Source organism: Crocodylus siamensis, chromosome 1 (assembly GCF_052110815.1).
Source record: "Crocodylus siamensis isolate JL-2025a chromosome 1, ASM5211081v1, whole genome shotgun sequence".
Lineage (NCBI taxonomy): Eukaryota > Metazoa > Chordata > Crocodylia > Crocodylidae > Crocodylus > Crocodylus siamensis.
This window is the reverse complement of record NC_143395.1, coordinates 260,458,249-260,746,606: the sequence shown is the minus strand read 5'-3', so window position 1 is coordinate 260,746,606 and position 288,358 is coordinate 260,458,249. Positions and strand designations below refer to the sequence as shown.

General features: G+C 44.7%; 5 protein-coding genes across 9 annotated transcripts; 2 read left to right on the top strand and 3 right to left on the bottom strand.

The window, feature by feature from the left end:
* Positions 1 to 13,697: 13,697 nt before the first annotated feature.
* On the top strand, positions 13,698 to 29,645 carry ICOSLG (inducible T cell costimulator ligand). Its single transcript, XM_090061738.1, has 7 exons — positions 13,698 to 13,997; positions 18,293 to 18,333; positions 18,796 to 19,161; positions 20,891 to 21,172; positions 23,091 to 23,264; positions 26,062 to 26,097; positions 27,475 to 29,645. Exons 1-7 carry the CDS (start codon positions 13,843 to 13,845, stop codon positions 27,483 to 27,485), a joined length of 1,065 nt encoding a protein of 354 aa, XP_089917864.1. The 5' UTR covers positions 13,698 to 13,842; the 3' UTR covers positions 27,486 to 29,645.
* Positions 29,646 to 42,815: 13,170 nt separating this feature from the next.
* On the top strand, positions 42,816 to 102,663 carry LOC149874441 (CD276 antigen homolog). 4 transcript variants are annotated; one of them, XR_016444026.1, is made up of 10 exons: positions 42,816 to 43,050; positions 55,275 to 55,350; positions 72,262 to 72,415; positions 83,179 to 83,262; positions 83,695 to 83,747; positions 89,593 to 89,934; positions 91,209 to 91,244; positions 98,192 to 98,331; positions 98,857 to 98,953; positions 102,451 to 102,663. XR_016444026.1 is itself a non-coding variant. In XM_090061708.1 (9 exons), the coding sequence occupies exons 4-8, from the start codon at positions 83,255 to 83,257 to the stop codon at positions 98,299 to 98,301; spliced, it is 549 nt and encodes a 182-aa protein (XP_089917834.1). In that variant the 5' UTR covers positions 42,817 to 43,050; positions 55,275 to 55,350; positions 72,262 to 72,415; positions 83,179 to 83,254; the 3' UTR covers positions 98,302 to 98,331; positions 98,857 to 102,663. The 4 variants fall into 4 exon arrangements, 3 of the variants coding, with proteins under 3 accessions (XP_089917834.1, XP_089917840.1, XP_089917846.1); XM_090061708.1 differs by having other exon boundaries at positions 42,817 to 43,050; positions 98,857 to 102,663; XM_090061714.1 differs by lacking the exon at positions 72,262 to 72,415 and having other exon boundaries at positions 42,817 to 43,050; positions 98,857 to 102,663.
* Positions 102,664 to 107,260: 4,597 nt separating this feature from the next.
* On the bottom strand, positions 107,261 to 119,881 carry GATD3 (glutamine amidotransferase class 1 domain containing 3). The gene is made up of 7 exons (XM_090061699.1): positions 119,671 to 119,881; positions 113,473 to 113,525; positions 112,406 to 112,519; positions 112,051 to 112,170; positions 110,987 to 111,079; positions 110,460 to 110,616; positions 107,261 to 109,831 (listed from the first exon to the last, which is right to left on the bottom strand). The coding sequence occupies exons 1-7, from the start codon at positions 119,761 to 119,763 to the stop codon at positions 109,688 to 109,690; spliced, it is 774 nt and encodes a 257-aa protein (XP_089917825.1). The 5' UTR covers positions 119,764 to 119,881; the 3' UTR covers positions 107,261 to 109,687.
* Positions 119,882 to 163,243: 43,362 nt separating this feature from the next.
* Positions 163,244 to 192,066, bottom strand: PWP2 (PWP2 small subunit processome component). Its single transcript, XM_090061685.1, has 21 exons — positions 191,924 to 192,066; positions 189,781 to 189,893; positions 188,087 to 188,181; positions 187,625 to 187,724; positions 185,602 to 185,745; positions 184,912 to 185,047; positions 183,779 to 184,005; positions 182,485 to 182,628; positions 181,102 to 181,172; positions 179,219 to 179,355; positions 177,207 to 177,355; positions 173,656 to 173,803; positions 172,758 to 172,908; positions 172,117 to 172,297; positions 169,531 to 169,678; positions 168,178 to 168,286; positions 167,786 to 167,851; positions 166,955 to 167,173; positions 165,194 to 165,344; positions 164,082 to 164,156; positions 163,244 to 163,933 (listed from the first exon to the last, which is right to left on the bottom strand). Exons 1-21 carry the CDS (start codon positions 191,939 to 191,941, stop codon positions 163,783 to 163,785), a joined length of 2,733 nt encoding a protein of 910 aa, XP_089917811.1. The 5' UTR covers positions 191,942 to 192,066; the 3' UTR covers positions 163,244 to 163,782.
* Positions 192,067 to 193,208: 1,142 nt separating this feature from the next.
* On the bottom strand, positions 193,209 to 280,882 carry TRAPPC10 (trafficking protein particle complex subunit 10). Of its 2 annotated transcripts, XM_090061666.1 has the most exons (23): positions 280,613 to 280,882; positions 246,044 to 246,125; positions 245,559 to 245,694; positions 242,123 to 242,319; positions 239,736 to 239,931; positions 236,584 to 236,695; positions 234,947 to 235,194; positions 231,147 to 231,293; positions 223,263 to 223,377; positions 221,411 to 221,487; positions 220,225 to 220,316; positions 216,590 to 216,730; positions 214,020 to 214,132; positions 212,775 to 213,289; positions 207,100 to 207,241; positions 205,711 to 205,869; positions 203,680 to 203,909; positions 202,035 to 202,135; positions 201,350 to 201,476; positions 200,267 to 200,437; positions 198,521 to 198,698; positions 197,627 to 197,821; positions 193,209 to 196,425 (listed from the first exon to the last, which is right to left on the bottom strand). In XM_090061666.1, the coding sequence occupies exons 1-23, from the start codon at positions 280,704 to 280,706 to the stop codon at positions 196,187 to 196,189; spliced, it is 3,807 nt and encodes a 1,268-aa protein (XP_089917792.1). In that variant the 5' UTR covers positions 280,707 to 280,882; the 3' UTR covers positions 193,209 to 196,186. The 2 variants fall into 2 exon arrangements, with proteins under 2 accessions (XP_089917792.1, XP_089917798.1); XM_090061672.1 differs by lacking the exon at positions 245,559 to 245,694 and having other exon boundaries at positions 280,613 to 280,649.
* Positions 280,883 to 288,358: the final 7,476 nt, after the last annotated feature.

Below are 288,358 nucleotides of genomic sequence, written 5' to 3'. Positions count from 1 at the left end.
GCACCCACAGCTGAATCAGGCCCAGCTGTGCCCACCCCACACACTGGATGGGGCCCACCAGCCACATCCAGCCTGGAGATGGACCAGGCACTGCCAACAGAGCAAAAAGATGGAGCACTCCTGCTCCATGTTGTGGTTCAGTTTTCAGTTGCACCATCTGAACCTTGTGAGTAGTGCTATTTGGTTTCTGCTGTGCTCCTCTCTGGTGCTGTCCTGCACAACAATATTACTGATAATCACATTGACTCCTGTCAGTGCTTCTGGTAGTTTTACGTACTTTCTTCTGAAATACCTTTTGTGAAGATGATTCACTGAAGGGCATCCTCTTGAAACACCATATTTCAAATGGGCTGCCTATACATGTGCTCAGGAAGAGGGGCAGGGGTGGGGGGAGGGTTAATTAGAGCAATTCCAAGACAGCCACATATTAAACCCCCATGCATTTTTAAATGTCTGCGGGATGCTTTTTGCTAAAGCTTATTTGATGAGGTTTAGATAAAGCGCTCCTGAAGCCATTTTAAAACGTGTGAGGGCTTAATACTTGTGACAATGAGGTGATGCTGGAGCGTTCTAATTGGAACATGAATGAGCATGTGTATAGGCAGCCATGAAGTCTTAATTTACTGCTCTCTTTGTCCCATCTAACCTTTCAGTATCAATATTAAATCTTTCATATACTAAATGCATTAACTGCAGAGAAGTGATGACACACAGAGTGATAGCCTGACAGGCTTTGCTTGATGTTTCAGCTTTTTTGTTAGGTTCAGTCTAGAGGGTTTATGCCTATGTAGATCACACCAGTGAGTTCTTTTCTGATGCACCAAGCTAACTTATTTCAATCACTCCTCTATTTTTCGGTTATATCTACATCAATTATATTTGCTAGGGGTCCTTCTCTACTTTGGACTTTAAAATTAAAGCTATCAGGGTGAATGCACAACTGACACCTGAATTTGAAGCTTGATTTTGCAGTCTCCCAATAGATATCCCATGCCAACTAACACAACAGGAAATTTTAATTTCCTCTGTTGTTAAGGAAAAAAATTCCTCATGTCTTTTTATGAATTCCACCACCATGAGGATTTTTGTAATGATTTTTAAGGCTTTCAGTTTGACTACTGGTTTTACTGGTATTTTATTGCAAAGAAATCTAGATTTTAATATTTTTGCTTATATTGGTATTTAACATTGCTATCCACATCCTGCTTACAATCTCTGATGTGATTAATGCAGTCAATGTCAGTGCTGTTATGTGTACTGGACTTTTCCGATAGTCTATCTCCATGATAAAACACACTTGTGCCCCAGTGTCAGTTTTGAATGTTATAGTTATTTCTTCTGGACTTATTAAGCTGGTTACGTATGCCTCATTACTATCCTTCTCCTTATTCTGAACTATATGCAAAAAAGTAATGCATAATTTTTCTAGCTCTGACCCCTGGAAGTGTTCTCCAATTGTAAGTATTATGTTCTGTATTTTTCTGTTTGTTTGTGTGGCATGCTGACATAAAATGACTTACTTCATGGTGTTTTGTACATATCTTCCCTAGTGCAGGGCATTCTTTTTGCAGGCCATGTGTATTATAAACCTGCTGTGTCTTGGCTTTTACTACATGCTTTCCTTTTACTGTTGCTTGTGGCTGGCATCCTTGCAATCAGGTTTCTTTGGTGTGTGTATTTCTTATGGTAAGTCATGCCTCTGCTTGATTACATGCATATCATTAGTGAGACTAGTGAGAACATTTTCCTGCTCTTTGGGTGTCTCCTGGCTACTCTAATGGCTTTGCTCTACTCACCGTTTGTAATTTTTTCTTATATTTCTTCTGAGCTTGATCCTTTAAGCTTCTCTCCTTTAACATGCCACCCTCCTGTGTGAAAGTACAACACTGAAAATGAATTGTAATTGGGTAATCCATTCATAGTTGCCTTAAGAGCCTGTGATTACTCTCTCATCAGGTTTTTTTTCTTTTCATGAAGATGTTATCCTTTGAAAAAGAATGGGCTTCAGGTAGCTCAGCCCCTGGATTTTTCTTCTTTTGCTTCAGGGAGATTGCCACTAGAGACCCATGTTCTGCAGATATACCATCCTTTCACCTGATACACATTAGAAAATGAGAACCTTTCTGAGTGGGAGACTACTTACATGCCTCGAGTTCCTTGAAGATGAGTTCCGTTAAATCCTTCCACCTTGTCTGTTCGCACCACTGACCAGCAGATAGTGATTATAGATCATTAAAACACACTTAACCATTAAATGGAACGTGAAATATGAACATAAACAACTCAAGTGTCCTAAAATCAAAGTTTAACTTGATTAGTACAACAAGTATTATCTTAGCACTTTCTATATTCAGAGAGAGAAAAACACTTAGTACAATGATCTCACCCAATCCCATATATTACTTCGCTTCACAGAAGAAATGGCCACTCAGTTCCTGAAGCAAAGGGTGCGTCGTTGGCTGGGATGATGCAAACACGTCTTGAAAGCTGGATTCACGATGAAAATGATGATGACGACAATGACACAATTTTCTTGCTCTCCCCTTTTGTGCTTTTCTTTAACTTGACTCCTTTGATGACTTCTTGCTTTTGGATTGGTCTCTCTTTACCAAGTCCCACTTCGGGCCACGGTCCAGGGCAAAGCAGCCTGCACAGGACCCTCCTCCCTGCCCCCCAGCACACTGATGCCAGGGAAGGGGCGATTGCAGTGCCTATCTCCCAGCACACTGGCACACGGCATGCAGCAGGAGGGTAACCAGCATATTTGGTTACTGGCATCCCCCATTCCCCATGGGTGCCAGATAACAGAGCTTTTGCTGTAATAGCCAGAGAGCAGGAACTTCAAGGCACTTTCTTGGTCTCTCTTAAAGAGACTGTGGACCAGTTACCTTACTCTGCTTCACTGCAACACATATGAATAAGAACATAAGAACTGCCATTTCCTGGGTCAGATCATAGGTTCATCTTGCCCAATATCCTGTGCCACACAGTGACAGAGAGTGGATGCTGAAAGGGAGAGTGAACAGGGCATGACCTGGGGTTTTTTCCCCACTGTTCCTCTCTCACTTGCAGCCTCCAACTTTTAAGATCTAGAAAACTCTGATCCAGAGGCTGTCCCCCTAACTCCCATGCTCAGTAGCTACTGATGCTCCTTTCATCCAAGCATTTGTCCAATCCCTTTTTGAATCTGACGAAATGGTCAGCTGCCACAACATCTGGGGGCAATAAGTTACACACTTTAATTACAAGCTGTGTGAAACAGCACTTCCTTTTGTTAGTTTTAAACTTACTACCCACTAGCTTACTTTGTGATGCCTAGTTCTTATATATTTTAGAGAGTAAATAATAAATCCCTATTTATTTCTCTTTGCCTTTTAGTATTTTGTAAACCCTTATCATGTCCACCCTCAAGCATCTCCTTTCTAAACTGAATAGGCCTAGCATCTTCAGTCTCTTCTCATATGAAAGCCTCTCCATACCAGTAATCATCCATGTTTCCCATTTCTCTACATTCTCCAGTTCTCCTATATCCTTTCTGAGATGCGGGGACCAGAACTGGGAAGGTAGGGGAGAGTGAACAGAGGCATAAGAGGCAGTTTGCAGACAGCTAGAGCCATGGGGCTGCTGCCACCCAAGCTGATTTCGCTATAGCAGGAGCAGCAGCAGCAGATGCCTTCAGTGTGTAGAGAGCCCAGGCAGGGAAAACTTCCCTGCCACTCGCTACGCCAGCACCCCTCACTGCTGTGGTCAGCAGTGATCTACAGTGGTCAGCCACCCTCCCCCTCTCCCTTCCCAGTCTGGGCACTAAATGAGCTTGCTGCATCTCTGACTTCAGTTCCTTGCCATCATGTAACAACTGTGTTACACACATTAAGAAAAGAACAATAATTTGAAAAGAACCTGTTTACCAATGCTTCATGTCATATGACTTATTAAGAAATATCTGAATGGAAACTGTAAAAAAAGCCAACTCAAACAGTGAGTCGGAACAGGATTCTAAAGGGAAGTCTTGAGAAACTAGGAAGGGACGCTAGTTTCACATTGGCCTGTCTGCATTGAATCATTTCACAAGAGAACAGATATTTACAGACCGACAATCTTAGTTTATACTGCATGGAGAAGTAGGAAATATAAGCTCCCACAAACACCAGGGGAGTTGATGTGACAAGAAAATTAGACTGTTCTGGAGTTGGGTGCTTCCCAACTATGGCAGTCCCAAAACTACATGTAGAGCTATGAATCTATGAGCTATTAAAAATTACAATCTGTCCAAAATCAAGTCTGCTTTCATGATAGCATGGTTAGTGCTTACATTTGTGCTGGGCAGAGCCTGGGCTTGGTCCAGTAGTTTGTTGAAAGCAAGGTGGCGAGTGAAATCCATTCACCGTCTGTGCTATGAGCCCATCAAATACCTGGGAAAAGGTTCCTTGAACCTGGTTTATGGTGTCCTAAAAACCACTGATCATCATTGTTGCCCATACATATATGTCATTTAAAGGAATGGCCAATGGCAGCTGCAAAACTACATCTTCACATAGCTAGACATCCAATACAGAAACAAATTCAGTTGTATATAAGTTCAAATAAGATTCAGTTTCAACTAGGGAACCATGACTCTGTGGCAATAGATGAAATCACAGAGGCATGTTTCATGTTTGCTCTGCAATACACAAAGCCAGGTTCTGGTCATTTTATGCAAGACAGGTATCCCATAAACCCAGTTTTCTTTACAGAAGGTTATTTTGTATCGGTTTAGTAGAGAATCTCAGATGTGGTAATGAAGTAACAGTCCTTAGTCTTTTGGATATTGCACTGAACTTTACCCAGCATATGACATAGATATGTCAAAAATCTTACAGTAAAAACAATACTGGCTTAGTTTTTGCCACAGTTCCCGCCAGTTGAGGATATACCTGCAGGTCAAATGATATGGTGAATTCTGGGTCTCTGCTACCTGATGGTCACTAGAGAGACCTAGCATTCTCTTCGTTCCCCTCATATTGCTACCAGCTGTTAATTGTGATAATTGCAAAAGAGATCTTAGCAGCAAGGAACCAGTATGCAAACATGCATTTCCAACTCCGCTAGGACATGGATTGATATTGACCAACAGTTTCTGATAACCGATATCCTGGTATCATCACTTATTATGGTCACATTCCAATTCATTTTAACATATTTATTAAATGCTCATACATCAATAACCACCTATTCCCCCTACCCTGCCCCTCAACCCTCCCCTCCTCCCCCTGCATCTCAGGATCTGAATTTACTTATCTTATCTAACCTAATATTATGAACTTTTAAAAAATGACCCAGAGAAAACATCTACAGTTTTGCATGCAATTTCACTTGAAATTATTATTCTTTTCCCATAGCATAGGACAATTACCTAAGAAACAACAGTGGAAAACTTAATATTGATCCAAGTACTGTATTGCTAAAATTGGTTTTGACACTAAACATAGGCTGATTTCATTTATCCCACTCCTGACCAATGACCAGAAGAAAATCTTAGCTTTCAGTACTATTACTTTAGATTTATTTAAACAAAAATAAGGTGGCCATGAGCTTTTTTAAATATATGCCTAAAGCTAATCTCCTAATGCAATTAGACAAATCACCTGACAGTAAAATACTCTTATTACCCAGAAGCAGCCCTATCTTCTCTGGGAGTAGCAGGTGCTCAAACCTTTTGAAAATCAGGTCATATGTTCTGCTGCCTATAAGTAACCATACAGCCCCCACTTGAGCCTCTTGTTTTTTTAAAAGCCTTGATCTGTCTGTGCACAATGATATCCACACAATAAAAATACACTGCATTGCAGAGTTAACAATATCTGCTGCAATGAGCCCTCACAATCTCTGCTGTTTCTTTTGTGGTTCTGCATGGGTGTGTGTAAATGGATGTATGAGGGCTTCAGTGAGACGTTTGCATGTCTCGAAGCAGACACTGGGTAACATACTCTTTCAGTAGAAAGGGGACATAAAGTCAAATAGCTTAAGGTTATTATTACAGCTTGAGTTAGTTAATAAGAGACAGAGAAAATACTTGCAACCCCAAAATTAAGTGTTCTACACTGTTCCACTGCACAACAGACCTTTGTAAGGGGAGAGGGAGTAATTGAGGGGAAGAGGAAAAAAGAGAAAGAGAGTAGCCAATAGGTCAATGGACAATGTATTCATTTGGGTTATGGGAAACCTAGATTCAAGTCCATGTTTTGCCTGGTGCAAACCAGTGCCTTTAAAGGTCTTTGACTCCTATGTCCCTAGCTGATAAGCTATTGCCAATTCTGGAGAGGGCAAGATTTTTTTTCCCCAATTTTGACCAGAAATCTCATCCTCCCAGAAAGAAGCTGTTCCTGCACATTGTGTATCACCACAGTAGGACAGATGCATCAGTAAGACCTGGCCAATTAAATTATTAGAACATTAGAAGTTTAAAATGAAAAAAATAACATTTATAAATCTAAAAATTCAAGGTTACGCATCAAACACTTCGAGTCAAGAATTGTCCAACTACAAAGGCCCTTAACACTGGCCCTATCTATATCCCTGCTCAACATCTCTGTTATGGCATGGTATCTAAAACACTTCAGAAAGTTACAAATTATGTGGGTATCCCAATCTATAGATATTTGTGGAAATGTAAGTTAGGCCCTTTGATTTATGCTGGAATAATTGCCAGGAGAATTCAGTTTCATGCTGTTTCTTGAAGATATGTGCAAAAATAGGAAAAGGCAGACAGGGTTCTTTGGGTGAATCTGATATCTTTTATTAAACCAACGTAAATAGTTGGGAGAATTTTTTTTCCATGTCCTTAGACCAACAAGCTACAATCTACACCCCTGTAGAATAAGAAAAGGTAATTTTTCTTCCTCTCAACTGTCAGTGGAAATAGTATTTAGATTGACAGCCCTTGCATAATTATGATGGCAATGTTCATTCAGTGTGAAAGTAAGAAGGCCAAGGGGGGATTTGATAACAGGCTTCAAATATTTGAATACAAAGGGGTGGAGATGGGCTTTTCTCTCTGGCTGTAGGGGACAGATTAGAAGCAATGGTCTTGAGCTCCAGCAGGGGAAATTGAAATTGGAGATCAGAAAGCACTTTCTAACTGTGAGGGCGAGCAAACATTGGAATAGGCTATGTAGGGAAATTGTGGAATCTCTGTCCTTGGAAATGTTCAAGAGCAGGTTAGACAGACACTTGGCTAGGATGGTTCAGCTAGGGATGTTCCTGCCTTGAGCAAGGGACCGAATTAAATGACTTCATCAGGTCCCTTCCAACCCTATTCTCCTATGATCATCTTTTATAGCATGGTACATCACTGGTTTTTACAGTATCAATTAGAGCCCAAACAGTGAGCAATTACTCTAGAAAACTTACAGCTTCCTGGGTTTTTTTTTAAATGTTTGCACTTTATTTACCATGTGGTAGTGAAAGCCTTGTGGTCCAGTACAAAAACAAGGATGCTGCCCAGGAATAAGGGACTGTTAGTGGACATATTTATATGAGAGAGGCACTGATACAAGGTCAGAAATAAAGTTGCTTGTGGATCAGTAGCCATGACTATCAAATGTTTACTTTTTAAGTTTGGCATCTGAATGTCCATGCTGTCCTACATCTGGTTATCTGTATCTATCACAGTCAAATCATGTTGGAAGTTAATTGTTCTTAGGTAACTTAAAACTAATTTAAAGTTTTTTTATTAAGAACATCTTTAGTTTCTTATAATGGCTGCTTGTACATGCCACTGGAGTTTAATTTGGTTTAGTTCTCCCTAAATTGAAATGATGAGTTTTTAAAAACCCACCATTTCCACTGTTTCAATTTAGGGAAAATATCTGCCCAGGTGAGCTCCAGCAACCCTGCAGCATCCCTGTCACCTTCCTGCTGCATGGGACCACCCAGGAATGGCTGCCTTTCCCCTGGGGCAGAGTGGCAAGATGGCAGGAAGACAGCTGGGTGTGCTGGTGGTGGGGACGGTACACAGGGTTCTGGAAGCCCACCAAGCCCGAGCTGCCCCGAGCAAGTAGGCTTCCAGCGCCCTGTGCACTGTTGCACTTTGTTATGTAAAAAACTAAAACACCTCAGAGGTGTCTTATCTTGCTACGTTACAAAGTCATTTAAATCAGAATACACCGCCAAGCGTGCAAACAGCAACACCATTAAAGCAGTGCAAAAGGGCATTTAAGCTGCTTTAAAGACCAATTTTGTGGCATATACAAAGGCCCTATATTTTTAAAAGGTTTGCTCTTCAAAACTAAATGCATTACAAAATCCTGTTTGTCTCTAATGTCCATGAAATGAAGACATTAGAACTGAACCCTGTGTCTCTTTCCAAGGTTAACAGGAAGGTACTGTATTAATACTCATTTCATTGTCATAAAAGAAATTCTCCCATTTAGGGAAACCAGAAACACTATGATTAACAAAAACCATGCATTATGCACACATAAGAACTGCCGTACTGGGTCAGACCAACCTATAGGGTCAGCAACCTACAATCCACAGGCTGGATCCAGCCCATGAAGAGGTCTAATCCAGCACATTAAAATCAGGTGGAGGAAATCAGTGGCGCAGAGCTGCACTGTACGTCCCATCGCCTCTGCAGCACTCCCTGCACTATGGACTCTACAGCTCCAGTGCATCTCCGCTCTCTTTTTTGCAAAAAGACCAGGTATCTGTAGTGAGTGTGAGTGCTAGCTGCTAGTGGATGGGGGTGGGAAGGGGCCAGATACTTATGCCCTACCGTCATGGGCAGGTCACAAGTTCTGGCCCATGCCCTTAAGAGGCTGCTGACCTCTGCTTTAGAGGGAGCGATCTATCCCCTGTGATCTGTCTCCCTGGTAACCACCACCATTGGTTTAAAGCGGTGTTTCTCAACCTTTTAGACACAAAGCACCCCCAGTGGATTGAAGGCAGCCCTCCATAACCCCTCCAAATCCCATTTAAAAAATTAATGTACCATACTTACCTCCTTGCATAGGAGCGAGGCAGTGGCGGAGTGGGAGCAGCCATGCAGGAAGAGCCTGAGTTAGTTCACCTCCTCACAACTCACTTATCTCCTCACACTTCCTGTGGCACCTTCAAAGGATGTTGCAGGACTCCCAGATACCCCATCATCCTGAGTGAAAATCACTGGTATAGCGATAACAGAGGATGCATCTCTGACTACCCTGTTTAATAGTTATTAATGGATCTATCATCCATGATCTTATTTACACCCTTTTTGAACCAGGCTATGCTCTCTACAAACTCCTATGGTAATGAGCTGCACGACTTAACTGCACAAAAAAAGTACTTCTACTTTTACACCTGTCTCCTGCTAATTTCAGTGAGTGCTCCCTAATTCTAGTATTCTGGGACTTGGGATTTCACTTTGCCCACACACCTCATGATTTTGTAGACTTCTGTCATATCCCCCCTACCCCACAACCTTCTTTCTCCTTTCCATACTGAAGAATCCTAGACTTTTTACTGTCTCCTGAATGGCAGCTACTCAATACCTCTGATCATCTTGGTTGCCCACATATATATATCATTTAAAATCTTTTTATAAGAAAGCATGGGACAGTGCACTTACAGTACTTCTATCTGAAAATTGCATATGTAAAATCTCAAGACAGAAGCAATTATTGTTGCAGATTTTTCACATCTTGTCTTTATGATTTTTAAATAGTGGAATGACAGATTCACTGGATTTGAACTAACTTATTTTATTAACATGAAGCAAATGATCTGAGCCTTCAAGAGGCCGAGAAGCGATTTACTACACAAGTTTAGTAACCCAGGAACATGTGTGGTACAGTATCTGTTTTCAGAGCTAGGTACATCTCATATAATCTAAAGCATCTTTTAATGCAAGATGGAAGCCAAAACCAAGAGGATCTAACACTACAGACACAGGTAATGCTACAGAGGCCACCACTTGGGGTCTGCCCTCACAAGTACTTAGATACGAAATGGAGAAAGGATTCATAAAATCATAGACAATTAGGGTTGCAAGGGATGTCAGGAGGTCATGTAGACCAACCCCCTGCTCTAAGCAGGACCAGCCTCAGTTAGATCATCCCAGTCAAAGCTCTGCCTACCTGGGTCTTAAAGCCTCTAAGGATGGAAATTCCACAGCCTCTCTGAGTTACCTGTTCCAGTGCTTAATGACCCTCCTAGTTAAAAAAATGCTTTTCCTAATATCCACCTAAACTTCCCCCTCTGCAATTTGAAACCATTGCTCTTTTTTGTCATCTACCACCACTGAGAACAGTCCAGCTCCATCCTCTTTGGAGGATCAGGTAGTTGAAGGCTACTAGTAAATTCCCACTCAGTCTTCTCCCCTCCAGATTGAATAAGCCTAGCTTCCTCAGCCTCTTCTCAGAAGCCATGGCCCCCTGCCCCTTAACCATTTGTGTTGCCCTCTGTTGGATTCTCTCCAATTTGTTCACGTCATTTCTATAGTGGGGGCCCCAAAGCTGAACACAGTACTTGAGATGAGGCCTCACCAGCGCTGAATAGAGAGGAATAATCACTTCCCTCCATCTGGTGGCAACACTCCTACTAATGCAGCCCAGTATGCTGTTAGCTTTCTTGGCAACAAGGGTACACTGTTGGCTCATGTTCAGCTTCTTGTCCACTGTAACCCCCAGGTCCTTATCTGCAGAGCTGCTGCCCAGCCAGTCAGCCCCCAGCCTGTACTGGTGCGTGGGGTTGTTCTGTCCTAAGTGCAGAACTTTCTACTTCGTAAAGGTCTGCACTTACCTGCACTTAGGTAAGAAATGGAGAAAAGAATTAAGAGCCCCAGAATCAAAACTCACTGATCCAGACTGATTTTTATAAGTAACACTCATCAGTGGAAAGGTCAAGAGGACTTTCTCCTTAAAAATAAATGGCACAATCTGGCCCCCTGATATGTATGTAGGAGGATTTTAACATGTCTTTGAGAAAAATCAGAAGCTTGCTAACCACAGAAATGATCTGTTGCACCAACAGTCAGTTGTTGTTTTGAACATTTATTACTAAGAGTGATTTTAAGGGGATTTTTGTTAGACGAACAGGTGCTGTGGTCAAAACTACCAAAGGGTATCTCTGATGTGTCAGGCATTGTGCCTGGTAGTTGCAAGTGAGGGTTGTTCCTGAAGTTTGTGACAATAGGCTAGATCAATGGCTCTCAACCTCATTAGAGTCAAGATCCCCCTCAGGAAATGCCAGCTCTTAGCTTTCACTCCTACAGGAAGGTAAAAGACCAATTCTTCTGTTGCAAAGAACTTAGAAAAAAAACACTCAGACCTGTTGTGGTTCAATGCTATGAACTCCTCTTCAAAATTTCTAGGTTTATGTTGCAAATCACGTAGATGTTTGCACACCTAATACTGTGTGACAACTCATGGCACACTGAAAAGGATCTCACATCATCCTGGTTGAGAATCATTGGGTCAGACAAATGCTTATCTAGCAAGTTTAGACATGGACAACCCTGCCTTGTACACCCTGCAATGCCACCTTTCTTGTAGACAAAGATCCTACACAGGCTCCCAGAGAGTGCGTCTAAAAACAAATGACTGATCTTCCTCAGGGCATAGCAGGTAGTTAGACTTGATGACTGACTGAGGTCTTTCCAGCCCTACTTTCCCATGAGTGTATAAATTTTTCAAACTTGAGTGCATACAATCAGGCACTTGATTTTTCAAATGGTGCTGCCTGGTCAGTGCAACCTGCTGGTTCTTAGCTCCTGGAGACAGTAAGTTCACTGCAAGCATAAGTCAGTGTGTGTTTAGGGATTTGTGGGGGAGAGGTCAGAGCTGCACTGTATGACTGTGCACACTTTATTCTGGTTCAACAGTATGCATATGCTAAGCTCAGTGGTTTCACTACACAAACCTCACACACCATGGTGCTGCCATTACTGTAGCAGAATCTCTTAGGCAGGCATTTAGGGAGTACTCCTAGGCTACAAACAAATGACCCACTACCTCCTGTTCCCCATAAAATCTTTTCTTCTGGGACCCTATAGACTGGAGTGCCCAACCTCCACCCTGGGGGTCAAATGTGGCCTGTGAAACCATGGCATCCGGCTTACAAGGCTCCCCGTAAGTCAGGAAATTTGGCAGCAGGGAGCAGTGGTGATTAATACAGCTACTCTCCCGACTGCCAAATTCCCAACCACTAAACTCCATGCTGTGAGTTGGAGCCAGGTCACACCCCTTTCCCTCTGCACAGCCAGGTTGGGGCTGGGCTGCACCGCCTTCCACCCAGGGAGTGACCAAGCTAATTGTGCCATCCTATGTACCTGTGAAGCATCTGAATTAACAATACCTTGCCGCCACAATCAAGGCTGATTCAAAGTAACTGCAATTCAAGTTCTATCTAAAAGATTGTCCTGGAGACTGGGTGTATGCAAGTCAAAACCTGGGACAACTTGCCCCTAATTAAATCAGTCATCTGATTTTAGCCCTAGCCTGTCACCATTCAGTAATTAGCGTTGGGCCATCTAGTGGCAAAGGCATGGAGCTAATACTGCATTCTGAGCCCCGTTATTCTGAAGCCAAGGTTGAAGCAAAAAAAAAAATACAAACAAATATCACATCACCAGAATAAGTTAACAACTATCTGCTGAAGTGGAGCTTCATTACCAGGAGCAGCCAACAGAAGAAAAGCTTGCTTGATGGCTGGAACATCAAGACCCGGCTAGACAAAGCCAGGCTGGGATGATCTACTTGGGACTGGTCCTGCTTTGAGCAGGGGGTTGCACCACGTGATTTCCTGAAGTCCCTTCCAACCCTCATTTTCTATGATTCTATGATTTTACAATCAAGGCCAAGAAAAAGGAGAGAGAGTGGTGAACGGCTGTGGAAGGAAGAGTTTGGGAGGGATGGGGTAGATAAGGAGCCATGGAGTCAAGCAACTCCCTCAGCACTACCTGACTAGATGAGGCAGCTGGTGTTGCATAATTGTTATGGTTTATAAGTGACAGTGATGGGAACGTGGGTGCATGGTGCACTTGTTGTAGCGGAACTAAGAAAGGTGTAACCATAAACATGTTTAGGACTGTCAAGTAAACCGCAGCAGTCACAAGACAGGTTGGTAGAGGAGAGGTACAGTTTATATATATATCAGAATGTAGAATGCATTTATATGTGTGTGTGTGTGTGTGTATTTTATTCTTATATAGAGAGAATACTATATATTTATTATATAATATGTGTATATGTGTGTGTGTCTATATATGCACACACTTTTAATATATACAGGGTGTTTCTAAAGTACTTGTGCAACTTTAAACTTTACAAACTTTGGATATACACATGATAGAAATAAACTGTAAATGGTGATTGAAATCATAATCCCTTAAGTTCTTCAATATTATGTAAGTTATGCATAGGGTAAAGGTCACCAGTGGAATTCAAGAAATCACTCAGCAGCAGCTGGAAAATGTTTTCTAGGAGTTGGAAAATCGGATTGAACAATGTATCACAAAAGACTGCCGGCAGTTCTGTTGAAGTCTGGAAATGTGAACTGTGTTCTGTTTAAAACTTAATGGGTTATGCTTTCAATTGCCACTTGCAGTTGGCTTCTATCATGTGTATGTCTGAAGTTATTGAAGTATGAAGTTGCACAAGCAGAGAGCTAGATATTGGGTGGAGCAGGGATCAAAGGGGGCGCAGCTCCACCTCCACCCCTGTCCAGGCGCCCTTGAAGTGAGGCAGTCGGGCTGCAGGCTCCCGAAAGGCAAGGCTGCGCGTCTTGGGGCAAACGCGTTGTGTCTCTGTCGCCCCACAGCGCAGCCAGAGTCTTTGGCCGGTGCCCAGTGATGCCCCCGGGGACGCCCAGGGCTGTGAGGAGATGGGCAGCCGCAAGCCGGCGCGGAAATCCCCGAGCTCCGACGTAACTGGGGGGCGCGGCCCGGAGCTAGGCTTAACCAGCGCGGCCGAGGCAGACACACACAGCAGTCTGCGGCACTGCACAGCAGCCCTGCCGTCCGGGATGGCGCTAGCGAGGTGAGCCGGGCTCGGGGTGCGCGCGGGGCCGCCTGGCCGGGGGGAGGGGTTGTCGTGTCCCCTGGCTCCGCTTGCTCCCAGCGAGCTGCCGTGACAGGCAGGGCTGGGAGCGAGGCGTCAGCTCCGGCTGGCGGCCGCTGTGCTGTGTGGGGGGAGGAAGGCGCTGCAGGTACAAGACAGGAAGCCCTCTTCTGGAGCAGGCTGCCAAGGAGGCACCAGTGGGGGTGGGCATGTTTGGCTTTGCCCTGAAAATGCCCTTTCGGTACCCCCCTCCAAAAACCCAACCAACCCCCCAAACTATCTCAGGATTCCCCCCTATCATCGCGGCAACAACAGGAAACTGTCCAATTCATAAACCCAAGGGGTGGCCACGGCAGCAGCTCGCACGAGGACGGTTGGCGGGGGGTGGGGGGTGTTACAGGTTACTGTCCTTGCCTTTGCCCCAGGAGCGGGTACAGTGCCCCAGGTCGTACGGCTAGGGGTAGCCGGGTCACACCACCACCTCCCCCTTCCTTGTTTTGCATAGGGGTATGGTTTGTGGCTGGTGCTCATATGCACCTTTCATTGTTGTTTCTCTGATTTTGTTACCAAATGAAATTGCATCCTGCTGAATAGGCTTTGTCCAAACCAAAGCACTTTTTCAGTGTTTCCCTTTCGTGGCAAAAACTGAAAACCTTTTTTCCTTTTGGGTTCTCCAGCCCAAATAACAGGTATATATGCACAGCTGTAGCTGGCAGTACTTCTCTTACTAAACTATCTTCCCTGACATGGAAGAGTCAGCAAAGCAAGCTAATGCCAGTCTCCCCTCAGCACTGACTGGAGTCCCTAGGGTCAAGGCGGGGTAAAAAAGCACTTTCCTTTTTGCCTGGTGAGCTGGATGGACAGTGCCCAATCCATCTATGGGCCTGCAGCAAATATGGGGGGGGCAGGGGGCAGCAAGCAGCCCTGCCTGGTTTGAGCCACACAAGGAACAGGGCTTATCCCAACCCAAACCCAGTCCTGCAGGGAGCAAAGATGGGAGGGGGCAGGATCTGATCCTGATGCCCCTTTCCTTCTGTACAGCTGTATAGCCATCCCCGATCTAACTGCACAGGAGGAAAGGGCATGGCCTGGCTCTGACCTGCTGCGTACAACTTGGGAATTTGGCATCCAGGGAGGGTGGTGATATTACCTGCCACTGCTCCCCTGCTGTCAAATTTACCAACCCAAGGAGCACTCCATGTGCTAGATGCCATGGCTCCATGGGCCACAACTGGCCCACAGGCCAGAGATTGAGCACTCCTGCTATAGATGAAGAACTCAGCTGATGAACTGTATGCAGCAGCACCTTGTTACTGCATCCAGAACTGAACTTCCCAAAGAGGTCAAGTTTTACAAACCTCATCAGTTGGGGCATCTCTCCTAGAGGCTGCAGCCTTTGTGGGTTTGGCCAATTCAGTAAGAGTGTTTTGTCTGCCTTCTGAATTCTGAGAACAACACTTCCTGAACATTCAAATGCTATCAAAGCCATATTCTGCCCCTATGTGCCTGCATAAAGGCCATTCCTACTGAATGAATTTTTTCCCATAACCCAAATTTGGTTTAGGAGACACCAGAAAAACTTCAGCAATCATATCACAGTTTAATATAAATCATATCACAGTTTAATATAACAATATTTTGGGAGATATTATAAAATAATGGGGGGAAATTTCATTAACAAGCAAAAAGATTTAGGGAAATTGAATTCTGTATGACACATAGAAGGCAATAGGTACTGTTGCAAAGGGAGCTGTTCTTAATAAAAGTTAAGGCATAAATCAAATCCAGTTCATCTTGACTGAACTGAACTGTGAGAATTTGCTTTTCTAAGTGCATCAAAAGATAAAAGAAAAGTACACTTGTTTCAATTGCATCAAAATCTACTCTAATGAGCAGAAGGTAAAAATCATGCAGGTAAACTTTAAGATGCAAGTGGGATTGATGATCTCACCAGATGAGTATGTGTAAAAGAGGAAGTACAACTTTCTTTTCTTTCAAAACTGCTGCCAAAAAAAAAAAAAGGTTTGGCGGGGAGAGATGGGGGAATAAATGGGGAAAAATATTTCAAAACAGACCAAGGGACTGACATGAATCATAGTCTAATAATGGAAGTCTTTTCTATTTCATTGGGAGGAGGAATGGATTCCTAAGGGGTAGCCTCTGAAGTCAGTGACAGTAGGAATTTTCAGTTGTAGACCACTGTAGTTTCCAGAGCAGTGCAAGTTCCTCCATTTAGGGACAGTGGTCACTTCCTGGACCTGTGTAATCTAAATTCTATACTGAGACACCAACAATATCTTTGTATCTCCACCTGCACATTGTTTCGATTAACTAGCAGGAACAACAACAAATGCAAGTGCAGCTCTCATTAAATACCAGCAATAGGTCCTGAGGGGAATTCCCCAAAAGGGCCAGTGGAAAACAAAACAAATCAAGCATTGTTCTCCAACTGAGTAAAAGAAATGGGGAAAAAAAGTTGGACCCATCGTGTAAGACAGGAAAAGCCACGGGGTTTTAAAATAGCACCAAAGTAAATATTAAAAGGAAATGATTCTAGAGACTAGCACAGTGAGATCCTTGAGTTAGGCTCATACACACTGGCAACGTGAATATAAATGGACAGAATACAGGCACCAGGTGTCTGTTTCAGGATGGTTAGAAATAATTTCAGACAAAACTAGTAAGCCATTTCAACACATATGACTAGAGAAGCGACACATTCTTTTGCCTTTTGCCTATGTAAAAAAAAATCTTGTAACTTATTTGAACAATCTTAACACCCTCATGCTGTGGAGCAGAGACTTTGAATTTAGCAGGGAATGAGGGAGGTTGGGGCCTGTGTGCATCAAGAATATGCCTTATGCCTCCAGGAAAATCTACTTAAATTTGCCTGAGTTAAAAGCCTTTGAAGGAAAAAAATACAGGTTGCACAAGTTCAGTAAAGACTTTTTCAGATTTAGCACTGGACTGCCCAACAATTCCATCATCACGTCTCACAAATTCATTTGAAATCAGTAGATTCTGTTTAACAAGCACTCCAAAAAATAGATGCAAGGTGTCTTAATTAGGACTTGCAAAGTTTGTTATTACTTTTGACCTTCCTTCTCCATGTCCCAGCTTCACATCTGGGAAGTGAGATGATGCAGTCCTCACTCCACTGGGATAGTGTGAGGATAAGTTAATATTAGATCCTGTGGAAATAAGCATAAAAAAAAAGAAAGCTCACAAGGGAATAAGTAATTCTGTCTTCAGATTTGGTTTAAATACTATGCAGTAATTAAAGGCCTGCAACCATAGTTCAGTCCTGATCAAGAGGAGTTTTGGTAGATGTATAATACATGACCCCTCTGAGGAGATACTAATGGAAGCATTATGCCAAGGGCAAAGGACAGTTCCTCCCTTTCAAACGGCACTGGCCCAAACTAGTAGACTGTAGAGTAGCAGTACGGTTGTGCATAGAAAGGCTGCTTTAAAATGGGTTTTGGAAGTTCATTATTGGTTTCCATACCCCTCCTCCTCCTCCTAAATCTTGCAGAATAAAGTCATGATAATTAAAGCACCCAGGCTCTACAGATGGACAGAGCTTAAAAAACTGGGACTTGCTGAAGCATTCCTAAACTAGTTTTTCTGGCAATATCTGACATCTGTCCAATTCCCATTTTGCTTTGTTGTTCAGGCATGTGACTGTTTCAAACTCATTCCACTAAAGCTTTTAAACTCCTCTCCCCAACTCTCTCATTTCCTATATTTTTGCAGATTTTATTTACCTTATTTTTTTACAAATCATACTTGCCTTTTTACCTAAAATTAATTATTGAAAATTGTGTCTTAAGTAAGGAAACTTATTCTGAACAGTTTGGTTAAAGAAGATTATTTTTCTTCTTTCTGCCTTCCCAAAACAAGGCATGTGTCTTATTTGAGCATATGTGATATGCAAATAAATGGTAAATAAATATAATTGCACACACACATCACATCAAAATATTTTATCAACCTGCCACAGATAGTTCCTGTTCTTTGTTAAATCAGAGGTAGCACTAGTTGACAGGCCTTTCGCTTTCATTCTAATATAATATATTATGCTAGTACTTATTGCCTTTTTTCCTGCAAAAAGATACAGAAGTTCAGATACTTATTTTGAGTCTACATGATATCAGTGTCCAATTGCTCCGCTTCTGCTCTTAAGTTATTACTCTAAAAAGTATTATATGATGTAGTGTGCACAGCATTAATGATATATGATTTCATTATATTATGTTGTCTTTTTATTTTAGCTCTGGAGTTTTACTTCTGTTTTTCTATGTTCTGAGAACTGGTAAGTCAAGAAAATGTTATGTTCATTGTAATCAAATTTAATATAAGCCTCTGAATATGCAGAGTATGTTATGTTAAAAATTGAAACTGTAATGTTCCAACAGCTGTCATAGGGCTTCCTCAGTATAAGGCTTTTGTAAGATTTGTATTCAATTTCACCCCCCAAAAATTGTGGACCCAAAACTAAATTATTTCCTCAAAGTCAGGAAATTTGTGGCAGAGAAGAGAATAGATCCTTTGTCACAATCCCTGGATTGCCCTCTTGCTCATCTTTGATGGAACTAAAATCAGTGTAGTCATAAAGAAAAATAATAATTCATTTACAGCAATTATCTTGCTTTGACAATATAAGTATTATATTTCATATCATCTGGTGTAAAGGATACTTGAAAGCAGCGACTTAATTTACTAGATTGGGAATTTTGTAACTTTTTTTTTCCCTCTCTCTTTTCTACCTCTATAGTTATTGCAGTGGAAGAGAAGGAAGTTACCAGTATTGTTGGAAACACCGCTGAATTGCGTTGCATCTATTCAAAGGAAAATATAGACTTAAGTCAGCTACGAATTTATTGGCAAATAGCTGATGATCTGAAAACCTGTCCAGTAGTACATGCATTAATTCTTGGTGAAGACAATCAAAGTGACCAGTGCAACAATTTTAAAGACAGGACTCGGTTACTGAAGGATAAACTTGAAGATGGTGATTTTTCCCTGCTACTGTTAAATATCACCCCAAGAGATGAACACACATACAGATGCATAGTGCAGAAGAAGATGGACAGAGTTTTCAAGGTCGACTACGATACAGCTGTGGTTCTCAGGGTAGCAGGTAAGGAATGGAATGCTAAAAAAACCCAGGATTTACATAGATACCACAGAAGGGCCATTTATTATATAACACATTAAAGATGAACTCTTCCTAGGCCCCAGATGTTGATAGCGGTACCACTACATAAACTTTGTTCCTTAGAAGAATCCAAGGTTTTGTAACTCAAATGTTGTATTGCTTGGGCTACAAACAAGCATCACATTTTGTCCTGGGGCAAAAATGCAATCATTCAGATGTCCATGCCCATTGTCCTGGGATAAGTCCTAAAAAAGTCTGCACAAGTGATGTCCCTGAATATTTCTGTTTCAGAACAAACACAGGCACAACTTGTCTAGGGACAAATATAACATCTGTTCCCTGCCAAGAAGCTATGTAAAACAAATAAGAAAAAATACACGTACATCCCTAATTCTCCATCTTTGAAGTACAAGTTTTTGGCTTTTCCTTCCCTAAAATCTTCATGTGGGGGAATGCAGAAAGCTTAGGATAGTTGCACAAAATTTATGCAAGGTTAGTAGCAAAGATCTGTTTCAAACTGGTATATTGGCCAAGTGCCAGCTGCAGATATTGATATTTATTATCATCAGAGGACTATTCTCTTTAGTGACCTTCCAAAGCCAGGTAATACCACCTGTGGCATGGCCAGCTCACCTGCTTCCCATCCGTCTTCTCAGAGCCAGCTGTGATACAAACCAGTGTACGTTGGGGTGGAGAGTAAAAAAAAAAAATTCCTTTCTGAATCAGTTGCAAAGACTTCTTTACAGAAATCAGTTTTAATAAGGATATGGGTAGGAGAAAATTCCAGTGTATATACAGAAAGAGCCCAAAGTAATGATCTTCAGTTGTCTTTTTACTTTATGACAACTGCAAGTTTGTAACCAAATAAAACAAAAAAATAATATGCCCTCCTTTGGGATTCTGACTTGCTACTGATACGTAACTTTGTAAACATTATACTGTAATGGATCATTACAGCAGATTTGCCTTCATTATTTAGTAGCTTTACTGATGGTGGATTTCACGCAAATACCATTTTCAGGTATGCAGTTTAGCTCCCTTTTAACTGCTGAATCAAAGTCTATTTGGTAAAATGAAAAAATAGACACATGGAGAACTCTTAATTTTTGACTGTCAAAGAAAAAGCAGCTATTCTGATTTTTCCCCCAATATTTTTCATCTGCTTGGAATATTGAAAGGATCTGGTTATTTTCACTGGTATCAGTTTTGAAACTTCCTATCTCCTGCTTTATCTATTTCATTTCCACCATCATCTCCATCCTAAAAAACATCCAGTGCAGTAATTCTGGAACAAAAAGCTATTTTAGCTCTCTTAACTGACTCTTCATCCCTGGATTTTTTTCTTATATAACATCAGCTTGGGAAGACAGTGTTGTTCATTGCTCACAAAATTCAGATGCAAGGAAATGCAATGCATTTCCCTTAGCTTCTACCCAAAGTAAGAAGGGTTTATTTTTTTTAAAAGCCCCTAATTATAACTGTCCCTAATCCTACCATGAGACATGTGAAAAGACACCTCTCTCTAAGCAGAGCTGATTTCAGGCTGAAATCAGGCTGATTTCAGCTGGGCTTAACTGAGTGTCCATATAGGCAGATATGAAGGTACAAGTTAGGAGGAGCTTAAAATCCCCACAACCTGTGCTCTAGAATCTGCATCATATCTTTGTCTTTGCAAAAGATAAATTATAAAGTGCTGATATTTCCTTTTCAGCAAATTACAGCCAACCAGTACTACATGGACCAACAGAAAACAGACCAAACATTGAGGAGGAGATTACATTTACTTGCAAATCTAGCGGAGGCTACCCAGAGCCAAAAGTTTATTGGACAAATGAAGACAACATCTCCCTCCCCAAACCAAATATGACAGTCATCCAGGACCCTGATGGCACATACAGCGTTCTCAGCACACTGAAAATTAAATCAACTTCTAAGATGAAAATAGGATGCTCCATAGAAAATAGGGTACTACAGCAAAATCTAACTACACCCAGTAAGATCTTTAATAATATTTTACATGCAAGAAATGTATACACACATATGTATAAGTATATACACACATAGGTATATTAATTTTCATTGAGAAGCAAACTTATTAACATAATAATCTAAACTAGCCTGATCATCTGGGCTACTAAAATTGTTTTGTTTTTATAGCCTGAGTTGGTATAGGATTAAAGTATTTCTGTGTCATCACTATTTTCTTTAAATGCAGCTAAATGCCCCTTCAAGTATTTTGAACCATCCCAATTGTAGAAGCTCTTGGTCTCTCTGGCATATTTTGGAGTCACTCTGGGTTTTTTGCCTTCACCTCCCACAAAACCCAAAAAGACAGTGCTGAAACATGATAGATGGTTGCCAAACCAACAACATTTGAGGAAGCTTTAGAATATGTTTCTCTAGCCCACATTAAGATTCTACCATGTTTTACAACCACTCTCAGATTTGTTCCTTCTGTGGCTGATTTTAAAGTGATGTGTTCAATCCCAAAATCTCATAACCATACAAAAATACACCATTTAAACTAAGTCTGTAAGAGAAGTCCAGTCATATTTAGCCAAAAGAACAATAAATCATGGATCACGTAGATGATGGACTATTTATGGCAAATGGAAGCATTTAACAATAAGAAGAATAATTAGCTGTTTAGTATCTCACAAAACAGGGAAACAAGTGGCAGTGCAAGAGTACAAGATGAGCTGTCCGTGAGAAGGTGGGGAGAGGATACAATCATTGTTGCATGTGGGACCAGAAATCACTGCAGTCTCCTTATAGCCCCCGTCTTACTACACCCACTGGGCCATCTTCAGTACCTGCCCTTTAAAAGGCAAAGGGCAGCAGCAGCCAATCTGTTCATCCTAGCAGGTCCCATGAGGAAAGGATGGCACTTCTTATAGCACCCTTCTGTCACAGATTTTGGCCCACATTCAACAAAGTACCCATTATTAACCAGAATCCCAGAGATGGCCCTAGATTTAAAAGCATTGGGAGTTAAAAATGGGACTAATTATTGCCATCTCCTAAAGAAGACAACTCTTTGCACTGAAGATGCCTTAAAACAGGATTGTCCAAGATCTGGTCCATGAGCTGCATCCAGGCCATGAAGCTGTGTCATCTGGGCTGGGGGCTGGCCACAAGGCCAGGAATTTGGCAGCAGTGCAAGTGAGAGAAGCATTAATTGCTGCAGTTCTCAGAGCTAAAGCAGCCACTACTTGTCTCACTGCCAAATTTTCAACCCACAGCCTCTTTGCCATTGCTTGACCCACCACCAAATTTCCAGTCCTGCAGGCAGCCCCATGGGCCAGGTCACAGCCCCAGCTCCAGATCTGGCCCATGTGCCTAGATGAGTTTTGACACCTCTCCTTTAAAATTTTGGATGTGGGTTTCATTACAGCTACAGCAAATTACTACCACCAAGGATCTCATCTTCATTTCTGTCAGGAGAGAGGGTGGGAGGGGGTGAGTAATTCAAAGTATACAAGTTACTCAAACAAAATCTTCAAAAAATAGTTCAGTAGGTTCCTGCTTCAGAAAAGCAAATCCAAACTAGTAATCAGTTTTTTCAGGGTTAGCAATTTTTTTTGTCCCTTTTAAGATGATAATCCTGCATGTATTTTATAGAAGTTGCATCACTAGTACCTTCTACAGAAGGAAAATGTGTTCCTATTATTGTAATAATAGTAATAATTTCAAAAATCAACCACTTGGGAAGAAATTCTGCATCGTTAAAAACCACCAGGGGGGACTGGGACCAAAGTTGCATGTATGAGTGGCATACTAGCCTAGAGACATTATTGTTGTTGAAGTTTAATATATAAAGCTATAATAATACTAATCATCTTTTGTTTATCAAATGGCATTGAAGTTTGATAATTTACTACGTTCTGCATTTTTTTTAAATTCCATTTCAGACTTTGAGAAGATAAACCAAGACCCAAAAGAAATAAATGAGCCTGACCCCAGTCCAAGTAAACCAGATGCTAAAGTTATAAGCATCGTCATTATTGGCACGTTGATAGCTGCACTAATTGGTTTAACTTGCTTGCTTTGGAAAAGGAGGTCCTGTCGACGGGCATTATATACAGGTAACTAAACTGCTAATCTGTTTGGTCAAATCTGAATAATTCTCTTTCATTTGCTAAAACTCTGCAAGTCGCACAGTCATTTATAACAAAGAGTTCTCTATTTTTTAGTGGAACCAATTCATAAAAAGTGCCAAATTGACAAATCTTCTCATCTATTTAGTCTTTGCTTCTCTGCAAGATTATCCATTGGAAAACTGTCATGATGATATGATGAAGTGGAGTAGCATTAGGTGGACAGTATTTCATTATGAACTATGCTGAGCTTGCCAACTCATTTAACTGAGAACAAATCAAACCAAAATTAAAAATCAGTCTTGGTAGGATTAGAATCAGTGACTCAGATTCAAGTTTCTAGATCCTAATACAGGTTTCCAGAACAACCAGTTTCATACAGTATCCTAAGATAGCAGCGGTCATTTCTGACTGTAATTGTGCAGCCACACACACAATTGCTTGTATTTCTGTAGTTGCCCCTATGTGAGCCTATCACCATTTTACAATATGGAATAAAAATAGCTCCAGTCATGGTCTTGAGATCTAGACAGTATATATACTGGCATTAGTGTATATATCAGAAATCTGATTCTGGTTCCCCCAGATCCTGATGAGCACCCCTGATAAACTTACAGGTGGCCACCAGTTCACCCCTGAGCCTGAGCTTTTCCAGGCTGAATAGCCCCATTGCTCTCAGCCTGTCATCATAAGGTCTGTTTTCCTGACCTCTGATCATGCACGTGGCTCTCCTCTGGACTCTCTCAAGCTTCTCCACAGCCTTTTTGAATTGTGGAGCCCAAAACTGGACGCAGTACTCCAGGTGCGGCCTCACCAAGGCCGAGTACAGTGGGAGAATGAAGTCCCGGGATCTGCTTAAGAAACATCTATGGATGCAAGCCAGTGTTTTGCTAGCTTTACTAGCTGCAGCATCACACTGAAGGCTCATGTTCATCTTGTGGTCAACCGCGACCCCCAAGTCCCTTTCAAGTGTAGTGCTAACCAGCATAGCACTACTGAGCCTATAAGCATGGTGCAGGTTTTTCCTCCCAAAGTGGAGCACCTTGCATTTTTCGGTGTTGAACACCATCACCATCTCATTTGCCCATTTCATGAGTCTGTCCAGATCCACCTGGATCACCCTCCTATCCTCAGATGTGGATGCTTTACCTCAGAGTTTAGTGTCATCGGCGAACATGGCCAGTCCGCTTCTGACACCAATGTCCACATCATTGATGAAGATGTTAAACAGTATAGGCCCTAGGACAGAGCCTTGTGGGACCCCACTGGTCACAGCACACCAAGACGATTGGTTCCCATTGACCACCACCCTCCTACCACAGAGCCAGTTCTTCAGCCAGTGGGTCGTGGTGATGGCAAGGCCGCAGTTAACCAGTTTAGCCAAAAGGTGATCATGGGATACCAGATTGAAGGCTTTTCTAAAGTCGAGATATGCAACGTTGATCTCTTCCCCCTTGTCCAGGTGATAAGTCACCTGGTCATAAATGGAAATGAGACTGATCAAGCAAGACCTACCTGCAACAAACCCATGCTGGGTATCCCTCACGATATTGCCTTCAGCTAGTCTGTTAAGGATGGCCTCCTTGATAATCTTTTCCAAGACCTTCCCCAGGACAGAGGTCAGGCTGATGGGCCTGTAGTTTGCCAGATCTACTTTCCTCCCTTTCTTGGAGATAGGCATGACATTGGCCCTCTTCCAATCATTGGGCACTTCACCAGAGCACAAAGAGTGCTCAAAGATCCGTGCCAGGGGCTGAACTATGATGCTTGCCAGCTCCCTGAGTACCCTTGGGTGTAACCCATCAGGGCTGGCTGACTTGAAGGTATCCAGATTGTCAAGGTGTTCCTTCACAAGGTCAGCTTTGATGGAGGGCAAGGAATCTCCCTCACCCAGACCTCCCTAACCCATAGTGGGCAGGGCTGTCCCATGGAACTGGTGAAAAACTGATGCAAAGTACCCATTTAGCAAGTTCGCTTTTTCCTGGGCATCAGTTGCCCCATCTGGTTCAGCAGGGGTCCAGTGTTGCCCTTGCTTTTCCTCTGGCTCCCCACATATCTAAAAAAGGACTTTTTATTTTCCTTGATATTTGTAGATGACTGGAGTTCAATTGCAGCCTTGGCTTTCCTGATTTGCTCTCTGCAAGTCCGGACTAAAGCAGAGTAATCTTCCTTGGTGGCAGTTCCGGTCCTCCATCCTTTGTAGGTCTTCCTTTTAAGATGCAGGAGGTCTGTCAGTTCCCCAGAGAGCCAAGGGGGCTGCTGTGCCCTTTTGCTGCCTTTCCTCCAAGATGGGATGGACTTTGCTTGCGGATCCAGGATTGCTCCCTTGAGGAGCAACCACTTGTCCTGAACTCCCCTCTCCGTTGGGTTGTGGCCTTTTAGAGCCTCTCTGAGAAGCCTCCTTAGCATGTCAAAGTCAGCTTTCCTGAAGTCGAGGACTTTTGTTATGACAGAGAAGCTATTGGACAGGAAATTTGCAGAGTCTTTATTTGCATTTGTAGAATAGTCTTAATACATTCATGCTAATGAGGCTAGGAGGGCAACACACTGAGACTTCTGCTAGCTGTGTGATATTTTACTTGCTTTCCTGTCACCCCATCCTCTTCTTCCATTGGTTTTGCCCACCTGTTGCATCTTGTCATAACCTAGACTGTAATCAGGGACTGTCTCTCTACTGTTTGCCTGCCTAACTCCCTGGAGTGTTGGTCCTTAACAGATCTCCTGAAGCTCAGATAAGTGGGAAGAGACACCTCACATACCTAAAATGCTGTATTTCTTTTAACAGATGTCCAACAAAATGAAGAAGGAGCACAGTGCAATGGTAAGTAGTAAAAAATCAGACACACCATTACCATAGATGCCTTCAGAATTACTCATCTTCAGAGCTTCAATTCCCTACAAAACCTTTGAATATTCATTTTTAAATCTGTACAGAATTAAACATCTGAATAATGTACAGATTTACATTTTTTCTTAAATTGATAGTACTACCACCCATGCTATACTTACAGAGTTGGCAGAATTATAGCAAAGCTGGTTGGAAATAAAGTACAAAGATTTGCAGTGTAGAAAATATATGCTGCTGGAACAGCACACAGACACCTACCACCATACATACGTGTGACTTGACCTATCACAACATAAAGTGCTTTGCTTTTTATTTCTGAAAAATACGAACCAGCTCATCAGGTCAGATATTTTCCCAGGTCAGTTGAACCAGCTGTGTTTGTTTAATATTGACAGGCATTAAGCTATTTCCTGTTTAGTATCCATTTCAAAATAATGGGTTTCCTCCTTCAGATAGCAATAAATCAGTTATATAATATAAGCAGCCTACTTAAGAGTCAACTTTGTCCTCTCCTCCTGGCAAGTGCTCTCATTAAACCCCAGGACCTGGTCAATAAGTGAAAAATGACTTTCACCACACTAACCCCATTAATGCCAGAAACAGGAAATATTTCTATTATTTTTTTATTAAAACAGATCTCCTGCCCTAAAGTCTGAATTCCCTTTATTCAGTTTGCAGCACCAGCTGCAGTAAGAAAGGTGGTACAACACCTGCTACAGGGTTCAGTGCTATCTCAAGCTCTTCCTAGGCTGAGCTGATGCCCCTATGCCTGGATCTGCCAAATCCACCAGTGTGCATCCAAGAAGCCCTAGCTCTAGGTTTTCAGTGTAGATGCATAATGCAAATGCAACACTCAAGTGGAACAACAGTGTGGGCAGAGAAGACTGGCAATTCCACTTTTTGGTGTTAAAGCAAAACATGTCTGCTCTAGCAATTTAATTTTCATCTTTGAGGACAGTAACCCATGAATGACATGAAGATAAGAGTCTTGGCTACACTGTAACAGAAGAGAATTGTGAAAGGCTTTTTCTTTCCATTTCAGAGAAGGCTGAAACTAAACAAGGGCAATCTAGGCCTCTTTTTGGGGGAGAAGGAGGGAGGGACCTTTCATGTTTGTAGACAGGGATATAGATTAAGGCTTTGATTCTGTGGTGGGATGTGCACCAGCTGGCGCCACTGAAATCCTAAGGCTCGATGCAAGTTCAGGAACTCACCCACGGGATTCAGTTGCAGCATCACCTGAACAGGACCATAACTTCTATCATCCTGTTCCATTCACCAGTGATGTAAATTAAAAATGCATTAGTAGTTTTGTTTTGTAATAAAGATAATTTTATCTTGTCTTTGAAGCACCTGTGTAAGCAGAAAAGATTGAAACAACTTGAGTGACCAGTGATGTGTCAAGGAAAGCATCATTACTACCTTGAAGCCATGGATGACAGCATCACCTGAAATATGAGTGGCACATTGTTTCCTTAGCGTGGACTAGCAGTGATGGCAAAAGACAGCTTCAGTGGAAGAGACAGTGAAATCCACCTGCGTTTGTTCTGCCACTTTTAATCAACTGTAGCATGAAAACATTAGTGAATCATTGCAAACTACTTGGAGATAACTAGAGTTTCAAGCACATGTGTTGGTGAAAGGAACAATGTTGACACACAGGAATTGGTGCCAAAATGGTGAAAAAACATTCAATAACAACAGACCATTTATATTATCTGTCTCAGAGTTCTTTGTGAACAGAAGCAGCCATGTTCAGCAATGCTGAAGTTCTCCCTGTCCCTCATAAACTTCTCAGAATGACTACTGACCAGGAAGAGTGGCAGCTTGGAACAGTAAAAACTGCAAGACTTGTATAAAAGCAAACTTTGTTGCCTCTTCTATTTTCACCCTTTCTTTGGTGCCTCCTTTCAGGAGAACTTCATTGTCTGCATGTGGTTCTGTATACAAGTATACAAAAAGCTTCCAGCTTCTGCATGCAGAGCCAGGGTTTGCTGTACCTTAGGAAGCCTTTTTTAAATTATAAGAAATGTTTGCACTCTGTTTTAGAGAGAATTCTGTCAAAAAGGGAGTTTTCCAGTTGACTGAGCACAGATATCTCATCCGCTTCACAAGAGTTCAGACAAGCAGTGCTAAAGGAGTACCATCTTTGCTGCATTGATGTCAACAGTTGTCTGTGCAGATGGGACAGAAAGCCCAAGCATGACTGCCTTCCCTTTGGTCCTGTCAAGATCCAACCACTTTCATATTGGATTCTAGGACACTAGAAAGTTAAAATAGACTCTTTCGTCCCTCCCCCTTCCTCTCCCCCTCCCCCCCCAAAAAATCCAGAAGTGCAAAAAATATTGCATTGGCCACTGATATAGCAAGAATATTAATGACCAAAATAAGTGTATGGGGAAGATCCAAAATGATGCTTTGACTTGTACTGTGCAGAATCCAGAAGGCAGAAGTTGATCACATGACCCCTGTCATGCTGCTAGAATCAGGGGATCTTCCAAGTGCAGGATGCAAAAAGGCTTTAAGGTTTTGAAGAAGGAGTCTTTTCTACAAGTCAGTTCACTTGGTTAGAGCCATCCTTACTTTTCACAAAGCCTTTGTAACTATTTTCTAGATATTTGCTAGTCTGTTTTGTACCATCTTTGCCACCTGAATGAAGTCAACCCAGACTCATTTTGTCCAGGCTCCTATCAGGATACAGCAGATCAGCGCTCTGGTTTTTCAGCTTAAAAGCAGACTTCACTTTCTAATTAAAAATGAAAGCATGAGTGATGATCAAATTCCATCACTGTGAATATTATAAAAACACTCAATGATTGTATGATGAGTAGTTTCTATTGAAGCAATACCCAAAACTAGAATAGTGCAATAACTGCAAGTTAGAACAGCTCTGGTCTGCTCTGAATGTACTGAAGCCACAATTTAGCAGTCATTTCAGTGCAAATGAGGCTTATTCCATCCCTGTTAAAATCTGAGTTTTTGTAAGACATTCTGTGCTGCAGTTACAGTGGGAAGAACAAAGGTCTTATGTAGAAAAAACTGATTTTTTTTAATCCACGTTGTATATGAACTGTGAGGAAAGTGTAATGCATATCTTCTGCCTAATGTACATGAGTAAGTCTGACACATTTGTGACTAGATAGAAAATGCTTTCATTTTGCCACCCACCTCTCAGGTTACAATATATCCTCATGCCTGGGGTTTTGGACCCAGTTTCAGTATTTTGCAGGTAAGACTGTAAGAGTGCCTTAAACTACTTTTGCTCTTATACCTTAAAATAGACATTGGGCATTTTTCGCAATCCATGGTCTATTTGCGTTCCATTTTACTGACTTCTAAATATAATGTGTTTGTTAAAAACTGTAGCCTTGCACTAGACTCCCTAAAATGTGAATCATATCTATGCTTCTGTGGAACATATTTTCTTAGTGGTTCAGAGAGTTGGTTTGTTTTTGTTTTGTTTTGTTTTTAACATCAGCCCCCATAGTGCGATTATTGACATATATGTGTACCATTTCTAATAGCAGTTTTCCTCTCTATTCTTTGGTCACAACAAGCTACACCTTGTATTTGGGGAGGTAAGGAATGCATAAAGCAATGCTCCTGGAATATATTGCTACACTAATTCAGACTATTTAATTCTATTTGATTAGTTTACAACATGTAAGAGGTACACCAGAATGTGACAGCTTGCTCTCAGTCTATTTTGCTGTGGATCTTTGTTCTGGATTCTGAACAAATTCTGTTCTGGCTCTGGATTCCATCTTATTTTTACAAGGCAAATCCCAGGCTATAATTGTCTGTTACAATCTAAAAGACTAGGATGACTGGCAGACTGTACCAACATTGTTTTTGTTGTCCATGTCTGCATTTCAAATAAAACATACTTTGGTTTTGAATGTCATATTTAGCCAAAAGTCAGCGTCTGAAAGACAAATGTTTCAATTTCTAAGGGCTCTAATAGAGCAACAGGCTCACCTGTTTCTGTTTTGAAAACCACTCCACAAAAGCACTTTAATATTGCTTTCTGAAGTCACCAGGCATGGAGTGATGAAGACAATGCAGACACAACAAAGCTTCCTCTATTATCCGTAAGGAGCAAGCTTAATTAAAATAAGAATTTAGTTTTAACTGCATGTTACAAGCAGGTTTCTGTCTGATGTTGAAATCATTTGACTGAGGGACAGTGAATAGGAAATGCAAGAAATTCTCACCTGAAACAGCTCTTAAAATTTATTCTAAGAAACTGTTTCCATTTCACAGAAAATGAAAGGGTTTTATTGTGGGCTGACTGGTAAACCACAACTGGAAAGCCCCTTGAGAAAGTGAGCATTGCTACTCAGTGGTCCAAATCCATCCTTCCTCTAGTCAAATTCATTATTTGACTGTTTACCTATAGATCTGAAATAACTTTTTAACTCAAAAATTATTTTTCTTCGTCCCCCTTTCACAACCAAGTGTCTAAAGATTGTCAGTAACTTTATGCAGCATGCCAGAAGGATTACAACTTGTTTTTCCATTGTAAATCCTCTGTGTACTTGCGCTTGATGTTGCAACAGAACTTCACTAATTTCACAGGGTGCAGGATCAAACCATTGTGCAGAGTGTTTCATTAGAAACTCTTAAAAGCACTGACCATCATACCCATTTTGTAACAAATATCTATCACTGCGCTTGTGTTCATTTAACTTAAACATCCAATGTACTCCATATTCAGTTACAGAAGGATATATAAATGTAATGGCTGTAGGAGTTCTGGTTGTAGTTATGCTAAGCTATAGTAAGCAAAAGGTGCCAAAAAGGAGCTTGGCAAAACAGGTCTCATGATGGCTGGATGACCTGATAACAAAGGAAAAAAGTAAACACATACTATTGAGCAAAGAAACACTGATTCAAAGAAGGGAATAAGAAAAGAGTGGGTGAAAAACTCAACAACAAATATAAAAAAGTAACAACTCACCAATGAGGCTTCTGTAACAAAAAAATGAAATGTAGGTGTGTAAACTTTGCAAAAGAAACAAATTATAGATGGACATCTCAACAGAGAGAGGGGTAAGAATTGATGGGATGGGGGAGGAGGCACTCAGGGCACTGACAGAAGTGACGTTTTGTCAGGAGATCAGCCCTTGAAAGTTCTCTACAGCCATGCCCTGACAGAAGTACAGAGCTGCAGAGCACTTTATAAGTGCCCAATTGTGCAGTGTAGCCCAGTCCTGCCCCTAGTGCTATCTTCAGAATGGGAGAGGGAAGGAGCTGCAAATTGGGGTTTGCCCAGCCTGTGCTGGGTGGATTGGAGCCCCTGTCTTGGGGCACCCATGGGTGGCTCCAATCTACTGCCCCCCAGCATAGGCTGGACAAACCTCAGTCTGCAGCTCCCTCCCCATCTCTTCTCCCCCTCCCATCCTGCAGACAGCACTGGAACTGAGTGGGGGGGGGGACAAGGCTAGTGGAAAGGCTGTAGATCGGCAACCTTTCAACTGGATCAGCTCTGAAGTGGAGTTTAATACTCCTCCCCACCAAACAGTGAATGTATATTGGGGGGATGGGAAGGTGTTACTGTAACTCATGGTGCTTATGAAGATATGCAGAGAACTGCGTATCTGTCAGCACCTTCAAGTATAAATACAGGCACTATGAAATTTGTCTTGCATAGCTTTGAAACCCTTTGTAAGCATTTGAAGAGTAGCTCCCATGTAAAGTAGTACTGTTGCATAGCACTGTTGGCACTGATCACACAAAGCACAAATCAGTGTAAACAATTCAAACTTTTTCCATTAATCACATGCTCAACAGTTTTGCTGGAGCAGAGACTTAGTTACCTACTTTAGACCCTAGTCCACCAGTTCTGCTGTTGTGCGCCTTCATGTCTGTACAAAGCCCAACTATGCTCTGAACTACCAAAAAGACAGTATATATATTTACTCTTTATCATAGTATCCAAGCACCTTGCTCTCTTTAATGTAGTCTCCTAAGCAATTAGAGCATCCTCTAATCCCCTTTCACAGTCCTAGAAATAAGGGACAGAATGCAACAGTAGTAGAGCAAGGACTTGAACCCAGGCCTCTATACACGTGCTCCAGGGTGAAGGGGAGAGGCAGGGGCACTTCAATTAGAGTGGCTCAGAGCCACTCTAGTTAAAGTGACCACAGGGTCATGTGTATTCAGCATCCCAAGCTTCAAAATGGCAGCGCGGGTGCTGCAGCTAAAGCTCGTTCGATGAGGTTTAGTTAAAAGTGCTCCTGCCACCATTTTGAAATGCAGGGATGCTGAATACACGTGAGGCAGAAGCTGGTGGAGCAACTTGACTCTATTAATCAAGTCTTCTCTGACGTGCTAATTAGCACATGTTGGAGCAGAGCTCCTTCACGTATATAGATGCCCCTGAAGCTCCAAGCTAGTGCTGAACCACTGAAATATCCTCTCTCTCTGTTTGGACAGGAAGGCAAGAGAGGCATTTCATCAGAAGCTACAAGTCAACACAGTATTGCCAAAAAAGCAGGGTGGGGTAATGCTGCCAAAGAAACTATACTGATCTCTCAGTAAATAAAACACTGCTGTGGTTTAAGAAAAGAAAGAAAATACACACATACCCCCCGTGTAGGATGTGTACACACTCACACTCTTTCATAAATCTCCATTGCCCTTGCATCAGGGGGGTGCATGTGTACACACACACACACTTCAGACTGTGGCTTAACTGTATAGTTACTGAAGCTGGATGGGAAATATTTTTTTCTATCCGGTAAAAATTTTTGAAATTTAAAAAATATTCTTATTCTTCATTGGACATACTAAAGCCTTTCAAATTTTAATGCAAACCAAAGAAAGGTAATTACCTCCCTCCCCCCTCTCTCACACACTCCCTCCCCTGGTTAGGGTACTCATGGAATGTGGGGAGATTCCAATAGACGAGGGACAAATTTGCATCTCCCGTATCCCAACTCGAAAACCAACAGGCCATTGGATAGTTTGGTGCAAGTCCCTCTTTCCACTCCAGAAATTCCTTTGTAGGCTCAAGAAATTATTTCTCAAAAAAAGTAATCAGAACTACTACTTGGCCCACAAACAAGAGGAGGTTGTTTAAACAAATTTTCTGGCAGAAAAAAAAATATTTTGTTTTAGCCAGCTATTAATATAAAAGTGTTCATATCTAAATCTTTTCTGGAGTTCAAGGGTAAAAGGGACCGTGACATCACTTGGTTTGGCCAGCTGGGTTGTCATTTTGTTCTGTTTTGGTTGGCTTGGGTTTGTTTCTTGTTTTGTTTTGGGGTTTGTTTGTTTGTTTTTGGGGGGAGCTAGGGGGGAAGTTAATACAGCCTTAAAGAATGTCACCCAGCTACCAGTGCGTTGAGCCCAGTAACTTGTGTTCAGCTGATGCAACACTTGCCTAGAGCCATCCAATCTTGATTTAGAGACCCCCCCCCACAGAGGTACAGCTGTTCTCTTGACAGATTGTTCCAATGGCCCATCAGTGTCCCTTATAAACGTTTGGGTCTGTTTCTCATGTCAACTTGCCATTGCTACCATTCACCAGCCATTGGTTCTTATTATGCTGTTATTTCTGCATTAGAGCCCTTTAGCATCCACTATATTCTCCTTAAATGGGCACGTACATGCTGTAACCAAAGCACTGCTCATTCTTTTTTCTGGATGTTAACCAGATGAACATCTTTAAGCCCCCCTGTAAGACTTTTTTTTGTCCAGCCCTTGAAACAATTTTGTGGGGTTTTTTGTGGGTGGGCGGGTTTTAAACACACTTTCCCCAGAATTTCCCAACGTCCATTTGGAGATCAGAACTGGGTGTAGTCTTCTAATACCACTCTCACCAATACCATAGGCAAGATAAAAGCAGAACCCTTCCCACGCTCACAACACCCTCATTAATACAAGGATAGCATGAGCCCCCCTTGGATACGGCATTTCCTGGAGGTTGTGTTCAGCAATCCATCTATTAAAACCCTAACTCCTTTTTAGTCCCCCATTCTATAGGTACTGGTCTTCAATCCTTTCCCTAGATATTTACCTTTGTGTTTGATTTTTGAAAGATGTGCTGTTTGCATTGGTCCAAATTTCCAAGGAATCAGTTTTTACATTCATCATTCGCCATTCTGTCAGCAGTGATTTATATCAACTCAGATCACAAACACTCAGATCTTCAAAAAGGTTGAGTAGCATCAGGCCAAGTCCCCATAAAAACACCACTGGCTGAATGATGTCTCATTACAACTATTTATTTAAGAGCTGTCAGTTAACTAGTCCAAAATACAGTTAACACATACTTTTAAGCTTGGGACTAAACAATATCAGCACATCATGCATTACTAATTCAAGTGACTTAAAATGTAGACTACATCTACAGTTACTTTTAACAGTGAAATCTGTAGGTTCAAAGACTTAAATCAGTTTTGTTAGAAGAGGTTTATTTTCCATGTTGGTTGAAGGTAATTATATTCCTATTTATTTGCATGTATCAGCATGAATCATGTATCAGCCCTTTCATTATTTTGCCTAGGGTTCAGAATATGCTACTTAATCATGGTAAGACATGGCCACACATGAATAGGTTAGGATACAGAAGTGTAAATATTTGTACTGCTTCAAAACACTGCAGTGACATTTTAAGGCTTAAGTATACAAACAAGTGAGGGTATCAGTACTCCTATTGAATGAACAACTCCAGCTGCTTTGACAAGTCATACAATTTCTATTTACATGCTAATGCTGTCTATAGGCAGGCAAGGTTCTTTGGGTAGATGTAATATCTTTTATTAGACCAACTAACTAGCTGGAAAAAATGTGCTTTGAAAGCTTTTGGGCAAAAACATCCTTCATCAGCACTGGGAGGCTCTGCTGGTGTTATGTGTTCTCCAAGGTAGAAAAGCAGCTAATTTAAAACATGCAGGTCTGTGAAGATCCAGTGGAAGTTTGGAAGATGATGGGTAGAGACAGGAGGGGAGGGGGGAAGAGAGGGAAATGTGGAAAGGAATGCAAGTGGTCACCTGTAGGCAGGTTACCTGAGATATCAGATGTCAGGCAGGTTGTAATGCATCATGAATCCAATGTTTATATTAAGTCCATGATTTTTTGTGTCCAGCAGATTTATGAAGTGAAGCTGGTAGGCTCGTCTACAGAAGGTGTTTTGTAAATTTCCACTGAGGATTAGAACTGAGAGATCAGAGAGGGAGTGATTGTCTTAGGAGTGTGCACCCACACATAATTGGATATTTTTATCATTGATGGATTTTCAGTGTTTGTTCATTCTGGTGCACAGTTGTTTTTTTCTACATATTTTCCATCTGGGCATTTGGTGCACTGGATGAGACACGTTACATTTCTGGAGGTACAGGTGTAATATCCAGGAATGGTGATGGTTCTGTTGTGGGGTATACAGTGCTGTCTATATACAGCCTTCATTTTGTGGAGTTGTTTCTACTGTTAGCATCTGCAGGGAAAAGGAGATTCCCCATTACTGACAGTGATCATAGAGAGTCACTGTAAAAAAGGACTGATAATGCAGGTCAGCTTGCCTATGGAATATTTTTTTATCCTTACTTCTGTTCAGGTTACTTATGTTAAAACAAACAAGCAAGCTGGTGAGAAAATGGTAAAAAAAAAATTATCCCAGTTTAGGAGAAGAAAAGTTCAACACTGAAGGAAGAAACATTCAAGGGAAGAAATGGTTTCACAAGAACTAAAGTGGAATTTTGCAGCTCGCTAGCTGCATACTTGGTGGGTAGGCCACCCGGCTCCCTATTTCTTGGCCTCCTTTGCTGCCAAACAGCCCAGAGTCTGCCAGGCAAGGGACCAGCGCTCAGGTAGCCAACTTACCTGAAGAGTTATCCACTCTCCCTGCACGCTGAGACGTTATAGAGAGCCAGTAATTGAGACAGAGTAGGTTGCCAGAGATCCCAGACTGCTGACCGCCCAGAGAAGCTGATTCTGAGAGTGTACCCACAATCTGGGCTGGCAGGAAACCAGGCAGTAGTCTGCCCTTTTGATGTTAAAAAAAAAAAAAATCAATGTATTCCCACAGAACAAGTCAGATGTGTTGAATCAATCTTTTCTTTCAAGATAACAAATACACCTTCCCAACAGCTGTCAGCATCATTCTTGATACTCCTGCCAGCAGTTGTGCATACATTTGTTTGCTATGAATTTAAAACACTCTAAAGCAAATATCACTGAACTATTCCTGCAGCTTCCTTTTAACTTGTAGTAAAAGGACAGTGCTCTTTCCACCAGAACTCATACTAGCTGGAAGAGCAGCTATGGTTACAACAAGAGTGATATTTGTTTGTAAGGTTAGACCTCACGGGGCTTAGCCAAGCAAGAACAAGGAAAGCAAGGAGGAGGGAGGGGCAGAAACCCAACTCTTCCCTGCTATAAGAAGTATTGTAGTTTATTTTAAACACCTTCAGCTCTGATTGTTTTGCACCACACTGCTGTTGCTACAAGGTAAAGTTTCAGATAAAAAAAAGCCCCTAGGAAATTACCTTTTTCCTTTTTTGCATGAACAGATTTGATTGCCTGGAGATATTACCACAGATCCCCGGGCATGTAGCAGCTGGGTTTGATGTCACATTTGTTAATAGTTGTGGCATCAATACAAGCATTAGCAGATGGTGTTACAAATGTACATAGCCCCAAAGCTTCAGAATTGCTCAAAAGCATGCTTGGAGTGGATTTTGGAATTTTCCTCTGAGATACAGGACCTGGTAGAAGACATTGCTGTTGTTCTGGACTTTGCTACTGAATTTACCACCAAAATGTCCCTTCAGTATAAGACAGGAAGCCAAAAACAGAGTGCCAGACTCATCTCTTCCAATGATTACTTTTAAACCTCTGCACTCACCAATCCTTAAGCAGCATTGCTAGTTCTCACAATTATCCTTACTCTTTTTTTTTTTTTACAATACTTGATGTGTTTCTAAGAACTGGTTTTCATTTTTATAATGAGCACAGTTGTGGGCCTCAGGATTGTGAAGCACAAGTTCTAGGTGCTGGATTTTCTGTGCCTCAGTCTTTGTGCACTTTACAAGACACATTATGACCTCGGTCATTGCTCTGACAAAGAAGAGCATGCTGGCAGTTGGTAGTCAAATTCATAATCCTGTACAACAAGCGAAGAAAAGCCAGTACTTTACTGATTTCTGATTCCTCCCCACTAAAGGGCAGAGCTTAATAACCGAGGAGATAGGCCTGTACCATTTCTGCAGCACTACAGGGATTGCAGTTCTCAGGCACATCATGCCCACCCAATAGTGGAGGTCATTGGGGTGGCTTTACTGCCTCATTTCCAGGATTGGCATACGCTGGACAGAAAAATGGGCATGCTGTACTTGACAGCAGCATTCTTTGGGAGCACTTCAACAGCAGCATACACAAAGAAATGCTTTCAGGCCTCCTAGCAGGGGAAATGCAAAAGGATTTGGTTCCAAGAGAGGTACTGTGCTGTTAGAAATATTATTAAAAATGTATAGTAAATAGAGTGTTGTTAGAACCACACAGCTGGCATTTCGTGCCTGGTGGAGGGGGGGGGGAGAAACTACCAAGGGCTCTTTGTGTTAAGGTATCACTCCCTTTTCTTTGGCAAATTTACTATCTCTTTGTTACACTAAAACACATACTCCTTAGCTTTCGCATGCAGATAAGAGTAATTGCAATTTTTAATGATCGTGTCCTTGGGAAAGAGTGGGTTTGAACTTTTGGTAACCTGGAGAGCTTTTCTGAGCATGCGTAATTAGCTAATGCATATATGCCTATCCGCCCCGCATACTTAAGTAGTTAATTATAATGCACATGGGACGTATGAAGCGACATGTTTACATATATGTTTGTACGAACCGGAAATAAGTTGTAAGAGTTCCTGTTTCTGCACACGTGCCCAGGAGAGAGGGGATAAAAGCCAGCTGAGAGTTTTCCTCACGGGCAGAGTGTGGTCTTTTGTCTTCGCTCTGACCCTATTTGCAAATATATCCTTTGTGTTACTAACAATGTATGCCTGAAGGATTATTATTCGTGAGCCTCCAAAGAAACGAACCGTGATTTTTATATCAGTGCATTGAGAGCCTGGTGCTGTAGAAACAAACAACATAATTGACGCAGGTTTTAATGCAAGCAAGGCTCAGCACCTCATTCAGATGTTTTTCCTTTCAGAAAAAGAAATCATTCAGCATGTTTATTTCCTCTCCACCACTGGACATAATTGGCAGCACGATCTGTGGTTTGCCATCGACGCAATGCATATTTGTTCTGCTCTCTTGAGACCCTACATGTGTGTGTGTGGGTGGAATGCCAGAAACATGATCACGTAGATAGCAACCACACATGAGCCTGAACCTGCACAAAACAAAATAGTGTCCCCTTGCATGTAAAATAACTGAAATTCCCATGTTATACTTGCCCAAAGCAAATTCCTAGTTTTCTAGTGGTAAACTTCATTCCTGCGAGATCAGAGCTGAACTATTCCCTGCACCCATTGTTACCAGATTTGCCCATCACTTGGGGGTGTGCTTATTTATTAGGGGTACATGTTTGGGGTCTCTGTAATTCTAGCAATGTGCTGCTTGTGTTACTTGTGTTTCTATATGGAGCTGTATCTCTCCCTCCTGCAGGTCCTCACCCCCAGTGGAGCTATGTTGCAGGGCTCAGGGTCAAATGGGGCTGAGGTCCTCCAGCCACCAAATCAGTCAAACAAATATAGGCACACACACACACACATGCGCACACACACACACACACACGCACTAACAGGGCATGCCTGAGTCAGGCTGGATTATTCAGCATTAACAAACCAACACCCTCATGTGCCTTGAACTCAATTCATCCCTTATTTCAACAGGACAATAATAAATGTAGTTAGACATACACACACAGTGACAGAGTACATCTGAGCAGGCTGGATCCAATCAGCACTTTCAGCTCATACCCTCATGCACCTCAAAACTGAGCATGTCCCAATCTCTTGTCACAAAGGTCCCATTAGTAACTCGCTTGATGAGCAGACCCCACCACAGTTTTGGGCATTACAGGGATCTTTGGCTTAGGTAAAAGAAGCATTGCTGCAGAGTAAATGGGGAGGTGAAGTCAAGGGGAAGGAAGAGTAAATGAGGTTCAAAGACAGAGTATAGCACCCAGCTTGACCATAAAACTTAATTGTTGCCAGACACATGATCTTATGATGATACCAGTAGTAATAGCTATACAAGAGAGACAAATAAAATAATTACAATATTACATTATTTCAGTTGGGTATTTGGGGAAGTCTAGCTCAAGTCTGATTAGCAAAAGTGAAGTTTAGAAAGCTGTGTCTGGAGTAAGAAAGTAAAAGTCAGGTTCCTGGAGTCAGAGAGGGAGATGGAGTTGGGGTCTCACCAGTGAGCAAAGCTCGAACTAGTCAAGGTTCCCAAGTGTTTGCTGGAGCTTGCAGACAGACAGAGCCCTCAGCATGATCGATGAAGGGATTTCCAGGCAGAAAAGCAATAGAACTGATGCAGCTTTTGGATCCAAGCACCAGGACAGAAACTTGAGCTTGGGTTGGGGTTTTTGTAGAGAACTAACAATGGCTCAAGGGAGAACACTAGGTTTGTTTATGAGTAAACAATGGCTCCTATGCTGGATAATAGGATCTGATCACTCTTGGATATGGGTGGCATTATGCTGAGGGAGCTCACAATACAGACGGACAGCTTCAGTGTTTTGGGTACCAATAAAGGAGTCATTACTAGAATTGGTCTAATAAGTGTTGAGCTGGGTGTGTGTAGATCTGGATTGATTAGCATTTGGAGCAGGGATCCCTCATCATGCAGTGTTCCCCTGGTCCCAGAATTCAGTGCAGTCCTTGCCTTGGAATCTCTGTTCTCCATCCTGAAGGCTAATGAAGGTGAATTCCTGTCCCATCTCCCATGTAAATGAGACCGGGGGGTTGGTTCACTCCTATCAACCTTGTCTGGAGGTCTTTAGGTGCATCAGACAGGCTATGTACTGTGCCAGCATTCCCCAAGAACACAGAGCTGAGAGGTAACACCATGGCAAGTGTGGCATTTTTTGGAATGAATGCCAGCACACTTTGCAGGATACAGGCATTTGTTCATGGTTGCAAAGAAGCCATTTTAAATCTTTTGTTGGCCAAGGCTTTCCAAGGGTGCCCTGAGGCCCTTCAGAACATCTCTAGCTCAGAAAAAATATCAGAAACTGAGTTAAGGTATGCTTCTGCTTCCATTCTTCTGGATCTGGCTGCATTATTTGCAGCTGTATTAAATGGTAAGGGGATTAGCTAGAACAGCTTGGCAGAACTGTTAATGTGACCAGTAAATCCAGAAGGGTCAGACAGCTCAAGGAAGGGGTAAGGCCTCCTGCCGGAGACTTTTTTTATACATTAACACTCTAGCTAAGAGTTAGAATAAGGCCTGATAAGAGGGCAGAGAAAAGGGAAAGGTATACGTGTCTTAAGAGAACTGGTATAAGCTTCATTTCAGCACTGCCTTGAATAGGCAATAGTAGGGCATTGGGGGATTCATGTCATAGGGATGGTTAGTAGTTAAGTAGGACTCAGGAGGCCTACATGGCTTAACGATGGACAGTATTAGATGCATCACACATGCAAGGCAAAGGAGGTTGTTAAATACAGTTTACTCCACAGAAATCACATCAGAGCTTCTAAGTGTTTGCCTGTAGGCAGCTCCTGTTCAGTATCATTCAGAGAGAGTGAGTGAGAGCACACGTCATATGGGGGCCCCTAAGAAGCTGCATGGGCACATACCTTTACTATCCCCAAATTTCAGCAGTCCCAAGTTCTGCTGAACTCAATCTTCTGGAAAGGACAAGCTTCTGAACTCTGCTTAATGCAGGTTTTTCCCCTTAGTTTCTAAGAGAAAACATGCTGGGTATCCATGAGCACAAAGCTCTGCAGCTGCATTTGTCATAAAGGCTTGTAGGCAGGACATAACTGTTGTTTAGTAAAGGATGCTCTGCAGTTCCCAAGTGGTCCTGCCCTCAGCAGAATGGTGCAGTTGGATGGTTGACCTTACATGTGCACCCACCTCAAATGCTTCCACCAAGTCAGGGAAAGAAATGACAAACATGGACTATATCCTAAAACCTGGGCCACTTTATTTCCTGCTGGATAAAAACTAATTCTAAGCTTGGGGAGAAGACTAACAAGCCACTTTTTTCACTCCCCCCCTCCCTCCGATACACAGCCCTTTACAGTTTTCCTTCCCATCACACATCATTAAGCAGTTTGCCCTTTAGGGGCCGAAGTCTCACACAGCTTGCTTATCAAGCATGAAAATACAGCCACACTACACCCTCCACCCAGCTGGGCTCCCGTCCTCCATCTTTCACCAACCCTGATCCAACATTTAGTTTTTACTGCCTGACTCTGCTGGTAACAGATACCAAATATCCATGCAAATATCAGCCACCCATCCCCTGAAAACTATAGCTCCAGTAAAGGGAGAGGGTCTCTGATGCCATAGGAGCAGGGTCACATTAGTCCCACCACACACAAGTATGGAAACTCATATATCCTCGGAGGGGCAACCCTTTCCAGCACTAACAGTCAAGGAGAATGGGGATTGAAGAGTATCCCCCACCCCAATACTCCTACTTATCTTGCTCAGAAGATCCCAGATAGAGAACAGTAACCCTACTCTGCATTTCTATGGGCAACCTATGAATTTCAGAGCCTTTAGAAGAGTCAACATTAAATAGAAATGTAACTAAAGCAGAGTTGGCTGTTCACTGTAATACAGACAGACTGAAAACAAGTGCAAGCCTGTATCCTTAAAGCCGCAGAGGCAGATCCAGAACTTTATAGTGCCTCAACTGTGATCAGTTTTATCAAGATAATAGCACAGTGGAAAAAAAAAGGTTACATACTTATTAGTTCTGAGCAGCAGCAGCAGTGACCACTATGTCAGTAGCAGTGCAGAGGGGCAGCCCTTTACTGCCTCATTTCCAGGATCGGTGTATGCTGGACAGAAAAGTGGGCATGCTTTCTGGAAATTTTCCAGGCAGCAGAAAGGAGACAGAACTCATGGTAGAAGCGATATCTTTTATTAGATCAACTAGATATTTGCAAAAAAATTCTTTATTTGTAAGCTTTCAGGCACACTCACCCACCTTTCTTAAGGCATAGGAGAATGCAAAGATCGTAAAATTTCTCCTAGGTGGAAATGATAATTCATATTTCACAGGAGAGCTGAAAGTGTTGTAAGATCTCCTGGATGGAAAAGTTCATTTTGTGTCAATTAGGCTCAGAAAAAAGTTAAAGCAGTCTATTTACCTCAAAGTTGTCTGATGGCAAGCAGGATGTTGAATTAGGTTTTTCTTCTGGTTATGTTGTTTCATATTTCACAAGAGGATGGGGTGATGAAATGTTCTCCTGGGCAAGGACTTTTTCTTGTGTTGAGACAGCTCTGACCTCTGTGAACATGCAAATTTAGCTTGAAAACAAAAAGCAGGAGCAAGGGTTTCAGGTTTCCAGGTGTTGAGTTTTGCTTCCTTGTTGTAAAATTATGTATGTACCAGAGCTAGGAAGAAAGTAATTCAGAACCAAAACAGCAGCCAGCATAAGTACATTAAGAATGGATGGAGAAGTGGTATAGTACTGGAGTACAATCGTCTTTACAGCAGCAAAACCCTCTGGGATAGGGAAGAAGAACACATGGAGAAGACAATTTTTGTTTACACAGCTGCAACAGAATTCAGGGTTGGGGTTTCACCAGAGAGCAGTTAGCTTCCCGCTGGCCAGCTTCCAGTGGGAGGATCTCAGCTACATGCTGACTTTATGGAAGTGGGAAACTCCTCCTTAGCTTGCTTCTGTGTCCAGCAAGTCTTCCTCTAAGGAGTAGCGGTCCGTGAGTGCACCGCTTTGGTCCATGAGCGCACCCTTTCAGTGCAGCGTGGGACACTTACCAAAAGGTAAGCTCCTCACTCGGGGCAGGCAGCGGGGGCTGGGGCCTGGGGGCCGGAGCCTGGTGCAGGCACCGGGAAACTGCTCTGCTCTCCTGCATCACCTCAGGGAATGAGGAGGCACGTGGCATCAGGGCTGGGGAGTGGAGCACTTCCCAGGAGCCAGTGGAGCCTGTGCCAGCCCCTGCCCCAGCCTCCATCCCTGCGCCTTGTCTCACCTCAGGGAGGAGCCACTGCCTGCCCGAGTGAGGCTCTGCCGGCTCTGGGGACCTGCTGTGTGGGCTCCGCCAGCTCCAGGTAAGTGCTCCACTCCCCAGCCCTAACGCCACATGCCTCCTTGCTCCCCAAGGCGATGCGGGGGAGCAGAGCAGTTCCCCAGAACCAGCGGCGCCTGCACCAGGCCCCCACCTCCACCTCGCCTCAGAGAGGAGCTTACCTTTAGTAAGTATCCCATGCCGCAGCCCAGCTCCTCTCCCGGCAGGTGTGTGGCCTGAAAAAGTTGGTGCACGGCCAGCCTTTCACTTGTGTGCGGCCGTGCACATGCGCACCTTAGAGGGAATCTTGGCCTGCAGCAGCGCACTGTAGCCTCCCTGAATATTTCATCACTGACCTCAAAGCATCCATTCTTAAATAGCAAGAATTTAAAAACCAACTTGAAAGCAAAATTGCAGAGCTAGAAGTCATCTGCAAACTGAATTACATTACATATGGTCTCGCCATAGACTCTGGACTCTTACGCCATCACCTGAACTAACTTTTTTTAACCCCTAAGTTCCCAATGGGTTAACTACTTTGGTTTTCCAGTTTATCTTTATCTTTTTTAACCTGCCTTTACCACTCTCAGCAACACCACTTCCCCAGGCCCTTACCCTGTTCTTTGGGTTTAAATGACTATATATTCTTTTCTACTTAGTACTCTTTTCTATTTAGTACTCCTGCTCTCTGCAAGTCTGTTTATATCGTCTGACAAAGTAGGCTGTTATCTACAAAAGTTTATGCCTTTCTGAATGAGTCTTCAGGGTACCACCTGCCCTGCCTTCTACATCTTAAAATGCTACATACATGTCATCCTCCTCTTCTCATCACTGAGCCATATGCAATTAGGCCCACATATTCAAATGTGGCCTTTTATTTTGAATGCCCAGTTTGAGTTATGGGCAAACTCTTATGCAATTGTCACTTCTGTCTGTATCTTAAGGCTCAATTTACTCTTGCCTTTGTATTGTAACTATTAAGAACCAGATTGCCTGCTGTCTTTATGCATCAAGCCTTTTCACTAACTCCAATGGGAACACCAGGTATGCAAATGAAATGTGTCCTTTATAGAAAGTCCACACTGAGCTAAGCCCTGCCTGAATTCCACTTAAGCTGTAAGGGATGGACAGCCGTTGTGCTGACCTTTTGAATGGAGGGACAAATTCAGGTGCAATTTACTCTGATGCAAAATGCTGCATTTTATTTTCTAGCAAAATTCTGCTAGAAACCTGAAAAAAGAGACATGAGTGGGCTGGATTTTGGAGGGGAGGAAAGGATGACAACTTGCAGACAAACTTCCTGAATTTCACCTTGTTGAAAGAAATGACTAACATCTAGATTCTGTGTCAGCAGCCCTGACTTCCTCAATGAATAAGACCATAATAGAGGAGGAGAAAGGGTACAACCCTACCATGTTCCTTTTTCTAGGTAGCAGGTTGGATAGAATACCATCTAATATTAATACTATATAAGGGGAACCATATGGGATTTCTACATTGTAAAACACAATCCTAAGACAAAGCCAGAGCAGGTTCAAACTCTCCCACTTTTATAGTCATTAGACTCCCTCAGTCTTCTTCCCAGACTTCCCAGCTTCTACTTGTGGAACTACTCCTGGCCAATATACAATCTTGACCTACCTTTGGATGACAGATTCTGATGATTTCACTTAGCTGTAAAGTCTTGAGTCAAGTGCATACAACTGATTTGATTTCCAGAGTAAGTGCATTCAACAAACAACTGCAAAAATAAGAATTCATATATTCCTCACTTCAGTCTAAACTGGGAAAGAGTTCAGAACTTGTAAGATATACTACTACTATGTTTAATGTTACTACTACTACTAATAATAATAATAAGCAGAAGACTTGACAAAAAGTATAAGCAATTCTTGGAGACTGAGCCAAGCTCTTGAAATTAAGTAAATAAAGCTAGATTCCCTGACCATCTTTTCTAAGAAAGAGCAACCAGTCTTCATGGCTATTTACAGTGGTTCTTCTTTGTCACAGCTATAAACTTATTTTTGTGGCCAGATCAGGCAAAGTGTCACTTCTGTTAGCACCTCTATAGTTTAAACTAAAATTAGGGTCTGGGATTAAAAATAGGATTTGGCCTGTTGCACACGCAAACAACAGGAGAGAAGGGATTCCTAGAGAATCTCTGTAGGGGGAAACCTCCTATTCTTCACATGGGAATCAGCATGTTGATTTACTTCTATGCTTGACTCTAATTATGAGCAGCAGAGATGGAAGGACAGGTGTAGAAAAGCCACAAGTCATGCTCCTAAGAAAATTGACAATATAGCCTTCCCCTCACTCTTGGTTCAATCCATAGCTCAAGTTTTGCCACTCTTCTCTCACAGAGCATGGAGGCAATCAACTAAACAACAGGTTCCAGAGTTCTTAAAATGCCTTCTGCAAGCTGGTATATATATGAGTTGTAGTAGATATGAAGGACATAAAAGTGAAGCAGAGAAAAGTTCAGGCTAATTCCTTTTTCTCTAGCTATGGAGGTTTTTTCTGCAGTGGTGGCAGAAAATAACGGACTTTTCATCCTTACCATAGGGCAGGTCTAACAAATCCCTATCCTCACAAGTAACTGAGACAGGCAGATAAACTGGCATGGGGTAGACAAAACAAATGCCAAACAGGAAAGAAGTTTAAAGTAGTAAATGGAATATTCAGAGTAACTGTAGCATCAGACATTTTCCTTTCCCATGTTGTGGTCATCGTGGAAACCAAGATCTTTTTTCCTGTGCTACAGAAATCTAAAGCAGCTAAAGCTCTCTAAGCAGTAGTAAACAACCTGGTCATCTGAACTATTTGTTTCCAGAAACCAAGCTTACTGCACTAGTGAACGACCTGTGGATTGAGGGGAAGCTTGGTGACAGCGACCGTGAATTGGTCAATTTCTTAGTTCACCAAAGAGCAGACAAACCCCTCAGTAAAGCAGAAGGCCTTAACCTTGGGAAAGCTAACTTTTGCAAATTGAGAGAATTGGTCAGTCAGGCAATTAGAGGCCATACCGCCTCCCCCCTCTTCCCCCCCCAAAAAAGGGAGTACACGAGGAATGGTCATCTCTCAGAAACATAATCCTTGAAGCACAGGGCAAAGCCATACCATCTAACAAGAAATGGAGTCAACAGGCAAGGAAGCCCCCATGGCTGAATAAGAAACTCTTGGATCTTATTAAGCTCAAAAGAGTAGCCTACACCAACTGGAAAACAGGGAGCATTGCCAAATATGATGACTCTGCATTCGCCCACAGCTGTAGAGGGTGGTCAAGGAAAGCCAAGGCAAAAACTAAAAACTTAAGCTAGCTACAGGAATAAAGGACAACAAAAAGTCCTTCTTCAGATGTGGGAAGTTGGAAAAAGAACAAGGATAGCATTGGGCCCTGGAGAGATCCAATGGGGCAACTGACTTCGGATGCCCAAAAAAGGGTCAATCTCCTAAATAACCTTTTTGCATCAGTTTTTCACCCTCCCAGGAAGATCACGTTGTCAGGAATGGTACAAACCAATCTGGGAGTGGGCCATGGACCTAAAAAACCAATGTGGATCAGGTGAGGGAACACCTTGAGAAACTGGACATTCACAAGTCCGCAGGCCCAGACAAAATGCACCCAAGAGTCTTGACTTCATTGCATCTCCCTTGGCAGAGATATTTGAAAAATCATGGTGCTTGGGCGAGGTCCCAGATGACTGGAAAAGAGCCAACGTGGTCCCTATCTACAAGAAAGGGAGGAGGGATGACCCAGGGAACTCCAGACCAGTCTTACGTCCGTCTCTGGAAAAATCTTTGAGAAAATTGTCAAGGGATCCACCAACACCAGCCTGACAGAAGGCAAGCTTCTGAATGCCAGCCAACATGGCTTTGTGACTGGCAGGTCGTGCCTGACCAACTTCATTGCCTTCTACTACCAGGTAACATGTGCCCTGGACAAGGGAGATGACATGGATGTCATATACGTGGACTTCAAGAAGGCCTTTGACCTAGTTTCCCATGATGTCATCATGGTTAAGCTGGGGAACTGTGGCCTTGATCATCATACAATCCAATGGCTATGCAACTGGCTGTGGGGTCAGACCCAAAGAGTACTAGTTGAAGGGAGAAAATCAACATGGCACAGGATGACCAGTGGAGTCCCTCATGGCTCATTACTTGGCCCAGTAGTCTTTAACATCTTCATTAATGATCTGGATTCAGGACTCAGATGTGAACTGGCCAAGTTCACAGACAATACAAAATTATGGGGGAGGGCAATCACACCAAAGGATAGGTTGGGGATACAGGCTGACTTGGATACACTCTCAAGGTAGGCTGATCAAAACCTGATGGCCTTCAGTGCAGAGAAGTGTAAGGTGCAGCACCTCAGTAGGAAGAACCTCCAGCATACTTACAGGCTCGGCAGTGCTACACTTACTAGCACCACGACCGAAAGGGACTTGGGGGTCTTGATTGACCACTAAATGAATACGAGCCACCAATGTGATATTGTGGCTGGCAAAGCTAACCAAACTCTGGCATGCACCCACCAATGCATCTCAAGCAAAACCAGGGACGTCATCCTCCTGCTTTACTCAGCCCTGGTGAGACCGCAGCTGCAGTACTGTATACAGTTTTGGGCCCCCACTTCAGGAAGGATGTGGAGAAGCTTGAGAGTCCAGAGGAGAGCTACTCATATGATCCAAGGCCTGGAGGGAAGGCCATACAAGGAGAGGCTGAGGGACTTAGAACTCTTCAGTCTAGAAAAGAAAAGGCTCAGGAGGGACTTGGTAGCAGCCTACTATAACATAAGAGGGGTCATCAGGACCAGGGAGAACACCTGTTCACCAGAGCTCCCCAAGTGAGAATAAGGTCTAATGGTCATAAACTCCAGGAAGGCCGATTTAGACTGGATATAAGAAAAATATTCTTTACAGTGTGTGTCCAGGGCCTGGAACAAACTCCCCCCAGAGGTGATACAAGCATCTACTCTGGACTCCTTGAAAAAACGGGTGGATATATTTCTTGCTGGGGTCACTTGATCCCAGCCGACTTCCCAGGGGGCTGGACCCGATGATCTTGAGGTGCCTTCCAGCCCCTAATATCTATGAAATGGGCTATGTTTGGGGCTCTTACCATGTGGGAGGAAAGGGGAGAAGAATGGAAGCATTTCACAAACAAGCCTGGGGTGCACTGCTGCATGTCTCACAGTTTATAGGTTCTAGACTCTCTATCTCCAGCCTCCTCGTCCCCCATCGTATGTTGGGCTTTAAACTAAGTATGATGGGGGGATGGGAGGCAGGAGATGGAGAAAGTCTAGAACCTACAAACCGCAAGACAGGCAGCAGTACACCCCAGGTAAGTACCAAGGGGCCCTTTGGGCATCAAAATGGTAAGGCACCAAAGGCACCATTTGAAGGACTCAAGTGCCTCTACACTAATGCTAGGAACATGGGGAACAAGCGGGAAGAACTCACACTCCTGCTTGCAGATAATAACTTTGATTTAGTGGGGTTAACAGAAACCTGGTGGGACCCTACCCATGACCGGGCGGTACACATTGAGGGCTACAGGTTGTACACAAGGGACAGAGTAGCGGGGAAAGGGGGCAGGGTTGCTTTCTATGTAAAGGAGCATTATACAACTACCCTAATCAAAATGGGATCAGAGGAGGAGAAAGTTGAGGCATTGTGGTTAGGATACATGGAGGTTGAGGGGAAAGGGAGTTGGTGGTGGGAGTCTGCTACAGACAACCACACCAAGTGGCAAAGCTAGACTTGGAATTCTTAAGGCAGCTCTCAGAAGTCATAGTCTGGGGACATGGTTGTCATGGGGGACCTAAACTACCCTGACATCTTCTAGGAGGAGCAGTCAGCCAAATCCAACTGTTCACATAGGTTCTTAACATACATGCAGGACCTTCACCTAATGCAGGAGGTATACGGTCCCACTAGGGGGAATGCCTTACTGGACTTGGTGTTGGCTATGGGAGAGGACCTAGTAGGGGAGCCGAAGATTCGTGGTCACCTTGGGGACAGCGACCACCGATCAATCGAATTCACCATACAGCAAAGGTTGGGTAAGATAACTAGTAGGGTGGAAGTGCTTGACTTTAGGAAGGCTAACGTCAGTGTGCTTAGGGGTCTAGTCAATGATGCACTGCAGGAGAAGAGTATTGGTGAGATGGGAGTCCAGGAAGGGTGGTAGTTTCTAAAGGAAGTGATCCATCGGGCGCAGAGGGAGACTATCCCAGTACAAGGGAAAAGGGGGAAAGGAGCCAAAAAACTTCCTTGGCTAAAACAGGGAAAAATCCAGGGGAGCCTAAGGGCAAAAAAGAAGGCTTAAAGGCAGTGGAAGCAGGGGAAGCTACCAAGGACGAGTATACTTATTTGGCCCGCACTTGCAGGGAGGCAGTTAGAAAAGCCAAAGCAACTACAGAGCTGAGGCTGGCGACACAAATTAAAAAAAGACTTTTTTTGTTGACTATAAGGTATGTGGGGAGTAAAAGGAAGGTGCAGGGCAGCATAGGACCCCTACTGAACAAAAAGGAGCAATTAGTGGCAGACAGAGGGGGCACAAGGCTGAGCTATTTCAATGAGTTTTTTGCCTCGGTGTCCTGAACAGGCATCAAGATAAGTCTCTGAATGGGTTCTTAGATGGACAGAGGGACACCAGCCCACCAACTGTCGATGCTGACTTGGTGCAGAGTCACTTGGATGGACTGGATGTGTTCAAGTCTGATCTGCTCAGGTCCCTTCGAACCCTAGAAACTATGAAACTATAAGTCAACAGGCCCAGATGAGCTGCATCCAAAGGTACTGAAGGAATTGGCCAGTGTCATAGCAGAACCACTGGCACAGCTGTTTGAGTGCTCGTGGTGCTCAGGTCAGGTCCTGGAGGACTGGAAAAGGGCCAATGTGGTCCCCATTTTCAAGAAGGAGAGGAAGGAGGATCCTAGTAATTATAGGCCAGTCAGTCTCACCTCTATCCTTGGAGACGTCTTTGAAAAAGATTATGAAGGATCATATTTGTCCAATGGAAAAAATAATGCAGCAGGAAAACAAGCATGGATTTGTAGGAGGTAGATCATGCCTGACCAATCTCATTTTGTTTTATGACAGGGTCACAAAATGCTTAGACACAGGAGTAGAGGTGGATATCATTTTCTTGGATTTTAGTAAGGCCTTCAATATGGTATCTCATCCCATTCTCATAAATGGATGAAGAGGCTGTGACATAGATGTTTACATAGTTCAGTGGGTGGCAAATTGGCTTAGCAGTCAAATCCAGAGAGTGGTAGTAGACGGGTCGGTATCAGCCTGGAAGGATGTGGGTAGTGGGGTCCCACAGGGTTTGGTCCTTGGACCGGTCCTCTTCAATATCTTTATCAGTGACTTGGATGTGGGTGTAAATAGTACTCTGTCCAAGTCTGTGGACTAAACTGTGGGGTGAAGTGCACACTCTGGAGGGCAGAGAACAATTGCAGGCACACCCAGACAGGTTAGAAAAAGTGGGCAGTACACAGTAGGGTGCAGTACAACAAGTGCAGAGTGCTGCACCTAGGGCGTAAAAATATCCAGCCCATCTACTGGCTGGGAAATGACCCTCAGCAGCACAGAAGCAGAAAGGGATCTCAGCATCATAGTAGACTCCAAGATGCCCATGAGTAGTCAGTGTGACAAAATCATTAGCAAAGCTAACTGCACTTTATGATGCATCAGGAGATGCATGACAAATAGATCCAATGAGGTGATACTTCCCCTCTATGTGGCTCCATATGAGCCAGCAGTGTGTGGGGGGAAGGCAGGTAACAGATTTAAGACAACCCTCAAATAAATAGATATTATACATGGGGGAAAAATACACGTTTTCCATCTATAGAATCTAATTAGTGGGGGATGGTTTTAAAATTGGAGTCATCTTGAATTCAGGTAGCATAGGACAACAGCTAAAAACAGAGGCCACAACTGAAGGTGGTGAGGAAAAACAAATTTTGAGAGTTTTAGAAGGGTTTTCCTGTGATTGACTGAAGATGCAGAGTAGTCTGGGTATTGACTGGTGTCCTTTTGTGCATTTATCAGAAGCAAACACCAGGTAAAAAGTAAGTAGGGAATATGGGAAGCAATGGCGCCAGCCCTGCATGTAGCCAAAGAAAGATTATCTTTTCAGGAAATTACTAAACTAGAAAGGCTGGCTTTGAAACTATGAGCAGAGAAACTACTTTCTGATTACTCCCACTGTGTCCAGGGAAACCGGGTTTTGTGTAAAGTCTCTGTGCACAAGTCAGAACACCCGACTTGTTTAAAAAAAATAAAAAAATCCTCGTAGTGGAAAGAACCTGGCTGAGCCCCAAACTCTAGCTAAATAACATGGGCCAAAAAGCATGAATACTTTTAGAGGCATCTATGGAGAGATGATCAGATCAGACTGGTAGATTTCAAAACTTGATATTACTGTTGACAATGACAGCATCAATCTCTCAATTTGCAGATGATCCCTACCACAGGTCATTGGCAGGTCTTGAGATGACTTAAGAATCTAGTCCTTGAGCCACAAATTCATCGAGAGAAGTCGCAGGTCTTTCCGCAGGGGGGAAAAAAAAAGGCTGCAGGCTGGGATTCTGCCTTTCTTCCTTCCTCTGCTCTGAAGGCAAGACATTTTACCTGAAAAAAGAGGATACCACTTGGTTGAGGCTGCAGTGCCACTGAACTTGATTGGCAACCAGATACTCACAGCTCTTGATGTCAGAATCCTTTTTTTGATAAATGCCTCCAATGTATCCTTGTAACACACCCTCTGGCCACCATGAAATGTCAGGCCATTACTAAGCTGGGAGTAGAGCACTTGTTTTTGGAACTGAGAGTCAGGCATCTGCACACAATGTCCAGTCCAGCAAAGTTGGTGCTCAAGGGTCATCAAGTCAATGCTGGTAACACTGGCTTCAGCAAGGATACTAGTGTTTGTGCGGCGATTTTCCCAATTGATGTAGAGGATTTTCTAGACACATTGTTGGTGATACCTCTCCAGACTCTTGAGATGATGATGGTAGTTACCCACATTTCACATCCACAGAGAAGGATGGAGATGACTGCACTGTAGACCTGCATCTTGGTGTCTTCCTGGAGATTGCGATGAATAAAGACACACAAAAGCAATTTCCCAAAGGAGATATTCGTGCACTGGATCTTGTGCTGGATCTCCTTAAGGTTCACTCTCTAATTTGGGAAGGGGGGTGGGGAGGGGTCATATCATGGCCTGAGGCAAGTTGATTGCGTTCTTTGGGCCTTGCTCTCAACATCAAGAAAACTGAAGTCCAGTAGGCTTATCCAAGAAGATCCAGCATGGCCTAGAGGTTTTCCTCTGTGTGTGCAAGGATGGCACAGTCATCGGCATACTGAAGGTCAAGGATGGCTGTTTTGAGTACTTTGGGAAAATTACTTAAATTGAATACTGAACAGATGGAGGGCTTCTCAAATGTCAATTTTAAAAGGAAGGTGGTCCTTAAGGAAAATGAGGATGACTATGGGGGGGAGGAATGGAAAAAAACAGAGTTGGAACAATGATGCATCCTTGCTTGACCCCAGTTTGTATGACAAATGGCTCCCTCTCCAATCCACTCCATAGAATGGTCACAGTCTTCCAGTCATGGAGAAGGCTCAGGACCTTGACATACTTTTCAGGGCATCCAAAAGTCTGGCCAGTATTTTCCTTCATTGACCTTACTAAGCCTCATGGACATACACAGATCCTGATGATGTTCCTGACACTTTTGTTGGACCTGGAGGGCAATAAAAATCATGCTAATTGCCCTGTGGGATGGTCTGAAACCACAGTGATATTGTTGCTGAGGAAGTCCTGTTTCAAGTAGAAAATTGTTCAGAAGGATGCAGGGAAGTATTTTCCCTGCTGTGAAAAGGAAGGTAATACCTCTATAGTTCCCACACACAGTCTTATCTCCTTTCTTGAAGATAGTCATGATGTTGGCATTCCTCAGGTCCTAAGGGAATCCTCTGTTGTTCTAAATTCAGAGATGAATACTTGTAGTCTTGGTACCAATTCATCGCTGCAAGATTTCAGCAGATGCGCCATCTGGTCCAGTAGCATTGTCATTCTTGGTTTCCTCAATGACATGCCAGATTTCTTCTAGTATAGGAGGGTTGTCAAAGAATCCCCTTTCAGGGTGTTGGGAGATGGACTCGATAGTAGTATGTGCCACAGTCAAACTCACAGTTTGGGCAAGCGCTCTTTCCATCTATCTTGGATAGATTCATTCTCTTTGAGAAATGTCAAGCCATCCTTCAATCTCAGAAAAGTAGGACCATGGGAAGCTGGGCTGTAGATAACTTTCATCACTTGAAAAAACAAAAAAAACGAAAAAACAAAACTATGCATGTCACATTTGAGCTGGATCTCCTTGGCTTTATCTTGCCACCACTGATTTTTGATTTCCCCAGATATTCCTATGAGTTTTGTCTTTGAGAAGCTGATATCTCGCCTTTTTCTGCTGAAATGAGATATCAGTCTTGCCAAGCAGAATGAGTTTAAGTCTCTTCTGGTCAAGGAGGGCTTGAACCTCCACACTGCTCTCATTGAACCAATCTTGGTGTTTGGCTTCAGCACAGGCTGTATGGATGGCAGTTTTAAACCCCTTCCAGAATTCCTCAATGTTGCCTTTATTTGTGGACAGGGTAGAGAACTTTTCATAGAGACACCTACAGACCTTCAGGTCTTGAAGACATTTGGCGTCAAGAGTCCTTTATATTGTTTTTGGCTGGTTTTGGCGTTTCCAAGCAAGCCAGATGTTCATAATGGATCTGACAAAGACAGTGATCTGTCCAGAAGTGATTGGTTCCTTGTATGGCTCTCAAGATATAGACATCCATTCAATCACAAGCTCTAACAATAATATAGTCAAGGAAGGGCCAAGTGCTTAGAGCCCTGCCACTCCTCAAATGGTGCGTCTCAAGCAACAAGCTACCTAACTCCCAGAAGCACCAGAACATGCAACAGACCAAAATGCCTTCTGTGCCCCACATCAATAATGACTACCTCATCGCTGAACTGAACAACATAGGTTATAACATCCAAGGTTCATTTACCTGCAACTCCACCAATGTCAAATACACTACCACCTGCTTACAGCGCCCCTCTGCCATCCACATCGGACAGACTAGATGATCCCCATGTGACTGATCGAATACTGTTCTGACTTCAGCTGTAGAAAGACATGCAAGCGTGTGACAGAACACTTTAACCTCCTTGGACACCACCTTCTTGACTCAAGCATGGCTGTTCTCAGGCAGCAAACTTTAAAAACTGATTTGAACAGGAAATTGTGAAACAGGAAATCATCCACAGGCTGGACTGTGTTAAGTATCATTTAAACAGGACTATGGGTTCTTATCCAGAATACCTTTCGAGACTTTTTGTTCCTATGGGTTTACTGCTCATTTCTCCCAGCAGAATACCCTGCCCTCCTTCACTTGATTTTTGTATTCTAATTTCTGTCTCCTTCTTACAGTCGGCTTTCTACATGTCCTTTCACAGCACCTGATGATGGGAACTTCACCTCAAAACAGCTTGTGCTATAGACTAACCAAAGTAGATATATATAAGGTACAAATGTATCCTGCATTCCTGTTAGTCAGGATCTGCTTAACTGTACAGGCAAGATATTGCCTCATACATCTTGCTTTACTCATCAACACTTCCTCATTTAAAACAAGAACTGTTTTCAGCTCTCACAAGCAGAGGTTCAAGAGTCACAGACATGTCAGTCAGTTAAAGCTTTTGTATCATGCTGAAAACTGTCAGTACTAAAGGATCCTGGATGTGGCAGCCTCTTTAAACTGTTTCACAAGTCTTGTGCGTCTGGGAACAAGGCAGTGAGGAGTGAAAGCTTTTTCTGCTGTAAGTGGCATTATACTGGAGAGAAAAGAAAGAAAGCAACAGTCTCCAGATAAAGCATTTTTTTGATCCCACTCCTTTTAGGTTTTGTTCTGGAAAAAGACATCATCAGACAAGACTGCTGGAGAATCAGTTGCAAGATCAAGCCACTGAAGCACAGGTAAGATATAATGAGACTTCACCATAACACCAGAGCTGTCGCAACTATTTGCTCAGTTAACTAAAAAAACGTACCTAACCTATATTTGCTCTCGGTCTTTTAAATGTACCTTGATCATTGAATCAGAGTGCTTGCAGGACTAATAGTTGTAAAAGTGTAAGGTTTCGATCAGGTTTGCAGAAAGCAAATGCTGAATTCCAGCACCTATTCATGCTGAGCACATGTGGCTGGGATCTTTTTTCTCCCCCAACTAGAAGAATGTAAACAGCATCAGTGAACAGACTGCCCCCATCAAAAATCAAACACTGTACATTTCAGATTGTAAATGGTCACAATTGACTGATTCTTTTTCTTGCAATAGTCTCTGTGGACCAGTCAGGGGCTGGGGTTCCTATTATACTAAGCAGCTGAGAGGAAGACAGTCTGTGCTACACAGAGCTCACAACATTAGGTTTACTGTGCAGCTAGCATACAGATAAATAAGAGAATAGGAGACAAAGAAATAACAGGGGCAGGAGTGAGGGCATAGGTTGTTGGTCATAAATCAGGGGTTTTAAACAGGTATGTAAAGGCAGACAAAAGAGATTTGTAGATGCTGTGGCAGGGGTTAGTTTGAGAAGGGATTTAGGAGGAAACTGTTCAGGCTTTGAATTTATGTTTATGAAATAAATTTGCTACATATGGTACATTCCAGTCATGAGTAGGCTTGGCAGGATTTGATTTTTATCAGTAAACATTGATAAACAGTTAGTTCACCTCACAGTCACAGACCGACAGCAAAATATTTCCATTGGTAACAGTCAACATTTATAAAAAAGGGACAGTAACAGGCAACCTTTGCCCTGGGATCCTATGACCCCTGCTGACTTCCTGCCCCTGGGGCAGGGGGCTGGACTCAATGATCTTCCGAGGTCCCTTCCAGCCCTAATGTCTATGAAAACTACTGGACAGTGGAGAAAGGAGAGAGTGAAGGACTGAATGGAAAGGGGTTCAAGAGGAAAACAATAGACAATCTAATGACTCAGCAGTTGAGCATTTAGTGTTAAAGCCTAATGACTTATCAGCTAAGCAATTAGCTGCCGACTCACAGGTGGGGGAAGGTGGCTGGAGGGAGGAAGCAGGCTACTTAAACTAATCCCTGCCCAAAAGTCAAGGGGCATGACTGGGGAGAGAATAGTGGAGGCTCCAGCCTGGTGACAGCAGGATACTCCCCTGGCCAGCTAAGCACAAGGGGCCAAGGATGACCATCGCCTCTCTCTGCATTCCCAGAGCTCTGAGAATGCCACTCCTCTTCTGGTCCCTGCCCAGCCCAGCTCTTCCCTGGTGATGAATGAACAGAATAAATTTAAAGTATGTATGCTTTAATGATTTATGAATATTTACATTTTATATTTTGACATGTGATTTTTAGAAAGCTTTTAACAGTATCCTGTCATTACTAAATTGTCTGCCCCCCACACTACTAAATTTGTGCAATCCTGATCATTTAAATCAATAAAAATTGGCATAAATGCTTCAAGATGCACATTTATTTTAGCCATCAACATTATTTAAAGATTTAAAAAAAAAAAATCAAATTCTGCCAAGCCTAATAAGTAATGGGGAAACAAGTCTGCAGATGACACCAAGCTGGGGGGAGTAGTAGATACTCTGGACGGTAGGGCTAGGATTCAGAGTGGCCTAGACAAATTGGAGAATTGGGCCAAAAGAAGTCTCATGAGGTTCAACAAGGACAAGTACAAAAAGTCCTGCACTTAGGACAGAACAACCCCAGGCACCAGTACAGGCTGGGGGCTGACTGGCTGAGCAGCAGCTCTGCAGAAAAGGCCCTGGGAGTTACAGCGGACAATAAGCTGAATACGAGCCAGCAGTGTGCCTTTGTTGCCAAAAAGGTAACAGCATGCTGGGCTGCACTGGTAGGTGTGTTGCCAGCAGATAAAGAGAAGTGATTATTCCCCTCTATTCAGCACTGGTGAGGCCTCATCTGGAGTACCACAGAAAGGATGTAGAGAAATTGGAGAAAGTCCAGCGGAGGGCAACAAAAAATGGTGAGGGAGCTGGGGAACATTGGATGCTTATCTTGCTGGGATCCTATGACCCCAGCTGACTTCCTGCCCTTCGGGCAGGGGGCTGGACTCGATGATCTCCCGAGGTCCCTTCCAGCCCTAATGTCTATGAAATCTATGAAACATGACTTACGAGGAGAGGCTGAGGGAATTGGGCTTATTTAGTGTAAAGAAAAGATGACTGAGGGGATTTAATATCAGCCTTCAACTACATGAAGAGGGGTTTAAAAGAGCATGGAGCTGGACTATTCTCAGTGATGGCAGAAGACAGAACAAGCAGCAATGATCTCAAATGATAGCAAGAGAAGTTTAAGTTGGATGTTAGGAAGCATTTTCTCACTAGGAAGGCAGTAAAATTTGCTGGGATCCTATCACCCCAGCTGACTTCCTGCCCGTTGGGCTGGACTCGATCTTCCGAGGTCCTTTCCAGTCCTAATGTCTATGAAATCTATGAAAAACACTGGAACAGGTTACCCAGAGAGGTGGTCGACTCTCCATCCTTGGAGGTTTTCAAGACCTGGCTAGTCAAAACTTTGCCTGGGATGATTTAGTTGGAGATGTTTCTGCTTTGAGCAGGGGGCTGGACTAGATGACCTCCTGAGGTCCCTTCCAGCCCTAATTTAATGTGATTCTATGAAACACAGGAATGAACAAACTAGAAAGAGATGCATATTTCAGAACATGTTTTAATATAGAGAGAGTTATCAATTGTGTCCAAATGGTGAACTATGCAAAGCTGGATAATTTGCCTTCACTGTTCTTCAGAGCAATTGTTGTCCACCTTTTTGTACAAGGACCCATTTGTAAGCATCAGTGGCCAGTCCTGACCCGGTACCCCTCACAAAGTGTGGGGCAGGGGCCCCTCAAGCAGCCCCTTGCAGGCTGGAACTCTGCCAGCCTGCAAGGGAAAGCCATGGTTTCCCACATTTTTCTCCTTTAAAAAGGAGACTCCATTTTGAAAGTTTGTTTGCAATCCTTTCATATATCCTTGCAACTCACTTTTGGGTCATGACCCACAGATTGAGAAACACTGCCTTAGAGAAGGGATGGGCAAAATATGGCCCACAGGCCAGATTCAGCCCACCAACTGATTGGATCCAGCCAATGGAGGGGGTGCCCACAAATTGATAAGATCCAGCCTGTGGCTATACCCGCAGGGCTCCACATGAGGCTGAGACCACCCAAGGCAGCCCATGCTGCACTCCAGCTAGGGTGGCCATCATAGAGGACAGTCCGGTTGTCCTCTGTCCTCTACTGATATAAAACCTGACGCCTTTCTCTTGAAGAGAAAAATAGAGGGCATAAAGGCACCAGGTTTTGTATCAATAGAGGGCAGAGTAGCAGAAAACCAGACTGTCCTCTGTGATGGCCACCCTAACTCCAGCCCAGGCCACCAAGTTGGTGGAAGGCAGCCAGGAACTAAAGCCAAAGCCCCACACACTGGGGCAGGAGCCACCTGGCTGAAGCTTCTTCCTAGCCCACAGTGGCCCAGCAGGAGTATGAGATGGCACTGCTGGAGGCAAGGGGAGCCAAACACCAGCCACACCAGGAGCAGATCCACTGAAAGCTGTGCATGCTGACCAGGGCCAGGCATTGTGTAGACTTCCCAAGGCAGGGCTCAGCCCCCTACAGAGTGCCATGCGGGCAGCTGTGGACCACACCACCTGGGTAAGATCTGCTGCATGAGCCCCTTGCCCCCTTCTCCTTCCCCTCACCCCAGCCAGCTGCCAGGACCTAGCACCCAGGCAGTTCCCTTCCCATCAACTATATGTCTTCCCCCCCACACACCTTCACAGGGCAGGGGCTGCCCCATGACCCCATTCTGTGATCCCAGCCTCACCCACCCATCTTGCTCCTGAATACACCCACTCCCTGCCTGCCTGCAGCCCCATCCCACATAGGGAGTTTTGGTTAGTGGTTGCAGCGGGGGGGGGGGGGGCAAGGATGCTGACCCAGCCTGCAGTTCATCAAAACTGTGGCCTCTGGGCCCAAATAACTGTCTACCCCTGCCTTAGGAGGCAAGCTTCATCTAAATTTAGAAGGGTTGTTGATTTTTTCAAAAGCATTTGAAGTTCCTGAGTCACTCATTCAAAAGCAGTCTGGGAGCCTCAGTCTTACAACAAGTCAATAGACCTCGGACCCATAAGACAGGGAAGTGATTTAAAATGGGAGTGCCCAACCACCCAGTCGCAGACCAGATCCAACCCCTGGCACTGCATCATCTGGCCTGCATGGCTTCCAACAGATCCAAAAATTTGGTAGTAGGGGAACAAGTGCTTGCTGCTAAATTTCCAGACCCATAAGGAGTCCTATGAGCTGGACAGCATGCCCCTACATGCTGGATCAGGCATGGAAGCTTGGGACCCAGTCCCGAGGTGTGGGGTGGTGCGAGTCCCAATCCTGGCACAAGGGGCTTCATTCAGCCCACTCTGACCTGCGGGGCCCAAAGGTCAAGCACCACTGATTTAAAACGTTTAACTAAAGTTCTTGCATCATTTCAACAAAATTGTGAGTTTTGAAAGTTTGTTGAAACCACATGAATGTGCAATTCACTCATTCTGAAACCCAAAGACTTGCAGTGACTGAAAAAAAAAAATACAGGATATACAACAAACTCAGGCTCTTAGTTACACAGGGAATGTAGCATATGCTCTGGAACGATACAGCTGACCTCTCTCAAGAAGCTAAACAATACCTCTTGAGAAACAACAACTGCCTTCTCATATTTGGGTTTAGAGCACTGAACTATTTACAAAAATGAGGCCTTTATAACTTTTTTGTCTGCAGTTAGCAGGGTTCCAATACAATGCTGCACTAGTGAAAAAGCTCATTTAATAATGTAAAGTACTCATTCATTCTTGTCCAAACAGAAATGCATGTTATGGAGATTTAATCTGATAGCATGCATCTGCCCTTATTAAAAAGGGCCACCCCAAAAAAGAGACAGCTTTTTACAGTTTTAGAACAAGCCATTGATTGTTTGGTCTCACTGTGCTACATTCACTATTTCCATATAGTATTTCCCAATTCCTTTTTTAAAAATGCTTTAATATTAGCATCAAAACATTGTAATAATAGTTTGTTTTTAACGTCACTAATACTTAACAACAACATAAACAATATCATCAGTGTTGACAGTATTAGCCATAGCTGATAGTGTTTTTATAAGTCTTCAAATACCTAAAGAGCAATGGTCACTAATTACAGAGAAGATGGAGATGGGCTTTTCTCTGTGGTTTAGGGGACAGGACAAGGAGCAATGCCCTTAAGATGAAGCACTGAAAGTTTAGGTTGGTAATTAGGAGGAACTTTCAGACTGAGGGTGGACAAGCATAGTCATAGTCATAGTCGTATAACTTGCAGCTCTTGCGTCATGTCATTTCACACACTACACACTGCAATATGACCTGTATTTGCCCTCTCCCGAGAGTGTTATTGCTTGTGTTCTCACTTTTCTTGCCTATTTTCCCTCTAAATGCTCGGTTTCTTGTTTTGCATCATCTCCAGTTTCTCTTTATGCGTTTAGCTGTTTATCTGTTTAAACCCTAGGGACTTGAATGTGATGATTTTCTCTCTAAACTGGGATTTACTCCTCAAATAGTTCCATAACTATTTTTAGAACAGTGTTACACAAATAAAGCAAGGAGGTAGGAATCCTAGTTCTTCAATGATTTACAGAGTAGCTTTGAACTCTTCCTTTGTGAAACCTCTATGCCCAGATTCTACCAGTTTGTGCAAGATTATTGAAATAAACTGAACTCTGTAGATGACACCTACTTATATACACACACACACAAATGTTTGCAGGAGCTGGCCCTAGGAAGTGGCATTGTTTCACTCCAGAGACAAAGCAGTGGGTTGTGCTGCAAATACTTTACATTTTTTTCTATTGTACTTGTGTGACTCACTTAACCCCAATCTAGTCACTTGATCTCAGGAGGGAAGACCTTACTATACTGTTACTTTCACACTAATTATTAGAAATACACTTATTTTAGAAAATGTCTACAGCCCACTCTGCCCCTTTATTCTTCAAGTCTCTCTTCCATCTGCATTTCCTCCTCTGTAGCATCTGCCAATTCACACCATGATGGGCCAACTTTCACACCCACCCCTTCCCAAACAAATTGCTAAAAGTGATCACACTGAAAAAGTACTGCTAACATCCAAGCATTGGGCTTCAGAGGCAACACCTAATGAGACTAATGAAGGTGAGGAAAATGCATGCCTTTAAGTCATTCTTTCAGCCTGCCCAATTCAGGAAAGCAGCTTTGTACCAGCAGCAGTCACTCATATTTGGCATTTTGTTCACGCAGTCAGAGTTAGAAACCTATTTCTTTCTTACTGAAATCTTAGCTTACTGCAACATTTGAATATGCCTGCAACTCCACTGACAGATGAAGAAAGGCTGAGGAATCTGGGACTCTTCAGCCTGAAAAAAGAAGGCTGAGAGGGACTCAGTAGCAGCTTACCGCTACATCAGAGACGTGCATCAAGGGCTTGCTGAACAACAGTTCACCAGGGCACCCTTGGGGAAAACCAGGAGTAATGGTCACAAACTCCTGGAAGATCGATTCAGACTCAACATTAGGAAAAACTTCTTCACAACTAGAGTGTCAAGACTGTGGAATAAGCTCCCTTCAGAGGTGGTGCAATCACCTACCCTGGAAATCTTCAAGAGGAGACTGGACCATCACCTTGTTGGGGTCATCTGACCCCAGTCATCTTTCCTGGTTGACACAGGGGGCTGGACCCGAAGATCTTCTGAGGTCCCTTCCAGCCCCTTACAATTTATGACATGACAGCACATTTGACACCCCTGGCTTAAGAGAGGTAGTTAGTCATGTAAGTCTGAAGTCAGGCAGAAAGTAGGGAAGGGTTCAGGAAGCCATGACCTTTTATAGGCAGCAACCTACTAAAAAGCTTTATATAGAAAGGAAAGGGATACAGGGCACTGCTAAGAGAGGCAGAGTGGGTTGGCTGAATCAGCTGAGATGAACAAGGCAGTTAACAGAGAGAGACACTGGAGTTAACAGCATATACAGGTAGCAGGATAAGGATCCATAGTCCCTTCTGAGACCATCAGGTCTGGGGATGATTTCTTGTTGTACAATTTTATATTCAGGCTGTTTTTTAAAGTTCTTTTGTTTAAAGGCAGCTATGCTGAGGTTAACAGCATTATTGTCCCTCACCCTTCTCTACAATCACTTTCTTTTCTATATAAAGCCCTTTCTTTCTGCCAGACCATTCATAGTGTCTGACTTAGCAGGTCTATGAGAGCCTGTGTCTCACTGAACCAGGTAGTCTCTGCCTTGTCTTCTGTCTGATATAATAGCTATTCTGCTGAGAAGTGCTTTGTCTTCTTATGGCCCAATAAATTAAACCCATACTGGTTAGACCAAAGTCATCAGACAGTTCAGACATGAAGGATTTGCTTATGGACCCTGTTTATTTAACAGTGTAAATTTCTAGAATGCATGTAATCCCACTGCACTTTAGCCAGCTTTTTCCAAATAACCTTCTAGTTCCAAATAACTTAGGAAGTTCTACAACTATGACAGTTTATACTGGCACAGCTCAGTAAGCCATATGGATAACGTCCTGGAACAGACTATTGTGACAGAAAAAGTGCTGCTTTGAAGATAAGAATTTAGCCAAGTATCTAACTCACATGCGTCATCTTCTAGATCCTACCAAATACAAAGTCATGAGTGCATTGATCTGCTCAGTGTTGGTGGCATTCCACATCCATGTCTTTTGTACAGATCTCCCCCTCCTAAATCATTATAAGAGAGCATAATAAAAATGTAGATGAATAAACAAGATAGCGATAGCAGGAAGTTCTGTTTGTATACACGCACATGATTTGGAAACAATTAAGATTGAACATGTTTCAATTTTTTTTTCCAAGTGTTTTAGCTGCTATATTGCAGGGTAATCATATATTAATTGAACAGTGCTGACGTTAAAGAAAAGCAAGTCAATGTCTAACAGTTACGTGAAACTAAAGAGATTTTACCTAGCAGGAATTCACTTGTGCTTTTTATTTGGTTTTAGTCTTGGCCTTTTAAAACAGTTTCAATTTGTATTTTGTTTTGGATTGGAATGAAATTAAAAAAAAAAAAAAGATACTATGCACACCTCAAGAAATGTGCATATGAAGCCAACAGCTTTTGATGGGTTGTGGGTTAAAAACTCAGCTTTAAATCAAATGCAATGCAGAAATAGTAGCTTGACCAAGGGCCTTACTCAATAAGCTGAACAAATGTTAATCAGCTTAATGTTGTTCAGCTTAGTGGAACAGTTGCACCTTAACTCAAAAAAAATCTTTGACTGCCCTTCAGCTACAGAGTTTTGACTTGCCACTAGAGGCTTGGTGAGCAGAGGCATGTCTAAGAGCTAGGGGCAGGACCTGCATGTTACTTGAGCTCCAGGCAAACCCAATGATTTTTTTCCTCCAGAGCCTGCACTTCCCCAGCCTGGGCTGCCAGCCAACCAGGCACCACTGGAACTTCAAAAAGGATTGGGCCCCTTAGTGTTCAGACAGAACCCAGCTGGCCAGCAGCTCAGCTAGTGATGGCGAGCTTCGAAGTTGGGGGAAGAATAGCAAGATCCTTCCCCCCAGGATCTGGACATATGCCCCAGCAGGGCTAGATGGCTGGAGCAGGGTGAAGCTCAGCAGCTGCAGCACTGCAGCTCAAAGCTGGCTCCCACTGACCCCACATGCCACCAAGCTGTGCAGGCAGTGGATGTGGTTGGTAGGTACCCGATGCCCCTGAACCCCCTGTAGCAGCCTTGCAATTCTGGGCATGGGGGTCAGGGCTGCCTGTTTGGCTTGGGGCTGTACAGAGCAAGCAAAGAGGCTGCACCACTCCCACCCACCTCCCAAGCCAAGTGGGAGTGGGAACTCCTGTCCCTGTACACCCTTCCCTCTCTCCTCCCCCACTAGGGGGTTCAGGCGCCTGCCAGCCATGGTCACTGTTGGGTAAGCCAGGCAGGGGAAACCAGTGGCTGGACCCTGCACAGCCCAGTGGAGTGCAGGCCATGCTGCAGCCACTGAGCTCCACCCTGCTCCAGGCACCCTGCCATACCACAGCATGTGTCTAAGTCCCAGGGCTACAAGCACCAGGCAGGAGACATGCCACAGTGGAGTACAGGACTGGGTGCAGGCTCACCTGCAGGTCAGGGGGAGGGGAGAGCACCAGTCTGCCACCCCTGCATGCACTGCAGCCTGAGTCTGGACTGGGCATTCAAAGCAGCAAGCCAATCTGGGAGGTACTGCAGTTGCCAGGTGCTTTAGGGCTGCAGTGCTAGCTTTGCCCAGTGGAAGCAGCAAGAAAGAAGCACTGTGTCCAGCTCCACTGCCTCCCAGCATACCCACTCTGAACTCAAGCAGAACCACTATATTCTGGGATGCTGGAGGACTTCAACTTGGGTGGAATAGCTGCAGAGAGTGGCTACACCTTAATAGAACAGAAGCAAAATCAGGTGAACTAGAAATAATCCTGTCCTGGAGTGACATAACTTTAAGCCAAATAATGAGTGCTTTAAGCCGCTTAAAGGGTATTAATGTGCAGCCAATCCAGGGGTTTGGAGCTCCAGAAGCCACCTAAAATTATCATGTAACAATGGCCCTAGATTTAGTTGGAGACAGAATCTCCAACTTGACTGAAATGGTTGAAAAACCCTAGCAACTCTTTTGATATGCAGGATATTAGTTAAATCATTTTCTAACCTAAACCCAGCTAAGTGTTTCATGCAGTTATTTTTTCAGAGCTTCCCTGATCAGCCTTTATTTTCATCTTATAGAGAAGTCATACACCATCTGTATTATTTGTTTTCTCTTCCAATTTCCCTTCCTGGGCAGCTGGCAAGACTCTGCATACTGAGCTGGAGAAGGCAGGAGTCACACTTGCTTTTCCCAAGTCACTGCCTGAGTTGGTTATCTGCACAGTCCAAATCCATATCATAGGATTTGGATGTTCAATTCCCTCCCCTCCCCCGGGAATGAAATCTTCTAATTTCAGCATGTGAAAACCTGTGGTTTCTCCATGCCCAATATTACACAGCACCAAGTGGTGAAAGTCCTGAAACAAAGTTGCGTTTCTGTAGACAGGAGCTTGATTTGGCAAGATCTCTTTTGGCATAGTTCCTGATAAGAATTAATTGCTGCTGTGTGAAATATTTTTGAGCTGTGCCTAAGAAACCTTGCGCTACCAAGTCTATGGAACACAGTCTTACTCAGCTTTAGACAGAGGGAAGAACAGCCAGAAATAACAATGCATTCTCTCTTCCTTGCATCTTTTTTAAGCATGGGTATTAGCAATACATGTTTGTAGCTTTACTAACAGCCATATTCGGCAACTGAATACTCACATTCCTCCACAGCTAAGGACATTCATTTGCAAACTCTCAAATTCAGTACAAAAACTGAGAGCAGAATCCACAGGAAACAACAGATGCTGTTATCAACATAAACACTGGTAACTTCCCAAAGCACAGACGTTATTTTAAAAAGCCTTCTGCTCTTGTTCTAATTATGACAGATACCTTTTACCCAAAGTGTTATTGCTCTCCTCTCTTCCTCAATGACCACCAAAGAAACAGCTCCCTTCTAGTGCAGGCCTATCATCACATATATCTATCTACATGAGCTTCAGCAGACACTCTTCAGGCCTCATTGTGCTGGGCTGTGTGAAGTCTGCACTTTGGGCTCCAGAATAATAAGTGTTTTGTTATAGTAACAAATTGTTTGCATGAGCCAAGGCCAAAATCATTCCCAACAGGTGAGATTTTAATGATTTGCAGAGAAAGAGGGAGGCAGGACTGTTGCTTCAGATGCAGTGAAATCTTCCTTCATCACCCTCTCACCAGCTGTAACCAGGCTGTGCTCTGTCTCAGCTATGTTCCCATGGTCCTCTGCCCACGAAAGAAAGGTTCACAGGGAGTGCAGGGTTTCTGTTGAAGAAGAAAAGTTTGAGAAGCAGCTGTGACAAGATGAAGCAAGTCTATGAGGCAGAAAGTGGCAAGTCATTTTGTCCATAGTTCAAATAAGGGATGGATCAAGGATTTCCCAAAGGGAGGTACAGGAGCAGCAACCCACGTTGCAGGGCTAGCTGCCCCACCCTGCTTCCAGCTTCTCCTGTCCCCACCAGTGTGGGCAGACTGAGCCACAGGAGCCTCCAAGAACATTAAGTCCCTAAAGCAGGTGAAAATCCCCCCTTTCTTTTCAAAGGCAGCTCCCCTCCTCTCCCCTTCCCACTCCCCTGCCTGCTCCAGAGCCAGCCAGGCTGAGCATGGGCTAGGCTCAGCTGGGGAGGGGACAGCAGCAACCACGCAGCTAGAGAGTAGGTCTCCCCCACACTGCCAGGTCCTGGAGCAGGTACTGCAACTGTCCCTGTCCCAAGCTGAGCCCAGCCCCCACACCATAGGCGGGTAGGGCACTGGAGCTTTCTTGGCCAAGGGACAGCAGGGAAAAACAGGCAGAGTGGGGAGGGCAGAAAAGAAGTAAGGAGAGAGCTGGTCTTTGAGCAGGAAGGGGGAAGGAAGACAGATTTTCATATGCCATGGGGACTTCAAAAAGTCCCTAGAGGCTCCCTTGTTGTGTTCCAATCCAACCAGGCAGTGCGTAGCTGCAGCACTGCACTCCCTCTGAGTCCTCCCTTGGTTCAGACATTATTCCAACACTGATTGTAATATAATTGTGCATCTCTCCTTTTACAAAAGGGATGGGGAAGAAAAGAGGGCATTAGTTGCATTTATTATGGAAGAGCAGATCCTCAGAGAAGTTATACACTGGGGTCCCAATTCAGCATAGCATTTAAAGCAAGCACTTAAAGGCCATCCTCTTCAGCCAAAACAAGCCTTAAACCCATTTTAAACACATGCTTAAGTCCCATTTGAGTCAATGGAATAACACAGGCCTTAAATTAAGTGCAAGATTTAAGTGCTTTGCTAAATCAGGGCCTGAATAAGGCTGCAATATTGCCAAACAAAAACAAATGTTTTTAATAAACATCTGTTAGGAAACAGCTCAAAGCTGGAGTGTTCTTGCATCCTTTCACAGGGAACACATTTATATTCTTTTCCGTTCAACCATCTGGATCCCATCCAAGTGAAAAATCTTTCAGTTAGTCCAAGTGATTTGGGGTCGTCACAGCTATGTATAGGAAAAGATGTATTCCACTCCCAACTACTGCACACATTGCTCTTTTAAACATAAGGACAGAGGTATAACTAGCACTTCCAGCTATAACTCCACTTCCAAGTGGAGTCAAACAAGTGGGCAGAGATGCTGTTGAGCACTGGAGAGCTTGAAATGAAGACAGCAGGATACCGTTTGTGCCCCCTCTACATTGACACCCAGCTCACCCCCACCGTAGTTACAAAGGAGCCTCCCCATTTTGTATAGAACAGCTGCCCACGTGGTTCAGTTCAGGTGCAGTATAGCATCCACACAGCTAATAATCTGTGCAGCTCCATTCATTTGCAGCTTGAAGAGGTTAAATAAAGGGTCACCCACTAGCCTTTGCTGAGGATCTGACCTATTCTTCCAAGAGCAAACACTGTGCCTCAGCTGGCTCAGAAACCACATGAGCCATCCCCGACAGCCACAAGCCACAATAACAAACACTCCTGAGTGAACTGTGGCCAACCAATTCCAGCTCAAAAGAAAAAAAAAAAAGTTACCATGCTTCTACAATGAGAGAGAGAGCGAGCACTACATTATTCACAGTTTGCAGGGAAGACATGCCCAGAGCACACTGTTCACTCTAGAAACATTTTCTGGGAAGAGTCACAGATGATAAACTGAAGAGCCAACCAGTTGTGGCTCTTGGGGGCAAACACTACAATACCACTTCTGTAGACAACTTATTCTAGGCAACTCCATGTCTTCACCAGAGATGAAACGTTGTTTACATGCATTACATTTATTGCACAACACACAATAAAATTGTTTTTCCTTGTTCAGTTAGATATCTCTGGTGACTCAAAGGAGAAAAATTGGCTTATCCTGTTACTGAGTTTCCCACAAAGGGGAAATCCCCAACTATAACTAATCCGTGGCTATGTCCCTTGGGCTGTTCTAATTTATGCCAGGGACTGCAATAATCCATGGCTGGCCCCAGAATTTGAGCAGCTACCGAAAAAAAAAAAAAACCAGCTCAAAGTTCTGGTATCTCTTAAACCAACTTTATGTAGCTCAGAAAAGGTGATCAGCATGTGACAGTATTAGGATCACTTCCCACAGCAAAGTGTGAAGTAAACAGATTACCCCATTTTAACTCACAAACAACCTTGCTTTTACCACAGGTTAAATTCATGCACATAGGCATTTGCTATGATAACAGTTCACGCCCTAGCTTCCCTCGTCATAAATCACTCCTGGAACAAGATCCTAAGCAGCCACGTGGGATCCTGGGCAAAGGAATTGAACAATAAATCGTGTACAAGCAGCAGCATGCCAGCCCAGTCTGTGGACCTATTTATACAATAAGGAGCAGAGCTCATGGACTAATTTGTGAGAGGTAATCTTGAGGCATCTGCACCAGATAGTGTATCTTAGTTATCTTTGAGTGCTGTATGTAATTTGATATGTTGCACTTAAGATAGGTGGCAAGTCAGCCAGTGCCTAGAAGAGTGATTCTCAATCATGGTGCCAGGACACCTTGGGGTGCCACCAGATCTTTTGAAGGATGATGTGGGAAGTGTAAGGAGATGAGCAGATAAGGGTAAGCTCAGCCTTCCCCTGCCTTGCTGCTCCCTCATCCGCATTACCCAACCTCTCTGCAAGGAGATAATCATTGTAACGCATTAGGATTTTGAAATGGGGTGCTGATCAATACAGAAAAAAGTTATGAAGTACTTCGAGTCTACAAAGGCTATGAATGACCGACTGGCCTAGAACAACACAGGAATTACAACACGGCTGTCTGTAGTATATTTATGCAGTCTCTTGCCTTGTTGGCAAAGTCTGCTAACTACAATGACTCTGATTTCATTACAGAGGAGGAACTTGATGTTCTTCATGTATGCTCCTCAGTTCCACATATTATCTCCCAAGGGGTTTCAGAGTGCTCTAAAAATTAGATAGACACTTTGCCCTAATGTTGTACAGCCTGTGTCAGGGTGGCAGGCATCCAGTAAACAAGCTTATGACAAGACAGCACAGGAATTGTCGATGTCAAATGAAGGAATATCTTATCCAATTACTAAGTACTTTGCATTTAAGTGCCTTTAATGTGAGAATCTCGAAGTACTTTCCTTCTATGAAACAGGCAGATGTCATTGTCATCATCTGACAAGTAGACAAACTGAGGCGCAGAAGCTAAGTGACCTACAAGTCACACAAAATCCTTTTTCCACTCCAAGTAAAACATAGCAAGTTTTAGGCAAGTGAAGGCTAGTTCTCTCATAGAAGTAGACCTACCTGAGACTTGTGAAAAACACTAGTGTTTTAAGTATTGGAATCTGTCAAAAAAGAAAACAGAGAAATTCTCAGAAGTCATGAAGTTTGTATTTTTTAAGAAAACAAAATATCCTTTTTTCCCATAAATTACTGATTTTGGTTATTTTTTAGTAAGCTTCATTGGGTTTTCAAGTTCTTTGCTGAATCTGGGCCTTAGTTGCCAAAAGCACGCATAATTTAACTCTCAATTCAACACTTTCAGTCTGATATCCTGAGGCTAGCACGCTACTGTTGAACCATCAGTAAAAACATGCTGTGGTTTTGGCTATCTGCAGAACTCTGCAGTAAAAGTTCAGTCCCAAGGAGGTAAGGCACAGTTCTCAAAGCCATTTGAGTTTCCATGAATTTAACCGAGACTATGCAAAACACTGTTGTGCACTTCTACCAGATTATGAAAGCAAGCAATTTAAATAAATTAAAAAGTAAATTAAATAAAGTAATAATCAAGTAATAGAGTGCTTCACAAAGCAACTCCCATTGACATCAATGGGGCCACCATTTTTTGCATATGTTAATAACTTCAGAAGTAAGCATTTGCAGGATTGCAGTGCTAATAACTGAAGCCTTACCTTACAGCTCTATAAATGTCTTAAAAATATCCAGGGGAAGTTTCCAGTTAGCCCAATTCATCCCTCAGGTGTTTTGACTGCACTTACCATATGCTGGAAATCAAACAAGAACCCTAGTAAAATATCACAAAGTTTGTATGTTATTGACTTTTACCTGTAAAGGGCAGTGGGACCTAGAGAATGAATCTCTCCCAGACAAGGGAGCACTGGACATCACAGCAGGTATTTCTGTCTACACCAGCAGTTCCCAGCCTGTGGCACACGTAACACCAGTGCTACACAGACAACCTGTCAGTGGTACGTGTTAACAGACTAATTATAATTACCTTATATGACAAAAATTTGCTAGTGGTATTTAAGGTTGTGCCATTTTTAAATTGGTGGTGCGCAACCTGTCAGAGTTTGGGAACCACTGGTCTACACCATGTCAGTAACAGGTTTCAGGGAGAGCCCCTGCCAACCCAAAACTTCCTTAGTGAAACTTCTCCAGACCCCTCCCCAGCATGCACTCCCATCGTAGGTGGGCCAGATGTGCTCACCCCTGTTTCCTAAAACCAGCTGCTGATATGAAGTAGACAGAGCCCTAGCAGTTGCAAGCCTTCTTGGGAATTTTTATTTGAGACACGTTACTCCCCTAAGCATTGGCTTGGACCAGTCAGAAATACAACACATTAACATTACCAGTTTGAAAAAGAATAGGAATAAAAGATTTAAACCTACTGTCAGGGGTGGAAAGGTGTTTCTGTAGATCTCAGCAGAAGCCCACTTGACCTCTGTTGTTTTTTGGTGGCATAACGTGAGCAAAACCACATCTTTTCATACTGCTCCATTTTATTTTGAGTCACTCCTTGCTCTCTGTCATGCTGCCTACTGATTTCTGGAGTTCCAAGGCTGAGTTTGGTGTCTTTACTACTTTTTGCTTTAAGTACAGTGATCAAATTTGTAAATCCTACTTCTTATAAAAGAGTCACTCAGAGATAGTTCAGGCATCCCTTTGCACAGCTCTACAAAACATGCTGAGCCTAATATTATAATTGGGCATAGGCCTCAAAGCAAAGGCTACCAGTTGAACCTCCTTATAGTTCAAGCAGTCTGAATCACTCCAATACTTGGTACAAGACTACCTCCTCTGCTCTGCAGCCTCTATGGCGTGTCACCTGTTATTTGGCAATAGCGCATGTTTTATAAGCACAAGAGAAGATGCAGACATATTTACAGTAGACTCAGTGCAACTAGACCTGTCACCCAGTTGGTTAAGGCCCAAGTGTCCAGCAAAAGAAAAACTGAAGCCAATATTTTGTCCTTCTCTCAGTAAAACTTGGTCAGCATGTTAAAAGAGTAGAAAATCTCTAAGTGACTACTGCATGCTTCCTGTCAGACATTATGAAACAGAGACTGTATCCAGAAAAGACAGTATTAAGTCTTTTGACTAGATTGCATCTGATGACAGCAGTTTGTCACAGACACAATAAAGTTTCCCTTCCATTTCCTAAAAAAGTCCCAAAGAATTTCCCTTTTTTCCCCAGTAACCAGGCTTTAAACAAGATATGGATCTGAGAGTAGAAAGTAGGATTTTTTTTCCTCTTGCCTTCTTTGGCCTGATGACATTTGCCAAGGGGGTTTTGTACTCTAGTAGATAATTTTAGCATCAAGCTCGTCTGAAGACATACTTGTTTAACGGATAATTAAATGACATTTTAATAGCATTACCGGTCCACGAAGGCAAGTTACAAGATCTGCAAGCTAATTACGACAAAATAGAAGCAGACATTTGCCTTAATGAATATTGCTCTGACATCAATTGCAGGAAGACGCACAGGCCTCTGGCAGAACAGTTTTAACCTCCCTGGACACTCCATCTCTGACCTGAGGGTGGCCGTTCTCAGGCAGCAAGCCTTTACAAACTGACTCATACAGGAAACTGAGGAACAAGAAATCATCCACAGACTGGATTATATTAAGTATGTTTTAAAAAAGTACAATGGATTCTTATCCCATTACCCATAGTAGCTTTTATGATCCCTTTATTGCTTGCAGATTTCCTTTTCCTGACACTCCCTCCCTACCCACTCCTTGCCCCCCTTCTGCTTTTGTATTCAATTTTTTCCTCTCCTTATGCACAGCTAGGTGCACATCCTTTCACAGCATCCGATGAAGTAAGCTTCAGCTCAAAAAAGCTTATATTATACATGTACTTTAGTTAGTCTGTAAGGCGCAAATCTAGCCTGCCTTCTATTTGTCCCAATAGCCACCATGAAATGCTCACAGTTGGAATGAATTTGTAACATCAAATTGTGTTGTTAGAGTCATCTACTGTCCTTCTTTTCTCATGCATGTGAATCTAGAGAAGTAATTCCATTTACTCCATTGCACAGATCCCAGATTTATACTGGTGTGATATTATTTGCCCTATGTAACTACAAGGTTTGCTGGAAGATGACATACTAAAAAACAAGTGGAGTCAAAGTCTCTGCAACCCCTGTAATATTCAAATGATACCTAGAACTGGATGTGGCCTCTCTCCACCCCAAACGTATTTGCTGAAAAGAGGAATTTCAGGGGAACAAAAAATATTTACATATTTACGTCAACTTAACAAGTAGTTTCAACTGAAAGAGAGAAGAAAAAGCTTTCAAAACAAAATATCAATATTCTCGGGGGGGGGGTGAGGGAAGAGGGGGAAAATAAAACACGCTGACCTATTTTTTAAAACAATTTTTCATTTATATTGACCCAAACTAAAAAACAACAATTTAAACAAAATATTTGAAAGTTGATTCTACACGTTTTCAATTGTGCTGAAAACCCCCCCAAAAAATTCTGGTTTCAGTTAAACTTGAACCCAATTTCCTGTTTGGCCACTAGGCCAAAAAATACTGCAACTAAAACAGGCTGATTAATGTATGTGGTTTCTCCAAGCAGACAAAAATCCCAAGTAGGTCATTTTTCTAAAAACTAGCTGGCTGTCTTCAAACTAACAATGGCATCAGTGTAGTTCAGTTGTACTGTAACATGCAACTGGACATATGAGTTGGAGAAGGCAGGTAGAAATTTCATTAATGCAAGTTTTCAGGATTGTCATAAATTCTAAGTAGGATACAATTAAGAAAGTTACCTCAAGTATATATAGCTTCTAACCTTTTGAGGAACAGAAAAAATAAGGTTCTTTTCTGCAAGCATTTAAGCTTGTGTGCAACTTTGCTCTCATGAACAGTCCTGTTGAATCGCGTGGTTCTTCCCTTTTTAACTTGAGTTAGGCTCAGGCTTAAGCATTTGCAGAGCAGAAGAAAGTAGGACTGGAAAAAACTTCGCAGGTTAATCTATTGACTAGATTCTACTCCAACCCCCTGCTCAAGAGAGGAGCATCCCTGACTAAACCATCTGCCTAACCTGCTCTTGAACACGTCCAAGAATGGAAATTGCATAGTTTCTCTATGTAGCCTGGTCCTATGCTTGACTAGCTCATAATCAGAAAGTTCCTCCTACTCTCCAACCTAAATTTCCCCTGCTGCAGCTTAGGACCATGGCTTCTAGTCCTGTCCACCATGGCCACAGAAGAAAACCTGTCACGCTTCAAGTATTTGAAAACTCTGCAACTCCGGTTCCCCAGCTGGTGCTTCCAGGGGGTGCACGGCCAATCTCAGTGGGTGCATGTGCACGCTCTACGTGTTGCCAATGGCATTCCTAAAAGGACCTTCCCTCCAATCCTGTGGCCACTTAGTTTTGGGTGTTTTTGTGTTGGTTGGGGGGGGGGGGGGCGGGGGGAGGGGGAGGAGGGGATTAAGACCTTTTGGGGAGGGACCTCATAAAAAAAATTTTGAAAATCCAAATAGACTATATCTACTGGATCCTCTATGCCCACATCCTTGTTAACACCCATAAAGAACTTTTCATATTAAGAGGAAATAAAATAATAAAAAAGTTCTAGAAAAATGAAGGGGAATGCCTTCCAAGAAAAAAAAAAAAAAGAACAATTCCAGTGTAAGAAATATAGAATCTGTGAAACACACGAGGCAGGGACAGTGGAAACTCTCAGGGGAAGAGAAGGGAAATCAAAAGAAAGAGGAACTGTTGGCTGGGTTGCCAGAGACAGACACCACAACAGGGAACAGAGTCCACTCCTGGTTTCTCTTGAAAGTTTCACAAAGAGGCATAAATAAGACTACCCCACATAATAAGTATCAGGATCCAAGTCTAACCTAACAGACATGAGACAGGGTTTGGGAGAAACTATGTGGTGGAATTCTATTCGCAAGATGATTTTTTGCAGGGCCCAATTAACCATTAAGGGTCCATGGCTTTCAGAAACCTAGAATTAATTATAATCAGAAGTGTACTGGTAGCTGGTTTGAGGACACGCTAACCTATACCTCTTATGCCACATGAAGGTGCTCAAAAGTAGTTTCTCTCTAAAGGAACAGAAAAGGGACTTCTTACCATGTTTTTTCTACAACAGATAGCAAATCTAGGAGTTATGTGCCAGATGTAGCAAGTCTGCTTAAATGTATATACATATATACACACACACCTGTATATATAATAAAAATATATGAAGTGTATTAAAATATACTATATAATTAGTGCATGTGTACACTGTAAAATGGACAGAACCCCATTTTAAAATGATTTGGCCATTGCTCATAAAAGGTAAAGGATCAAGTTAACCTTGGAGACAGAAGTCCAGGACAGGCAACACCAGCTTAAGGTCCCCTATGCACTCTTATTCTCAGAGAGAAAGAGCAGTTTGGTATCCATGTCCCTTTAAGTATTTGCATTTCATTTGAAATCCTCTACAACTGGCATTTACATAGTGATTTTCACAGGCTCTGGGTGTATTGAAAATTAGACCCAGACCAAACATTTTACAGAAGTGACTGAACAGCCCCAACAGCAGCAACATTTGATCGCCACCAGTCAAGGCTGCCTTACAAAAAGACTGTCATATTTGGACAGAAAATACACAAAGAAATATGTGTGCACGCAGCCGGCGATTCAGAAAGTTACTCAGATAATTTCAAAATATAACAAACCCTCACTCAGAAACCCAAAAGCATGACCCAGGAGCTAGAACAGGATGATCTCTGTGAAGCATCATCAGTTCTAGGATTTGCTTTACCCTCACTTTGGTTTGACCTACCTAGATTTTGTTATCCCGAGTACAAACCACTTTCCCTAGTTTTAGGGACTGATGTGCAAAGCATCAAATAGGAGTTTTAAAAGCAGGGAGAAGTTTAGTCTAAGGTTGAAAGGAAAAGTAAATTTGAGTTCTCTACAACAACCCTGCCCAAAAAAAAAAAAAAAGTCAGTTCATGTGATAGGCTCTGTAATAGCTTTGAAATCTGTGCAGAATATAATTTACTGCTTACTTTGTTATTCCTTTTCAGTTAAACATCCGCTTTACCACACTGTTGTCTGAAATAGTCTCCCTTATAAGTGACCTTTTAGAGACAGAATATAGTGCAGACAGTTTGGACCACAATTAAGTAACTGGAAATTCCAAGAGCATGGGGAAGTCCAGCAAGCACCTCCACTTACTCCATATAATTGGCTATGTTCAGAACAGACTGAGGAAGAACAGAAGTTCGAACAAATTATGCCAGCTGGGTACCCTCACAGCTTAGCATAATACCCTTTTACAAGGCTACTGAAAACCAGAGCAAATTTAGACTTGAAACTTCAGTAGATTATATCAAAAGTTAAACCAGCTTCTGGGATTGTGGGAAAGGACAGCATAGGAGCACAAGCCCGTTCATCTCACAGATGCACCAAGCTCTGCTATAGTATACGTGAAGATTCAATCCCCAATCTGGAGTTGACCCATCAGCTGGTTACATTCTATAGCAGTGATTCTGAGTGAGGATGCCATGAACTCTGGGGTGCCATGCAATATTAGCATTGTTAGGTGTCCAAACATCTACATATGGTTCACAAGAAAAACCTAGAGGCTGGACCCAGACACGCAGGCACATGTAGTTTGTGGCACTGCAAACCTCTTTGTGGCACGACAAACTTCATGCCCAGCACATTGAAACACGCCCTGCGCTGCAAATTTGCAATGTGAGGCCAAAATTTGCTACCGGGAAATCCCAATAGCAAAAAAACCTCACAAAAGAGTGGCGTGGTGCATGCGACAGGAGCCCGCACTGGCAGACATGGAGGTTCAGTCCTCCAGGGAGTTGCTATGCCAGCAGCCAAAGTATCACTCCTCTTCTAGCTCTACCCCAGCTCCTTCAGCGCATAGCCATTTCCCCAAAGTAGGGCATTTTGCCTCACACCAAAAGTCATGTACAAGGGTGTGCACAATGGCAAAAAGTAGCGGCATATATTTGTGCTGCTGCTATTTTTGCTGTGACAAACACATGCCCTTGTATGCAGGAACACACCCAGAGACTGCAAATAGGAATCCATAGTGTTAATAGCCATCTGACCTGCTGTGGTCTGAGTCCTTAGCAACCAAGGAACTGCTCCATTACTTTTCTATAGTAAAAAATACGAGCAAAAGCTAAGAGCTGGCATTTTCTGAACTGTGCCTCAAGTCTAACAAGGTTGACAATTACCCTTTTGTAGCATGCAGCTCAAGACATATAGCAGCGATCACTCTGGAACTGGATAGCAGCTTGTTTGCCAAGGCTCTCAGTAGCTGAAAAATTGAACTGTGCGATAGGTAGTATAAATAAAGCAATATCTGCCAAAGCCCTGCCCACAACCTGGAACTCCCCAGAAAGTTACCTCCAGATTAGTTAATCACATTTAATCCATGCTCTCTTTTTTACTTTAAGACAGTATGATCTCCTATCCTTTTGGATTTTGCCCCCTGTGTCCTTCACATGAGGCGCACCTGGGCCAGCTTTGAACTGTTGCAGAAGCCACTCAAAGTGAATTTATCATTCCCCTTATAGGTCCTCTGCGTAGAAGTGAAGGCTGGGAATATTGCCAGGTTTCGGTATAAATTACTGAATCATCATAGCCAAGAGGCTAGATCTTGAGCTCTATTTGTGCATTTAGCATTCATGTTCCTCTAGTTAGATCTCAAGGTAGGATGATTGCACAGATGAGGCAAGCAGAGGGGGTTGGAAACCAAAACTAAATTTCTTTGCTCTGTCATGTTAATTGGAGTGTAGAAGTTCAGTATCTAAATCTTGCTGTTAAAATTAGGAGAGAAAGAAGTACCTCAATAAGCCAAGGTGAATATTTTAGTTAACTTTCTTTTTTCCTTTTTTTTTTAAGTGGAAAAAGGTGAGTTACAATGGCCAAGAGGAAAAGCTCTGGCTTGAAAGCCAAATCTTCAAGAAAATAATTCACAGTTCTTTCAGATTTAATCCAAAGAACTGCGCTGCCTGGTACCTAACAGTTTCCTTCTACCCGATTATCCTAGTCCACCTGCTAGTAGTTTTAGATTAACCATTTTGGTAGTGGCAGCATCTTCTAAGCCCAAAGTCTGTTCAGAATTCCATGACTATGCAACGAGCTGAGGAACCTCACCTTGCTGTGACTTTACTTACGTTAATCAGCACTGCAGTAAGTGAGGAAGTTGGTAAAACTATCACCTTGCTTAGTGGAAGCTAGTGCCCACCCTGCATTAAAGTTCATCTCACAGCTTTCAAGTTACATAAAGTCCACAGCAATGTTTAAGGCAGGACCTTTGTACTGCAGGGCACAAGGTCAAGATGGCATCTGAAGGGGTTTGGTTCTCATCAGTGGCACACTTAAGCTAGAGTGCCTTTTTACTGAGCTGGGGATTGCTGACATTTCAAAAGCCTCATGTAATCTATTTTAAGATAATTTTTGAGCTCTAAACATGAAGGAATCTAGACTTTGGCACTTACTCCCCTCTCCAGTATGAAATAGCTTGAATCAGGCTACCTCTAGGATATAAAACAAAGCACATTTGTTTTCACAGGCAGTTGGGATGTTAGTTTGCTAACGTGGTTAGTTGGTTGACCCAGTTTTTTTGCAAGATTGGACAAATGTGTTTGGTTCGAGGAATCTTCCCCCCTTTCCCTTTATTCTATTTTTTGGTACAAGGTAAACTTTAAATGCTATAGTAGTGCTTTTCCATTTATTAAATTAAAACAAGCAGCCTCCCTCCAGTTACATAATACGGTAATACAAGAAACTGACTTGCCTTTATGCTTCTTTGAAAATGCCACCCAATTTTTAAGCCTGTGTTTAAAAAGTCTCAGAATTCCTTTATTAAGCTAAAACAAAGAAAACATTGCTCCATTTTGCAATTTGAAGAAACATCAAGAGGAAGTGGAACAAGGGACTTAAATCCAGAAGCTTGTTTGTTTCATTTTATGTGACGTTTCAGAAACAAGTAGAAGCAAGTAGGAAACTTCCACTGTAATCTTGTCTAATTACAAAAAAAAATACTACCTGAAATATCCTCCTAAGCCTGCTCTAGGCAAGAAAGTGACACCATCTTAACTCATGAGGTTATTTTAAATTGATTTAATGAAACCCCCTTACTTAGAAACGTATTCCAAAGACTAAGTACAGACCAATGCAAAAACCCTGATCCAACCTTCATGAGTTTCTCTAAGCTACAAAGACCATCAAAAGCAAAGGGAACTCACCGTCACCAGGAGAGGGGAAAGGGGAAGCAGGGAGCAGACAAATGCCTGCCCTGGCCAAGCCAGAAGGCTCAGGGTGCCCTGCATGTCTGTCATCTTCCGGCATGCAGACCAGCCAAGGACAGCTGAGCAGGCCCATCCCCAACTGGCTGTCAGGCACATGCCCCCCAACCCCCTGCAGTCACCAGATCCTCCCCTATACACCACCCTAGCTAGGTGGCATGGCAGCCTGGGGGGCAGCAGGCAAGGGTGGAAAACAGAACCCCCTTGATCTGCCCATGGCTCCCTCTAGATGGGATCTTCATACTTCAGGGGGCTCTACAACACAGCCCGCCCCCAGCCCTGCAGGCTGGCTCAGTGATGGTCTGAGCCCCAGTCTCTCAGCTGTGTGGGTTGTCTGTTCTCCCCCGCTCCCCCCACCATTGACTGTAGCCGAGGGGCCTGGTCTGGTACAGGGATGGGGCTGAGACGATCACTGAGCTGCATTGCGGAGTGAGGAAGCTTTGCCGTGTGGGCCTCCAGTGTTGTGCAGACCCCAGGTCTGTTGCGAGGTTCCCTCTAAGCTGCACACATGTGACTGCACACAGTAAAAAATCTTGCCTCAAGCAGGGGCGGGGACTGGGGCAAAGTGCGACCACCTCTGTTTTCTTTAAAATGGACAAAAGGAAATATATGGTACTTTCTGATATAGCACAACACCCATGTGATGTGACATCTCAGTGATGTCTTGATATTGGAACGTAATTAGAGGAGGCATAAAACAAGCTCTGAAAAGGACTGACATCCTGAAGTCTCTCCCTCAGTGCACCTACATGGTCATAAATTCTTAGCAAGGGTCCTATATAAAGTGGAGTCCTTTACTGTGGGAATGGGAGGCTGTTCGCATGCTACGGTACACTCAGCAATCTTCAGCCTCATTGAGGGGCCTGCCACAGCTTGGGAAGAGGCTGTGATCTTCCCCAGGGCAGTGTTGCTTTTTCTATCATTCTAGGAAGGCCAATATTTTCCCTGCAGCCTCTGTAAAGCATCATCTTTATATTCATTGCATACAGACCCATCCCTTTACTGCATCTTCTAAGTTAAATGGACCGGACCATTTGGGAACAGACCAAAGCGGCACACACACGGACCTTTTACCTTAGAGCAGGAGTGGGCAATTATTTCAGGTGGAGGGTTGCTTACTGAGTTTTGGCAAGTCATTGAGGGCCGCATGACAGGCAGCGAGGGTCAGATAAATATTAATTTTCTAAATTTTTTAGGGGCCCTGAGGGCCGGAAAGAATGGCGGCTGCATCCGGCTTGCGGGCCTCATTTTGCCCACCCATGCCTTAGAGGGAATACTGCAGCATTCCCCCCTTGCTGGCCCCCGTGTGCCCTGCCAGCTGGGCTGAGGAGCAAATGCTTTGCTGCCTCTGGTCTGTGACAGCCTGGAGGTAGGAACAGCTGGCTCACTAACCCATCTGCCCTGTGAGGCAGGGTTAGCAGGGAGCTGGAAAGCATCCTGGGATGCTAAGGGACTGTGAGATAACTCAAATTGGGTGAGAATCTGGAACAGAAGTTTGATAGACTCTTGTAACCTAAATTGATTAAGTCTGATACTAGATTATTCCAGTTTTAAACCAGGTCCCACCATTTTGCAATTGGCCTGCATGCACTGAACTTCTGTTCTGTTACAGGTTTAAACTAGTTTCCAATCACTTTATACCAGTTTACGTGTTACTGGTGTCCCTGGCCAAAATGTCTTCTTTCAATTTAATTGATCTAGGAAACCATTTAAATTAAACTGGAATAAATATGGTTTAAACAACAATAAAAAGATCCATGCATCAGTTTGCACTGTCTTAGTTGAAACAGTGCAAAGCCAATTTAAGTTTAAAAAAAGTAAGAACTAGAAAGTACCTTTAGGTAGGCAACTAGACTACAAAGTGATGGATACCTTTCATGTGCTTAGGCTTGAGTAGGCCAGGGCTAACAGGTCTTAGTACTCCCAAATGTGGCTCCACTGTGCCAGTACCACCACCATACCCTGCCACCACAGCGCCATACCCAGTACCCCTCAACAGGCCTGCAGGAGGAAGGGCTGCCCCCCCAGCCCCAAATAATAGTTTCTCCTGCCACCACTGGAGAAGGCTTGCATTAGGAGGCTCCTTCTCTCTCATGAATATGAATAAACAAAATTGGGGAAAAGTCCCAAGAGGACTTTTCACAGAAGCAAACCAATTAGAGCTGTAAAGATTCAGAAAAAAGATAGCAAAAGCCCAGGCCTTAGAAATACACTGCCTTTGCATTATATGGCATGATAAATGGCAAGGTTGCCAAGTTTCAAAACTCACTGAAGTCATCAGGCTTTGGAAAAGTGCCTAGATGAAAAGAAAGAAAAATAAATGGCAACTGTTAAAACAGTACAATCTCCTGTAGACTGTACAGTTGTATCCATTCTAGCAGATCTTTTTGTTCTCAGGAGTCTGTTTTCTCAGCTGCTACTACCCTTTTGCAGGGACTTGCCTCCTGTAAAGTCCCTCCACAGGCACAGAATCACCACCATCCTTGGCCTGACCTCCCGTGGCTTGGTGCCTTTACCAAGACAACAGGGGGGGAAGAAAGGGCAAAATGCTCAGGGAACATTGTCCTTGTATTATTTTACATGTAAGGGAAGGCCATAGCATTCACAAACGGGAAGGCAGGCACAAGAATCCAACTATAAACATGCACAATAGGACATCCAAGATGGTTACAAACAACAGTCTAGGTCCACATACTCAGGATGGGGCTTAAGGAGAAAGGAATCCAGTCAGGAAAGCTGCCCAGCCCACACCTAACATGGACTTGCTTCCCCCATAACAAAACAGAACAAATGGCACTTGTATTCAGTGACTGTTAACAAGTTACTCATGTTGGGCACGAAGAGTTTTTTCAAGGCTGAGGAAGGAAGCTGCTCCACCCTCTCCGCACTTTCTGAGCTCCCCAGCTTACTTTGCCTTAAGGAGGGTGTCACAATCCCTAATTTAACTACTAACATTTTGCTTCAGCTTCAAACATTCTGCACCAAGGAACTTAGTTTCCCACGAGTCAGCTTTCCCTGCAACCCAGTCTATTGTCATGCAGAAGGGGTGGTGTAAGGTAAGTCAAAAAAGATTTGTGGATGGAATCAATCCCACTTTGCCTCTGAAAGATGAAAATGCTTCTCTCTCATAATTTGCCTCAGCTCTTTCTACTGCTGGCTTCCGCCTTCAGATCAGCCCAAGCAGCCACAAGAGACAGGTGACAGCCACAAGATTCAGGACAGAACATTGCAATAGTGAAGAATATATTCCAAGTACTAATGAAATGATGCATAGTTAGGGTTAGCAAAACAGAGGAGGGAGAATGGTAAAATCAAGCTGCTCCTACAACTCATCTTTGGAGCACAAGTACAAGAACACCAATACCAGTACCCGTTTGTTCACTACCTCTTTGGAGGTTTACTCTAAAGGCAATGTCTGCTCTTGGAAGTCACAGGCATTATTCACCAGCAGCAGCAGATGACAGTGTAGTTTGTGGCAGGCTTTGACCCCATGTCATTGACTCACCAATAACTGCTCCAGGGCCCTCCCTGCCCTAGCACCACTGAAGAACTACTATGCATCTAACATTTGCTCCCCCTTGAACCATAAAGGTCCGGGGGGGGAAGTGCGGCGTCTTCTCTTTGGTGGGGTTGCAACCACCTTGAGAAAGGAGGATTGGTCCAATTTAACCATTACAAAAATGGGAGGGGGAGGGGAAAGGGGAATATACTAGGGAGTTCCCTTAAACTGAAGCAGTTCATGCAGCTTTACCTGCACCTGCAGATGTGCAGCTGGTACAGCCCTTGGCAGTCATTTAGTCTGAGCAGCACGCTAAACATGGCGGTTAAACTCTAATCCCAGGTGGATGTCTCATAGGTAGCCCCATTATGGGCTGAAGATCCAAGCTTGGGCCTCTGGAGAGTTGTGAATCTTCCCCATGCTTTATGGTGCTAAAAGGTTAACACTCCTTCATTTTATTTGTAAGGGAAGGAGAGGAATCAAAACATAGTAGTATAGCAAATTATGATACCAAGAATTTCCTTCTCTCTCCTTTGACTTAAAGTCCTGACTGCAGAGAACATGTCTTTCTCACCTTGTTATTCCATAGAGGCAACACCATTCTCTGAGGAGGCACACATGGAGAAGTTAATGAAGTGAGAGATTTTGCAGCAACTGGTGCAAAAATGAAGAGGTAACCTAATAACCCTTTTGATGCATTGCAACTGGTCAGGTGGTGGAAGCATTTGCAGAGTTAGTTAAAAATAATAACAACAACACGTGGTGTTTCAGCTTTGATCAGACAAACACAACAAAGATAAACCAGACTGGGTGCACCAGATTTCCCCCCAACAACAAAATAAAACCCACAATGTGGGAAAGTTTAGGTCTAGAAAAAAAAACCATGCCCGACACCTTCCTCCCCACCCGCAACCCCAGTTGTAAAAGAATGCAACTGAGATTCTACGCTATGACATTTATAACAGTTTGTATAAGGATAATAGCAATATGCATGATGTAGGCTAGAGGCACAATTTAACAAGTATCAGATTTATTAGATTAACAAAGCAATTGTCCGAGTAGCAGAACCAAGACCATTCTAAATTTGTTTTCTCTTGTTACACAGGGCAGGTGTCCTTCACTTGATCACTTGCTTACTACTGTGGTTTGTACCTGGTGGTAAGTATACCACAACCTGCATTACTGAGTTTTGTATATGTACCCACAAAGTGCAGATTAACGTATTTTTGGTTCTCAGAGTATTGTTAAGGGTTCTGAATGTACATTTCATAGTCCAACGAAGTGCAGGGGATCAGGACCCGATGATCTGTAAGGTCCCTTCCAGCCCCTAACATCTATGAAACCATTCTTAATTGCACTCCATAGAATCAGCTCTTTAATGAGGAAACAGATCTAAGAGAAGATCTGGGAAAAGACAGGAGCATGCGGCACTTCAAAGATTAATTGATTAGATGCCACCCTACCGTGCCTTCAGACTAACATAGCTCTAACTACCTCTCTGATTATTTCAAGTGTTCACCATATCAAGTTATTGGACTCAGTAGAGGGAATAACAATGAAATATGAGTGCTTGAGCCAAAGGTCCCTGGCACTTCATAATTTATGACCCTATATAAATGCAGTGCATCATACTATTACAGGATTGAATTATTGGTAACAGCTAGGTGGCTGTTTGGAAGGCCTAACCCCAAACATGAAGAATTTAAACTTTAAAAAAATTGTTATCTGAAAGCTAATTGGCATATGAAGTAACTTTTCTGTTTGGAACAATTATAAAAAGGCTTGCCCCATTATTTTCCAAAGGCTTTGCAATAGGTCAGGGGAGGATTTCCTCATACAGGTTTGATCTGTGTCACCATGCTAAAAACACAATTCTAATTTTGAATGCACTTTGTCAGTCCCCATGTTGTGAGGCGAGAGCGTTTCTTTTGCCAAATAGATACCACCTTGATTGATGCATGGGTCATGGCAACCCACCATTAAGACACTGGAAAGTTCAATAAAACTTCTGATTCACTTTTCCTTTGAAGAAGTCTGAGTTCAGTTCTTCTGAATGAGGTGCTAAGCCTGCAGATACTCAGAAATGTCACATGTCCCATGTTACATTTAAGAGTAGCATATGGGCTTTTAGGGAACTGAGATATTACTAACCCTCTACATGACGCAACTTAAACAACCAAAGAGACAAGAAAGAAGTGCACTATGCACTACTTTTAGCACTGAAATGGATTGCTGTTTTGTCGTTTACTGCAGGTGTATTTTTTCTGCTTCACTAACCTCGTGAACTGTTAGACGCATTGCATCACAGCCTATTACATCCAAAAGGAACATTCAACATTGCTCATTTCTAAAACCTTTCCTCTCCCCACTTCCCATGCTTATAGTCATTTGCTTCCCCATTTTCTACTGGATTTTAAGCTTCTCAAAGAGTATAAACTATCATGATATGCATCTAAACAAACAGATACTATTTTTCTTAGTCAAGATTATTCGTCACATCTTCTGAAGTGAGACTTTTAGAGCCTGGTTTTACCATCCTTCACACTGACCAATATCCAAGCAATTCTGAAGCATCACTAGGAACGAAGCTCTTAAGTTCTTACTGTAAAAACCGCATAAGTTCTTACTGTAAAAACTGCAGGGGCCCAAAAATAATTACAAGATGTCCAAACAGTGAGACCAGCCTCCTCTGATGAAAGGTAGAACAGCTGTTTAGTATAAGGGATACAAGCTTTTAATTCTGTTGCAGTCAAATGCCCAATGGGGGTGGGGTAGAGGGTCAGTTAAGTTACTTGCTAGGTACACAAGAGCAATTCAGTGAAAAAATAGATGCTGCAGCTAAGCTAGACAAATAGGTACCTAACAAGAAAGGTCCTGCAAGAACATACAAATTGCCAATTTGAGAGATTTTGATGGAATACTTAAAGTTGCTTTGCATTGTCACACAATAGTGAACCAGAGGACATTCATGCAGTACTGTAATGCTTATGACAGAAGAGGAATCCCAGAGGATTATGCATCAGAATACATTAATAAAAGCATAACAAACTCATCTTCAACTTGACCCATTAAAGGTCTCACTAGTGTTAACAACAACAACTCTTTTTTAAAGAAGTAAGATTCTTATCTGGAAAAACTGCTGAATCCAAGTGTAAACACTATATCTCTACATCCACTGTTTCCAGGGTTGCAAGTGGTATACAATGTTTTTTGCATGTAGAGCAAAGAGGACAAGATGGAAAGGACGGGGATGAGAGAAAACTGTAGTCTAATAGGACACTACTCACCCCACCTCAGTGCCTCCAGCACTTCGCTACTGTCTGTTCCAGAATTCAGGGCAGAAGCACCATCTCTCTCTTGGCTATGAACTTCTCCAGTTTTATTCCTTCCAGGGGACAAAAGACCCAGAATAAGAGGGAAAAAACGAGGAACTCAAAATAGGATCCTTTGGAAAGTCTCTGGCAGGGTACCACTCTTTTACACAGACCCAATCTTTATCTAAGCAACGTTCAGGCAGTCTCTGAAGAAGTAGCCATCCTCTCGAAGGAGACTTGCCTACCAGCAAAACAGCCAAGATTCCTGGCTACAGTGAAGCTTTTCCTAGAGGAAAGCAAAAGCTAAACGCTCATCTTCCTGGTCAACACCCACCTGAGCACCTCTCTCTTAACCCTTTCTCTGACACCAACTGCAGGTGCAGCAGGGCAAAAGTGACTGGACCCCCTGCCTCCTATCATCCCTGTCCTAGCTAGTAAAGGGCTTGCACACTTGATGACAGGAGGAACAGCAATCAGGAAATGTTCAAGTTTGACTGACCTTTGCATGCATTTCTCATAACAAACACACCCATGAAAATTGTAATATATTAAAAAACTAGAAGACAAGGTTTAAAAAATTAATAGGATCAGGAATCAGACTGGGCAATTCCCCCTTTCATTTGTTAAACCCACTTAGCATAGTTTGTCTCAGCTTTGGACTGCATTTGCATTTGGGTGTGGAGATTCTTTTCTACAGTCTCTGCTTGAGTCCATCACCCTTAGAAAGCACCATATAGAAAGGACAGGATTTCACTCGCTCACACTCCTTCAGATATCCCCAAGGCAGAGGGCACATCCCTAAATACATAGACCTGCTAAAATCCCAGCCTTCTGGGGTTTTCATAGGTCCTATGAATAAATGTAACAAACAAAAACAGAGTGAACTATTCTGGACTCCCCCTTTCTACTCTGGGTCCTTTGGTTTATCGCAGCCCTACCTCAGAGAGACCCTAGCAAGAAGCAGTTCTCAAATGATCCAATAGTTCCTAACCTCAGTTCTCTCCTTCCTTGACTGCTGCATGCGTGTCCTCAGCCTAACACACCCTCTCCACCTGTCCCAGATGAGGTTAATGAAATTCCCAGGTGTTCATCGGCTCCTCTTCAGCCCCCAGTTAATCCCTTTGTGATCAATGAAGAGCAGGGATCCTGGTTTTCTCTTCTGATTTCAAAAAATCCCCAATTTTCAGATTAAAGTAACCCAAAATTGACCTTTTTCCATGATTAAAATGAAATGCCACTAGCATATATATTGGTGGCATTTCATTTTAATCACAGAAAAATGTGGATTTGGGGTAACTTTTTTTAATCTGAAAAATGGGGAATTTTTTTTAATCAGAGAAAACCAGAATCCCTGATGAAGAGAAATACAGCCCATCTTACTGGGTTTATGCAAGCTGTCTAGCCCTGATCATTACTTGGGGCTAAGCATGACTGTAATTAAAATGCCAGTGAGTAAGACAGCTGCTTGCTTTCTACAGCACCAGAGTCCATGTCAATCCTTACACAGACTGTTTCACAGAGAAGGTTTAACCTCTCTAACCAAAAGAGCGTCATTATCTTTAAACATGCAGGCTGTCTACAACAACAGCCTCTTCTTGCACTGAAAGACAGACTGTAGAAGGTTGTATATGTAAGTGATGAGGCCCCAATTCAGAAGTCTGTCCATCTTCAGCAAAATACTTGAGCACTTACTTATTTTAGGTAGACACTTGACTTCAGTCGGGCTGAGGCACATACTGAAATTAAGCACAGTGCTTGAATGCTTTGCTGAATAAAGCCAGATGTAAATCCCTACAGTCATTTTTTGCTGAATCAGAACTTGAGTCTGAGAAAAATGCAAATATTGAAGGCTTGACACCATCAAATGAAACGATGATGATGTATGGCTATGAACAGAGAGCACTGTTTCAGATTATGGATCTCAACAAGAAAAAACTAAGGATTTGTTTATATCTGAAAGTGAATTCAGGATAGTGTGTGGATTTAGAACATGACTAGTTGTTCCTAAATAACTGTGTAAACAATTCCCCAGCAGTAATAATTTAAAAAATGGCTACCTCACAGTATGGATGCAGAAGCCTTTGTAGGTGCCTAGGATGTAGCACAATTTTTTAAAGGCTGGTCACCTAGTTAGCTCTACTGACCTGGTTTTTTCTATTACTGATTCTCAAATGTGGTCATATCACTTCCAGATAAATAGCTGCAATGAACTCCAGTAGTGAGCAAACCAACAGATATTTATCAGGACAGTTAGCCCTTCCAGGGGCCATCAGTTGCCATAATCCTATTCAAACTGTAGGCCAGGCCCATGGAGAACAAGAAACTCAATCCCCTGTATCAAAAAGGAAGTGCAATAGCTATCTTTACCTTTTGTTAAAATTCGTACTATATCATAGAAAATAAGCCTGAAGACAGATATTTTCCAAATTTAGTAGCTAATAAAATTTATCAAGGATAATTCCATTAAAAAGTATAAGGCACCCAGGTGCTGCAATTAGTAGGAGATATAAAAATACCTCAGATAAACTTAGAAGGTACAGTAGATTCCTCTTATTGGGATCACTTTGGGACATGGTGACTTGATTCTATTAACCAGCTGATTCCATTAAAAGGAGACCCGTTTTTTTAAGACGACAGATACTCACTCCTCCTCTACAGTCCCCTGGCCTTCCTCAGGCCTCTCACAACCCCCCTCCAGTCCCCACAGCCCTGCTGGTGCCCCTTGCCCCCACCCATAGCCCCCTGGCCCACCAGCCCTGGAGGGGGGCCCCAGCTGCCAGGGATATGGGGCCAGGGGCCCAGCTCCACAGCCCCCTTCCCCTGGCAGGAAGCGACGGTTGCTGCACTGGAGCAAAGCCCAGCTCCCCACCTGCTGCTGCTCGCTGTGGGCTCGGGTCAGGGGGGTGGAGCCAGCTCCCCAGTGAGGCGCACAGTCCCGGAGAGGTAGGGGGGGAGCTACGCCCCTCAAATCTGTGTGTGGGGTGGGGGTAGGCATGGGCAGAGAGAGCAGTGATGTGGGATTGCAATCCTTAAAGCTACTGTGTACACAGGGGTTGCATTGCCAGGGAGCCTGGCACTCATCCCACTTCATGCTGGGGTCCCAGCCCTGCCCAACTCCATCCCTCCCTCCCTACAGGGGCTCAGTTCCCTGCCCCTTCCACCCCACCACACTTACCTGTGGGAGCTGCTCTCCAGGCTGCCTGGGGCCATGTGCATGTAAAGTACATGCCCATGGTGCCCCCTGCTTGACTGCCCTGTTCCTGCTCCCACCCAGCCCCCTGCAAGCTGGAACTCTGCCAGCCTTCAGAGGGCTCCTCACAAAGCTGCAAAATCCCCAGGCTTCTCCGGTAAACTGATCCTAAAATTCCAAAATTGTGATTCTAATATGAGTGATTTTTACATGTAATAATATACAACTGGTTTTGGTTTGCCCACGTTGATTCAAATAACCGGATGATTCTATTAACCAATGATTCTGTAAAGCGGATTCCACTGTATCTACTACTGTTGGCAGATAGCTTCTGTTTTCAAGGTGTCAGAAGTTGGTACACTACCATTACAGTCAGTGATAAATTTAAAGCAAAAATTCTGAGTGGTAAGAAATAGAAAGTTCAGGTGCTCAAAAGTTCTCAGGATTTTTCTCTTGACACTATCAACTTTTTTCACACTCAGCATTTTTATTATTACAGTGGTTCCTCAACCAACTTTGTGCCAAGCAATCAATGGAGACACTGCTATTCTGCCTTGTGCCAATCAGACATCTGAAAAACTAAACATGAAGAAGTATTCAGTATACTGGCAGGTTGAGTCATCGGTAGTGCATTTTTTTCATAATGGGGCAGAATCACTGAACAATCAGCTTAAAAGATATCAGAACAGAACCAGGCTCTTTCTGGATCAGCTGGAACATGGTAACTTTTCTCTAATACTCTCTCAAGTTCAGCATGGTGATGAAGCTGTGTATACCTGCATCTACAGAAATGGAGAGACCAGAGCAATAGGGAAGCATGCAGTTAGACTGAATGTCTCAGGTAAGACTATTAAGAGTTGAACTTAAAGGGAGGGAGTGAAGAGGGATGATTCTCCACTGAGCTTATTGTAATGATGGAATTGCATGTTGCTTGTGCTAGGGATGATTACAGTTTTTCAAATTTAAGTTCCTCCAAGTTTTAATCTCTCCAGTCTGTGATTTGATTGGAAGAATGAGATATGGGATGAGGAAGGCAGGATGGAGAACCTTTGGGAAGCTTCAGGGTTGCACATCTGCATAGCATCCAATGGTCTGAAGAAGGATCCCACCCACTTTCCCCTCTTTAATGACACTGACAAAAAAACATGCCTCAAACTTTTTCCAGAATTTGGAGATTGATATTTACAAATGCTACTGAGTACACCCTTTCCTTTTGCTACTGGAAGGCATGGAGAATAACAGTCAGTGAAGCAAGATTAGCTTGACCTGCATGGGCCAGAGAGAAAGCCCAGTGGAGTTGATGAAAAGACTCACTGATTTATTTATGAGTGCAGAAAAAGGGTCTGTATTCTTTCAGATTAATTATTAATTACCTTTGCACCTGTGACTTTATTAGAGTTGCTGAAAAGTAAAGAGAAAATCCATTGTACAGAAAAGGAGGCAGCAAGGTCAGTCTATCTCAATAGCTCATGGGACACAGACTTATTAAGTATGCAATAAAGATCTTTTCTTCTGTATGAAAATAAGTGAGGTCATGACAAATACTTGAATAATGCTGGCTACTTATACTGCATAAAGATTTAGTTTCTAGGAGCAGAGCTGGGAAAGATAATATTTTTTGGTAGCTGAATACAAAAATTGTGGGGGTGGAGGAGCTAACATTGGGAAAAACAAAATACAGTTGCTTCAGTGTTTTATATAACACGATACCTAGAATTTTTTCTTCAAAGATTATATAAACCATCCTAAAACTTATTTTTAATTAGATCCATTTTTCAAGGGAAAATGATGTTTTGAATTAAAAAATCTAAGTGTAATTTGGAAAGTCGCAAAATAAAACATTTTGCAATTTCTGTAGTGAGCCATTTTGTTTGTTGAAATGTAAAAATGAAATATGTTGAATTTTAAAACTATTTTATCCCATATCTTTGGCCAAACCTATATCAAAGTTGACCTTATTTTGTAAGCTGTTTTGCAATGTCCAAAAAAAGTCTGTTTATTGGCAAATATACAGTTCATCCAAAAAATCTTCCCAGCTCTATCTAGGAAACATGTTTCTTCATCTTGCTTACATATACATGACTGACTTGAATGTTGTTTTCTTTCAAATTCAAGATATCCAGCCAATAGAAGGAAATTCTCTTTACCTTGGTAAGTTATGCACTACTGAAAAAGCCATTGGGTACACTAGGGTTTCCTTCACCCCTTATTTGTATGACTCATTGTGAGCCCTTCTAAGCAAGGGAAGGCCCAATAAAGATTCAGTTTTGTCTGTCATTGGCAATACTCCGTACTGATCCCAACAAAATGCAGTTAGGAAGTACATGGGTTCAGCATGGGAAAAAAATCCTATTTGTCTCCTAGATGAGAACACATCTACCACTAGAATAGTCCAAACTCATAATAAAAAGAATTACAGTGCCAGCAGCCACTACTTCTTTTTTGTTGTTGTTGCTAATATGGCACACGTGTGTACACACAAGTTCAAGCAAATGGGCAGCCACTGGGGTTTTACAATGGACAAAAGAACTTCTCCATAAATACCCTTAGTTTGGATGAACTGTTAAATCAAAAGGTTTGGAAAGGCACTTTGGTAATATATTAATAGATGCTCTAATAATACTTAGGGCAGATGGCTTCATGTAAGTCCTTGCAAGAAAACCTGAAATGGTTTTCAGTTTTTCCTGATACAGTTCTGTAGTACAATGCAGCTGCTAAATTCTAAACTTATTTACCTTGTATAATTGGCTGCACTAGGGTCCTTTGTAGAAACTTCTTGATCATGTGAATTATGACCTCAGAATCTGAGTTATGCAGATACATTAGTTTTATAACAAGAAAATTAAATGCTTCAACCCTTGCATGTTTGTTTCCAAGTACTTCCAGAACATCAAAGACAAGACAGGGTGCTGAGTTTCTAGCATAGGAGAGCTAGTGGAGAGTAACTGTACCCTATATTCTTACACCCCCCTACCCCAAATAGCATGCACCTTCTTTTTTGAAAGACAGAAAGAAGAAAAAAATATATTTTCGTAAGCTATGGCTGCACAGAGCAGGGACAGGGCCTAATCTTTAACTGACTCACTTTCCCTTTCCTCCTTAACTAAAGCTGAAGCCTTAGCTGCTGCTGAAGATTAGTCTCCATGTGTGGATCTAAGATTTTAAAAAGAGATAAATAGTCTCCAGGGCTGTGAAATAGGAGGATAGAGGCCATGAGCAGCTAGCAGGCAGCAAAATTGCCCTAAAAAGGTTAACTTAATTAGAGGAATATCAAGACTATTCAAAGGAGAGATGATCTTTAATCATTAACACCTCTGGAGTGAAAAGCCATGAAACATTAAGTCAACTGATTTCCTCAGTTGCCTGGGTAGTAATACCACAGCTGCTGCACTGTGGAGCAGGAATCAAAGCAGGGTGCTTCTATCCTGGGCAGAAAATTAGCTTCCCTGTTTACTACACATACTCTAATTTGGAGATGCTGATTTAGGTAGAAAATGCATATTGCATGTTAGGAAACATGGTACATTAAGCAAATGTCCTCCAGTTCTGAGCTGTCTTCCTCAGTAAATTCTCTGCTTCCCATCCTAATTATGGCCTAAAGAAGGAGTGGCAAACTTGCAGCTTGGGCAACTAGTGTGTGTGCCATGCAACAGATAAGGAAGGGGACAGACACAGCAGATAGGGCAAGAAGTGGAAAGAGCAAGAGATCATACAGGGGAAGCAGAAAGCATAGCAACAGATTGGGAAGGGAGTTCAGAGCAGGAACCAGAAGAGAGAACAGGATGGCAGGCAGAAGAAAGGGAAAACGATTAGCGTGGCACTTGAGGATGATATGTGACTAATTTATGCCACATCTGCCAAAAGGGTTGGCCCCCACTGGCCTGAAGTATTGATGTTAGCTTTCCAGATTCCTAATTTGCTTCATAAAACTATTGCCTTTTGTGAGGTATGCTTACTGATTTATTTTAGATCAACAACATAGTCAATTCTGGAATCAGTAGCCCTGAACTTCTACAGCTGACAAAGCATGCACACATACCATGACATCACTGTCAGGCCACAGAAAAAGAGAGAACACCAAAATCTTAAACAAACGCAAAAAAATACATTGTTTTTTGGTCTCGTTAGAAGTAGCAGCTCTCAGCTTAGTAGGTCACTTGCAATAAGCATCTTTAAAATTGCAGGAAATGGCCCTCTCAAAATTTAAAAATCAGCAAAAACTACAAAATGCAAAGGTGCTCCTGACCCAACAGCCTCTCAGAGGACAATGGGGTAATTTCAAAGTGCTGATTTCATAGATTTCATAGACATCAGGGCTGGAAGGGACCTCGGGAGATCATCGAGTCCAGCCCCCTGCCCAAAGGGCAGGAAGTCAGCCGGGGTCATAGGAGCCCAGCAAGATAAGCATCCAATTTACTCTTGAAGGAGTTCAATGTAGGTGCTTGAACCACCTCCGCTGGCAGACTGTTCCAGACCTTGGGGGCTCAGACAGTAAAGAAATTCTTCTTTATGTCCAGCCTGAAACGGTCTTGCAGGAGTTTGTGACCGTTCAACCTCATCATCCCTTGGGGCGCTCTGGTGAACAAACGTTCCCCCAGATCCTGGTGGTCACCCCTGATAAACTTATAGGTGGCCATCAGATCACCCCTGAGCCTACGCTTTTCCAGGCTAAAGAGTCCCATGGCTCTCAGCCTGTCATCGTAAGATCTGTTTTCCTGACCTCTGATCATGCGCGTGGCTCTCCTCTGGACTCTCTCAAGCTTCTCCACATCCTTTTTGAATTGTGGAGCCCAAAACTGGACGCAGTACTCCAGCTGTGGCCTCACCAAGGCCGAGTACAAGGGGAGAATGACGTCCCGGGATTTGCTCGAGAAGCATCTATGGATGCAAGCCAGCATTTTGGTCACTTTATTAGCTGCAGCATCGCACTGCAGGCTCATGTTCATCTTGTGGTCAATGATGACCCCCAAGTCTCTTTCTTCTGTAGTGCTATCCAATGTAGCACTGCCGAGCCTATAAGGATGCTGCAGGTTTTTTCTCCCAAGGTGGAGAACTTTGCATTTTTCGGTGTTAAACACCATCAGGTTCTCGTCTGCCCATTTGCTGAGCTTGTCCAGGTCAGCCTGGATCACCCGCCTGTCTTCTGGCATGGATGCTTTGCCCCAAAGTTTGGTGTCATCGGCAAACTTGGCCAATCCACTCCTGACTCCAATGTCCACATCATTAATGAAAATGTTGAACAGTATGGGTCCAAGGACAGAGCTTTGAGGGACCCCACTGGTCACAGGGCACCACGATGAGTGACTGCCATCAATTACAACCCTCTGGGTCCAACCACGGAGCCAATTTCCCAGCCAGCGGATTGTGGTGGAGCCAAGGCCACAACTGGGCAGTTTGGCCAAGAGGTGATCATGGGATACCAGATCAAAAGCTTTTTTGAAGTCAAGATATATGGCATCAATCTCGTCTCCCTGGTCCAGGTGATAGGTCACCTGATCATAGAAGGAAATGAGATTGGTCAATCAAGACCTACCTGCAACAAACCCGTGCTGACTATCCCTTAGGATGTTAGCCTGGGCCAGTCCATCAAGGATGGCCTCCTTAATAAACTTTTCTAAGACCTTCCCCAGGATAGAAGTCAGGCTGATGGGCCTACAGTTGGCCGGATCCACTCTCCTCCCTTTCTTGAAGATCGGCACCACATTGGCCTTCTTCCAGTCTTCGGGCACTACACCAGAGCACCAAGAATTTTCAAAGATCCGTGCCAGGGGCTGGGCTATGATGCTCGCCAGCTCCTTGAGTACCCTGGGGTGCAGATTGTCAGGGCCGGCTGACTTGAAGGTATCCAGCTTCTCAAGATGTTCCTTAACGAGGTCAGCATTTATGGAGGGTAGGGGATCCCCATCACCCGGATCTCCCTGTCCCATAGCAGGCATGGGCATCCCACGGGACTGATGAAAGACTGATGCAAAGTACCTATTTAATAGGTTGGCTTTTTCCTGGGCGTCAGTTGCCAGTTGCCCCATCTGGTTTAGCAGGGGTCCAACGTTGCCCTTGCTTTTCCTCCGGCTCTCCACATATCTGAAAAAGGACTTTTTGTTGTCCTTGATGCTTGTAGCTAGTTGGAGTTCAGTTGCAGCCTTGGCTTTCCTGGTTTGCTCCCTGCAGGACCGGACCAGTGCAGAAGAATCCTCCTTGGAGGTGAATCCCATCCTCCATCCTTTGTAGGCTTTCCTTTTTAGCCACAGGAGGTCCGCTAGGTCCCTGGAGAGCCAGGAGGGCTGCTGTGCCTTCTTGCTGCCTTTCCTCCGTGTTGGAATAGATTTAGCTTGTGCATTGAGCATTGCTTCCTTGAGAAGCAACCACTCTTCTTGAACTCCCATCACCCTGGGGTCATGGTCCCTAAGGGCCTGACCGACAAGCCTCTTGAGCTTGTCAAAGTTGGCTTTTCTGAAGTCAAGGACTTCTGTGTTGCTGACTGACTTGCCAGCTTTACGGCGGATGGTGAAGGTGATCAGCTCGTGGTCGCTGTCACCCAGCTTCCCATCGATCACTAGGATGCCGATTAGGTCGTCCCCCATAGCCAGTACCAGGTCGAGCAGCGCTTTGCCTCTCGTTGGCCCATAGACTTCTTGAGTCAGGTAGAGGTCATCCACGCACAAGAGAAAGCTTTGCGACCGCTCGGATTTTGCTGAGTGATCTTCCCACGAAATGTCCGGGTAATTGAAGTCACCCATGACAACAAAGGTCCTGGAGCAAGCGGCCTCAGTCAGTTCCCGGGCGAACTCCTGGTCAAGCTCAGGACTTTGAGTGGGAGGTCTGCAGTAGACTCCCACCGTTGTGTCCCCTGTGCCGTATTCCCCACGAATTTTTACCCAGAGGGTCTCTAGCTGTCCATGCCAGTCGCCAACATCAGCTTGCAGGGACATGTAGCTTTCCTTCACATAGAGAGCTACACCCCCGCCCCTTTTATCAACACGATCCCTCCTGTACTGGGTATAGCCCTCTATACCCGTGGTCCAGTCATGGGTGGAGTCCCACCAGGTCTCCGTTATCCCAATGACGTCATAATTCTTTGCACTGAGCAGGAGGACAAGCTCCTGCTGCTTGTTGCCCAGGCTCCTGGCATTAGTGTACAGGCAGGCAAGTGTCCCCTTCATCTTTAATGTTGCTCCTGACCTTCAACTAAGATACAAAGTTACGAGACCAAAAAAATAAATAAATAAGCAGCTAAGCCAACAAGACCTCTCTTGCCAGTTACATTCCACATGAATTATGACGAGTCACCCAGGGGTCAAATTCATTTAACAGGAAGGGAAGATTTCTTGGCAACAGCAAAACTAAGATACAGAAACAGGGAGGAAGAAGAGTAGAAGTTCATGCTCATATTCCTTTATTTAAAAGGAGAAATATGTAATAGAGCTGGTCAAAAAAAGTCCTGACAATTTCTCCTCCTCCTCCAAAACAGAAGCATTTTTTTTTTCAGATAGATTTTTTTTTTTGTGAGAAAATTTTGGTATTTTGTAACAAAGTCTCTAAATAAATAAATAAAGCTTAGCAATTGTCTCCGATCAACAGTACACGGTATCAAGTTTTATGGCAGAAGCCTGAAATGTCAAAAGAAAGTTGAGACAATACAAATAAAATTCCTGAAAAATGTTGATGAGTACAGAAAAAAGTTCATTCACTGGCTTCAATTTTTATATTTCCATCAATCACAATTAGCCCTATTTGCTGAAGCCTGTCTGGCATTTGTACTCTTTCCGGGAACCACCTAGTATAGTGAGATGCCTGATAAGAACCACAAAGGCACCCTATGTGTTCATATGCCTGTACTTTTACTTTAGTTACCAAAAGAGTTCAGGCAGCTATTCACTGTTTCATGTGGGGGAAGAGGCCATAATCAAATCAAAACAAACACATACCTCCCCCACTCCAAAACATCCTTTTGTTTTTCTTTTATCATTTTTTTAAACTCTCCAAGATCCTCTTCTATTCCTAGGATGGTTGTATTGCCACTTTTGGGCTCAGAGGACAGCCTTTGTAGTCTAATAACAACTTGCTTTAAGCTCCAGTCTGGATAGAAAACTCATTACAATCTTATACCTACACACTAAAGATATATTGAGGATAAGCAGAAATTAAAGAGTTGTACACAGTATGTTTGTACATAATATGTCTTCTGGGAAGGGGATGGGGAAAAAGAACAAACTGTATCTGACAGTTGTAAGTCATGTTACTTAACACACTATTTTGAGGTCCTTTGATACTATAGCCACAAGATCAGCGTATAAATCTATATAGAATACAGCTTGGTCTTTACAGAGAAGGTCTACGACTTAAGTGGGATAGGGTAAATGCCTTTATCCTCTGGAATTTGTTTTTAAAATGTGCTTTTTGAGGACTGTAAATAGAAGTACTTGATCTGGGACCCTAAGCAGAGAGAGGCCATTTGTGCATTTTATATTTTTTTTGTTTTAGTTAATGTTAGCCCATTAAAGTATAAACAAATATTACTGGTGTGGAAGTGGAGAACACTTTACTGTATATTAAAAAAATCCAAAGCATAAAGAAATTACCACAACAAATGTGCTTTATACATTTATATATGTTGTCTTCTACATCAGTCTTATGGAGGGAAAAAAGCTTCTGCTGGAGTCCTATATGCTGTATCTTTACTGATGAACTCCAAAAGCTGTATGGAATTTTTCAAATGAGTTAAAATGCAGATGAGCATGCAAACTTTAAAAAAAAAACCTCCCTTCATAAAAAATAGCTGTTTCAAATTAACAGTGATTTTTTTCTATCAAGTACTTATTTTTAAGAGCTGTTATTAAACACCCGTTTGTATTTTCGGAGGGAAACTATCCCTACTATTCAAGAATGACTAGCTTTGTCCAGAATAACTGAATCCAGAACTACTACAATATACTTCCAGTACCTAGGCAGCAAAGGAGCAGGCTGTTGACCTTATTTGTATTTCTCCATCTGACACGAATCTGAACTAAAAAGGGGGCAAACATCTTAAGTCCTAGGAAGTCTTTAAGTAGGGAATTATTGACTACTGATTGTACACACACTTTTTTTTTTGCTCTTAGGTCAACCTTTGCATCATCGTAATTGCAGCAGCAATGCAAAGGACTCAGATATGTTTGCTTTTTCTCTTCGCTTCCTGGTGGTAATAGTGGCTTGGATTTTACGACTGTGAATACAAACTTTCATCTTCAACGTTCTCCCAGTGAGTGACTTCAAACTGAACCCTTCTGTGTGGGTGACTATCACTGTTCCAGAAGCCACAAATGAGGCATTGATACTTGAGAAAAAGGTCAAACTTTAGGCACCTGCATCCATATTTTGGTGCTCAAACAAGGGGCCTGAATCTTCAGAGACAGCAAGCATTAGAGATTATGAGCATGGCTTTTCTTTCACCCATATTTGGGAGCCTAACTTTAGCCAATCCGCATGTGAAAAAATTGGTAATGGTAATTCACTTGTGCTTTTGTTGTAATTACTATTTCAAATTACTGAGTCTTACAACACTGTCACATTATAAATTTTTTCCTTACTGTGGTTATTTTGCATAAGATTCCATATGTTTCGCAAAGAGAGAAATGAAAGAGTAGAAAAGGTAGCTGCTCTGCATGTCAGATAAAAAAGTGGAAGTAGCAGAGTTGGTTGCGAAAATCAAGAGTGGAAACACTGTCAAAGGAAATTTTGAGGCTGTACAATTGTAGCTCATATTTCTACTCTTTTATGTGTCTAGGTTATCTATGATCCCTCCTTCTCCTTCAAAAAGAAATACTCTATTCACGCAATATGAAGAGAAGTGATGGTGGAAGGCAATGAAACATTTAAAGCAAGTAAGTGCAGAGGAAGAGAATCCCACCAACAGATCCGCCAGACTTTAAGAGACGTAACCTGGCATTTTCACCCCCTCTTCCTCATAGAACATAAGTTAAATACAACCAGTTGACAAAAGTCTGAAGTTCTACATGGTCTGGACGCAAGCAATCCCATGACCATCAACACCTGGTTACTAATTCATATATGATGTATTTAAACAAACAAAACAGGAATACAGAATGATTTAAGTGTCTGCAGTTTAGGAATGGTAATTGTTGTCTGAATTGGACTGATCTGTTCTTTGGAATGCTCCATGCAGGAAACTAAAGAGGATATCTCTCCATGTTTAAGGTCGAAATTAACTTCCTATTGATTAACTTCCTATTTGGAGCTGGACTGTTCTCAATGGTGGCAGATGACAGAACAAAGACCAATGGTCTCAAGTTGCAGCAAGGGAAGTTTAGGTTAGATATTAGGAAGAACTTTCTCAAGAGAAGGGTAGTAAAGCACTGGTACAGGGTACCTAAAGAGATTGTGGACTCTCCATCCTTGGAGGTTTCTAAGACCCAGCTAGACAAAGCCTTGGCTGGGATGATATAGGTAGGGATGATCCTGCTTTGAGCGGGGGCATGGACTAGATGACCCCAGAGATCCCTTTCAATCCTAATTTTCTATGATTCTATAATATCAAGAAAAATGCATAACCTGTAGGACAGCTTGCTACCATCATGACTGCAGTGCTGGATGATTTCTCACCAAGGTTGGAGTAAAGTCAGAGCATCTCAGAGGGAAGGAAAAGTAGCTCACAAGAATGTACTGTGAGTAGCTTAGTTTTGGATGAAGTCATTCTACACTTCTTTACAAACAAGACACAGCTGTACTTGCTGGAAAGGAAAAAAAGGAAACAAGAGACCTGCTGCTCCTTCCTGCAGCCTTTGAAATGAATGAGATCTTCAGTGGACAGAGACAGATACCCCTAGTGTGGGGAAAAAGCTCACGAAAATCTCTGCACCTGAGTCACTGCTGGAGTCAAACCGAGCCAGTATGTACATAGACTGAAATGATAGAGGAGTAGTTGGGTATAGAGGCTATGTATTGATTTAACAGAAAGATTCATTTTAAAATATGTACATATTTGAAAAGTCTTCTATTGTCTTATCTTCCACAAGTTGTTTGTTGTCATAAAGCATAAGCTCTTCAAAAAAGAAGCTAGCCTTCTACTAGAAGGTAAATAATAAATAATGCAGTCACATGCCATACCAGCTCTTCTCTGGCAATCTCATCAGTTTCCGTAGAACTTAAGACCTGTTAAAAAACACCACCTACCTCTTCTGGGTGTAAACATAACCTTCAAAAGTGGAACCACTTCAGGACAGTCTTCCTGTGTCTGCTAGCATACAAACCACAACTCAGAGGTGTGGGCTGCTGGCTTTCACCTCAACAATCACGTGCCATGTGGCAATATCTTAAAGGTCAAGCTCTTTAAAAAAACATTCAGTGCAAGAACATAAAACGTGACACCCCCCCCCTCCCCCAATGCAGATGCAATTAGTATCATTTTGTACTTGTACGGGTTGCTTGGGCAAGCAAATAGACAGACACCTAAACAGTGGTTTGCCTGTATAATCTACCATGCAATCATAACAGCCTGAGCAAAGTGTAGACAATACAAAGCTGCAAGAGTTTATGAAGCTAAGGGGAGCCCTTCCCTTTTCTTTCTTAAAATTATCCCAAAGCATTGGCTTTGCTAATTACTTATCTTCTGATAATAGACTGCCAATGTCTTCTGGCTCCACAGGCTGCAATTTTGGGATGCTACAGTACCATTCCTAGTTTTTCTTCAACACTATGTTGTAGCCAGGGTTTGAATTACACTTTGACTCTTGCGGGGGGGGGCAGGGAACAAAAAAAAAGGGCTGCCCATCACAATGCCCTAATAAAATCGGAGACCCCTCCCAGGTTATGATTTTCAAATCTTACTGGGGGGTTCTCATCTCTTATGGGGGGGGGCTCAGCATAATTCAAACCTGTTGTAGCCTGTCTCTGGACCAGCATGGCTACATCACTCCTACACTAAGAGACCCTTGTACATTTTTCTGGTAACAAGTCGCTAAGGGGTGCGTAGATTTCATAGACATTAAGGCTGGAAGGGACCTCAGAAGATCAAGTCTAGCCCCCTGCCCCAGGGGCAGGAAGTCAGCTAGGGTCAAAGGATCCCAGGAAGATAGGCATCCAAATGTTTCTTAAAAGAATCCAAAGTGGGTGCTTGCACCACCTCTGGCGGCAGTCTGTTCCAGGCCTTTGGGGCTTGGACAGTAAAGAAGTTTTTCCTTATGTCCAGCCTGAAACTGTCTTGGAGGAATTTGAGGCCATTTGACCTTGTCATTCCTTGGGGCGCTCTGGTGAACAGGCATTCCCCCAGATCCTGATGTACAGCCCTTATATACTTATAGGCAGCCACCAAGTTCCCCCTAAGCCTGTGCTTTTCCAGGCTGAAGAGTCCCGTAGCTCTCAGCCTTTCATCATAGGACCTGTTCTCCTGCCCTCTGATCATACACATGGCTCTCCTCTGTACTCTCTCAAGCTTTTCCACATCCTTTTTCAATTGTGGAGCCCAGAATTGGATGCAGTACTCCAGCTGTAGCCTCCCCAAGGGCGAGTACAGTAGGAGGATGACGTCCTGAGATTTGCTAGAGTTTTGCTCATTTTGCCAGCTCCAACATCACATTGGTGGCTTATATTCATCTTGCGGTCAGTCATGGCCCCCAAGTCCCTTTTGGCCGTGGTGCTAGCAAGCGTAGCACTGCCGAGCCTATAAGCGTGCTGTGGGTTTTTTTCCCCTGAAGTGGAGTACCTTGCATTTTTCAGTGTTGAACAGCATCAGGTTTTCATCCGTCTATTTTCTGAGCCTGTCAAGGTCAGCCTGGATCACCAGCCTATCCTCTGGCATGGATGCTTTATACCAAAGTTTGGTGTCAACGGCGAACTTGGCCAGTCCGCTTCTGACACCAATGTCCACATCATTAATAAAGATATTAAAGAGTAAAGGCCCAAGGATGGAGCCTTTGGGGACCCCACCTCCCCTTATGACTTTAATCATTGTAAAATGCAAATGAACATAACTATCGCCAAATAGCAGTTCATTTTCTTAGCTTTTACATTATTCTATTTGAAAGAAATTTGCCTATTATAACTAAACGGTCACCAGAGACTTAAGTTTCATTGTGACGTGTAAAGAGTAATGCATAAAATGCACTAGCACAAAGTTAATGCAATTATACATCAAAGTGTGGGATTTTCATCATTATTTGAGAACAAACTGAGGTCATCAGCATATGCAATTCTCTCTTTTTGCAATTACCATCCAAGCCAAGCAAGTGAACTGGAAAGTTTTAAAAACAGATATTAAAAAAAAGTGGAAAAACACACACAGTGACTAATCTCAAACCATAGCCTTGTTCCATTTGGTTTTACTTCCGGAACCGTTTTAAGCTCTTCCCATTTCTTCCTACAGCAGATTACTTCCGCTTACAGGATTGTGACAACCCAAGCTATCATGGGAAAAATGACTTAAATGTAACTTCCTTAATTCTGCAAGAGGATTAACAGCAAAATATATGACCTTCTTTTCAGCCAATGGAGACCTTTGAAGGGGGAAAAAAACAGAGACTGGGAATCAAACCAAAGACCTCTATGTATCCGTAGTAATAAAAAAATGCACTTTTTAAATGTGGGATCTGCCTTCAGATGGCTGCTAGGGTGTTTTGTTTTGTTTTGTCTTTTTTACTTAAGTAACGTTCGTTTCTATTTTTTCTTAATGTGTTGCTTTTTGGACACTTATGTAAGAGTTGCACATCTGAAAAATAGCTGACCTTTAGTTGAAGAAAATCTCTGTCCTGGAAGACTGTTCAGAAAGTGCCCCCTGCTGGTAAACATTCTGAAAATGGTTTTCACACTACAAACTAGAGAGAAAAAAATGAGAGGAACCCTCCCTCCATCCTTACTCTCATTTCTACTTTAAGAAGCAAAGCGCAGTTCCCAAATATGGAACTAAGGCATGCCAAAGTTTCTAAATGCAAATAAAATGTTATCCATGGGCTCAGGCTGGCATACATTCTCCAAGAAAACATGATGAACATTCATGCAGGACATATGCAGAAAATGCATGCTAACATTACACTAAGTCATCCCCTTCAGTCTTTACTGAAGACTTCATTCTGTCCAGGGGCCAGTCATTGCATATATAAAGATAACCCTTCCTGTAGGAGCAAAAAGAACAAGTATGTATATGTGTGTACTGCTTGTTTCTGATACTATCAGATAATAAATTGTATTTACTACAAACTTAACTTAGGAGCTATTTAACTAGTGGCCAAGCTTCGAACAGCCACAAGTTCACGGAGAGGGGAAAACCCATCCTACAATTAAAAGAAACATGTTCTCTTATTATTTTGCAAAAACATGTGGAATTTCCATCTAGTCAGTGGCTGAGAGCCAAAAGGAAATTAAAGCCTGTGCCAGCAACAGGTTTCAGATCAGATCCTACAAGATCCAAGGCAAGAAAAACTATGTGTGCCCCCACACACCCAGTTTTGTGGTGTGCAATTAATTAGGATGACAAGCAAATAAAATTAACTTAATTCTTGTGTATGGTTAATTCATCCTCAGCCCCATGGGGCCATTTTAAATTACAGCTATTGCTGAGGGAAAGCTGAGGTATCACAACAAGTTGTCTTTGAAATTCCATACATACCGAAGTCCTAGGAAAAGTGTCATCCCCAGACACTACATGGATGGCTCCATTGTTCCTAGGCACAAAAAGAGAATCATAGAAATGAAGGGCTGGAAGGGACCTTAAAAGATCATGAAGTCCAACCCACCTGCTCTGGGCAGGAATATAGCTGAGATCAAATGATCCCAGCAAGGTGTCTGTCCAGTCTCCTCTTGAAGACTTCTAAGGTTGGGGATTGCACCACCTCCTTGGGAAAGTCTATTCCAGATTCTGGTTGCCCTTACCGTAAAGAAAGTCTTCCTTGCATCCAACCTGAAACCATCCTATACATCTCGAAGGCTTGATCACCGAGGTGGTTGTTTGGGTAGCAAAGCCCCACCTTGTGAGAGCCTTGAAGAGGCTGTCCGTGACCTTGAACTTCTCTTGCTGAATACATATTGGTAGGTATGTATTTAGAGACCTACCCACCAAGGGAATATGCACTTATTCAGCGCTGTTTTTCAGAATGTAGCAATTCAATACCAGCTTGGATTTTTTAGGGGTTGTGTGTTTATTCCCTGATACACAGCACAGTAATTCCTCCAGAAAGCCACAAAGACAGGCATCACCCTGTTTGAGACTCTGACTGACCAAAGAAGGCATAGGTGGGCATTGCTCCAATTTGGGTGACTAGGGTTAGTGAAGACTGAGAGGACTGCAAGGACAGACACTGTTTTGATGACCAGTTATCTCATTCTACAGTAACAAGTTACAACGTGATACTAAATTTTTATTCAAAACACTTTCCCCTTTCTTAGGAAGGCCTTATCTGTCTAGCCATAGGAAAAAAATGTTTTTGCCAGCTGAAAGACTCCCTGCCTCTGTACTACAGCTATCACCACCCAAACCGTACCCACTACAAGTCATGTATGTAAAAATATCCTACTGTAAGTGCAACTGTAGTTAGTAGTACTGAATGCCTCCACTCAAAGTCAGCCTCTGAGGACCAAAAAGTACGAGTAAGTCCAGGTTACAGCAGTCTTGTCGGACAGTGGTTCTCAACCTTTTTCCTACCGGCCTGTCCCAACCTCCAGTCCCCTGAATGCCCAAGACCAGGCTGGTGTCCCTCACTCCCAACCCATAGCCCCTGCCCCCCTCAGCCCTGGTGGAGGGGTCCCCAGCTGCCCCCATCCTGCTTGGGCTGGAGCACAGTGGCTGCAGCAGCTCTGGCTCATGCAGGCAGCAGCAGAGCAAGTCTGGCCCCAGCACAGGCTGGAGGGAGGAGGAGAGGTCTGAGGCATGCCCTCTTCCCTGGCATGGGGCTCCCATGCTGTGCCAGGCAGCTTGGTCAGGGCCCTTCCCGTCCCCAAGCAGCATCTCCCGACCACTCTGCCCTTGCAAACACGGGCACCGGCCCCAGTGCCACCAACCTAGCCATGCAGTTCCCTCCACCCCATCCCATTGCCCCTCTGCCTGCTGCAGCTCATGACCCTTTGAAATATTCTTGCGACCCACTTCTGAGTCATGACCCACAGGTTGAGAAACACTGCTGTAGGAGATAATATAGCAGTATATGTAGATGCAGATGTTCTCTCACCAAACCTGGGGTCAGGCCATGGCCTCAGACCTGGGGCCTTGGTCTGCCTGGCACAGCCACACATCCCAGACTGCTACCTCCTCAGCTTGAAACCAGATTTTTTTTTTTGTTAAACTAGATGGGAAGCAAAGCAGATGGAGGCAATAAATAAATGGCCTCCCCCAAGAAAATGAACTTGTATCACTGCTAAATAACTAGGGACCTACCAAATTCAGGGTAGCTGCCTCCCAATTTCACGGTCCAAGCGCAGCACTGGTCACCATTTTCACATCAGAGAGCAGCAGGTCCCCCCACACTCACTTCTGATTGGCTGAGGGGCCCCAGAAGTCCTGCTCCTTCCCGGAGATTGACAGATTCATGCTGTCTGTCAATTGCTGGGGAGGGGCAGGACTTCTAGGGCCCCTTGGCCAATCAGGCATGGGGAGTCTGCTGCACTCCGCCATGAAAATTCTCTGCCCCCCTCCACCAGTGCTTCAGGACACTAGTGCTTCCCACCCTTTTGTTTCCAGTTCCCTCCCATTCCCCCCCCCCACACACACACTCACTGGTTGTGTGCTTTTTCATGGGAACCTACCAATGTTGCAGTTTCCGCAAACACTGCCAATTGTGTAGGTCCCGATTTATAACATCTGTACAAATGACCAACCTAAACCAGCCTAAACAGTGTGCATCTGCTGGCTGGCATTGCTCTGCCTGACATCAGAAGAGCAGTGGCTAGCAGGATAGAATGATCAAGACAAAGTGAAGATGTGAGACACCCACTGATGCCCATCCCACAGCTCACAAATGTCTGAAGTCATGCAGGAACTTCTTCACCAGCACCCAACCTCTCAATGCCACACCAAGGAGACATGACTACAGATGTGGAACGAGAGGCTGAAGAAAATCCCTGATAGCAAAAAAAATGGACATTCCAGCACCCAAGTCCTTACCACCAGGGGCTGAAGAACCATGGCAAAGATGGCGATGTCTCAACCACTCACATACCAGAGCTGGACGCTCCAAGGAACTAATGAAGAAGTGAGGCTATACCATTGGTTTAACCACCAATGACTGCGGCACAAAGCCTCAGACTATGCAACACCTGCTTGAAGGCACACGTGCCACCTGCTGCAATACCCACCACTTGCAGTCACATATACAATGAAAGATCTCACAAAGTACAATAAACCAGCACAAACATGTGTAACAAAATGGTCAAATGTGGTGTGGAGCCACGAGAAGATGGCCTCCTCAGCTGAACATTGGGGTGGACATAGATGGTCAGAACCCATCTGGGCTCAACCACCCACCCACTCCCTACAAGCTAAGTGACCAGTGAGGGTCAGGTGACCTTTTACCCCTTCCTAAAAAAAACCCCTGACTTGGAAGAGGAAGTGTCTGAGCAATCAGGCTCAATCTCTTACCCACGCTGCTTCACCCTTAGCTTGTGTCTCCACTGCCTCTCTGGAAGATTCTCTGGCTACCCATCCTGGCTTGTCCATAGACTCTGAGTCTGGCCTGATCCTTTGGCTTCCTGACTCAACTCTGGTTTGAACTTCTGGATAACTAACCCAGCTGGCCTCCTGACCCCATGCTCTGCCTGACCCTCTGGATCTCTGACTTGGCTCCCCAGATGGATCTTCTAGCTTCCTGGCTTCCCCGCACTCAGATGCTGCATGTTCTCCTCAGATCATGGTTGCTTCTGACCTTGGGTGACCCCAAGTCCTGGCTGCCTGTGGCCCAGTATGACACCTGATAGTTAGCTACCATCTACAGGCAAATAGTGTTTTTCAAGAGCTTTCCAATGCCATTCATATAGTATTTCTTTTAACTTCTTACAATGTAAGACATACATTCAAGACCTACAAAATAAATGAAATGCAGCTCCTCTCTCCCCCCAAATGCACTCACTGACTCAGGATCTAAAGATATTTTGAACATTCTGTTACACTTAATAAGGTTCAAACCTCTCCTTCTCCTCATGGAGTTAATCATGAAATAAGGTAATACCATAATAAATTCACAAGACAGACATATGGAAGCAACTTTTATTTGTCATCATTTGCATGACAGTGATTTATTCTTCATTTCTTGCTCATTTGATAGCCAGCAGTTTCCTACAAAATCTTCTGCACACACAAAGCCAGCATTGTACAAATCAATGCAGTAGGCAGTTTATTCTACACACACGCATAATATATATTCACTCAGTGATACAGTCTGTATGTAGCTCTTGCTTTAGCTGCATACGTGCTAATGACAGAATCCCTATGAGAGAGAATACTATCTTTTAAAAAAGATCACAGTTTAAATAATTAAGGTAATCAATGACAATTTTGCATGTTCTTGTGGTCCACTCAGAACCTCCAGCTACACCAAATATTTGCTTTGGAGACAAAAAGGATCTGTTTTTTTAAAAAGGAAAAGCACCTCGCCCAAGGAAGTGCCTATCTTTTCTTCATCTGAGGATTGGTTAAACAAGATTACAAGCCAAAATCTCTTTTTTTGGTAAAAATAAAAAAAATAAAAGTCATTTTTAAACAAACTGTACTAAATCTTTGTTGATTTCCAGTGAAGGGCAGAGAAAGCATTTCAGCCCAAGATCAACATATAAACTCTGAAGTCTGATATAACTGGAAACTAAATGAGGCTTACTGATTTATGAGACGCACAACTAAAATACTCATTAACCACTGGCATTTCACTGAACATGACTCATATGAGTTTTTGTCACTTCTGTAATACATCAGCCAGCAGACTTTTGTGGACAGGTCAAAACAATTTTTTTTAGTTTTCCTAATTGGGGCAGTAGAGAAAATAATTAGTATATATACTCAGCTTGTCACATTAGTCAGTCACCAAATTAAATAGAGTATATGGAGGCCAAAAATTTAAAAAAAATCCTCAAAATCCATTCTGTGATCTTTGAAAATGGTCATCCTAGGAATTGGGACTTCTGAAAAAAATAATTTCATGTATATGACTTAAAATTCCTGTTGAAGATGTAACTCAGGGCAAGTGTGTTTTAAAGATGGCATTTGTCATGGAAAAGGGCGTAATAATTAAAGTTAAGCCAACATTATTTGCCTGTGAATAGGGAAAACAACTCTTTTGCCTTCTAGCTTAGTTGTCTATGGAAGAGAATGTGGTTTGGGCTCATATGGAACAAAGTTAATGTTCATGAAGACTGAAAAAGAAATAAAAGCAGAAGCAAATGGAAAAATGTAGGGAAAAAAGATGGAAATACTATAGCATCCGACTGTACGAACACGTCAAGTGATTTCAAAATGCAAAAGGTCCCATGATTAAACATTGTAAAAGGATTATTGGACAAAAGTTAATTTATTTAGCCATCATTCTTCCTACATTTGACTGTATTTCTCTGGAAGAGCTCTGTTATTCTGGTGAGGGGAACATGGTAGCATCCAGTGTTCACTGCTAGGCAAATAATTACATTAGCATAGGCGATGTCTTTAAAACTTACAAATTACTGCAGCAGTTTGTTTTTTTAAATTTCCAGGCCTGTTTTATGCAGGAGGTTTACTGTGCAATTAATCATGGTTAGAGTCCTCAGAATCTATATATTTATAAATAAAGATATGTCCTGCTCCTGAAATTTAGTTTATTCAGATTGGAAAGAGCAGGTTTTTTTAAAACAGAAAAAAGCCCTGAAAGAGTAAAGAAAGGGGAAAAAAAACCTGAGCAACACAAAGCTAACAATGCACTAAGACTTGGAAAATGTGCGATTCTCTTAGTTAAATCAAAGCAATCTTGGCTTTTAGCTCACATACATCTGCATAAATAGCAAACTACAGCAACCCTGCTTGAAACACACATAAGTGTGTCTTCCCCAATACCTTTGTGATTCAGATCAATCTCTCTCTCTTCAAACCTGAGCAACATCTGAGACAAACCAGCAGGCTCAGGAAAGTAAAGGTAATAATAGCCGTTTTAACTAAACTAGCCAGAGGTGAATTTTAATGTAGTTTTCCAAGAGCAGCAGCCAGAAACTCCAAATGGTGTTAGCCCTGTATCTCAAACTTAGCCATTAGCCAGAGTGGCAGTCTGGACTACTGGACTAGTAGTCCAGACTGCCACTCTGGCTAATGACTCTGTTGCTCATGCCATTCAGTCATCATGTGAATCTTTAGTATTTTCCTCAGGAATGTTTTGTCACATGCTGGCTGGCTTCAGATCATTCCCATGTAACCCTACCCAGAAGCTTAAGTCCAAGACAAGACTTTAGGATTTAGGACACACTGCCTCTTCCTAATGAGACATTCTGCAGAACTTTCTGCTAAGAAGTGCTTGAGAATCACTGCAAAAAAAACCCCTACTACATAAAAAGGCATTATCTGAATAGAGCTGAATAGATCATCAGTTTCATCAGTGGCTTACAAAAGAACTGATTTTTTATTTCTGGTGGTGTACTCCGAATTCAAACCTGTGCTAAAGCTTGTTTTATGAAACACCACTATATTTGCCAGTTAATTTCAGGACATTCTTTACCATGGCCCCAATGCCCTCGAAGATGTGATGTAATTCTGTCTCACACATAAAGGCTGGGGTAGTGACCACCTTGTTTTTCAAGTCCACATGAGCTTCGTGGAAGAGAGTTAAGGAAAGCATAACCAACCCAGTACTGATAGACACGGACTGCAAAAAGAAACAAAGTAAATAAAAACAATCCCAAATATCTTCCTTTACACACAGGCAAAATGAAAGCTAGTTCCTATGAAAGGAGTGGTTTTACTTACTTTGCCAGAAATACCTGAATCTCATTGAGACTACAATGCTAGTATTGTATTACAGATTACAAGAAAAAATGAGAAACTCCTCATCTAGAAGTTAGTGGTTCGGAATAAAGCTTGTTTGACTACTACTTTATCTTTTTGGGAAAAGAACTGAGGCTCAAAGAAAACTTACTAGTTATGGGTCTGTATGAGACCGTATGAATGGGTCTGTACATGTATTGCACACAGCACCTCTGAATTAACTGTGGTGTTGGCTATGCCAAAAGAGGTGAGCATTATACATCAGGAATCACACAGCTATTGTTACAGCCAGGTGCTTCATGTATGGCTATACAATTGGAAGAATTTGGAATAGAAGCACATGTATGTGCTTCTATATGGCTTTACAATTGGAATAATGTATAAACCAAGAGAATTCACTGCTTCTCAACTCTCAATTTCTCAAGTGACAGTCACCAAATGTTAATGAGAAAGGATATGGTTACTTCTTTGACACAATGTTTTGCTCCTAGTGCTTTAATGGCACCTGCAGTTCCAGCATAAGGCCACTTTCCACCTTCCTCTACTTCATGTCCCACAGTAACTTCAGCACCAGGGAGTACTTTTGCCACCAGGACTGGTGAAATGCAGCACAGCCTGCAAGAAAAATAGGAAAGGGAAGTCCAAGAAAGCCCCTTCTTTAAAAGGATGAATTGTATTTATAAAGATTCTAGAGTCTGTGCTCTTAAAGATCTGAAAGACAAATGTGAAAAGGTTATTTCTTCTGTCCAGTATCAAGGTTTTTCCTGCCCGACAAGTAAATGTGGCTTTTTTTCGTAACTGCTTCTCTCTACTCACACAAACTTGAAGGATGACTTTAAAAAAAGCCATGCATGCAAAACACACACGTTTTTTCTACCTTCCATGCCAACCTCTACATACCTACACAGAATTAATTTGATCTCCACTCTCAAGCTACCACTCCACAGCAGTATTTGTAAGGGCCCAGCTCCTATTACGTACATACCCAATAGGTTTGCCTGCTTTGTGGAACTCCTGAAGGACCCGTTCGACTTCTTTGTGCACTTTGCAATCCTTCCCGTCCACAGCAAAGGTGGATCTGTCACAAGAGACAGTCATGAACACCTCATTACAAAGCTAAGCATTCAGATGTGCACTGACACTCAGAACATCCCTCAATGGCCACCACAAATTAGAATCCGAACTTCAGTGAAGCACAAGGGGCAGCTCCTTGATACAGCAAAAATCTACAAAGCAGTAGAAAATGTGGAGGTGGGAGGGTGATGCAGGCAGGGGTGTGCAGGCAGCAGACTGCAGCTCCGCCCCAGCTCCAGACCATGCTGTTACCGCTGCAAGATCCCAGCCCCGGCCCTGGAGCAGCTCCCTGCCTAGGCGTGCACCCTGCCTATGCTGCTAGGGCCTGTCTCCATGGAAATCCTGGCCCCATGCTGTCACGGCCCTGCTGCTGCTTGGATTTCCATGGACACTGGCCGCAGTGATGCAGACAGGGGCTACTGGGAAACAGAGTCCAGCCACCAGCCAGATCCATCATTTTGCCTGCCCCCGTTTAAACACATGCTGCTCCAAAAATCAAAAGAAATGTCCCCCTGTGTTGACAAGCAAACTTTCTCAAGATAAATACATGCTATTTTTTGAAAGAAAGTTATTTAATAAGTTTACTGACACACAGATACATTGTAGCCAAAACTAAGTACCAAGAAATAATCTGAAACTAAACATTTTACCTTCACTTTCCCCACTGTGCCCCAAGAAACCACAGCTTCAGCGGGAAAAAATATTTTTTTATGTAACATGCACTGTTGACTAATTTTAAGGGGAATTTTTAGTGAGACAAATGGAGAGAGACTTAGTGCTGTTATCCTGCAGCAACAGGAATCATATGGGAAAATCCCAGCCTATCTAAGCACTGCACTGAGAACATTATCCCAAGGCAATCTCCAAACTCAGTAAATTGATGCATTCTATAAAAAGGCAATTAACTGTTTCTTGTTACTACTGTGAGTTATGCATAAAGGATTTAAATTACTGCTTACTTAACTTGGCACTCACAGGTTTTTAGCAGCTCCAAAGCCACCAGGGAAGATCACAGCATCATGGTCCTGTGTAGTAAGTTTAGCCAGGTTTGTGATTTTACCACGAGCAATCCTTGCTGATTCCGTTAAAACATTTCTTGGAGAACCAGAAATAAAACAGTTAGAAGAAAAAGGCTTTGTGTGTGCAAGGGTGCAAGTATATAAAGGAATTACGTCATTTTTGAAGAGTAAGAAACCATCATGGCTTTGAATAAACATAGCAACAGTGACTTCTGAAACAAAACTAGCAGGAAATACAGTACCCATTTGAGATAAGGGAGACTGCATATGGTAACAACAAGAAAAAGCATCTACTTAAACATAGCTTTTACCTCGATTCAGCCTCAACAGGCTGTCCTTTGGTGTGGTCAATAACGTGCATCTGAAGAATATCTGGAGCATACATCTGAACTTCAGCTCCCTTGCGACTCAGGTGGAACAGTATGCTACAACACAGGCATAAAATACATTGAAAACCTTCAGAGAGAAGATGTCATAATGGCAAACAAATTACGGCAGGACTTTTATTTGCCTCTAAGTCCTGCTAGAGGCATATTCCTTGTTTTTAGAGAAAAAAGAACTGGTAAAGTACCATCAACTAAAACTACACATTGTCAGCATTAATAAAATGCTTACAGTGTAATAGTTGGCCAGCAGGGTGGCTGATAAACTGCAGGCATTACTTCAATCTCTTTGGCTGTCTATAACTATTTCAGTGACCAGTTGGCCTTCCTTCAAAAATGACAGCAAAAGTCACACCAAGAGACATTAAGATGAATACGCCTGGTGTACTATTCTTATAAGTAAGTCTGGCTCAAAAATGAATGCTCAGAAAGCTGGCTATAAAATTTAATCTATGATTCACGTGGCATGAATGGAGGAACTAGAGGTACTGCTCAAGAGAGCAGGCCTGTCTCTCAACATTTCACTACTCTGGTTTAGTAGTTGGTAGCCTTACACTGTGCCCAGTCATTTCCCCCTGAAAAACTGTGATTTAAGAGCGTATTGAGGAACATAAAGCTGGGACAAAATAGTGGCATCCCCTGGCTGTCAAAAAGACCCCAGAGGGGAACCACCTGCCATCAAGACTATTTCAGGGTAGTACTGAGCAAGCTGAAATTAATTTGATATGATAAAATGCTCTAGTGTGAAGGAGTGTACTTGGTAGCCGTGTTGGTCTGAGCCAAAAAGACATAAAAACTAGAACTCAGAGGGAGCTGAAGATGGAAGTCTGTCCCTCTGGGTCCATGAGAGTATCTTTGTGAGCTGTGTTGAGTAGCTCTTGCCATTTTCCAATGGTCTACTAAAAGGTACCCTTTTGGAACCAAGAGTTCTAGTTTTTTGTATGTCTATTGTGAAGGATACATTGCTAGAACTTGAATTACACAAAGCTGCTTACGCGGAGGCTTCGTGGATTTCAGTACCATCATAAACACCACATCCAGACAAGACCTGCAGTAAAAAATAAAATCAAGACCTTAGTTCAGACAAATTATCTATTTCCCACACTACGCTTTGAGGTCTTTTACAAACACTTGGGAATAGATATAACAAACATGGATATTGGCCTTAGTGCTGATGTTTAACCTGCAGAGAGGAAATGTGCTATTGATTGTAGCCTGTCACATTGCAAATAGTTCCACAGTTCCCACCGACTTAAACGGCAAACCATATTTGCTTCTGCATTTTTTCCCACACTTCAAAAACTGAATGAATATCAGAAAATACTTACAGTTATAAAAAGTGTTTAAAAACACCACTATGAGCTTTCATGTTCCCAAATCACAAAAGAGGGTGCTTGTACGTTACATGAAACACATTCCCATCTTGAAACACATGGAAAGGAGGGGTGTAAAGGTGCACTTTAAGTAGAATTTACTATGCTCTTTTGCTTCTTAGATAAATTTTTGTCTGAGGATCCTTATCTGAGTTGGTTTAGTGTCCCTTCCAACCCTGCTATTCTATGATTAGAGGTGAATGGCTACGTTTTTTGAAAAATTAAGCAAACTACTCTCAGCTGAATTTCCCTTATAAGCTGATCTGAAAGCAATACTGCCAACATATCTGTCCATGTCAGCATCCGGACTCCACCCTAGTTATCATTGGAACTAAAAGAAAGTAAAGAGAGCAAGAGGTAGAGAGAAAAAGAGCTACTGTACTTCTGTAGCGCTACTTTGTTCATTTGATACCACCATGTATGTCATCAACTTTTCCTGTTTGTGAGGGTACATATTGACAGAAAATAGAAAAAAATATTTAAAAACAGGAAAGTATGAATCTAAAACCTAAATAATCCAAGAGGATTGCCAGTTCCCGAAACTATTATAAACTCATGTTTTAAAAAGTGACTACAATTCCAGTTGGCAATGACGCCATGCACTCAATAACTTAACACCTTAACTCTGACTCTCTACTCTTATGAGAAGATTAATGAACACTTTATCAATTACTTATTCCACAGACGCACAGAAAAATGCAGGTGAAAGGGACCTCAGCTGGTCATTTAGTCCAACCTCTTGCTCAAGGCATGATCATCCCTGTATACACTCTTTCACTTAAGTATTTGTCTAACCTGCTCATAAAAATTTCCAAGGCTAGAAAGTCCACAACTTCTCTGGATAACTTGTTCCAATACTGAACAACTCCCAAAGTGAGAAATTCTTCCTAACATTCCAGCTACATTTCTCTTGCTACAAAAGAAGAGTACTTACTGCCCCCTGCCCTGCCCCATCCCACAGCTGCAGAGAATAAATCAGCACCATCCTCTATAAAACTATCCTTCAGGTATTTGAAGACAGTTATAAAATGCACCCTCAATTTTCTCTTCTCTGGACTGTATAATCCCTGCTCATTCATCTTTTCCTCCTAAATCTGTTTCCCAGGCTTGAATCATTTTGGTGCTCTTTGCTGGACTTTTTCTAATTTGTCCACATCTTTCTTGAAGTGTGGTGCCCAAAACACGTACCCTGGATTTTGGCGGTGAGCCTTGCCCCCACTCATCTTGCTCCCCTGCTCCTAGTCCCTCCACAAGCCCTGCAGGCCAGACAGCATGGCTCCTCAGACTGCATCCTGTGGACACCTCCTCCCAATTAGGCACTGAACCACTGGTAATGACAAACCTCTTCGCACAATGATCCAACCAGTTATATACCCATCTGACAGTACTTTCTTCTAGACCAGTGGTTCTCAACCTATTTGCCACAGCAGGCCACATTTGCTTCTCTCAATGTGTTACGTGGGCCAAACTCGCACAACTTACTTCCTGTGTATCCATTTAAAACATGTTTGGTATCCGTTATCTAACAAGTCAATATTCTGTAATACCTCTCATTTTTACACTGTCAAATGTCTTTACTCTTTTTTTTTTTAACAGGATGTCACATGGGCCACAGCAGTGTGCTGGGTCACATGCAGGCCACGGGTTGAGAGCCACTGCATAGACTGCATTCCCTTCGTTTACTAATGATATTACTTACATGCATATATATTTGACCTTTCATATAAGACTTTTCATAAATTTACCAAGCTCAATTTTAAAACTAGTTACGGTTTCTACCTGTACTACCCCAAAAGAGAGGCTATTCCAGAATCTCACTGGTCTGATACTTCGAAAACTTGATTTTCAGCCTGAATTTACTCTCAGCCAGTTTATAACTGTTTGTCCTTGAGCCAATCTTGCCCTTTGGCTTACAGAGTTCTTCTCCCTTTCTAGTGTTTATCTCCTGATGTAATTCTACCAAACAGTCATATTTGCTTCCAGCCATCATTTTGCTCTGTTTAGCCTAGCAATCCCTTTCAACCTTCTCTCATAAAATAGACCCTCTTTCCCTAGACTTCCTAGTAACTCTTCTTAGTACCTGTTGCAGTTTGAGTTCCTCTTTCCTGAACAAGAAAACGAAACTTGTATGCAGTATTCCAGATAAGTCTCGCTAGTTAACACTTCCCTGCATCTACTGGAGCTGCAGTAACACTTCCCTGCATCTACTGGAGATGCCTTGCCTAAAAGTGCATTTGCCTTTTTCACAGTTGCCTCACTGGCAGTCAGAGTGATCCTGCAATCAACTGATACACACAAGTCTTTCCCTTCCTCTTTTATTTCCAACCAGTGAGCCCCAAATTGGCTGCAGGAAATATTGTAAGAAGTCCCTGAGTGCATGAGCTTGTACTCTGTGCCACTAAATTTCATGTTTTCTATCACTCCAGTCCTCAAGGTCATCTAGTTCTTCCTATATAAAGCATCAATGCTCCCCCCCACACCGATGATGCCTCCCAACTTTGGGACATGAGCAAACTTCATGTACCATATTTTCTCACATTCCACAGGCCCACAAACAACACATGCCCCTTGGTTTGGGGAGGCAGAATGACGAAAAAAAGATTTTTTTCCAGACTTTTAACTGCCACAGCACAAGCTCACAATGGCTGAATGCTGGCCATGTACAGAAAGAGGAGACTTACTCCCCAGTATCACTTACCTGTGTTCTGTAGTTCCACAGCTACAGTTTTAACCCTGTTACAGCTGCTGGCAAAAGCTACTGCCATTCCAGCATGGAAATCAGCTCCCTTACTTAATGAACATAGCCGAGTTTTGGAGAGTTTTGGTTTTTTTGGGGGGGTTGTTTTTTTTGGGTGGGGGAGGGAGTGCATGTGGTATGCAAGTAGATATGGTAACTAGTTTCTGTACTGAGGTTATTCATTAAAATATTAGATTACATCTGTCTCAAGACCTGAAGTCAAAAGTAAGCTTTCTCCAACTTTTTATTACACCTGTTTTTTTTCCTCTTCAGCCATTTCCTCTCACCTTACCATTTTTCTACTAACCCTCATCTTCTCCCATATAACTAATAGTGTCTCATGTGGTACTCCATCAAGTGCTTTATTCTAGTCAAAAATGTGTTTTAATAGGCTTGCACCACATATTAATTAAACAGTACTTTAGTGGTGGAGGAATAAAAACTATATTTGTTATTTTCCCACTACATAGTAATAACCTTCCCCTTCAACATCGCCACTACTGGACCTGTGACTTCGTGTGTTACTTCTTCCAGATTTTTGGAATGGAGATTATCTGCTTCCTCAAATATCTGAATTTTGCTTCTACTTTGGCTAAGGCAACTTCCATTTCCATACCCCATTCCCTTAGCCATCCTGTCTGTCTCTACCCTGTGTTCAATATCATTGATGTTACCAAAAAAACAGCATTAAAAAAAACAGTAGCTCGCCTTCAGCTGCTACCCCAGGGATGTCCAACTTCCAAGAGGGTGGGAATGTATACCTTGCGAGTCACTCCAGGAGTGAACTACATGTTCCCAGGCCAGTGCTGCACTGTGTGCCCATACAGCCATACCCCTCACTTTGTGCCCATGTACGCTTTCTGCTCCCCCTCCGCCACTGCACTGTGTGCCCACATGACCCCAGACTCGCCATCTGCTCCCTGGGCTGCACTGCCCAAACCCCAGAGGCTGAAGGTGGCAGCTGGAGAAGGGGGAGCCCAGAGCCCCTGGATGCTACTGCAGCCCAAGCAGTAGGGGAAGTGGTGGCAAACAGGGGCAACCTAATCTCTCATGGGCTGCCTACAACCTATGGGCCACTAATTGAACAGCTTTGCTCTACCTCATCCTCAACACAATGTATCCTCACTTCTTTCCTTTTTCTGTCTTCAGATGGCTAGAAATCCTTTGCTATTTGCTCTAAGTTCACCATATCATCTAACAAAGCAGGCTGCAACCTACAAAACTTCATGCCTGCAAATGAGTTAGACTCTAAGATGCCACCCTTCCCTGCCTTCTGCCTAACTTCAGACTAACACAGATACTCCCCTTTCTCCTCTGTAAAGGCTTAAATGCTGGCAACTGTCTTCATCCCTAATCTTCCTGACCTCTAGGACAGCTTACTTTGCTGATCCATCCCTTTTCTCCAGGCCTTGTGGGCTCTCCTTACTCCTACTTTCCTTTTTGTTTTTGCCTTTTAAATTTTGTCCAGTTAGGTCTGGAGCCATTCTCTACAACTTTTTTCCTGTTTGCTTGGGATACAGGTTCTAGCCAGTTTTTACAACCTGACTTAAAGAAATGCCAAGATTCCTCCTCCCCATTCAAGCCTGAGAGCTCTTCAATCCAGTGACTGCATGAAGCTAATTTTCCTACTTACTCAGAGTTTGCCCATTTGAAAAATGACAGACCTGTTGTTGTTAATCCTTCCATAAAACTTAAAAGTGAATCAATGTAGGAATGCTTGATCCAAGGCTGTTTTCTACAATCAGCTCTTCTATGTTCATACATCAGCTCCAGCTGGTTCAGTGACTTGATGAATACCTGAACCCAACCATTATTAGTAACCTTTATTTTACCATTTGTAACCAGAAATTTAAGATCTTTCACAATTCCAAATTTGCATTTCTACCTATATAGCCATGCTACTGAAATCTCTCTAGCCTCATACAATCCAACCTTTGAGTCTAATGCCCATGCCAACCTGCCCCAAATGATTCTGGCCTATACACATTCTGCACTATCCCTACAGATCTTTTTTGGGGGGGTTTCTTTTTATAGTCTATTGCTGTCATACATACAACAAGCAAACCCCATCATTTTAGCTTTGTTTCTATAAGAGATGTTCTATGATATACAAGCAGCCTGTCAGTCAACTTCCCCTCAGTATTTTTAATGCCTTTTGGTTCCCCCCCCGCTTTTTTTTTTTACTTAGTACCTCATTATAGGAGCACCTTCATTTCTGCTGCACATTTCACATTTCAGCAAGTGTCAAATTCCCTATTCCTTTGTACCATCCTTCTCTTGATGTTCATATTTGCTACAGACATCATTTCTACCTCATTGACATGATTAGGTCTTATATGTTCTTGATCCTAACCCTACTGAAGCTATCAAGGGAGAAACTAAGGAACTTTTGACCTTATTTACTTCCTAGAAGTCGTTGCTACAACCCAGGTTTCCCACTCCCTACTGTGTAACCCACCCACCCTACCAGTAATGCCTATCATGTCCGAGGGAGCTGCACTGGCATGTAAAATTAGATTGTGTATGAGCATGCACGTACACATGTGCATGTATGTGTGCATGCCTGTGTGCGTGTGCAAGTGTGCCTGCACACGTGTGCCTGTTTGCATGTATACGTGTATGTCAGTGAGTGTGCATGTTTGTGTGTAAAGTATTGCGTGCATATACTCATGCATGTACTGCATGTGTACATCGTGTCTACGCATGCGTACTGTCTGCATGTGCTTCTGTGTATGTGTGCACGTGTATACATGCAAAAATCTGTGTGCGTACATGTGCTGGTGTATGTGTGCACATGTGTATACGTGTGTGCACATACTTTAGGTGTGTGGGCCCCATGCACATGCGCTTACCGTGTATGCATATACTCTGCATGTGTATGCATGTGTGCGCATACCTGTGTGTGCATGCAGTGGGTGTGTGCGTATGTACATGTGCACGCAGTGGGGGGGTGCCTGCGTGAATACATGTGCATGCAGTGCGCGCGCGTATGTACCTGTGCACGCAGGGTGCGTGTGTGCGTACACATGCGCCCTTGCGCGCGCCGCGGCGCTCCCCGGGCCCAGCCGGTCCCGCGGACTCACCACGGCCACGCGGGCGGCGGGGCGGCGGGCGGAGAGGTGCAGGGCGGCGGCCCGCAGCGCTGGGCGCAGCAGGGGCCGGCAGCCCGCCAGCATCGCGGCGCTGGGCCGGGCCGGGCCGGGACACACGGGAGGGCCGGGCCGGGCCGGGCCGAGCTCGCAGCGGCGCCTCCCTGTTCCCGGGGCAGGGCGGGAAGCGGGCGGGCGCGGCCGCCGCAGCAGCTCCCGCTAGAGGCCGGAGGGCCACAGTCGCCGCCCGGGCGAGGCGCTGGGGGCGCTGCGGCGGGTGCAGAGGCCAGGGGGGGAGGGGCGCCGGCCAGAGCTCCTCTCCGCCACAGCCGGGCCCCCAGGCCCGGCCCTCGAGTCAGACTGCCCCACACGATCCTGGCCCGAGCACTTTCTGCGCCACTGGGTTTGTTTGAGGGGTTTTTCCTGTCATACATGCAACCCCCACCATTTTATCCTTGGGTGCAGACAGAAGTGACCATTTTCACCTGACCTGGCCACAGCTTATAGCTGCGACCAAACACAAGCGCATGGCTGCAGAACTCTTCAAAAGCAGCGGGTCTGGTGAAAATCTGACCCCTTGTTGCATGAGGTGTCAGACAAAGATATTTCAAAACGTAGCGTCTTTTGCAACATGTCTCTGTGAGCTCTGTTTCTATAGGAGGTGCTCTGCAGCCTGGCAGCCATCTTCCCTCTCAGTATTTGTAATGCCTTCTGGTTCCCTTCCTGTAACTTAGTGTCTCATTACCAATCTTGGCTACCAGGAGGCCCTCAGGGGGCGAAGCTGCTGTTGGGGAACATGATCTGTAGCATTGTCACCTACGCCAAGCACAAGGCTGCGACCACCATGGATGTGGTCTAGGCACTGCGGTGCCACGGTCGCACTTTGTACAGTTTTGCACCTTGTATGGACTCAATGTCAACTCTCCACAAAAAGCCTTGTACAGACTCCATGCCATCTCACCTACAAAACTGGAGTAACTGCACCTGAACAGTGAGCACCCCCAGGCATCCCCTTCAGCTTCGCCCTTCCCCTTCTGCAAAGCAAGGCAGTAGCTGGAGATCCCAGGCAGGGGGAAAGTCCCTCCCGCTCTTCCTCTGGTGAAGGGAGAGGAGATGCCTCAGGCTGAAAACTCCCTGCAGCTTTGTTTCTTCCCAGCTCTGCTGGCCCAAGCTCCCCAGAGGGGGTTTTACTTTCAGAGGGGAAACTTGGGAGAAAATGGCAAACTTGCAGCAGTTTTCCTAAAAGGCCCCCATGTCATCTGTGTTCAATGCAACCGTGTCTTAATGCAAGGCCTGTGTTGAAACCAAATTAGATCCAGTCTGATGACAAAGGGGCCTGTAGATGTTGGACTTTAGCTTTCAGCTGGCCTGTTGTGATTTAGCGCAGTGGAGTTCTCAAATCTTTTTGGATTTGAGGCCCCCCTCACTTGCAACCCCTGGCCCTGCCAGTGCTTACTCCCAGCCCCTGTTGGTACCCCTCCCTCCCAACCCACTGCCCCCAGGCCCCTACTGCGTGGGGCAGGAAAGATGTGGAGTGGAGGGGGCATGGCCCAGCTCCCCTCAGGCCACCCATGCTGCCCCCCAACCCACCTGCCCTCCAGCAGCATCCTTGCACTGGCACAGCCCCCGGCTGAGCCAGTTGAAGCCCAGCACAAAGAGCATCCATCTAGAGCCCCCCACCTGGAAGCAGCCAGTGCTCACATGCCACACTTCCGCCTCCTCGTCCCTCAGGCACGGACCCCCTGAACCCTGTTCACAGCCCCCCAGAAAGCTGCAGACCCCCATTTGAGAACTGGTACTCTTTGGGCCCACACGGTGAACCATCAATCAGTGTTAGCACTAGTTTCAGTTTGGAGCAATTATGCATTCAGGCCAGCAGGAGCCTGGAGGGCTGAAAGTCACCCCTCGCTTCATTCCAGGTTTCCCCCCTGCCACCCACTGGCTTACTTGTGGCCACCTGCACTCTGTCCTGATGGAGCAGGCAGGGATAGCTGCCTGCCCCACACCACTGCTGCCAGGGTGCTACTCTTGGGCCCCTGGCACTTGGGCACCCAGGTTAACACTTCCTGCCTGCTTGCTGGGGACAGACAGCTTGGGAAGGCATAAATAAGATGGGGGGAGGGCAGTGAGGAGGGATCTGGGGTGCTCAGGGCAGTTAGTTGGGGGGGGGGATATACTAAAGTGTAGCCTAAAGTGGCTACCCCTTAGCATAACACAGGATGGGTAACACAGATCAGAGATAATCCTGCCTTGGCGTGGCATAACTTTAGACCACCTAATGAGTGCTTAAAACTAGTTTCAGGTCCTAATGTGAAAACAACCCAGGTGTTAAGGGCCTCACAAGCCACCCACAATTATTAAGTAACAAGGCTTTCAGAAGAGGACTGAGGTCAAATGAAAAAAGACATTGAAACAAAAGCAAATATGTTTATTCACTAACCTGCAGGGGTCTAAATAACTAAATAACTCATAATGAAATAGACCTTTTGTTAACTAGGTGTAGTTTTGTTTGCAAAGAAGGCCGGATCCTGCAAAATGCATGCAAGGAGGTAATCTTCAGTTATACTGTCCACAGCTATAAAATTGAGTATGGATTGTTACAGATTAGGGGCCTTACATCTGGGCTGCCTGCATTCAGAACTTCAGGGCCCTTTTTTTGGGGAAACTGCAAAAAGAAAGGCGTGTTTTCCAAGCCAGTGTTATCTGGGAGGCTAATCAGTGAAGCCCTAAGGGACCATGACCCCAGGGAGATGGGAGTTCAAAAAGAGTGGTTGCTCCTCAAGGCAACTATCCTCAATGCACAAGCAAATTCTATTCCATCTCGGAGGAAAGGCAGCAAGAGGGCACAGCAGCCCCCCTGGCTCTCCAGGGATCTAGCAGACCTCCTGAGGCTAAAAAGAAAGGCCTACAAAAGATGGAGGATGGGATTCACCTCCAAGGAGGATTATTCTGCACTGGTCCGGTCCTGCAGAGAACAAACCAGGAAAGCCAAGGCTGCAACTGAACTCCAACTAGCTTTGAGCATCAAGGACAATAAAAAGTCCTTTTTCAAAATGGGAGCCGGAGGAAAAGCAAGGGCAACATTGGACCCCTGCTGAACCAGCTGGGGCAACCAACGCACAGGAAAAAGTCAACCTATTAAAGGGGTACTTTGCGTCGGTCTTTCATCAGTCCCATGGGATGCCCATGCCTGCTACAGAACAGGGAGATCTGGGTGAGGGAGATCCCCTGCCCTCCATCAATGCTGAACTCGTGAAGGAACACCTTGAGAAGCTGGATACCTTCAAGTCAGCCAGCCCTGACAATCTGCACCCCAGGGTACTCAAGGAGTTGGCGAGCGTCATAGCCCAGCCCCTGGCACGGATCTTTGAAAACTCCTGGTGCTCTGGTGTAGTCCCCAAAGACTGGAAGAAGGCCAATGTGGTGCCGATCTTCAAGAAAGGGAGGAAAGTGGATCCAGCTAACTATAGGCCCATCAGCCTGAATTCTATCCCAGGGAAGATCTTAGAAAAGTTTATTAAAGAGGCCATCCTTAATGGACTGGCTGACGCCAACATCCGGAGGGATAGCCAGCACGGGTTTGTTGTGGGTAGGTCTTGCTTGACCAATCTCATTTCCTTCTACAACCAGGTGACCTATCACCTGGACAAGGGAGATGAGATTGATGTCATATATCTTGACTTCAAAAAAGCCTTCGATCTGGTATCCCATGATCACCTATTGGTGAAACTAGCCAACTGTGGCCTTGGCACCACCACGATCCGCTGGCTGGGAAATTGGCTCCGTGGTCAGACCCATAGGGTTGTAATTGATGGCAGTCACTCATCATGGTGTCCCGTGACCAGTGGGGTCCCCCAAGGCTCTGTCCTTGGACCCACATTGTTCAACACCTTCATTAATGATGTGGACATTGGAGTCAGGAGTGGACTGGCCAAGTTCGCCGATGACACCAAACTTTGGGGCAAAGCATCCACGCCAGAAGATAGGCGGGTGATCCAGGCTGACCTGGACAGGCTCACAAATGGGCAGACAAGAACCTGATGGTGCTTAACACCAAAAAATGCAAGGTTCTCCACCTTGGGAAGAAAAACCTGCAGCATCCTTATAGGCTCGGCAGTGCTACGCTGGCTAGCACTACAGAAGAAAGAGACTTGGGGGTCATCATTGACCACAAGATGAACATGAGCCTTCAGTGTGATGCTGCGGCTAGTAAAGCAACCAAAACGCTGGCTTGCATCCATAGATACTTCTCAAGCAAATCCTGGGACATCGTTCTCCCCTAGTACTCAGCCTTGGTGAGGCCGCAGCTGGAGTACTGCATCCAGTTTTGGGCTCCACAATTCAAAAAGGACGTGGAGAAGCTTGAGAGAGTCCAGAGGAGAGCCACGCGCATGATCAGAGGTCAGGAAAACAGACCTTACGACGACAGGCTGAGAGCCATGGGGCTCTTTAGCCTGGAAAAGCGCAGGCTCAGGGGTGATCTGATGGCCACCTATAAGTTTATCAGGGGTGACCACCAGGACCTAGGGGAACGTTTGTTCACCAGAGCGCCCCAAGGGATGACGAGGTTGAACGGTCACAAACTACTGCAAGACTGTTCAGGCTGGCCATAAGGAAGAATTTCTTTACTGTCCGAGCCCCCAAAGGTCTGGAACAGTCTGCCAGTGGAGGTGGTTCAAGCACCTACATTGAACACCTTCAAGAGCAAATTGGATGCTTATCTTGCTGGGCTCCTATGACCCCAGCTGACTTCCTGCCCTTCGGGCAGGGGCTGGACTCAATGATCTTCTGAGGTCCCTTCCAGCTCTGATGTCTATGAAATCTATGAAATATATCACTCTGCAGGGAGGCCCAGATTGCTTGCTTGCATGCAGGAATGCACGCATGTACACACAGACACAGAGACCCACAATACAAAAAAAAATCACAGCAGAAGACAGGCAGATATTCACAGCAGAAGACAACAGACAGAAAGCACACAATTTTTATATAACCCTTAACACCAAAGCAAACATTCAAAGAGGCCTGTCCACGCACACAACAGAGAATAAAATGCCCAATACAAAATAATTCACACACAGAGAACTTTTGTAGCACAGGAAAGATTAATATGAAGCGTGCTGGAAAGGCAGGTGCCAGGTCTTCTGGCAGGAGAGGGAGGGTGGGTAGGGGGAGAGCTGGAAGCCCTCCCCACCACCAACACAGATGCATTCTATTTCAGAGCAGCCATGGCATCAGTGCTGGCAGTGGAAGCCAGAAGGTGGAAGCAGTGTCTGCACTGACGTCCCTGCACCTGCACCTGCACCACCTCCACTCAGCCCAGAAGTGGGCTCCAACAGTGGAATCACTGCCTCCTCCACCCCAATTTCAGCTCTCAGTGTGAGCCTCCCACTGCCAGAGGAGGAACTGGAGCTAGAACCAGGGATGCTGAGCACGCTGGCTCAAGCAATTCTGGGGACTGAGGGGGAGTCAGAGTTTGTGCTCCACACTCCTCTAGTTTCCCCTAGACCCAGCTCTTCTCCGGAAAGCAGTATCTCAGAGGAGGCTGAGGTTGTGGAGGCAAGTGGCTCAGCTGAGGCAGCTCCTCCTGCTGTTCAGCCTCAGCCTGCTGAGAAGGGGGAAAAGCCAGGATCCTTGCCCTCAACCCAGAAGCGGGGGAAAAGTGTAGTGTGGGATCATTTTCTGGTGGCAGATGATCCCAGGTTTGCCATCTGCCAGCACTGCCAAAGGCACATGAGCCAAGTCAAGGACATGAAACACTTCTCCACCTTGGCCATGCTGCTGCATCTGAAGAGGCAGCACCCCCTTGCCCTTCTTCCTGCTCAGCCTGGCACGAGTGCGAGTGTGCCAAAAGGGAAATCCCCTGCTCACTCCAAAGCCCCCTTAGCTGCAGAGCAGAGGCAGGCCACCCTGGACCAGTGAGGGAAAGGTGGACAGAAAGGGGGGCGCATTCCCAAGGCGAGCGAGATCACCCAGAGCATCGGGGAGATGCTTGCTCTGGATAGCCAGCCCTTCTCCCTAGTTGAGCATCCAGGGTTCAGGCAGTTTGTAGCACTTACGGCCCCATTTTACAAAGTGCCCACATGCACCACCTTTAGCAGGGCTCAGTCAAGCCATTGGTGGGCTTCACTGCAAGCCGAGGTGCTGGATGAGTCCCACATGGCAAGGGAGATCATGGGGGCCATGAACCACATGGTGCAGGGGTGGCTTGTTGGGCAGGCTGAGCTCACCCGCAGGTTCACGGTCACCGACAACGGGGCCAATATGGTGAAGGCTGTCCATGATGCCAACTTTGTTGGCATCCACTATGAGGCAAACAGATCTGTACCTAATAGTGAGGGATGCCTTGGAGGGGGACAGGGCTGCCGGTGACGGCGCCGCCACCAATACTGCTACAAGCCAGCTGATTTTGAAATGTGGGAAGGTGGCGGGCTTCTTCCACCACAGCATCAAGGGGAACAAGATGCTGTGGGAGAAACAGGCAGAGCTGAGCATCCTGCCGCACAGACTCACACAGGAAGTGGAGACTCAGTAGAACTCCACATACCTGATGCTCAAGAGGCTGGTGGAGCAACAGAAGGCCATTCATGAGATGGCCTTGCTTGGAGAGATTGGGATCAGTGCCCCCTTGAGCAGAGCTGAGTGGGGTACCATCTCCCAGATGTTGGTGGCCCTCAAGCCCTTCCTCAAGGCCGAGACCCTTAGCACTAGTGAGGTGGCTGAAGGAGGGCATCAGGTGACGGCTGGATCCCTTGCAGTCCAGTACGGTCCACATGATGGCGGGCATGTGTGACCCGAGGGTGAAGGGGAACATGTGCACTGGCACCCCAGCCTTGAGCAGGTAGCGTTGAAGCTTCCGTGGCAACCTATCTCACTGGGGATGTGGAGCCACTGGACTGCAACCCCTTGGCCTGCTGGGCAAGCCGCAGCCAGATGTGTCAGGATCTGGCCAGAGTTGCCCGGCAACACCTGTCCCATCCACTGACCAGTGTTCCAAGCAAGAGGGTGTTCACCATTGCTGCAGATGTTGTGACACCCCACCATACCTGCTTGGGTCCTACGTTGGTGGAGCAGCTGGTATTCCTAAAGGTGAACCTCCCACTGCTGAGGTTCCCCAAGCTCCACCTGGAGATGGACTGAGTGCCACCCTCCTCACTCTGTCTGCACCAATTTCCTTTTTTGAGGTTCTGAAAAGCCGAGTAATTCCCCACTCTCAGCTGGAGGGGGCACTAACTGCATCACCAGCCAGCAGGGGAAGAACATGTCCCTGCTGAGCTCATTACCCTGCCAAGATGAACTTGGAGGTATGGGATTGGGGCTGTGGGGAAGAAGGAAGCTAAAACTGCACCCTGCCAGGGTAGGGAGGCCTAGTGGGACTGCTGGCGGCGCAGCAGCCCTGTAAATGCCAGGATCAATGCTCCCTGGTGAAAGGCAGGTAGGAGGTGCCATAGCCTCCAGCTAACTCATGCCCGCACAGCGTCCTGGCTGGTGAACACCCAGACCTGTCACATCTTTGACAGGCCTAACACTTGCTGGTTGCAGTGAAGTTGTGAAGCTTCCGGTGAGCTCAGCTTAGCTGCCTGGGGTGCCAGCTTTAGAGTTAAAAACCCCTTTGTCAGGCTGAGGACGTACCTGTAGGTGGTCCCGGATGGAAGGAATAGTAAAGAAGCTAGAGGCTGGCCTGGCCTGCAATGCAGGCAAGAAAGCCTACACAGTCAGATGGGTCACTAATTGGTGGGAGGGCCACACCCAGAGGGTGGTGGTGGACAGGTCTTATTTGACCTGGAGGTATGTGGGCAGTGGGGTCCCCCAGGGCTCGGTCCTGGGGCCTACACTGTTCAACATCTTCATCAGTGACTTGGACGAGGGGGTGGAAAACACGTTGTCCAAGTTTGCTGATGTGGGGAGAAGTAGGCACGCTCGAAGGGAGAGAGAGGCTGCAATTAGATTTAGACAGACTACAGAAGTGGGAGGATGGTAACAGGATGGGGTTCAATGTGGATAAATGCAGGGTGCTACACCTGGGGAGAAGGAATCCACAGCATACATACAGGCTGGGGAGCTCCCCCCTTGCAAGCACAGAGGCAGAACGGGATCTTGGAGTCATTATTGACTCCAAGATGAACATGAGCTGCCAATGCCAGACCACAGCCAGAAAAGCCAACCACACCTTGTCATGCATCCAAAGATGCATCTCAAGCCTGTCCAGAGAGGTGACACTCCCCCTCTGCGTGACATTGGTCCGGCCTCAATTGGAGTACTGTGTCCAGTTCTGGGTGCCGCACTTCAACAAGGATGTGGCCAGCCTTGAGAGGGTTCAGAAAAGGGCCCCCTGCATGATCAGGAGGCCAAGGAGGTGATCCTCCTCCTTTATGCGACACTGGTCAGGCCGCAGCTGGAGTACTGCATCCAGTTCTGGGCGCTGCACTTCAGGAGGGACGTGGCCAGCATCGAGAGGGTTCAGAGAAGGGCCACCCATTTGGTTGGAGGGCAACAGGGCAGGCCCTATGAGGAGAGGCTGAGGGATCTGACCCTGTTCAGCCTCCACAAGAGAAGGCTGAGGGGGGATCTAGTGGCCTGTTACAAACTAGTCAGGGGGGACCAGCAGGCATTGGGGGTGTCCCTGTTCCCCTGAGCACTACCAGGAGTGACAAGAAATAACGGTCACAAGCTGGCAGAGGGTAGATTCAGGCTAGACATCAGGAGGCGCTACTTCACCGTCAGGGCGGCTAGGATCTGAAACCAACTTCCAAGAGAAGTGGAGCTGGCTTCTACCCTGGGGGGCTTTAAAAGCAGGCTGGATGAACACTTTGCTGGGGTCGTTTGACCCCAGTACTGTTTACTGCCATGGCAGGAAAGACTTGATGATCTGCTGATCCCTTCTGACTCTACCAACTATGAAACTATGAAGCCAGTCAGTGAAAATGGAAAAGTAGGCGTCAGGGGGTGAGGGACAGGCTGGGGTGGGGGTCAGGGGGGAAAGCGGGATGTAGCAGTGCAGGTAAAAGTGCAGAGGTGCCTGGGGTGTCAGATGTCCAGCAGGTTGCAATGTGCCAGAATCCCACTGTCAGTGTCTATATTGAGTTCATGAGTTTCTGTACCTACTACCTAGAAGGCTGATGAAATGCAGTTCATAGCAGTTTCCCAGCACTCAGGCCTGCACTAGGACACACAGCTGGCAGGCTTCATGGCCTGGCAGGGCCCAGCACTCAGGCCTGCACTAGATTTAACCCCAAGACAGACACAGCAGTCACCCAAGCACCCGCCCACATGACGAGTTTTGCCTGTCAGCAGCTTGGGGTGCAGTTCCCCCCAAAACCCTGCACTGAGCTTCTTGAAACTTGGCAGGCTTTGTGGCCTCACAAGGGGCTAGCAAGCCTGCAGTTTTCAGCCCACTGTGGTGAAACACATAGACCTAACAGGAGTTTTGCTTTCATGAATTTGGGGTGCAGTTCCCCCCAAACCCCTGCACCGATCTACTTGAAACTTGGCAAGCTTCATGCTCTCAGCAGAGGCTACCAGCCCTGCACATTTCACCCATATCAGACCTAAATTAACAAAGTTATAGCTATTTCATTCATCCTCCATTATATCCTATGGCCGGATCTCTGAGGCAGCTCCGAAGCGGCGAACTGATCCGGAGCTCCAGATTGGATCACGGACATCTGAAGCGGCTGGATCCACAGCTGGATCGGATCACTGCTGACTTGCACAGGCCTAATCACTATCTTCTCAGCCTTGTTATCAACAGCAATGCCATTGGCATTTTTGGCTCCAGGACACCATAAATAAGGCCAGAACAGGGATGTGGGCTACTTAGGCATCCAGCTCTTCAGCATTCATAAGAGAAGGCTGAGGGGGGACCTGGTGACTGTCTATAAACTCACTGGGGGGACCAGAAGGTTTAGGGGAGACACTGTTTCCCCTAGCGCCCCCTGGCATGACAAGGAACAATGGACACAAATTATTGGAGAGTAGGTTTAGATTAGACATCCACAAGAACTACTTCACAGTTAGGGTGGCTAGGAGCTGGAACTAACTTCCTAGGGAAGTGGTGCTGGCTCCTACCCTGGGGGTCTTTAAGAAGAGGCTTGATGACTACCTGGCTGGACTCATTTGAGTCCAGTCTTTTCTCCTGCCCAGGCAGGGGTCAGACTGAAGATCTACAAGGTCCCTTCTGACCCGACTTCTATGATTCTATGATCCTCTGAGAAATAGCTCTTCCCCTATCCTGTGCGTTGTGCTGCCCATGGGGTGGGCCTGCTCACTGTGGGATAAGTGAGTGACCTGCACATCTTACCCCATGGCTGTGGTTAGGTTACACTCAAACACACTTACCTTCCTGCAGTTAAAGTAAGCTCCATTAAACACCATTTCCCACTCCTCCACCAGTGCATACTAATGTGGATATATAGGGAAATGACTGATCTCCCAACCCTCAGAACGTGCACACAGGAGGTGTCCGGATAAGGGTCACAAAGGTTGCCACACAGACACATTGGCATGGTTACACAAATAACCAAGTGTTTATGCATGACTTCTTTCTTTCTTTACTATTTTGTTCCTCCATTTGTAGCAGCCTGGGGTGCAGTGTTATGACGACATATGGTGGGGGGCAGACACTTCAGCGCTCAATGGTTCACCATGGAGTAGGTGTGCGGCTGTCCTCTCTGGTAAAGGATGTCTTCCAAAGGAAATCCTGATGCTGGTAGTGGGGGTGCCCCAGGCCAGGGAGCAGAGAGCCCAGCAAGAGTTTCACGGTGCAACCATGGTGTGGCCAGGTCACATCCATGGTCCCCTGCAGGCCATGCAGGCTTTCATGACAAGCTCTAGGATAAATCAGGTGAGAGTTAACCATCATACTGCAAGAGCAGTGACATCCCCTGGGCATAGAGAGTCTGAGCCCTTTAGGGCCTTGAGCCCCAACAAGGAGGGCCCCACCTGGCCCTCCCAGCCCCTGGACATGGCCCACTATAGCCCAGAGGTGGGACCAGCTGGGGACCAACTTTCTGCAGATGAACATATTTGGGGTCACTCTTGGGCCTGGCTTATCAGGGATGGGACCCTGTTAGGGGCAAGGACATGGAAGTCAGAACAAGGGACACTGCCCCACATGCATGCACACACACAGCAACCACAAGCATGTGTTCACAAGCACATGTACCCACGTACATGTACTGCTCTTTCCCACACACACACACATACGCAGCAGGTACTGCCCCAGTGCACCCTTTGGTGCCCAGGGGCCACCAAAAGAATGTCATGGGCTGGGGCAACAAGTATTACATTGGGTGCAAGGGACTGCCAGCCAGTTTTTTGGAGAACCCAACCTGGCAGCCCCAGCTTCCTGACACAACCCATCCCTGCCCTGGAGACACAGCCAGTGTGGGGACCTACCACTCCCAGCACAAGCAGCCAGGGCAGCTCATCCCAGTGCCTCAGTGGCTCAGGATGGATCTGTGTGGGAGGGAAGGAAAGTGGGGTCAACATGAACGTCAGAAGTGAGGGTTGGGGATACAACTCCACACCTGTGCATGCACATGAAAACCACCAGTGCAGGCTCACAGGCACACATACACATGTACACACACTGCTGTCCCACACACGTACATACATGGCACATGCACTAGTCCAGTACTTAGGCACACAGGCCACCAGAGGCTGGGGCAGCAAGTATTACATGGAGCACAAGGGGGTGCTGGCCAGGGCACAGCCAGTCCTTCGATCTTTTCAGGCTGCAGTGTTGTGGGCAGGGTGCTGGGTCTCACTGGCCCACAGATCTCATTTCTGTCACCTTAGCCTAGCCCGTGCTCTGGGGGCTTCTGCTGAGGCCCTGGGATGGAAAAAGAGTGGACAGTTACCCTGCCAGCAGGGCCCTTCCCTGGAAACCATGGGCCGAACTTCTCAAGCCTCTGGGTCCCATACGGCAGGCAGCCGTGAAGGGGCTGCACCTGGCAGCCCTGGCCTGTGGCCATGACCCACCCCTGCCTGTACACATATCCATGGCAGCTCCTGCCTGTGCCTCAGTGATGTCGGGTGTAGCAGCTGTGAGACAGTGGGAGGGAAAAATGGGGAGTCCGTGTGGGGAGCAGCGATCGCCAGCTGGGTATATGGCCCCACACCCATGCATACACATGCCATTCTCTGTCAGACAGAGAACAGAGGTCCGAGTGCTTAAAGGTGCTCACAGTCACGGGGCACAGGAGTCCCAGCCTGGGCTTTCAGGCCACTTGGGCATGTGGGGCCCTCTGGAGAGGTTTGCAGGAAGCTCAGCTGGGGCAGAGCACAGGGAAGGCTGGGAGGGACTGGATTTGTCCCCATGGACAGGGCACGTGTTTCTACATGGCAGGGCGCAGGGTGAAGCTGTGGCTAGCAGGGCCCTGCTGTGGCAGGGAGCAGGCAGGAGCAGAGAGGGCTCCAGCAGCCCCGGTCATCCTTGGCAAGCAGCTCATCCCTACTCTGTCCCAGGCACCGGGCACAGCTCTGCCAGTGCCTCACAGCCACTTACCTGGGTCTTGTCCCTGGGCACATCCACTGTCTTCGCATCTTTGCCTTCTTCTTGGTGGCACGGTAGGTGCAATCTGAGCGGGGCCCACACCCAGACCGGTCTCTGGGGTGGCCTAGGGCGGATGGGAGGAGGCTGAAGAGCCGGCAGCACCTGAGGTCCTTTCTGCGTCTGCAGCTGAGGGAACTGGAGGAGAAGACATATAATAAAGTTACATTTAAAGATATGTCAGTGTCAGAAAAAATATTAAATACAAGTCTAAACAGTTACTTACTGAACAATTAAAGGCTTATCAGCAAAAATAAATGGCTTTGTTAGCATAGCGGATATTACATGATGCTTTGCTATTGACTTTAACACTAATCCTTGGTCTCCAGGCACTGAAGAAAGCCCCCTGGGACTCCCAGCAGCCTGCAAGCCACTCCATGCACCCACAGGGAAACTTCTAACCCTGTGCTGACTATCTGCCCAGCTCTTGGCACTTTCAACCCCGACCCAGCGGTAGGCGCTGGGGGAAAGGGCCGCTCCGTCCAAGTCTTCCCCAGACAGCAGAGCTGAGAGCATGGGGAGCAGGGAAAACCATCACCTTCCCGTAGTGCTAGCAGACATCCCCCTCATGCCAGCAAGACACCAGAGTACATTTTGCTACGCCAGCCTTTCCCCTCATTGCCAAACCCCAAGGTGTTGCTGGGCCCTTACCCACACTGGGCAGTGTCTTGGGCGTCCCCCCGTGGTGTCCAGGTTGGAACAGCTGCTCTGAAATGGAGCGAGATGGAGTGAGCAGTCAGGTGCTGGGACTGCGAGGCTCTGTGGACCTGCACTCCAGTCTGCGCAACAGCATGCGCCGCCTCCGGCACCAGGATGACGCTTCCCTTTGGGGCTGGAGCTGGGACGCGTCCCTCCCATCGCTCACCCTGCTGCTCAGCGGGGGCAACTGCCCTCGGTCCTCCTTACTTATCATTCCTATAACCTATCACCTATTCTATCTACGTGACTACTCTTCCTGCCTATCTATACTGTATCTACTCCTAGCTGCTCTATCTACTCTATCTCTAACCTATCACCCCTTCTATGTCTAACTCTACGCAGACAACTAATCCTGTGTCTATGGTGCTTGAGTCTCTCAGGTTGCGCTGAGACTGGGCAGAGAGCACGGGTGGCTAGGATTTATTCCCTGCCCACCCCCGGTCTCCATGGCGAACGAGTGACATGGGGCCTAGGTCACAAAGCGGCCTGTGTGAGGCCCTGCACATGGCTGTTGGGCAGGGAGCCCGGGCCGGCCCCTGCTGTGCCACCAACAGGCCTCTCCCTGGGCCCAAGGTGTCCAAGCACGAGCGGCTTCTGTCCCGCAGTGTTAACGCCGTGGGGGAGCCCCGGGTATGGGGCTGCAGCAGGCTGGGGCGGGACCCCCTGGATCTCGCTGTCCTGGCAGGGTCCTCAGGAGGGTTCATTTGGTGCAGCGCTTGTTCGGGGCAGGATCAGCCCTGCCTGAACCCTCCAGACAAGGCCAGGGAGGAGCTGGTCAAAACCTGCTCTGCAGCTCCGAGGCAGAGAGGAGACCATGCTGCCACAGCTAAGGAGGCCACCCGCGCCCCTCACTGCAGCCTGCGCTAATCTGAGTGGGGCTCAAACCCCTTCGTGACCCCCAGTGCATCATTGGACAGACCTGAGCAGAGTCCCAGCACAGCTGAGCATGTTCCTGAAGAGATCAGTGATCTGTCAGGCTGACGTCTTGCTTAACTGCAAAAGAGTAGCACGAAAAGCCAGCCGGTTCTGGAAGGTGCTCGCAAGATCTGGGATAAATCTGGACCTGTGCTCTCTAGAGCTGCAGGGGAAAGGCTGGACACAAAACGTGCTGGGCCTGGGGATGGGACTGGCAAATGTTCAGAGTTGTCACATGGTCAAGGGATGGCTGCCTACATACAGTCTACTCCTTCCTCCAGCCTCTTTCCATGGAGACAGAGTAACAATGCAGACCAGCAGGGAGAATGCGAGGCAAACCCTGACCGTCACTCACTAGATTTCTTCAGGACAGATATGCCATCTGACTTCACATCCCCAGTTCTAAAGAAGCGGGAGGATCTAGGATGTGATTAGAATAACAGAGGCTTGGTGGGAGCTTGCATGACTGGAGCACAGTCATGAATGGGGACAAATTGTTGAGGAAGAACAGGCAGGGAAGAAGATGAGGCATCCCTAGCTTCCACTGCGCATACTCCTCTTTTTTCTTTTTTAAGAGGACTTGCCAGCCCTCCTGCTACCTTTCTTCCTTGCAGGAATGGTGTTTTTTGTGCTTCGAGGATTGTGTCCTTGAGCAATGACCATTCTTCAAGCACCCCTTTAGCCTTCCCTTTCTGGTCATGCATCGCCTCCCCTACTAATGCACTGAGCCTGTTAAAGTCAGCATTCTTGAAGTCCAGGACTTCAATCCTGCTGGTTGATTTGTTGACTTTGCGGTGGATGGTGAATCTGATAATTTCATGGTCCCTGTTGCCCAGGTTACCCTCAATATTCAAGCTACACACCAGATCATCTCCCTTGGCCAAGACCAGGTCTAGAAAAGCATTACCTTTGGTTGGCCCTTGCACGCAGTGCTGATATCCCTGGCTTCAGAAAAGATTCTGGCATTTCTGCAGTGATCTTCCCATTTGATGTGGTGGATTTTCCAGAGGCTTCATTGGTGATACCACTGCAGGCTTTTGATATGATAATAGTTTATCAGTGTTTCACATCTGAAGAAGATAGTCAGCGTGATGGCTACTTTCTAGACCTGGATCTTGGTGTTTTTTCCAGAGATCACAACGCATAAAGACATCTAAAAACAATTGTCCAAAGGAGTCATTTGTACACTGGATTCTGTGCTAGATCTCCTCATTAATGTTCACTCTCTGAAAGAGGTGGCTACTATGGTAGATCGGCTTGGCTAACTCAAGGGTTTTCTCTCCTATGGTAATTTGGGGAGGGGAATCACATTCATAGATGGGGACAGGCTTACCATAGACTTTAATCTTCTTGGTGTTGAGGGAAAGGTGCAAAGTTCAGCAGGCTTCCTCAAAGGGAAGGTGGTGTTCTCATTGATCTTCCCAGTCTCCGGCTACAGAATGAGGAGGGAGAGGAGGATCCAGATAGTGAACCAAAGACTGAAGCACTGGTGTCATCGGGAAGGCTTTGGCTTCCATGACCACAGTCCGCTCTTTGGCGAGAGAGGCAGTGAGCTGCTGGGAAAGGATGGCCTCCACCTCTCTCCACTGGGGAGGAGGCTTTTCTCTGCCAGACTGGCTGACCTGATCCACTGCACTTCAAAATAAGCCCGCCAGAGGATGGGAGGACTACCGCCACTGCTGGCCCGCTGAGCAACCTTTGCAAAGCCAGCAGGCCAAGGCACTTAAGGGAGAACACCCCTGCCTCAGCCCTGGAACGAACTATAGGCAAGACAAAGGCCCTCAAGGGGACACTTGCGTGCCTACACAAATGTCAGGAGCCTGGAGAACAAACAGTAGGAACTAGCCCTCCTGCTAAACGCAAGTAACTATGATGTCATAGGGATAACGGAGACCTCAGGGGACTCCACCCATTACTGGACCACAGGTATGATGGCTGTACCCTGTACAGGAGGGATTGAGTGGACAAAAGGGGTGGGGGTGTAGCTGTCTATGTCAAGGAAAGCTACACGTCCCTGCAAGCCAACCTTGGCACCCAGGGTGGACGAATGGAGACCCTCTGGGTTAAAATCCATGGGGAACATGGCACCGGGGACACTATGGTGGGAGTCTACTACAGACCCCCTACCCAGGATCAAGACCTTGACTGGGAGTTTGCCAGGGAATTGGCTGGGGCCACGCGTTCCCAGTGTATGGTCGTCATGGGAGACTTTAACTACCCAGACATCTCGTGGGAGGAGCACTCAGCCAAATCTGAGTGGTCGCAAAGCTTTCTCTCATGCATGGACGACCTCTATCTGATGCAGGAGATCTACGGGCCAACAAGAGGTAAAGTGCTTGTAACTCGGGCAGTACTCCAAGAGGTACTCCCTCTCCAGTGGAAGGGATCAAAGCAGGTGCACAAGCGCTGTGGGAGGTGTAGGGACTCTCCTCCCCCTATAGAGAAGAGCCAGACCACCAATGGGGACTTAACCATATACCTTTTAATGAGAGAACAGTGCTGGGAACATAACCAGTAAAAACCAGGGCTATGGGGGACACTACAACGCCGCAAGGGGCAGGATTCAACAACGGCTAGACAATTACAATCATAGACATGTTCATCCAGTTGACAAAAGACAGGGTTAACCAAAATGTAAAACACAAACAGCAGAACAAACAATACTGGTTGGGGAAATATAAAAGGCATAACATACAAAATGTCAGATGACAAGGAATATAGGGCCTAGGTACCTGGATGGGGAAAAGGGAGGGAAAACACAATGGCCCCTTTCCACTGCAAGAGGATATTCTCCCTGTTAGCTCACTCACCCCCAGTCACCACAGCTAGGATTTGAACTTGGATCTCCCATATGGTAAGCAAAAGCTCAACCACACAGCCACTACACCAAGCAGCTAGGGGTGTTTGCTTTCCAGGAACCCCGGCCTCATGTCAAGCTGCCTGGCCTCTGATTGGAGGAGCTGGAAGCAGAGCTGGCAACCTCTCAGGTCGCTGCTCAGATCCTTGCTGGAGCGGGGGAGCCTCTCCTGCTGGCTGCAGCCTCTCGTAGGGGGTCCTGGAGCCCAGCGGGGAGCCTCTCCTGCCGGCCACACGCCGCGCTGCTGGAGGTCCAACTGCTGCCTGCAGGTCCTGCTCTTTCAGGCTCTTCTGGAGCAACTGCTCCCACCCCACTGGCCCAGCTCTTTGAAGCTCCTTCCTTGTGGTCCCTCGCTGGTCTCTCCTGAGTCAGCCGCGCTGCCCCTTTTATCCCCCTCCAGGTGACCCAAGTGGTCAATTAGGGGACAGGGAGGGTGAGTCTGTGGGGCCTGATTGGTGAGGAAAGGGAATCCCAAGTCCTCCAATCATCTTTTTACGCTTTCAAAACCCCTGCGCTAAGTTACTGCCAGCTAGCCTGTCACACGCTGCTTGACCTGGTACTGGGAACTGGGAACAACCTAATCAGTGACCTAATGATTGAAGGGAAGCTGGGTGACATTGACCACAATCTGATCACCTTCACCATCCACTGTAAAGCTGGCAAGTCAGTCAGCAATCCAGAAGTCCTCAACTTCAGGAAAACTGACTTTAACAAGCTCAGGAGGCTAATTAGTGAGGCCCTAAAGGGCCAGAACCCAAACGGGAGGGGAGTTCAGGATAAGTGGTTGGTCCTCAAGGGAGCAATCTTGGATGCGCAAGCAAAGTCTATACCGACTCGGAGGAAAGGCAGCAAAAGGGCACAGCAGCCCCCTTGGCTCTCCATGGAACTAGGGGACTTCCTGCATCTTAAAAGGAAGACCTACAAAGGCTGGAGGACTGGAACCACCACCAAGGAGGAATACTCTGCACTGGTCTGGACCTGCAGAGAGCAAATCAGGAAAGCCAAGGCTGCGATGGAACTCCAGCTAGCTACAAATTTCAAGGACAATAAAAAGTCCCTTTTTTGGTTATGTGGGGAGCCAGAGGAAAAGCAAGGGCAACATTGGACCCCTGCTAAACCAGATGGGACAACTGACAACTGATGCCCAGGAAAAAGCAAACTTGCTAAACGAATATTTTGCGTCAGTTTTTCACCAGTCCCATGGGACGCCCCTGCACACTGCGGGACAGGGAGGCACAGGTGAGGGTGATTCTTTACCCTCCATCGAAGCTGACCTCGTGAAGGAACACCTTGACAGGCTGGATACCTTCAAGTCAGCCGGCAATGATGCTTTACACCCAAGGGTACTCAAGGAGATGGCAAGCATCATAGCTCAGCCCTGGCATGGATCTTCAAGAACTCCTGGTGTTCTGGTGAAGTACCTGATGATTGGAAGAAGGCCAACGTGGTTCCTATCTTCAAGAAAGGGAGAAAAGTGGATCTGGCAAACTGCAGACCCATCAGCCTGATCTCTATCCTGGGAAAGGTCTTGGGAAAGATTATCAATGAGGCCATCCTATACAGGCTAGCTGACAGCAATATTCTGAGAGATACCCTGCATGGGTTTGTTGTGGGTAGATCTTGCTTGACCAATCTTATTTCCTTTTACGACCAGGTGACCTATCACCTGGGCAAGGGGGAAGAGATTGATGTCATATATCTTGACTTTAAAAAAGCCTTCGATCTGCTATCCCACGATCACCTCTTGGTAAAACTGGTTAACTGCGGCCTTGACCACATCATGATCCACTGGCTGGGGAATTGGCTCTGCGGTAGGACCCAGAGGGTGGTGGTTGATGAAAGCCAATCATCATGGTGCACTGTGACCAGTGGGGTCACACAAGGCTCTGTCCCAGGGCCTGTACTTTTTAACATCTTCATCAATGATGTAGACATTGGTGTCAGAAGCAGACTGGCCAAGTTCGCCAATGACACCAAACTCTGGGGTAAAGCATCCACACTGAGGACAGGAGGGTGATCCAGGCAGATCTTAACAGGCTCATGATATGGGTGGATGAGAACCTGATGGTGTTTAACACTGAAAAATGCAAGGTTCTCCACCTTGGGAGGAAAAACCTGCGGCATGCTTATAGGCTCGGCAGTGCTACACTGGTTAGCACTACAGATGAAAGGGACTTGGGGGTCATGGTTCACTACAAGAAGAACATGAGCCTTCAATGTGAGGCTGCGGCTAGTAAAGTGAGCAAAATGCTGGCTTGCATCCATGGATGCTTAACAAGCAAATCCTGGGACGTCATTCTCCCCTTGTACTCAGCCTTGGTGAGGCCGCAGCTGGAGTACTGTGTCCAGTTTTGGGCTCCACAATTCAAAAAGGACGTGGAGAAGCTTGAGGAGGAGAGCCGCATGTATGATCAGAGGTCAGGAAAACAGACCTTATGATGAGAGGCTGAGAGCCATGGGACTCTTCAGCCTGGAAAAGTGCAGGCTCAGGGGTGATCTGGTGGCCACCTATAAGTTAATCAGGGGTACTCAGGATCTAGGGGAACGACTATTCACCAGAGTGCCCCAAGGGATGACAAGATCGAATGGTCATAAACTGCTCCGTGACCAATTCAGGCTGGACATAAGGAAGAGTTTCTTTACTTTCCGAGCCTCCAAGGTTTGGAATAGACTTCCGTTGGAGGTAGTTCAAGCACCTACGCTGAAAACCTCCAAGACACTTTTGGATGTTTAACTTACTGGGATCCTATGATCCCTGCTGACTTCCTGCCCCTGGGGCAGGGGGCTGGACTTGATGATCCTCCGGGGTCCCTTCCGGCCCAAATGTCTATGAAATCTATGAAAGAGAACCAAGGCAGTCTGGAGGTTGGCCTCAGTGTGCACAAGGATGGCTCAGACAGTTGTCAGTGTACTGAAGATCTAGGATGGTTGTTCCGAGTACTTTGGTCTTTGCCTGAAAATGGCCCTGATTGCCATTTCATCCATTCAGTCTGAAATGTCAATTCTGGAAGGAAGGCAACACTTGACAAGAACCAGGATGACTGAAAAAAGTTGACCACAGTGTTGGGATTCTGACACATCCTTGCTTGACCCTAGTTTGGGCAAAGGGCTCCATCTCTGATCTGCAACAAAGAACAGAAAGTCTTCTGGTCATCCAGAAGCCTCAGGACCTTGATGTACTTCTGGACATACAAATCTGGCCAGAACTTTTGACAAGGCTTCATAATTGATGGACTATTTCATGAAAACAATAGATGCAATTGTTCTTATTTTGTTATGTTTTGTTTTCCTTTTCCTCTGCCTTGTAATACCCAGTGGACCAGAAGAGGTGTGGGGGAAGGTATGGAAGCTATAGAGCAGAGTGCTCATCACCCTGTGATTTCTTCTCTGGTTATTATTTGGTTTAAACCTTTCCTTGGTTTTGATGTGGTTCTTTCTGGGAGGGTGGTTGGCACAAGCCTCAGATAGGCCGAGGCCAAGAAAGGGGGCCAGACAGACCAGGATCTCAAATGAAGGAAAGCAAGGGGGAGACCATCCAACGGCTGAGGCCCCAGCCAAAGACAGAGAGGACTAGGGAAAATGAAGGCCAGATGACTACATAGACTTGCTAGACTAGTAGTCTGAGGACAGGTGGGGAAGCAAGGAACCCACAGCTGGCCCCCAGTTACCCGAAGGCATCCTCCTGAAGCAGCATATCAAGTATAACATCAAGGGGTGGCGGGCAAAATTGAGCCAGATGCGGGGCCCAGGGAGGTTATGCTGAATTTTCCATGTAGGGCTGAAAGGGACCTCCACAGCTCGTCTAGGCCAAGCTCCTGCTTGAGACAGTTGCCCTTATCCAAACCATACCATAGAAGTTCCTGCCTTACCTACACCTAAAGCTACACAAACAACCCTGTGGCACAACTACAAGGCACATCGTGCAAAACCACCAAAAACATGCTAACCTACCACAGAGAGAGCAGGGGAGCAATGGCAGTACATGTCCTTATGATGCAAGGCGGGGTTAAACAGCAGTTGAGAGATCAGTACATTGTACATTTAGAAGATTTTGGAGTTGAAAATCAGCTTTGGTTACTTTTGACATACATTAACAGCAGTTTGCTTCAGGCTTTTTAGCTGGTGCTGCTGATCTGCTCATATTTCCCAGAGCCTCGCTGGAAGAATTAGCATCACCTTAAAGTCCCACATGATTTAGCAATTTTTGATAGCCCTTGAGCCCCCTTCTCCCTCACAGGTTTCTGCTGCTTTTAAATGAGGGGCAGACGGGGCCAGGTCAGCAAAGTCCTGTTGTTGTATGCCTGCCTAAGACGAGGAGGCTGTGGGCAGGTACCGGGTGAAAGACAGGTCCATAACCTGGCCTAGATGCAAAGCCCATCCTGGAGCCAGGCGGTGAGCAGGAATGTCTCGATGTGGTTGGGAGGAAGAAAAGAAACATTAAAAAATGTTGTTGGAAGGCAGTCAAAGGCCATGGCATGAACTCCAAACCAGGCGGCAGCCTCTAGGCTCCTCTCTGATGCGGTGAAGGCAGCACCTGTCCTTAGCCCACTTGTCCTGTGCCACAGGGGTGAATGCCAGGGAGTCCCTGTGTGTGTGCTGGCTGATCTACCCTGGGAAGGAACAGGTTAACTTCCTTAATGCAGAGCAGAGGGAGCCTGCAAGGTGCATTAGCAGATGGGGCGGCCCCTGTGGTGGAGGAAAGGTTGTCAGGAATGGCGCTAGGGCCGTTCCCCTCTGGAAGGATCCTTGAGGACACAGCAAGAGCCCCAAAATCAGGGAGTGTCTGCAAGGACAGATATACCAAGTCTGGGGATCCAGAGAAATCAGTGTCAGGAACTGACTTGAAAAAGGGACGGACACAGCTGAGACCAAGACGGGGGCAGACTGGGTCCCAGAAGGACATGGCTTCTGAACCTGCCTGTCTCCAGAGACTCACCCTCCGTGTCCCCTGATTGGCCCCTTGGGTCACCTGGAGGGGGATGAAAGGGGCAGCGCGGCTGACTCAGGAGAGACCAGCGAGGGACCACAAGGCAGGAGTCTCAAAGAGCTGGCAAGAGCTGGGCCAGCGGAGCAGGAGCAGTTGCCCCAGAAGCACCTGAAGGAGCGGGACCTGCAGGCAGCAGTGGGACCCCCAGCAGCGCGGCGTGCGGCCGGCAGGAGAGGCTCCCCGCTGGGCTCCAGGACCCCCTACGAGAGGCTGCAGCCAGCAGGAGAGGCTCCCCCGCTCCAGCAAGGATCCGAGCAGCGACCTGAGAGGTTGCCAGCTCTGCTTCCAGCTCCTCCAGTGAGAGGCCGGGCAGCGCGACGTGAGGCCGGGGCTCCGGGAAGGTCAAATCCCCTGACTTGGCACAATACCCGCACTGGTGATTTCCTACTTAAACATCTCTAGTAAGGGGAAGGAGAAGGGATCGGTTGCCTGTTTCGTATGGCAAAAACAGTGCCACATATTTACCTGTGTGCACCCTGGCCTTTTTCTCAGTTTGGGAGCTCTTGCCCGTCAGGGATGTTACCAGGGATCACTACGTGAAAGTGGCTCTCACTGATTCCCCCTGCATCACGGAAATGTAAGGAGTGGCTACGCACACCTGCCCGCACAGCACCGACCTGGCCAAACTGTGTCACGTCAGGATCGCACAGTAGCAGCTCAAGGCAAGCGCTCTGGTTTCCAGATCCCCCGGTACAGGGCGGTTCTGAGCGGAAGTGTGGGTAGGAAGCAGGGCAGGGAGATTCAAGGCGCGCCTGAGGACAAGTCCTCCGACAATGCTTTATCCAGCTTCCTCCCCCTCACTCACCCACAGCTCCATCTCCCCTCCTGGATGTGGCAGATAAAGCCTGGTGCGGGACCTTGATATCCTGTATTAGGGAGTGTATAGATGGTGGTAATTTCACCCCTCGGCACCCACTTGGGACTGGGAGAAAGGATCCAGGTGACTCAAGCATTCCAATGAGGATACAAGGGAAAAGGAAAGCAAGGCATTTCGGATAGAAACGAAATCATTACAGGCAGAAACGTTCAGTGGATCATGACCTTTGTCTCCAAAATAAAGTGGAAGAATGTCATATGAAGTATAAAGCATCAATCCCTCAGAAGTAGGTACAGGGTAAAAAGCTCAGAGGGGCACCAAGGAAATGAGCAGCGATTCAGTGATCTGTGATGCACAAAAAGGAAGACAGAGAATGCGTCTGTCGGCTTTTGAGATGCTGATTTGAAGACAAAGAGCGTAAAGCTACTCATGGCCACCCATACACCTGATCCTACTATGACGGGCAACTGGGGCCTCCTGATCCTGGGGTGGGCTGCCAACCGGGGGTGGTCCGCCAGCAGCCAATCACCACCATCGTTGCTTCTCTCGGTGCCCCCTCCTTCTCGGGGCGGGGGGCACCGGCCATTGCCCCCCCCCCTCCCTGGCTGGCAAGGGCCAATCTCAGGGGGAGCACGTGCACCCCCACTCCTCCCCTAGGCGTCTCCAGTTGTAATTCCAGGCAAAATAAAGGGTTTATTTTCAATAATAGCTTGCAGTGATGAGTCTTGGAAGTCCCCTGCACCTGTGAGAAGATCGGTTCGGATGAAATGCTCGAGAAAAGAAATATTCGCGAATCAGTTCTCAATCGCTTTGTCCTAGGAAACTGCCAGGCCTCCACTACGTTTCGCTGCTCTGCTTGGTACATGTCAGGAGCGGCTTGGCTATCAAGGAAGTTGGCGGGGGCTGCGACATTCAGGAATTAGCTGTTTCTTCCCACCCTAAGGAGCCCTAGCCTGTCTCCCGTGATGGGAGCACAACAAGAGTGATTAGCCCCCTTCACAGTCCCAACCCAAAGTGGATGCGACTGCGGCGGGGCGCTTGTTCCATGGCTTCCTCCAGTCTCCTCAATGCCTCTGCAGCCCTGGCCCGGCTGCAGGTGCCAGCCAGGGTGAGTCCCGTGACTCCCGGATCTGTGAGCAGAGCCCCACCGTGTGGGTGAGCATTAAACTAAAAGAGCCCCGGTGCCCGCAAGCAGGGCCGGGGAAGGGGAAAGACCCCTGACATGAGGCTGGGGAACCGGAGCCAGTGAGGGCTCGGCTCCCATAGCAGCTCCCTGGGTGCCCAACACGGGGCCCGGGGCCCAGAGGGAAGAGCCCTCAACTCGAAGCCAACGGCTCCAGGGGGCCTGAGAGGTTGTGGGGACCCAGAGGCCAGATCGACTGCGCCCAGAGGAAGGACCGTGCGTTACTGGAAACCCGGGTCGTGCGGGGGAGGCGCCTCCGGGCAAGGGACCCTGGGAGGAGTGGGCCTAGGGGGAGAGGAGCCTCTCCATTCGTAGGACCCGGCGGTTGGAACCCAGATAGGGTGCGTCTAATAGCTGGTTTAGTTACGTTTCCTATTCGGTACCTATTCTTATTGTTGGCGTTGGAACTAGTTGGGTGTACTAATTCTGTATGATGGGCTCTGTAAGGATGTCTTTATTAGCTAGCCCACTTGTGGTGTAAACCTGCTGAACTGACTGTCCTGGGATCCACCCCTCTTCTGGGCCTGAAGCACAGGTACTTACCTGAATGCCCTCCCTAAGGCGACTTCCTCCAGCTGACAGACTAGTATATGTATACTTGTATTTATATCTGTAACGATAGCTATCTTAAAGAGTTATATATATATCTCTGTTGGTAACTCAGTAAATTGCATACAGTTAAATACTTTGGGCTTCGGCTAACTCTAGAGAGGAAAGAGGGATCCGCTCGAAATTCTGGCATCCCTCTCACAGCAGCCTCCTCCTGCCTACCCGTCCCACCCGATTGAGAATCGGGCACACCCTTGGGCGTACCCAGGTTACAAACCTTTCCTTGCTTTCTCCCGACCACATCAGTCCGGTTTTGCTCCTTGGATTTGTAACCTGGGTGGTACTGAATCAAGGTACCCCCTCTCCAGTTGGAGGGATTTAGCGAGTCCTAACCCGGCGTGGGAGGGGCAGCCTCTTCCCTCCTATCCCCTATGGAGTAGAGCCCAGACCATCTGGAACTCACCCGTAGACGGGTTTAATGGAGAAAGAAGCAGGGTAAGATATGCGACACAGGTGGTGGGGAGGGGGCAATGGGTGCAGGAGAAGTAGAGGGGACTCAGTAAAGGTAAGGCACACATATACATCTGATAGAGGCAAATCAACAACAAGCTTGATGCACAGGGTTTCACAAAATAGAGAAGGCACAGGCACCCTGGAGAGGGCAGTGAGGGGTGAAACCTTCAACCAGGGGGAATTCCAGATTCCCTCTCCCCGGCACCTCACTCCTCTGGTGCCTTAGCCAGGGCTTGAGCCGAGGTCTCAGACAGGGCAGAGGAGCACCCTACCCCTGAGCTGTCGCTGTCTGCACAGCTGCCTGTGACTCCAGATTCAGCCCTCTGGCTTGCTCCACATGTCATCTACACACCCAGCTCCCAACCTCCCTGCCGGGGGTCGGATGCCGGAGCTGCTGCCTGCAGCTTGGACCCTCTGCCGGCTTCAGGACTCTTCTGGGGCAAGCGCTCTGCCCCGGCTGGTCAGCTCTCACCAGCTCTATGGGGCCCTGCTTCTTCATCCCTTGGCTATCTCCGCTCCCCCGGGCCAGGTGCACTGCCCCGTTTATCCCCCTCCAGTTTGCTGGCGGGACCAATCAGCCCACATGAGCGATGAGACTACTCTCGGGTCTGGTTTCCTTACCTGGCCCCAGGGGAGCCACTTCTCCTTTTCTGGGGCCTGATTGGTGGGGAAAAGGAAATCCCCGTCCAACACCAATCCTTTTTGAACTCTTCAAAACCTCTGGGCCGAGCGCCCACTGGCTAGCCTGTCACAGATTGGCTCGAGTACAGCTTTCCATCAAGGCCACGGCATAGCTGAAAAATGATGGTGGGAGCGCTTTAATTAAAGCTCCCTGAACGAGCCCCCACCACCATTTTTCCATGCGGGGACGCTGATCCGCGTGATGGTGGCGTCTGCTGGAGTGCACAGCCTGCCCTGACAAGCTGTAATTACAGTGCATCGCACCAGCCCCCCTGCACATGTATAGGTGCGCCAAAATCCTAGGAAGGGCTCTTTGTGTCCTGAAATCACCTGCCTATGCCAGAGTTGCTTGTGGAGGCTGTTTGGGGTGTGGGGAGCCCCAGGGTGACAGTACAGGCAAACTTTCCTTCTCAGTTAACCTGCCCACAGCAGGGACAAGAAGTGGAGACAGGGGCTGGGCAGCTTTTGTTTTGGGAGATGTGTCCTGATGGGAAGCGAGCCTATGTCCAGCAGCCCGCTTTGTCCAGGAGCAAATGGACAAGGAGTGGTCCCCTCCAGTGATCCAGAGGACAGAGAATTCAGCATACCCTAGCCGAGCAGGTAAGGGTGGCCTGCTTCAGGATAGCGCCTTCCATCAATCATAATCTCCACCTACCTTGGTAACCTTACAACAAGGCCTAAAAGGGTGGGACGCCATCTGAGCCCCTGACTCAGAAAGCAGCATACCTTCCCCCATCTTCTTGCTTGGCAGCTTGTCAACTACGGTCATGAAAGCAGCTGGGGAAAGGCATTCAGATAGTGCCTGCATCCCTCTGAGAGACAAAAGAGCCCCCGGCCCCGGGAGCTGGCAGGAGGGACATAAGCCAAAAAAATAGCTGAAACCCCTTTTGCTCGTTCAAGAGCTACTGGAACTAGCGGACCCCAAGGCGCACCACTAGCTTCTCGGCCTCGATGGTGCGCGGTCCAACGCCAGGGCGAGGGGAACTGTGCAAGCCCCGGAGAGACGACAGCCGCACCAGGGCAAGGACTGGAGCCGACGGTGGGGAGCCGAAGCACGAACCCTCAAACGCAAGCTGACGTACCGCTTTCCTTACTCACGTTCTCTTGGTGGCAGTTATCGCACACGGACGGGACTGTACTTTTTTTTGCTTTTGGTTATTGAGTATGAGTGAGGCTATTGGGGGAAGGAGGCGGCCTCATGTTTGGGGCCCACTACAGAGTGGGGACCCTGGTGCCAGTGAGAGCGTGGCTTGTGGGGGGACCTAGTCCCCAGGGCCAGTGGGGGTGCAGGATTTTGGGTGCACTGACCCTGGGGCCTGAAGGCACTATCTGAAAAAGGCTAGAGAAGTCTGGTGCACCTAGAGTACAACTTTATTTTATCTTTTTCCCTTTCGGCTGGGACAGTACAAGCTTGGGGCTATCTTCTGGCCTTGAACTTGCAACCCCCGGGCTGTGGAGCTGGTGCACAGCCAGACCTTGGACCTCTCCAGGCGGTGGTTTTGCAGGCGGGCCGCTAGTTCCGCCTGGCTCATGGATCTCTTTTCTGTCACCTCAGCCTGGCCCCTGCTCTGGGGGCTTCTGCTGAGGCCCTGGGATGGAAAAAGAGTGGACAGTCACCGTGCCAGCAGTGCCCTCCCCTGGACACCACGGGCCGAACTTCTCAAGCCCCTGGGTCCCATAGGGCAGGGGCCGCACCTGGCAGCCCCGGCCCCTGGCCATGACCCCCCCCTGCCGTGGGGGCACGGGTGGCCAGGGGACCTACCACTCCCTGCACACATATCCGTGGCAGCTCCTGACGGTGCCTCAGCGATGTGGGCTGTCGCGGCTGGGAGAGAGTGGGAGGGAAAGATGGGGAGTTGGTGTGGGGAGCAGTGATTGCCTGCTGGGTATATGGCCCCACACCCATGCATACACATGCCAGCCACTGGCATGAGCTCACAGGCACATGTACACATCTGCACAGTTGACCGCACTAGACACAGACATCCCACCTGATGGACAACGCTGCACCCCCAAACTCCTCCCCAGGGCACACGGGTGTGTCCACACTACCACCCCCAAGCACCGACGTGTGCCCAAAGTAGGGCCCGTGGAGAAAGCCCTCCACAGCGTGGGCCTCAGTGTCCCCATTCTCTATCAGACAGAGAACAGAGGTCCGAGTGCTTAAAGGTGCTCGCAGTCACGGGGCACAGGGCTCCCAGCCTGGGCTCTCAGGCCATCTGGGCATTTGGGGCCCTCTGGAGAGGTTTGCAGCAAGCTCAGCTGAGGCAGAGCACAGGGAAGGCTGGGAGGGACTGGATTTGTCCCCATGGACGGGGCACGTGTTTGTACATGGCAGGGCCAGGGCGCTGCGTGCCCCCGGGCTGCAGGCTGAAGCTGTGGCTAGCAGGGCCCTGCTGTGGCAGGGAGCAGGCAGGGGCAGGGAGGGCTCCAGCAGCCCCGGTCATCCTTGGCAAGCAGCTCATCCCTGCTGTGTCCCAGGTACGGGGCACGGCTCTGCCAGTGCCTCAGAGCCACTCACTTGGCTCTTGTCCCTGCGCAGGTCACCTCCTCCCACATCTTCGCCGTCTTCTGCCTGGCACGGTGGGTGGAGTCGGAGCGGGGCCCGCACCCAGACAGGTCTCTGGGGTGGCCCAGGGCGGCCGGGAGGAGGCTGGAGAGCCGGCAGCACCCGAGGTCTTTTCTGGGTCAGCAGCTGGGGGAACTGGAGAAGAAGACATGCTCAGCAGAAAGCCCCCTGGGACTCCCAGCAGCCTGCAGGCCACTCCATGCACCCACTGGGAAACTGTGGGCCCTTCTAAGCCTGCGCTGACTCTGTGCCCAGCTCTTGGCGCTCTCAGCCCCGACCCAGCGGTAGGCGCTGGGGGAAAGGGCCGCTCCGTCCAAGTCTTCCCCAGACAGCAGAGCTGAGAGCGCGGGGAGCGGGGAAAACCATCGCCCTCCCGTAGTGCTAGCAGACGTTCCCCTCATGCCGGCAAGACACCAGAGTACACTTTGCTACGCCAGCCTTCCCCCTCATTGCCAAACCCCAAGGTGTTGCTGGGCCCTTACCCACACTGGGCAGTGTCTTGGGCGTCCCCCCGTGGTGTCCAGGTTGGAACAGCTGCTCTGAAATGGAGAGAGACAGATGGAGTGAGCACCAGGCGCTGGGACTGCGAGGACCCGCGCTCCAGTCTGCACAGCAGCCTGCGCCGCCTCCGGCACCAGGATGACGCTTCCCTTTGGGGCTGGAGCTGGGACGCGTCCCTCCCATCGCTCACCCTGCTGCTCAGCGGGGGCAACTGCCCTCGGTCCTCCTTACTTATCATTCCTATAACCTATCACCTATTCTATCTACGTGACTACTCTTCCTGCCTATCTATACTGTATCTACTCCTAGCTGCTCTATCTACTCTATCTCTAACCTATCACCCCTTCTATGTCTAACTCTACGCAGACAACTAATCCTGTGTCTATGGTGCTTGAGTCTCTCAGGTTGCGCTGAGACTGGGCAGAGAGCACGGGTGGCTAGGATTTATTCCCTGCCCACCCCCGGTCTCCATGGCGAACGAGTGACATGGGGCCTAGGTCACAAAGCGGCCTGTGTGAGGCCCTGCACATGGCTGTTGGGCAGGGAGCCCGGGCCGGCCCCTGCTGTCCCACCAACAGGCCTCTCCCTGGGCCCAAGGTGTCCAAGCACGAGCGGCTTCTGTCCCGCAGTGTTAACGCCGTGGGGGAGCCCCGGGCATGGGGCTGCCAGTCTTCTCCCCAGGAGAACCTCCATACAACTTCTACCTTCCCCTAAAAGCCCCGGTCTCCGGGGTGGCAGTGGGGACAGCCAGCCCGGCCCCATAGAGCTCCCATGCACCCGCTCACCGCCCCTTCCCTGCCACCTGCTGCCGCTTTCACCACTGCCCTGTCTGCCTGCTGGCATCTCCTGTGCCACATGGCTCCTGGCTGCAGTGCCAGACCGCTGAAGTATGTGCCAGTAGCCTGGAGCCAGGAGTGGGAGACTGGGGGGCGGGGCGGTGCACATGCGTCTGTCCAATGAGGAAAAGAGAAAGGGAGAGAGAGTGAGTGTCTGTGTGTGTAGGGCAAGTCCCATGTGCACACCCCAGCATAGACGTGCACCCACACCCACCTTGTTTTGCCATACATGCAGACACCCACACCCCATCACATAGCCTAGGCACGCTCCCCCCACACACAGCCCCCCACAAACCTGATACCCGCAAACACCCCACATACACACACACACACACACACACACACCCCCACGTGCTCCCGCACCCCCCCACACCGATCCATCCCCCACAAACTTCCCCCCCCAACAAACTTCCCCCACACACACCCCGTGTGCCACACCCATGTCCATACACCCTCAGCTGGGTCTGGGGATGGGACTGGGAAATGTTCAGAGTTGTCACATGGTCAAGGGATGGCTGCCTACATGCAGATTTCCTTACCGTCTACGCCTTCCTCCAGCCTCTCTCCATGGAGACAGAGTGACAGTGGAGACCAGCAGGGAGAATGCGAGGCAAACCCTGACCGTCACGGACCACATTTCTTCAGGACAGATATGCCATCTGACTTCACATCCCCACTTCTAAAAACAAGCGGTTGCACTACTTGCCAAGCAGCCCATCCACACTGCACCCACTGCTGGGGATGCCAGATGAGGCGGGCGGGTGGGCAGGCAGGGTGTGCCAGGGGACTGCGGCAGTGGCTGGGCCAGGGTACTCACTAACCTGTGAGGAGGGCTTTGAATGAGGTTCACCGGGGGATGGAGGCCAAAGCTCTGAGGCAAGTGGGGAAGCAGGTGTCCTGGAGGACGTGCCAGCAAGAGGGGGCAGCAGGGGAGACCTCGTTCTTGCTGAGAAAGTAAAGGAATTGGCGAGTTACCTCAGGTGTCTGTACGTGAATGCACGGAGCCTGGGAAAGAAGCGGGAGGAACTGGAAGCCCTTCCACAGCCCAGGAGTTAGGATGTGACTGGAATAACAGAGACTTGGTGGGAGCTCGCGTGACTGGAGCACAGACATGGCTGGGGACAAACTGTTGAGGAAGAATAGGCAGGGAAGAAGATGAGGCGTTGCGCTGTATGGAGAAGATCTGTACGGCTGCTCCGAGCTCCAGTATGAAACCGGAGATAGGCATGTTGAAAGTCTCTGGGTTAGGGTCAGAGGGGAGAGCAACAAGGGGGATGTCACGAGGGTCTGCCATAGAGCACCAACCAGGAGGCTGAGGTGGAGGATGCTTCCCTTAAACAGGTAGCAGAAGTTTCCCGATCCCAGGCCCTGGTTCTCATGGGGGGCTTCAGCCACCCTGACATCTGCTGGGAGGGCAACACAGCAGTGCACAGGCAATGCAGGATGTTCTTGGAGAGTCTTGATTGAGTTCAGGCTCCTGAGGAAAGGAAGGAAGGAGAGCAACAGAGTATGAACCTTGGCCTGTGGGGACAAGGGCAAGTACTGTTTGCATGGCTGAGGTGTTGGGGTTGCCCCCTGAGGCGATCCCACAGACCTGGGTTCAGTACACCACGCCGACTCCCTCCTCGTTGCCCCAGGTCACGGCTATGGAACGGCGGACAGTGCAAGAACAGGACCCGGATGTGCGACAGGTGCCGCACGCCCAGAGGTCAGGGAATACCCACCCCGCAACCCTTAATAATGCTGCCCCAGTAGCCCACCTCCTGGTGAGGGGGTGGGAAAGGCTTTGCTTGTTTGATGGAGTGCTACATCGGGAATTACAGGACCCAGAAGGACAGAAATATTGGCAGCTGTTGCTCCCTCAGAAGTATAAGGCCCTTGCGTTACAGGCCTTGCATGATGACTTTGGGCACGTGGGGGTGGAGCGCACCCTAGTGCTCGCCTGTGAGTGTTTCTTTTGGCCCAAAAGGGCTGATGATGTAAGGACTAAATGCTCAAACTGTGGTCGGTGTGCGCGGAAGAAGACCCGGCCTGCTCGAGCTGCCTGTCTACACACCATCCAGAGCTCAAACCCCTGGAGCTCGTCTTTCCTAGCCATAGAAGGGGAGGGGCAGCGAAAGGGGAATGTGCTGGTTGTGATAGGCCACTTTACCCGATACACCCAGGCTTTCCCTACGCGAGATCAAACAGGAAGAACGGTTGCCGAAGTTCTGTGGGAAAAGTACTTCTCCGTGTTTGGGCTGCCCGCAAGAGTCCACTTGGATCAAGGGCGAGGGTTTTGAGAGCCGGTTGTTGCGCGAAGTAGTGACAGTGGCTGGCATAAAGAAATCGAGGGCTACACCCTACCACCCGCTAGGGGATCCCCAGCCCGAGCGCTTCAGTCGCGCTCTCTTCAACATGCTGCGTACCCTCCAGCAGGAACAGAGGACCGCATGGAGCCAGCATATCGCATTCCTGGTGCACGCCTACACCTCCTATCACTAGGAATGATGCAACGGGGGTCAGTTCGGGAGGGAGCCCCGGTTACCCCTAGGTTTGTGCTTTGGGGTAGAACGAGCCTACCAACAACATTTGACTCACGGTCAATACGCACAACAGCTTCGGGACCGTCTGCGTCATGCGTACTGACTGGCAGCCAAAACTACTGGAAGAAACCAGCAACGCCATAGGCAGCTTTATGATGCTCGAGTCCGTGAACAAGCATTACAAGAAGGGGCCCGAGTGCTGCTGCGAAACTTGGGGCCAACTGGGAGACACAAAATCACTGATCGGTGGTGGGCTGAACCCCATAGAGCGGTGCGACAACTGGGAGACCTCCCAGTACACGAGATCTCCCCTGAGTCGGGACGGGGTTGAAGTCGCGTGCTCCACCGGAACCTCCTGCTGCCTATCAGCGAGTTGGTGGGGCCCCCTCCGCCCAAGAGAGAGCCGCGAGAAGAGAGGCCTAGGTCTCCCTGCAGAAGGAGGCCTCCCGCCACCCAGCCAGCCGGTGTACCTGCAGCTCCCCCGCAGGACTCGGACTCGGACTCGGACTGGTGGTACCCTGCTGACTTTCACCCGAGCTTAGGACCTGCCAGTCCTCAGGGCGAAGGGGAGATGGGGACTGCTGCTCGTGGGGCCCCTCCTGGCGAGACCGAAGGAGAAAACATCCCCCAGGCTGCGGCCTGTGCTTCACCGGGGACAGTGAAGGGTTCTGCGGGGGAGGACGTGACGGGCTAGCTGGCAGTGACCTGGCCCAGGGGTTTTGAAAGGGCAAGAGATGATGGGAGGACTTGGGATTCCCTTTCCTCAGCAATCAGGCCCCAGAGACTCACCCTCCGTGTCCCCTGATTGGCCCCTTGGGTCACCTGGAGGGGGATGAAAGGGGCAGCGCGGCTGACTCAGGAGAGACCAGCGAGGGACCACAAGGCAGGAGTCTCAAAGAGCTGGCAAGAGCTGGGCCAGCGGAGCAGGAGCAGTTGCCCCAGAAGCACCTGAAGGAGCGGGACCTGCAGGCAGCAGTGGGACCCCCAGCAGCGCGGCGTGCGGCCGGCAGGAGAGGCTCCCCGCTGGGCTCCAGGACCCCCTACGAGAGGCTGCAGCCAGCAGGAGAGGCTCCCCCGCTCCAGCAAGGATCCGAGCAGCGACCTGAGAGGTTGCCAGCTCTGCTTCCAGCTCCTCCAGTGAGAGGCCGGGCAGCGCGACGTGAGGCCGGGGCTCCGGGAAGGTCAAATCCCCTGACTTGGCACAATACCCGCACTGGTGATTTCCTACTTAAACATCTCTAGTAAGGGGAAGGAGAAGGGATCGGTTGCCTGTTTCGTATGGCAAAAACAGTGCCACATATTTACCTGTGTGCACCCTGGCCTTTTTCTCAGTTTGGGAGCTCTTGCCCGTCAGGGATGTTACCAGGGATCACTACGTGAAAGTGGCTCTCACTGATTCCCCCTGCATCACGGAAATGTAAGGAGTGGCTACGCACACCTGCCCGCACAGCACCGACCTGGCCAAACTGTGTCACGTCAGGATCGCACAGTAGCAGCTCAAGGCAAGCGCTCTGGTTTCCAGATCCCCCGGTACAGGGCGGTTCTGAGCGGAAGTGTGGGTAGGAAGCAGGGCAGGGAGATTCAAGGCGCGCCTGAGGACAAGTCCTCCGACAATGCTTTATCCAGCTTCCTCCCCCTCACTCACCCACAGCTCCATCTCCCCTCCTGGATGTGGCAGATAAAGCCTGGTGCGGGACCTTGATATCCTGTATTAGGGAGTGTATAGATGGTGGTAATTTCACCCCTCGGCACCCACTTGGGACTGGGAGAAAGGATCCAGGTGACTCAAGCATTCCAATGAGGATACAAGGGAAAAGGAAAGCAAGGCATTTCGGATAGAAACGAAATCATTACAGGCAGAAACGTTCAGTGGATCATGACCTTTGTCTCCAAAATAAAGTGGAAGAATGTCATATGAAGTATAAAGCATCAATCCCTCAGAAGTAGGTACAGGGTAAAAAGCTCAGAGGGGCACCAAGGAAATGAGCAGCGATTCAGTGATCTGTGATGCACAAAAAGGAAGACAGAGAATGCGTCTGTCGGCTTTTGAGATGCTGATTTGAAGACAAAGAGCGTAAAGCTACTCATGGCCACCCATACACCTGATCCTACTATGACGGGCAACTGGGGCCTCCTGATCCTGGGGTGGGCTGCCAACCGGGGGTGGTCCGCCAGCAGCCAATCACCACCATCGTTGCTTCTCTCGGTGCCCCCTCCTTCTCGGGGCGGGGGGCACCGGCCATTGCCCCCCCCCCTCCCTGGCTGGCAAGGGCCAATCTCAGGGGGAGCACGTGCACCCCCACTCCTCCCCTAGGCGTCTCCAGTTGTAATTCCAGGCAAAATAAAGGGTTTATTTTCAATAATAGCTTGCAGTGATGAGTCTTGGAAGTCCCCTGCACCTGTGAGAAGATCGGTTCGGATGAAATGCTCGAGAAAAGAAATATTCGCGAATCAGTTCTCAATCGCTTTGTCCTAGGAAACTGCCAGGCCTCCACTACGTTTCGCTGCTCTGCTTGGTACATGTCAGGAGCGGCTTGGCTATCAAGGAAGTTGGCGGGGGCTGCGACATTCAGGAATTAGCTGTTTCTTCCCACCCTAAGGAGCCCTAGCCTGTCTCCCGTGATGGGAGCACAACAAGAGTGATTAGCCCCCTTCACAGTCCCAACCCAAAGTGGATGCGACTGCGGCGGGGCGCTTGTTCCATGGCTTCCTCCAGTCTCCTCAATGCCTCTGCAGCCCTGGCCCGGCTGCAGGTGCCAGCCAGGGTGAGTCCCGTGACTCCCGGATCTGTGAGCAGAGCCCCACCGTGTGGGTGAGCATTAAACTAAAAGAGCCCCGGTGCCCGCAAGCAGGGCCGGGGAAGGGGAAAGACCCCTGACATGAGGCTGGGGAACCGGAGCCAGTGAGGGCTCGGCTCCCATAGCAGCTCCCTGGGTGCCCAACACGGGGCCCGGGGCCCAGAGGGAAGAGCCCTCAACTCGAAGCCAACGGCTCCAGGGGGCCTGAGAGGTTGTGGGGACCCAGAGGCCAGATCGACTGCGCCCAGAGGAAGGACCGTGCGTTACTGGAAACCCGGGTCGTGCGGGGGAGGCGCCTCCGGGCAAGGGACCCTGGGAGGAGTGGGCCTAGGGGGAGAGGAGCCTCTCCATTCGTAGGACCCGGCGGTTGGAACCCAGATAGGGTGCGTCTAATAGCTGGTTTAGTTACGTTTCCTATTCGGTACCTATTCTTATTGTTGGCGTTGGAACTAGTTGGGTGTACTAATTCTGTATGATGGGCTCTGTAAGGATGTCTTTATTAGCTAGCCCACTTGTGGTGTAAACCTGCTGAACTGACTGTCCTGGGATCCACCCCTCTTCTGGGCCTGAAGCACAGGTACTTACCTGAATGCCCTCCCTAAGGCGACTTCCTCCAGCTGACAGACTAGTATATGTATACTTGTATTTATATCTGTAACGATAGCTATCTTAAAGAGTTATATATATATCTCTGTTGGTAACTCAGTAAATTGCATACAGTTAAATACTTTGGGCTTCGGCTAACTCTAGAGAGGAAAGAGGGATCCGCTCGAAATTCTGGCATCCCTCTCACAGCAGCCTCCTCCTGCCTACCCGTCCCACCCGATTGAGAATCGGGCACACCCTTGGGCGTACCCAGGTTACAAACCTTTCCTTGCTTTCTCCCGACCACATCAGTCCGGTTTTGCTCCTTGGATTTGTAACCTGGGTGGTACTGAATCAAGGTACCCCCTCTCCAGTTGGAGGGATTTAGCGAGTCCTAACCCGGCGTGGGAGGGGCAGCCTCTTCCCTCCTATCCCCTATGGAGTAGAGCCCAGACCATCTGGAACTCACCCGTAGACGGGTTTAATGGAGAAAGAAGCAGGGTAAGATATGCGACACAGGTGGTGGGGAGGGGGCAATGGGTGCAGGAGAAGTAGAGGGGACTCAGTAAAGGTAAGGCACACATATACATCTGATAGAGGCAAATCAACAACAAGCTTGATGCACAGGGTTTCACAAAATAGAGAAGGCACAGGCACCCTGGAGAGGGCAGTGAGGGGTGAAACCTTCAACCAGGGGGAATTCCAGATTCCCTCTCCCCGGCACCTCACTCCTCTGGTGCCTTAGCCAGGGCTTGAGCCGAGGTCTCAGACAGGGCAGAGGAGCACCCTACCCCTGAGCTGTCGCTGTCTGCACAGCTGCCTGTGACTCCAGATTCAGCCCTCTGGCTTGCTCCACATGTCATCTACACACCCAGCTCCCAACCTCCCTGCCGGGGGTCGGATGCCGGAGCTGCTGCCTGCAGCTTGGACCCTCTGCCGGCTTCAGGACTCTTCTGGGGCAAGCGCTCTGCCCCGGCTGGTCAGCTCTCACCAGCTCTATGGGGCCCTGCTTCTTCATCCCTTGGCTATCTCCGCTCCCCCGGGCCAGGTGCACTGCCCCGTTTATCCCCCTCCAGTTTGCTGGCGGGACCAATCAGCCCACATGAGCGATGAGACTACTCTCGGGTCTGGTTTCCTTACCTGGCCCCAGGGGAGCCACTTCTCCTTTTCTGGGGCCTGATTGGTGGGGAAAAGGAAATCCCCGTCCAACACCAATCCTTTTTGAACTCTTCAAAACCTCTGGGCCGAGCGCCCACTGGCTAGCCTGTCACAGATTGGCTCGAGTACAGCTTTCCATCAAGGCCACGGCATAGCTGAAAAATGATGGTGGGAGCGCTTTAATTAAAGCTCCCTGAACGAGCCCCCACCACCATTTTTCCATGCGGGGACGCTGATCCGCGTGATGGTGGCGTCTGCTGGAGTGCACAGCCTGCCCTGACAAGCTGTAATTACAGTGCATCGCACCAGCCCCCCTGCACATGTATAGGTGCGCCAAAATCCTAGGAAGGGCTCTTTGTGTCCTGAAATCACCTGCCTATGCCAGAGTTGCTTGTGGAGGCTGTTTGGGGTGTGGGGAGCCCCAGGGTGACAGTACAGGCAAACTTTCCTTCTCAGTTAACCTGCCCACAGCAGGGACAAGAAGTGGAGACAGGGGCTGGGCAGCTTTTGTTTTGGGAGATGTGTCCTGATGGGAAGCGAGCCTATGTCCAGCAGCCCGCTTTGTCCAGGAGCAAATGGACAAGGAGTGGTCCCCTCCAGTGATCCAGAGGACAGAGAATTCAGCATACCCTAGCCGAGCAGGTAAGGGTGGCCTGCTTCAGGATAGCGCCTTCCATCAATCATAATCTCCACCTACCTTGGTAACCTTACAACAAGGCCTAAAAGGGTGGGACGCCATCTGAGCCCCTGACTCAGAAAGCAGCATACCTTCCCCCATCTTCTTGCTTGGCAGCTTGTCAACTACGGTCATGAAAGCAGCTGGGGAAAGGCATTCAGATAGTGCCTGCATCCCTCTGAGAGACAAAAGAGCCCCCGGCCCCGGGAGCTGGCAGGAGGGACATAAGCCAAAAAAATAGCTGAAACCCCTTTTGCTCGTTCAAGAGCTACTGGAACTAGCGGACCCCAAGGCGCACCACTAGCTTCTCGGCCTCGATGGTGCGCGGTCCAACGCCAGGGCGAGGGGAACTGTGCAAGCCCCGGAGAGACGACAGCCGCACCAGGGCAAGGACTGGAGCCGACGGTGGGGAGCCGAAGCACGAACCCTCAAACGCAAGCTGACGTACCGCTTTCCTTACTCACGTTCTCTTGGTGGCAGTTATCGCACACGGACGGGACTGTACTTTTTTTTGCTTTTGGTTATTGAGTATGAGTGAGGCTATTGGGGGAAGGAGGCGGCCTCATGTTTGGGGCCCACTACAGAGTGGGGACCCTGGTGCCAGTGAGAGCGTGGCTTGTGGGGGGACCTAGTCCCCAGGGCCAGTGGGGGTGCAGGATTTTGGGTGCACTGACCCTGGGGCCTGAAGGCACTATCTGAAAAAGGCTAGAGAAGTCTGGTGCACCTAGAGTACAACTTTATTTTATCTTTTTCCCTTTCGGCTGGGACAGTACAAGCTTGGGGCTATCTTCTGGCCTTGAACTTGCAACCCCCGGGCTGTGGAGCTGGTGCACAGCCAGACCTTGGACCTCTCCAGGCGGTGGTTTTGCAGGCGGGCCGCTAGTTCCGCCTGGCTCATGGATCTCTTTTCTGTCACCTCAGCCTGGCCCCTGCTCTGGGGGCTTCTGCTGAGGCCCTGGGATGGAAAAAGAGTGGACAGTCACCGTGCCAGCAGTGCCCTCCCCTGGACACCACGGGCCGAACTTCTCAAGCCCCTGGGTCCCATAGGGCAGGGGCCGCACCTGGCAGCCCCGGCCCCTGGCCATGACCCCCCCCTGCCGTGGGGGCACGGGTGGCCAGGGGACCTACCACTCCCTGCACACATATCCGTGGCAGCTCCTGACGGTGCCTCAGCGATGTGGGCTGTCGCGGCTGGGAGAGAGTGGGAGGGAAAGATGGGGAGTTGGTGTGGGGAGCAGTGATTGCCTGCTGGGTATATGGCCCCACACCCATGCATACACATGCCAGCCACTGGCATGAGCTCACAGGCACATGTACACATCTGCACAGTTGACCGCACTAGACACAGACATCCCACCTGATGGACAACGCTGCACCCCCAAACTCCTCCCCAGGGCACACGGGTGTGTCCACACTACCACCCCCAAGCACCGACGTGTGCCCAAAGTAGGGCCCGTGGAGAAAGCCCTCCACAGCGTGGGCCTCAGTGTCCCCATTCTCTATCAGACAGAGAACAGAGGTCCGAGTGCTTAAAGGTGCTCGCAGTCACGGGGCACAGGGCTCCCAGCCTGGGCTCTCAGGCCATCTGGGCATTTGGGGCCCTCTGGAGAGGTTTGCAGCAAGCTCAGCTGAGGCAGAGCACAGGGAAGGCTGGGAGGGACTGGATTTGTCCCCATGGACGGGGCACGTGTTTGTACATGGCAGGGCCAGGGCGCTGCGTGCCCCCGGGCTGCAGGCTGAAGCTGTGGCTAGCAGGGCCCTGCTGTGGCAGGGAGCAGGCAGGGGCAGGGAGGGCTCCAGCAGCCCCGGTCATCCTTGGCAAGCAGCTCATCCCTGCTGTGTCCCAGGTACGGGGCACGGCTCTGCCAGTGCCTCAGAGCCACTCACTTGGCTCTTGTCCCTGCGCAGGTCACCTCCTCCCACATCTTCGCCGTCTTCTGCCTGGCACGGTGGGTGGAGTCGGAGCGGGGCCCGCACCCAGACAGGTCTCTGGGGTGGCCCAGGGCGGCCGGGAGGAGGCTGGAGAGCCGGCAGCACCCGAGGTCTTTTCTGGGTCAGCAGCTGGGGGAACTGGAGAAGAAGACATGCTCAGCAGAAAGCCCCCTGGGACTCCCAGCAGCCTGCAGGCCACTCCATGCACCCACTGGGAAACTGTGGGCCCTTCTAAGCCTGCGCTGACTCTGTGCCCAGCTCTTGGCGCTCTCAGCCCCGACCCAGCGGTAGGCGCTGGGGGAAAGGGCCGCTCCGTCCAAGTCTTCCCCAGACAGCAGAGCTGAGAGCGCGGGGAGCGGGGAAAACCATCGCCCTCCCGTAGTGCTAGCAGACGTTCCCCTCATGCCGGCAAGACACCAGAGTACACTTTGCTACGCCAGCCTTCCCCCTCATTGCCAAACCCCAAGGTGTTGCTGGGCCCTTACCCACACTGGGCAGTGTCTTGGGCGTCCCCCCGTGGTGTCCAGGTTGGAACAGCTGCTCTGAAATGGAGAGAGACAGATGGAGTGAGCACCAGGCGCTGGGACTGCGAGGACCCGCGCTCCAGTCTGCACAGCAGCCTGCGCCGCCTCCGGCACCAGGATGACGCTTCCCTTTGGGGCTGGAGCTGGGACGCGTCCCTCCCATCGCTCACCCTGCTGCTCAGCGGGGGCAACTGCCCTCGGTCCTCCTTACTTATCATTCCTATAACCTATCACCTATTCTATCTACGTGACTACTCTTCCTGCCTATCTATACTGTATCTACTCCTAGCTGCTCTATCTACTCTATCTCTAACCTATCACCCCTTCTATGTCTAACTCTACGCAGACAACTAATCCTGTGTCTATGGTGCTTGAGTCTCTCAGGTTGCGCTGAGACTGGGCAGAGAGCACGGGTGGCTAGGATTTATTCCCTGCCCACCCCCGGTCTCCATGGCGAACGAGTGACATGGGGCCTAGGTCACAAAGCGGCCTGTGTGAGGCCCTGCACATGGCTGTTGGGCAGGGAGCCCGGGCCGGCCCCTGCTGTCCCACCAACAGGCCTCTCCCTGGGCCCAAGGTGTCCAAGCACGAGCGGCTTCTGTCCCGCAGTGTTAACGCCGTGGGGGAGCCCCGGGCATGGGGCTGCCTCACAAAGGTTGCCACACAGACACATTGGCATGGTTACACAAATAACCAAGTGTTTATGCATGACTTCTTTCTTTACTATTTTGTTCCTCTATTTGTAGCAGCCTGGGGTGCAGTGTTACAATGACATATGGTGGGCGGCAGACACTTCAGCGCTCAATGGTTCACCATGGAGTAGGCGTGCGGCTGTCTTCCCTGGTAAAGGATGTTTGAAAACTGCAGGGGTGCAGGCACTGGTGAGGCCAAAGCCTGCCAAGTTTCAAGAAGATTGGTGGCGGGATTTGGGGGGAATTGCACCCCAAGGCGCTGACACAAAACTCTTCATGTGTGCGGGTGACACTGTGTGTGTGAATGCTAAAGCATCCGAAGCGGCTCCAGATCCAAAGCGGGATCCGAAGACTAATGCTCATTGGCCAGGCTAGAACAGGGACGAAGTCTCCCAGCGCAGCAGCTGGGGAGAAGGTGGAGGTAGAAGCAGAAGGCACAAGCAGGGGGTAAGCTGTTTGACCTCCTTGCGCTACCTGCCCCCCCTGCCTGCCCTCCTGCACTGGTGAGAGGGATGAATTCAAGATGATTCTACAATTTCGCATGGAAAATTATAACAATTACAAATTTTCCATGGATAGAACCTAATTGTTGGGTGTGGTCTGAAATTCAGGGTTGTCTTTAGATTCGACTAAATTCCAATATTATAAAAACCTAAGTCTCTGTCCGTAACGCTTCATTCGCACTCTGATTGGCTGACAGAGACAGCCAATCAGAGTGCTCCAAGCATGGGGGCGTACCGCCATTATTCCGAAGCTGCACTGAGGACCAGACAGAGGGCGAGGGAGCAGAGGCCAGCAGCTCTGGCCTCGGCTCTCGCACCTCACTCCCTGCAAGTGGTGCCAAGGACCGGACACGGGGTGGGGGAGTCAAGGCCAGCCCACTCCGCTTCCTGCAAGCTGCGCAGAGGACCCGACAGGGTGGAGGAGCCAAGGCCAGCAGCACTGGCCTCAGCTCCCCCACCCATCCTTGCAAGAGGCAGAAGAGCGGCAGCATGGGGCTTTAGGTGGTGGCACTTGGTCCCAGCCCCCTCACTCTCCCGCCCCCCCTTGTTCTTGACAGGCAATTGGCTAGTACAGTAAATAAAAGCAGCAGTAATGAAAAGGTTTTCAAATGTTGTACCACAACTAACTTAACCACACCATCAGGATCACCAAAGCATTCTGACAGTCAATATACGACCAGAATCTCACTGTCTTAGATAAATAATGGAAGGGAACAATAGTTTGTCTGTACAGAAAAAGGTTTTGTACTACTATATATTCATTTTACACTTTTAGTCCAGGGGCATTAAACATATGGCCCACGGAGCCCCACCACATGGCCGCAGTGCTGCCCCTGGGTCTGATCAGACTCGCAAAGGGCAAAGCACGCACCCACAGCACATGGCTGGCCCCCAGGCTGGATTCGGTCCAGGGACGCCCTGCCCCTTCTCTAGCATACCTGATCTGGCAGCTGCTCCAGCCCATCTAGGACTCTCACTGCATGCAGCACAGACCCGAGTGACCAGAGCAGTATGGTCCGGTCAGAGCAGCAGTTGCTGCAAGCGGTGACCATTCCAGCCAGAAAGTGGCACATGGTCCCTGCTCTAGCCAGTCCAGGAGCTATGCGACATGCAGTGTTTTTAAGCATTGTGGTGTGACATGGGTCCTGGACTACTTGAAGCAGGTGCTGTCACATGGCGCAGTCCCAGAGATGCTGGCACAGCAACTGTGTGAAAAATTGCTACTCCTCTGGAATGCAGGCTGCACACAGCATGGGTCCCAAACCAGTTGAAGTGGCTTCCAGATGAGGTATACTGGGGGAACAGAAGGGAAAGGTGGGGGGGGGCATGGTGGGCTGTAAACCTAATCCAGCCTGCAGACCAGCCCTATACCGCTTACCCAGCCCCAGGGCTGGATGTGTGCAATACCCCTCGTTTAGTCTGAAACGATATAATGCAGGCAAGAATTCAGTGTGTAAATGTGTATTTTCTCAGTAGCTACTAATAATACATTTGCCAAAGGGCAGGCAGGAGGTAGAAAAGTAAACCCAACAACAGAACACAATGGCAAATAATATCTGAATCAACCTTAATGTGAGCAATGTAACAATTAATAGATTATCTTTTAATAAGGTGCACAGGAGTATCATAAGCATATGTTTTCTCTATACTCAGGATCTCAAAAAGTCATTATTAAATTATTCCTATGTTCTCTCATGTTAACAGAGACCCAAACACACAAACTGACACCCTAAGGAACTATTAAAAAAAACCAAAAAAACAAAAAGCCAAACGCTAATATGTTGTTCTCTTACACAGTTACCTGTAATACAAGTTCTACTATTTAATAGGTGAACAATGTTAAAAAAATGTGTGTAATGAACCCATGTTCATTAACCAGTTCAATTCTCTGCAGAAGCTGTATTCCACAGCCTTTTCACTCACATATTCTATTTATATAGAACAACAGGGGTTGTCAACCGGGGGTACGTGTACCCCTGGGATACTTGGTCCGGGGTCCTAGGGGGTACGTGTGAGTGGGTGGGTAGGGACAGAGTGCCGCTGCCTCCCAGGGGCAGGGCTGGGGCAGGGCAAGGGCAGCAGTGCTCCTCTGTGGGGCAGGGAACCTCACACGCAGTGGTGGCTGCTGCCACACACCAGCCGGGTGAGTTTCCCCACCTTGCCTCTGCTCCTGGGAGGCAGTGCTGCCCTATCCCCACCCACCCGTATACTGTCCCCGCCTCCCTGCTCCGTGTCCAGCTGCGCGCTACTCCTGCCCCACTCCCCTGCTCAGCCTTGAGCTCCACACTAACCCCGCCCCCCCCGGCATCCAGCTGCCAGGAGTACTTAGACTAAAAAAAGTTGAAAACCCCTGTAGTACAACATTTACCCTAATTGTCCTTAACTTTTAGTATTCAACTTAAGTTGGATAATTTTAGAATTGAGCAAAGTTTCTGTTTTAAAAACTACATTCCAATACTTGTTGCATTAAATTAGGTAAGATAACATTTCAAAATAAGGTGAAGTCAATACAGAACCTTTCAAATATTTATTTAAAAATGGGATATATAAATGAATAAAAAAGGAGTTTAATCCAGAGATACAAACATTTTGGAAACAGGAGAGGCTAAAGAAGGGTGACTTACAATATCCAATTTTCCTGTATATTAATATACATTTCTAAATATACATCTCCTACGTATTTATATACATTTTATAAAAAAAATGCAGAGAACTATTTTCCACCCATGGTTCTATCTTTATTGACAGATGAACACAAATGTCTTGTTTTGATTCAAATGCAATAAAAACCAAGCTGATCAGCTTGGGTCCCATGACTTCAAGAAGGAGACGACACACCAGGCTATATTTTAGGTAGGGTATGAACAATACTTTTGCTGTCTTAAGTTTAAATATTTTCTGTACCTTTGCAGGTATCTCACTCTAACTCACAACAAACAAAGACACTATGAGGGCCACTCAGTCTCAGTGAATACCACTGCATTACTGCTTCTTTCTGTAGGTCCCCTTCTGCACAAAATGAAACTATAACATCAAGGTACAGTAAGTTGTCTTTATGAATCCACAGCTGAATGTTCCATTAGATAATCACTGTCAGACTCTTCCATCTCCTCCTCACCCACTGATGTTTCTGCTGAACGTTTCATGCCACGCTGCTGTGAAATGGCCAGAGCATATTTAATGTTATAGCGATTCCACTCACAGCTGTAACGAAACAAAAAGTAACAGAACGACAGCATTAAAAGCTAGGCTCCACGTTTTAAATATCATCAAGTATTCTATAAAGACCTATATATTCTATAAAAAACGCAGAAAACAAAACAAAAAACCCCCGAGAGACAACTATACATACAGCTTGGAAACATCCTCAAAGTGACGCTGGAGGCTCTTCTGAAGGTACTGAATCGTGGGCAGCAGTTTTCCTGACCTTAAAAGGAGAAAATGTGCAATTTACTGAGCAACCTTGAGTTACACATAAAATTCTAGAAAACCCTTCCTGCATGATTCTTCAAATTTTAAAATATAACTATACTGTTAACCTATTTTTACATAAATGAACTTTCTTAAATATTATACAATAAAAGCAATTGACTTTGCAACTTTGTGCCATATCCACAAATAATTATGTATAATTTTAAGCCAATACATCATATACACACAGTTTATCACTCCTGTTCCTTCATCATGGCTAATCAATTGCTATTCCATCCCCATCACAAATGTAAATGTCAACCATAAAAGACACTTCATTGTAAAGTTAAATTGCAGCTTTATAAGCTGATTCTTCTTGCCATAATCACAAAGATGACTCCAGATATAAGTACCTCTCTTTGGAAACGGAGATAAGAACCTGGCTTCACCTACGATCTGTCTCTAGTTTAGCAGTTAACTGAACAGAAAAATAAATGAATTTGACATTTGAGATTCGTTCACACATACCATCAGGCAATAAGGAGTTATTCTTCAAGCCACAGCAGAAAGGAAATGAACATATAATGAATTCTTCCTCCAATTTAGATGATTCAAATAGCAACTGGGAGTAGCTATCCCATTTCTAATTTGCCAAGTGTTCCAATTCCCTTAGAGAAGCAGGGCTGAATGCATCTTTTAGATATCGTCTAATTGCTGCGTACTGAAATCATGGCAATGTGAACACACCAGCATCTGGCACACTTCAGCAGGAAGCATTTTCAAAAGTCTTTTTTACAGATTTTATTTACATATTACCTATAAGCTAACTGTTCACACAAAAATCTAGCTACAAATCTGGGAAAGACTCATCTGCAACTTAACTGCAAGAATCAGTCATGTCTCCCAAGCCTCTGCATATATTAAGTCACTGAAAAGTAGTTATTGAATAATTTTAAATGTCCTGTAAGTTTCAATTCAGAATCTCAAGCTGCTAAACTGTCACAGTGTTCTGAAATACCTACTGTTCTGTCCTTAATGTTCAAGTTCACTTACCTGGTTTTTAATTTCTGTCCATATAGCATGAGCAACCTCCGAGTCCAAGTAAGATAGAATTCTAAGTGACGAGATTTTTCAAAGGCAGAGGCGAGAAATTCCAGCACCTTTTCCACATACACCTCTGGTAGTGATGAGCAGACTACATCAACTGTGGGTTTGTTAGGGTTTTAAAAAAAGGTAAAATTATCAATTGGAATAATATTATCAATTGGAATACTCTCCAGCCTTCCAGGAAGTCTCCACTCTTGAGAACCTGAAAATTTTTACTACCTTTATAAGCAAGACCATCACATGTACCTCCAAAAAAGAGGGTTTGCCATAATATTTTTTCTCTCAATAAATCCTTTTCCCCTTCCCATTTTCCCCACCACTTTCATTACACTCTGTCTTTCTGCACAGACTGGCAAAATCTTGCCATTCCTTGCTTTAGAGAAAGTGGCATACTAAATCAGATTAGTTCTCTCCATCTGCCATATTGTACAGAACTCTGCTTCTCCTTCCACATATCATTTCCTCTCCTTCTTGACTTTGAACCTGAGCCATACACTCAGCATGTTATCACTCCCCTTGTGAAACAACCTTCCTCTCCCCTACCCCAGTCAAATCTGCATTTTTGACCACTGTATTCTTCTTTCTTGTCTTGCTTCCCTAATTTAAAATATCTGAATTTAAGATTCATTTTCTATATAATGTTTTTATTCAAATACTCTTCCCAACTCTTTCATCTATCCCCATGTTCCTGTGTTTGTCTAGATTTTAAACTCTGGGACAGGGAAATCATCTTTCTAAATAACTGTTTAGTAATACTAAAGCATTACACACTTTGTTATTTCTTTAGGCCAAGCTCATAGCACAGACTAGGGACTACTTGCACTCTTCCCCAAGTCCCCAGTATGCCTCCCAACCATCCTCCCATTTCAGACATTCCCAGCAATTCACAAAATCATAGTCATATTTCAGGACTATTTTATTGTTGCCTTTTATGCCTCGTGTTAGTTGCAACTAATTTTGTCTTTTTTATTTTACCTCCACATGCTTGTGCTCTTCCTTTCTAGTCATCTTAAATTATATGACCTCCCTCGCATTTTTTGTACAATTCCTTTGTGATGTTCAAGTCCTTAAAGAGCTCCTGTTGCCACCATGCTAACCTCTTACTTTGTTTCCTAGCTTTCTTCCAAGTCTGACACAGCCCCTGGCCCCAGCCCACAGCTACAGCTACAGCCCCAGCCCAACTCCCTCCCATACCACAGGGACCTCAACCTCCACCCCACCCCCCATGCCCCTTCCATTCCCCCACAACAGACTTACCAGCCAGTCACTGCTCTTCAAGCTGCTGGGCTGCGTATTGCAAATCAGATTGGTATCAGCTGATAATGCCTCCTTAAAAACGAGCTATCAGTACCAGCCCAAAATAATCTCTATTGGCGCACCCCTAGTGATATGGTATCTTTCAGTAACTGCCAACTCTCCAGAACTCTTTTATCCTTTTGAATAGCTTCCTAAGATATGCTGCCTACCAATTCCCTGAATTTGTTGCTTGATTTTATTCTGCTACTCCCACTCTGGTCCTCCCTCAGAGCAGTGAATGCCATACTCATCAGATTCCTTTCACTCAAATTAGAATTTCCCTATCTCTACCCTGTACAAGGGGTTTTATGCACTTGCCCATCTCCATCCTGAATTAACATACATTTCAACATGTAATAGTTTTGCTGTACTGCGAAACATTTGGTAAAACTTTAGGGAAGCGCTGCTTACCTTCATTATATGGCACCGTCTCCATAACCTCCTGAATTAGTTTTTTCTCATTCAATCGGAAGGCCATAATGATGCCCTTGGCATACTCCTTCTGATGCAGCACTTTACGTATGCTGCTGGGTGTGATGTCAATGTCCAACTCAAAAGGATCAAAGACCAGTCCAGAATCTAGAGAGTAGATGAGAAGGCCTTCCGTGGTGGTTGCTGCCCAGCTCCGTCCTAAAAGAAAAGCAGAAGTTGCTATTTAAAAAAAACCCTTGGTACATCAGGGAAGGAGTCAGGGGGAAGAGGTGTTGTTAATTAACAGGAAGATTCCTTGTCATTATTGCTTGGCATGATTTGGGAAAGGTGAAAGCCCCCCCCTCTCTCTTCCCTCACTCCCTCCCCATCCCCACCCCTGCCAGAGCCCATGATCCTGACTGTGGCAAGGCGCAAGCAGAGCTCCCTCCCCCTCTGTTGGAGCCCCAGGCAGCTGACTGTAATGTAACACAGTGTGAGCGCCCCACTACTGAATGCTACCAAAGCATGGGTACATAGGTTGGATCCAAAGGCTCCACAAACCAGATACAGCCTTCAGGCCATAAACTGGAACCCCCTGCTCTATATGATTTTTTTTTAATTGGCTACTATGTCCGAGAGGTGCCAGCTGGATACCAGAATATACACATAACATGGGAAACAAATCCACTAACACACCAGTATAACCATTTCTGCAAGTCAACTCTAGGGGGTACTTGCATCTCATCTACTGCTCAGTCTTTCCACATGTTGCATGTGGAAAGCACCCCTCCCTTACATTACTGATAAACAACATTCCCTGTCAATACCCACCAGTAGGAGAAAAGCGGACACTTGTTACTCTTATCTCTGGTTTAAAATGCCGAGAACTCATGTCACCTGAAACAAAAGTTTAAAAGTGATTCACGAATATATCCAACTAAATAGGCACACCATAGATTCCCAATCCTTACCCTGGAGTTACTGTTATCAAATCAGTGCCAAAAAAACTGACAAAGAGAACATCAAACCATTGAGTGACAGAATTCAACATGTTTTAGTAAACATGTTTTTGAGTAAATAAACTTGAAAACTATCCTGGTATTCCCATCAATGGGAATCTTTTTTCAATGCATACAGACTCAGAGCAGAAACCTTCTACCCCACAAAGCCAGTTCAAAAAGCAAATGACAAATTACTGACACTGGGTTTAAGAGCTGAATTACCTCTCTTTACTCCAGGAAGAGCAATGGCAACACCATCTTCATCCCCAGCTCCTTCATCAATCAGTGCCATGCTGCCAAACTCAGTCATTTTTCTACGATCCAGGTACTCCTGAAAAATATTGGTATTTAATTTGCTTCAGATACAAAAATGGAGGTTGTGTTTGAGAGAAAAAAAATGAAGAACAGGATTACTCAATAATTCCTCAAACATTTGAGTGGACTAGTCCAGTTACTTAAGAATTACTACTTTGTAATTTCACCCAATAGGTGTCACTGAAACTTGCAATACTGTGGGATAATGCTCAGTCAGTGGTGACAGTGCCTGTGCCACACAACTTTACAGTACCCACTAGTCCGTGGTGGCCAATCTGTGGCACACATGCCACAGGCAGCCTTTGTCTGTGACCCACAGCAGACTAAAGAAGGGGCAAGCAGCCCGGCGGTAGATCAGGCAGGGAAGAGAGAGCAGAGCAGGCAAGGGAAGGGGACCAGAACAGCACGTGGGGAGGGCACAGGGCTCAATCGGGCAGGTGTGCCTGCCAAAGGCTGGCCCCACTGCACTAGTCACTTTATGAGCAATTACTAACAGGCTTCAAAGAAAGTCTCAACCTGGAATGCCACGAGACCCTATGAAAAGTGCTGCAAGGTGTGAGGAGATAACTAGATAAGTAGAGGCTCATGCTTGTCCCTGCCTGGCCAATCCCCCACCCTCACTTCCTGGCTCATCTGCAAGGAGATAAACACTGTAGTATATAAATTAGTTTTTAAAATGAAGTGCCATTCAGTTCACAAAAGTTATGGAGGGCTGCCTTGAGTCCAAAAGGTTGAGAACCACAAGTCTAAGTTAACATTCTTGAAAACAGTCACTTCAATGCAAGAGAAAAGAGATTAAGAGTTTCTAGTGAGTTAGTAAGAATGATAGAAGGTATTGTAAGAATGCCGTTTTTCAAATAAACTCAATTTGAAAAGATGACTTTTATAAATTTGACTTTTAACAAAAGACCCCTTAAAACTGCAGCCCTTCTCAGACACAAACCAGTGAGCCACAAAGAAAACAGCTCAACACAAACTGTCAGCAGTTTTAAAGTTTCACATTCTTGCAATAATTAAACTTAATTGTAAATTATCCTAATTACTGGGGACTTTCAACACCAAAACATTTACAACCTGGCTGACTGGGTCTGATTTGAGTGACCCGGAGTAAAAGGTTTTTTTTCTTTTTTGGTGGTTTCACCTGGAATTGACTCCAACCAAATGAGCCCCCATGTAGGTAGGATTTGTTCATGAACATTTTATTAACTGACACTGCAAAGACGTCTTCAGTGAACAAAATCAACTGCGAGAGTCACTTGCCTCCATTGCATCCAAGGAAAGATTGCATGAGATTTCAAATTTTTTAATCAGAATTTGTTCCTTGACGTGGTAAATGCAGACAAACTTTGACAATCCGCCTGCCAAAACAGACTGGCCATCTGCTGAGTAACACAGAGTGGTAAAAGATCTGAGGGGGGAAAAAAAACAAAAACAAACAAACTCAACATTTTGTTAATTTTAACCTGGCCACTCAATTTTAGCAGCAGACATAAACCCCAATACAGTGCAGAATGTAAACACAGTAAACTAATGCACTGTTAAAAGATGGAAACAGCTTCTGATTTAATATCCCAAAGGAGCTGTGTTTAATATATAGTTAACATACAAATTACTTTATTTCTGAACCCGTCAAGTATTTTACTATGAATCACAAATAGTTTAAGACAAATTACGTGGAGTAATTTACTACTTGATAGGATTGTGAAAGTTTATGTAAATCTATACAAGATTTTGAAGATGTAATGTTCTTGTTACATCTTTACTTACAAAACAGCCTTTTCAACTCAAAGACAAAACAATACGGGTGCACCAACAGAGATTTTTGGGGCCAATAGCGACAGCTGATTTTTAAGGAGGTATATCAGCTGAAGCTGATCTTTTTTACGATACCAGCCTGGCAGCTTGAAGAGCAGTGTCTAGCTGGTTGGTAAGTCTGTTGTGGTGGAAGGGGAGGGGGAAAGGAAGGGGCATGGGGGGAAGGGGGTCAGATCGAGGCCCCTGTGGTGAGGGAGGGAGTGGGACTGGGGCAGATGCTGCCCAGCCGGGGAGTGGCAGAGTACAGGACAGAGCCATAAGCAGCTCATCCAAGGGGCATGGGGAGGGAGGGGAGAGGGGGAGTACCCAGCACTGCACACACCCCAGGAGACCATAGGGAGGCACGTGCCCCCAGGACCTGCATGGGGTGGGGCACCTGCCGCTGAGGGCAGGGGCTGGGGCTGCGCCGGGCTCTTCCCAATGGGGGCTGGGCCAGGCTGCACTTGGGACAGGCAACAGTGGTGCTGGGAGGGAGCTATGGGGTGGAGAAAGCTGTAGCCACCCCAAAATTTGCCATAGCCCCCAACCCCCTCTCCCAGCACCACCACTGCCTGCCCTGAGCACAGCACAGCACAGCCCAGTCCCCACTGGGAACAGCCCTGAGCAGCCTCAGCTCCAGCCTGCCCTGTCCCATGCAGATCCAGCCCCAGCCTGCCCCACCGCTGCTTCCACCTGGACAAGCAGTCGAAGCAGCAGCAGAAGCCACCGAATGAGTGAACGAGCAGTTTCCAGAGAAGCAGCATGCAGCAGCAGGAGCTGCCTCCTGCTGGACAAGCCATGGTTCCATCCTGCACCTGCCCTGCCCTGCCCTGGCTGGGCAGCACTTGCCCCAGCACCTGCCCACACCCTCCCTCACTGTGGAGGCCTTGATCTGCCCCCCACCCCCTACCACACCCCTTTCCTTCCCCCTCTCCCCTCCCACCGCATCAGACTTGCCAGCTGCATGCAGTTTTCCAAGCTGCCGGGCAGTACTCCTTGCCACCTAGTTGTGTGCATGCATGGGCCATTTATCGGCCAATTGATCAACCATAACAGGCCGATTTCCAATACAATTTTCTTTATATTGGTGCCAATCCAATATCAAACCGATGTATCAGTGTACCACCTCTACAAAACAATTCTCCCAGACTTTCCTGAAGGTATAGCCTGCCTTCATTTCAGACAGGCAATTTCACAAGTCCTCCAGGCTTATACCTCCTTTAGGAAAAAACCCCATCTCTGCTTAACTTTCTATTGGTACCAGGGACTTCCACAAACAGACTCGCTGGATGGGTATGTATTAACATCTGTAAGCAACAAGACAAGCAGGAGACTAATAACTACTGTAAAAGTTTCTTTCTTTCAGACTTAGCCTGCTGAATTTCAGCAGGCTCAGAAGAGCCAGAAAAGAATGATTAAATGAAGAGTGAACAGCTAATTGGAGATCGCCACAGAAAGAGTAGTTTCAAAAAGAGCTAATGCCTCTACTTTTTTTTCCGGGGGGGGGGGGGGGGGGGGGGGAGAGGGGAAGAGGGGAGAAGAAAAAGGATATAAGGATTCTCAGCTCAGGTTTTCCAATAACCAAATATACTCACTGCTTTTTAAAAAATTGATTACCTCAATAGGATATCACAGATTATATATTCTAAAATAGCAACTTTCTATTTATCAGTTGCTTACAGGACCATAATTGTAAAAAGGTGTTACTGTTGACCAAGAAATGATGTACAGAATAGCATAAAAGCTTCAGTGTGATGTAAATGAATCAATGTCATCACCAATGACAAAATATACACACCCAGGATTTATGAGTGAAAGTGACCTACTGTGAAGGTGCCAGGGAAAGAGAAAGGTTTGGAACTAAAGTACCACTTGCCAAGTCAGAAGATACCAAATTTCATAATCAAAATATTTAAGTGACAGTTAAATTCTGAAACCATCGTAAAAAACTCAAGAGTCAGGAAAACATCATACAAAAGGAAAAAATGAGTATAATAGAAACAAGTGAGTATAGTCAATCTCTTGTCATTGTCACAAGACTATTTTACATACTTTCCCTTAGCAGCTTGCTTGGCTGTTATTTTATCCAACTCTTTTCTTCCCATTTGAAGGTCATGTCTTCCCTCAATTGAGCCAGTCTGCACTGCATTTTCAGGATCCCAGAAAGTTATTTGTCCATCCAGGGCTGCAACCGCAAGCTCCTTGCCATCAGGTCGGAAAGCAACAGCAAGCACTGCACAAAATTTGGTCAATGAATAAAAAAGTAGCCACACCTTACTTTAAAACCACTTTGTGTAACACTTTTGTCTAGATTCTCAGAAACAAGATTTAAAAGGATGAGGTAAATAGAATTTTTTTGGACAAAATGTAATGTTAAACTGACTATAACATTATATTTTGGGTAGTTAGTACCAAACACTTATTGTGCTGCTGAAAGTTTCCAGATTGTATGGAAGAGCAAGAATGAAAACTTCAGCTTGTAATAAGTAAATAAAATTCTAACAGACCAACGGCATCAAATACAAACATTTACAGAACATCTGTGAAAGAGCAGAACCACTCCTGCCTAGTGCAGGGAGGCTGGACCCAATGATCTTGCAAGGTCCCTTCCAGCCCTTACAATCTATGAATTTATGAAATTTGTATCTGGCTGCCTCCAAATGATAAGTTACATAACATGAAATTAAGTTTACCATCTGAGTTCAGCGTTAGGGTCTCCTTGCTTCTCCAGCTGTCAAACATATCCCATAATCTGACTGTTTTATCCCAAGAAGCACTAGCTAGGATACTCTTCACTGGGTTAAAACAAAGACTGCTGATGGGGCCTTCGTGGCCACAGATGACCTAATGGATGTAGAAAAGATAATAAGGAAATAATTATGTGAAACTGAGTTCAACATATAATACTGTAGCAAAACTGTAAGTAGGTCCACCGGCCCCATCCCTACTACATTTAGTTCTTCGCAACAGATGGAATGCAGATGTGTACCAAGATATCAGTTGCATATTGGATTGGCACCAATAAAAGGAAAATTAATATCATTGGCTTTTTTTGGCCAGTGTAGCTGATAATGTTCACTGATAAATATGATATGACTTCCTACTCAAGCCCCTGCACGTCATGCACATGTGTGCAGCTGCATGCATACACGTGGCAAGGAACACAGTTGAGCAGGTAAGTCTTTGGAGGGAAAGGGGTGGGGAGGATGGGGGTGTGCAGATTGAGAGAGTGGAGCAGGGGGCGCTGCCCAGCCAGGGCCGTGAATGGGATCCAGGGCCAGGGCAGGATGGAGTCATGGGTGACTTGTCCAGGTGGTGCAGGAAGGGGGAGGGGGTAGCTCCCCACCACCGCATGCACCCCCCAGGGGAGGCATGTGCCCCATCCCCAGATTTGTGTGTAGGGCAGATGCAGGCTGCTTGCCATAGGCTCAGGGCTCTCTGCACTACTGCCTTTCCCTTAGGAGCCCCATGTCAGCTGTGTGCCCCCTGCTCACCCACCTTCAGGCACATACACTTTAACCTAGAAGGTACTTAACAAAACATACTGTATGTTAACTGCAAGGATTCAGAAACCAAATCTCAGTCCCTTACATCTAAGAGTCTGCCACTCTGCATTGACCAGATGAAGATTTCAAAAGTGTCCTGGGAACCAGCTGAAACAATCTCACCACTGGAGTCCACAGCTAAACAAGAGAACTGGGTCAGTCGTGGAGAAGTGAAGGTGCGGAAATTGCGGTATCTATCATAAGCAATATTAAGAACAATTTTAGAAATGTGTAAGTAATTAAGTCTTCAAGAAAGCATTACAAAAATGAATGTGTTTAACACTTTAATAGTTCGTTTAAAAAAAAACAATTTTAACCAAATGCAACAATTTAAATCTAAAGTACATTTTGAATTGCTACAATATACAAATTAGAAATTAAAACAGGTATGCAAATATGTATTTTTTTGTTCAGCCAGTAGAGTGTGCTGGTCATGACTTTGATACATGAGTCCTAGACTGACTCAGAGACATATACCCATGCTACAGAAGCAAGAAATTTTTTGAGGCTGCAACTTTTAACCAATACAATTCACTTTAATGTTTGAGGATGTTTGTTCCATTACATATACTATGTCACTGTATGGATAATGGAGTAGTTGCTGGGTGTGTGTATACAACTAATTGCCTTCTATGATGAGATGACTGGCTCTGTGGATGCAGAAAAAGCAGTGGATGTGATATATCTTGACTTTAGCAAGGCTTTTCATATGGTCTCCCACAACATTCTCACAAGCAAGCTAAGGAACTATGGATTGGATCAACAGATTGTAAGGTGGATAGAAAACTGGCTGGATTATTGGGCTCAGAGGATAGTAATCTATGGCTTGATGTCTAGTTGGTAGCCAGTATAAAGTGAAGTGCCCCAGGGGTTGGTCCTGAGGTTGGGCTTGTTCAATACTTTCATCAATGACCTGGAAGACGGGATGGAGCGCACCCTCAGCAAGTTTGCAGATGACATCAAGCTGGGGAGAGTAGCAGATACGCTGAGGGGGCAGGGCTATGATCCAGAGAGACGTAGACAAACTGGAGGATTGGACCAAAAGAAATCTCATGAGGTTCAACAAGGACGAGTGCAAAGTCCTGCACTTGGGATGGAACAGTCCATGAACTAGTACAGGCTTGGGACTGACTGGTTGAGCAGCTCTGCAGAAAAGGACCTGGGGGTTACAGTGCACAATAAGCTGAGTATGAGACAACAGTGTGCCCTTGTTGCCAAGAAGGCTAATGGCATATTGAGCTGCCTTGGCAGGTGTGTTGCCAGCAGACCGAGGGAAGTGATTCTTCCCCTTTACTTGGCAGTGATAAGGCCACATCTGGGGTACTGTTCAGTTTTTGTGCCGCCTACTACAGAAAGGGTATAAGACAAAATGGAGAAAGTCCAGTGGAGGGCAACAAAAATGGTTAGGGGACTGGACACATGACTTCTGAGGAAAGGTTAAGGGAACTGGGTTTCTTTAGTTTGGAGAGGAGAAGACTGAGGGGAGATTTAATAGCAGTCTTCAACTACCTGAAGGGTGGTTCCAAAGAGGATGGAGCTGGACTGTTCTCAGTGGTGGCAGATGACAGAACAAGGAGCAATGGTCTCAAGTTGCAACAAGGGAAGTTTAGGTTAGATATCAGACAAACTCCCTCTCCAAGAGGGTAGTAAAGCACTAGAATGGGTTACCTAGAGAGGTTGTGGTCAGCCTTGGAGGTTTTTAAGACCTGGTTAGACAAAGCCTTTGTTGGAATGATCTAGTTGGGGTCAGTCCTGCTTTGAGCAGTGGGTTGGATTAGATGTCTCCCGAGGTCTCTTCCAACCTTAATTTTCTATGATTCTATGATCTTCTGCCTAATGGTCTACACCAGAAATTTTCCTGTTTTGTTAGTTTCCTTTACTGAGCAAGTTAGAGCATATGCTCCTCTACCTAGATATCTTAAATCTCACAAGCCTGTTTCCTCTTACTGAATTTTTGGCCTACAGCAACACGTATAGTGCACAATTCACTGCATACAGAACCCATTTCAGAAGGGGTCTGTGCATATAAAGCAATTTGAGAGACAAGCGTGGAGAAGAGCAATCCATAATGGGTAGTGGAAATTCTGTAAGAGGGTCTATTATGCATTATATGAATATGGATCACTTATAAGGCACATATTCTTATTGTACCGGTCCCCTACATTTAGTGCCTACGCCATTCATTCCTTGATCCTGGGAAGAATGCAAGAGACAGTTTGGTAACAACTAGGTAACTAGAAAATCCTTTTCTTTATATTCAGGGGTTTATGGAAATACAAACTATAAATCATCTAAGCATTAAAAAAACCCTAAGAATTATTTGATTCCAAATGCAGAACACAGATCTAAAAATACATAATGTTCTATCTGAAGAAAAAAAAAAGACCAAGGAGGAATTTGATAAGTGGTGAAATATCCGAAGGGTAGCCATACAGATGATGGTAACAGAATGTTTCTCTATGGCACAAGGAACAGGACAAGAAGTAACTGCCTTGAATTACAAGGAAAACTGACATTGGACATTGGGAAGAACATTCTAACTATAAGGGTAGTTAAGAATTGGAACAGGTTATCTAGAGAGGTTGTGGAACTGCCATCTTTGGAAGTTTATACAGGAGCAGGTTTAGACAAGGATGGTCTTGGAAGAGGGTTGGACTAGATGATTCTTGAGGTCTCCTCCAGGACCTTGCATGCTGGCTGGGTGGCCTGTTCATATTCTCTAAGCCATGGGTGTTCAACCTCTGGTCTGTGGGTAAAATGCAGGCCACAGAGTATCTGGCCCACAGGGTTCCCCAGAGACAAGGAAATTTGGCAGCAGGGGTGAGGTGGCAATAAATGCAGCCACCCTCTCCCGCTGCCAATTTTTCAAAACCTAAGCCCTGCACAACAAGTTGGGGCCAGGTCATACCCCATCCCCCCAGCACCATGGCTAGATGAAACCAAGCCATGTCCTTTCCCCCATGGGGCCAGGCTGGGGCCAGCTAAAACTCCCAACCCAGCCCACCCCTGCATGCAGGGCGAGGCCAGATCCCCTTCCCGCCCCTCCACAGGGCCAAGCCATGCCCCCTACCAGCACAATGAACTGAGCCATGTCCCCTTCCTCCCCCCAGGAGCTGGGTTGAGATTGGGACATGACCCCTTCCCTCTGTGGGACCTAGCCACAACACCTCCCTCCTCCCAAAGAGGCCAGATTGGAGCTGGGATGCCTCCTGTCGCAACTGCACCATGTCAGATCAGGATCACCAGCTGGATCTGACCTGTGGATGGCTTGGGCACTTCCCATCTGACCCACCAGCCAAAAAAGCTGAGCACCACTATCCTAGATCACTGCTTCAGCAGTTCTGTCACTTTGTCATAAACTGATAAATACACCATCAATCAGTACAGCAGCACGCAGACTTGAACAAATTGGTCTTAAGATCGCTGAGCACTGCAGCAGGCAGCTCTTTGGAGTGTTGGGATGAAAACACAAGATTTAAAAAAATGGAGAGTGGGGACAGAGTGCGTGACATTTTGATAACTGTACCATGGCTGAAACCAATGTAATAACCTGCTAGACAAAATTAAGCAGTACAGAGAGTCTTAAAGGGGACATACCTATGAAGGTCAAAGGCTCGCACTGTTCCATCCAGCGAAGCGCTCAAAATAACATAACCAGTAGACGTAAAAGTTACAACAGAGACACTGCTGGTGTGTTCAGTAAATGTGACAAAACAGAAGCCACTACTGGTGTTCCATACTTTTACCTGCACAAGAAATGGGAAGAACCACTAAAAACCTGTGCGTCATAAATGGGGGGAGAGACAGAAGAGGGAGAGAACATGTTGAAACCTTTCTTGTTCACAACAGATTTGTCCAGGTGGATAAAAATCAACGATTAAAAAAAACAAAATAAAATACATTGATTTTTTATTTAAATCTGATTTTTTTTTATTTAACAGTATTTTTAAGATGCTTTTTAAACAATACACTTATAAAAAGGTAATTTTAATTTAAGATATCTTAAAGCTCAAATATATCATCATGGAATGGGGATTATAACTTCTAATATACTATTTGAAACAATATATTCATGTAACATTTTTAGAAGTTTTATAAATAGGTCAGAGGCCATGAACTATATTAGGAGCCCAATCTTATGGGGTTTCCAGAGGCTCCTCTATAGATCAGTAAAGATTAAAGAAAACCACACTACCCAATGGGACTCAATGCTCAGTCTAGAAGATCCCATTAAGCATCTCTATGATGCTTAATTTCAGTTGTCAAACTGTGGATTTGTCTCTCCAGAGATCATAGGCAGACAAGGTTCTTTGGGTAGATGTGATATCTTTTATTTGACCTCTTTTATTAGACCAAGTAAATAGTTAGAAAAAAATGTTCTTTGCAAACTTTTGGGCACAAACGCCCTTCTTCAGGCATGGGGAGAGTTTGCTGTCTCCAGATGTAACATCCTTGTTAACAGCAGTATATGAGAGAGACAACAGACCAGATTACCCACCTATCAGCCCTACTGTCGCTCTGCAAGTTTGTGTACACACAGTTAAGCCCTTACCTTTCTCTAAAAGTGCAAAGTTTCAAGAAGTTAAATGAATAAAGGATATCAAACAACAAAATGCATTTCTTGCAGAAAACAATTAAATCAAAGCTTTCTGTCCAGTAATTTAAATCAAATCCACCCTGAGATTTGTCATTTCTTTCAACCAAAAGCCTAGTTCTGCATGCCTTAATCTCAGCCAGAACCCCTAATTCTGTCAGTTAGCACTCCATTAACTGGAGACTGGGCCTTTCATTTCCAAAGTGAAAAATACTTGGAGCTGGTCAAGAATTTTTTGCTCACATACCTTGCTAAGGAGCCAGAAGAGTTCTAGGTTCCCCAGAAAATGAATTTTCTGTTGCACAATCATTTTAGCAAAAAATTCCCGACAAGCTCTACTCTGCTTCAAATTTCAGATGGGGGGGGATATTTATTTATATTATATATATAAGTTTCTGGACCATAACTGAAGAAAAAATAGGGTCCATGAAAATCCAGAAAGTGGTTGTACTCTATAGTTCTAATGTAGAAATCACCCATGACAGACACATGCTTTTCTTTTAAAAAAGCAATGGTACAGCAAAGAAAATGTTGTTTGGAAATTAAATACTTTTTGTAAAGTTGATGTATTTTATTCTGAGGTAGGTACTTCCCAACTACTGCAAAGGCTTGGCAGATCTTGCAAAGTTTGCGGTAATAATTGTACATCATTAGGCTCCCATAAACATTTATGCATTAATGTAGATAGATGTTAGGGGCATACAACCCCCTCCAACGTTTTTTATCCTGTACCTGCAGTTGTTCCAAATGCAAATTCCTAGCTGCTAAAACAGGTAGATTAAGGGAAACAATGGATCCCTCAAAAACATCCCTACGATAACCACTCGAATGATGTATAATTTTGTAGAGAAAAAAAATACTTCCAAGACACATTCAAGGGCTCTGAAGATAAAAACAATTGTGCAATTATATAAAATGTAATTTACAGTAATGGAGCTTTCTACAATGCATTCAGACTTATACTGCTTATTGTGCTCTTGAGATTCATAAAATGAGATTTTAATGGCCCACTTACTTTCCCATCATCCCCTCCAGTAACTAAGTATTGTCCATCTGGAGAATATGCCAGCGAGACCATACTGTTGAAATGGCCCTGCTGCTTCAGTACATAAGACTCACTTTGCCATTCCCACACCAGCAGCTGACCCAGACCTGTAAACACAATGAAGAAAGACTGACACAGAATTTTGATTCAGTGACAGGATTCATCACATAAAACCTACTAAAACTCATATCTGAGCATAACATCTTTCCCATTTATTAAAAATATAAGCATGCTCATACAGATAAGCTGTATTACATATACGTGCATCCTGATAAAATACATAGTGGCTCTTTGAAAAATCAAAGCAACAGAGACTTTCTGCAAATACCAGCAATCATTACTTGGCCTAGCATTCTTGCTTCTATCTCAGAACAGTATTGACTGGTCTTATTAGAAGAGTGAGAGGTGTTGATGGGCAGCTAAAAGCAGATAGAGGGGAAAAGTAAAACTAAAATACACTCAGCTTCAATTGTGCATTTTTATGTGAACAGATGTTCTTTAAATCTCACCATTTTGAATGAAGCAAGGTTATGCCTAAACAATAATGAAACAGAACTAATGTTTATTTACCTTATTTTTAAGTAACCAAAGCAGCCACTTCGCTTCTGGAATACCTAGGGGCATCCCGTGGGGTTCACCCTTGAATCCAAAGATGTATTCTAAAGATACTATTATTTTTGAGGGCGGCAGGGTCCAGCTTACATGGCAATTAGTTATGGATCAGCCCTGCCACCCAGATTTGGAAGAGGGTTGTTGGTATATTCAATCACCTGCAACTTGTTTGAAAAATTGTACTACATTGCAGAGAGAAACATTTTATTAGCATGGAGAGGGAAAGGAGAGACTGTCCAGAAAGAAGCGAACACCAAGACTATTGCCACTGCAATACAAGCTTTCTTGCCAAACAGCTAAGTCACAAGGATGGTTTTACAAGTAACAGGACTGGACTGAGACTGGAGCCTACATCTACATTGCACAATGCAGCACTATGTAAAGATACCAATGTCAGCTCCAAACAACCTGGTGGTATGAGATAAAACATAATGCAGTGCAGCCCAATATACTGGCCTGGATCCTAGAACCTATTAGACCAAGAAGAGTGCTGAGGCAACAGTTATACTGCTTCCAGCTCCAAACTTAACTCACATCTGTCCAACATGGCTCTGCATTATGCTGTGTACACATACATTGAAAAATCTAGCTTCTGTTCCACATTCTGCCACAGCCTTCACTTCTGATTTGAATCTAATGACTGTATTACTCTATATCGGGGTGGCCAATCTGAGGTCCTGGAGGCACATGCAACTCTTCAGAAGTTGATATGCATCTCCTTGGATCTTCGCACAAGCACACGGTGACTAGCTTCCATTTGAAATCAACCCACATTTCTTGGAGTAGCAGGAATTAAACAGTCACCATCAGTGAAGCTGCAAGGCGGCATACATGTTTCTTATGCCTGTAACTTAAAATTACTGTTTTTTTGAGGAGATTTCATATAACACAAAAAAAATACCATTCCTGATTTAACCCATGGCAGATGGAGTGATATTTGGAAGCTGGTCACCATGTGCTTGTGCAAAGATCCAAGGCAACACACTAACTTCTGAAGAGCTACACGTGGCTCTGGAACCACAGGCTGGCCAACCCTGCTCTATATCATAATACTTTTATACAAGCAAATTTGTTAATAGGCACAAAAAGCTGAGAGACTATGATAAGTCAACAACAACAAAACTTAAGTGTACCAGGGCTAGCTGAGACAAAGGAGAATACACACCTGCATACATGCAACTTGTTTGTCTGAAAACAGTTCTAAGTCCTACCACTCACATACTTCAACTCAGTTCACACACCTGAACATCCAAAGGCAATCCAGTCACCAGTGCAGTTGATAGAAATAGATGCAATCCTCTGGTCTGAAATACTAAGAAGAAAATGTCAAGAAATACACAAAAGTGTTGAGAGTGAAGATTTAAGGAATTATTTAAAATTCAAAAATTGCATTTTAATTGCCTATATTCAAATATATCCTTTAATTTGTATGCTTTCTATAGTCCTATAAAAATCAAGGTTATGAACATACTTCATTCTTTTATGACAATAAGGACATAAAAATGGCCCTACCAGGAAAACAGTGATTTGCTTTGTTATAAATGGAAATCCTGCATTTACTTTTTGTATATCACCTCTTACAGCTACTACAATACAATATGTAATTTGATTACCACAAAATTAAGCATAACTATCTATAATACCAAGAAAGTATGTATCATTTTTGAGGTGGTTGGTGTAAGGACATAGGCAGACAAGGTTCTTTGGGTCAATGTGATATCTTTTATTAGACCAATTAAATAGTTGAAAAAAATGTTCCTTGCAAGCTTTTGGGTACAACCACCCTTCTTCAGACACAGGGAGAGTTAATTCTTGCTGTCTGTGCTTTCCTCAGTGGAATGTAAGGCATTATGCAAAATCTAGGTCTGTTAAAATGCAAATGCACAGCTGTGAGGATCAAAGGCCCTATGAGACAATGGGTGAGAGACAGGTGAGGGAGGTGTTGAGGTGGTGATAGAACGTGGCTGGTAAAATGCAGACAGGTTACCTGGGCTTATCAGATGGCAGGCAAGGTAGGTTTCACAGATATTAGGGATAGAAGAGACCTTGGGAGGTCATCAGGTCCAGCCCCCTGCCCAAGGGGCAGAAAATCAGGCTGGGTCAGATCACCCCAGCAAGATAAGCATCCAAGCATTTCTTAAAGGTATTAAAGTTTGCAAAGAACAATTTTTCCAACTATTTAGTTGGTCTAATAAAAGGTATCACATTTAGCCAGAGAACCTTGTCTGCCATTTTTGACGCACTTTACAAATACTATTTATTCCTACTGTTTTGGGGTAAACACTTTTGTAATCTCATTTTACACAGAGAAACTAAAACAGGAGGTGAGCGACATGCTCAAAGCCATAAAGGGAGTTTGTCACAGCAGGGATTAGAAGTTGGGAGTTCCTTGCTAAGATCATGCCCCTCTTTAATAAGAATAAGGTAATGGAGTTAAACAATATTATTAATTGGTCAGAGATCAATGTTCCTCTTGAATCAGAATGCTTTCGCAAACCCAGCTCATGCCAAAAATGTACTTACAATATCCAGTAGATGCTCATGCTGAAGACTTTCATGCCTTGAACATTCCTTCCTCAGCATTATACACAAGAACAGAGAGAGGCTTACTCAATTAAACTAACCTTAAGGAGTGGATCAAGTTGAACTCTGGAAGGTCATGGAGATGAAAAACTCCAGAAGCAAATCCAGTGACAAGGAGGTGTATTTTTTTGTGATAAGCTGCAGATGTTAATTTATTAAAATCTCCCTCTTTGTTGAAAAAATACCTACGTATCAAAGAAAATGCACAGAAGTTGAGAAGAGACAACTGTGTTACTGAAATGACAGTTTTGTCAGGCAAGTGTTTCAGAGGTAACAACATAATAATTCAAGCTAAAAACAGCAGTTCTGAAGCCTATTTAACATTTGCATTTCTCCTTATTCCATTAGCTGAACTACTAAGCCTTTTTTTCCTCCTGACACATGCAGCTTCTAATAAATTAGGTTAACATGGCAGTTGTAAATTATGAGAGCACACAGTAAAAGGCACTTAAGGTTATCCTCAGAGGAATTATATTGTGGATTTCCCTCTGGTCACCTAATGCTAACAATTGTGGTTTCTATAAATTAAGTGGTTACCCTTGCATTTAGAAATGCCTTCCAGAATTAATAATTGAATCATTAAAATTATATCTACACCGTGCTCCTGGAGTTGAGATTTCTCTTTGCAGCTACGCTGTTCATATATTTGACTCCACGCTCAGTTAGATATGCATTTGAAAAATATCCAACAATTGCATATTTCAAGCAAAGTTCCCTTACATAAAAGGACTCTGCATTCCAGACTGCAGTACACACTACAAAAGGTCTTCTTTAAAAACAGAGAAATAAGAAAGGAGCTCCTTCAGGGAAAAAAAATAAAAATCACCCAATATTCTGATGTCATCTTAAAGGATGCACATTTTCAACATACACTGTTATCATTTTTAAAGCCAAAATGTAGTATTTTGAAACCAAACCACATTTCTTGCAGTAGCAGGAACTAAATAACCACCAGTGAAGCTGAAAGATGGCATACATATTTCTTATGCCTGTAACTAGAATTACTGTTTTTTAGGAGATTTCATATCAACATAAAAAAAATCATCCCTGATTTAATCCCTGTCAGATGAAGAGTGATATTCTAAGCATTAAATCACCAATTTCATCACTCTCAAGATGAAGTCATGACCAAAGGTGCTCTATTAAGGACAGAAAAAAGAGGGCTTTAATGGCTGGCATCCAGAACACCTGAAACCTGGGTAGGGTTGTACATTAGCTTCACATAAGACTGAAAAATGTGAAAAATGAAGAATAAGGTGAAATAAACAAAGAGCACATTATAGTGAATGCCTGTTATACCCTTCTTACCTTCGGAAAAAAAACAACAATACTCACTTAGCAACACGTGAATATTTCACTTTCTCTCTGTTCTCTTGTTTATTTGTACTGGCTTTTCCATGGATCTCCTCTCCCTTACACTGTTCAGCAAAATCATTATCCAAGTCTATTGTTGATTTATTCTTGTCCTTGGCTGTGTCTTTAGGAGGCCTAGGCTTCAGACCATCCAGACCTGTATCACACTGCCACACACAGAGAGCCCCATCCTGACTAACTGTGTATATCTGGAGTAAAAATACACATGCACCCGTTATGAACATCGTATTATACAAGCGATTCATAACCTGCTGAATTAAACTATATTGAACTGTTATAGAACTGCATTCAGGAATGCCACTGCATACTCCTTCATTAAGACTGCAGCTAGCTTCTACTACAAAAGCATAATTCGAGTGTCTCTAACTTTTTCTTGGAAAACTCTTTTGGCTTGAAAATTACAAGCTTTACTTGGAAGAGAGAAAATTACTGCAAACCTTGAAATTTTGACATGAAATTTCCTTGAGTCCTTCTAGCTCAAAAACAGCTTGCTTTCCTATAAATATCGTTTCAAAACAACATCCAGTGAAAACACATTATAATTAGGCAAAAATAGTAGTCCCCTAAACCAGGGGTGGCCACCCTGTGGCACAGGCAGCCTCTGTACCCACCACACAGACTGGGCAAGTGACAGGCAACACAATGCAGAAAGGGTAGGGAGCAGAAAGCAAAGCATCAGATAAGGCAGGAAGCACAGGGCAGGGAGCAAAAAGAAGAGCAGCAGCTTGGTGAGGGAGCACAGGGCACAGAGCAGAAAGCTGAAGAGCACCTTATTTATGGGAACAGGATCCAAGTAGCTCTAGGGGAAGGTGCAAGACTAATTAGTGGGACACCTGCCAAAACAGTTGGACCCCCCACTGTCCTAACCACTGTAACTTGTACTTCGCTTAAGCCATCTGTTACTTTACAAAGCACCAGGAAATAAATGTGCATTAGCAACTAAAGAGACAAGCAGGTTTTTCCATCTCTAATTTCCATGAACATATTATTTCAAATCCAGGACAAAAAATTAGTCAGAGTGGTTATTTATGGATAAAAAAATGCTACCTCAATTTTAATAAGTATAATAAAAAGTCATATTGTGATTTACATACATTTAGACTATTCTCTTCAAAAAAACAGCCTACAATTGCATCCTTGTGCCCTCCCAGCGAGTAATAGATCAGGTTAGCCCATCGCTCAGCTCCAAACACCCATGTTGACATGTCTTTACTCCCTACTGCAAAACACCTACAAAAGAAAAGAAAAGGTGGTCCAGATTAGAACACAGGTTTTCAACATTTTCACTGCATAGACTGCATTTTAACACCAATGGACACAACTCGACATATAATTCATACTAGACAGATGCCCATACTACAAATGGTAGGTTTGACAGAGATACCAAGGATCAAATAGGTATGAAGCAGCTTTGTTTGTACTCCTAGATGTTCTCTTTAGGGGCCAACCCACATATTTTAAGGAAGAGTTTAGTGTTTGCTGCCCAAGATGTACATTACATAGATATATATTTGGGCAGCTTAAAAAAAAAAAAACCCATGAAATTTTGCTTACCGAAGAAAAAAAAATGGAGAAATCAAAAAAACTTTTCAAACAACATGAAAGTGCTGAAGCCTAGAAACTGGACTAGAGCATGAATAGAAACACAAATGAATTTTTTACTGGAACAAAAATCTCACATTCAAGCATATACCCTTGTGCAACAAACACAAAATGAACCATATAAAACACACTGGGTATAACAGATAGGAACTTAAGTGTCATCAACCTCTATAACAACTTACTTGGAATCATCGGTCCAGTCAATACATGTTGTTTCATCATATGGACCATAGTACGTTTTGTCCAAAACAAAGGCATTAAATTCTCGCTTCCTCCCAGGAGCATGGTACATAAGAGCAACATTGTCTTTTGTGATCACAAATTTCCTATTATACAAAAAAAAAAAGAGTAAAATTACAAACAAAACTGCAGAATCAGACAGTCCTTCACTGCCAGGAATACGACAATGAAAAAAGAAACAACTGCTTATTGTGATAAGATGACATTGACATGTTAATGTTGCAATGGTAAAAAAAAAGTCTTGAATTTAAAATCACTTGCAAATATAGTGTCCTATGCTCCTACAAATACACATACAAATAGTTTATGGCAGGGGTGTCAAACTTACGGCCCACAGAGCTGTGTCATATGGTCCACAAGGCTGGTAGAGGGGCCAGGAATTCAGGGGCAAAGCCTGCTGTCGAAATCAGGACAGCTTACCCAGATCTGGCCTGTGAGAAGCCCCACTGTCCAGATCCAGCCCAAGCAGTGGGTTCAGTCTGACATCCTTGGGTTACTGTATTACTCCCAGGAAGAAAAAATCTTTACTATAATCAATTATGGTTGCTCAAGGGAAACATCCATACGCCCACATGCTAAAAGGGAAGATATCTGATCTGGAAGACCAGATGGAGTGCACCCTCAGCAAGTTTGTGGATAACATCAGCCTGGGTGGGAGTAGTAGATATGCTAGGCGGTAGGGCTAGGATACAGAGAGACCTAGACAAATTGCAGGATTGGACAAAAAGAAATTTCATGAAGTTCAAAAAGAACAAGTGCAAAGTCCCGCACTTAGGATAGAACAATCCCATACACCAACCAGTACAGGCATCCACAATAGGAGACATACAGTCTAGGGACTGACGGGCTAAGCAGGAGCTCTGCAGAAAAGGACCTGGGGGTTACAGTGGACAATAAGCTGAATATGATGAGCCAACAGTGTCCCCTGGTTGTGAAGAAGGCTAACAGCATACTGGGTTTCAGTAGTATGAGTGTTGCCAGCAGACTGAAGGAAGTGATTCTCCCCTTCTGTTCGGCACTAGTAAGGCCACGTGTGGAGTACTGTGTCTAGTTTCCGGTCCCCTACTACAGAAGGATGTGGACAGATTGAAGAGAGTCCGATATAGAGCAACAAAAATGGTGAGGGGGCTGGGGCAACTGGGCTTATTCAGTATGGAGCAGAGAAGACTGAGGGGGGATTTGATAGAAACCTTTAAATACCTGAAAGTTGGTTACAAAGAAGATGGAGCTAGACTGTTCTTAGTGGTGGCAGACGACAGGAGGAACAATGGTTTCCAGTTGCAGCAAGGGAAGTTTAGGTTGGATATTTGGAAAAAAACTCTCACTGGGAAGATAATAAAGCACTGGAACAGGCTACCCAGAGAGACTGCATAATCTCCATCCTTAGATGGAGTAGACAACTTGTCTACTTAAGACTTGAGTAGACAAAGGCTTGTCTGGGATGATCTAGTTGGTGATGGTCTTGCTTTGAGTAGGGGATTGTACTAGATGACCTGTTGAGGGTCCTTTCTAACCTTAATTTTTTTTTATGATTCTATGATTTAAATTGCTCTTTTTCAAAATATTTTTCAAAGGCTCCATCTGTCTAGCCATCATTCCCCACACCTCCATCATCCATCCCGACCCTAGAATACTGTAGAAATTAAGTGTCAATATTGTAAAGTAACAGTATATGCATGTCTGTTAGACACCTGTGTATTATGGAATAGCATGAAACATGACAGGAAGTCAGGTTTAAGTTTCTAACACATAGCCCCACCAGACAAGTGTACTGGGAAAGAGAATGGTAAGAAACTGCAACATGCTGCCTCATACACACTCAGGTCTACAGAAACTGGTCCTGATCCAGCTTATGCATTCACTGGGTACCCTTCACACAACAGATTGTCATCAATTCCTTTTGGGTCTGTTTACATTAATTAGAGCCTGTTTTAGATTTTTCTTTTTAAATGTGATCCTACTTACTTGCCGTCAGGGGAGAAGCAGACGCTGTGCACTGGCTTCTGAAAGTGGAACTGATGTATTACTGACCTCATGATTAAGCTGACAAGCAGAGCAGCTCCCTCTGTAAGGAAGAAAGGAAGAGCTGAAAAATGACTTGCAGCAGATGCCACAGACAACAGACAATTTTTTTTTTTCCCAAACCAAGGGCTTTGGTAATCCTTTTTGTAAAACAGCTGAAACTGCAACATCCCAACATGAAGATGAACAAGATGCAAGCAGCTCTGGCCTGCTTCAGAAGCTCTGAAAGAGACCTTGATGCTTACAGAACTGAAGTTTCATCCCACCGCCGCTTGTTTACATTGGGCCAAGCTTTTGCCTACCTAATAGTGCAGGTGTTCCCGACAGACTGTGTTGCCATTATACTCCTGAAAGAACAACACCCCTCCCCCATACAATCCATCACCCCCCTACCCCTGCAAATACCTTCGTCAACAAGTATGGCAAGGCTTCCATCTGGAGACAGCCCCACACACGTCACGTTGAGCCGTGTTGCCACAGGGAACGTTTCTGACTTATTGCTGGAGGCAGAAGAAGGCAGACCAAACCATGTCAGGCACCTGATAGAACCGGGGGCACCGTAATTTTGCCCCACTCCGGCTGCTGGCTTCCCATGGCCCAGGGGAAAGGATGAGGGGAAAAGGAGAAGGGTCGCAATCCCCACACAGGGCCACAGCTAGGCAGTTGGTTACTGAGAAAAGGGGAAAGCTCGAGGCCAGATCCCAAAGCAGCCAGCCCACCTACCTAGGGCAGTCTTCCCTATCTGGCCTGCCACAACTTGGTTGTAAACTTGATCTATTAAGTGGGAGGCTGCCCATATTTTTTCCCAACGCCAGGGGCTCTACCAGTGGCTCCGAACCTTCCCTACACAGCAGCCTATGCCATACATAGTTTCATAGTTGGTAGGGTCAGAAGGGACCTGAACAGATCAAGTCTGACCCCCTGCCATGGGCAGGAAAGAATGCCGAGGTCAAACGACCCTGGCTAGGTGATTATCTACCCTCCTTTTGAAGACCCCCAAGATAGGAGTGAGCACCACTTCCTTTGGAAGTTGGTTCCAGATCCTAGCCACCCTGACTGTGAAGTACCACCTCCTGATATCTAGCCTGAATCTACTCTCAGTCAACTTATGGCCATTACTCCTGGTACTGCTTGGGGGAACAAGGACTCTCCCATTGCCTGCTGGTCCCCCTTGACCAGTTTATAGACAGCCACCAGATCCCCTCTCAGCCTTCTCTTGTGAAGGCTGAACAGGTTCAGGTTCCGTAGCCTGCCCTCGTAGGGCCTGCCTTGCTGCCCCTGACCATGCGAGTGGCCCTCCTCTGGACCCTCTTGATGCTGACCAAATCCCTCCTGAAGTGCAGTGCCCAGAACTGGACACAGTACTCCAACTGCGGCCTGACCAATATCACATAGAATGGGGGGGGAAATCACCTCCTTGGACCTGCTTGTGATGCATCTGTGGATGCATAACAAGGTGTGGTTAAGATGCCCTTACCTGCCTTTCACCAGGGAGGTTAGCAGTCCTGGCATTTAGTTGAAACTACCCAGCCATAGGCAGTCCCACCAGGCTCTCCTACCCTGGCAGGGTGATGTTTTAGGTCATGCCCAGGACCAGGAGCCTCCATGCCATCCACATAGCTCCTGCCCTTACCTCCAGGATGTTCCTGAGCCATAGCTCAGCCAGCTGATGTTTCTTTCATGGCCACTGGTAGCAAACTGCTGCCTCCCCCTATATAAGCTGGGTCCTAAAATGGCCACTCTAATCAGGCACCTGCCAGCTGCCTGCCTCAGCCTTTAAAGTGGCAAGCACCCAAAGGTGCGCTGCCACAGTTACCCAGAGACAGCAGCATCCCCATCACTGATTTTAAGGTGGACAGGTGCCCTGGGGACCCAGGCTTTTGCCTGGGTTTTACCACTCAGCCCCGGGGGGGCACTCCAGAGGTGGCATGGAGGTGCTCTCTCTTTCCCAACACACATTCCCTCTCCCCCTCCCCTCCCCACTTAAACAGGGATCCAGTGCAAGCCTGCCTGGGCCAGGGGCTGCATGGGGGCTGGTGGAGGGGCTTAAACCCCCACTGCCACCCCTGCAGCAGCCTGTGGGACAGGGCCACACTCACTCCTTGAGGTGGAAGAGGGTGACACGGTTGCCAACAGGGCTGAGGATGGCATCGCCATTGGGGGTGAAGCTCAGGTTCCCACGGCGATAGACAGCACCTAGCAGGTTGGAGAACTGGGGGAAAGGGAGGACAAATAGAGCCATTAGCAAGCAGCACTTTTTTTTTTTTAATTAAAAATACTCAAGATAAATATATATAAAACAAGAAAAACAAAACTACCACTCCGTATATCATTACAACTGAATGTAATATCCCAAAATCCTAATCTCCTCACCTAATCCTAATCCCATCTCCTAATCTTCTAATCCTAATATCATAGTAAAAAACATATATCACCTTACTTAAGAGATCACCCATAAAATACATACAAATACCTATATCTAACAAAAAGGACCATCATTACCAATCTTAAACAAACAAAACATATTCCTTTTAACCCACAGAGATTTTTTCCTTTATCTCCCCCTACAGTCCATAAACAACACATCCAATTTCCAACCCCCAAAACCCCCACATTCACATGGCTTTGTTCTGCCAACCTCCCTCTTGTGTATATATATATGAAATAACCAAGTCTCAATGTACAAACAAACCCAAGATAAAGCCAAACAAGAGGGAAAACAACTCTTCTTTAATCAATACTGCACATTACCCCACCTTTCCTTTTCCCATCTTCTTAACCATCACCCACCTTCCCACTTATATTAACAACCGTTTCCCATCTGCTTTTATACAAACAAAACCTGCCAGTCCACTTTTCCCCACAGCATTTCCATGTTCCTTCCTCCTCTATCTTCACATAACGCTTCACTTCTCAGTGCTACCTGTCGGCAGGCTCTACACTTCCACGTGGCAGATTTAACACATCACCCAAACCCTAATACTCTACTCTGAGATCCCCCGCTATACACAACCATTTCATCCCCGTTGTTTGAAAGAATCTCTGCACTTTTGCCCACACCTCGCTGGCGGAAGGGTGCTCCCAGTGCAAGTACTCCTGCCTCTTCCCCATTAGTTTCCTCTCTGACACTTTGCAGTCCTCAGTAACCCCCTGTATATTGAACAGCTCTCACCAGTAGTACCCTCCTCACCACTTTCCATACCATCTCCCTATGTTCCCCATTCAGTCATCTACCCAAAGTCCCTTTCCAAAACTTCCTCATCTGCTCAGTGCTCAAATCTCCCACCTCCATTAGCTTGTCATTTTCTTCATCCCACAGCTGCATTTGTGCCTTGATGAGGAAGAGTGTGACGCAGCTGCCCACAGGGCTGAAGATGGCATTGCCATTGGGGGCAAAGCTCCCTTTCATCACCCATCACTTTGTCATTATCACTCTGTTTCTTTCCTGGAAGCTCATTAAACCCACCCCTTGCTTTCATCACTGCCATTTCCTTGAACCCCTCTAAACGCAACCCAACTGGTGCGCCTGTAGAAATTTTCCGAGTCTCCTATAACTCAAAGGTATTTCCCACGCTCACCCTTTTTTCCACCCCACTCCATACACAGCATCACAGAACTGTATGACATGAGGATTGGAAGGTCACATCTAGTTCAGCCTCTTGCTCAAAGCAGGAGCAGCCTCAACAGTGTTGCCAACTCTCACAATTTTCTGTCATTCTTAAACTCTGCATTTTGGGAATGTGAAAAAAAGGAGCTCTTTATCTATGAATAGGAATATAGAGAAAATAAAGAGCAAAGTTCTGATGCCTAGCTTAATTAATGGAACATGAAGATGATGAAAAAACAGTGAATTAACATCAGTGAAGAGCGACTAGGAAGATGATAACGTGCTGGGAACGCCAAAAATCATGAGAGTTGACAATACTACAAAACGACATTCCACCTGCCCAAAACCGACAACTTCCCTCCTACACCTCCCCCTCGTCCACTGCATAAGTAAACCTTCCTCCTCCACCTGGAATCACCTCCACCCCACTGCCTCATCCAGCTCCTTCCTCCCTACCTGGTTCCCTCTTGCAAACAAACCCCATGCGCGCTTGTCCTGGCACCTTCCTTGCCTGAACCCCGCCCCCAACAAGACGTGTTGGAGACCTGGAAAAGCGCCCCCCAGCATGCTCCCCACTCGGTTCCCCCACGCCTCCCCCTTTAACGAGCAAGCGGCCGTTACGGCCCCTCCCTCACCCGGTAGGCGAACTTCATCCCGGCGCCAGGTCAGGTCCCGGCGCACGTGGAACGACACCAACACCCCCCCTCACATCAGCATCCACTTCCGGGTCATTTTCTGAAGGCGGCGGAAGTAAGCGGAGGTGGGGGAACCGTCGCTATTGCCCCCTAGGGTGTGGGAGGAGCAGGGGCAGCGGGGACTCGGAGTGCGCATGCACTCTGTCGCTACCGGAGGGGCGGGGCGGAGCGGAGCTGGCTCCCTCTGTTCCCCGCGCAGGCGCGTGTGGGGGATGGAAGGTGGGGCGGGGATAAAGCATTCAGTGCAACCATAAGAACCCCTTCGTAGGTAATGTGTGTACACATTTTGCAGCCCCACAGGTCGGCTTTAGTTCTAGCTAAAACCGTTTGCTGGGGTGTGGCAATTTTAATCTGCATGTACACTGACTCAGGTGTGCAACTGACTAAGAGCAAAGTGTTGAATGCACCGTCAAGGTACTCTAGAAGGCCGTATTGTGTATTAGCAATCCAGGTAACTTGATTATAGTGACTACATGACTCACAAGAACAGTATCTTGTAACTATTTTTGCTTAGCTCGTAGTGGCTTTTTAAATCTTAAAATATACTCTAGCACAGTGGTGCCCAACCTGTTTGTCCAGCAGTCACTGCCAGTTCATCTACAGGCTGGATCCAAGCTGCTGATCCCAATCCAGCACCCAGAGGAGGTAGAGCAGGACCCCATCCAGCCATGCAGAGGGGAATGGGGTCCAGCCTGGCCCCAATTCAGCCACACAACGGAACAGGGTTTGGCCCAGTCCCCACCTGAGCTGAGGGGGGGTGGAGAAAAGAGAGGGTACATGGCTCTTCTCCAACCCACCACAGGGGGTTTAGGAATTTGGAAGCAGGGGAGGGCAGCAGTATTGCCACTGTTCCCCCACCACCAAAATTTCCCCAACTTATGGGGAATTCTGCAGGTCAGATGTCAGGCCCATAGGCTACACCCAACCTGCAAGCTGACAGTTGAGCACCTCTGCTTTAGCAAATTAGTGCACATTTGAATAAAGCTGTACTCAGTACAAAGCTTTGCACTGATCTTAAACTGCATAGTATACTTTTGGGCACCTAGAGAAATTAAAAGACTTCTTAATATGTTAAGTGGAGAAAAGTGTGTGCTGTTCTGATGCACCACACTACCTGCAACCTCATTTTCAAAAGCCTAGATCTACTCTTGAACACATTAAATAATTTTGTTACCTAAACCGCAAAGGCTAGGTGAGAAATCATAGCAGCACAAACTGGTTTTCTTTTTAAAACATGTATATTTAGAATTATAATGCTTACATTTTCATTAAACAATCTTAATACAATTTGTGTTTAGTCTAACAATATATTACAGAACAATGTGAAAAATGATCTTTAATAATAAACCATGAAAAATGGAATTAATCATAATACCTGCAGTGTCAAAGTCACTAACTTGTCACCTTTTCCAGTCAAAGAATCCTAGCAGCCATCCATACTAAATGATGCTTTGGGTTTTATCCAGAATAAAATGAATTTCACAGAGAAAGGGCATTCCTTCACAGAAAGAAGCAGCAATAAAGATAAGGTTTTGTACTAGCAGATCTACTTACATTTTAACAACCTTGATCTAAGTCAAATAGTTAGCGTGATACACCATCTTAATTCATTCTCCAATTTCTTTTCCATTCTCATTCAGAGAGAATGGTTCTCTCTTTGCTTACACTCTCAGAACCTGATTTTTTTTTAAAAGAGAAACTTTCTGGAAATCCTTTCCTCATTATTTCTCTTTTATATCTTCATTGACAAATATTTAATAATGGGATAGTTTTCCTCTGTGGAGCATCTTGACAATAGGACATTATAGAACTGCAGGTAAAAAAGTCAATCTTATGTTAAGTGAACAATTTCCATATCAGAAGCAGGAAATAACCAAGGAGAGTTATAATTTTTCCAGTCACAGGTAAACCCGTGACATTCACAAAAATTACACCTTGGATTTTTCTTTACATTTGCTATATTTACATGTTTGACAAGTATCTATAAATATTTTAATTCTTTAAGTTACACATTTTAAATTTTGCTTCACAATTATTCTACATCCGCCAACTTTCCTAAACATAAAACCAACCTGTTTCCTCCATCTTATATGCAGAAGTCTTGCCTCTAAATAGTAATATCTAGGCTGTCATAGCAATGAGGAGTTAATTGTTTAAATGGAAGAGGAAAAACACAAACAAAATCACTCAAATGCTAATAAAAAAGCTCTCATCTGGGAACTCAAAAAACAAGTAGCTTACATTAATGTTCCAGGCCCTTGCTTCAGTAGACATCAGCGCAAATTAAGCTTGTTTAGTAGTTTAGGTGATATGATAACCTATGCTTTTCCCCCTCAGTAAGAAAAAACAAAACACACACAAACATCATTTGGAGGATTTATTCTCACACGTTGGTTGTGGTGACCCTTCTTCCATGAGTGTTAAAGAAACGATGGACTGTAGTTACCAAAAGGCTTCAAGTAGAAGTTTTGTGATGCTAAAGCAACTGCTACCTTCCAGTTTTAAAAGAAATTGAATGCATTTATTAAAATTTATATTATATGCAGTGTAGATCAATCACTTCTGGCAGATGTGGAAAAACCAATATGTATTTACTTCCTCCCTCTAAAAACAAAAAATAACAACATACTGATGATTACATTCTCCAAATCTGAGTGAATTCTAAAGCATAAAGAAAGAAGTGATGAACACACAAACTTACTGAAAGTTTGTACACGGAGAAAAACAAAAATACTTCAAGTGTCTGTAAATTCTGTTCTGTGCTCCCCCTTATTAAGAACCTATGGAAACAACTGCAGAGGTTTTTTGTTATTCCTTTAAGGCTCACATTGTAGAAGTTTCTGTCATTAAGAGGCCACATATCTGCTGGAATTATGCATCAGTTCACGCTGATTTTTTTTCTCCCCCCTCCAAAGACTTCACCAGTGAATTTCAGAGAAATACATTATATATATATATATACAAAAATACATAGCTTTTGAGAGCTGGAAAAGGTTTAAAACACTACACTTATTTACAAGCTGTGACTTTCACACCAATAAAAACACACATTTATTTTGTCCTTGATTTTTTGGTGCAACTTATACACAGACATTACATCAGTTAGTTTGGACTTTTTAAATAATCAACCATATGTACAATAAAATTTACAACTGAAAAATAATCAGTTGGTATGGTTATGACTGCAGTTTGCTGGACCAGAAGAGGTTCAATACTAGGACTTTAATCCTTCCCCATATGTAGACTGGAAATAGTCAAGTAATCTTTATTTTAAATTACATTATTTTTTCAGAAAACTCTAGAATCAAGGTGCAAAAGCATATGGCTCTGTACATACACAAAGCACGCACTAATTGGGGCTAGGGAGAAAACTATTTAAAGAGTCAAGCAAGTTAGTGTTTAGTAATACATTACATATCTGATCCAATACTAATAGTATTTCTCATTTTTTTAAATACCTGTTTGGAGGAAAAACCATGGTTGCATGAACACTTATTCCTAGCTTAACCACTTATGTGCCATGCCTCTGGTCATATCAAGGGTCATGTTTTGTTTTGTTTTTTAAAAAGGAGTATGAGAAATTAATGGGCTGCTATGTGGTATCCTTCTCAAGGGTCTAAATGTAATTCATATGTCCCAAGGCACAAAAGAGATTAAGCAAGTCTTCAAGAGGAAAAAAAATATAAAATCTTTTAGTTGCTGTGGGATTCAGAACCATGCACGCCAATCAGACGTTGAAAGCTATCCTGGTCCAGAAAACCAAACAGTCGTGTGACTGGAAAGGCACACACTTGAGTCATTAACAGCCACATTGCAAGGCTTACTGTATATGTCAACCTGAAAAAATTTTTGAGAACAGAAATCTAACTACTTTAAAAAACAGCAAATCTGAAGGCTGCTCAAGTTACATAAATAAAGGACCAATTACAGCAAGCATCTTTATCAGCAGGATGTGATCAAAGGGGAAAAACAGAAAATCATTGTACACAAACATACTGAAGTAGCAATATAAACTAGTGGACACAAGCTTCACTGTACATTTAAATTGTCTGAGGCTTCCATGGCCAGTAAGTGCTGAGATGCCATAAGTCTGGTTAGGGTTAGAATGTTACAATGAAGAATAAGCAGGTCACAATCCTTTAAAGTGCATTCACAGCCAGTCTTCAATGGTTTTTGTTTTTGTAATTTGTTTATACTGATCTGTCATGTGACACTGACTTCCAGAACATGGTCATCCTTGCTTGGAATGACAAGTATTTGCATGCCAGTGCTGGAGTTGAAAACCTGACCAGATGAAAAGGATTGTAGACGGGGCATCGGCAGACCTTTGTGTTCCCCACTAGTTGTTGAATGTATGCTGCCTCTGCTCCTTATGCTGCTGCTGTCAGCTTGATCATCCACATTCTTGTCCACAGATAAGTTATCATTTTCAATCCAGCTATCTGTGGGTGGATTAAAAAAAAAAATAGATTTATTCTATATAAACAACATAATTTAGTTAAAGCATTACACCTTTTTTATCTCTATAGCTACCTGTAGTTGGGATGATTTCCCCACCAAATCATTGCCCTTTATCATCCTCCTTGGTTATCCAAGTTGTGTGATTTTTATTTATTTTACATATAATTTTCCAACGCTACATTTTGGTAGTGCTCCCATCATTTCTCCCCCCTCCAATGAACGCCACCACTGCATTTTCGTTTCAGTAGTGGTGGTACTCACTGGGAAAAAATAATGCAAGTGGCAGGGTACACAAGACTCTATGTGGCTGTGATTTTACATGTATACCTGATTAGAGCTTGTGTAAATGCCAATCTGCCTAGACCTTGTATACTTTACTGTTCCCACCATTGGGAGATTTTTTTTTTTTAAAAAAAGGCTGAGGCAAACAAGAAAGTCAGTAATCTGTTTGCAATCTAACAGCATAGGATTTCATCTTTTGAGGACCATAATTAATTTGCAAGCGAAGCTCATTTAATTCCATTATAGCCAAATCCTAAAACAATCAATTAAAATAATTCTGCTCAACTTGACCCGCCCCACAGGTTAAGCTAGTTTCAATTTAATATTTCAAAGCAAAATACAATATTTTTGTTAAAGCAGCATCTTGATTTATGTTGCAAAAAACTATAATTCAAAATTCAAAATAAAACTAACAAAAAGAGCATATTTAGAATAGAATTACAGTATTTTCTCATATGCAACCCAAACTTTCCCCCCGAAAGTCAGCCTCCTAAAACTGGGCTGTGCATTTTAAGCAGGAAAGATGTTTTCTTCACTGGAAAAGCAGCAAGCCTAGAGACTCTGTGCCTGCCATGCAGCTGCTAAAATGACAGCCTCCCATGATAACCCTCTCATGGCCACAGCTGTTGGTTAAGCACTGTACTCTAAGCCAAGTGAGCTGTTGGTAGTATTTTGATGAGGATTGTGATGTTGAAACTACACTTTATTTACAAGAACTTTTATACAGAGAACTACTTACAGTAAAGAACTTGGTCTTACTGCTGCCTCTGCACTGGTCTGCAGCCTAACCAACTACTGCTTTCCAGTGTAAACCCCCATGCAACAGGAAAATGGGGAACACAGACTGCCATATCTACAAGTCACCAGTTTCTCTATGCCACACAGTTAAGACAACTTTACCAGCATCAAGTTGCATGGAGTGAGCAGAATGATGGGGGAGGTATTTATATAGTCGGACATCAGGAAATGGTAGGTATCCAGCAAAAAGTGGCATCACTTCCATGTGCACTTTGTGAGTTGCTCGGGCTGCTACAGGCATAGATATTACCCCAGAACTTTTCCCACAGACTGCCCAGTTACTGCTGTTGTCAACAACTGCAAAGGAGGGAGAAATTTGTCTTTGAAAAGAACACAGCTATGTTTATTTGTAAATATATGCATACACATTTTTATACCATAATAGTGCCCAGGAGTACAGGGCCTTTTTCTGCCCTGAGCAATGCAGAGTAAGAGACAGCTTCTCTGAAGTAACTGCAACTAAAACAGACAAGACAAAGGATGGGAGAAGAGATGGCCACAAACAGAGTGATGACATAAAGGTCAATTTTAATTCAATTTTCTCTTGTTCGGCATCTCTCCTCTCCTTTGCTTTTATTTACTAAAGGGTGGAGTAGGAGAAAAGCTAGAGATAGTAGTAGTAAAGCTGTAAGGTCAGAGATACAGCCCATTTGCAGAATATTCTGATAAACACCTGGGGAACATACTTGTGGCATTCATGTCCAAAGATACACTAAGGATATCTTCTACATCTTTAAAAAACAGGGCTCAAGAAAATATCTAACTAGTTTGAAAACTGAAACAATTTGTGCTCAATTTTAAAACAAAGATCAATGTAAAAATGAGACATTTGCAAACAACCAAGTTGGCAAATGTTTGAATATTCACTCATGTATACAATTCACAATTAAGATTACAGGAAAAATTGGCAGATAGCAATAAATTCTAAGATGGAAACAAAAGTTATGAGACTTGCATCATTCTGAAAAATTACAGGAGAAAAGTGAACATCCCTACCTTCATACATAAGTTTTGTTGTGCAGTATCCATCTGATTCTGTTAAGGCTTCATCTTTATCTACCTCTAAAAGGTCAGAAAGTCGGGTGATTGACACCTCCAAAGAGCAGAGTGAGCCTGTTTTACAATACTCTGCCCCCAACGGGGGGAAAATCTCAGCTTTCACATTATACAATGTCTGGCAGGAGGGAAAAAAGTAATGATCTGTAAATACTATATTTTTTTAATTTTTTTTAAACACAAAGCTAGCCAGCAGATTCAATGCAAGTCACAAATTCATATTTAATGGCCATACCCCACTACAATCAAACAGGTGGAAATTTGTTACAATGAGTGTAAAAAGTGTGCTTAAATTTCATTCTATAGAAAAACATTTTTAAAAACATGGTTTATTGTGACAATGATGCTGAATCCTTCCACCATGTTTCCTTTTTCCCCACCTGGAATCTCTTCTTTTCACTACTTTCTTGTCTTCCTATTCTAAGTCTGTTCCCCCTGGCTGCAACAAATTATTACTGCATTTTTTTAAATTTGTGTTTGCAAATATTTGACATTAGATATTCTTTGTTCATTGTAAGAACACACTGTTACAGGCACAAGGACTAAAAAGGCTTTTATCATACTAAATTTTTCATAGTAACACAAATTCTCTTTGGTAGGAATCCATTTAGCAATATGACTGTGGGCCATTAGCCACAGCCTAGAAATATCCTCTTTGCACTAACTTTTGTTGAAATGCAGGTGGAGTCTCATCACAAGATTAACGTAAGTAATGATTACTTTTTATAGTACTACTTTTAAACTCCAAACAGTACATGAAATGAAAAAGGGTATTTCACTGTTTTTGCCATCAAGATCCTTTAACAAATGTGACCATATTTTGAGAGTTAATTCTAAAGTTACTTACTACAAAATTTAGGGACTCCAGAAAGTTTTCTAAAAATGTACTATTGTGTTCATTAGCCTACTCTCCTTAGCTAAAATGAATAAGTCAAGACATCAGTGAAGACTAGGTACACTGAATGTGGGTAGACTACACTTGCACCTAAAACTATGTTCCAAGCCAGTTTACCCAAGTAGGTAAAGAACACAACATAATATTCTGAGAGCAGACTGTGCCTACTTCACCATTTAAATCCAGGAAAAGTTCATACATAGAACTTGCCAGTTTATCCTCAATGAAAAAAGAGAGGCCCACGTCTCAAAATTTAGAATAAAGGTTAAAGAACTTAGGTCAATGCCTTGTAATTTAAATTACATCTGGTCAGTAAACTTGCTAAGTGATCAGGTGAACAATTAATATAAAAACTGTGAAGGGAAAAATAAAGTATTTAAAATGAGAGCCAAAGAACACTTAAACAGTTCATAAAAATAATGAAAAACCTCAGTAGCTACAAGAGAAATGCCCGGTTTTTAAATAGAAAGCCAGAAAACAATTTAAAATAGGCTTTTTAGTCAAGGTGGTGTCAAGCCAGTAGCTCAGTACCCTTCTTCAGTCCAAGAATAATAGTGGGAGTCAATATATAGGGCAGGAAGCAAAGTATGGACAATTAATTTTATTATTAATGGTAATGATATGGCCTCTTCTTTGTTTTTATGGTTTTTACCACCTTGACAGTCTTCCAGTGCGGTGACATGAATACAGTATCTGCTAGTGATTTATCACCAGAAGTATAGTTAACAGAGACCTCAGCTTCTCATTTATCCTAATATGTACTATATATAGATTTAAAAAAATGTACTTACAAAAAAATTTTCCACTTGGAATTCATAAATGAATGGCTTCAGGGAGAAAGACTGCTCTTCAGAGGTAACCGGACAAAAGCTAAACAAGAACTGGCACTGCAAAGATGGGGGAAGCTCTTTCATCCACTTCAATTCCCATACAAAGAATACTGACTGCTTGCTGTATATGAGCTGAAAGAAAATTATTCATCCATACCATAAGAACAAGTCTTCCTACTGGAAGCATTTTAAACTGCTGGCCTACTGAAGTCAAATTTTTACTGAAATCTTATTATATACTACTTCCAGAGTTTATGCTTCTTTAGAGTTTATAAAATACATTATATACACAATATAATATAAATCCACAGAACTAAATCTACCATCTAACAGTTTTAATTTCTTCTTATCCCTCAGATAAGTATGCTAGGGCTTAATCGTGTTGGAATAAAAAGGAAAATAATTTCATGGTCAACATTAGCATTTCAGAAATGGTATCTTTTTAAGGAAAAATAAGCATAAGTAACCTGTTTATCAACAGTTAGGATTAAACATGTTTTTCAAGTGCAAGTTTGCACATCATTTTCCTGGATACCAAACAGCACTGTGTTCAAACCAAACAAAAGGAAGCTGAAACAAATTTCAGGCCTCTGCTTGGTGAATGTACCTTAATTTGTTTTTTTACACCTCAGCTGTTCTGGTTTTTGGTTATTCCTGAACAGACTCCTGTAAAACTCTGCTAAACTACATAGCGGCTTTGAAAGTGGTGCAAGAAGGGATTAGAAAAAGCCCCAAACAAACCGAGTAAATCAACTGTAATTCTTGTTAAGACAATTTTGGGCCTGCAAAGGTAAATTTATTATAGTAAGCAGCCTACCTTCTAAGGTACCCTTAATAGTTGACAGTTGTTCTGACACACTGTGCAATAATTACAACCTTCTGACTTTGTGGATCTGGGTGTGTCAGTCTCTGATTCCCTTACACAGTTCATATTCCTGGGTGATAACAATTTTAGCAATGCAAGCACCAAATTTGAAAGAGTCCAAATGTACTGTGGAGTGCTCATCTTATTCCCCAGACTTAAGAATTAATAAACCACATTACCTGTTGAGATTCAGAATTCAGAGGTACCAGCTGTAGATCTGTGCAATTACCAGAATTTTTTAGATTGCTCTCCGAAAGCTCGAAGCAAAGCTCTGACATATTCTGTACACACACTTGTACATATTTCCTAAAAATAAGCAAATTAAAAATAAAATGAAAATTGTATACCAACTTTGGCTTTGACGTGAATTCCAATATTTAAACAATTTAATCAGTACTACCAAGTTTTTTTTCCCTAACTGCATACCTCAAGCAAGATTAGAAACAATGGCCAGTATATATTGCATTTCTTTCCTTGTCTACTCAGTAGTTGTAATCTACAAGTCTGCAAAAGCAGGGCTACAATACACTTAATTTTCTACACAGATTTGTTTTTACTGTCTCAACTGAAATAAGAGCAAAAGGTGGACCAGGTTAGCTTATGTCTGTGTGACTAAACTATACTACCGATCTGCATTTGTTCTATTGCTGATGGTGTGGGAGGGAAAAAGGCACAAACCTTCAGGTGGGTATTTTATAAAAGATGGCAAAAAAAAAAAAACCCCCACCATCTTACAAAACCACCATCAACTTACAAAATCAACCCCACACACACCTTGACGATGACACACAGAATATCAATGGAATATTAACTTCTACAATTTGCAGGGGGAAAGAGACCATAAATATTTTACAAGCACATTACCGTTTGCCAGCTGACAGTAAGGAATGTTTGGCATTAAAGGGTATACTGAATGTTAATGCAATAATGGTGGAGTAGATTGACCAAGGACAATCGATGGTTACCTGGAGAAACAGAAACAAAAGATCTCATTTGTGCTGTTCAACTGCAGATTTAAGTTTGCCATTTTCCAAACATCCAAAGACTTATTGGAAAACTTTGATCTTGATCAGTGAAATTGAATGCATCCAAAAAAGAAAAAAACACCCTTTTATTTCAAACAAAAATCCAAAGAGAACTGGAGGTCTGAGGTGTATTGTTGCTGTTTTGGCATGAAAAGCAGACTTACAGCTTTGTTTCTCTCTAATTCCAACTCCTAAGCTAGTGTATCTGGGGAACCTATTACTTCACACGAGACTGAAGGCTGGCAAATATCAACAGCATCTTACTGCAGTAATTGGAAACTTTTTTCCAATATCAAAATAAATTATAATGGTAACATAACCAATAACCATACGCATGCTGTAATGGGTGACAGACTTGTATTATAAACTTGAAGCACAGAGGTTCAAGGCAAGTGCTTTTCCTGAACTGATTGCCAATTTTTCCCAAACATATAAACAAACTGTATGCCAATTAAGTGAAACAATACTCTTTATACAAGTCCATAAGCTTCTTTATATAAGTCGATTCTTCATCACACCTACCATTTATGAAACCCAAAACAACCCCTGCCTTCTGCCACCCTGCTCTCCAAACACTACAATTTGTGAAGAAGCTCACCCATCCACAATTTATTTAACAGACTGTCATCCTTCACATGGCCATCATAGCATACTGTGCTGATTTTTAGTTACAAAAATAAAGTGAAAACATGAAACAGAACCATTCAATTAACTCTGTGCCATTTCAGGAAATGGTGTTAATGATTCAGCAAGGACACATTCTCTCTTAGCTAATAGGGAAGCAATATCCCAGTAGGGTGCAGGCATGCAGTGCAGACAGAGCGTCTATCTGATGAAATCAGGAGAAACTATAATTACTGGTGTTACTTATGACCAAATTCTTACTTGGCTTGTGGACACAATATCTGGATAGGACATAGTGTCCTGAACTGGCAAGTATTTGGTGATGGAGAACCATTCATGTGTTCAGCACAGTGTACCTTTCGGTGCATACTTTTGATGATCTGTACATCTCTGCTTATTTTCTATAGTTTGACTTGCATTTACACCCCTTAAGTTGCCAGATGCTTATACTGAAGGCAGGGTAGATATGCACCTTACAGACCAAGAGCATAAGCTTTCATGAACTCAAGCTCACTCAGTGGAAGCTTATGCTCTGGGTATATACCATGTTTACTCAACTCCAAGACAAAGTCTCCCCCCTCCATTCAACATGGGGAGGGGGAGGAACTCTTCATCTTGGATTAGAGTATAAAGAGTGGGGAGAAGAGGGGTGGGGGCAGGCAGCCCCTGCAGCTACAGCTCCAACCCTGACAGAGCCACTGCCCCCTACTGCCCTCCTGCCTCACTTCAAACTAACATTTGAATGTTAAGAGAGGTAGCAAAACTAGCTACCTCTCTTTGCTCATAGATGCTTACATTTTAATCTATATAAGACCTTGGTCATTCATTTACTTATTAATAAAAGAAACATGTCACCTTACTTTTTGGTCAACTGTTGCCATACAGTTGTCTGCTTTCTGCTTCTCTTTGCTTTTTCTGTGCAGGTCTTTATTTATCAGATTTTCTCTTTCCATTGCAACTACTGGAGCTGATGGCAAATACATAACTTCTAGTTCAAATTCAATCACGTGATATGCAGGAGCCATTGGCAGCGCAATGCTTGTGATCTTTTCAGAAGATTGGATCGTTAGTGTTGACTGCGAAACTCTCTCTACAACAGTGTGAGTAACGAGAGAAAAGTAGTTTTAGACTCAAATCTTTCCTCTGCTGTCTCCATTTTTATTCTCCAATTATTAAATTATAAAGCCATACACTGAACAATTAGAAATACCTTCTCAGATTTAACTGGAACCCTAAACTTAAAGGTATCTGTAGTATCTAAGAGCTATATCTGTGCAGATGATGCTTATAAGGCTACCCTGTAGAGCTCAACAGTGACTTCCCGTGATAAAGCCTGATCTCACACTATGGAGGACACAGACTGAAACCTGCCTTGGTACTCCAACTCCAGTGTTCAAGAAAACACTGATATTAGTCATAAGGGGTTATATAAAGATAACTCCTCACATAATAAAGAAATATTCCTCACATATAAAGTATGTCCACCTGTCAAATTTAGCATTCCCTAATTACTGCTTGTCTCACACCACTTCTTACATCATTCTTTTCATTTCAGAAAAAACTTACATTACTAATAATATGAGGCTGTGTACAGACATTAGTAAGAATTAGTATTTTAGTAACATACTGCAATACAGCATTACACTCAATGAGACTATACACCTTACTTGTAATCTCTCCCCTATTTGGACTATTAAATCCATTTATGCTTATACATATAAGCTTCAGAAGCTTTGGAAGAAGACTGAGAAGACTACCAGAGCTTTGGGACAAGCTGGGATATCACCTACTTAAACAAAAAACTATGGCTACTGAAAAGCAAATATTTTCATTTTCTTGGGCACTAACATTATTTGTAGCATGTAACCATTCTTTTAAAGTGAAATAATAAATCTACATTTGTTACAGTACAGCCTGAGTATTGGTAATGCCTCACACAGGCAATGCAAAAAGTAAATCACAATTCACTTGGGAATCCCTCACTATTCCTCAGCTATGCCCAAGAACACTGGCCTCTACTCAGAGGGTGTGTTTACATGTGCCCCTGACTGCATTTGGTACTCCAGTCATTTAGTACTTGCTTTGCAGTCCCGACAGCAGTTATTTTTAGATGCTACGGCGACATAGCTTGTCACTACAGCAATGTAGCACTGGCACCACGGTTTCTGCCTGCTAATGTTTTTTACTACAGTGAGGCAGCATCTCATGTAGATGCTCCCAGAGAGCCAAGACAAATAACAGATGGAATAAGCTTTCAGTTCATCTTAAAGGAGAACAACTGCCTCAAGAACTCAACCACTCACAATGAAAGCTTAATTCACAGGTGATGGAGGCTTGAAAGAAAACTCAAAGTATGCCAAGTTAGAGCTAGATAGGATGAGGCAAACCCTGTAACGTGAATGAACTACCATGTCTGATAAAAGATGATCTACTGAAAAGAAAGATCGTTGTACTTGCTACTAGACTTCCTTTGTTGTGCAGCCCCACATAGGAACACTACTAGAAGTCATCTGTTAAGCAAATTACATTTTCCAGTGATTAGCCAATGGTGTATAAAATAAGCCCTCTCAGAGTATATTTAGTCTTCACTATAGTGACAAAAAAAAAACCACACCTGAAAAATCTAAAATGAACTGATCACATCTACAAGCTATTTCCAAAAACAGAGATGGCAGGGATGGACTGAGACTTTCTAGAAGCTTACGTGCACAGAATTACGAGTTGCAGTCTAAAGCATACCTAATTGATGATGGTCACTGAATATTATGGCAGTCCTGTTCTTAAGTTTCAGAAACCACTACGCTGATATGCACTGCTATACGTAATATTTTAGAGGATTCCTGCATTTTCAGATTGGTTACAGATCATTAAATGCTGGCTTTGTTGCTCACCCCTGGTATTGGAATAGATCGCTGCCTTGCTCTCTGGATGGTACAAAATAGGCATGGCATCAGCATTACTAAGTTGTAGAGTATCGCCATTCTTCATGGTATAATGGCCAGTAGTCACGGTGAATTTCACCTTCTGAGGAATACCAGCCAAAAGGCTGTCTAAATAAAATCAAAACAAACATTGTTAGTTTATCCCAGCCCTCTTATTAATACGGCTAAAGTTGTCTGTTAAAAGTTATCTGTAGATATCTACAAATAAAATATATTTTTTTACTTGGGCATGTTCATTTTGAAGTCATCCAAAAACATAAGGAGTCTCAGCCACTCAGTTTGGGGCAATTTGCTCTTTATCTGAGAACAAAGTCAGCCACTGCAGTGAGTCTGGCTCATGTAGACATATACCGAAGCATAAACTATCTAGTTTGTGTTCTACTAGTAGTAGAGCTGTCAGAACAATTTGGTGTAGCAGTGAGCCACCCAAAAATTTTCCCAACTTCTTGGACAGGCTAGATGGTGCACACTATGCTCTATCCTGCTACCAGTACCTGAGCTACCTAGTTTAAAGCTAGTTCCGACATGTCTACATTAACTGCAGTGACAATATCCCCAAAGTGTTTGCAATCAAGGAAGTTCAGTTGAGAATATGCTCTCAGAAACAGGCAAATTAAGCTTTTAAGATATTCCTCTGAGAAAGTTTTCCCACAATAATCCGAATAGGGGGGTGGCAGGGAGAGCTGTGGGAAGAAAGGGAAAACTAATGCCTTATAAAAGAGTAGAACCTAAGAACAGCCTCTTATACAAGAGAAGATAATTAAGCAGATAACTTCACAAACCCTTCTAGGGATTTCACCAGTAAAATCTCTCATACCTGGAAAGTTTTCAAACATTGTGATGGCAAGACCTGTATTAGATAATTATTACTCTCTCTAAATTCAATAGAAATATTCCATATTGATTTTAAGAACATTAGATCAGGACCTCTCTATTGACTTCTCTAAATGCCAAAAGATTAGCAGTGGCACAAAGCAATCAGTAAGAGAATCAGAGTCAATGATGCCCTTAGATCAATATTCAAGTCTCCTAATCAACAGCATCCAGTGATGCAGAATCATACTCCAGTTAATCATTTGAAACCACATAAACATTCCTCACAACTAATCCAGACTCTGAAATGAGCCAGTACTTGCTGTCATTTAATTTCAAGAATGCAACTGATAATTTGAGGAACAGTCAGATATAAATTTCATTCTCACTATAAGTTTAAAAAAAGCGAGGGCCATAAAAGAGCAAGGTAACTCATTTTAGAGTAAATGAAAAATGAAGTACACATCATGCAGTGAGAAGGCAAAACTGACATCAACACAGTCCAAGCATTCCAAGTCTACCTACCTGTCAATGGCTCCACTTTTAATTGAGGCTCTTGAGAATACACATCATACTGCACGATTGGGTAAATATGAGGAAGGACAAACTGCACTTTTCCCACTGACATGCACAGCTGCCTGAGTGTGTACGTCCCAGGTTCTTTGGCCTTTGAAGAGAAAATATTTTTTAAAGTGGAGGTTTCTCAAAGCTAGCAATTATGACTTCACATTTCTAGAGTAAAACCTCTCTTTTCAATGAACTTATAACAGTTGGGGGAAAAAATTCTAAGCCCATTAAGTCCATCCTTGTAGAGATTAATAGAAATTAGAAGTGAAAGAAAACATTTCGTGGATTCTTAAGAGATCCCTTTTTTCTTTTTTTTCAAATAAATATCTATTGAAATGTTTTCAACAAAGGGCCCGCTTACTAAGGTGCAGCTGTAGGAACGTTACCCATTTGATTTGGGAACAAATGTACAGAAATATCAAGCTTTGTTGATTCAAATAGACAAAGAGTTATTTGAAGGACCTATCAGAGCAGTCACAGTCTACAGTGTTTTATGTATTTATATCTATGTTTTAGATGCATTGAGATGTAAGTTATACCCATTATTATGGTTTTTACCAGACAGTGATAAGAGTGTTAGTTTCCCTGGCATGAATAAAAACCCACAAAGTCTGAGTTAGGCACAGCCTTTAATCAAGGTATGCACACACTGGTTTCTCTCACTTTTCCCCTTCCTTCATAGAGGCACCCATGCCTGAGTAATACATTTATCTCAAAGTATCCCAATTCTTCAACAAAATGTGGGATACTTTATATTTATAATTGGCAGGGCCCAGATGGGAGGAGATGGGACAGGATGGGATGGGACACTATAAAAAAAGAAAGCTGTACATTAGTACATATGCTTTCAGATGATATCTGTTCAATTCTTGATGTGGTCTGTCTTAGCAGCCTTTTTGAAACATCTGGGAACGGGAAGGTTGTTTCCCTTTCTGCCTCCTCTTTCCCTCACCACTCTTCCTGTGAGGAGGCTTCTTACTTAATAGCGCAGAGAGTGTATAGATATTTGTTAGTATTATTCTGCTCTTATGGCAGAATTGAACTTTTGGGAAAAGTGGAAAGAAAACCTTAAAGAGCTGAAATGATCCACCTATTTATCCCTCAAAAAAAGAACTAGAGCACTTGAACACCCAAATGGTGTCATGCTAACAGGAAAAAAAAAAAATGTTAGCCTCTCAGAGATCTACAGTATTTTGAACACGGCTTTTCCAAATTACTTTGTATAATGTTTAAGAAAATTTGGCAAAGATATATTATCTGTTCCATATCACACTATATCAGTTGTGAAAGCAACAAATACACAGTTGTATCTGTAACTCAAAGCACTAAAATACACAGTCACAGTGAACATGTCACAGACAGTGAAAATTCAACTTTTCATCTAGAACTCAGCGGTACTGTTACTTGCTTTACATTACCAATCCCAAAGCCTTATCAGTTTATTAACTTACTTCGGTTGTAAATATGCATTAATGCTTTTGCCTATTATCTACTAAGGTAATGATAGATTTCATATAATTTAAATCACAACCAATTTTTAGCAGCCAAAGCAGAAATAATCTCCATAACACTTGGACAAGTACAAGTACATTTAAGGAGGTTCATTCTGTAAGCTGGCTAAAGGAATCACTGCAAAGTTGGCTTGATATGTTAACGGCCAGCTAAAGATTCTCCCCTGGGCTAATTCCCTCTACATCCCATATGAAGGTAGACATTTCCTGTCCTTCGTTAGTGCAACTGAATGCTGTATCTACAAACATAAGAGAACTATTTCTGTAATCCTTTCTTATTTCTTTCACCTCTTACATAACCTAGCAAAAGAGATGTCAACATCTCAAAATACTGTGTTATTTTAAAGTCCAATATAGCCAACGTATTTTAAGGAAGCTACGACTCTGCTATCTAAGTAATGTGACATTGCTGAGGAAGTTCTAGAAACTGAAATTCTCTCAAGAGAAAGTAGTGTTTGCTTTGTGCAACTCTAAAGGAAGCTGGGATTTCTTCATGCTAATGGATCATAATTTCCTTTTAATGTTCCCTTACTAGGGGGAGAGACTGCAAAATTAAAGAGAAAATAGGCTGTCCTTCCTACAATAATGACCATAAGAAATGTATGCCTGTACTGTGAAGATCTATCTAAACAATTTCAAATCGTAAATTATATGTTCATTTATATTACATCTTGAAGCAATCTCCTGAACTGTAGAAGCAGCCTTACTGACAATGCCAAAGAGATCATGTACATTAAGCCCCTAAAAGCCTTCTCCTCATCAGATTCTTTAGCCTTGGATCCAATTTTATATTTACATTCAGTTATATTTGCAGCGGTCAGTCTTCTAAAACCCCATTCTGTAGTCTCCATCCACATGACCCATATTCTGTGGGAACAGTCTTCTGCTCCCTCCTAGGAGGTATTAAAAAAACAAAACAACCCCTAATGATTAGGTCCACAGGCAGTGCAAGGATCACACAGATGCCAAGGGTCAGGTAAAGCCCCTGCTGTACCAACATGAACTCCCATCTTCAGTAGGTTGAGCTCTACCCATACAAGCTGGCACAGTGGCAGCCTACTCCACAGTGAGCATCTATAATGCTTCCTACTGCAGGAACGTAAAAAAGAAAGGCAGAGAGCAGAATAAGCTTGCATTTACTAACAGGCTTCACAGAAAATGTCACAGTTTGAGATAGAGACAGACAATAAGAAAAAAGGGCAACAGAAATGTGAAAGATTTAAAATCACAAGAGAAGTGGAAGAAATGAAATATGCACTGAGAACACTGGAAGAAATTTCATGACTAGCATTGCTAACCTTCTGGTTCTTAGGCATCACCCACATACCTAAACTTGATGCTCCTTCTCAGGCATTTCTATATAAAACTTTGCAAAGTTAAGTACCAACAAGTTAGGAAATGCCAAAACTAAAGTGTGGGGTTTATAAATACAAAAATCAGTTTTTCTTCACAATACCCTTTCCCCCTTCACTTTGCATCTTTTCCTTGTACTTTCTTGCCTCATTCTTTGTTCACTGCATACCATCCAGATGCTGTGCTGAATATAGCTCTCTCTTTTTAGCACTGTTCTTCCTATAGCAGCACCCCTCAGTTCGGAAATTACCCTAACCAACATTAACAAGGACACCTCTCTAAGCAGGTATGGAGCACTTGGAGGGTTTTTGTTTGTACTGAAGCACACAAGGGCCATGTCCACATGGGCAGGGCTATGCACACAAAGAGCAGCAGCACAAATTTGTGCCACCACTTTGTACCCCAGTATAGCCTGCTCCCCTGTCTCAAGGCACCCTGCGCCCCAGCCAGCTGGTCTGTGGCTGGCTGGGCCACAGGGTGCCTCAGTGCAGGGGCTCCACACTGAAGCCCATGCTGAGGCACACAGAGACGGAGAAGCAGCCAGCCCAGGGCTGCCTACTTCCCCTCTTGAGGCACCCCATAACCCAGCCAGCCAGGGAGCAGCTGGCTAGGGCACAGTAACACGGCACGGGGGCTCCACAGTACAGGGAGATGGGATCTCTGCATTTGTCCCAGTGCTTGCCACTTCGGTGGGGGTTGCACTGCTTTTTTTCCCCCCCAGGGCTTTTTTTTTTTTTGCTACCAGAAAATCCCAGTAGCAAACTTTGGCTTTGTGTTGCAAGTTAGCAGTGCATTGATTAACGTGCAACTTGTGCGGTTTGTGGTGCTGCAAAGAGGTTTGCCTGCATGTCTGGATCCAGCCAAGGTGATTAAAGCTAAAGATTTGCAGAAGTCCATGCACTGAGTGCCCAAAACGGAGAAGCCTATTTTTCAGAATACCTAGCATTTTGTATAAGTATTTTAAAATCTTTAAAACACTGTGCAGTTACTTCTGAGGGGATGTGGATTGGGAGAAGTGTGTCTAAGTTACCGCACCCACTTTATGACAGATTTTTAGACGAATGGGTAGCACTTTCAGTCCTCATATGGTTATCCCATGGGTCCATAGTGCCTTACTGCTAGAAGGCATGTTTCCACTACAAAGGCACTAGAACCACAATTCTACCTGCAGTTATGAGTGCTTCGAATGTCTGAAAGTCAGGCCCAATTAGTCAAGCAGGACACCCAAAAATAAAGCACACGGGAATAAACAACCTTACGTAATAATTGTGCTGTAAACAACTTCCCACCATCAAAACCACAAGGACATAAAACAGTGGCAGGGCCAGAAATACAACCCCATTCTCCTAGGCAGGCACCCATTTGTCTTAACAGCATTATTTCTCTTCTTGCAGGTCCCTGCTTAATTCACTACACACCATGCATCCTCTGCAGTGAAAAAGCCAGGGTCCTGTGAGGAAAAAAAAAAAAAAAAAAAAAAGAAGAAGAGGTATGCAATACAGGCAACCCCCGCTTAACGGTCCTAATTGGTTCCGGAAAAACTGAGCATTAAACGGAACCGTGTTAAGCGAAAATCATTTCCCCATTGGGATTAATGTAAATAAAAATAATTGGTGACTACTGCTTCTTACTATCGCCGCTGCCTCTCCTCACCCTTCCGCCTGCCTGCTGGCTGCACCATGTGCCAGCCCACGGCCCGCATTCCTGCCAGCTCTGGCACCACAGGGACCCTTCACTTACTGCTTCTCCCTGCCGCTTCTCAGGCCCCATGTGCTAGCCCACAGCCCACACTCCTGCTGGCTCCGGCACTCTGGCAGGGGCCCCACACTCATGCCTGCCCCCCACCCCCACTTGCTGCTTCTTGCTGCCCCACTTCTCCCCATGCCCCCTGCCCCGGGCTCCTGCTGGAGCCCACCCACTCACTGTCACTCACCATTTCTTGCCACCACTGCTGCTTCACTGAGCGCTATAGCAAAACTGACTCAGCACTGAGTGAAATTAGGTATTAATTTTAAATGAGCACTATAGCGAAATAGTGCTAAGTGAAACCACGCTAAGCGGGGGTTGCCTGTAATGTCATTAAAGGCTACTGTAATGATCAAAGTTGCAAAGACAATTTCAGTTCTGGCATTTTTCAGTGGCAAATGCTTAACTTTGCAAAGGCATTTATTTATTTTTAGTCTGTTATGCAATAGGTTTGCTATAGCTACTAAAAATCAACAAAATCTCATCAAGCTCTGGAATGAAGCAACCAATAACAAATATTTATTTGCTCCAGTTAAGTCTAGCAGATGCTACAGAGAAGATTACCCGCAGGAGGATTACATTACAAAAGATGTCCCCTTCTTCCGAATCTTTCCAGGAAAGCTAACTATGAAACCAGACCACCTTACTTTTAAGGATTATGCTTGACAATGAACATTGCAGTTGGGAGAGAGATTCAATATTTGCCTGAATACTAGCCTCTACTAGCCTGAATACTAGCTGCTGGTTTTATTTTTATGGAAGCAATAACCAGATAAACAACATGAATTTGATGGGCTTTTAGCTCCCATGTGCACTCCTTCAAGTTACCCATTTTTGGCAATTATCTTCTCTTCAGTCTAGAAAAACAGGAATGAAGGCTGGAAGATGATGTTGAGCTGCATCAGTAAAGCTGCAGCAGAGATGCAATACTGATACTACTTGTCCAGTACTATGCCCTTTTCTAGACAGTACTTTTATTTCTTCTTTCATGAGTGTTATATTCACTCAACTGTAAAAACATACCTGAGTTCTGAATGTTATTCTATTGATCCCTGGTTCCAGTATTAAGTTGCTACATTTTAACATGTGAGCCCCATCCTCCAGGGTCACTCCTGAGGACATTTCCAGAGATGAGCTGCTCTCTTGCCTTCTTAGTAGCATGTGCACATTTTTGCAGATGATTCCCGTTGTGTTCAAAGAGTTATCCGAGGGACTCCTTTCATACATTTCATATAATTCCAATGCTGGTAAGTTATTTCTTGATAAAGGAAAGCCTACAACCTCATTTGAGAAGCTGATAATACCATTGGACGTTTTGTGCTTGGTGAGCCATTCAGCCGTTTTCCGGTAGCTATTTTTCTCAATGCTGAAGTGAACGTTGATAGCAATCTGATCCACTTGGACTGGGATGGGCATTTGGCTCAACAAAGTCAGCTCAACAGATAATGTTCCGCCCACATGGACCACAGCATTTGGCGGGTCAAAATGTAGAGTTTTCAACTGTGCAAAGGAATGCATAGACAATATAACCTTTTCACCTGGAAATACAGAAAAACAGGTATTTTATTCTACTCTGCCACTGACGATGTTCCATTTACTTTTTTTAATTTAGAAATTTTAAAAATGCCCCCATGCCAAAACTGATACAAATGCTTATAATTTCCCTCCACTAAGTGGGACAAGATCTATTGGGATCTTTTCCCCCCTGGGGAAAAGGGGGAACTGTACGTGGAGCTGCAGCCAGTGGGATGAAAAGGCAGACACGCAAATCAAGCAAAAAAGATGGGGAAAAGGGGAGTTCTTAAATTACCAACAGCCTCCAGTCAGCCAATACTTCAATATTGACAACGCTGCCATTAAATATAATCATGATGCGGGTTGTAGCAAAAAGACTGTCCCATCTACACTGCAAGGTCGCCACAGATACCATTCCCAGAACTGTTCCCACTGTAAATCAGTTACAAGATACGACAGGGCAGATATAGCTACAGCACAGTATGAGGGAAGCACTGCAGCCAGACACCTCAACCACCCTTGAAATCTTTTCTGGATCCCAAGGAAGAAATGGAAGAAGATTCTCTGGTGAGCCAAAGTAAATTAATAATACTTGATTACTGTGGTAAGAAATGCTGTAATGTTAGTCCAGAAGCTACATATGGAGCAAGAAATAAGCTATGATCAGAAAGACCCTTTCTTTTGAGGGGTAGAAGGCAAAAGACACATACTGGAGCTGAAGTTTTATTGTCAAGTATTTAAAACCAGTCTCACCTTGGCCCTCTGTCTGTTGATTGGCAAAATTTAGTATTTCTTGGCAGAAATGTTTACGTTCATCTTCTGTTAAGTGATTATCAGCAGCTAAAAGGCTACTTGTTTGAAGATAGCTGACACGTCAAGTTAAAGAAATGTGAGGATACAGCAGTATATTTAACAAATATTTTAGTGGAAAGAGATCTGCAATTGCTTTTCTAAACTCTAGAGCTGTTTCACTATTAACCAAAAGTCCTGCTATAAATAAAAACAGTAAAAGGTTTACTATCACTGAAGCTTATTACAGAAACATCTTTTCATTTGACTGAAGATCATTTAATAACTGTTCTTTTCATTATCCTTCAGATTATATTTAATCTGCATTTTGCTATATAAAAAAAAAGCCAGCCTGTCATATAAAAACCTATTACTGAGTAGGAAATAAATCTTTTTAAACCAACCACAGGAAAAAAAAACCTGAATGACCAAAATAGTGATGCATTACATTGCCCACTATTTAAAATAAAGCCCTAGCATTTTATTAGAATCTAATTTATTGGTATGCACTACACATTTGGTGCACAGAACTCCAGCCTGCACAGATCTGGTTACCATAACTAGATTATATATGTCTGTATCTATATACAACTAGTTACAAATATAGATACATTTCTCCCCCGCTTCAATGGATATAAAACTTTCTCCACTGTTTACCAAGACTGCATTATTACTGGTTAAGAAGCATTTTCATAAAAGTATGCTTTGAAACAGAGTAGAGTTTTTCAAAAGCACTAACATGATTTGGAGACTTATTCACTTTAGCACCAGGTCTAACCAAAAAAAAAAAAAAAAAAAATCACCTGGGCCTTGACATCAGCTTCTAGGTCTTATTTTCAGAAGCAACTTCAGTAACTAAGTACCTAAAAAAAACAATATCCAGAGGTGACAAAAATACTGCACTCATTTCTGCAGGTTGTATGAGGATAGCCTTGCATAAATGTTCATGTACCAGTACTACCAAACTCCTCAATATCTACAAGATGACTGCATTTTTCGTTCATGGGTACTGTTAAAGAGATTAAGTTGCAGCCCATTTCAGTAAGTGACTATAGATAGCTAACTGAATTAACCTATTCAGTTGTGATTGTAAATGCTAATTCAACTATGGATATATAATCGTATTGTAATCTAAAATATATACATATTATTTTAGATCAAAATTATTTAAGACATGGATTATGATATACGTATATCAGATTAAAGTGACATTACTCTGGTCTACTCATTAGGCTACACAGGAACATACTGTGTTAGCACAACAAAAGCCATTTAAAATCTACTTTTTCTGTTGATAACTTGATCTGTAACCTTATGGTTATAATAGACAGGGAAGTACCTCATGGCACTGTGAAGCCAGAGAGTTTAAAGAAGAAACCATCCTGCTCTCAAAAGGAACTTGTTTTTGCTCACAGCTATAAAACATTAACAAAATATGAACTAGATTAAGATTTGACTACCAGAGGTTTAACTGTAGGAAACGAAAAAAAACAAAAACAAAAAACCAACATGAAGTGGTAAGATAAAAAGATATAAGCTTTGTCCAAACTTCAGAGATCGTTCTGCTTTCTACACCAGATATCACAGTACCTTGCAATTAATTAATTGCATTTATGTAGCGCCTTTTATCTGACGATCTTGGTCAAATTAGAAATATGAGGCAAAGAGATTTATACCATTTGTCAAACAGCACACAAAGGCAAAGCTAGGAATAAAGTAACGGTCTTAATTCTCATGCCCAGGTTTAAACACCAGACAACATGTTATATACTGCATCTTAACAAAACATATTGTAGATTAGATGCAGGAAGGGGCCACTGTAGGAGGACAACCCACTAAACCCAGACTGTGTACATTTATATGCAGTAAGCATATCTAATGCAACGTTTATTGGCTCAAAAAAGTAAGCAACATAGGGCATTTGTACAAGTTTGCACCACAGCACCAGGTGCTTTTAAAAGAGTCCAGTGCTGAGGCACATACAGTTGTATAAGTGGTGAAATGTGCATCAGTGCCAAGAAAATGGTGGCAGCCCACTTCTGAAGTAAAACACATTGGAGGTGGTTTAGATCAAAAGCACACTGCCATCATCTTCTGCATGCTTATACAACTGCACGCTGTGGCACAGTACACATCTTACACGTGGAGCAGACTTGATTAATTGATTCTGAACTCTGGTGCATCACAGGATGAAATGGTACGTGTATAAATGCCCACAGGGCCAGAATATCCTTTCCACGGGCATCAACAGAAAAGACCATTACATTTTACAGTTTTTACACTAATAAAATGCTTCATATTATCTCTGCTTTGTCAGTTCTTTTTCAAAGACTCAGGCATTTAAGTGGAGAACAGGTCAACTGAAACCCATAAAAGAGGTTTTAAAGAAAGAATGGATTGTAGAAATCTCTAATGGTTGCGTCTCATTGTTTATGGATTGGTCTCCGTCCTAAAACTGAACTGAAAATTAACCTAGAAAATAGGTTATCAACCTCACTCCAATGAGTCTTCCAGGTTTGGCTGACAGAGGATACTTTTCAATTTGCCCAAGGTGTTTCTGACATTCTGCCAACTGCTTTCTTGTATGTGTGATAAGCAGTGCCCAGCCCTCAGCAAGGTAAGTTTTCAAAGCTCCTTGAAGATAGACTTCTGCCTTCTGTGGGCCTTTCTTCCTCCTTAGAAAATACAGGGGGAAAAAGAAAGGTTTACAAATGATCTAGTGCAACTAACTGACCATACCCACAAAACCTAATGCATGCTTTCAAAAAAGGCAATGCTAGCAAATTAACAAAAGTAGCCACTTTTCTCCAAGTGCTGCCATATGCACTTCACAGATCATGCTGCTAGGAATGATCATGTCATTCATTTTGTGGATAATATAACATTGTTGGTAGGGGGCTGTATATATACATACACATATATACACACACACACACACACATATATGTACGACTCAGGTTTTTGTCTAAAGGCAATAGGGGAAACTAAGACATAATACAGAAATATTTTGTAATTAAATGATATTTTCTCTCAAGTATTTTAGTTTTGATGTTCTTAAAACTTGAACAAGCACATTTTTAATAAAATATAAGAAATTTGAGACAAAGTTACATTGAACAACATTAGAGAGAGGAGAACCTGGTCTTGTAATGTTACGTTGAAAGCAGATTTGAGTATAGGGCCTTCTGTAGGCATAGTATCAGTAGCATCACACACACACTTATTGCAAAGTGTATGTACATTCCCCCCCAAATAACCAATATTTATATATCAATGGATATATCTATTACACACACACGGTAGTCATTTATACAATTCACCCAAGCAAAGAGAGCTGTAGTTAGTAATATTAGACAATGCAGAGGTGTCATTAGCAACTTTTGTGCCATGGACAAAATGCTGCTTGGAAAAAGGAGATGGGGGGGAGGGGGGGGACGGGAAGCAGCCCTCAAAGTTAATAGATACTACTGGCATGGAGCAGTCTGCTCACTCCTGTCTATTTTGCTGCTACAGCAGTGGCATGAAGTCCCCACACCTGGCAGCTGCTGCTACGGTTGGTTTATGAGGCACTATGAGACACCCCCAGAGCTGCTCTTCTGCCACCCCCTTTAAATGGGTGCCTGGGACTGGTGCCCCTTTTGCCCACCTTTTGTTACGCTATTGATACTATGCCTACAAAAGGCCCTATACTCAAACCTGCCTTCAGCATAAGACAAAACAAGGTTCCCCTCTCCCCAATGTCATGTTATGCAACCTTGTGTCAAATTTCTTGCATTTTATTAAAAACGTGCTCGTTCAAACTTTAAGAACATAAAAACTCAAATACTTGAGAGAGAATATCAATTATAATTGCAAAATAGTTCCATCTTATCCCTTACTTTTTCCCCTATTACCTTTACACAAAAACCTTGAGTGACTTGCTCAGCCTTACTTTATAGCTAGGTCAGATTGGCTCTGGTGGATCTCCAGGGAGAACAAGTTCCAGAGTACTAGAATCCAAATGGGGAAAAAAAAATCCCAAACCCCTACTACCCCCTTCAACCTCCTGAAATATAAACCTGGGAACCATTAATGAAGTCTCTTCAGCTGAACTCAGCTGTATTACCATGTCTGCTTTAAAAAGGTAGTTTCTAAGGCAGGCAGGACCCAACCACAAATTGTTATATAGATCAAAAGACACATCTTAAATTGCATCTGCAAACAGAAATCCAATACAACCACTGGATAACAGCTCACAGATGTTCTAAATTGAATTTGAAGCAAGGAGACAGCTGTCCATTGCATTTCCTTTACCTTCAATGTATAGTTTACTCAAAGCATTGGTTTATCTGCATACTGCAATTTGTATCAATAGCTAAAATAAATGAATTTTATATGCTTGAGATTACATTAGAAAACAAACTAGCTTAGGTTCAAGAGATACAAAGGTTATCAGCCCCATTTAAAAAAAACAACCAAGGAAAGCCAATTACTTATTAAGCACAGAGTACTTATCCAAATAAGGAATGTCACCTATCCAGTGTTCTAGTAATCCCTGATCCTGTCAGACCAACCTGGTGGCCTTTTACGATCAGACCACCAGATCATTAGATGCAGGGGTAGCAGTGGACATAGTCTTCCTGGACTTCCGGAAGGCTTTTGACACTGTCTCTCACCCTGTTCTCATTAAGAAACTGGGGGGCTGTGGTGTAGACACCCACACAGTCAAATGGGTTGCCAACTGGCTGGAGGGCCATACCCAGAGGGTGGTAGTGGATGGGTCCTTCTCAACCTGGAAGGACGTGGGCAGTGGGGTTCCGCAGGGCTCGGTCCTCGGGCCCACACTGTTCAACATCTTCATCAGCGATTTGGATGAGGGGGTAAAAAGCACCCTGTTCAAATCTGCTGATGACACTAAGATGTGGGGGGACGTGGGCACACTAGAAGGAAGCAACAGGCTACAATCAGACCTAGACAGGTTACAAGGGTGGGCGGATGAGAATAGGATGGGATTCAACACAGACAAGTGCAAGGTGATGCACCTAGGGAGGAACAACCGGCACCATACCTACAGGTTAGGGAACTCCCCTCTTGTCAGCACGGAGGCGGAAAAGGATCTTGGAGTCATAATCGACTCCAAGATGAACTTGGGCCAGCAGTGTGGGGAGGCAGTTAGGAAGGCCAACCGCACCTTGTCATGCATCCACAGATGCATCTCGAGCAGGTCCAAAGAGGTGATCCCCCGCCTCTATGTGGCACTGGTCAGGCTGCAGCTGGAGTACTGCGTCCAGTTCTGGGCGCCACACGTCAAGAGGGATGTGGACAGCATGCAGAGGGTCCAGAGGAGGGCCACTCGCATGATCAGGGGACAGCAGGGCAGGCCCTATGAGGAGAGGCTATGGGACCTGAACCTGTTCAGGGGGGATCTTGTGGCCTGTTATAAACTAGTCAGGGGGGATCAGCAGGCATTGGGGGAGTCCCTGTTCCCCCGAGCACCGCCAGGAGTGACCAGGAATAAGAGTCACAAGCTGACAGAGGGTAGGTTTAGGTTAGATATCAGAAGGCGCTACTTCACAGTCAGGGCGGCTAGGGTCTGGAACCAACTTCCAAGAGAAGTGGTACAGGCTCCTACCCTGAGGGTTTTTAAGAGGAGGTTAGATGAACACCTTGCTGGGGTCCTTTGACACCAGTACTCTTTCCTGCCATGGCAGGGGGTCGGACTAGATGATCTGCTCAGGTCCCTTCCAACCCTAGAAACTATGAAACTACAGACTCCAAAAGCATTACATTTTTTACAACCTAAATAAGTAGCTATAAAGAAAGCTTTGAATTTATTTACTTTGCAGGCTCCTGAACTAGCTCCCCTCCTTCTCCTAACAGACCATGGGAGGATTTTTTACCCTAGGCTACTGGCAAAGTAAAAGGGTGAACAAGATAAGTTGGGTGATTTAATTACTCTTGGAGTATATTGTGGCTTGGTATGAATAAGTAAATCAGTGTATCATTCATTGTATTTTTTTATTTATTGCTGAAAGGAGAACCTGAGACTTAAGAACACTTAGCACAAATTATGTATTTTTTTAAATTCTTTTCAGAATTCTGCTTCTCTCTCTTACAACCCAAACTTTTCAGTACTAAAAAGGCTTGGTTTATTTGTTTTATAGAAAAGACATTTTAGAGATTTACTTACATATAAAACTCTGCCAAGTCCTTTCCAACAAGTTTAGCTGAACGAATCCTTCCAATATTTGTATACATTTCAATGGTGGCATGGGACAGATCCTGTTTAAAAGGTAAAAGAAAGAGTAAGTGCAAAATAGGAAGTCTTTCTTAGAATCCTAATACACAGTTTAAAGTTTAACAAATCACTAAAATTATGTGCAATATTTTTTGTAGTTGCAAAGTATATCATGGTATACAGAGGAAATGCCACAATAACTTATAATCATGCTATTTTATTTGATATCACCTTGGATTAAAATGCAAGTTTGCTGGAAAAACTTACTTAACTTATTAAACCAGAAATACCTCTATTCTTTCATTTTTTTAAACATCTGACAACATTTTGCATGTAGCCAGTTTCACTAGCTACATTTCTACTGTAGTCAATGGCCTTCAGATTGGGAGCTTTTCATACAAAATTATCTTACACAAATATAAGTTACCGTGGCTTCACAATAAAAGAAGGGCAAGGATCTTTTGTGGCATCTTTTATTGAATACCTTATAATGAATAATAAATAAATAAATAAAAACCCTTCCCTCATACATTTCCTAGATCATCATGGCTACAACAACACTGCAACCCTACTAATAAAAGCAGAGATGCTATGGCATGAACCAATAAGTTATGGTTATCTGACACACAAATCTTTATCTTTCGATCAGAAACACTGGCTCCAAACAACACGTCACTGAGTCATCAGCTCAACTAGGATTTTACCTTGAACTGTCCACTTGTGGAAATAATTTCACTGAAGAATCTAGGACTAAGAAAAAGTGTCCTAGTGAGCTGCACGCATTTCCTGAAAAAATTCAACTCCCAGACTCTTAAATGTATGGTTTCTGAAAAAAACAGTTATATATGCATATACACTTAAGATGCATATGTCTATCTAGCTCTATGGTAACAGGCATGCAAATTAAGCTTGTGCACCTAACTTTATATGGGGCATCAAATACGGGTGCTCATATTTGAAAGTCAGATTACTTATTTAACATGACAAAATTGAAGATTACCACTATGTACTTGGGGTTCAAAATATTGGCCTCAAACACTCTGAATATACATAATATATTCTTTTTCTACACATTATTTGTTGGTTATATGATACTCTTCTTGATCTACAATGTAAACAACCAGAGCACCATACTTACTAAATAGTGTTTTTCAAAAGTTTCTACAGATGATAAGGCCTCCTTGAGTTTCTTATAAGGGCTCTGGGCTGTGTTAGCTTGAAAGAAACAAAGCAAGACAAATATTTACTTACCCACGCTAGAATCTGCAGTGGAGAGAACAATTTAAAAATGATTTGACGTGCTATATTTAAAAAGTTCAAATGTGGTCATGTAATTTTATTTAAAATTCTAAGTCAAGATGAAGAAAGGCCCAATTAACATGGTTTAGGATCACAGGAAAGTAGGTTGAAGGGGTCATCTAATCTGGCCTCAAGGCTCATGGCACAATCATCCCTGACTACAGGAACCTAGTCAAGTTTCTTTTCTAATCCGTTCCTAAAATTTCCATGAATGGAGATTCCCCAACCTCTCTAGATAGCCTGCTTCAGTTAACCATCCTCACGTTCAAAGTTTTTCCTAACCGCCAACCTAAATTTCTTCTGCTGCAGTCAAGCCATTGCTCCTAGTCCTCTCCCCTATAGCTACAAAGAAAAGTCAATCTCCATCCTGTAAATTGCGCTTCAGATATTTGAAACTGTTTTTAAGGGATTTGATAACAATCTGCTTTACTGAATGCTATGCTTGATCCTTTATAAATTCAAATGGCTTACAGCAGCTCTGCAGGCTTTCCAATATAACACTATTTTTTAAAAAGGCACTACCACAGTCAACCTGCACAGCCATGATTGTATTTAGCATTCTCAGATCTCTTGGCAAAGTTGCTATTTGTCAAGCTTCCCCACTAAAGGATTTACACAGTGTCAAGGAAGTTTATTGTACTCTACCAAGGTCATCTGAATGAAGTAATACACTGTGTGAAGTATCGCACTATATTGGAAAGAAGCTTGCAATTTTACAATTTTTCTGAAGAAGCTCCTTGGTTTAGCACCTTCATATCAGCGCAAGTACGTGCTAAAATGAGCAAGTCAACAATTATGAAGAAGGGGGAAAAACCTGCTTTGAAATGAACATGCAAGTATATGTCCCATCTGTGGATTCCTTTCTATATACAATCATAACTGAAAAGCAGGATCAAGTCTCAGCCTACCCTTAACAGTTCAAATACGCAAACTGTTCTAGAATAGGGGTTGGCAACCCCCGGCAGAGTGTGGCACATGAAGGCATTTTGCTCAGCATGTGCCTCTTGGGGTGGATAGCAGGAAAGAGGCCATGTCTGCACTCCCACAACAAGGATCAGGTCCCTTGCAACTCCCCTGCCATCCACCCTTGGCACACCAACACCTTCCAATTTGAGGTTGGGATGTTTCTGGCATTCTACTCAAAAACGTTGCTGACCCCTATTCTAGAATATTCAACCTATGGTATTCTTTCTTTCTTTTTTTAAATGAATAAACACCTCAGACTGACACAGAAACAAAGTCTTGGCCTGCCTGTATTGATTAATTATGTCACTATATAGACCTTGTAACATGGCACATGTATTTTTTTTCAGATGAGACTGTTTCGTTCTCAGCTTGTCTTAGGAACCATGAACAACTATTACTCAGAAACTTAGAGGGGCGATTGCTGGGGTACCTCACAGTACTTAAGGAGTGCACGCTGAAAAATCTATATTTCGCATCAAGGGGAAATTACTTTTTTTTTTTTTGTTTACCATTTTAAGTACTTAAAATACTTATTATGCCACTGAATGATGATCCTACATTTTTCTTCTTCTCAGTATCCACTGCATGTATATGAACACAGACAGACAAACGCATACACTCTCCCCTTGCTGAACACTTTCCCCACCTAATGATCAAAACACAGAAGCCACTGTATATATAATCATGGCAAGTTATTACATAAAATATGTAAAATTTTAGTGTACCTGTTTCAGGGCGTTCTGCTCCCAACCCTGCTAACAGATCAACTGTTCTGTTAAGATCTTCTGAATTGGGTCCCTTTTCTGATACAAGTCCACATAAGTAACCCAGGGACTTCAGCTACGGAAATAAACACAAGCCAGTAATGTGCTTTTCAGCAAGTTATAAAAATCAATATTAAAAGCCTTGCTAACTACTTTATTCCACCACATGATTCACAAAAGATCAATGCAAGACATTTAACTTGAAAAACACTTGTTGTCATAGCACTGTGCTTGTAAAATTCGCATTAAAACTGCCTCCAGGGACAGACAAGAGAAACTGCTAAAAAGAAATGGAATAATTTCCTTGAAAAATTAAAACTGTGACAGCTGCAAGAATGCTTATGTGACAGCATCTCAAGTTACATTAATATATAAGCTCTTTTTGAAAACAAAAAAATGTCTACTAACATATTCATATAAAAATTCTGAGTTTTAAAGAACACCATTTTTTTAAAAACACTTTTGTATAAAGAGCACCTATAAAGAACACTTTGTAGATAAAACACTGCTCTTCCAGCTGAAAACTCTGAAATGCTGACATGATCAGGAGGGCTGTCTTTAACATCATGCATTCATTACTAGACTGGATTTGGGATATTTGCTGCATTTTGAATCTCAGATGCTGTTTGACTGCAGCTCAAATCTGACTGATCATTCTGTGACCTAAAGAATTAGCAAGCCACACATTATTTCAGAATAACTATGATGTTATTAATTATCACCAAGTTAACCAACATTTTTATAACAGAATCTCATCACTGGTCTTAATCCACCACACATTATGATCTAGCTGTCTTTAGACACCTCTGGTTTGCTGTTTTGTTATTACTGCTATTTCCCCTTGATCTCCTCCCTACTCTATCTTTCTTATGCCCACTAGGCTTCTTATCACCCTATCCTCCCTGCTACACATCTTAGTCAAATTTGAAAGGGCAAGTTCTAAAAACAGGCAACAGCAATGGCATGATATTTTTGTCACCAACAACCTGATCACATTGTTTAGGTTTTTCCCTTTTCCTGATCGTATTTGGTGGTGGCAGCTGTAGGTCTTTTAGAACAAACTCTCCTAAGTTTGAGCATCATTTAGAATAGTTATGTTCTAATTTTGATTAAAAATGCTTAGGACTGCTAGCATAGAAGCAAACCAAAAGCAAAATAAATAAGAAAGAAAAGTGAAAATGTATTATACAAAAAGATAAAACAGAAAGAATTATTTTCAAGGCCTTTCAAAAATCTTCCATACTTTCAGCAAAACTGTTATTGCTTCTTTCCATTGCATCTGAAGGTTCTTATCATCTCTGGGCTGTTTTTCAGGCAGGTGCATTCCCAACTAGAGAATTGCACAGCATTAAGGACAGCTCAAAATCTTGTGTTTCATTTATTCAGAAGATGGGAAATACCTAACAATCACCGATTCTGACAAGGGAAGCAGTTTTGTAGGAAATTTTGTAGTTTTGCAGATGACACCAAGCTGGGGGGTAGTAGTAGATACTCTGGACAGTAGGGCTAGAATTCAGAGTGACCTAGACAAATTGGAGGATTGGACCAAAAAAAAAAAATCTAATGAGGGTCAACAAGGACAAGTGCAAAGTCCTGCACTGGGGATGGAACAATCCCATGCACCGTACAGGCTGGGGTCAAGGAAAGTGAATATTTCCCTTTATTCAGCACTCGTGAAGCCACATCTGGAGTACTGTGTTCAGTTTTGGGCCCCCCATTACAGAAAGGATGTGGACAAATTGAGAGAGTCCAGTGGAGAGCAACAGAAGTGGTGAGGGGGCTGGGGCACACAACTTATGAGGACAGGCTGAGGGAACTGGGCTTGTTTAGTCTAGAGAAGAGGAGACTGAGGGGGAATTTAATAGCAGCCTTCAATTACCTGAAGGGAGGTGTTAAAGAGGATGGAACTAGGCTGTTCTCAGTGGTGGCAGAGGACAGAACAAGAAGCAATGGTCTCAAGTTGCAGCAAGGGAAGTTTATTAGGATAAACTTTATCATTAGGAGAGTAGTAAAACACTCAAACAAGTTACTCACAGAGGTGGTGGTGGAAGCTCCGTCCTTGGAGATTTTCAAGACCTGGCTAAACAAAAGCTTTGGCTGGGATGATCTAGTCGGAGATGATCCTGCTCTGAGCAGGGGGTTGGACTAGATGACCTCCTGAGGTCCCTTCCAACCCTCACTTTCTATGATTCTATGAAATGTGGTTAGGGAAATATGAAAGGTGCTGGGAAGTAAACAAAGGCTTCACACTGTCTACCACCCTCAAGCCTCAGACTAAGCAGAAAGGAGGAAATAAACCCCAAAAAAACAGAGCTGAAAAAGGCTGTGAACTTCACAAGAAACCAGCTGGAATGAACTCTTGGCCTCAGTAACCAACTCTGTGCCATGAAACATCTGGCACGCTGAGGCATAGTTAAAACACCCAATCAACACCTCCCACAAGTCCTGAAGACAAAAGTGACCCACTATTAAGAAAAATAATATCTAACGATATGAAAAGTAAAGGGGATGTTAGAAAGTACCAGAACAAATAATAATGTAAAACGCAGCCCCTTAACATGCTTTCTTCAGAGCCGCATGGCATGGCCAACATGTAGCCATGAACAAATTAGATCCTGCTGTATACTGAGTAGACTTGAAAAGACAACAGTAAGATCATACCAGTACAATTAAAGCTCATGAAGTAAATAAGAGAAGCAATTGTTTTTCTTCCCTTTGTTTTGCAGGAAATGGAATGTTTCCGGAAGTGGCACATAACCCTAAAGCTACTATTTGTATCCATTCTTTCAAATGAAGTAGCAAATTCACCTGACAACAACGTTTACTAGGCAAATTCTAAATACGGACTCCATTACCACATTTGATCAAAACTGAACAAAAAAAAAAAATCACAGCAGTCACAAACCAGACCCATAAGAACGGAGCAGAAGTAATCCTGGGATGTGAACTGTATGGATTTCAAAAGTACCAAAGAATTCTAAAAACCTCAACATGGGTCTTCACCAAGGATAACAACCAAGACACAGAAAATAAAAGCTATGGTAAAATGCACCAAATCTGAGCCTTATAAAGCTAACTTACCAGTTACAACAAGTAAACTAAAACACAGAAACTATCAATATTGTTGGCAGGGCCGTCCCGGGGTGGGGGGGTGGGGCAGCAAATCAGGGTGACTGTCCTGGGCCCCAACACTTTAGGGAGCCCTGTGGAGCTGGGCAGAGCAGCTGTGGCGGCTCTGCACTGCCGCCACCAGCTTTGCATCCAGGTGCTTGCTACACTCTCCTTCCCCCTGCCGCCGGCAGTGGCAGTGGCAACTTGTTTGGGTTCAGGACACGTGGGATCGGAGTGGGGGCAGGGCCCCACATGGGCTGATCTGCCCCGGGCCCACACCCTGCTCGGGTCAGCTCTGGTTGTTGGCAAGTGAACATGCTTTCAGGCAGAGACTGTGAAGAAGGCACTCGATTAAAACTCCTACACACCAATAAAGTGCCATTAGCAAGCCCTGGGGAGACTGAGGAAAACAAGAGAACAAGAATGTTGTAAACAGATCTAGAGAGAGCCCCAAACAGCCTAGAAGTAGTATATGGATTGGTGAGTGAACAAATAACATTACGTATAGCCAGTATAAATTTTGATATAAGAATAACATTTTTAATACAATATTTCCTTGACGCATTAGCATTATCATTTGGTTGGTGTATATAATTGACTTCCTTATCTAGATATAGATATATATCTAAATATCATATACTGACATACATTACACCCCGCCTCCCGATAAGCAAGTCAATTGGATGCACCAACCAAATGATTATGCTAATACATCAAGGAAAAGTGGTTGAGAACAACATAAACCACTCTACATGGTTTTCTGACCTCACAAAAACCTTCAACTGTCAACTGAGAAGCACTGTGGAGGATCCTTCCTAAAGTATGGATACCCACTAAAATTAGCCACCATTCTTTGCTTGCTCCATAACGGTACATGAGCGGTGGTTCTCAACCTCAAAGTGATCTGTGATAGATCCATTATTAAGACAGGAGTTAAACAAGGCTGTGTCATCGCTCCAACACTCTTCTTGATATTCCTTATTGTGATGCTACATCTGATCACCAACCAGGTTCCAGTCAGAATGGAGCTAAACTATTGAATGGATGGTAAGCTGTTTAATCTCAGCCAACTCCAAGCCAAGACCAAGACCATCCTAAACTCAATCATCAAGCTCCAGCAAGCTGATGATGCTGTAACGTGCACTCACTCAGAAGCAGACCTTCAGGCAGTTGATGTCTTTACTGAGGCATCCAAGAAAATGGGAAAGTGACACTTAACATTTAGAAGACTAAGGTCCTCCATTAACAAGCTCTTAATAAGCAGACTCCAACTCCAGTAATTCAGGTTCATAGTGAGACTCTAGAGAATGTTGAGCATTTCCCCATGGTTCAGAAGCCATCTCTTGCAGAAGGCCAAGATTGATGAAGAAATCCACTATCATCTCAAATGTGCAAGTGCAGTCTACTGCAACATTAAATCCAAAACCAAGCTCATGGTTTATCAAGCAGTCATGATCCACATGTTACTGTACAGAATTGAGACATGGACAATGTACAGGAGACATCAAGCCAATGGAAAAGTACTATCAGCACTGCCTGCAGAAGATCCTTCGAATCTAGTGGGAAGACAGACACAAGTTAGCATCCTCTCACAAGCAAACACCACAAGCATTGAGACGATGATCGTTCATCTGACATCAACTTCACTGGGTCAGCAATGTCCTCTGGATGTCTGACTCCAGACTCCCAAAGCAAGTTTTATTCTCCCAGCTCGAGAAGGGCAGAGAAAGCACTTCAAGGATGTCCTCAAGGCCAACTTGAAAAAAAATGCAACATCGACATCAACTTGTGGGAGAATATCACCCAGGATCACTTCAAATGGAGGAAATATGCTGCAAGGATCTCAGTAATTTCAAACCTTACTATGACAACGGGAGAAAAAAAAGCAGGAGTGGCAGAAACAGCATGTTGCAGGCCAGTTCAAGAACCTAGAGCCACCTACCCTACACTGAAACACATGCCCAAGCTACACCAGAGTCTGTCAATCCAGGATAGGCCTTGTCAGCCATCTTTGGACCCAGAGATGAGACAATTTTGGAAGGCAACCATCCCTGACTGCAAAGGACTGCTGCTGCTGATGATGATGATACCAAAGACCACGGTAAGTTTGCAGTGAAAAATGTACGTAAGGGCAGTGGGAAATGCAAGTAACTTATGAACAGTAGGAATCCTTGGAATGCCTCTACTAAAATCTCCAGTTTAACCTCAGAAGACCAACCTAGCTGTGTGGGAACCACAGAAGGAAAACCTAGGGCAGGAATTTGTTATTATATCTTAAAAGATATAAGATCAGTTACTTACCCTGCCCCTGCAGCTACTCAAACAACTAAATTTCACCTCTTCAATTCGTAAGTGTTCAAGAAAAGATTGAAAGTCCCTGACCCAATTTAGAACTATGTCTCACTAGTGGGATCTTCCTGCACCCCAATGAAAAATGTGGGACAGACGTATATTCCATTAGCTATAGAATTTACTGAGTACATGTTATCCAATCAGAGCCCTTTCCCATATCAAGAGCACTATAAAGAAAATTAAAATGGAAGTTTATGCATGGCATAATTGGGCAAAATCCTTTAAACTGTCCAGAATTAAGAAAGAGACACATTTTAGACACACTAATGGGAAGAACAGGACTGGGAATGTCTGTATGGAACTCTACAGCTATTGAAGGTCTAGACTTAAGGGTTAATAAACTAACAACTGGACTGGGTGAGGGCATCAAAACACAAGGAAAAATGAACAGTATATTAGTCAAATCACCACTATTATTTGAAATACACATTTAAATTGCCAGTAATTTAAAATGGATCATTGTTACTGTTAATGGTATTGTTCACAGTATAGAAAACAATGATGTATATTTAGCTATTACTGGTGTGATTTATGGTAATCAATCACTTAATCATCTAAATAATGGAATGAGATTCAGAAATAGGATGACTATCATGCTTAAATCAACAGTGCTTGGGTTTCTAAGCAAGTACAAAGAAAAGAAGTGGAGCATCTTCCCTTTCTGGAGGGAAAGCATCTACAATTGGCTAAGCTGGAAAGTATATCTGATAGCCAGCCTGCTGAGGCCACAACTGCTGTAATGTTGGGAACTCCCCAATAGGAAGTTAAACCCCAAAAGGGTATTTTATGCGAAGTGTAGGGGATAATAGCCAATCATACATATGTTCAACACTACAAGTGTTAAGCTGGTCACTGAAGATAGCCTCAAAATTAAATCAGGCATTTTGCAGAAGAAAAAAGGAAAAAAGAACTCATCATTACTGGTTTTGTGAATGTTATGCAGAAGTGCCAGATAAAAGTAATGCTGAAAGATTGGGCTCAACTAGAATAAATACATCTGGTCAAGGAGGTGGTACAGCCCAAAGACACTACGTTCTTTGGAATCCCACAATTTCACCATAGAGAGAGAAACACGCCTAGGAACCATGTAACCAATGTGATTTACATCAGGACTCATTTTCTGGCCTAGTGGTAACATTAACACCCTGCAGGAGCAGCTGGCCAAACCAACAAATTCATCTAGACCAAAACCTTATGACGGGGCAGAGTCAGAGATGCATGCAGATATAACCTCTTTGATAAATAATAATAGGAGACACTGTTGCCAAAAGCTAAATGTCATCCAGATGCAAAAAGGAACAAGCAGAATGTGCGCAAAATGATGGAACTATACCCTGGTAGAATATTTTTGAAAATGTAAGCCTCTACCCAGTTGTTAGGACACTAGGTTTGGTTTTCATGGAAATTCAAATCACACTCATGGCTAGTATAATACACTGTTAGTTAAGGTGACTCAAGACAACAGATGCAGAATAGATTTCAAACAAAGCATGCTTGAAGCAACAAATGAAAATGTTAAATAGTTAGATATATGGGCTGTAAAACAGGCCAAATGTTGTAAGAATTAAAACCTCCAAGTCTTTAATTCTGTGGAAAGAAGAGTGCATCAGAAGATTTGAAGTCCGGTCAAGAATATCCTGGAATGGACAGACTCAGTATAACCTGGCACAGTAAATAAGAAAAACGTGTAGGACAATACAACTAAAACCTGGTACATACCTGGGAAGTAGGAACCTTATAATTTAAAAAAAAAGGTACATTAAATCAGCAAACTGTAAACGTGCCTGGCACCAGACGTGATCAATCACATACGGGTAACAGTGCAGGCTTGACGTAAACACTTCTAAATGCATAAAACGCATTGAACAGAAATGCACCTGGCAATCTGTGGGGCATACTTCTGGAAACAAGGAAAGTCAGAGACTGTGGGAGCATGTCTCTGAAGGCAAGGAACCCTGACTTTCTCTACTTTGAGATGCAAGCACTTCAGAGATCCTGAGGACACATGTCTGGAAGTAGGAAAAGCTGGAACACATATGCTGTCTTGGGGCTAGGGGCCCCAGTCAGCTGGTTAGCAGCCTGAGCCTTGGGATGGCAGAGTTTTGAACTTGCTCCAATGTGAGATCAAAAGACATTCTCCACTTCCAGAGGTGCACCCCCACATTCCCAGAAATTGCCAGGGAAGCATCTCTGGAAGTGGGGAACACATCACCCATTATTCCAAAAGGTTGATGGGGAGGTGAGGTGGGGAGGAGAAGAGTGACAAACAGGCAATGTGCTCTTCACCCAATGAAGCAGATCAGCTGTGCCAGGACATTACTGCACAAGCTACAGCATGTTGCAATTGAGGCCCTCATTTGAAACACATTATAGCTTGGTTACCTTTTCAGTGGCATAGCTCCATAAGCCAACTGTGTGGGACACATTGGCATCGATCTGAGTCCGATCACAGCAGCCTTCTATTCTCTGCAGGACTTCCAAACAGCTCAAAAATACCCAGCAATCCAAAGCTCCAGGAGGAACAGATACCTAAAAATGAATAAAAATCTGATGAAGAAATGAATAACTGTTTGATCTGATCAGGGCATAATTTGGCAAAAGGAATTTCAAGACTACACACTGGAGCTTCTTAGAACAACTTGTTCCAAGCACACACAATGACAGACCAACTTGATGCCTTCCTGAATAATACATAGAAAATTAGTTCAGGAAGCAAATGAGAATCAGCCACTAAGAAAATATGGCCCACTCTAATTAGAAGGGGTAGACTCACCAGAATGAGATGGAGAGAAGGAAATAACACTAATAAGTGCTAGTACTGAACTTCAAAAAGATTGTTTTTCCCAAACAAACAAAGTTAGAAAAGTTGTGAGGGAAGCAAAGTTAAGAAAACAGAGTCTGAAATCAATACAATCTTCTTAAAGGATGTATCAGGCCTAACTAGCTAAAGAAATGTATAAGAATACTAACCATCATGAGACCCGGGGGGGGGGGGACTGGTTTTTCAAAAAGGCTGCTTGTAACTCTGCCACAAACACACAAACCAAAACAAATCTGCCAGGGTAAGCAGTACAGTCAGGTACAGTCAGTCAAAGACAGCTAGTTAAAACAGAACAGCAAGGACTAAGAAAGAATAGGCATGTATAGGAAGCAGTTAGGGTATTCCAAGAAGCAATGTATTAACAAAGATCGGGAACACAGCAAGAAGGATCTATCAAGACTTGCTGATAACACAAAATTATTCTTATTAGAGAAAACTGAAACTCAGAAAAGACGTAACAAAACTATTGCCATATTTACCCAAATACAAGATGACCCTGAATTTAGGATGACCGCACCAATAGTTAGATTATATACATAGAAAAATTATAAATTTATTATAAATTTGCCATATATGGAATCCAATTACTGGAGGAACATCTTAAATTTGTCCCCTCCACTACTACAGGTAATGAGGCAGGCAGTGGGAAGAAGTAAGGGGGGCATGTGGGAGGACAGGCAGTGGGGGGGCAGGTGGTAGGGGGCAAGCAGTAGAGAAGCAGTATGGGCAGGCAGTGTGGAGGCAGTGAGAGGCAGGCAACTTGCCCCCTGCTACTTGGTTCCCACCCCACAACAACTTACTCCCCATTGTGCCTGCCTTCCACAGGGTCAGGTCCCTGCCCTTCCCCCTCCCCAAGTCTATACCCACCCACCCCCAACCTGGTCCCCCCCTTACCTTTGCTGCATGGTGGCAGGTTCCATCCCTGCTGCAGCCTGGGACACTGGGGACAGCTCCAACTTGCCCCACAGTAGCAGTGCAGAGCCAGCACTGCTGCTACAGGCCAGGCTGAAGCAAGCATTATGGGCTCCAGACTGCAGTGAGGACAGAGCCTGCTGTGGGTGCAGCAAAAAGGCAAAGAGGAGTGCAGCAGAGAGGAACCATCAGCAGTGCTGTAGGCAGGAGGGCTGAGGCTAGTGAGGGCTTGAGGCTGTGGTGGAGGAGTGGCAGGGAGTGCAGAGGTAGTGGGGGCCAGCAGCAGCTGCATTTCCAGCCCCGATGCTAGGTTGAGGACAGAGCTGGAGCCGCTGCCTGCCCCCTCCACCTCATATTTTTTTCTAAGGCAAGGGGGGGCTTTTTCCCCCTCCTGCAGTGTTAAATGGGGAAATACCTCATCTTCTAATCAAGTAAATATAGTATTAAGAAATGACAGGCAAGTACACAATATTGGAAAAATATGAAAGACTCGAATTCTGAATTAACTTTTAGCCAAAAGACAAGGAACACTGCACATCACTCAGTTTAGATATCTGCTAAATGTGCAGTGGCTGTTAAAAAACACACAGGTGGATACACTATATTAAGAGGACCAAACAGGAGAAATAGTATGGCATGTCCTTAAATGCTACTGTCTCACCTTGAACACTCACACTGAGTTTTGATCACCTCATCTCAAAACGAATGCAGATGCACTAGGAAAGTTTCAGAGAAGGGCAATAAAAATTAGAGGGCAAGAGTGGCATGGGGTGGGATTTGAGAAGTATAGTGTAGGAAGTAGCTCCAGTTTACAGAGATTTAGCAAAATAGATTTCTACATTTTGGAAAGAAGAAAGAAAATATGAAAGTATAAAAAAAAAAAAAACAAATGGTACAAGTGTACAGAGAGCCCCTGAATATTGTGTATTAAAATACATGAATGACATGGACTTTCAAAATTGAAAGGCAAAACACTTAAGCCAGAAGAAGAATATATATAATGCAATTCACAACTTAGTTATGGAACGTACTGCCACAGTGATTTAAAAGACAGTTAGAAGGATTCTTCTTGGCAACCATCAATCCTCTGGATCACAACATATGCAACTATCACACCAAGACCTTCAGCGCATACTCCTAAGCAAGTGTGTATGGAGGAGTAAAGTCTACTCTAGACCTGCCACTCCCCCTTTACACCACTCAAGACAGAATCCAAAGGCCAGAACTAGTTCAACTGTGCAGTGCCTCAATAGTTGGAGATTCTGCCAGAGAGCAACAGGTTAGATTTGCTACCAACTGCCTAACACCTCAGCAAGGGCGTGTTTTTGTCAGGGTGATGTTAACCCATAGCCTCTCTCCAACCAAAGGGTATCCACAAGGCAGTGAGGGGGGCTAGGGTTTTGGGGCACCCTATACTTGCCTTACTCTAGAGATTGCAACGTTTTGGTATTATAGGAGCTACGCCACCATCAGTAGCCCCACCACATTGCTACTAAGCCCTTCTCGTCATACCCAGACTAAAATGAGTATCTGCAGTTACAATGCATGTAAAACTAACAAAGAACCAGAAATTCACAGCATTCAGTACCTACACAAATCATCACCTGGAGTCAAGAAGATGTTTTCCCACCATGATATAATTGCTGTTTCTGAAAACTCTGAGTTTGACAATTTAGTAATAATGGAATCTGGTCATTTGTTATACACCCAGGTACAAGATGACCATACTGCAATGGAGAGATTTACGCACAAAGAAAAACCTGCTCTGAAAAATCTGCAATAGGAGAACACCTGTATATGCAGTTGCTTGCTTCAACATGCACTTGTTGCCACAAGTTGATAGAGATAGCCAAAGAAAGGAGGTCTATATAAAGATGTTTGGCACCAAATGGAAAGAAAATAAGAACTCCAACAGATGGTCAAAAAGAATGCGACTAAAGTTGGCAATAACAGAGCACAAGAGCAGAAACTGTTTACCATGCAGAACTACATTTTGTAGCAAATTGCTCTATACAAAAATGTTGGCTTCCCCACCTTAATGCCTAGAGACCTCTGTATTGGTTACTGCATACAAAACTAATGTTTTGGCAACACATCAAGCCATTTGTAATAAATTCAGAAGAGTAGTAGATGAATTACTTCACTTATTTCATGGTAACCTTCATTTTTCAGATAAATGCCCAAGCATTTTAAAAACAGTATGATCAACATACTACATCCAAAAAAACTAAGCCTTTCATGAACTCCAGGTTATCTTCCAAAGGGCAATACTCATGTTTATTTTTAATCACACAGGTTATCTGAACTGTAGCATATTATAAATTTAAAGTGCATCTATCTATAGCATAAATTTAGGTACTATACCATCAGTGTTTAATAGCAATGCTCTCTGTGACCACTTCTTGGTCGTTAATTAAGAAATACTGGATGAGAGATTACATCAACTCACTTCAAGCAGCTTGAGCTCCTGCACACAGTTGTGAAGAAGCTCCAATGCTCGCTGTGATACCTCCCACGGTCTCTGCAAGAAGATTAGCAGCGTACATTGTCGAGAAAACAGATAACTACGCAAGTCCAACAGAGTGGCTTCTTGATTCTGAATGAGCTCCCGTTTCTCCATATCTATTGGTTTACGTAGAATCAATCCATTCCAGCTCCGAACTGGCTGGCAGAAAAATGTCAGCCAATTTGCTCCATCTAAATAAACAAATATATACACAACATTTTGCAAACTAAATCATTTCACTTAACTAAAGCTTCTTTACCCACTACCATATTGGGGCCAAACTTTCTGAACTTGCATCACCAGATTTAGGCATATGAATAAACTGGCCTAAATTTTAGAAGTGCTGAGCTTCCACAGCTTTGATATAGTTATTTGCTGTAGGTGCTTAACATTTAGACAGCAGAATTTTCAAAATGTTGACATAATTACATATTTGATCTTTATATTGTGGCCATGGGCGACTGTTGCTGCTTTAGTTGTGTGTGTGTGGGGGGGGGCATATGCCTCCCCAGGGGCCAGTCAGTGGGGGGGGGGGTGTTCCCCTGCAGCTTATCCTGCCAACCGCTGCAGCCGCTTCTGCTCCACTTCCTGGCCACTGCACTTGCAGGGGAGCATCAGCACTCCCACCTGCCCCCGCTGCCTGTCACCTAAGCAACAAGCATGGCCAGTCAGGGAGTGCACATGCACCCCCTATGCATCGCCACTGTGGCCAACTAAATAAGAAAACTGGCTTGCAGTGTATTTCTAAGCAATAGAACTATTACTGTACATGTAAACAGAGAAAGGAATTTGTACTTGAGGATAACTTAAATATTAAGAAAAAATGGAGACACATTAACTAGGCTCTGGGAACAGTTAAAGGTCTAGAACCAGATGAAGACACAATATTATATAGCAAGAAGGGGGGGGGGCTGCAGCAGTGGAAACTTATGGAAAAATATCAGAGGGAGCCAGCACCCCTCAGTGTGCTGCAGCAGCCTGGCAGGGCAGCAAAAAGCTTGAGGGGCACTGTCTACTTGAAGGACTGTGGGCAAGATGGCTGCTGCTTTGCTACTCCCACCCTTTGCCACCGATTGGCTGCAAGAGCTGCCTGTCATGTGGTCCTGCCCCTCTCCATCAACCAGCAGAGCAGGGCTGCATGATGGACAACCCTTGCAGCCAACCAGTGGCAAAGCCACATGACATGCAGCCAAGGGGTGGGGCCACTGGGACCCCTCAGCCAGTGGCATGGGGGAGGGAGGGCGGAGCACAAAGGAAGAGGCCTACTGTGCTCTGCCTGTGAAATGTCAGCCAGGACTATGTTCTACCTGCAAGCTTGGGGGCAGCCCCTGTGAGTTAGGTAGGTCACTACTAATAGGTAGACAGCAAAGCTTGAAGCCACAGCCTGTGTGCATCTGTAACTCATGCCTAACAGAGTCAGCAGGCAGAGTGGAAAAACAGTCCCGCTCTAGTTCCAGAAGTATAATGGAGAAGAGGGAAGACCATGTTTAAAGCTCTGGCATATCTTAATCTGAGTAGGGCAGGAAATGCAATGAACTGCCCTAGGGCACACATTCCCTTCCTGATTTAAACATGCTTACCACCAGCACCAAAGTTGACAACATATTGAGAGAACAAGGCATCCAGTTCATCATATTGCACCAGAGCATCCTCAAACTGCTGCAGCATCTCAAAGACAAAGGCCAGTTCTTCCTTTTAACATGTAACCAAAAAAGGCACAGGTTATCAAGAGTGTTGTAGTCACATTTATATTTTAAAAACAAAACACAAATAAACAAAAGCAATTCTGAAAAGGACTTTCCCCCATACTTGACCCTGAATATTTGAGCAAATGCACAGTACATTTCTGCTGCAGTTATATCACCAAATCCCTCTGTGGATACAGTTTTTCCAAAAATACTGGTCTTTCCACAGGAGTTACACTGGTATAATTATACTAGCAAGTTTCCTGTCTATTCAAACCCAAACTCAGTACAGGACAGAATTCATAAGATCTCTAAAACAAGCTAGGAATTCTCAATTGCAAGAAAGCTCCTGAAAACTAGAAGAGGTTATGAGAAAATACTGGCTACTTCCATATATCAAATTCACCCTAATCCGAGATTATTTCAAAGTTAGATTCTATATATTAAAGGTGCTATAATTTCCCATAGAAGAAATTAACTAGTGGAAAAGTTGTCTTAAATTCATTCCCCTACTGCTGTGATTGGGCAAGTAATAGCAGAAGTTGAAGGGCTAGGCCTAGGGTGGTCAAAATCTGTCCCACAACCCAGTTCAGGCCCAAGGCAGACTCCATTTTCCAGCAGGTCATGCCTGCATTGCTGCAGCTGGTTTCCATGCAGACACCAGGAGTGGCAGGGCTGTGACACTGGGGCCAGGGTTTCAATGGAGACCAGCCCGAGCAGCGCTGGCAGGGTGGGGAGCTGCTCTATGGCTGGGGCCAGGATTTTTGCAGTGGTGACGGTGTGGTCCGGAGCTGTGGCAGAGTTGCGATCTGCTGCCTCCACATCCCTGCCCAGAGTGCATGAGCAGCAGACTGCAGCTCTGCCCCAGCTGTCACTGCCGCAAAATCCTGGCCCTGGCCTTGGAGCACCTCCTTGCCCAGCCTCTGTGCCCTGACAGCATTGCTTTGGCCATTCTCCATGGAAACCCCGGTCCCACAGTGTCAAGGCCCAGCCATTCCTGGGGTCTCCACAGAAACCAGCTGGAGTGACGCAGACAAGGACTGCTGGGAAATGGAGTCCGGCCACTGGCTGGACCAGCCATTTTGCCCACCCCTGAGCTAGACCCCCCTCCTTTGCTCTCCCTGACTATCACCCCTGCCACTTGCCCCTCCTGGTACCTACCACTGCTAAGCACCCTCTGCCACATGCCCACCTTCAGGCTGCCCCCTAAACTTCTGCCATCCCCTTTGCCTCCATGCCTGTCTTCCAACTCCCTATCTCCCTCCACCTTGCTCCCCCGTGCTGCCTCCTCTTCCCTCCAGCTTACCTTCTGCTGCCCCAGAGCCAGAGCAGAATTGTAGTCAGTGGCAGAAACAGCCCTGGCCCAGCCCAGCCAGATCAGGTCAGGAGGACCAGGGCCAGAGCAGAAGGTAAGGGGAAGAAGGGGCAGCTCAGGGGGAGGGTGGGGAGAAGCTGCATGGTTTGCCCTGTATTCTTCCCCGCCAAGCCACGGACATTTGTTTCCCCTCTTCTGCCATCACCCCGCAGTCTTCCACAGCAAAGCCATGCTCCCCTGGCTCCATGCCCCCTCCCCCACCAAATGAGCCATTCTAGCCTGGGGCAGGCAGCAGCTCAGCTCTGGCTTCAGCCCCAAGGCCAGAGCTTAGCCCTTGCCTGCCCCAGGCCGGTCCTCGAATACAAGACAAAATTTTCTTTCCCCCCACGTTGGTTGGGGGGCTGCAGGGGAGGGCAGCATGCAACAACTTCACCTTGTATTTGAGTAAATATGGTTGTTTATTCATCTATTTATGGAGGCACCAATTGCCACTCCACAGTTCAGATTCAATTCTGCACTTAGAGGATGACTTCAGCCTCTTATGAAATATTCAGATCCTTTTCCAAAATTCTAGCACTTACTTGTAACTGCTCAGAGAATTTATAGGGCAAGTCTGTTAATAGGTTTAAGGGGTAAAATTAGGTAAAAAATTAGCAGCTGGTGTCACCTTTTGAAGATAATTTGAAAGGGAAACTAAGACTCTCTGGTCAGATAAGAAAATGTTTATCATAAGTTAAATCTAATCTGGAACTGCAAAAACAAAATTAAGACATTTGACTCCCTTTAGTTCCCCTTAATGTTGTTATAAGGCATAGATAAGGACATGTCATCTCTGTTAAGGCAAATCATATAAATCAGACAATTTCCCATGCTCAATGCATTTAGTTTGAGGGAAAACACCACCACATCCCTACATTTTAAATTACCAGTGCAGGTTGCCCAATTTTAAGGCACATTTCTGGAGAGTTAATCTGACCAAATCAGTTTTGCATAATAAGCAGAACCTAGGGGGAGGGTGTGCACAAACAGTTAGAGGCTTAACAAAGACCACAAGAAATGCAGAGATGAATCTTGCAAATCACAAAAATCCAACAACAGACTCAGATGGAGACAGAACCTTCTATTCAGTTTTAGAAGTGACTACTCCAACAAAAATTAGCTTTCGTTAAAAATGTGAACGTTCACAGTAGTTCTTTAAATAAATAGTTAAAGAAAATAGATACACTTAGGATCACCCAGACCCAGAATTTTATGAGTTCTGAAAAGTTACATTACTTAAATTTAATCTTAAAATCATTTATATTCTGATAATAATTTAAGCAAATGAAAACTTAGAAATATGTACAGCATACTGAAAGAATAGTTTAACTTTGAGGATTTATTTGAATAGTGATAACAATGCATTTCAATTTAAGAACAACTCTCACCCAAAGCCCCGGAGAAACTAATAAAAGACTTTCTAAAGGACTTTGTACTCACAACTAAAATATACAACAGCACATTCATTGAGGCTCTTAAGGCACACAAAGAAGTCTGAGCAGATCTTGCAGGTTAGCAGAATACCATACACAAGACTGCAACCAAAATGGAACCATTTCCTTAACATAAATCTTCATAGCTTTTTTAGGAAGATAGACAGATCTGAGGACATGCAGGCAACAAGAATATCTTCAAAAGGACTACAACAAAGCTAAAATCTTTTAATACTCTTTCTTTAAAAAAGGGTCCATACCTGGACCATGAAATACTCGCAAAAACTCCACCCTGGTTCAGTCCTTTTTTCTCTCAAAGTTCTCATATCATCTTCAAACTTGCCTAAGTTTTTGGTAAAAGACATAAGAAGCAATGTCCTGAGTTTTGTCAGGAAGGCGTTCCAGGATTCCTGAGAACGGGAAGAGTCTTTCAAGGGATCAGATAGTACCACACATCTGTAAAGAGATTGATAAAAACTATTTTTGGAAGATAAAATGCAACATGCAGACACAAATATGTTTATATCTCCTTCAGATAAATATATTGTGAATACTGTCAACAAAAGGTAAGAATTTTGGACAACATCTACTCCTAACTCTCTATGATTCTAGATGGGACCCCAGGAGATCATCAATACCATCCCCCCCACTTACAGCAAGATTATCCCCAACTACATGATCATATGTAACTATTTGTCAAATCTATTCTTAAATCTACATAAACAACCCTGTGTCACAATTACCAGACAATGCCCATAACTGCCAAGAACCCCTTAACCTGCCACAAGTAAATCAGGAGGACAAGAACATTATAAATGTTCTGCTACAAACACAGGACAAAGACAGGAAGTGGTTGTTAAAATACACATGAGAAAACCATGGAAGAGGACCAGGCCTCCTGCTATAGAGGAAACACTTGCCTCACTTTCCCCCCTCCAGTACATGCTGATCTGATCATGGGCAAGATTCCTTCCATAGCAACCAGTCTAACTCTGGGACACAACCCCTCTAATCAGGAACCTCTGGGTTCTTTAAGTCCAAGCAGGAGCACAGGCATATCCTGGTTAAAATCACTAGCCCCAGCTACAGCCAAGACCCAATGCCTTTGAGAAAGGTGGAAAAATGACAACTTCTGTAGCAACAGGGGAAAGAGATTCTTTCCTGGTTCCATGAGGCAACCAGCAAAGCCCAGAAGCCTCGGAAAAGCCAAACACTGTCCATCCAATTTGGGAACTGCAAACATGACTCCATACATGCTAACTGGAGAGCCAGAACTCCTTTTCTGTCATCCTATCCTCTCCATACATTTACCCCAGCTCCTTTAATCTTTTTTCATAACTAAACTAGTTGTGGAACTCTGCTTCTCATTCTCCTGCTGGTAAGCATGGCCATCTCTGATTCCCACCTGCTCTGGGCTGCAGAACTCTTCTTGCAATTTCCTAGGAAGCCTGGCGCAAGGGCTTCCAATTGCTGCTCTTCACTGCTCACTCCAGATACTACTACTTCTAGATCATACCTGATAAATGCTTATCCAAAATCTTATGGTCCATCCCTTGCAGAATTATTCCCCATAATAGATTTGCACTAGGCTCCAACTTATTTCAGACACCCAGTATGGAGAGACTTCTTATGTTTCTTTAAAATGACTACACAAACTAGAAATATTCACCAGAATGACATGCAGCTCTCTTTTCTGTCACCGCAAATTGTCTCTGCAATTTAGCACTATTCCCAAATAACTACTCTGCCAACAACATGGAAATCCCTTGCTCAAACCAAACACTACCCCCAATTAAAAAAAAAAAAAGTTATTCTGATGTAAAATGTTAAAAGAAAAAACTAGACAATTGCATATTGAACAACACTGGTTATGTTTGATTCCAACTGCTTGCTGAAATCACCCTGTACTATACTGATGCTATCCAGACACAAAACAAAGCATTAACAGCATACAGCATGCTGTAATATACCAGCTTGCCAGTCGCTGTCAGTTTAGATTTATGATCTGGGATTCCCTGGATTTACCCCTTGAGCTTCAAATGCTTATAAAGGCTGACAGCTCTTCCACTTAACCTCTTGAAATAATGGAAAACATTAAAAAGGTACAGTATTCATAACAGGTCCAGTGAAGTATTCTGGAAGGAGGAGGAAAAGGAAGTTAACTCATCTTATTAAAAGCTGGCTTCAAACTGTGATTAAGCTATATCCCTGACTTCTATTTTCCCAGCCATTGCAGAAAAAGAAAAAAGTCAGGAAAATTTCACACTTTTTAACTCTATCCGTCTTAAAATAAAAACAGCTGTAGAACTGGGCTTTAATGCAGTGCAACACTGGGAGAAGTAAATCATATTCTTGCAAAGACAGTAGTAAAAATTAAGCCTTTCATCTTATAAACTGGTTTTATTATTTTGGTGGGCAGTAATAAGCAAATTTTTAGTTTTTCCAGATGAAGTTGACAACTTATTTCAGTCACTTCATTCATCCTGACTCAGTGTCCCTAAGATTACTTCAGTTTGTTTTAAAGCTTTTTACCTTCCTTCAAGATACTCCCAAAGCCACCTCTACTCCAGAAAAAAGGTAAGTTATGTTCTTTTCTTTATTGATTATACCAGAAAATAGCTTAAAATATTATTTAAAAAATTCTTACCTGTCACTCTGCTTGTTACAGAAGTCATTTCTTATTTTATCTACAATCGACGTCCGGGGGAGTATGTTGGTTTTGTTCTTTTTCTTGGCATCACTCTCAACTACCACAATTAGCCAGTCCACAGAACTGTGCGCTTTTAGAACATTCTGCCACTTGGTGATGTCATCCTTTACAGTAGCTTTGTATACTTCTGTGTCCTAAGATTATAAAATCATGAATCACCAAATCAAAAGTCAGAGTCTGGACACGACTGAAAGACATATTTTGTTATAATAGTGAAAAATAAAATCAATTATACCAAATGGAAGTAGTAACAGTAAGATTTTAATGACCAATAGAAGTTGGACAGGATATTAAAATAAGTCTTTGTTCTTGCTCACAGCAATATTTTAAAGTAATGCAAATGAAAGCGTCTCTTAAAACAGTTTTGGGTTTTGCTTTTTGTTTTTTAAAATGTGCCATTTTGCTTCAACTTGGACAACGAACCTTGAAACGTTAATTAGCCGGTTTTCATTAGATCACTAACTGACGTACATTTCCCCAGTGCTGCCTGAAATTATGGTTTTTAGGTATAAAAGTTTTTAGAGTTTGGGGGGGTGGAGGAAAAAGAGAGAGAGAGAGAGAGAGAGAGAGAGAGAGAGAAGAGAACTTTAAAAAAAAACAAACCAAAGACAGCTCTCATTCAGCAAGAGATAGCAGATAAAGTGCATTAGGGAATTTTAAATCTTTCCCTTTTTGACATGCTGATCTTTACTAAAACAGGAGACTTAAAAAGGCCAATTTTTTCTAAGATGTATTGGTTAAGTGGAATGAAATTGCCATTGTATTACATCTGCATAACATAACAGTGTGCGTGTGCACTGTGCTTTTGCCAAAGAAGACATGAGATCCCTGTACACTTTACCTTCCCACGTGCTAGTTCTCTGGAATGGGGTTTAGAAAAAGCCCTGTCCTAATGGGTCAAACAACTTCATTATAAAAGTACAGCAGGGCAAATAAGCAGACAAGTTTCAAATTTATTTTTCATGCAAGTAAAAACTTGATTGCTCATATGTGCATGAAAATCAAATAAGATCAGTGTAGCAGTAATGCCAGAATAATGTAATGTTTAATTAACAGAAATACTTAAACAAAAAAAATTGATGCCAGTTACACGCCTTTAATTTTTCTTGAGTCAATCAATGCCACTGAACCCGTCACCAAATCACCTTTCCACCTCCAAATTAGCAAACCAAGACTCTTTCCAGTAATTACGTACTAGACACCCAGCATTCCACATTTTCCGTTTTTACCTAATTTTACTGATAAAATTGTAGTCATTTGGTTATTACCAATTTACACCCTTTTTCAGTTCAAATTCCTGTTAACAGACATGGCCCATTCCCCATTCATGTTGGTTAACATGGATTTGAACTGAAAAGTGGGTGGAGCTGGCAAACTAAAAGTGCCTGTTACCTGGGCCACAGGTTTCTGACGAGGGGGGGAGGCTGGAGCTGCTGCCTTAGGGTGCGTGCCTCCTGGCTTTGGTGCAGCTTGGACCCACCCACCCTGGGAGCAATTCCTGTGGCCCCGCTTGAGGTCAGATCCGAGAGCCATGCACCCCCAGGCAACAACTCCAAGCAGGGCTCCAAGAATTACTCCTAGGGTGGATGGGTCTGAGCTGCACTGGGGTCAGAGCCAGGAGCCGGTTGCTGGGAACTGCAAGCCCCACAGTGGATGGGGAAAAGAGGCAAGTGAGAGAGCCTAGCCCCACTCCTGGCTGTGACCCTGGTACAACTCGGACCCGCCCGCTGTAGGAGCAATTTCTGCGGCACCACCACCCAGGGGCATGGGGCTCCCAACTCTGATCCTGGGCAGGGTAGGAGGTGCCAGTGCTGGTGCCAGGGTCAGGTCCCCCCCACCTTGCCTGGGTGTCTGGCCATGCACCATGTCCTCCTCCCTCCAAATGCCAGGGCAGCCCAGCAGAGGCAACTGTCAGTGGCTGCAGGGGTGGGGGGGCGTGTCCCTGGATCTGCGCACAGGACAAAAGCAGGCTGCTGCTGCCAGCTGGAGCCAGCAGAGGCACTGGGTTCTTCCTAGCGCTTGGCAGCCTGCTCTCACTGCACCTGCTGCTGGCTGGGGCAGGCAGTGGCACCAGGCTTTTCCTGGTGCTTGGGGCAGGCAGCAGCCTGATCTCATTCCACATGCAGATCTGGAGCATGCATTGCTCAGGAGGGCTGCGGGTTGCGGGGCTGTGCACCCAGCGTTACTCCCTCCCTCCCCACTAATATTTCTCTGATTTAAACCAATTTTTTCCCCCCTTTTCTTCCTTTTATACCAATTTCATGTCAGTTTTTGTTTTGAATGAAAGAAACATACAGGCTGTGGAGTTCCCCAAGGTTCAGTCCTTGGACCAGTACTGTTCAATGTCTTCATCAGTGACTTCGATGAAAATGTGGAGAGCATTCTGTCCAAATTTGCAGATGACACAGAATTATAAATTCCCGGATTTTTTTCCCCAGCCATAAAATAAGAACCGAGAATGCGGAACACTATAGATACCTCATTATTAAATTCTAGTTGTGAGTGTAACCATTCATTAATACTTAATTTTTAATTGAGAACTTCTGCAAACAAAACCGTGTTATGTTAAAATATAATGCTAATGAAATCTAAAGCTTTAAATAAAAGTGTAGTTAACACATGTTTTTACCCTTCAAGAACTTTAAATGCTTAGTAATTTGTTAACCTTTTTATCTTGACAATGTATAATTAACAACTTGTATTTTGTTGTTGTGCTTCTTCAGTTCTTCTATCACGTCTAAGTTTTCAGATTTTCTGTCACTTTTTAAATTTAAAAATACTCACAATGTCATTAATGTACTAATCTGCTCATAGTGTACTGCATATCATTTCACTTTGTTCCTTCCCAAAAAGTGCAAGAAAATATCATAAGGTTCTAGTGATTTGAGAATATCAAGAAGGCCTACAGCTGCATCCTTTCCAGTGTCATCTAACTTGCCTATTATAGTGAAGCAAGTTAACCCCTCAGTCTCCAGTGACCCTTGTAGTAAGAAACAAAGCAAATATGAATATAAAAAAAGAGAGCATGTGGGAGATACCCATCCCAAATATCAAAATTAGGAACAGGAGTGCCATAATGGGTCAAACCAATTGTCCATCTTGTCCGACATCCTGTCTCCAACAGTGGTAGGAGTGGATGCTTTAGAGGTAGAGCATTAAACTGAGTATATCTAGAGCAACTTATCCCCTGTTCATTATCCTCCCTGGCATCCAGCAGCCAATTGGTTCAGAGATGGCACAGAAAACATCTCCAAATAGTCTGTGCTATTTAACTGGGATATGGCAGAATAAAAGGTAACTCTCTTAGTTTGCCTCCAATCCCAGACATGCCCACTACCCATTTTTCATACTTAAATGTTTTCCTAATACTTACACAACATTCTGTCCAGTAAATATGAAGAAAGGGAAAGGTCAAAAGAGCCTTATTCCCTTCTTTGGGTAGCAGCTCTTCTTTAAATTGAACAAAATTAGATTCTAAGTGAATCATCTTAGGAGCACGGCCGTAAGACCTGTAGAGTTTTAAAAGAATTGAAATTAGTGATTAAGAAATAAGTAGAAAAATTATAAGAAAAAGTGACAGGATGAAAATGTATGTTGGCAAAGAAAGGCAAGTTTAGTTGTTATTTTTTGGAAACTCAAAAATCTTGAATAAGCTTGGTCTGATATGCCAAAAGTCAGCTCAAGAACTCATCAAGAAAAGGAACTGGAAACACTTCAGCTGACATCCCTTTACCACTCAGCTTCCACATCCAATTCAATTCACAGCAAGAACCTGTTATAACATGCAATTACATCAATATCACACTAAGTCCAATGACAATCAAAATATGTTGCTATAAAAAAAAAAGAATACTCTACCGTCTCCATTCCATGGGATCTCTTGGCAGCTGCTGAGAAAGCATGGGGTATACGGATGTAAATAAATTCTGATCTCCAGCACCTAAAAGTTAAAGATACCCACTTTTAAAAACAAACCCCCATTCAAAAGTAGAACAAGATTTAAGAATTAAACATTTATCATTGGTTTAACAAGTAGCTATTTTGAAAGCTCTGCTGAAACTGAAGTCCAGGGTAGATTTTTTGCATTCAAAATTACAAGCACACTATAGCACTGCAGAACATAGGTTTCTTGAAGATTCAGCTGAAAATCCTTCCATGTGGCAATATAACCATGCACCCAACATAAAAAAACAAAACAAAACTAACAAACATGCGATGGTTACCACCCACACAAATACCAACATGGCTAACCCAATTTCAAAGAAGCTACAAGCCAGCAACTTTTCAACCACAGCCAGAGGTCCAACCCAGGGCTGGGGGGAAACTGGGAATGAAGGGAACAGCCTTCAAAAACTGACTGCCACAAGTAAGCTTCTATCTTCCTCCTTTTAAAAGCAAAGCATTAGTCACTTATGGATGTCTTAAATCAACTGTTCATCCTCCTTTCCCTTAAGCATTATCTTTCCACTCCTAGTCCAAAAAGTGGGCATGACTAGTGTTCTATGTTTCAAGAATAGTATTCAAACTATATGTTTTACAGGAAAGCTTAGATTTTAGTTATAATAATTGTGAGGGGGCCAGGACCCTGAGGGGCCCGGCCCGAGCGGGGAATCCCGGAGTTCCGCCCCGCTTCCGGGTCCGGGCCCGGAAGCCGGGCGGGGAACTTAAGGTTTCCCGGAACTGGAACCGTGCCGACGCGGGACCGGCGCGGGGAGATAAAAAGGAACCGCCTACCCTGAGCAGGGGAGGACGGAGGCTCCGGCGGGAGCCTGCCCCGGGAGCCGCGAGCTACGAGGACTGCAGCTGCGGAGCCGGGAGCGGCAAGACCGGGAGCTGCGGAGGCAGGTACAGCCGCGCCGCGTGCCACGCGGCGGGAGCCAGCAGCGGCAGGGCCAAGTGCCGGGGAGCCGGCGGCAGCGAAGCTGGGAGCCGGAGGTCCAGAGGCAGCTGGGCCGGGTGCGGTAAAGTCGGGAGCCGGGCGGCAAGGACCGGCGGCAGTGAGGCCGACCGCCGCAGAGCCAGGAGCGGCGCAGCACCAGCCGGCAAGGCCGGAGGCGGCGGAGCCAGGGGGCGCAGCGGGCCCCGAACGGACGGAGGTACAAAAGGGACCGGTGGCCATTGCACCGGAGGAAGCCGGGAAGGGAGGCTGGGTCGGAGGGACCCTCCTCCGGCAGCTGCGGGCCGCTTGGCCGCGGGGAAGACCCGCGGGCAGGGGAGACAGAGTTGTAGTTCCCCCGGGTCGAGAGAGTGAGACCCTGAGTTAGGGACGCCTCAGGACGAGTGGAGCGATCAGCACCAGGGAGACTAGGTGCTGATAGGACTCCTGGGGAGGGCCCAGCGGTGTGGGGTAAACCCCCCCCCCCCTTGTGGAGCCAAGACGAAGACAAGGGAGCCCCAACGGAGGCTCCCCACCCGGAGGACCGGGCGAGGGTGTAGGGCAGGAGGAGCCCTCAGGACCCCTGGACCTTAGAGGTACTGTACCCCACATGGACCGCCAGCTTCCCAGCAAGGGTGAACCCCATATTTCCATCAAGTCGTGGCAGGCGAGAGCGGCGAAGCGGGACAGTCCAACGCGTACCCCTCCTTTCCAGGGGACATCCGGGGATCGGGGTCCCACGGTAAGTAGCACACCCCCATCCCCTTACAACTGGTGCATTGGCCGGGAAGTGAGCCCGGCCTAGCTCGGAGAGCACTACAGCACCATGGAGCTCCCTACGAGCGCGGATGTGACGCAGCAGACGCTGCATCTGATGGCCCAGCTGCTACAGCAGCACCAGCAGACTGCCTTACGGCAAGCGAGTGTGCAGGAGCATTTGCTCCAACAGCAGCAGACAAGGGCTGGCCCGTATAGCGGGGAAATGAACATGCCCCGCATGAATCGGGAAGACGACGTCGAGGCCTTCATAGAAACTTTTGAGAGAGCGGCTCTCGCCGCAGGCATAGACCGGACGAAATGGGCCAGTAGGCTGCGAGTCCTGTTAACCGGCCCGGCCCAGGCAGCCTACCGAGCCCTGACCCGCGCCGAGGCCGGCAACTACGAGCGGGTGAAGGCCGAGATTCTACAACGCCTTGACATCACCCCGGAAAAGCACCGACAGGCGTTCCGAGGAAACAAGACCAAGGGCGAGAAAAGCCCCAAGATGTTGTGGCACAGTCTTAGAGATGAAATGATGAAGTGGCTGAGGCCGACGGAGACCACGAAAGAAGAAATATGCGATCAGGTCCTGCTAGAGCAGTTCCTGACGGACCTGGAGGATGACACCCAACAGTGGGTGAGGTGTCACGGCCCCACAACTTCCCTACAGGCTTTACAGCTGGCGGAGCAATATACAGCAGCCCAGGTAGGGCGGCGCCCGGGCCGGGGAAAACCGAGGGCGGAAGACTCCACCCGAAAGGGCAGGGGAAGTAAGGGGGAGAAGACCCCAGGGAACCCGGGTGTTAGTTGCTTCCGCTGCGGCGGCAGGGGACACCTTGCCCGGTCCTGCCCAACCGAAGCCGAGTACCCCCCCGGTAAGGGGGCCCCGCTCCCCAGAGGTAGCAGCAGAGTAGGGGAATACACTCGGGAGGAACCTATGGACTGTGGGGTCGGCGGCAGGGAAGACACCTTCCCCAGGCCCCTGCCGCGAGTAAAGGCCTGGGTGGGGCAGCGACCACTCATGGCCGTAATCGACACCGGATGCGCACAGACCCTAGTCAGACCATCGCTGGTAGAATGGAGGCGCGCCCCACGGTGCACAGGGATCCACCTAGTCTGCCTGCACAATCAGAGGACGCACTTCGAGCGGCGGATCCTAGAGGTCCGGCTACATGGAGTTTCGAGACGCCTGCCCGTGGGGTTGAAGGAGGATATTTTACACCCCATGATCGTGGGGAGGGACTGGCCGGAGATATACGAGGTGCTGGCCGCTCTCCAGCCTCGAAAGGAACCCCCACAAGGCCTAGCCGGGGAAGAACCCGGACCGCCTTGGCCGGGCGAGCTGGACGGCCTGGCGAACAGTGACCAGTTCCGGGAGGCGCAGGAGGAGGACGCGGAGCTGAGACCCTTCCATGAAGAGGCTCTCCAACGGGAGCGGCAACCGGTAAGCCCCACGGCGGATCGGGGACAGGGCCCCCGGGTCGAGTTAAGACAGGGTCTGCTATATCGGATTAAGCCCGACCCACAGACAGGGCGAGAGGGAAGTCAACTTTTAATTCCCTGCCGCTACCGCACACCCTTATTACAACTAGCCCATGGGAACCCAATGGGAGGCCACTTGGGAAAAAGGAAAACAGAGGCCAGGCTGATACGCTGGTGCTTCTGGCCCCACCTATATGAGGACGTGGAGAGGTTTTGTAAAGAATGTCGTCACTGCCAGTTAGTGAACCCCCACAAACCCCCGCGCGCCCCCCTTCAGGTGATGCCCGTTATACGGGAGCCATTCACCAGGGTGGCGCTTGACGTGGTGGGGCCTTTACCACGAAGCACCGCCGGCCACCGGTTCTTACTGGTGCTTATTGATTACGCCACCCGGTTTCCGGAGGCGATTCCCTTACGGACGGTGACGGGCTCCAAGGTGGCCGAGGAGCTTATGAAGTGGGTTGCCCGCTTCGGGATCCCGCGAGAAATCATGACTGACCAGGGAAAGAACTTTGTCGGCTGTAATGGCAGCCATGTGCAAGGTGCTCCACGTCACTCACCTAAAAACGTCAATTTATCATCCCCAAACGAATGGCTTGGTCAAGCGTTTCAACGCGACACTGAAAGGGATGCTCCGGCGCTGCACACAGGAAGATCCAGCCAGGTGGGATTTGTTGGTACCACCCTTGCTGTTTGCAGTACGGGATGCCCCACAGGCCTCCACGGGCTACCCCCCTTTCAGCTTGGTCTTTGGGCACCAACCCCGAAGTTTGTTGGACATCCTAAGGGAGAGCTGGGAAAGCGGCGCACGAGGGGGTCGCCAGGTGGCAGAATACGCACAGGAACTGCAGGACAGACTCCACAAGGCCCAGAGAGCAGCCCACAACAACCTCAAACAGGCCCAGAGACAGCAAAAGGACCGATACGACCAGGGAACCCGGGAGAGAGAGTTACAGCCCGGACAGAAGGTGTTGGTGATGCTGCCCAGCTCTCATAGTAAGTTCGAGACATGGTGGCAGGGGCCGGCCCGGGTCGTTAGACGAACCGGCCCGGTCAATTATGAAGTCCGAAGGGAGGGCCATCCGAGGGCGTCCCAGGTCTTGCACATCAACCTACTGAAGGAGTGGCAGGAGCCGCACGGGCTCCTTCTAGAAATGGACCGAGAGCCGGTAGATGGGGAGTGTCAAGAGGGGGAGACTGGGCCGAAGACCCGGGACGGGGGACCACTTGGGGAAGAGACGTCCCTGTCCCCTTCCCAACAGAAAGAGTTACAACAGCTAATCGCAGAGTTTGGGGATGTGTTTTCAGAGACCCCGGGGAAGGCTAGAGGCGTGGAGCATAAGATCCTGACGCCACCAGGCCAGATTGCCAGGGAAAAGTGGCGGCACATTCCTTTTTTTCGGCGCCAACTGATTAGAGAGGAGCTTAATGGCATGCTGGCCCAAGGAATCATCACGCCTTCCCGCAGCCCCTGGCGAAGCCCGTTGGTGGCGGTGACGAAGCCGGACGGCAGCTTAAGGCTGTGCGTTGACTTCCGGAAAGTGAACGCCATCACCCAGTTTGACGCATTCCCCATGCCTCAGATAAGTGAACTGGTGGAACGTATCGGGCAAGCCAATTACATCTCCACCCTGGATTTAGCAAAGGGGTATTGGCAGATTCCCCTGCGAAGGGAGGATCAGCCTAAGACCGCCTTCGGGACCCCCTGGGGCCTCTATGAATTCAAACGGATGCCGTTCGGGTTGAATGGGGCCGCCGCAACCTTCCAAAGGTTAATCGATTGGATACTAGCACCCCACCAGGAATATGCTGCCGCCTACCTCGATGACATCGTGATCTTTACCAAGACGTGGGAGCAGCACCTCCAGGCCCTGAGACAGGTCTTGCAAGAGTTACGAGGTAAGGGCCTGACGGCCAACCCAAAGAAATGCGCCCTTGGAAGGTCAGAGACTAAATATCTCGGCTTCCAAGTAGGCAAAGGGCTGGTAAGACCTTTACGGGATAAGGTGGCGGCACTGCGGGACTACGAGGCGCCGGCAACCAAGCGGCAGATGCGAGCCTTTCTGGGGCTCGCCAGCTATTACCGGCGGTTCATTCCCCGGTTTGCGGAACTGGCGAATCCCCTGGTAGACACCACCAAGGGGAAGGAACCACCACGTACCAACTGGACTCCAGAGAGACGCAAGGCGTTCAACGAGCTCCGACAAGCCTTGTGCCGAGGAACGGTACTCCATACCCCTAACTTTAACGCCCCCTTTATCCTACAGACGGATGCCTCAGCGTACGCCCTGGGAGCGGTCCTCTCGCAGGAGGTGGAGGGAGTCGAACGCCCCGTGGCATTCGCCAGTCGCCGTTTGAACGAGCACGAACAGAGGTACTCTACAATTGAACGGGAGTGTCTCGCCATCCGTTGGGGTATAGACTATTTTCGGTACTACTTATTGGGCCGAGAATTTCGTTTAATAACTGATCACGCCCCGCTACGGTGGCTCAACTCAGCTAAAACCGAGAATGCCCGGATAATGAGGTGGGCCCTGGCACTCCAGCCCTATCAGTTTAAAATCGGGTATAAACCCGGTCGCAGCAACACCGTGGCAGACTTTTTGTCTCGGTGGGGGGAGATAGAGAATACCCACGAGCCCTTGGTACCGCCCTGTGCGGACGGGGAGAAGCCCTTGGGGGGCGAACATCGCACAGCAAAGGGATCGCCTAGCAGCGTCTCGAGGGGTGGGGTGTGTGAGGGGGCCAGGACCCTGAGGGGCCCGGCCCGAGCGGGGAATCCCGGAGTTCCGCCCCGCTTCCGGGTCCGGGCCCGGAAGCCGGGCGGGGAACTTAAGGTTTCCCGGAACTGGAACCGTGCCGACGCGGGACCGGCGCGGGGAGATAAAAAGGAACCGCCTACCCTGAGCAGGGGAGGACGGAGGCTCCGGCGGGAGCCTGCCCCGGGAGCCGCGGAGCCAGGAGCGGCGAGACCGGGAGCTGCGGAGCCAGGTACAGCCGCGCCGCGTGCCATGCGGCGGGAGCCGGCAGCGGCGGGGCCAAGTGCCGGGGAGCCGGCGGCGGCGAAGCTGGGAGCCGGAGGTCCAGAGGCAGCTGGGCCGGGTGCGGTAAAGTCGGGAGCCGGGCGGCAAGGACCGGCGGCAGTGAGGCCGACCGCCGCAGAGCCAGGAGCGGCGCAGCACCAGCCGGCAAGGCCGGAGGCGGCGGAGCCAGGGGGCGCAGCGGGCCCCGAACGGACGGAGGTACAAAAGGGACCGGTGGCCATTGCACCGGAGGAAGCCGGGAAGGGAGGCTGGGTCGGAGGGACCCTCCTCCGGCGGCTGCGGGCCGCTTGGCCGCGGGGAAGACCCGCGGGCAGGGGAGACAGAGTTGTAGTTCCCCCGGGTCGAGAGAGTGAGACCCTGAGTTAGGGACGCCTCAGGACGAGTGGAGCGATCAGCACCAGGGAGACTAGGTGCTGATAGGACTCCTGGGGAGGGCCCAGCGGTGTGGGGTAAACCCCCCCCCCCCCCTTGTGGAGCCAAGACGAAGACAAGGGAGCCCCAACGGAGGCTCCCCACCCGGAGGACCGGGCGAGGGTGTAGGGCAGGAGGAGCCCTCAGGACCCCTGGACCTTGGAGGTACTGTACCCCACATGGACCGCCAGCTTCCCAGCAAGGGTGAACCCCATATTTCCATCGAGTCGTGGCAGGCGAGAGCGGCAAAGCGGGACGGTCCAACGCGTACCCCTCCTCTCCAGGGGACATCCGGGGATCGGGGTCCCACGGTAAGTGGCACACCCCCATCCCCTTACAATAATAATAAAAAACAATCATCAGCAGCAGAGAACAGAACCAACTAGACAATAGTTCCAAGTGGGTTCAACTTCAGAACTAAAGAATAATATTATCCAAAACTCAAGGAAAGCATAGAATATTTAAAATAAGCAACATCTTTTGATTACAGTTATCTAAAATGATGCACTCCCCTATTCCAAGGTATTATCAGGTTAATTAGGAAGATCAAAAAAGAAAGAAAATTTCTATGTTTACAAATAAATGCCTTCTTTAACTTGTCTTCCCGTCTACAGATAGGAGAACAGTTCCATTTTTAAATGTTTCAAAAACAATTTTTCGATTGGAACTGTTGCTCCACAGATTTTGGGCAAATTTGGCTCAGTTTATTTTTTAGTAAAATGCATAAGAAAGCATCAACCACCATCATCTACTATAGAAGTAATCCCAGTAATAACAATCCAAATAGGTGATATTTGAGTCACTTTTTTTGGGGGGGGGGCGGGGGGTAGAGGAGGTGAAGATGCAGGAGAAGAGGGTGCTTCTTCAAAAGGGAAATAGCAAAAGTATACTAAAGAGATGTAAGAGAGAAAGACAGAATGAGTGTGAGAGAGTGAGCGAGTGTGTGTGTACGTACACACGCATGTACTTTATTTAAAATTTTAATATTGGTTACTTTATGTGATGATCTCAAGTGACATCAACATACAGGCAATGTGTCTTTATATCTGGGGCCACAGAACAGTAGATGTAAACCAATGATGGCTAAATGAAATCTGGAAAAAAAAAATCACTTATTACCTTGATTCCAAATCCCAGTGCCTTTAATATGGGATTTATCTGACTGTTTTATATTATGGCTCTGGTCTGCTGGCACTTTTATACAATTTTAAGTCAGCATCAGTATAAAGCTAAAGCCATGTAACTGCAGAAAGTGATAAGCTTTGCTCTTTTAGTCCATTTTCCTTCCAGCAATCTTTGCAGCAATCTAAAATATGAGTGACAGCAATCATGTTTAGAGGGAAGACATGTTGAGCAATAAGGTCACTTTTCACCCTTTCAAATTTTGTTTAGGCTACAGTATTCCAGAGTGTTTTGTTTTGAAAATTCACAACAACACGTCAAGATTTTGATCAAGTAACAAGGACCTCACATTTTCCTCAGATAGCATTTTCAAGCATGATTGTCAAGATTGGAAACTGCATAGATAATGACAGTAGCCAACATCTCCCTGGCAAAGTTTTTAACAGCTGTCTAAATAAGCTGGTTATCTACAGGACTTCCAGCTCTTTAACACAGTTATTTGTGTGTTTCAATAGATTTTACGTTCTCTTTAGGAAGGGGAGTGAGGTGACAAACAGAAAAAAAGCACTGAATTCCTTTGGCCGTAACTATACAAACAGGGCCCTACTTTAAGCCAACCACAAATCTCTGGAGAGGCTTCCAAGACTACAGAAAAGGATGCAGGCCAACTGAACTGAACTGAAAGAAGCTTGAACCAAGAGAAACCTCCTCCTTGGAAGGTTTTAAGGCCTGGCTCAACAAAGCCCTGGCTTGGATGAACAAGTTGGGGATGGTTCTGCTTTGAGCAGGGGGTTGGACTAGATCGGGGTGGGTAAAATGTGGCCCACCAGGCCATTCTATCCAGCCCACAGGGCCCCTAAAAAAATTGAGAAAATAAATATTTATCTGCCCCTGGCTTCCTGTCATGTGGCCCTCAAAGGCTTGTCAAAAAAACTCAGTAAGCAGCCCTCCACCTGAAATAGTTGCCCGCCCCTGGACTAGATCAATGGTCAAGGGTTTCCCTGTGTGGGGGCAAATCAGGGTAACCACCCTGGGCCCAGCAGAGCCGGGAGGAGCAGCAGCAGCTCAGAGTTGGGTAAAGTGGCAGCTCCATGTCCAGCCGCTCACTACCCCTCACTCCTGCTGACACTGCCATGGCAGCTTCTTTGGGTCCAGGATCAGAGCAGGGGCAGGGTCCTGCATGGGCTGATTTGCCCCAGGCCCCGCACCCTGCTCAGGTGGCCTCTCTGTCAGTGGTTCTCAACCTTTTTGTACCAGGACCCATTTGCCAACATTGATGGCCAGTCCCAACCCAGTGCCCCTCATTCCTAACCTGCTGTCCCCTGCCCCGCAGTGTGTGAGGTGGGGGGTGGCAAGCACCCCCTCACAGGCTGGAACTCTGGCAGCCTGCAGGGGAAAAGCCATGGTTTTTTTCCTCCTTTAAAGTAAAATCCATTTTTAAAGTTTGTTCACAACCCTTTTTTATATTCTTGCAACCCACAGGTTGAGAAATGCTGCACTAGATGACCTCCTGAGGTACCTTCCAACCCTCACTTTCTAGGAATCTGTGCCTCAACTGATCAGAACCCAGAGATTCACTCAAACTGTTGCTCAAACCAAAGGATCATCACCCTGTCACAGCCGATACTGGCTGGAGCAAGAACAACCCTCTCTTTAGTCTTTCAAGGAGAGGTAGAAGTCAAGGTTCCCATAGCACCTGTACTGCTAGAGCAGCAGTTCTCAAACCAAGGTACCTGCTTTGGAGTAGCTGAGATGTGTTTAAGGATGTTGTGGGGTACAGACACTTGCACATGATTCACAAGATAAACCCAGGGATTTTAAATAAGAACCCATGGTATCTATCAAAAGCATTCTGACTTGTTGTGGTCTAAGCTCTTTGCAAAAGAACTGCCCTTCTATTTTTCTGTAGTCAAAAAACAAACAAACAAACAAGAAAACCACCCCCACACAAAAAAAAACCCAAACTGTTTTTTTCCCCAAGTGGGGCCTAGGGTCTAAAATACTGGGAACTACTGCGCTAGAGCATGATAGCGAAGAGAAAAATCTTTTTCTTTACATCTTTCAGTCTGGGTAAAATCTTTCCGTTTGGGATCTCTGTTGTACAGAAGACAGAAAAACCTATCGGAGTGGCAGCCAGTTCCAATACAGAAGAAAAGTGTGGCAAGAATTGCAATACTTATCGCTGTAGCACTGAACAGCAATATTAGAGGGGGGGAGAAGAACACCATGTGCAGGCAGAGGCAATTTGTTAAGTGCTGGTGTGGAATTCTAACAAGGTCTGAGAGGTGCAACTGTGACCAAAATAACAGTGAACAACGTTTTTGAACATTCAACATATTAACTAGAGAACCTGATGAAGAGAACAGGATTTCTAGAAATCCAGGGTTGACCGCGGGGGCCAGGGCAGCGCACAGCTCGCAGTAGCAGGCAGCTTTCCTGCGCGACTACTGTTCTTTGCAGTGCCGGATCGCACACATTGGGCTGAGGATCAATTCAAAATATCATTTGAAGTTTCATTTAAAGTCAGGCTGTGCACATTGCACACATTTGAACTCATCTGCAATATGGCTGGCAAGTATAGTATAAATTAAGCAAAGGTGGGGGAAAAAAAAAAAAAGAGGCATTACTACAAGGCCATAAGTCTCCAAAAATAAATTAAAGGAACTCTAAACCATGGGGAAAGTATTGACAAAATCCACTTTTCTGAAGTAGCTTAAATGCATCTATTCTTGAAACATTGTAGTGATTTATTAATAAGGGGAAAGTTTTAGAGATTTCTTAGACATTTCTCAATACTCATCCGAAGTTTCATGTGCAACTGAGGCCAAATTTTATTGCTTCAGTGAGATCACGCTCTGAGTGTTAGATTTAATTTCCAGATTACTGTAGTGGAAATAAAGAAAAGTATTACAGGGCTGATTCCTTACTCCAACTGCACCAGAAAAAAAAAGGAACCAATGATAAAAATTAGCGTGTGGGCATAGGTGGGTATACTCTGTCCTAAGATATATATTAAAAGGTTAATGGGAGAAAAAAAAAATCTCTTTGGATTTGGACTCATCTCACTTATTTTTGAGATCTGAAATTTTTGGTCAATGCTGCATGCTCTATGTCTTCTTAAATCTCTTTGCACTTAGCCAAGGTAGAAGACAGAACTTCACCTATGTATTTAAACCAAATCTTATATTATAGGAAGCACTACTATTCCACATGTACCATTTCACAAAATTGGTTATCACTTATCAGTTTTTTAGTGGCCAGGAAAAAACATGGGTCGTAGTTTCATAGTAGCTAGCGTCAGAAGGGACCCGAACAGATCATCTAGCCTGACCCCCTGCCACAGGCAGGAATGAATGTTGGGTTCACAAGGCCCCAGACAGGTGATCATCTAACCTCTTTTTGAATTTGCCCAACGTAGGGGCAAGGACCACTTCCCTAGGAAGTTGGTTCCAGACTGCGGCCACCCTAATTGTAAAATATTGATTCCAAGATCCCATTCTGCCTCTGTGCTTTCTAGAGGGGAACTCCCCAGCCTGTATGTATGCTGTGGACTCCTTCTCCCAAGGTGCAGCACCCTGCATTTATCTACGCTGAACCCCAACCTATTCTCATCTGCCCATTTTTGTAGTCTGTCTAAATCTACTTGCAGCCTCTCTCTCCCTTCAAGTGTGTCCACCTTGCCCCACATCTTAGTGTCATCAGCAAACTTGGACAATGTGCTTTCAACCCCCTCGTCCAAGTCGCTGATGAAGACATTAAACAGTGCGGGCCCAAGGACTGAGCCCTGGGGGACCCCACTACTCGCATCTCGCCAGGTTGAGTACGACTCATCCACCACTACTCTCTCGGTGTGCCCCATCAGCCAGTTTTTGACCCATCCAACTGTGTAGGCATCAATGCCACAGTCGCTTAATTGATTAATGAGAAAGGGGTGAGAGACAGTGTCAAAGGCCTCCTTTAAGTCTAGAAAGACTATGGCCACAGTGACACCATCATCCAAGGATTTAGTTACCTGGTCATAAAAGGCCATCAGGTTGGTCAGGCAGGACCTGCCTTTGATGAACCCACACTGATTGCACCTGGGCATGATCTCCCTTGCTGGCCCCACACAGATGTGCTCCTTGATGATTTTCTCCAAGATCTTCCCGAGGACCGAAGTAAGGCTTACAGCCCTATAGTTACTTGGGTCCTCCTGCCTCCCTTTCTTAAAAATGGGGACCACATTAGCTAGTTTCCAACCCCCAGCACCTGGCCAGATGACCATGAATGCTCATACAGACAGGCCAAGGGCTCCACGATGACCCCTGCCAGCTCCCTCAACACCACTGGATGGAGGGCATCTGGACCTGCAGATTTTAAAATGTCCAGTCCTTCCAGAAGATCCCGAACTACATCTGCACTGACCCAAGGCCTGACAGAGCTATCCCCAAGATTGTCCCTACCTCTGGTAGGAGGGATGTCCCGGCCCCTGTTCAAGAAAACCGAGGCAAAGAAACTATTAAAAATATCGGCTTTCTCGTTTGGCTTAGCCACAAGGTTATCATTTGAGTCTTGCAGGGGCCGTACATGGCCTGGTGCCTTCTTGCTTCCAATGTACTTGAAAAAGGGCTTTTTCCTCATCAACCTATGGCATAAACACCATCTGATAAGGAACGGAGCTGAAAGCTTTATATATATACACACACACACACACACAGTAATACTCGGCAAGCTTAGTTCTTGTGACACAACTAAGCTGAGAGAGGTGGGTTAACCTCGTTAGTCTCTAACTGGTGCTACTCTGCCCTACCATCTGCTCGACTTCAGACAAACTGCTTCCCAGAAGCATAACCTTTCATAGGCAACAACCTACTTTGTCAGAAACAAAGTGTTTGATATAGAAAGGAGGAAGGGTGGGGGGAGGAATAGGAAACAGTAATATGGCTAACCTCAGAGTAGCTGAACCTAAAGGAACTTTAAAATCAACTAGAATCCTATTGCCTGGATTACCTACTAACTCCATGTTTCTCAAGGTGTTAACTGCCTTGTTCAATCTCAATTGATCTAATCAACCCACTTTTCCCCCTTTCTTACCAGGGCCCTGCTGTCCTTCTCTGTTCTGTATAAAACCCTTTCTTTCTATCAGTCCATTCAGAACATCTGACAAAGCACACTGTTCCCTATGAAAGCTTAGGCCTCTCTGAACCAGTAGGTCTCCAAATGTGCCTCCCAACCCTACCCTGCACTAGGGTAAATTACCCTGAATTAACACACTTAAAAACTTCTCATCTCTCAGCAAGTATGATAAAAAACATTTTTTTAACTTCAACAACACTCCTGGGAGACAGTCTGGGGCTAGTTCCAGTACCTACTAGGGTCTCCAGAACTTTTTCAAAAGGGCAACATCAAACTTACTAAACCAGACAATTAAGTGCACTAAGAGCATGTAAATCATGGTCACAGACCGTGCTGTGGTATTTAGTAACCTTGTATGATAAGGAAGATTGCACTCACAGTTTAATAACTGAAAATATTAAGGATTTCAATATAAAATGGGGACTACTTAAATTGCGGTAAGAAAGGGCTTTTCACGACCTGCATGCAGACCTGATTTCATGGGCATTTGGTAGTGGCCCTGCCCCTCCACAATGATTAGCAGAGAGGCCCTAGGTGAGAGGATGAATGAGGGAGCAGCTGCCAACTTGACTGCTGCCTTCCCCCCCCCCCCCACACCCAGCTGATTGGGGAAGAGGCCCCTGGTGGTGGGGGGGGGACGACAAGGGAGCAGCCACCATCTTGTCTGCTGCCCACCAGCTGGCACCTTTTCCCAGCAGTGAGCTAGCACTTTACTTTTATTAATTTTGTTGTTGTTTTGTTTTGAGTTTTGCTTGCTGTCTTGGTCAATCTCAGATTCCACAGTTTCCACAAAATCCACAAAACTGTGAATTAAGTACGTCCCTAAACACAAAAATCAGTGATGTAAAATTCCACTGAAGGGTGTTGGTATTTTAGAACAAAAACTGGACAAAATACATTCCTAACACGCCTTGTGCAATATATGAGCAACAAATCTCTAGCTATTCAAGGAATGCTTAAGAAGAATCAAAGTGATATATAAACTACAAATATTTTACACATAAAAGTTGGAGGAGGGGGGTTAGTAGCAAAAATAGCTGTATAAATTCAAACACTTAAAATAAGGATGTTACTGCAGAAGCCAAAGGGCTTCAGTGCAGTACACCAACCTTAAATGTCTGTACAAAGCTGCATTGGTGAAAAGTAGATAAGGAGGTAGTTCTTGGCAGCAATGTTAGACTTGTTTTAAATAACACTGTTTCAGGGGAGGGGGAGATTTTTTAAGTCTTTACTATAAAAATATTAAAAACAAAAGGTGAAAGTGCATAAGAGTGTGGCCCTTTCAAGGGCTGAACATAATCACAAGAGATTGAAACCCCTCCTCCCAAAAACCCTTCATGGGGTGCAATACAATTGTAATAAGCCTTTTCACAAATCCATTATGAATCACTGGTGTCAAGGTTTGAAGTATTAAATTATACTGCAGCACAAACATATAGCACTTAAGCCGGAAGCAAAAGGAGACCCATACCAGAAAAATAGTGAGGCTATATACCTTGTCCAAAAGTAGCTGATGAGGACTCAGACCTTCCTACCTCTTCCACACACCCCCACCCTCCTAGTGCAGTAGTTCAGAGGAGTTCCTGTGTAGAATATGTGCCTTCTGCTTTTTTGAACTCCAGAAAATAAATATTCACTGCTAAAGGTCCCTGGGGAATTCAACTGTGACATAGAAAATAGGGATTCTTTTAAATAATTTATAAAGTTCAGCCATACCTAGACATAAAGGACTTTCCTAACCTAAAATGGTCATACTCAGACGAAGTAGGAAAAAGCAGAGGGGGTGGGGAAGGCATGATGCTTATTCTTCTATAAATACTTAAGCATATAATTGCAATTTTATCAAAATTATCTAGCTCATTGATCTTTCAATTACTTTGATCTATTTCAACTAGGACTAAAACTTCTGGCAATGTGGGGTTTCAGGAAAACTTGTTAGTTAAAGATAGCACACAACACCACTTTTTGCCAAATAGACAAAGATGACTAATTCTGTGTCACAGGAGTGCAACGGTTTTGTCAGCAAAATATTCACCTTCTTTGACACACTTACTCAGTTATAGTATGGGTTCCTAAAATAACCTGGAACAGACTATAATCAGTAATCTAATCTCAGATCTGTAGTTATTTAACTAAAAGCAGGGATTTTGCTATTCACTTTTCACCGTCACCCTGCTCTTCCTGAATTGCAAAGTGATGCACTAAACCCTACAGACCTACAGGTTGGCAACCTACAGCTCATGGGTTGGATCCAGACAGCAAAGCAAGCAATTTTATCCAGCCCACAAAGCTGAGACATCACTGGCAATTCAGCAGCCAGTCACATACGTCAGGACTGGCTGGTGGCTGAGGGAACTCGGAAGCAGCAGCCAGGTGAACATAGTGGCCCACCTTTGGAGGCAGTTTCACTTACATGGCCCAGTGATTTTAAAAGCTTGCCAACCCCTACTACAGCCCACTTAGGCTGCAGTTAATAGGATTTTCTATAAAATGATCACCCTTAATGTTAACTGCATTGTGGATTAATTTATCACACATCTAGATGAGTTAAACTCTGGGAGAGAACAACCTACATGCAAAGCATAATTATCTATAGAAAGATACTACATCCTGGTGCCTGATTAACAGAATGGTAAACTAAGACTAAGAATAGTTCAAGTTCCATGAATTAACAAGGAGCGGGGCAGGGAAGAAGCCCTCCAAACTTCTTTTGGGTAGTGATATAAAAACCCTGAATACATTACACATTGCTTCCTACCACAGACACCTGAAAGTTCCAGCATTGAGCACAAAAATCATTAAGTCTGGCTGGCTAGTCTTGCGGGCAACCATATCATATTATCCATTTCCTAAAACAATCAAGACCCATCCTGGAACTTATTAGGGGGTTGTCTCCCAGTACTTTTATTGCAAGTCTGTTCCAGAACCTCACTCTGAATGAGGCTTTGTACCTTTTAATAAATTTATGAATGGTTCATACATACTCATTTGTTCTTACACCAATTGTTTTTTTTCCTAAAGAGGATCTTCTCCTTCCCTAGCATTCAGTTTCCGGATGTAGTTATAGACAGCAATCATATCCCCTTCTCAATTTTCACTTTGCTAAACTAAACAAAAGTGTGAGTCCATCTTTCCTGAGCAAGTGACCAGAATTACACACGGTGCTCCAGGTGAGGACTTACCAGTACATTGTACAACTCTTTTAATATATCCATTTCTCTAATGAAAATACCTCACCTAATAAATCACAAGACTGCATCTGTCCTTATCACAGCTACACCACATTGCTAGCTCAGTAATCTGACAAAACAACTAGAACACCCAGATCTTTCTCTTCTTTTATTCTTAACTGATAAATCATTCCATTTATAATAGAATTTCTTGTTATTGGTACCTTGCACTTTTTACAATTAAATTTCCCCCATTTCTATTATGTCAGGCCCAAAGACAATTAACTCTGCTGGTACAACATTCTAGTTCTCCTCTGTATTGATTCCTGCATCCAAACAATTATCAGAAAATCCCATTACCAAACCTTCATCACCAAACTTATCCAAGATATTCATGAAAATATTAAGTGAGATGAGACCCACTGCTGTTCTTAAGGAACCTCCAACAGCAACTTCTCTTCCTCCCGGTAAGACTCTATGCAGCACAGCGATATATTTCCATGCCACTTGTGGCACATGCCACGGGTTGGCCACTGCTATACTAGAACATCAGAAACATTAATTTGCTCCCTTGTGCCAACCATAAAGCCTCTTCACAAAAGCACCTCTTAAGAGTCAGACTTCTCATTTGACTTCCAAAAAGGGATCTTTACAAAGGAGATAGGGATGGCAGCATGTACTTTGCTCCCAAGGGGAAGAGGCAGAAAAGTATAGAGAAGCAAATCCCAGTGTTATAATTCAACCTTTTGTTTGCAAGAATTTTGTTTGGGATGAACAGACATCATTTATGTCTTTCACTTTCTTGATCCATCAATTGCATCAGGTGTTTAGGAAGTTCAAAAGGACCTTATATCAAGTTATAAACAGACTGTTATTGTACCATCTGTATGACGAGCTTAAAAAAAAAAAAAAACACTCTTTTCATAAAGAGGGCCTGCACCAGTACCTCTAATCTATACTCTTCCCAAGGAAATTTACTAGGTTTCAAGTCAGATACGAATAAATGTAATGCCTTCATTAGAATTAATTTTGCAGGTTGGAAGCCAGGTGCACATTTTCAAGAGTAGCCTACAATTTTGAGTAACTTGATATACTTTGAGATGGCAAGGAATGTTTTTCTGCTAAAGGCACTGAAGACTTGGACTCATAAAATTAGACTTTAACTTTTGATAACCAGCACAAACTTCTAGCTATGAATGCCAACATTTTGCACCACTTTTCTCCTGACAGTCAATGTTCAGACAAGCTACAGCTCTACAGTGCCTTTATCTTATTGGCCTTCAATTTAAATCCTACCCAAGTTGGTGGGTTAAGTAAAAATCATTCCAAATATGCAGGTATCTGGTGGTTTACCAACCTAAACTGGATTTTAATCAGAGACCAAGATATCACTTTTCACTTGGGCTACCTGACATAAAGGTTTATTCTTATCCCTTTAATAATAGTAATAACAGCTTAAGGTGTTTAGTGGTATATGCCACTTACAGCAATTCAAGTTGCTTAAAATTTTGTCAGCAGACTTAAGTTACCTAAAATCTAGAAACCTTTCATACCAAGTGCCAATGAAACACAATAGCTACAATTTTAGAAAACCTTAGCAAAACTGAAGGATTGACTGCAGGGAAGAAGGAAAAAAAAAAAAAGGACCTAGACTCAACTTTATAAAGACAAATGCTGTAAGTGGCGATACTACTTCCACAGTAAAATTAGAGTGAATAAATGAAAAAGAAATAGTAAGACAGCCTTTTTATGACCAGGGCAAAAAGAGTAAGCATGAAAGGAAAGTAAATCATTGACCACAAGATGAACATGAGCCACCGATGCAATGTTGCAGCTGGTAAAGCAAACTAAACTCTGGCTTGCATTCATAGATGCTTCTCAAGTAGATCGCAGGATGTTATCCTCCCGCTGTACTCAGTCTTAGGGAGGCCAGAACTGGAGTACTGCATCCATTTCTGACCTCCACAATTCAAAAAGGATGTAGAGAAGCTTGAGAGAGTACACAGGAGAGCCACGCGCATGATCAGAGGACAAGAAAATAGGCCTTATGAAGGGAGGCTGAGAGTCATGGGACTCTTCAGTCTGGAAAAGTGCAGGTACACTGGGGTGTGCATCAGGATCTGGGGGAACGCCTGTTCAGAGTACCCCAAAGATGCAATAGTCACATACTCCTCCAAGACTATTTTATACTGGACATAAGGAAAAACTTCTTTACGGTCTGAGTCCCCAACGCCTGGAACAGACTCCATCCAGAGGTGGTACAAGCACCTACTCTGGACTCCTTTAAGAAGAATTTGGACACTTACCTTGCTGGGATCTTTTGACCCTAGCTGACTTCCTACCTTTGGGGCAGGGGGCTGGACTCAATCTTCCAAGGTCCGTTCCAGCCCTAATATCTATGAAACCTATAAAAAAAGCATCTTTTTTTCTGTGAAACATCTGCTTCCTCTTTGGGAAACAAAATGCAGCTACCATGCAATATAATTACTCAAGGGAGTATAAATATTCCAGACTGCCTTTGGCCAGAGGCTCCTGTTAGTCAGCTACTTATGTCCAACTCCCATTAAACACCATTGAAGGTTACTTTGGAAACAGCACCTGCAGAATACTTGCCTAGTGGGTCAGAGACCCTGTATGTAAACCAAATAACCAGGACTGATAGGAGTAAATTTACAAAAATAGAAAGCATTAAGACAGACATGGCATTTTTCCACATGCTGTGGGACCATGGAGTTAGGTGCTTCAATTAGCAAGCCATGCTAATTAAAAGCACTTGTGTCACATGCAGTGGTGCAGTGCATGCCGGGCTGAAAAATATGGTGGTGGGGCACTCTGAACTAAAGCTAATTGAATGTGTTTTATTTCAAAGCACCCCACTGCCATTTCTGCAGTGAGGAGACGCGCTGTGCTGCTCTGCTTATACAGGTGACACAGAAGACTGCCAGAGAGTGTCAATTTCCACATGGAAACTGACGATTGAGTCTGCTCTGACATGCTGGATTTCTAATGTGCCGGAGCAGGCTCCATGTATGTGTAGAGGAGCCCTGTACAAAGGCCAGATGTAACAGGTAGAGAACTATCTGCCCTGTAGTACTACAGTAAAAAGTTGTCCCAAGATTTAAAACAAAGCTGAAAGAGTAATCCTGAAAAGCAAAATGGAGAAATCCCTAATTTTGCTTCTCTCAAGCATATCGCATAGAATACCCAGTCTCAGGTCTTAGCACAAGCCATCACAGAAGTTTTCTGTAGCTCTGAAATCAATAAGCTGTGGAAGACGAAAGCGGAGGAGGACTGTGAACATGGGAGTCGTTATGGACCCCTCCTCAGGACTAAAGGAACACCCACAGGCTGCCTCCTGGCAAGAGAAGTTCTTTTTCTTTCTGTGAGTCTTTACTCAGTTCCAGAAGAACAAAAGAGAACCAAAATGAAGAATTCGTTCTGTTTCAGAACTTAAAACAGCACTAGAAGAAAGTATATTTTTGCTTTATCCCTTATACTTGACTAAACAGAAACTAAGATCATAACTGGAGGGTTTCTTCCCCACTTGGTTGGACTTTATAATGGCAGAACTGATAACCCACTAGCCCTGGATTAGAAAAACTCTTTCCTAGGTCCCTGAAGCATTTAGTATATACTAACTCATCTATACTCTCTCTCTCTAAAAACCTCTCTCCAGACAGCACTATATTTTAGAAAATATAGGCTAGTCTCTCACTTGGCATAGCACCTGTTCACTCTAAGTCCTGCAAGCAGTAGCAAAACTAGGAAATGTTAATTCAGAGAAAATGACCAACCAGGGACACCCCCAGAACACACAAACTTCAAGGAATTGGAGGTTTGGCAAACTTCTTCTCACCAACTGGTTTAAGACTTCAATAGCCCTCTGGCATTCATCAAAAGGGAATGCAGATGTGCATCAAGACAAACCAGTTTACAAATCAAACACACAATCAAGGCATATCAAGGCCTCAGAATGGAGACCATGGCCCAAACCAGGTCACCAATATAGTTCACTTGAAAATAAGAATCTAGCAGGCTCACACACAAGATTGCAGAGTTGGCTGCAAGACCCATTACAGAAGAGTGGAAAGGCTCAACTGCAGGACATATCTTTATAGTGGAGTGCCTAACCGTAAACCTAACCCCAGGATGATGCTCTAACTTCAGTCTCAGAAAAATAATCCAATGTGCAGCACACATCTATTATTTTTGCCTTATGCATGTTGTCCCAATGTATGCTTGGGGAACAAGGATGAACTAACACGAAGTTGGCAAACCAACCCACAGTTGTCTTCTATCTACAGCTTGGAGGTGATGCAATGATCAGTAGCTATCCTTCCGGCCCCAGGGATCTTGTCGCCTTTTAGCACTACCTGCAAACCCTACGTCAGGGGTAGGCAAAGTCCAGCCTACGGGCCCAGCAAACTAATTTCCCAGCAGCCTCTGCAGTCTCTTCTGGCTGCCACTGCCAGATCTAGCCCCAGTGCTCAGGCACCCTGACCCATCCACCCTACACCCACTTCTGGGGGCAGTACCTATGCAGGTAGGGTATGCCACCAGGTGGCTGGGACGGAGCCACAGTCAGCAGTGAGACAGGTGGGTGGTGCATGGGAGACCCCAGGATATTGGGGTGGTGACGGCATGGGGTTGGGGCCAGGGACAGCTGCAATCTGCTATTCACACATTCCTGCAACGAGTGCAGGTTCTGTAGGCAGGGGCATGCAGGGAGCAGATCACAGCTCTGCCACAGCTCTGTGCCATCATGACTCCAAGATCTGGGTCCCAGAACAGCTCCCCCACCAGCTGCATGCCCTGTCCACACAGCTCCTGGATGGTCTCCACAGAAACCCTGGGAGTGCCGGGCTGCAACAGCATGGGGCCAAGGCAGAGCTGTGGTTCTGCAGCCCTACAATATCATGGCCCTGCTGCTCCCAGGGTCACCATGGAGACCAGCCAGGAGCCACATGTGCACAGGGCTACTGAGAAATGGAGTCCAGACACTGGTCAGATCTGCCATTTTGCCCACCCCACCCTAGGTCAACCTGAAGCGGTCTACAGCTGTACCCAAGTTGTTCCTACTTAGCGCAGAGGCTGTGTGATACCCCCTCCCTCCCAGCTTCAACTGTGGTAAGAAAAGTTGAAGTCAATAAACTAAGGCTCCTGTGTGGTGGGAAGAAAGCAGCCTTCTGCACAAGGCTAGATCAGGGACTGCAGAGCCCTTCTCAGGAATCAGCAGCAAAGGGATTAGCCAGCCATTAGCAAACTGCAGAACAAGTAATATAGCCCAGATCCAGCCATTAGGCTACAACAGGGGATCAGGGTACCATTTGTAACCAAGCCTGAGATCCAGTCTGCATTTTACTGTCTCCTTAGGGGCTGGATGTGGCCTGTGGACCATGGGTTGCTGCTGAGCACTGATGCGTGATACCCTTTAGCTCCAATTGCCTCCTCCCTCCTATGCTGTTCTGGCAAGATGGGATAGTCAATCCCTAGCTATGCTAATCTCACACAAGCACACCACTTCTGCTGGAGACTAGTAAAGGGGCAATTTAGATGTTGTTCTGGGAACTCTACACCACAGCACTTCCAGGCACAGGGGAATTTAAGTGACCAACTACCTTTACTGACAAAGCTGGCCACCAAAGGCTGACACTCGACTAAAGTACCATTTCAGAGGACTGCTGCCTTAATTAGACTATTTTTTAGAAACAAGGTAGTCTTGAATAGTTCAACCGTAGGATGTGAATGCTCCTGAGTCTAACATTTACTCTTATAGCTCTCCTGAGGCAGGGAGGTACTATCACCATTTTATGTTTGGGAACTAAGACAGAGAAAGGGCAAATGACTTTCCTAAGGACATCCTAAGGGAGTCTTTGGTACAGCAGAAAACTATCTTGATTGTCCTCCAAGTCCTATCTTAGTGTCTTAATCACTACTTAGCCTACCTCTCCAGAAAACTTTTCTCCTGAGTAACTGTCACAGCTTTAGAGTGGTGTCAAAACTTCCTTGGGAAACAAGTCTGCCTTTCACACGTAAAGAACTGGGATGCAAAAAAACCGAAATTCAGCCAGCCCAGGCTTATCCTACTCTGAGGGTGGGAGCCTCATGATCATGAACTTTCACACTCAAAAGCAGGTTCTGTCTCTATTCTCAGTAAAATAAATAAAATGTATGAATAAACAAAGCTAGTTGTCATCTCATTGGGAAAGGACAGGAAACCATATATCAACAAACTGTTATTTTGTAAGGAACTCTGACACCAATAAGAAGAAAAAACCCTACACCAGACTAAACTAATGCATAAGTTTTCCCTTCCTAAACTGATTTTTTTCCTCTGACCTCAGATTTTTCATTTATATGGGGGGGGGAAAACCATCAGGAGCTGCTTTTTGGAAGGACACTAGATTGTTATAAATATAAATCAATGATTTGTCTCAGTATTTTTTGGTCATTTTCAAACCTTAGGCTTAAAACTGATGCCGGGAAGTCAGTGAATCCACACATAAGGCTTAGCTGATTTACTAGAAGTTTGCAGAAGGAAGGTCTCTATGACAAGTCAACTTTTTATCCTTTCAAGTTGTGTGACAAACCCCCTATGATCACTTTTAATACTTTAACACCTAGTGCCTTTTTATCTTTGTATTTTCAAAGCAGTATGCAAACAAGTAAGACTTAGAATAATTTAAGAGAATTAAACCCTAAAATAGAAAATAAAAATCCATCTTCAAAAGAGGGATTTTTCCCCCCCGTTAAGAAAGTTTTGAAATATTTTGGGCATTTAAAAAAAAAAAAAAATGCCATGCCTTAGAAGTGTATGCCTAACAGAAACTGCCCAGCAAGTAAAACATACTGACTACAGACTAGATGAGCGGTTTTCAAACTTTCTAAAAATCACAGAACCCTTTCATATCACTTCTGCCAGGAACCCCTAGCCCTGTCCTGAAGATTGATGCAGACAGAGCCAGGTGACCCAACCCAGCAATGGCAGCACAGCAACTCCTAGCCTGCCCCCCCCATCAATTACCTCCAAACTCTTTGTCGAAAGCCTGATGACCTATCACATAACCCAACGTGAAAACCATTGAATTAGACCAGCCAGTCTTAACTAGGGTGCCATCTGCTCTTTGGAAGGGCACCCAAAGGTATGAGAAGATACGCAGATACACTAGGCAGGTAAGTGCAGGCTCAAGCTCATCCCTGCCTGGAGGATCCCACACTCCTAGTGACTGGCCCCTCTGCAAGAAAGAAGGCATTGTAATATGCAAATAATTTCTTAAAATTGGGTGCCACAATTCATAAAAGTTATGGAGGGGTGCCTCAAGCCATTGGACTAGACTTTAGATTCTATAGTTTGAAATAGTGTTTAACACCATTTATATTGCAATAGCAATGTGTTTAACCAATCAGTACTACAGAAAACTAAGAACATTCTCAGAAAGATCCCTTGTTATCAATTCAGCTGCAACAATTAATATAGGTGAATGGCAAAATAATGCTTTTATTGCAAATAATTTTTTGTTATAGCCATGCCATTTACTTAATAATAACAACTAGCACATGTCAGACTAAGTCACTAAAGATGCACATATTCAGACATGGTGAGGAACACTATAAAACTATTCTACAAACAACATTAATGCCAGAAGAGAAGAGAGAAGGAGAGCAAAGAGAAATGGAATAAGATATTGTTTCCTATTAACAATTCACAGGATAATGCTTGTTTGAAATATATGTAAAATGTAAAGTACGCATATTATGAGGGACCAGGTCCATCTTCTAAAGGTTTCTATATCCACAAAGTACCTTTTCTATTTAGGACAGGAGGAAACATAGTCTAAGAGCAGGATACTGGAAGCCAGAAACCCTAACTTTAAACCCTCCTCTGGCTCCACGTACAATGCAATTTCCTTACCTGGAAGAACCGGATATTCATCTACTTCTCATAAATTGCTTTGTGATCTTAACGAGATTACACTACATGAAAGTCACCTCAAATAAGGCAAAGTATATTTTACAAGATTTTAATCTGAAGGTAAGAAGACACATATGACTCTCTCACAAGATGCTTGTAAATTATTAATTCTCTAATAAAAACTGTGAGAACACCTTCCAAAGCCCATAGAAATTGAAATTTGAAGTTTCTGCAAGCTACCTTGTTTATTTGACTACAACTCCCCAACTATCAAATTATAGATTTGATAAATTTTCTAGGTACAGAATCTAATTATTGGAGGTTTGCCTGGAATTTGTCCTTCTCCTACTACTACAGCAGGGAAAATAAATCTGAGGGGTCAGGTAGCCCCCTTGACCTCTGCCCCTTGAGCTTCTTCCCACAAAACTCTTCCCCCCTCTTTACTAACAGACCCTACTCTCCCTGAGCACATGGAAGTAAAGAGCAAATTTGAAAACATACCTGTAGTCATCTGAATATAGGCAAATTTGTATATAGGCAGATTACTACAGGTACCCAGAGACTTAGTTGAGCTAGAATTTGTGTCTTTTACTTTTTTTTGACACTGCTGCACATTTTAGCAGAGGTACTTCATAAACATACTTTTAAGCAACACTTTTGTACCTACTTATACATAGGTACAAATGAGTCAAATCAGTTCCAAATCCCACCCACTGAACACAGCACTCAGTCACTCAGGTGCAAGTATCCTACCTCCCAGACTCTTCAGCAAAACTATGGCAGGCATCCTATGTGCAAGCCTCAAGCCCGGAAATCTTGGGGTTCAGATGCCCCTCGAGTCTCACTTGCACTTAGCCAAAAGGGTCAAAGGAGCAAATTAAGGGGAAAACCACCATTTCCAGGAAAAAGTATGCAGCCAATATCTTCCCATTGGGAAGCCATAGTAGACTCTCAAAGGGGTGCCTGCCTGCAGTGCAATGGACAAGTCTCTACCCTCAACTATACAAAGCCATTACAGGTCAGGAAGGGTTTTCCCTTTCCAGGTACAGCAAAACCACCTGGACCAATACTACCATACACTGTGGTGGTGATCATGGCATCTCCTCTGCTAGGTAAGTACAAGCTATGCACATTAGTCCAAAGTCAAAAAAAGGCTTATGATTGACTACATAGTTCATTGGGCTGGGCACCACTAGAATCAAAAGTCTTTCAAGCCATGGTGACCCCACAGCTTAGCATGTGCGTATATTTTCCAGATACAGATACTTCAGATATATGCAGATTAAGTGCTAGGCTACCTGGGCCAGTTCCACCTCATGAAAAGCAGCGTTACACTAATCATACATGACAGGCAGAGACGGGAAGCGACAGAGGGATTCTGGGAGAACTGTTTGGGGCCCAATTTGGGGATGTCTGCCAGACAAAGCTGATGAAAAAATAGGAATCACTAGAAATGGGAAAGAAAGGTACAGCTCAGCTGTGGGAGTGAAGAGGAAGTCCAAATCTATTCAGTGTAGTGGCTGACCATGTCTTGAAAAGAGACAGTGCTGAGAGGGACTGCAAGCAATGGACACTACCATGCACATTACTCAGATGGGTTGCACTAACCTATCCTTGTAGTGGATTCCCATGCAGAATCTTGGCCTTTTGGGATACAATTAAATGTCAATTTTAACTCTGTGTGCTTTAGGAACCATTTCCCTACTCAAATGCAGTGTTGTTGTGCAGGGTCTTCTGTCAGTTCTTCACTGTCTAAGCATCATGTCCCCTTTCTCCCCTTCTCACTCCCAGGCTTAGGTGGCTGCATATTTTATATAACTTAGTTACATCCATACCCCTACTCCTATCCTCTACTACAGGGGCAGGCAATTATTTTGGGTGGAGGGCCGCTTACTGAGTTTTGGCAAACCATTGAGGGCCGCATGACAGGCAGCCCAGGGCAGATAAATATTAACTTTCTAAATTTTTAGGGTCCCCACGGGCCGGACAGAACAGCCTGCCGGGCCGGGCCACATCCGGCCCACAGGCTGCATTTTGCCCACCCCTGCTCTACTACATAGCACACCTGCTTGTGTTTCCTGTATTTCTTTGTGCCTCAAACTTTGTCATCTTGAGCATTAACATTTTCTGGCACCAAAGAAAGGGTGCCAGGGCTGGCTCTGGCCCTCTGGATGCCAGTTCCCCAATGAGGGAATATCCGCGTTTGTTTGGTTTTGGGGGGGTTGTTGTTGTTTTGTTGGGGTTGGGGGGGGTTGGGGGGGAGGAGCATTTTAATAGTTATGCTCAATGTTGGTTACATTTAATCAGCTTCAGAGTTGGTTTCCATTACTGAGGACAGAATGCTTTTGGTGGCAGTTTAATGATAGACAGCGTATTTAATGAGGTCTCTTTGTATGCAAGTATCAGATAAGAGGCTTTTTTACTCCCATGCTGATTGGGGGGAAAAATTGTGCTTGTATTTAGGAGTAAATATGGTAGGGAAAGAAAGTTAATATGTAAAAAATATACAAACTTTTTTTGTAAGTGAAAACACTCAAGTGTATGAAATACCAAGTCATTCACAATATACTCACCTGAGCCAACAAATATAAACCACACATTCTGAAGCAAAATGTAGTTAATATTTGTAAATGACACTGAAGAATACAAGCACCTCCCTACTAGTCTGCAAACAAATATGCTAGGCAGAAGACAAACTAATAATCCTTTATTATTTGTAATGCTCTGTTATCATAATAATACACCAGGAAAACTAGAAGCCATTGAGGTTAGAAGTTATTTTTTCTGAAAATGCTTTAACAAGTTAGCATTAATTTTCTACTGGCATCATAGTAGTTAACCTTTTTCACCAAAGCAGTTAGCTAGTATTTGAAGTCTTATGGGTTATTTTTTATAAAGAGAAAACAAACTGATGATAAGGGTCTGGTCTCTTAATTGCAATTCCATGTATTTACAAAGAATGGTGTGTGTGTAAGAGTCCTGTTTCCCTAAACACAGTAGGAATCAAACAGGAGCCGCTCCTTGTTCAGAACGCCAAGTCTCTTTTCAGCCAGTCCTTCACCCAAAGGCTCTATCAGCTTTCCCCACACTTCCACTACAAGCCCATCTCTGGGGCCTCTGCTACCTTCCATATTCCAGTCCCTTCTCTCATGCATACAGCTCCAAGCAGTGTATAGGCACTACACGAATTTGCTTTCATGCTTCAGGGAAAACCCTTCAAAGACCAGATGGCTCAACTTCTGCACAAGCCTTGTATGTAGCCTCCATTTAGGACAATAATCTGTACTGTTTCAGCTGCCTGTTCTAGTAACTGCTTATTAAAGTTATCTTGAATGAAGTGGGGTTGTTGAGCTCACCAGCTTCAAAAGGGTTTTGCCCAACCACAATACAAATACTATGGACCAGCATAACTTTAAAAAAAAAAAGCTCTCTCTCCATGGTAGTTAAAAACACACACAACGAAAAAGGGAACTATAGTAGAGCAGCAGTACTTCTGTTTACATTAACCGTGTCGATCTGTTTATACCAAAGTAATTTAAATGTTTTGTATAAAGCTTTATAACCCTAGCATAACAGTGTACTTAATTCAAGTGTGAGAATCTCTTTTCAAGCGACCACTGGACAATCTGAAAGCTTTTTTCCTGATCTCAGGCAGTTTTCAGATTGTAAACAGATACACTTGGAGCCAGCAGGTATGCTAAAAAACATGTAAAATATTTGCTTTGGTTCATGTTAGCAACTGTCACAGAAAGGAGTAATAAAATGCAAAAGTACAAAATGGCAATGTTGGCTAGACAGTAGTAATCAGCTAACACAGATATAGTCGCATTTAGGGAGAGGAGACCCACATTTATACTGCATTTTACTGCAAAAGTCTTGTTACACTGAAAATCATTTTAAACTACCAAAGAATCTAGCAATATGATCCACCAAAAAGTAATCAGACTCTTTCTCCTGCACACTTGTAATTGGGGTTGCACACCCTTTTTCTGTACATCTTGCCATTCTAACACTAATTGGTATTATATACTACAATATTGATGGGATATGTGCTAGACCCCTCCTGTCCCAGTACAGTGCTTGACTACAAGTGCATATTTCCATCCTAGATATGCAGACCAACAGCTCTTATTCATTTTTCTGTCTCCTCTTTCTTGGTCTGCTCATATTTCTTCTAGCAGCTACTTCTGAATTCTTTCATCAGACATCTTTTCTCCTTCCTCTCCCTTAACTTAATTTGTTTCTCTTAATCTTTCTCCCATCTTCTGCATAAACTTCTTCCATCCTCAGCCCTGCACTTGCAGTGATGGTGCTAATACTCCTCATGCCAGGGGCGGGCAATTATTTCGGGCGGAGGGCCACTTACTGAGTTTTGGCAAGCCATCGAGGGGCGCATGACAGGCAGCCAGGGGCAGATAAATATTAATTTTCTAAATTTTTTAGGGGCCCCGCAGGCCAGATAGAATGGCCCAGCTGGCCGCATTTTGCCCACTTCTGCCTTATAGTGCTTCCTTGGCAGCCACAAGGATAAAAGGAAGCTGGCATAAGCCTGTTTCTTCTGCTGAGAGGAGACTTGTGCAGTTACTAAGTCTATTGGGATCAAGTAATGTCTGTGAAAATACCACAAACTTAATGGGCTAACTTATGACAGGAAAAATTAAAATGCCTCATGATAAGAGCAATTACTGGAGAACAAGCTACCAGGGAATTTGCCAACACACCATTAATGGAGGTATTCCTTTCATAGGGATGGTTTCCTAAAAGTGTAGGCAAGCCCCAAGGATATAAGAGGTAAACTAGAAGATTCACTGAAAGGACACTGTCAAACAAAGCACTTTTATGAATAACATGGATAACAGCAGTAACTTCACTACAAGTCAACTACAGAGCTAAGCCATATCAGAGCACTCCGTCTTATCATAAAAACAATCAGATGTGCTAGGTACATGAACACCTGGGGAATCTCTATTCAGACAAGCTGGTCAAACTAACTAGGAATTACAGTGACAGGTTATGAAATTATAATCAAATTATTCATTTCTGCTTTAAAACAGGAGCTACTTATCAAAGACAATCATCAGATTTTCAGTAATTTCATCATGAGGCACCAAATTCGCATTTAAAATTTTGAGAGACGTTGTCAGAAGTGAGTGCGAGAAAACCAAGCTTCACTTAGAAAAGAGATGGTCCTCCAGCACTTATTAAATCATTAACTGCTCAATACATTTTTTCAGTGCAGAAAAATATTTCCGAAGGCAGGAGGAGCTATTTCATGGTAAGTGTTTACTAAATCAAGTGAGGCAGAACACAGGAGGAAAGTGTCCAAAAGAGAGCCTACTGTTCAGCAGGGAAAATCTTAATTCCAGTCATGAAAACGTCCCAAGATAATTTTCATGTTTTAGAACAAAACAGGACTATACAAAGCTGAATTTCTCCAGCTAAAGTATTTGCTGAATGTGTTCTAGTATCACAATCCTGCTCCTAATTAAGTCTTGAAATTTAAAAAAAAAGTGCAATTCAGTCTCTCTCCCAGCCACAAGGATATTCCTTCATGGCACGTAACATTTAGTACAAAACAGTTCATAGGAAACAGATAAGCTATACAAAACACGAGTAGTGTGACAAGGTCATAAACCATTCAGGCATTATTGTCATGGTTACCATGACCTCATCAGATCAGAGATATTTATGTATGTAATGCTATGGCTCAAATGCAAGTATCTTTATGAAGTTGTACATAGAGCTCCTGAAAAATCCTTTTACCCCAAATTAAGTTTTTGACACTGTACTTTTAAAGACTCAGTGTGACTGGCTAACAGGACCAGAGAAAACAGGTAAAGAGAAATCTCTGCTAATGAAAGCACTGGATTTGATTTAGTGATGGATCTAGTTTCTTGTCAGTACCAAAACCAGTGGTCACAGAGGTTAACATTTTAGAGATATTAAAAAGGCCCCTGATGAGTTAGGATCTCAAAAAGCATTTTCCAAACTCATCTAGTCATAGATTTTGCAGGATTCTTTCTAGAGTCCCACTAGCTACCACTAGTCTTGCAACTAAGACCTCTCAAGTATACATACCCACAATGTATACCCTAACTCCTAAGCTCCTTTCACCTGTTTGAAAGACTCTGGCCTCTAGAGACTTTCTACTGACTTCTCAGTCCAAGTAGAGATGCACCAATACACTGGTCCAATATCAGATCAGTACTGATATAAAGAAAATTGACTGCATCAGAAAATCAGCCCAACGGGGCAGATAATTTGGCCAATAATGCCCATGCATGCGTGCAGCTGCAGCACAGCATGCAGGCAGCAAGGAACACAGCCCAAAAATGTGGAGAGCTGCCTCCAGTTGGTAAGTCTGTTGTGGTGGAAGGGGAAGGACGGGGGGGGCAGAACAATCCCTCCCACCCCAGCTGGGCAGCACCTGCCTCCTCCCTCATTGCAGGGAGAGGGGGGAGGGTTGATTTGCCACCTGCATGCCCCTTCCCTCCCCCTCCCCTTCCACCACAATGGACTTACCAGCTGGAGGCAGCTCTCCACACTGTTTTGGAAATCAAATTGGTATTGGCTGATATCCAATTTTTAAGGAAGCATACCGGTATCGGCCCCAAAAATCTCTATCAGTGCACCCCTAGAAGTCAGGATTCAGAATCAAAGTATATCTCACTATTTAAGAAAATAAAATAAAATGGGAGCTGGGACAAGTTGGGAGAAGCATCTTTGCCAGCTCAGGGTAGTAATGACCAAAAGTCATCGCCAGCCAGAGCTGTCTGGTAATCAGTGTAGAATGAATTACTGTCTCAGTCCAACTCACACTGGTCCAACTCACAAAAAGCACTACAATAATCAAACATTTTGATAGTCTCAAAAGCAGCTGCACCTGTTCTGAGTTGAGGCATGTACAAGATATGGCAAGGTAACCTGGCTGTGGTTCATGTCACATCTAGATAGGTGAGACTTCACAGCTGTAACCCAAAACACTTTTTACAAGCATGATGTTCACTTTTGCTTTGTAAAAAGAGTTCATTGTTAATACTAAATGACTGAACACAGACAAGATCTGACAGAATGCCAAGTTTGGTATTTTGAAGACCAGAAGGTTTCGACTACAAAATGTATTCAAAAATATTTTAAAATTATTCTTTCAACTAAAAATGGTTGAAACAATTTCATCAAACTTGACAGACAAGCAAAGATATTTTGGAATGGGGATCAAGCTAAAAATATTTCAGCTAGAAACACACGCACACTTTTCACTATTACCAAACCTTGGCAAAAACTAGAAAGTCTGTAAGCCCAGCTTTCCCAGCCTTAATGTATGCATGCGTGTGTGCGTACAATGAAGGAGTGAGGGACAGAGTGTGTGCGCACAATTTGGGGGTTTTTTTTTAAACTTTCAGGATATGCAGGTATTTCCTAACTTAAAGTCAGTTTCACTCCACTTTTAGACAGGAGGTGATGTAGGTAGAAACTGATGATCCCACATTCCACTGATTTCAGCTTGACTTATGTCAAACACCACAAAACTACAAGAGAGAGATAAATGAACAAGCACAGCCTAGTGTAAATGTTCTGGAAAAAATCCATGCAACTCCAGGAATACCTGGGTAACCCTTTTCAGAATTATAGGTCAGAGTCTTCTCTAGATATCAGATAGGCCTGTGAAGACAGACACACTTTATGAAACAGTGAAATGTAGCCATCACAAAGATGTAAGTCTTGCTTTGTTAAGAAAAAACAGTGTGTGCTCCAAGGACTTGGGGTTGGAGGGGGGGGCGGGGGTTTGCATTTGCAGATGACTTGCAACTGAACACAGCATGGACAATTAAAGCATTTGAAGTGCTAGAGCCGACAGACTTTTATGAAAGTGAATGGGCCAATTCTCATGCCAATAGCAACTTGGGCCTGGCAGAGGCTATAAGCAAGCCTGCTTGCCTTGGACTTGACAGACCCATCTAATAACAAACAGGCTCTATGAAACAGTTTAGCCAAACACCGCCCCCCCCACCCCAGGGCATTCACTGAGAAAGTATTAGAGGCCTTCTGGGGGTGCTCTGTGTATCAGGGTAACTCAGCTGAAAGGTCTGTATCAATTTTGTCCAAGTGGGAGAGAAGGAAGCTAAATAAAAAAGTAGTCCCTTAAACATTAGGGTCAGTTTAAAAATAATACACCCAAGAAGCTGAGCAGGAGCCTCCAGACCTTTCAGGCCTCTGCTACAGATAATTAACAGTACACAATTTGCTGGTGAATTGCATGCTGGATTCAGAACATCCGTATGTGCAAAGTACCAAGAATCACAGAGAAGCAAGGCTATAAAGGACCTCCAGAGGTCACTGAGTCCAGCCCACTGCCTGAGGTAGAATCAGCTCTAGCCAAACCATTCTATACAATCCATCATCTAAACTGAACGTAAAACTACCATCCACCCTGATGTACAGGCTTAACACCCCAACCTGCCACAGGTAAAGCTGGGGAACCACTGCAGCCAACATCCTGCTTCTATGAAATATTGTCAATATATGCTCAAGATCCCAGGTATCCTGGATTATCTCAATCCATCAGTGAATCGTACAAGAAATGTAGACCAGTCATATATGCAAAGGACTTATCACACAGTTCACAGACTCTTATGAAAGGTAGAGTTGGAAGGGACCTCAGGAGGTCACCAAGTCCAACCCCTTGCTCAAACCAGGACCAGCCCCAATTAGATCATCCCAATTAAAGCTTTGTCTAGTCGCGACTTAGAAGCCTCCAAAGACAGAGATTCCACCACCTCTCTGGGTAACCTATTCCAGTGTTTTACTATCCTCCTAGTGAGAAATTTTTTCCTAATTTCTAACTTCCCTTGCTAATTTCTAATTTCCTTGCCACAACTTGAGACCGTTGCTCCTTGTTCTGTCATTTGCCACCACTGAGAACAGTGGCTCCATTCAACTTGTAACCTCCCTTCAAGAAGTTGACAATTACTATTAAATCCCCTCTCAGTCTTCTCCTCTGCAGACTAAATAAGTCCAGTTCCCTCAGCCTCGCCTCATAAATCATGTGCCCTGGTCCCTGAGCCACTTTCATTTGCCCTCTGCTGGACTCTCTCAAACTTGTCCATATCCTTTCTGCCGTTAGGAGCCCAAACCTGGACACAGTACTCTAGAAGTGGCCTCACCAGTGCAAAATAGAGCAGGATAATCACTTCCCCTTGCTCTGCTGGCAACAGCCAAGCTCCCTCGTCTTGGGCACCAGTCTCATACAATCAAAAAGAGAATTTTTCGTGTTCCGATCCAAATCGGCCAAATCAATTCCAAATATGTGAGTCAGTCAAGAACCGTAAGTGGCCCTACTACCAGCAAACATCCTCCACCCCACGTGGGGCTTCAGATGTTTCCAAATCCTTTGGCAGGAATCTTATGTGCGGGCCCAAGGCATAGATTTTGGATGCCCGCAAGTTTCGCTTGCCCTCAGCCACAAGGTCCCAGGGGCAAGCTAGGGAGGAGTCTTCCATATCCATGAAGTGAACATAAAGCCAGGGCAATGAACTAGACATTACTTCCACAGGTACTACCCCATGCCAGAAAAACAGTTATCCCTGTGTGTGACTAGGAAAACCACCTTAGTGGTCCAGCCTTATGCAATAAACTTAAGAGCAGCCACATGGGCTAAGCACTTACCCTACATCTCACTCCTCAAATCGCACAATGTTCATACAGACCAGCCTTGAGGGGCATGCAACTTCTCTCAACTCACTCATCGGCAAATGTGCCATCACCAGAGGTCCCCTGAGTGAAGAACCTCCCTTTTCACTCACCCCTCAATCCCACAATACGCGGAGTGGCCATACAGCTAAAGCGCAAGCGCTTACCCCACAACTCCCTTGTCAAACGCAGGACAAACTTAACAGCACTAGGCACCATCCACCAGCAAAATCATGCCATCAACGCTGACACTGGCCAACTCAGCACACAATTTGTTGCCCAGCAGCCTAAAAGTGGCCACACACATGAGACAGCTATCACAGGATAAAACTACCTCCCCCCCACAAAGTCAGCGCTGGGCAGCATGGCCAGATATATGATAATTATAGTAGTTGTAGAATAGTTTCAACCCTTGCACAATAAATAATAATCTGAGAAGCATTCAAAACATACTATCGCTTGAGGCAGCACATCAATTCACAGCCTACACAAAACCCAAGCCAGTCGCCCTCGGGGAGCCTTAACCAATGTTGGGGCTGGGGGCCGGCGCCTGCCCCGAAATAAAGAAACACTGCCACTTTGAGGGCCCAGCTGTCACTCACTCCCTGGCTGCAAACTTATGGTGAGCAATATGAAGTCAGAAAGATGTAGACTTATTTGCAGAATTAGTCCCAGGCTTATTTGCATCATTAATTGCTTATTTCTTCAGCGTCTGACAGCTTTTCGGCAAAAAAAAGATCATTCAGAGCTTCCAATGCAATCATTTCATATTGCAGACCTGGCCACGCAGTCCCCCCGCCCGCACCAACGCCTGCCTTGCGGGGAAGGAGGGGAGCACCGACTCACAGGTGACGATAGGCTTGTTCTCCATGGTGTAAATCACCGGCGGCTTCTCGGCGCCCTCCTCCTCCTCGGCGGCCGCCGCCGCGGCGGAGTCCATGGGCAGGCGGGGTCCTCAGCCCCGGCTCCCTCCCCTGCGCCGCGCCATGGAACCGTCCCGGCCACCCGGTCCCGACCAACCGTCCGCTCTCCTTTTCACCTCACCTCACCTCCCCCCGCCCCCGCGCGCGCTGGAAAGGGCTGTTCCACTCCGGGGTTCCACCCCGCCCAGTCAGCTCCTCGCTCGCTGCCCCTCCCCCCACCCCCGCCCGCTCTGGGTCCGCAGCCCCGCGCCGGAGCCAGGAGCGAGGCTCCGCGCGTTCATCCGCTTCCTGGATCACTAGCTCTGCATTACCGCTTCCGGGCGGAGGAGGAGCGGGGAGTTAAGGGGGAAGGCAAGAAGGCCGACGACAGAAATTATATTAAAGGGGAGGACGTAACGGGAAGAAGAAGAAGAAAAGGGGAAGCAAAGGCGGAAGGGGTGCAGGAGTTTGGCAGTCTGTGCGCATGCGCGAATGTGTCCCAGTTTACATTCGTCGCTGGTTTGGGAAAAGGGCGTGGTTGGGCTTATGCACGGTGCGCGCAGAGGCGGGCCGTGTAGGTGCAGGTGCGCCTGCTGAGTGCTTCCTGGGGCTAGGGACCACAGGGTGAAGAAAATGAGGGGTGCTGCTGGAGTTCTTCCCACGCAGGGGCTGCCCCCAGGGGTACCTGGAGAGCCTAGCCAGGGGGCCAAAATGCACCCCCGAGGTTTGTCCCTAGGAATCCCTGGGGTTCAGCCCATGTCCAGCCCTTGGAGGCCCCCTGCCCACCAGTTGTGGGATCCTAAGGCAGGTCACCTAGTGGCAGGGCCCCCATGACGGAAGCACCCCAGCCACATGAAATGATTTGTGTTGAAGTGATGGGATGTGATGCCATGAGAGTAAAGCAATGCAAAACTCTGGAAATCTTGGTTCAGAGATGATACCTTGTATTAGATCAATTATCTTTTTCTGCAGCTTTCAGGTGCATGCACCCTTCTTTGGGCTCAGGAAAAATTAAAGATGGCACAGAGTCCCACAGGCAGAAAATAAACTTCATTTTTGCACAGAGGAAGTTGAAGGTGGAAGTCTGTGCCCAAAAGCTTACAGCAAAAGATAATTTATTTTGCAATTTTTTTTGTTGGTCTAATAAAAGGCATCGTCTCTGAACCTTGGGTTGAAGAGTTTTGCATTTCTTTTTATCTTGGGCTGACACGGCTACCAAATACATCCATGGGAGTAAAGCAGCGTTGGAGAGGATAATGCCCAGGGTTGTTGGCTGTAGCTGTGTTGATCCAAGGATATAGGCAGACAAGGTTTTTGGGTAAATGTGATATCTTTTATTTGACCAGCAAAGTTGGAAAAATTATTCTTTGCAAGCTTTCAGGCACAAACCCTTCAGGCATATATACCAGCAGACTATATATGCCTGAAGAAGGGTGTTCATGCTTCAAAGCTTGCAAAGAACAACTTTTCCAACTATTTAGTTGGTCTAATAAAAGGACCTACCCAGTATACTGTAGGAGTAAGTTTAGTCGGCTTCTGGCCTATTTGACTAGAAAAACAAACAGAGACCAGAAGTGCTGATACTGCTTATTTCAGTTATATGTTCTGAGATAAGGAATCTTGCTTACCATGGTCTGTCTTGATATATTACCCTGTGCACAGATGGTTTGTTTAAGTAACCTTCCTAAATGTCTGTATAATTTACTATTGTCATATTTTTTCCTCTTTCTCTGTCTTAAGTATAAATATGTATAAACTTAGTATAAACTTAGAGAGTGCAAGAAATCCTTTGAAACAGACAAGTGGGTGATTCCCCTTACTGCATAGAATTCTCCCTGTGATCACAGCCCTAAATAAAGAAAAGCTGGCTCTGTCAGTTCTGATTCAACCACAACGCAAAGTTTGATTTCTTCCACAATATAGTGCCGTGACTCGGATAGAGATGCCTGGAGTGATCAGTTGGGACACAGACATCTCTTCACTGAAGCCCTGGCACCAAACCAAGGTAATGGACCTTTTGAAATCTCTATTGGGGCTTTTCGGTGAGAGGCTGTCTCTGTCTTCCTGATTCACTGCTTGAGGCTCACCCTATCCAAACTTTTTTCTGCCAGAACTGCCAGACCCATTGTGTAAATAGTAACTGTGAGTAGAAAGAGTTAAGGTTAAGGACTCTGTGTTGCTGTTGTCAATGAAAGTATTTCCCCGTGTGAATTGAGTTAAGTTCTGTAAAGAACTATGAGGTCTCTCTGAGGCCAGGAGTGGAAACCTTGTGCAGCCGCCCCAAAGGCAACAGATTTGTTCTGTGTGCTCTTCGAAAGCAAGGGTACAAGGTGGAAACTCTTATTGTGTGAGTGTTTTTCATGATAAGCGTCGACCAAGGCTGAGACTAAAGCAATGCTCTTGAACCTTGTGCCTCAACGCAGAAATTTCCTTGTGTGAATTGAGAGTATGAATTGAGAAATATGAGCCACTGACCAGGTCTGAGACTAAGGTTGGGTTCAGCTGCCCCAAGACTGTCTGGAAGAGCAGTTTTGAATGCAGGGGGGCCCAATTGGAACCTCATGACCCAGTGGACAGGTTTACCCTTTCCCCACCCTCATAATGAGCCGTGTCTAACCGTGAGTAACTGCATTGTGTGCTGTTATTGTAGTGGAGTCTTGTCTTTGGACATTAGCCACAGCATCTCTGTGCTGCTAGCAAATCTCACAACCTGACCGGACACCCTGAATAAGCCATTCCTGTGTGAATTGAGTTTAAAGATATGGGGAGCGGAGAGTCTAAAGACATACTGGCTCCACCAAAAGGGATTGTACATGTATACACACTATGGCCGTAAAAGTTGTAAGTTTCTAGACAAATGGAATTGGTATACCTGAGATGATTTTAGCCTGCAGTTTCCCCTGGAGGGAACATTTGATTTAAGTAAAATTGTTCATCTCTGCAGAGACCTTGAGTTAAGAAGTAGTAATATACCACAGACTCAGTGGGACACATTTTTTGATAGGTATGAAGAAGCTTTCCAAAGACGTCAAGAATCTCAAGTTTGGAGCCTTAAGGACTCCCAAGACAAACTGAAATCTCAGATAAAGGAATTAAAACAGAAAAGTGCACCAAAAGGGGGGGCCCCCATCAATAGTACCATCAGCACCAAAACAACTTTATCCACAAATAACTGAGAATGAATCTGCAGAAGATGCAATAGATTTTCTTAATGTGCCACCCCCATATCAGTCCCAGGCACAATTTGAACCTGAAGAAGTCCAAAGTAACCAAATAGGCTTTTCTGGCAAGATTAGCCCACCTCATCAGGAAACTATCACTCAATAACCATCACCTGTCCCCGGGGCATACCCACGTCCACCGGAGGCATGGCATCTGTCTCCTAAAATCTCAACCCCCTACTCTTGTTTAAGGTCTGGTACCCAGTATGGTCCAGCCCCTTCTTTAAAATCTAAAAAGACTCAGCTTATGCTTTTAGGCCAACTTACAGGGCAAGGTGCAAATGAGGAAACTACAATCACATTCCCTGTCCTCTGGACCCCAGGAGATCTTCTAAACCTTGTTAAACAATTTCCCAACATCAGGGAGAAATCCCAGAAATTTAGAGATGAATTGGAAACTGTAATCCATTGTTATAATCCAACATGGGCAGATTTGAACCAATTAATGAGAAGTGCTCTGCCCTCTGAGGTCCGCAACCGCCTCATCGCACAGGCTACTTGGCCTACTCAAGACCCCGGAATTGGAGATCACTTAGCAGATGCCCGAAGACACCTCCTTGAGGCCGTGCTTAAAATTTGCCCCAGGAAAACTGACTGGGCCAAAATACATAATTGTAAACAAAATAAAGGAGAATCCCCAGCAGACTATGTAGACCACTTGAAACTAGTATTTGAAAGACATTCTGGTATTGAAAATGCGGCTGAAACTGCCCCAGAAGCAGTTGCTTCCGCTTTTGTCCACGGACTTCTTTCTAAAGTCCAGGAACAGTTGTGCATAATTGCTGTAGGTTGGCAGACTAAGCCACTTGCAGAACTAGTCACCATTGCAAATCATTGTACAACCTGCCAGGAAAAGAAAAAGGAATCCATAGAAACTAAGCTAATGTCATTACAATTACAGACTTTAGGCAGGGGCAGAAGCCAAGGTTTCCATCAAGAACAGTTCAGAAGCAGGGGACGTGGTCATGGGATGGGACGAGGAGGATTTCAGTCCCAAAATAATGACAGTTGTCATTATTGTGGCCAACCAGGACACTGGAAGGCTCAATGTCCTCACCGGCCTGGCCAGCCAGGGATGACATTTAACCTGCCCACCTCCTCTCGCTCAGTTCTCTGTCCCGAACCAGGGAGCCTCCTGTTAGGCCAGCCTGAGGAATAGTAACATCATCACAGCCCCGCTTCTCCCGCTTAATCAAGACGATCGCTTCGTTTCCTGCGTGATAAATGGCATCTCTACAAAATGTTTAGTAGACACTGATGCAAGCCACTCTACTCTTTGAGCTGAAGAATTTTCCACAACTCCCCTCTCCTCTGCTGTTGTAAACGCTGTAGGAATTTCAAATCAAATAGTTCCTCATCCTGTTTCCCAACCATTACGTGTTTCTCTTGGTCCTGTTTCTGATCAACATGCCTTTCTCCTTAGTCTTTGTTCTCCTGTTACTTCATTAGGCACAGATTTGCTTTGTAAACTCAGCTGTACTATCTATTGCTCTACTAATGGTGTTTATTTAGATGTCCCCTGTGATAATGAGATAGCAGTACTTGCCACTTTAGCTAGCTCACCTCCTGAGCCCGAGTTCCCTAATCTTTCTGTGTTGCAAGAAGAAATCATAAAAGCTGTCCCTCCGTTTCTCCAGCATGTTAATGAAGTAGGACAAATCCATAGTGCCCAGCCTGTAAAAATTAGATTAAACCCAGCTAAACCTTTACCCAAAGTTGCTCAATACCCTTTACGTCCAAAAGCTGAAGAAGGGCTACGCCCTGTTATAAGTGCCCTTTTAAAGCAAGATATCATTGCCCCGACTAAGAGCCCTAGTAATATGCCTATTCTTCCTGTAAAAAAAACCTGGAAAGAATACCTATTGCTTTGTACAAGACCTTCGTGCAGTAAATTCTGCAGTTTTACCTATTTTTCCTGTTATACCAAATCCAGCTACTATCTTGGCCTCTATTCCTCCTAATGCTCATTTTACTGTTGTTGACTTGTGTTCTGTAGTTTTCTCTATTCCTATACACCCTGATAGCCAGTTTTTCTTTGCATTTACCTATCAAGGACTTCAGTATACCTGGACACGATTGCCCCAGGGCTATACTGAATCCCCTTCTCTTTTTTCTCAAATTCTGAAGAAAGATCTAGATGACATAATATTTAAAGAAAATTCTGTGCTTGTGCAATATGTTGATGATTTGCTCTTGGCATCTGCATCTCTTGAAGCCTGTAAAACTGATTCTTTAACTCTCCTCACCTCTCTTGCCCTAAAAGGCCGTAAGGCATCTAAAGAAAAGCTACAACTTTGTCTTCCTTGTGTCCACTATTTAGGTCGATATTTCTGCTGGAAAACAACTGCTTTCCTCTTCCAGAATAGAAGCTGTTCTTAAAATCCCTAAACCAACTACTGTGTCCCGAATGCGTACCTTCCTTGGCATGGCTGGCTACTGTCGCCAGTGGATACTTGGCTATGACTCTATAGTCAAGCCGTTGCAAAATCTGGCTCTTGTTAATACACCTGAGCCTCTACCCTAGACTTCAGAGATCGAAGCTGCTTTTGCCTCTATTAAACAAGCTCTGTCACAAGCTCCTGCCTTAAGCCTTCCCGATTGTACTAAACCTTTTATTCTTTCTTGTCATGAAAAGGACGGATTTGCACTTGCAGTACTTACTCAGATACATGGAGACAAGCACCGTCCCATTGCTTATTATAGCTCTGCTCTTGACCCTGTTGCAGCCAGATTTCCTCCATGTCTCCATGCTGTAGCTGCAGCTGCCATCACTGCTGAACTTTCCTCCATCCTTGTGTTAGGTTCTCCCCTTACTGTTGCTGTCCCACATGCTGTAGCAGCCCTTTTATTAAAAAAATAAACCCAACACTTTTCAAATGTTAGATTAACTAAGTATGAAATCTTGCTTCTCTCTGCTGGAAATGTCACCCTAACTAGGTGCCCTGTTTTAAACCCTGCTTCCCTGTTACCTACCCCTTCAGATGGTGAACCCCATGATTGCATTTTGTCACTGCTCACCTAACAATGCCCCGCACTGTAAAGGACAGCCCCTTGCAAAACCCAGATCTGGTATTCTATGTTGATGGATCATGTCAAAGAAATTCAAAAGGTTCCCTTGTTGCAGGATATGCAGTATGTTCTCAATATGATGTTATAGAAAGCCATCACTTACCTAATGTGTATTCGGCTCAAGTTGCCAAGCTTGTGGCCCTCACCAGAGCTTGCACCCTAGCCTCTGGTGCCTCTATTAATATTTATACTCATTCTCGCTATGCGTTCGGTATTGTACACGATTATGGTCAACTTTGGAAACAAAGAGGCTTCCTCACTTCAGGAGGTGCCAAGATTAGTAATGGTCCATACCTAAATGACTTGCTGAATGCTTTACAATTACCTTCTGCTGGTGCTATTATTAAATGCCAAGCTCACCAGAAACCTTATGATGATGTTACACGTGGGAATGCTCTGGCAGATTACGCTGCCAAAGCTGCGGCTATTTCCACTCCTCAGGCTACGCCTGTGTTTTTGTCTATTCCAACTGACCAGTCTCCATTGGCAAGTCTTCACAATGTTGCCCTCCTCCAAGATCAGGCTGCAGAACCAGAGAAACACACATGGAGACTGGCTGGGTGTTTGTTACACCCTGACCATTTGTGGCGCTCCCCGGACAGCGGCCTGGTGGTCCCAATGGTCCTTCTTCCTCATTTTGCTCGCATACACCATGGCATGGCACATGTGAGCAAAGGGGGGATGATAGAAGCTGTTAAGCTTGATTGTTTTGCTCCAACTTTTCCATCCGTGGCTCAACAGTACTGCCACACCTGTCCTATTTGCCAAGCCCATAATGTGGGAAAGCCTGTAAAAACAAAGAAGGCAGCACATCCCCCACCTTGGGGACTGTTTGTAAATTTACAATTAGATTTTATTCAAATGAAGAAATGTTCTTCTTATGAATATGTTCTTGTTATTGTATGTATGTTTTCGGATGGGTAGAAGCCTACCCATGTGCAAAAGCTGACACCATCACTGTAAGCAAAAAGTTGCTCAGAGACTTTATTCCAAGATTTGGCATTCCTTTATCCCTAAACTCTGATAGAGGAACTCATTTTACTGGACAGGTGATAAAAGAAATCTGCAAAGTCCTGCAGATCCAACAGAACTTTCATTGCCCATACCATCCACAGGCCTCAGGCCAAGTGGAACACCAAAATGGCATTCTGAAAAATAAACTGGCCAAAATTTGTGCTGAGACTCACCTAAAATGGCCAGATGCGCTTCCCATAGCCCTTATGAGTATGAGATCTACCATCCACCGAAAGACTGGGCTTAGCCCACATGAAATTCTAATGGGAAGACCCATGAGGCTCCCCGCCTTGCCACCTGTTCCCTCCCACTTTTGTGATATACATTCACTTTATGATACTATTCTGGACTATTGTAAGGCATTAATGAAGTGTGTTAAGGCTTTT

Bases quoted from the DNA above. Each gene is read 5' to 3' on its own strand.
- LOC149874441 (XM_090061714.1), top strand. The intron at 83,748-89,592 runs GTAAGTATACCA...TTATTATTACAG, and splicing joins ACTGTGGTTTGTACCTGGTG to TGGTTCCTCAACCAACTTTG. The intron at 89,935-91,208 runs GTAAGACTATTA...TTCAAATTCAAG, and splicing joins AGTTAGACTGAATGTCTCAG to ATATCCAGCCAATAGAAGGA.
- GATD3 (XM_090061699.1), bottom strand. From the start codon at position 119,763: ATGCTGGCGGGCTGCCGGCCCCTGCTGCGCCCAGCGCTGCGGGCCGCC. The intron at 112,520-113,472 runs GTAAGCAGCTTT...CCTGTGTTGTAG, and splicing joins GAAATCCACGAAGCCTCCGC to CATACTGTTCCACCTGAGTC. The intron at 111,080-112,050 runs GTGAGTGCCAAG...CTCTTGTGACAG, and splicing joins TTTGGAGCTGCTAAAAACCT to ATCCACCTTTGCTGTGGACG.
- PWP2 (XM_090061685.1), bottom strand. The intron at 173,804-177,206 runs GTATGTCCCCTT...TGCTTATGATAG, and splicing joins CGAGCCTTTGACCTTCATAG to ATACCGCAATTTCCGCACCT. The intron at 169,679-172,116 runs GTATGTAAAATA...TTCCCCCCTCAG, and splicing joins AAGCAAGCTGCTAAGGGAAA to ATCTTTTACCACTCTGTGTT.
- ICOSLG (XM_090061738.1), top strand. From the start codon at position 13,843: ATGGGCAGCCGCAAGCCGGCGCGGAAATCCCCGAGCTCCGACGTAACT. The intron at 18,334-18,795 runs GTAAGTCAAGAA...CTACCTCTATAG, and splicing joins TTTCTATGTTCTGAGAACTG to TTATTGCAGTGGAAGAGAAG. The intron at 23,265-26,061 runs GTAACTAAACTG...TTCTTTTAACAG, and splicing joins TCGACGGGCATTATATACAG to ATGTCCAACAAAATGAAGAA.
- TRAPPC10 (XM_090061666.1), bottom strand. From the start codon at position 280,706: ATGGACTCCGCCGCGGCGGCGGCCGCCGAGGAGGAGGAGGGCGCCGAG. The intron at 235,195-236,583 runs GTAAGCATGTTT...TTGTTTATTTAG, and splicing joins TGTCAACTTTGGTGCTGGTG to ATGGAGCAAATTGGCTGACA. The intron at 231,294-234,946 runs GTGAGTTGATGT...ATTCATTTTTAG, and splicing joins AGGAGCTCAAGCTGCTTGAA to GTATCTGTTCCTCCTGGAGC.